Source organism: Polypterus senegalus, chromosome 3 (genome assembly GCF_016835505.1).
Source record: "Polypterus senegalus isolate Bchr_013 chromosome 3, ASM1683550v1, whole genome shotgun sequence".
NCBI lineage: Eukaryota > Metazoa > Chordata > Cladistia > Polypteriformes > Polypteridae > Polypterus > Polypterus senegalus.
In genome coordinates this window covers 235,310,348-235,558,004 of record NC_053156.1, presented here as the reverse complement: position 1 = coordinate 235,558,004, position 247,657 = coordinate 235,310,348, and the positions used below count along the sequence as shown (strand labels likewise).

Here is a 247,657-nt window from a genome sequence, read left to right as displayed (position 1 = left end):
CACTGAAAAGTAGAAGATTGAAAGTGATGCCGGCAGGTTTAGTTCTGGTTTGGAAATGGCTTGATAGAATCTATTTCACTCATCAGATATGCCTTGTTACAACCTGTAAGATATCCAGAACACTAAAATAATGCTTTGTTCTGATACACAACTAGCAGACACAACAAAACATTCACATTTGCTGATAGGGAAATATCAATGTCAGATCATTTATCTTAGCTCTTCCAGTAGCCGCTTGCTGTACAAATCCTGATGGCTACAATACAATAACTGAAACATGTAATATTCTGTAAGATTATTAATTAGAGGAAAATATCTAAAAGGCATGAAAATGTGAATTTAATGATGAGAATCTTTTGCTGGAAAGTAATGTAGTAGTTATTACACCTAAAAAAGCATATTTAAAAAAAGATGTTTTAGACTTTCAAATATTACAATTAATATTAAAGTCCAAATGCAGATGGAGTGCATGTTGAGATGTCTTAAATACATACATAAAGGGAATGGTCAATTTTGGTTCAGGATAATAACAAGAGCTCTTCAAGGACCTTTGTTTGGACAAATTTAGTGCCTAGAAAAAATAGTTCACATTTTATTGTTAGACAGCATCAAATAGCAGTAGATTTACTTTTGCTTTTTTGACAATGAGCAATAGAATAAGACCCTTTTGTAAAAACAGATCTCTGCAAATGTATCTAATATTAATTACAACTATTAAACAGAAAAAATGGACAGTCTAAGTATTTTACACTTTTAATATCCATCCATTTTCCAGCCCGTTGAAACAGAACACAGGGTCACGGGGGTCCACACCTAAATCATCACTGGTGTAGCCAATTGGTTTTAGAAGTCAAATAAATGGTGAAATGGAGGTTGCTTGTTGGTAATTAAGGGGTTTCAACTGATTGTAGTATAAATGCACCTTATCTGAAAGGTCCAACTTGTGGTCAGTATCATGGCCTAAACTACACAATGAAGACAAAAACAACCCTCCAGGCCACTCCTTGTAAAGGCAACTGAAAGCACAAGTCAGTGGATGGATACAAAAAATATCTGAGTCACTGAATATCCCTTGGACCCGCGTGACCCTGTAGTTAGGATATAGCGGGTTGGATAATGGATGGATGGATTAAGAAATGGAAAGAGCATGGCACAGCTTTAGATCTGCCTAGAGCAGGCTATCCACAAAAACAGTGATCATGCAAGAAGAAAACTAGTGAAGGAGACTGCCAAGAGACTTAAGATAACTCTGAAGAAGTTACAAACTACAGTGGTTACAATTGGATAGACTGTGCATACAACAACTGTTGCCTGGGTGCTTCACCACTCACAGCTTTATCGGAGAGTGGCAAAGAGAAAGACACTTTTAAAAAATGTGCCTGACATCTTGATTATAGTTTGCCAGAAATCACGTGTGAGACTCTGAAGTCATCTGGAAGAAGGTTATATGGTCTGATGAGATTTAGTCTGGCCATAAGTCAAGCATTGCACATTATTAAAAATACACTCTTCCCACAATGAAGCATGGTGGTGGCAGCATCTTACAGCAGGGAAGCTTATCTGCACCAGACCCTGGAAGGCTTGTGAGGGTAAAGGGTAAAATTAATGCCACAAAATGTCAGAAGAAGAAAACCTGATGCAATCTGCAAGGGACCTGTGCTTTGGGAGAAGATTTCATTTTCCAGCACAATAACAACCCCAAGCAAAAAGCTAAAGATAAACAAGAATGACTTAAACATAACAGTGTTAATGTCCAGGAGCGGCTTAGTAAGAGTTCAGATCTCAATCCAACTGAGAACATATGGCAGGACTTGAAAAATGCTGTTCACTCAGGATTTCCAAAGCAAACTGACAGAGATGAACCAGTTTCACAAAGAAGAATGGGGAAAAATGGCAGTGTTAAGATATAGGAATTAGAGAGATATGTCACCACAAATTCAAGGCTGGAGTGGCTGCTAAAAGTACACCTACTAAATACTGACTTAAAGGGGGAGAGCACTAAAGCAATTTTTGTTGTATATTTGTAATTACTTTAGTATTAACAGGTCATTTTCTGTAGATCAGTTTCAAAAAAGCTAAATTCAATCTGTTGTGATTCAGTGTTGTATAACGGTATAATGTGACAACTCCAAGGGGGTAAATATTGTTTACAGGCACTCAAGTAACGTACACTGGGATATAATGAGAGCACTTCATATGTTTACAACTAACAACAAAATGAGAGAGAAAAGTAGTAATAACAAAGTAGCAAAAAACATTAAAATAAGAAAGATGCAATCTTTGCTGTAATCATCTCTAGATGGGATGCTTGGCTGTAACAGGGCATACAGTAGTTATTCATAGAGAGTAATCTTATCTCACATGCACATCTTTGGAATGTAAGAAAAAAACACAGTGATGATGCAAACTATATAGAGTTTAAATCTAGGTCCCAGAATGTGTAAGGAAACACCACTAACCAATACCCCACCATCTATCAATTTTCAAACCAACTTATCCTGAGCACCTGGAACCAGGAGTAATCCCTGGACAGGATGCCAGTCCATTGCAGAGAGAACACAGTCACACAACAATATACACTAGTGAGAATTTAGCAATGCCAATTCACCTAACCTGTCTGTCTTTGGATTTTGAGATGAAATCAGAGCACCTGGAGGAAACCCACATAGATACAGGGAAAATATACAAACTCAATGCAGGGACAACTTGGGACATTAAACCTGGCTTCCTTGCTGAAAGACAGCAGCACTATCACTGTGCCATCCCAATGTTCACCATATCTTAAAAAAGAATTCTAGAGTAGACAAGTTGACAGATGTACAGGCAGACAACAAGACGGTTGATGAAATATGCAAGATACTTAAAGTAAATTTTGAAGAGGCAGAAAGACACAGAAAGAATTAAAAAGACAAATGCTGGGGTAATCTGTCTGCACTAACCTCAGTATTAAGGGAATTAGAACAAACTCAGATACTGCAATTGTAAGGTTACTTTTGAAGATGAATGTGCAGTCCTAAAAAAATCTGCAGTATTGAATATAACCAGTTGTTTTCTTACATTATTAAGTACACTTGTCTATGACATTGTGATGACTGTATGATAACCTTTGATTGCTAAAAAAATCAATGAAGTCACATTTTTCTTTTATACATTGCAGTTGTTCTAAATGCTCCTGTAGGTTACTGCCCTGCTACTGACACTGTCCTGCTCTTTCTCTGTTAAATTTGTTTTCTTTGCAATTCACAGCTTAAAGTTCTTTGGGCCTTTGGTACATGCATCCTGAAAAGTTTATCTCAGTTTTACAGTCTTGGAAAACAGATGGGACATATGTAAAACAATAAAAAGTCTAAAGAAAAATCATTTTATTTTTGACATGAACTATTTCTTTGCAGCATATGAGGACTATCCAACAGCCAGACTCTGCTCACAAGGAAAAGTGAGCTCAAATGAGCACTGAAAATCTAAGTGCAACTGATGTAATGTTAAAAATATTTTCATTGAAAGTAGTTTTTGTTATGTTTGGTGCTTTTACACTTTATACCATATAAAGAAAGTATTTCAGGCCTTTATTTTCCATTGTATAACTTTTATTAGTTACCTTTTTCACAACTGCTCTCAGTTAAGGCAGACTTTACTGTTAAACTGGCTTATTGAATAATGTTAAATAATACCTCCATTATTGCTCAAACGAGTATGCAGAACTCATATGATGGTATTGTTGTTAACTTGAAAATAATGCAAATTCCTTTATTTTTGTGTTGTGCATCTCATAGGAATCATCCTTTAATGATAATTAAGAACATTAGAGAAGTGTTTTTTTTTTCAACTTATTTTTGTGAAATATCATCAACCCAAGATCTGTAGGTCCTTAAGGCTTTGCTAACAACTACACTACTTGTTAACTTGTCTCATGAATTTGTGGTTTTGCACGGGAAGACGCATTTACATAATATTCACACAAAACCAGCCACCCCATATTCCCAGTCCCTGAAGAACTTGCTTTAAAGTAAGAAATTGTGTCTACTGTGTTAATTGCTTTCATAAATGTAAACATATCATAACATAATATTTTCCAATCAGCTCAATCCAATTCAGGGTTATGAAGCCTATACCAGCAAAGCAAGAAGCAGAACTCAACAGGACACCACTACATCACAATGACCTATTCATATACACTCTGAAAAGACCAATTTGGAATTCCCAATCTATCTGCCCTGAATGTCTTCATGTACATGTACAAACTACACATGAACCATGACTGTATATAGGAGGTACATCGATGAGGTGGCAGTGCTACCCGGGATGCCATACCTGTCTTCTGTCATGTAATCTCTTAATGTTTTCAGTTAAAATGAAAAGGTTATATTTTATATGACATTCTAGGGCTGCCAATAATTATGGCACATGTATATCTGAAAAAGATCTGTTTTATGATAAGAATTTTTGTATCAATTATTTTACTTCAATTAAAAGCTAGTTTATTGCTAATATTTTGAATGAAAGATTAAGAGGATAAACAAAAACATTTTTTCACAGCCCATTTTGCTTTTATTTACCAACAGTGCCAATATTATTGGAGGACACTGCTAAGGAAGAAAGCAATCTTGTGAACAGGAAGAAGATGGGCTGAATGTAGGAATGTGTTTTAGAATAACTCCTGCTGAGGCCCCTAATAAAATGTAAAAGAAATAAAGTGACCTGAGCAACTTAGATATTTGGACTGAAATGTGGGTACATAAAAGATGACATTTAGGGAAGACTTGGGCATGCTGATCAGTGAGCTGTTAAGAAAAGTCCTGAAAATTGAATTTTAAATAAAAATAGAAAGGCTTTCAGCACTAATCATTGGATAGTTTTTGAGGAGTAAAGAGAAAATTATACCATGTTACAAAGGAAAACTAGTGATGTAGATTGAAACAGTCCAATTCAGATTTCAAGCTCACAGAAACTGAGAAGTTAATAAAGCTGATGACTGAGAAGAGGAAGCAGCATGTGTGTATATCAGTATCTAGTGTGTGGGTTTATCTGGGTAAAAGCTTACAGCATTGAGTAATAGTCTGTTTAGAGATAAACAGACACATGCATTTGCAGTGCCTCATACTTTCATACACCTCTAACTTAATGGTAGTGTATCATCAATCGGGCTGCATGGGTTCAGGTATCCGATTTTGGAAAAATGTTTACAAACAGCAACAAATATACTGATTTCTTTCAGTGAGGACATTCATCTGGTCTAAATGAATAAAGTGGGAGTTCTTCTTCATGTAGCCTATAGTGCAAAACCTGACCCAGTCATGCTAAGTTATTAGACATTCTGGTACAAACACTGCTAGCTCATAACTGTAGATTTAGCATTTCTGGTTCAAATCTTGTGTCTAGATATTATTCATGTAGAACAGGGATATTCAAACTCCAGTTCTTGCGCTCTGTATTGGCTGCAGGCTTTTTTCTTTAACAATATTTTTAATTATATCTCATTTATTTACTACTAAAGTAATATGTTTGGGCTTAGTTTTAGTTGAGTTGCTTGTTATAATTCAGAACCCTAATTGCCAATTTTAGTTTTAAACTGCCACATTAGTATTTTAATTGTTGCCTATTTTCTTAACTAGGCATCAATCAGTTAACAATAAGGTGCAAATGACAAAGGAACCACCAGCTGTCCGTTTAATGTGCTTCCATTTAAACCTGTGTACATACATCATGAAGTATCTGTGTTAATACAAAGTTATGAAATTAATGAAAGAGAAGGGAAGGATCAGTAGGTATAAATCTGTTCCGGACCACAAAACATGTGGATAATGTTCCTGAAAAATTAAAATTCCAAAATGTGATGAAGATTTGAACTGGAAGAATGAAAGTAGTAATAAGCTATACAAATAAATACCAAGTTTCATTATCTGGTAGGCCTGGCTCCTAATTATGAAACAGGTTGGAATGAAAACCTGCACCCACTGCTGACCTACAGAACCAGAGTTGAATAACCCAATGTAGAACTTGCATGTTCTCCCAATGTTCAGAATTTGCATGTTTTCCCAATGTCCATATGGCTTATCCTTCCACAACTCCAAGGACGTGCAGGTTTGGTTAACTGACAATTCCAAAGTGATGTGCATGGAAGGACTCTGTGGTGGACTAGTGCCTTTTCCAGAGGTTCTTCCTGCCTTGCACCAAGTGCCACTGGGATAGGATCCAGCTCTCTATAAGCCATCAATTCTTTGAATAAGTGGAATTGAGAATGTTATATTCATTAACAAAGAAATTGAATTTGGCTTGGAAACTCAGGTAACAGGGTCTCATAACAGCTTGACTAGTAATACAGAAAAATCAAGAAAACAACTGCTTGATTTTATAGGAAAAAATAAATTGTATAAACTGTCATTTCACGTATTCACGTTCAACGAATTAAACATATCATTTTTCAACCCGGTCACACATTCCCATATTGGTTATTTTTTGATACTGAAAATGTGTTTTTTGTTTGCAAGAGGGAATTATTGGGTTCATAAAGCAGCATTTATGGCTTCTCCTGTTAGTATAAGGGGAGTGATCATATTCTGGCTTAAAGGGGCAGCGTACAAAATTCACAACATTGGCAAAACCAACTCCGATTAAAAAAAAAAAAGTTTAGTCAAAATCTGTTTCAAGCAGCAGGATTTTCAAAAATAAACTGGTCATGAAACCATGAAGTTAGTGAGTGTGGTTGCCGCGTGGCACCGTGTGGACTGCCTCCTGCCTGAAGTCTCTCCTACTTCCGCTTTGCTGTCCGTGACCTGCCCAGCTCCCTGTACTTTAAGGCTGTCGCGGGTTGCTATCAGCTAAGCAGGCAGGCAGCAGAAGCAGACGTGGCTGCTCGGTATCTCTGCGCACAGCTTATTGTCATAAGTTTTAAGTTCCTGCTCGTAATGGCGCCTGCTCTGCTAGCGGTGAGATACGGCACGCTGGTCTCGCTGGCCGTGGTTTTGCTGGCTTTGTGGTATAGGTCGCCAGTCGAAGACGTACTGGACGAGCGGCTCCATAAAGTGCTAACGTCTCTATTGAGAGCCGAGGGTAAAGTGGGCATCGATAACTTTGACAAACCCCGGGTGGCCATAGGTAAGCATTCTGTACACATCGATTTTGTTTACTGAAACGGGCATTATTGCAGAAAGGAAAACACACCGCGACGCTTTCTTTCTTTGCAAGACAGAGAAGTTGGCGTTTTGTATGGTTATTTTTGCTTGGTGCTTGCAGCTTTGTGTCTCTGAAAATGTTGTCTTCATCTTAATTTAATTTTAATAACAAAAAAATGGACTTTGAACTCCTTTATCTTGCACAACCTCCTGCATAGCAAGCCTCGAGCGCATTGCTGTGAATCTGTTCGGTTCAACTCCACCTTTTCACATGTACCGGTATTTTTTAAATTTTTTTTTCTCGATCATTATAATTCCTATTGCGGCTGAATCAGCAAAAAGCAAGGAGGCAGATTGGTTCGTTCGACCTGTTTGCTCAGTTTGGTTAATGAAAAGCAATGCGATCTCCTGTAATTCGTGGTGTAGTCTGCAGTGTTAATCACTATTTACTGTCCTTTTAGAACGTAAGGCATGTATTTTGATTATTTTACAAAATAACCTCATAAATTAAGAGATTCTGCTTTTTTTAACACAATTTCTGTGGGATACTTTTGATTAAAGATAATGCGTTAAGTATGGAATTCAAATGTACCTTCTTTGCCTAGGTGGTTTGCCTCCTACAGTCCAAATACATGTCAGGCTATGAATATAGTTGGCAAATATACGTTCAGCCACTAGGCATGTATGCTATGAGACAGAGGTGATTCTAGGGACTCAGCCCCCGGCAATTTAAAAAAAAACTTAATTTGGCACTACAACTTAAACTTCCCCAAGTCCAGACATTGTAAAATTAAGTAATACAAGTACAAAATCTAAATTCATACGATCCAAGAGTGAGAATTATAATAAACAAAAATTCTTTATTTTAATTCTGTAAAACCCCAAATGTCTGTGTCATTGTAATGTGTTAATGCTATTTTTTTTTTGGGGGGTAGGACATTAGGATTCTGCAGATTTATCATTGCAATGAGTACCTACAGTATGTAACCGGACGCCCTCAGGGGCCCAGGCAATTGCCTGCCTTGCCTTGCCTGTCCTGTCCTGTCACTATGCCTCTGCCTTGTGACAAACTAGTTATATCCTATCTGTGGTTGTTTATTTTGTCCACTGTGGCCTAATACAGTGTAGTGGATTTGTAAAATAAGTGGTTATGTATGGATGGCTGTTGTTTAAAATATAGTTATGTTTAATACTTACTGTTTTATTTTTGTGATCGGGGTTAAGTGTTCGAATACATTATGGAGTATAATGCATGGTTCAATACATTGTAAATTAGAAACTCTGCCATAACAAATAAAAATCTATTCATACACTCTTGATTGTGATGAGGCATTGAACTGGGAAAGTGCGAGTAAATTTCTAGTAATGCATCATACTAAGCCTTTTCATCAAGTGTATCGGCTGCTCTACTTCATCGGACGTCTGGTGCACAGAGAAGTCCATCCTCATTGGCTGTATTATATCCTAGTGAGGCACCTGCTTGGCGTATGACTATAAAGCATTTCAGTGGGTGGTACCCAGCGGCCTTCTGTTCAAGACATCCTGTATACAACACTCACTGTTTAAGAAAGGCAAACAGTATTATTAAGCAACAGTTTATTTCTTGTATAGCCCAAAATCACACAAGGAATACCTCAATGGGCTTTATTGAAGACATCCTACACAGTTCCTTTTCTCGCTCCTTCCTTCGGGCAAACAAAACAGGACCACAGCAGATCCAGAGGTAGTTTCTGTTAACAGGTTGGTCATAAGGTTGCTAAACACTCAAATCATTTTTTTTTTTTTGGTGTGTGTGTGTTTGTCTTTTGTTGGTACTGTAGGAATTAGGAATTTCATTGTACTATGTACACAGGACAATAAGCTTGACTTGGCTTGAGTATATGAGGTTGCACAGCGACACAGTAGTTAGCACTTCTCCTTTATAGTTCTAGGTTCAGATCACGGACTAGGCACACAAATGGAATTTTGATATTTTCTTCAGGTGCTACCATTACCTCACTCATCACAAATATAGTAAGTTGGTTTGATTAGAAATTCAAAATAATCCCCTTGGGTGTGCCTGTGACTGTACAATGTAATGTGATGGCACAAAGTCCAGGGCTGATGCTGCAAGGATTGGTGGCATCCTGCTGTAGCTAGAAATTGGATAAACTGGTTCAGCTGAAAAGGGGCTAAATTAATATAGACTTAATACAGTATGTGATCAAAAGTTTTTTGAGCCTGACTGGCTATAAGAAAGATGAGTAAAACCAAATCAGTTTTATGTTTTGACATAATCCCTGTGAACACCAATGTATTTGTTATACTGTTCACAAAGCTTTTCTGTAAGGCTTGAATGATTTTTTTTTATGCTTGTGCATCCACTGTATTTGACTTGATATTTTATCATAGGTGTAATGTGTCCCACAGAGTAAGCCTTTCTGTATTGGGAAAGAGAGGATAATAATGTGGCAATTAGTTTGAATCCCCAGGTTTGCAGGGGAGCCTTTCAAGTCTCTGTAATGCGAGAGGGGATAATATTATAAAACAGAATGAGGGAGGGACCCCAGCTTTCCATTTAACTAATATACAGTAGACTATGCACTGAGCATCGTAAAAATGAGTTGTGCGCATGATCTTCGTGGCAGTGGCTTAAATTTCTTTGGCGCTTAGTGCATCTTCGTGATGTATTCAAGTCTTATCCACATATATGAAGTTTTCCAGTCTAAATCTTTAACTGGGGATTCTTCTTGGACTTTTCAATGCAATAATGCATTATTTTAGGATTTAACATTCTGTACAGCCAATGACATACACATTGCTCTTGTTTAATTGTTTATGAAGAATAGAGTAAACTGACTCATTACAAATCTGCATAGCATCTACTGTTTCACACAATGTCACTCTTTAGTTTTACATTATGAGTCACTTCATGGTGGCAATATTTGCTTTTATTGTTGATTTTTGACACCTGGACAGGTTTTTAGTCGTCTTTGAGAGATGACTGCCACGATGGAACTTTTGTAGCCCCTATCTTCACCAGCATATGAAGTGGATTGGTCCTGGTAGATGTTCTAACTAGGAAAGAATGAATCTTCAAAGACAATATTGTTTCCAGAGTTACAAAATCAGTGATGACGTGATTCTTGATTTTTTTTTTTTTTCTTCTTTAGAAAAGCCAATTAAATTTTTTTTGAGTGTTGCTCAATTAAAACAAATGAATGCAGAAATATAAAAGTCAAATCTTGCAGAATAAGGAGAAGTGTTTTGTTAAAAGCAGATTCTTAAATTTGTAGAGATTTTGTTGGTGCAGAATTGCTACCACAGGAATCCTTTACAACAGAGGTTGAGAATGATGGAATCATAGCTGGCCCACTTTTCTGCAACAGTTTATTAAACTGTTGAATCTGTATTTCTCTAGTCAAGGAGGCAATTGATGCAGTCTGCATGTATTTTGTTCAAACTGTGATTCTTGTGTTTTTAGGATATTTCAAGTCAAGGGAAATTTGTCATGTGTACTCAGTACAGTTTTTTTTAAACTTATGTGGTAAGTCAATCAAAAATCATCTTGACTAAATATGGTTAAAACTGGTCTCGGTTGTGCAATTTTTCGGTCTTTGACTACACTAAAAATGTCTTAGAACTGCCTGTTTATTTTGGCAACCTTCTGGTAGGGACCTAAAATTTTAAAAATGAAACCAAGCTTTTTATAGACTTGTTGTTTAAGGAATTTACATTTGCGCCATTAGTTTTTTTTTTTGTTTTTTTTTGTTGATTATATGTTCAAACGTTTTTGTTTATTAAGCAATTCTTATGTATATTGTAGGTTTTGGAGGTTGTGTGGACATTGTTGTTGATTCCATCAAGCTGTTGAACAAGTTAGGCATTAGGCCCAGTCTCAGTCCCATTCATCATGACTACATTCAGACTGAGGAGCAGCTGTCTCAAAGCTTTTCCTACTTTTTTCCACCTGGGGCAGCCTCAGAGTAAGTGACCTTGAACAATATTTCAAATATGAAACAGTATATATGTAAATATTTTGAATTGAACTGCTTAAAAGTTATTGACCATATTTGCTCAGTGCCTTTTATGCTTTCTTTGACACTATCAAAACTTTTCACACTTAAACAAAAGAGGTTTTAAATACTTTAAAATGATTGTAGATCTTTTTTTGAGGATTTCTTTTTACTGTTTTACATGCTTTGGTATGATTTCTTTGGAGAGAAATATTATTTTGCATTGGTGTTTGTACTGGTCAGATGTGTACATTCGGGAGCAATAAAGAGATTTAGCACTAGCTAGGTATGTTTGTGTCTGACAAACATATATGGTTGCTGTCCGTTCTGCATTATGCACAAGCTCTAAATATGATGTGTATGATGCAGGATGTTTCACTTAAAATTGGGTTGTTCCCATTCTTCAGACTTATTTGAGCTGAAACTGAATGCTTTTAATATGCCACACTGTAGGCTCATTTATCAACTTCATGAGATGATTTATTCTTTCTCTTTTTCTAATTTAATTTTGTTTTGTATTTTTCTTCATCAAAATATCCTTGTTTTAAACTGTGGTTCAAAATGTTGATGTTTTAAGTATGTCAATTTAAATATTGTGTGGTGCTATGCTTTTATTAAGATATTTTACTATCTAAAGTAGTTATTTCAGTTTAATAAACTGCATGCACAAGTACTAGGCAAATAGTATTTCACAGGTTTTGTTTTATTGTTGAACAAATACAAGCTCTCATTCAATCCATATATTTTTTATATCAAACCTGAATGTTTAACAAGACAATTGTGAGCTTTTGTCTTTCACGGGGAAAATGGGGAACTATCATTATGCAAAATTAGGCAACTACAGTATTAGTATGCAAAATTATTAGGAAATTCAATTGCAAATCATTTTTCCATATCTACTTGCTTATTTTCAAGCTTATCTGTAAGTGTTTTTAAAAAAAAAAACCAAAATATGTAACAATTGAAAAATATTTTTGGTCATTCAAAAATATTCGGTGACCTTCTTTTCGAAAACAAACATAAGCCTCCCATCCATATCTAAAACGACAACTACAGTCTCCAAGTGCTGTTCAAAGAGGTCTGCTGTCCTCCCTCACTGTAAATCTTGCATTTGAGGAGGGCCCACAAGTTCTTAATAGGATTTAAGTTGGGTGAGAAAGGGAGCCATGTCATTATTTGTTTTTTTTTAGACACGTATGCTGGTTAGCCAAGCAGTGGGGCACTTGGTGCATGCGATGGAGCATTGTCCTTCATAAAGATCATTGCCTTTTTTTAAAGCTGCTGATTTCTTTCTGTACCACTGCTTGAAGAAAGTATCCAGAAACTGACGATAGGTTTTTCAGTCCATCTGCAACTCAAAAAGGTCCAACTAGCTTATCCTTAATTGCAGAAGCCAACATCAGTACCCATCCTCTGCTTTGCAGGCACCTGACTCGAACTAGTACCCTGTATCCATTTGTGATTCAGCCGTTGGTTCATCCATCTTGTCCAACAAGAGTCATTCTTTACTCTTTTCATAAAACCTTTGGGGGAATGGTTAATGGGTTCCTGGTAGCTTCATGTTTAATTCTTCTCAAGTCTCTTGCAGTTAATTTGCACCTTTTCTTCTCCACATATTGTTTCTGACCCAGCTGACTTTTTGTAATAAAATGTTTGCCTGGTTGTCATGCGTCAGTATTTTAGTAATTTCTGGACTTTTGCAGCCATTTGAAAGGCATTTTGCAATTTATGACTTTTTTCATTCTCGGTATCAATTAAATGTCTCTTTGTGGCAGTTTTTACCGGATATGATGAAGCCACCTAATAATTAGGCACCTTGCACACCTTAATGTAAGATGATAATGAGCGTGACAATCGCATTCACACAAAGGAGAAATTACTGTACCGTGTGTGTGGTAGTAAATATTTGAGATGTAGGCAGGATTGTTCCAAATCTCTTTGCATAAAGTCTTGTCTTCCGGGAGTAAATTATCTATCGCAGGTCTTTAAATTATGTACGAGAATATCTCGTTGCAGGATTTTCTTTTATAATAGAAAAATATTTCGTAAAGCTTAATGACACAGACAGCATTCCCCTATCTGAAACCACACTGGTTAGCATTTTGTTCTATAAACAATGGAATATTGGTCATGGAGGCAGATGTAAAGAAATTGTTTTAAGATGAAATACTTCTAACTTAAGAAAATATAGGTGTTTCTGTAACTGAAATTGAGATATTACAGTAGTTAGATCTTAAACCAGAATTGGACACAATTTTTAAACAGATTTACAGACCTACTGAGGAAATATTGTTCATGCATGTCTTCTTACTGACCATTGATTAATCCATATTTTCTTGACAAGTAATTTCAAAATTACTTTGGGAGAATCTAGATCAGCTTATATGGCTGTACGTTGTTTCTTAAAGAGCTTTTGAGCATAGACGCTCCTCTGAAAGCCCAAAAAAGATTAGAGTACCACACATGCTCCTAAATTAAAACTAGGAAATCAATGATGTAGTTGGTGGATAAATAAATGGCAGGTTTACCAAATAGCACTGACCTAGAGTTTAATAATAATATAAGGGTCTCTTTTATCTGCCCTACTCTGAATACCACTTGTATTTCATGCTAATAGGTAATTTATCAAGTAAGACATCACTATGATTTTTTTTTTTTTAAATAATGATGACAATATTGTTGCTGGGTCAGATTTAAGTATTCCTCACCTTAGTAATTGAGCATCAGATGATCCTTTCATTTCTGGCAAAGTTATTGAAAAATTCCTTTATCACACTTATGACGCCAATTCTTTAAGGATAAGTTTGGTATTTTTGAATTTGAAGGTTGTTTCCATAATTGTGGTGATTCTGATTTTCCTGAGATGTTTGCTATTCTTAGTAAGATGCATTTGCCTTCTGAAAAACATTAATCAAAATCCTCATAATTTACAGAAAATGTCAATATAGAAGGTTCAAAGCTCAGGATTTAAAAAGAAAAAAAATAGCTGAAAATAATTTTAGATGATATTTTTAGCAGTTGAGGGAACAATACTAGTTCCTTCCCATTTGCAGTAAAGACTGCGGGTAGAGTTTTCATGTAATTGACAGTAATGTGATAGATGCAACAAAGCTGATTAGAAACAGTCATTGATGGGAATTGTGAAAAATCCAGAAATGTGAATCTTTAGCTATTTACAACAAAACCAGTGAGAAAGCTCAAATGGTGTATAAACAGACAATTCTAAGTTGAGAAAATATGATACCAACATATCACAGCAATTCCATCAGTAATATCTTTATTTAAAGCAATGACCATGAGGACTTTTATATTAAATGTCACTGCCCCAATAAACTATATATATCAGTGTAGCAAAGCATTTCAGAACACACATTATGAAACCAGGAACAGCTTAAACCTTTCACTTAACACTGCAACAGACAACTAGCCAGATGACCACCATGCCGCTAATAAAGTCTTTTTACTATTAAAAGGTGGACAAACAGAACTTTCACTTTTTTCTATTATAAGTGTTTAATTTGCAACACATAGATATGAATAACCAATTTACTGATGCTTTCTTTGTATTAACACAAAAATAAACCTCTGTTAAGGTCTTATCACTTTAACAGTATGTGACTAATAGATTATAGGCATTTATAGGTATGGTTATACTTACTCTAAAGTGTTTGAAAGATAGAATCAATTAGGAGCAGCCTTGACCTTAAAGCCACAATTTAAAGACACTGGGAGAGAGACTTTATCTATTTACTTTTTTAGATACAGCTTCACTTAATAATGAAAGGAACAATTAAATACCATTTAACCCTTAATATTTAGTAATTAAATCTTTATAGATTTGCAAAGTTACTGATCCATTAAAGGTGGCAGTTGTCCCGCTTTCATTGAAATCAGATTTATACTCTCATATACTTTACTAACAGACCCATGGGGGTATTTTTCGTACATGGATTATTCGTTTAGCCGGATGTAATTGTTGACGATTTGGCATGATCCTGGATCTGTCGGTTTTTCAAAACTCTTGCTGGATGTGTTATCATAGCAGCACATCTGAATCCTCAAACCTGCTCGGATTCAGGTTTTTTTCTATGTAAACAAGGATTAGCTCATACACTTAATCAGTTTCCGTACATGGAATTCATTCAGTCATGGCTTCACCGTTCATGAATGAGCAACCAATTGATATCGGTGCGCAAATTTTAAGAAGAGAATTTCATATAGAGAGGGTTTTGCATGATCGACAAGATCCTTTATTGCTCCCGGAGGAAATTCTTTTCGAAAGATGCTGCTTTAGCCAAAGGGGAATAGTGTACCTCAAAGATTTATTAGCACCTTATATTCAAAGTCAGGCTCTCAGAACCACAAAGACAGTATGCATTGCTTTGAGGTTTTTTGAAAGCGGCACTTTTTTTTTTTTTATATATACTGTAGACAATGCGGAAAATCTATCTAAAAGTGCAGTTTGCCAGGCAATTCGTAAAGTCCGTTTGGCTCTGAAATATTTCATTTGGATTTTTTATAGTGTTTCCTGGACACCTGCGTGTGCACACAATAAAAGAGGCAATTTCTGCCATTGCAAGTACACAGGCAAAAACACCCACAGTTCCATAAAGAGTCTCACAATCAGCCTAACATTCTCATTACCCAGGATTTCCAAATGTGATTGGGGCACATGGGACTGATCAGAGTGGAGTTTGATCAAACATTATTTGGAAACTCTCCTCCTGATGAATACTCGGACACTGTCTTCATCAAATATATTTGACCTTCGTCAATATCTCGTTGGTCAGACACAGGTTCTAGGGATATGACATTCCCTGCAACTGACCCAACAAAAAAAGAGGGCTATATGGAACATACCTATGGCACACATTGAGGACAAATATATGCAATGACCATCCGTTTACCTGAAATGAAGTGGAATACCCTCAGAAACAGGGTGATGAGCATTTTGCTGGAAAGCCAACTCTTCTGCAGGGGTTATGGTCTGGACTGCGTGGACCTCCACCAGTTTTTTGCTTGTCTGCCTTCTTATTAGCTTTAAAATTAATGTTTTTTATTTTACATATGATTCTTTATGTCAACGATTCTTTAAATAGTTATATACCAATATTTACCAGTTTGAAGTATATTCTTGTACTTCACTTTAACCTGTTCCCATGTTGTCCTTGTGCTCCCGTTTGATCCTGAATTATGACATATTAAATAATAATTAATCTGACACATAGGAAATGAAACGCTGCATTCAGTTAAGTACAATGCACACTACTTAGCATTCAAATTTGTCGGCCACTTTTTGCCAGCCGTCTTTTCTGGTTTGGGCTGCTTTTACAGGGTTATCCCTTGTGCGTATTAAATCTTGAAATTCTTCATATCCTTCGAATAAAAGGTCCTACTCTGCTTGTGTGGGGGGAAAAAAAAATGCGCTTGTTCTTTTGTCATTTTGTTACAGCCTATCAAAGGCTTGCTGATCATGTTTTCTAGACTCGATATATATGGGCATTTCAATCGGCGTGGGCATGCACATTCATCTCGGATGATTGGATCCAGCTAGACTAATCTACTGCATAGATAGATACTTTATTAATCCCAAGGGGAAATTCACATAATCCAGCAGCAGTATACTGATACAAAAACAATATTAAATTAAAGAGTAATAAAAATACATGTAAAAACAGACAATAACTTTGAATAATGTTAGCATTTACTCCCCCGGGTGGAATTGAAGAGTTGTATAGTGTGGGGGAGGAACGATCTCCTCAGTCTGTCAGTGGAGTAAGACAGTGACAAAAGTCTGTCACTGAAGCTACTCCACTGCCTGGAGAAGACACTGTTAAGTGGATGCCATGGATTCTTCATGATTGACAGGAGTTTGCTTAGTGCCCGTCGCTCTTCTACAGATGTTAAACTGTCCAGCTTTATTCCTACAATAGAGCCTGCCTTCTTAACAAGTTTGTCCAGGTGTGAGATGTCCTTTTTTTTATGCTACCTCCCCAGTACACCACTGCGTAGAAGAGGGCACTCGCCACAACCGTCTGGTAGAACATCTGCAGCATCTTATTTCAGATGTTGAAGGACGCCAACCTTCTAAGAAAGTATAGTTGGCTCTGACCCTTTCTTACACAGAGCATCAGTATTGGCAGTCCAGTCCAATTTGTCATCCAGCTGCACTCCCAGTTATTTATAGGTCTGTACCCTCTGCACACAGTCTCCTCTGATGATCACAGGGTCCATGAGGGGCCTGGGCCTCCTAAAATCCACCACCAGTTCCTTGGTCTTGCTGGTGTTCTGGTGTAAGTGGTTTGAGTCACACCATTTAACAAAGTCTTTGATTGGCTTCCTGTACTCCTCCACCTGCCCACTCCTGATGCAGCCCACAATAGCATTGTCATCAGCAAACCTTTGCACGTGGCAGGACTCCGAATCGTATTGGAAGTCTGACATATATAAGCTGAACAGGACCGGAGAAAGTACAGTCCCCTGCGGCGCTCCTGTGTTGCTGACCACAATGTCAGACCTGCAGTTCCCAAGACACACATACTAAGGTCTGTCTGTAAGATAGTCCACGATCCATGCCACCAGGTGTGAGTCTACTCCCATCTCAGTCCGCTTGTCCCTAAGGAGCAGAGGTTAGATGGTGTTGAAGGCACTAGAGAAGTCCAAAAACATAATTCTTACAGCACCACTGCCTCTGTCCAGGTGGGAGAGGGATCGGTGTAGCATATAGATGATGGCATCCTCCGCTCCCACCTTCTCCTGGTATGCGAACTGCAGAGGGTCGAGGGTGTGGCAGACCTGTGGCCTCAGGTGGTGAAGCAGCAGCCGCTCCATGGTCTTCATTACATGTGACGTCAGAGCAACATGCCAGAAGTCATTCAGCTCACAAGGATGTGTTGCCTTTGGGACTGGGGTGATACAAGATGTTTTCCAAAGCCTCGGGACTCGCCCCTGTTCCAGGCTCAGGTTGAAGATGCACTGTAGAGGACTCCCCAGTTCCAATGCACAGGCCTTCAGCAGTCGTGGCGATACACCATCTGGACCCACTGCTTTGCTGGCACGAAGTCTCCTCAGCTCTCTGCTCACCTCTGCTGCTGTAATTGTGGGTGTGGATGTCTCGCCTATGCTGGTATCAGCAGAAGGATGGTTGGAGGATGAAGTACTCCGAGGTGAGAGTGGGTTAGGGTGGTCAAACCTGTTAAAGAAGTTGTTCATTTGGTTTGCTCTCTCCACGTCTCTCGATGGTGGCACTCCGCTTCGAGCTGCAGCCAGTGATAATCTTCATCCCATCCCACACTTCCTTCATGCTGTTATTCTGCAATTTCTGCTCCAGCTTTCTCCTGTACTGCTCCTTCGCTGCCCTGAGCTGGACTCGGAGTTCCTTCTGCATGCGCTTGAGCTCATGCTGATCACCGCCTTTAAAAGCCCTTTTCTTCTGGTTCAAAAGGCCCTTGATGTCACTTGTAATCCATGGCTTGTTGTTAGCATAGCAGCGTACTGTTCTTACTGGAACTACAATGTCCATACAGAAGTTGATGTAATCAGTTGTGCAGTCAACAGCCTCTTCAATGTTCTCACTATGTGACCCCAGCAGTATATCCCAGTCTGTAGTTCCAAAGCAGTCTCTCGGAGCCTGCTCTGGCTCAGGGCACCACTTCCTGAATGATCGTGTGGTTGTAGGTGGCGCCTTTACTCTTGGTTTGTAGTGAGCCTGAAGCAGAACCAGGTCTGCTTTCCCAAGCGCTCGCAGTGGGGTGGCGCTGTATTCGTCTCTTAACGTTTGCATACAGTAGGTCAATAGTCCTATTTCCCCGGGTGTTACAGTCCACATACTGGGAGAAGGCAGGTAATGTTACAGCGTTACATGGTTAAAGTCTCCAGTGATTAGCACAAGTGCCTCAGGGTGCTGCGTTTGTAACTTAGCAACTGCGGAATGGATGATGTCACTCGCTATCTCCACGTTCACTCGAGGGAGGATGTAAACAATAACAACAATTGTGTGTCCAAACTCTCTTGGCAAGTAATAGGGATGCAGACTTATGGCCAACAGTTCGATGTCCCTGCAGCAATTGAAGATTTTAATGTTTATATGTCCAGAGTTGCACCACCTTGTATTCACATAGAGAACGAGTCCTCCTCCTTTCCGCTTCCTACAGGTACATGGCTGTGTTTGAAAAACCAACTTATCCTGGATGAGTTTCACCTGCATTAACTCATCCAAGATGAGGCGTCTGATCTCGGATTATTTAAACGACGTATGGGAAAATAACCCCCAGGAGTAGGTGCATATTTTGAAACAAAACCTAGCCTATGGTTTTACCCTGTACAAGTGGGAACTATGTGCAAAATTTGGTGGAGGTAAAGATCCACACTCTGCAGCCGATATTGGACAAACACGCATTCAAATTTTTATACTAAGAAAAGGTATACAGTGATCCCCCGCTATATCGCAGTTCAGCTATCGCGCCCCTGCTATATCCCGGATTTTTCTGTGGAACATATCTAATTTTCTATTGCAGAAATCGGAGGTTTTATAGTGATCGTTTTTTTGGGTTTTTGACAACTTTTTTCATTTGTCACTATGCGTGCTAGACAAGAGTGCGTTAGAACAATACATATTATTATAATTATAACATTATGTATAGATATATAGAGATATAGACACACATATATCTATATATCAAATAATGAACATTTAAGCAATACAGCAAATCATTAAATATACATACATTGTACACTACGGTAGTTTCGTGTTACAGTACCCAAATTTTTTACAAGGCCCGTTATTAGCTGAAAGAGGAGACTCGACCAATCGGAGAGGGATTTGCATTCTCTTAGGCTCTGGTTGGCTGCTGCTAACGTGGTGTAATCTCGCAAGAACAACGAGTGTGGGTACCCAACACATCTCAGTTCTCTGCGTATCACGTACCTTTCTTGTGGTCCGATTGTTGTGAGCAAAATTTTTGTTAACTTTCTCGTTTTGTTTTAAGCCCTATGATGGCTCCCAAGCGTCTTTCTATATCGCAGATTTTCACCTATCGCTGATGGGTCTGGAACATAACTTCCGTGATAGGCGGGGGATCACCTGTATTCAAAATTTATTACATTTATTAAAGTAAGGTTCTTGGAAAAATGATAACCTCATAATTTTATTCTCACTTAAATATTACAGATTAAAAAAAAAATTCTGTTTTGCACTAGTTTAAGGAAAGAACAGTCTTCATTTGATTCACTAACAGGAGGAAATGATATGGGTATTATTTGAAGATGGCAACATGTTATAGAAGACTTTTTCCAGTAAAGGCCTTCAGGACATTTTAAAAGAATACTTCACCCAAAAATTATGTATTTATGTTACTTGCTACTTGGATGTTTTTCGTGATGGCTGAGAAAAACTGTTTTAATACGGTGGTACCTTGGTATATGTCCTTAATCTGTTCCAGATCCTTGGACTTCTACCAAACAGGACATATACCAAACAAATCTTTCCTGTATTTCCCAAGAAATAAAGGGAAAATGATTAATCCGTTTCCATGTAAAAAAAAAAATCCTATTGTTATTGGCATATTGATGGGGTTGTATAAAATAATTTAAACACTGCTTAATACTAAAATACATAAATACAAAAACAATTAGATGAAATAATTTAACCTCCCTTTACCTTTTAATAACATCTTTGTTTTTCACAATCGTAGATACCATCGTTCTCAGCATACGGTATGCAGCAGCCAAGTCCTGGATACGCATGCCACCTTCATACTTTTCAACAATGAATTCAAATTTACGCGAAAAAACACAATCCCGTGAAAATTCACAGAGAGTTATAGTGCGGGTTGTTCACTGAATGCTAGCAACTGCTGTACTGATGCTCGTGGGCAGTCATGGCTTTGTCTCGAGAGAGGTAAAAAAAGGGTACTGCGCGGTATTCTAGCACGCGAGTTGAATACCAAGCAAAATTTTTTGCATCCAAACAGGACGTAAACCAAGTTGGACTTATTCCAAAGCGGACATATACCGAGGTACCACTGTATCTTTTTTTTTTTCTTTTTTCTCTCTCTATTCTGCATGAAAATGTGTGTGATATAACAGAAGCCAAAAGATGTGAAAAAGAAAAATAATCCTTTGCCACTCGTGTAACATAATCAACATGTCAGTATCCAGCTCAAAACAATATTTTAGCAACCAAGCATGTATTTTAAAATGTAAGGTATATGCTGGATTTATCAGTGCACATAATAAACGGGAAATGTAAAGATTCATGGGAATAACATTTTGAAACAACCCTTTGCATTAGTCTCAAGCGTCACTTGGGCAGCTGTATAGATGCATCTCACATAAGCGTTAGACCCGAGGATTACTCGGGCTGTGAAAGTCGCAACGGTGTTTGTGCTAATCATTGCTCTGGAAACAATATAGGTGTGCATTGCATAAGCAGACATGTTTTCTCCTAGTCTCATAATGGCATCTTGTAAGAAACTTTTTTTTTTTTCAGCAGCCCAGGCGTTGTACGCTCTTTACAGTGATATGAGCAGTGAAGACAAAGTGTCTCTGTTTTCAGGCAGTGAAATCGAAAGTGATTCTGATGAATCCGAAAGTGACACTCGTGTCAATCGCAGTGTGCTGTTCAAAAGATAACTGGTCTTGAAAGAAAATCCGCAGGGAATCACAGTACTGATGTGCCAACTGTGATGTTAGATTGTGTATTTCACCACGCTTCAAGTTATACCACACAACCGATGCATTTTCACAGTATATATGGTATTAGCATTATTTTTATTAATAATAATAATTACTCACTAGCTGATGACCCAGTGCAAGGGAAAAAAATAAAATGTAGTATTTAAATAAAATGTAGTATTTATAAAATTTTGATAAAAGAATTTGAAGAACATATAAGAAGCGTATACATTATTAAACAGTAAAACATTAACATTTAAGAAGTAAAGATACATTGAGTACTACTGCAGTGCTTTCGGGTTAACTACCTGGTTGACAACCTTGCACAACATGCCTGTGATTTAAGAGAAAAATTATTCTGGGAAATGTGGACGCTGCCCTAACGGGCAGAAGGTCCAAACAATTCCCAAGTCCAATACTTCACATGAAGAGGTCTGTACATCTTCTTAGATGTATACCCTCCATCTTCTTAAAAGAATTGTTCACAAAAGCAACCTTGAATGTTGCGGGGTTTTAGTGACCCGAACTCCCCTTAAGGGACAGTAAAGTAGCCGTGCACCACAATTACCAAGAGAGTCACACTTTGATGGCGCCGATTACACTCATTCGCAAAGATTTCCACTGTCCAAGGAGCCGACAGGGCACTGAAGTGTCACAGTGTGAGAAGAGAGGATATTGCCCGAAACTGCAAAGCTGTCGACCCACCGGAGCAGCCTGACATTCCGCACCTCCCAGTGTCCACGTTGCTGTCATGACCCCTCGCCGCTGAAGCAACACTTGAATTGTTACTTTTTTTTCCATTAGGTACACTATATTTTGCCAGAGAGAAGCCGCCAGTGGATCTACAGCATGACTGTTTCACCAATCAGATGTAGCCATGCAGTCACATGACCGCACACAAACTCTGGCGGCATAGCGGCACAAACTCCTCACAGACAGCAGACAGGGAAAGAGAGAATACACGTGGAACCTCAGTTTGCGAGCATAATTGGTTCCGGAAACGTGCTTGCAATCGAAAGCACTCGTATATCAAAGTGAATTTCCCCATAAGAAATAATGGAAACTCAGATAATTTGTTCCACAACCCAAAATTATTCATATAAAAATGATTAATACAAAATATAAAGTAAAAATACATAAAACAAATTAACCTGCACTTTATCTTTGAAAAGAATCATGGCTGGTGTGAGTGAGTTTCTAAACACGTGGGATTTCACCCAACGGGACAACACATGGAAGAGCGCCCCGAAGCAACTGCAGGCACCCAGCGCTGTAGCAGTTCACCATAAAAGCGAATGCGAAAAGATCGCGGTCATGCTACAAGCACCTGCCGTTGATGGGTGATACAAGGAACATTATAAATACGCAGGACACAGTATTACTTGGCCACTAACCTGGGCATGACCCTGCCTGACTGCTGTGTCTGTGTATAGGAGAGTAGCAGATCCCGCTACAATAAATAGCCACGTTGTTCCTGTTTCAAGCTGAATAAAGATGGTATCGCTAAAGTATTGAGACTCAGCTTCGTGTTTTGGGGTGCAAGACGGGGACTCGCACTTTATAGCACACACACATGGTCACAATGCTGTAGTAAACCGTATACGCTCGTATGGATGTTGACTATATGAGTGAGCAATTGTGATCATGTGACACTCGGCAAACAAAGCGTATACGGACTACTCGTATTGCAAGACCTCGCTCATTTTATCAAGTCAAAATGTATTAATTTTAGCTTGTCTTGCAAAACACTCGCAAAGCAAGGTTCCACTTGTACATAGAAAATGAGAGCCAACTCCTGCTGAAGTTTAACCATCACTTCACTGGGTGAAGAACGAGCACGTTTTAACCAAACCTGCACAGACACAGACAGTCAAGGTAAAGTGAGACTTCTTGTATGTGCACAAGCTGCCTTGTTCTAATGTTATTTTCTATCAGCTGTGCTATTTGGAGGGCAAGTGAATATGCAGTATTATACTGTCAGTGTATAGTATATCTTGTCAGTTAAGTAGTTTGCACTGTTTCAAACATACATGTTACCTACTGTAGGTATTGGATTCAAAAGCTTTGTTGTGGAAAAACTGATTTGGAACTTTGTGCTATTTGTGCATCTTTATTTTGTGAAGATGTTTATTTTTACTTTTATTTTTTTATTATTATTATTTGGAAATAGCAGAGTTTGCACATTATTTTATGTTTTTGTCTGTCTTATTACAACATTTCTAAAAAAATAAACATTTATTATGATCAGTTACTCAGTACTTGAGTAGTCTTTTCACCAAATACTTTTTTACTGTTACTTGAGTAATTTTTTGGATGACTACTTTTTACTTCTACTTGAGTAATATTATTTTGAAGTAACGGTACTCTTACTTGAGAACAATTTTTGGCTACTCTACCCACCTCTGCTCATTATTATACCTTATACACTTCTGACTTTGTGCTTTTAGAGTTTTGCACATTTTATAGTATAAAGATGAGATTAAATAAATGTAATTTTAAATGTTGTTGTTTTGGTGTGTGGGTTTTTTTTTCTCCAAGATAACAAATGTAACGCTATGGAGGCTACATACCTACTCTTTCCTCATTTGTTGGTCAAGTGTTCTGTCTTCAGTTCAAAATTTCATTTAGAGCTGATTTCAAAATCCACCTTCTAAAATACAAAGTTTTGGGATCCTTTTACTTAACCGTAAAAAAGGATAAATAAGGAGGTTGGACCTTTTATTATATAATAGACTATGATTAGAGTATCATTTCCTATTGCTATACTTCTGTCTTCATGTAATTTGGATAAACACTGTCATCTTGGCTATGCAAAGTTTTCTTATCAAATATCTTTGACGGAGACAGGATTTATTGTAAAACTGTTAAAAACTGTTAATTTAAATTGCTTTCTGTGCATGTAAACACCCTTTAAACTTTACAAAATGCAATTTAGATACAAACAAGTAAGCAGCATGGAAAGCAACTCTTCTGTGCCCGCTATGTTGGAACATGGTTTTTCTTCTTTGTCAATTCAGTGCCACAGTCTCTTCATTTCACAAGCTTGTCTGTCAGTACCTCCTCTCTATTCCTTTCTTCTACATGTCTTTGCTGTTAGTCTTCTCAGAGTAACTTTTTAATTGTTTGTGAGATGGGAGTTGAGGAGAACTTGCTATTTTTTTTCCTGACACAGAAACAAAAGGTCTCTGTGATGCGTCAATGGCATTGTTTTACATATTTCCACAAATAAAAAATATGCCTGCTGCTGTTTATCATATCATATAGTGTAGTGACTCCTGACTTAACAAATACAGAGAATGCAGAGCAGAGTCTTTCAGAACTACTGTTTACTTCTGGAACCAAAATGCTTGTACAATACTGTTTTTATAAAAAAAAAAAAAAATTCTGTACATTTTCAGTACCAGGTATACAATACAACCCTAGTGTGCCCATGGGAGATTCAACAGACACATGTTGCCATGTATCATTTGTATCCCCCTGGAAAGAGATTCATTAGTGATTGCAGCCTTTACTAAACCTATATATATATATCCTCTTTAATAAAACCCCTTTGTGCATCTAGGTGTCCGTGTGTGTGTTTCTTCTGGTGAAGTGTGCATGCGCGGGGCACGATGCAGTGCTCACGGCACTGTGAATGCACACACACTGGAAGCTGGGCACACAGTGAATGGTGTAGCCGCAGCCGCGCATGATAGAAAATAAAGGACATCATTGCTGGGGAGAGTGCTGATTGGGTAGTTGCGGCCGCGCACATAAAATCCGTTGCTGGGGAGACGCCACACATACTGCTCCGCGCATGTTTACTAACTAACTAACTATCTACTAACAACATGCCACCCAAAAAAAGGACACGTCAAGTAATACAAAAGACACAGACACTCAAATCGTATATAAGCAACATCTCCTGGAAGAACGGTCAGCTCAACAAGTAAACATCAACAAAAGAAAGGCTGAAAGACACAGAAAAATACGAGCAAATAGATACGATTGAAGAAAAAGAAAATGAGCGTCAGAATATTCCCCGTATTGGTTTGGCTCCATCCTCTACTAATTTACCCATTACCTTAAGAAGATGACAATTTCCAGTTACATTAGCCTTTGCCATAACAATTAATAAAGCTCAAGGGCAAACCTTAGAAAAGTTGGCATTTACTTGCCAGATCCAGTATTCAGCTATGGTCAGTTATATGTTGCATTATCAAGAGTTAGAAGTTTTCCAGATGTTGTTGTCAAGGTTCTAGATGGTCCTGAACAAGGCAAACTGTTGCCAAACTCAGAGTATTTACAAAAAATGTTGTTTATAATGAAATTTTATAGAAAAATTTCATGAGGTAAAAAAATAAACTTTTTCCTAAATATCTTCTTCAGATATTGTGTATTACAGATTGTTACAAAGTTTTACACTAAGGCAATAGTAATTATACTTACTGTATTGTCATATACGTTAATATTTTATTTTTAATGTTATTTTACTTTTAGGCTTCTTGCAAAAATATTTTTAACAAAAAAAAATTTAAGACAACAAACCGAATGAGTTCAAGGTCCCTTGCCATTTAATATAGACTGTTCCTACTAATGTTTATGCAATACTGTTCTAGTGCCCGTTATTGTAACGGGCTTAGTGTCTAGTATCTCATATTTCATTCCCTAGTGATATGACGGTGATCAAAAGAAATAGTAAAACTAATGGAGATTATACTTGCTTGTTTTAATATTGGTTTAATACTCACAATAATAGTCAAAGGAAAGCTGTACTTGACCAAAGCATTATGTGGTTCGGGTTTCCTGCAATCTGCATTTGTCCAGTGTTTGACAAAGTGTAGGAAAGCATTGTGCTAGGCACGGGCAGGAGCGTTGTCTTCTGTCCGTCCGTAGGTGAGCTCTGGAGTTCCATGCAGTTGATTTTTTTTTTTTTTTATATATATAATACCTTCTCCTTAAACATGCAACCTCCAAACATAGTCATGGCCAAAATTATCGGCACCCCTGGAATTTTCCCAGAAAATTGTTGCAATTACAAATGTTTTGGTATACACGTTTATTTTCTTTATGTGCATTGGAACAACGCAAAAAAACAGAAAAAAAACCCAAATCTGACATTTCACACAAAACTCAAAAACCGGGCTGGACAAAATTATTGGCACCCTCAACTTAATATTTGGTTGCACGCCCTTTGGAAAAAATAACTGAAATCAAGCGCTTCCTATGACCATCAACAAGCTTGTTACACCTCTCAACTGGAATTTCCGACCACTCTTCTTTTGCAAACTACTCAAGGTCTGTCAGATTTGAAGGGCTCCTTCTCCCAACAGCAATTTTGAGATCTCTCCATAAGTGTTCAATTGGATTTAGATCCGGACTCATTGCTGGCCACTTCAGAACTCTCCAGCGCTTTGTCTTCAATCATTTCTGGGTGCTTTCAGAGGTATGTTTGGGGTCATTGTCCTGCTGGAACACCCAAGACCTCTGATGCAGACCCAGCTTTCTGACACTGGGCCCTACATTGCACCCCAATATCTTTTGGTAGTCATTAGATTTCATGATGCCTTGCACACAGTCGAGGCATCCAGTGCCAGAGGCGGCAAAACATCTTGGAAACTCCACCATGTTTGACTGTAGGTACTGTGTTCTTTTCCTCGTAGGCCTCATTCTGTTTTCTGTAAACAGTAGAATGTTGAGCTTTACCAAAAAAGCTTTACCTTGGTCTCCTCTGTCCACAAGACGTTCGCCCAGAAGGATTTTGACTTCCTCAAGTACATTTTAGCAAACTCCATTCTGGCTTTATGTTTCTGTGTCAGCAGTGGGGTCCTCCTGGCTCTCCTGTCATAGCATTTCATTTCGTTCAGATGTCGACGGATAGTTCAAGCTGACACGGTTGCACCCTGAGTCTGCAGAACAGCTTGAATATGTTTTGAAGTTGATTGGGGCGGTTTATCCACCATTCGGACTATCCTTCATTGCAGTCTTTTATCAATTTTTCTCTTCCGTCTAAGGAGATTAGCTACAGTGCCATGTGTTGTGAACTTCTTCATTATGTTGCGCATAGTGGAAAAAGGAACATGAAGATCTCTGGAGATGGACTTGTAGCCTTGAGATTGTTATTTTTCCATAATTTTTGTTCTCAAGTCCTCCGACAATTCTCTGCTCTTCTCTCTGTTCTCTATGCTTAGTGTGGCACACTCAGACATAACAGAAAGGTTGAGTCAAATTTTCTCCATTTTAACTGGCTTCAGGTTTGATTGCAATATTGCCAGCACCTGTTTCTTGCCACAGGTGAGTTCAAACGAGCGTCATATGCTTGAAATAAAACGTTTACCCACAATTTTGAAAAGGTGCCAGTAATTTTGTCCAGCCCATTTTTGGAGTTCTGTGTGACATGATGTCAGATTTGTTTTTTTTTCCGCTGTTTTTTTGTGTTGTTCCAATGCACATAAAGGAAATAAACGTGTATACCAAAACATTTGTAACTGCAACAATTTTCTGGGAGAAATGGTGCATTTCCTCGGAAAATTCCAGGGGTGCCGATAATTTTGGCCATGACTTACAATTGGTTTGCTGACTGGAGAGATTGCTTGCTTGGGAACCTTTTAAAGTAGCTGTTGACCCTGACAACCCTGGTCAGATAGGGCACATTGTGTCACGCTTGTCTCCTCTCATCTCCCTGTCGGGTTTACCCTGTCAATTAGATTCTCATTGTAAATAAAAATTAAGTGTATGAATAACCCTTAGAGATCCCAGTGGCACACTAAACGCCTTTGCCTTGCCTACAGTCATATCGGGGAAGCACATTGGCTCAGGGGGCTGCTCCTTTCCATTCATTAATTCATATTTTCTTCTTGACTGGGAAAGGGAACATCCACCATCCCAGTTGGTATGCCATCATTTTTGGAGATTGTCTATTATAAAGGCCTCCTGACCAGGTAAGGAACTATCAAGCTTGGACAGGATACTATCCAATCTTGTATTCTATGACACTGTCTATAGGTGCACACTTGGAAATTATCATTCTTCTTCTTCTTTCGGCTGCTCCACAGCGGATCATCTTCTTCCATATCTTTTTGTCTTCTGCATCTTGTTCTGTTACACCCATCACCCTCATGTCCTCTCTCACCACATCCATAAACCTTCGCTTAGGCCTTCCTCTTTTCCTCTTCCCTGGCAGCCCTATCCTTAGCATCCTTCTCACAATATACCCAGCATCTCTCCTCTGCACTTGTCCAAACCAACGCAATCTCGCCTCTCTGACTTTGTCTCCCAACCGTCCAACTTGAGCTGACCCTCTAATGTACTCATTTCTAATCTTATCCATCCTCGTCACACCCAGTGCAAATCATAACATCTTTAACTCTGCTACCTCCAGCTCGTTCTCCTGCTTTCTGGTCAGTGCCACCGTCTCCAACCCATATAACATAGCTGGTCTCACTACCGTCCTGTAGACCTTTCCTTTCACTCTTGCTGATACCCTTCTGTCACAAATCACTCCTGACACTCTTCTCCACCCATTCCACCCTGCCAGCACTCTCTTCTTCACCTCTCTTCCAAAATCCCCATTACTCAGTACTGTTGATCCCAAGTATTTAAACTCATCCACCTTCGCCAACTGTACTCCCTGCATCCTCACCATTCCACTGACCTCCCTCTCATTTACACACGTATTCTGTCTTGTTTCTACTGACCTTCATTTCTCTCCTCTCTAGAGCATATCTCCACCTCTCCAGGGTTTCCTCAACCTGTTCCCTACTATCGCTACAGATCACAATGTCATCAGCAAACATCATAGTCCACAGGGAATCCTGTGTAATCTTGTCTGTCAACCTGTCCATCACCATTTCAAATAAGGGCTCAGAGCTGATCCCTGATGTAATCCCAACTCCACGTTGAATGCATCCATCGCTCCTGCTGCAGGCCTCATCACTGTCGCACTTCCCTCGTACATATCCTGTACAACTCTTACGTACTTCTCTGCCATTCCCGACTTCCTCATACAATACTCCAGCTCTTCTGTCATATGCTTTCTCCAGGTCCACAAAGACGCAATGCAACTCCTTCTGGCCTTCTCTAAACTTCTCCATCAACATCCTCAGAGCAAGCATTGCATATGTGGTGCTCTTTCTTGGCATGAAACCATACTGCTGCTCACTAATCATCACCTCACTTCTTAACGTAGCTTCCACTACTCTTCCCATAACTTCATGCTGTGGCTCATCAATTATATTCCCCTGTAGTTACTGCAGTCCTGCACATCCTCCTTATTCTTAAATATCGGCACCAGTACACTTCTTCTCCACTTCTCAGACATCCTCTCACTTTCCAAGATTCCATTAAACAATCTGGTTGAAAACTCCACTGCCATCTCTCCTAAATACCTCCATGCGTCCATAGGTATGTCATCTGGGCCATCCTCTTCATAGCTGTCCTTACTTCCTCCTTGCTAATCCATTGCACTTCCTGATTCACTATCTCCACATCATCCAACCTCTTCTCTCTCTCTCTCTCTCTCTCTCTCGTTCTCTTCATTCATCAGCCTCTCAAAATACTCTTTCCATCTGCTCAACACAATCTCCTCGCTTGTGAGTACGTTTCCATCTTTATCTTTTATCACCCTAACATGCTGTACATCTTTCCCAGCTCGGTCCCTCTCTCTGGCCAATCGGTACAGGTCCAGCCTCTCGTAGAACTCATCATACGCCTTTTCTCTAGCCTTTGCCACCTCTCTGTTCACCTTGCGCCTTATCTCCTTGTACTCCTGTCTACTTTCTGCATCTCTCTGACTATCCCACTTCTTCTTTGCCATCCTCTTCCTCTGTATACTCTCCAGTATTTCCTCATTCCACCACCAGGTTTCCTTTTCCTCCTTCCTCTTTTCAGATGTCATGCCAAGCACCCTTATTGCTGTCACCCTTACTACATCTGCTGTAGTTTCCCAGCTGTCTGGTAACTCTTCACTGCCACCCAGTGCCTGTCTTACCTCCTCCCTAAATTGAACCTTGCAGTCTTCCTTTTTCAACTTCCACCATTTGATCCTTCGCTCTGCCCTCACTCTCTTCCTCCTCTTGATTTCCAACATCATCCTACAGACCACCATCCTATGCTGTTTAACTACACTTTCCCCTGCCACCACTTTGCAGTCTTCAATCTCCTTCAGATTAACTCTTCTGCATAGGATGTAATCTACCTGTATGCATCTTCCTCCACTCCTGTACGTAACCCTATGTTCCTCCCTCTTCTTAAAATACGTATTCACCACAGCCATGTCCATCCTTTTGGCAAACTCCACTATCCTCTGACCTTCTTCATTCCTCTCCTTGACCTCATACCTACCCATCACCTCCTCGTCTCCACTGTTCCCTTCACCAACATGCCCATTGCCTGCTCCAATCACCACTTTCTGTCCCCTTGGGTACACTGTTCATCACTTCATCCAACTCACTCCAAAAATCTTCTTTCTCACCCATTGCACACCCAACTTGTGGTGCATATGCACTAACAACATTCATCATCAAACCTCCAATTTCCAGCTTCATAATCATTACTCTGCCTGACACTTTTTTCACCATCAAAACACTCTTGACATACTGTTCCTTCAGAATAACTCCTACCCCATTTCTCTTCCCATCCACACCATGATAGAACAATTTGAATCCACCTCCAATCCACCTGGCCTTACTCCCCTTATACTGTATTTAGTCTCTTGCACACACACAATATATCAACCTTCCTTCTCTCCATCATATCTGCCAAATCTCTCCCCTTACTAGTCTTACTGCCAACATTCAAAGTTCCTACCCTCAGTTACCCTCAATTAACTTTCCTCCTCTCCACCTGCCTCCAGACACATCTCCCCCCTCTTCTTCTTCTTCTGCCAACAGTAGCCCAATTTCCGCCAGCACCCTGTTGGCTAACAGGTCGTTGTTAACCCGGGGCTCGACCGATCTGGTATGGAAATTTGTATTGTTGTCCGCATATTGATTTGGCAAAATTTTACACCGGATGCCCTTCCTGACGTAACACTCCCATTTATCCGGGCTTGGGACCAGCACGAAGAAACATTGAGCTAAAATGCATTCAAGATATTGATGAAAAATTAGGAAGGTTAGGCAGATTCTGTTTATTAAAATTTGCAACTTGTACTTCTATTTGAGACAGTTTATTAAATTATGTAGACCCATAGGATAATACAGAAGTTGTTAGTGTGTAAATTAAAGAGGGCTTGAATTAGTGATCATTGTGTAGTCGAGCAGCAGACAAACATCTCTACCTTAATTCACTTCGTAAGCAAATGAGGAACAACTGAATTATTATGCAAATTGACGATAGTAAATGATGACTAGCACAAAGCAAGGTTTGCAGATTTTTTTTTTTTTTCTAAGCAAGCAGGTTCAGTCCCATTATCATCTTATTCCTTGCATAATTTCAAAATAAGTATATTCAAATCTTCAGTAGTAAAATTGGAAGCTAGGCAATGCATACCACCTTCTGCTTTACATGTTTGCAGAGTCATCCTTTCAATATGTGGTCTTTTTGCATTTCAGATGAACATAAATGATGATGTCAATTTATTTTAAAAAGTACTTTTAAAATATATATCCATTATTCTGAAAGAGAAAATCTTCGTAAGAAAATCCAGCTTAACAATTTTCTCCGCTAAGGAGAGCACCACCTATTAATATCTTGTATTGATGCATTACATCATATTGCAGAAATTAAGTCTGAGTAAACCTTTACTTTTTCTTGCAAATGCAATGAAATTTAGTATAATGTACAAGTGAGCTGACTGAGAAGAGTATGCTTTTTTTCTCAAGCAAATTTAATACAATTAGTAAAGATCAGTTTTGGATCCATGATGAAGAAACTATCATTAGCCCAATGATACTTACTGTATTTCTTGCCTTATAATTCTCTTATCTATAATTGGTACTGAAGCCAAAAGCTTGAAAACACAAAATGCACTGGCAATAGTGCACTTGCCTTTCTGACTGTGCATTCTAATATAAAAGAGCCACAATTTTATTTTGTTTACATGGAGAGGCTTCTGGGCTACAAATTTATTCAAGTACAACAACAATAATCCTAATGTTTCCATTTCTCTATCTACAAGAAAAAACATAACTAAGACTAAGTGAAAATGAAAGAACCAAGAAATAAAATACAAGGATCAAACAAGTGTCCTGTATAACAAGGAAATATTAAACAATTAAATAAGTTTACCCAATAAGACAAAACATGTACAAGTGTAAATTGAAAATTTAAATAAAATACTACAGAGGTGTAATAATAGTTATGTATGTGGTAAAATGAAAGGTTAAACTATCTTAAACTCAAACTTTATGAGCAATCTTGCCAAGGCACATATATATATATATATATATATCTTGTCACACACGTGCGCATGGGAGGCAGCTAAAGGGCTTGAGTGAAGGCAGTTCGGAGGCATGCCGGGGTGTGGCAGAGTGCACTGACTCTTTTTCTCCCTTGCCTGTAGACCATCCCGGGGGATTTCACCTGGCTCTCCTGACATCACTTCCGGGACTGAGCCAATGGAAGTCTGCCACACCAGCTCCAGTCCCTCTGATGTCACGTCCGGCTATGGACCAATGGTGGAAGACCATGCGCCAGATCCATATGACCTCACTTCCTGTCTCCCCCTTTAAAACCTGCCCCTTTTCCTTTGTTTCCTCAGTCTTGTTCTGGACTCGGTTGAATGCACTTCAGTGCTGATTGTTTGATAAAACGACCTTTTGCAGCCAGGATACCACATTATACGGGTGGCTGCCCCAACTCTTTATCTGTCCATGTCTCGTTCTTGTGACTATATATATATATATATATATATATATATATATATATATATATATATATATATACACACTAGCAAAATACCAGCAAAATAGCTTCGCAGCAGAGAAGTAGTGTGTTAAAGAAGCAATGAAAAGAAAAGGAAACATTTTGAAAATAACGTAACATGATTGTCAATGTAATTGCTTTGTCACTGTTGTGAGTGATGAGTGTTGCTGTTATATATATATATATATATATATATATATATATATATATATATATATATATATATATATATATATATATATATCTATATTACACATACAGCTATTTCGTATCAGTGCAATACGCTGCTTGTTAAAACGGATAACTCCCGCTCTTACGTGCAAGTCTGCGTGGATATATATGTTCAAGTTCTATTTAAATTTTAAATAGAAGGAATTTTTATTTAGTCGACAGAAATATCTTTGGTAGGAATGGTAAAAACAGACAGGAATATTATTCCTGAATAAATCGACTCAAACCTTAAACAACTTATATATCCTGTCTAAATTATACAAGTTAGAAATAAAGTAAACGTTAAAAGAACAAACATTCAAATTTCTTTACTCTTATGTAATTTTATATAAAAAATAAACTTAGATTTTAAATATCCCAAAAGATTTTGCTCTCCATAAAAATATATCCTGTCAAAATTATACAAATTCAAATATGAACATGCTGCATAACAAAACCTAGAAATATAAATAAAATGTGTTCCTTTCAGCAATAACAAATCAAATCATTCAGTTGTCTTTGCTCATATGTCATTTTAGAGCTGGACGCCTGGCATCTTTTTTTGGCAACAAGTTCGTTTATGTTTGGTGTGAGGTTCTGTGTTGTGGAGATTCTCAGGATGGATTGCAGGTGCTCATCAGTGAGGCGACTCCTGTGTGCTGTTTTGTTAGTCTTCATCACTGAGAAGAGCTTCTCACACAGATATGTGCTACCAAACATGCACAAGGTTCGAGCCGCATGTAGACGGACTTTTTTTGTTCTTCAAAGTCACCAAAGCGCCGTGCAAACTCAGTGCGCTCAGTTTATCAGCAAAGTGCGTATTTGGGAACACCGTAGTGACGACTTGTTTTAACATTACTTGGCAACAGGGAAAGTGGGGCAAATTGCACTGGTGCATTTGTGTCTCCCATAAAAGCAGCTTCACTTGAAATCACTTTGTGATTGTGCACGGGTAAAACGTCCGCTGAAGTGTCAGATTCTTATTTAATTCTTCTGCTTTCTGTATCTTCTGCATTGCATTCAGGTTACCCTGATGTTTTGTCTCATAGTGCCGTCTTAGATTAAATTCTGTAATTACAGCCACATTAGCTCCACAAATGAGACACACGGGTTCAGTAAACATATACTCAGCCTCCCATCGGTTTTAAAGGCTCTATTTTCAGAATCAACTTTTCTCTTCAGCATCGTGTGAGCTAGCTTCGCAATAACTTGCAGCATCATAAGCTAGACTTGATTAACGCGTAAGTGTTGGCAAGGCAGCTGAAGCGCTGCATTATGGGATCTGTAGTTTATTGTGTTACCAGCGCTTCATATACCCGGCCATTAATAACAATAATACAGTATATAAAATGATCTCGGGCGGATATAATTACACGGGCGGATGTGGCCCGCCCTTGAGTTTGACACATATGGACTAAATAGAACTTGAAAAGATATATTTTTTCAAATGTGATCGCAATTCAGATAGAGTTGACGCAGCACTACAGCCTGCATGCCTCAATAAGTCATCCTCCCTCGCTTACTTTTTTACGCTCATCTAATGAATACACTGAGTATGGCTTTACCAAAACAATCATTGATGGCGAATAAAGTATCCATTATTCGAGTATGTAGATCGGGATATATATATACATATATATATATATACCCGTATCGCAGAGAAGTAGTGTGTTAAAAAGCTAGAAAAGAAAAGGGAACATTTTAAAAATAACGTAACATGACTGTCAATATACAGTATTTGTTTTGTGAGTGTTACTGAGTGTTGCTGTCATCAAGGATTTGATTATCATTATTTCTTTCAATCAGGTTCGTATTTGTAGGATGTGTTGTGTTCAAGTTACATTCCGTGTTTGTCAATCGTTGTAAAGATGACAGGTTTCATTCATCGATTCGCTTCTTACTGCATCAATAAACAGCTCGTCTTCTTCTTTATCTGAGACCTGACACACTGCATGCACGGGTTTTTTACACTGTCTTCCTTTAGCGGGACATTGACTTTTTCCAACGTGTGCTTTGTTTCCGCAGTAGTTGGATTTATGAATATGCTTGTATGTATCAGACGCTTCATATTTTTTGCTGCCTTTTCAATTGTGTAATTCGGTTTTGTTCAGCGCTCTTTGGAACTGTTGCTTTTTATCTGTGCACTGCGTCAGTTCACGTGAGCCGCTCGGTGTACATGCATCGAAGGTTCCCAGCTGTGCTGGTGCCATCTCGTGCTATGTCCATGGCTGTATTTAATGTTACCTTAGTCCTGGCACTTAAAACTTTCTCTCGCAGTTTCGCTGAGTTTGTGTCAAACACCACCCTGACCATCTCATCTTCCTCTCCATAAGCACAGTCCTTCACCCGTGAATATTTACCCGTGGCAGTTTGCTATTGGATTGCCGCTGACGGACGGCCTTATATGGGCAGGCACTAAATTACAAACGCCAGCGGCAGCCTGTCTATGAACTTAAAGTGTAGGTTTTCATCGTGCTTTGTTTCCAAAGTAGCAGAACTCATGAATATGGTTGCATATGTCACTCGCTCGCTTCTTATTGTTTCGCTGCCTTCTCAATTATATAATGCATGTTTTCTTCAGCGCTTTTTTGAGGTCTTCCTGGTTTTCTATGTACTGCGTGATTACGTGGGAGGCGTGATGATGTCACACGAAACTCCGCCCCCACGGCGTTCAAGCTCATCTCCATTACAGTTATGACCATTACGCATAGAATTTCGATATAAAACCTGCCCAACTTTTGTAAGGAAGCTGTAAGGAATGAACCTGCCAAATTTCAGCCTTCCACCCACACGGGAAGTTGGAGAATTAGTGATGAGTGAGTGAGTGAGTGAGTGAGAGCTTTGCCTTTTATTAGTATAGATATATAAAATGAATTAGCAAAATCTTTAAATTTTTTTGTATACCACATTGTGAGTTCGGCCCTCTGGTTGTAATATGACCAAGCTGTGCGCTGAGCTTACTCTTGAGCATGCAACATACAGTTGGCCATGTGAACAGTAATCTTGTTTCAAATCTCACAGCTTGGATTGCTGCTGTCATAATCGGTTTGAGTTTCATGGTTTGTTTCAGTTATGACAGTATTTGCAGGACTTGTGTTGAAGTGACATTCGGCATCTGTCAAGTGTTGTAAGCATACAACCGGCTTCATCGATAACTTCACATCCAGCTTTTGAGAGTTTAAACATTCATAAACATCAAAGTGTCCACTACTGAAATCGTCACCTGTGAGTCTAAGATGTTTAAGAGGCACTGGCAGTTGTCGAAAGGTGTAAAATATTTGTCCATTTCGGTACACTTGAAAGCGACAACCAAACAATTCAGCGGCAGCCATCAACTCACATGCAGAATCATAGGTGAAGGGCTTAAGCATTTCACTCTTATAGTGCTCCTGTGTAGTATAATTATCTTCTGTACCGTCATCAGTCCACACTTTGAACCTGTCCCAGTCATTCAATACATAAGACACAATGTTCCTCCGGATATCAAGAGTGAGCCTGATATGGCCATGCAATATGTAACACAGAGAATGGAAAAGGTAGGTGCCATCTCCGGGCATGGAAACCACTTAGTAAGTGACATTTTTTTGATCGATGGTAATCGCTTCGATAGATATGTTAATTGGGGTACGGTTGGAATAATAATGGAAATGAGTACCTAAACAATGTAAAGTAAGTCTAAAATACCTAAACAATAACTATAATCTTAATAAACGAACAATAAAACAGCGGAGAATTCGTGGATTAAATAAAAAGGCTGTAGTTATCAGCAGGGAGACATGAATCCCATGGTGAAGCAAGGAAGGGAATGTAGAGACCGGAGCGACGGACGGCCTTATATAGGCAGGCAGCCAACAACGTGGGAGGCGTTGGGATGGGGGACCCAACACCGTCTCACACGGTGACCAAGCTGCAGGCTATGGACGTATATATGTACATAAGTAGGATTCAGTTAGCGCTGGGAACCCGTGTACCAAATTTCTTGAAGATGGGCCCATAAGTAACAAAGACCATTGAAAAGTTCAATATGGAGGTTGACAGTGGCATCATACCACTGAAATAAGTACGTACATCGGTTTTGGTTAGCGCAGGGAAGCCACCCACCAAATTTCGTGAAGATGGGGCCATAAATAAGAAAGTTCAACATGGCGGACGTTGTCGACAGTTATGTCCGTTACGCGTAGAATTTCGAAATGAAACCTGCTTAACTATTGTAAGTAAGCTGTAAGGAATGATCCCGCTAAATTTCAGCCTTCTATCTACACGGGAAGTTGGAGAATTAGTGACATTGAAAAGTTCAATATGGCGGCCTACAGTGGCATCATACCACTGAAATAAGTACGTACATCGGTTTTGGTTAGCGCAGGGAAGCCACCCACCAAATTTCGTGAAGATGGGGCCATAAATAAGAAAGTTCAACATGGCGGGCGTTGTTGACCGTTATGACCATTATGCGTAGAATTTCGAAATGAAACCTGCTTAACTTTTGTAAGTAAGCTGTAAGGAATGAGCCTGCCAAATTTCAGCCTTCTACCTACACGGGAAGTTGGAGAATTAGTGATGAGTGAGTGAGTCAGTGAGTGAGGGCTTTGCCTTTTATTAGTATAGATGAAGCCTGAAGTATCACAGAAATACTTTCACAAAAGGTACAAATCTAACACAACAAGTGCACTTTTATTCAAAAATATAACCGCAGAAACAAAAAGCCGCCTTAACATGCGACATTGACACCCGTTTATTATGACTGCCTCCGTGGCGCAATAGAATCGGCTGCTGCCTGGGAATCAAAAGGTCGCGAGTTTGATCCTGCACCACTCCGTTTTGAGAAGTAAACTGCTCTTAGTCTTACTATTTTAGAATAAAATAATTAAACAAGTTGGAGAATCATTGATGAGTGAGTCAGTGAGGGCTTTGCCTTTTATTAGTAAAGGTATAATTAATAAATACCGCCCATGAGCACGGAACCTTGGACGCGCACACACACACTGGAAGCTGGGCACACAGTCAATGGCCTTGCCGCGGCAGCGCATGATAAGCAAATAAAGACATCATTGCTGGGGAGAGTGCTGATTAGGTAGTCACGGCCGCGCACATAAAATCCGTTGCTGTTGGGACGCCACACATAAAATAATCAGCTACACGCCAGCACAGATTAAAATACTTGCTGGGGAGACGACGCAGTCACGATTATCAACTGCATGCCACGCATTACATCAGTTGCTGGGATCACTCTGCTGATTGCCCACTGTTGTCACAGAAAATTAAAGTCTTAGGCCTATCACGGACATCAAAGCCAGTATTACTGTCAGAGAAAAGTACAGGCATTTTATGGAAATACAAACCAGTATTACTGCGAAAGAAATTTAAAGGCACACAATACAGTGACGCACATTACAGCCACATACAAGCCAGTATTACTGTAAGAGAAAATATTACGGACATATCTACTAACAACATGCCACCCAAAATAAAAAAGCACACGTCAAGTAGGACAAAAGACGCAGACAAATCAAATCCTATATAAGCAACATCTCCTGGAAGAACGGTCAGCTCAACAAGTAAACATCAACAAAAGAAAGGCTGAAAGACAAAGAAAAATACGAGCAAATAGATCGATTGAAGAAAAAGAAAATGAGCGTCAGAAAAACGCTAAAAGAGAGCGACTCAGAAGAGCAAACCTTACAAAAAGTTGGCATTTACTTGCCAGAACCAGTATTCAGCCACGGTCAGTTATATGTTGCATTATCAAGAGTTAGAAGTTTTCCAGATGTTGTTGTCAAGGTTGTAGATGGTCCTGAACAAGGCAAACTCTTGCCAAACTCAGAAAGAATATTTACAAGAAATGTTGTCTGTAATGAAATTTTATAGAAAAATTTCATGAGGTAAAAAAATAGAAAATTTTTCCTAAATATCTTCTTCAGATAGTGTGTATTACAGATTATTACAAAGTTTTACACTAAGGCAATATTAATTATACTTACTGTATTGTCATATACGTTTCTATTTTATTTTTATTATTTTACTTTAGGCTTCTTGCAAAAATATTTTTAACAAAAAAAATTAAAGACAAGAAACAAGATGAGGTCAGTGTCCCTTGCCGTTTAATATAGACTGGTCCTACTAATGTTTATGCACTACAGTTCTAGCGCCCGTGTTTGTAACGGGCTTAATGTCTTGTATGTATGTATGTATGTATGTATGTATGTATGTATGTATATAATTATTAATTATACCTTTACTAATAAAAGGTAAAGCCCTCACTGACTGACTCATCACTAATTCTCCAACTTCCCGTGTAGGTAGAAGGCTGAAATTTGGCAGGCTCATTCCTTACAGCTTACTTACAAAAGTTAGGCAGGTTTCATTTCGAAATTCTATGCGTAACGGTCATAACTGGAACCTGCTTTTCTACATATATACGGCCATAGCCTGCAGCTCGGTCGCCGTGTGAGGCGGAGTTGCGTCCCTCATCGTCGTGCCTCCCGTGTAATTGAGTGCCTTCCCATATAAGGCTGTCCAATGGCAGCAATCCAATTGACACGATGCCGGTAAATATTCGCGGGTGAAGGACTGTGCTTATGCAAACGAGGATGAGATGGCCAGGGATAGACTGGTGTTTGGCACAAACTTGGTGAAAGTACGAGAGAAACTTAAGTGGCGGGTCTTAGCTAGCATTAAATAAAGCGATGAACACTGCAAGATCGCATGACATAGCACAAGCACAGCTGAGAACTTTCGATGCATGTACGAGTGGCTCACGTGAACTGACTGTGAACGCAGTACGCAGAGAACAAGTGAGAGCTCCAAGGAGGGCTGAACAAGAAACGTATTACACACTTGAGAAGGCAGCAAAAGAATATGAAGCGAGTGATGCATACAAGCATTTTCATAAGTGCAGCTATTGCGGAAACAATGCACGGTGTAAACCTTAAGGTTAAATTAAGTTCATAGACACGCAGCTGCTGGCGTTTGTCATGCCTACGACTAATACGATATTCGAGAGATACAAGTTTAATGAGAAGACGAATTGCCGGGTCTGAGCTAACATTAAATAAAGCCGTGGATATCGTAAGATTGCACAAGATAGTGCAAGCACAGCTGAGAACCTTCGATGCATGTACTCCGAGCGGCTCACGTGAACTGACTTTGCAGGATTGGGGAAGGTAAACCCGTGCATGCAGTGTGTGATGTCTCAGATAAAGAGGAAGACTAGCTGTTTATTGATGCAGTAAGAAAGGAACAACCCTCTGAATCTAAACAAGCCTTTGTAGACATATCAATAGGAAAGCAAGGTGTAAAGCTTAAGTTTAAGTTCATGGACACTGCTGCTAAATATTTGCAGGCAAACCCACAACTTAATACCGGGAATGCCTGTTAAACATCTTAGATTCATGAGTACCAATTTGGGTAGTGAACACTTCGATGAATGAAAACCTGTTATCTTTACAACAGCTGACAAACACGGAATATAACTTGAACACAACACATCCTCCAAATACGAAACTGATTGAAAGAAATAATGATAATCAAATCCTTGATGACGGCAACATTCATAACAGTGACAAAACAATTACATTGACAATCATGTTACGTTATTTTTAAAATGTTTCCTTTTCTTTTTCATAACTTCTTTAACACACTACTTCTTTGCTGCGAAGTGTGGGTATTTTGTTAGTTATAATATAGGTTAAAACCTATAAGGAGAAAATTTAAAACCGTATGGAGGGACTAAAGCACTGGTTTAGAAAAAATGCACTGACTTAGTATTATGTCTTTTAGAATCTGATAATGAAAAAGCCACTGATGAATAAGAGGATTTACAGCAGGGGTGCCCACACTTTTTCGGCTTGCGAGCTACTTCTAAAATGACCAGGTCGAAATGATCTACCTACATTAAAAATGCTATATATATATATATATATAGTAATCCCTCCTTGATCGCGGGGGTTGAGTTCCAGACCCCCCCGCGATAGGTGAAAATCCGCGAAGTAGAAACCATATGTTTGTGTGGTTATTTTTATATATTTTAAGCCCTTATAAACTCTCCCACCCTGTTAACATTATTAGAGCCCTCTAGACATGAAATAACACCCTTTAGTCAAACGTTTAAACTGTGCTCCATGACAAGACAGAGATGACAGTTCTTTCTCACAATTAAAAGAAAGCAAACATATCTTATCTTCAAAGGAGCGCCGTCATAAAGGAGCGCGTCAGGAGCAGAGAATGTCAGAGAGAGCTCAGAAAGAAAAGCAAACAATCAAAAAATCAATACATGCTTTTAAGTATACAGAAGCACAGCGATAAAGCGGCATTTTGTAGAGGAGCGTCCGTGTCCTCTGTGCAAACAGCCCCTCTGCTCACACCCCCTCCGTCAGGAAGAGAGAGCGAGAAAGATAGAGAGAAGCAAACAAGCGCCATTGAGGAGTTTTAGTTTTTATTCAAAACTCGGCTGCAAGAGTCCTTACTCGAACCAGCAGCAGCGAGCACATCATACCCTTCCTGCTCCGCCTTCACTGGCTCCCTGTGTCTTACAGAATCAAATATAAAATCCTACTGATAACCTACAAGGCCTTAAATAACTTTGCGCCAAATTACCTCAGTGACCTTCTCCATCACTATGTGCCTGCCCGCTCACTAAGGTCCTCTGATTCTGGCAATCTTGTTGTGCCCCACACTAATCTACACTCCATGGGTGACCGGGCCTTCAGCTGTATAGCGCCCAGACTGTGGAATGACCTACCGAAATTAATTAAATCGGCTGACTCCATGAATTTTTTTAAAAAACAACTTAAAACTCATCTGTTCAGGAAGGCTTTTAGCTCTACTTGACTTAATTCCCCTTCTCTCAGTTTACCTCTCTGTCAAGATGCTCATGTAACCTGTGTGTGTATGCTGGACCATCAATTCTGTTGTCTGTCAGGCTTTCTCTGAATTTACTGTCTTAATCTTCTTTATTTATTTGCTTTGTACTATGCTATATACTGTATACCCTGCCGTTCTTTCTTATAATCTCTTAAGTGCCTTGAGCATGAGAAAGGCTCTATATAAATAAAATGTATTATTATTATTTTATTATTATTATTACTGGTCGATCGCGATCAATGCATTGGGCACCCCTGATTTATGGAGTCTTATTAGTTACTAAATGGGAATCCCAGTGCATTTAGGGAAGACCCCCCTCTTCAGAGCCAATGGCTAAAATAATATGGCCAGTCTGAAGCAACCAAGAGACCTCTGGATCATGGAGAATGAACAAATCTCAGTTTCAAGAATGACTTACCCATGTTATCCATCTAAAACAGATTGAAATCCAAATAATCAATGTAGTTCACTGAGTTAACTTTCGCAGTGCACCATATATTAGAATGTGTTTTGTAATACATGTAGGAATAAAATGCAATGATTTTTGTCATTCCAACAGATGTGCTAATGTTTGTGATGCTCCAGCTTTTATGAATCCAATACCAGATGCCATTATAACAGAGATGTATCAACTAAAGTGATGCACAGGCACACATCTTCTTTTATGAAGGTGGATGAATAAAGAATAGTGACTAATGCATGCTTGCGCTTGTTGTGTGTTTATGTATTTTGTACAGTATATAATAAAAAATGTTTATATTAGGCCTGAGAAAGTTAACACGTTAATATTTGTGATTAATGTGTCCAACAGAAAAGTTGTGACTGTAAAAATTCAGTGGTATGTTGTGTTTTTTTATTTTTATTTTCTTCTTCTTCCCCCTTCCCATTTCATTCTTCCATAAGAAGACTGAATCAATGTCGTATCATATAAGTGCTATATAAGTTATCTTTGAGTGGCACTAAAACCAAAATAAGTCGCTAGTACCTCTGTATTTAACTCACCAGGTAGCGCACAGTGCTGATGACCATAATATAATGGCAAAATTCTATGAAATGAAAGTGTAATGATTATCCCTACTTTATACAAAGAACGCAACTTAACCATTCCGGTAATGCACGGTGTCAGTTTTTAAGAGAGAGAGCAGTAATGGAGATTTTTTTTTAAATAGTGCCAGGAGTAAAGGCGTAGGTAAAGCAGTAGTTTCCTACCTTTTTTCTGTGGTGGCACACTTTTTGCAACCCAAAAAATCAAAAAAGCACTAAATCTCTTTGACAGGCTAAACTGTATGAAAGAGTGAAACGGGTTGGCAAAAAAAAAAAAACAGCTCAGAGATTGCTGTTTGACCTGTGAAAGTTGCTGGTGAACATGCACCTAGACAGATGGACCCCTGACACACATCCTAGTTGCTAAAGTGCTCCAAGTACCATGTCTGCAAAATGGCAGTCGTAGAGCTGTTTTTATATGGGCTTCTCTAGGAAGACTTATCCGCCTCGACCACTTGAGGACTTGTTCATCTCAAGTCTGATCCCAGGGGCACTAGACTTTTATTTCCATGGCTCCCCATTTGGAAAAACACGTGTGTAGAGTATAATTATCAAGTAATTGAAAGTGAGAGTTTTAACACCGGTTTTGTTCATTCTTCTAATTATATCAGTCTTTAGAAGTGCATTCAAAGTCAATAGTCATTTTGATTGTTTTTTTACGTTGACACATTTGTGTCTCATATACTATGGCAATTTGAGAATTAATACATTGGCCTCACTTTCTTATTGCCGCCTTTTCAACTTGCCTTTTAGGAAGGCATTCAAATTCAGGTTGTACAGTACACACCCAAAATTCGCAAGGGTTACGTTCCTAGAGCACCCGTGAATTGTGAAAAACCACAACTTTTGGATGTGGTTAAAAAATGCATTTTAAATGCCTATTTTTATAGTTTAAACCCTAAATACAGTATGCCCCCAAAGCACTTTAAATTTGTTACAAGCTCAGCTTAATATATTACCTAAAAAATTACCTTAATACATTACCTAAAAACAGAATGTAAAGGTAAACCCGTATACTGTACAGTAGTGTACTGCTATGTCTCCCGTGATGCTAGAATGTAAAATACCGTTGTTACCGCTATACATGCTATAATTCATGCAAGCGCGTTTTCTTTGGTATGCGCCGTCATTTTCTTTGTTATAAGTAGGGTAAATACATAATTTCATTTAATGAAAATACAGTAAAATGTGCAGGTACTCACCAATAATTAATGATATTGATGATGATGATGATAAAGTAGCTGTGCAGTATGATGCAGATGATTTAAAACTCTTCAGGTGGCAACTCTTTTTCAGATGCTTCAGGAGGAGTTGTATCTTTGGACGGGTCTTCTTCTGGTGGGGTTTCATGCTGGCTTATCTTAATAGGTTTCAGGAACATTGTGTTGGGAAGTTGCTACATTGTCTTCTGTAGCGAACTGCTGGTACAATTTCTGTGCTTTCTCACAGATGATGTTGCCGTCCAAGGGGATGATGTTCTTCCTGCAGTCGGTGATCCATAATGCCAAGGCAGATTCCATCCTGACGATATTTTTATTCCTTACGGTCATTACCTTTTTGGCACTATCACAGAAACTTAGATACAGTACTCCAGATCGCTGCTTCGTTCTTCTTTATGTAGCGTACAGTGCTTTCATTAATGCCATAGTGGTGCGCTACTGCAGCATAACCTTTTTAGTTCCTGGAGCAAATCCAGTAGTTCAGCCTTCTCCTGGAGTGTTTTAAACAACTTCTGGCGCTTGGGCTCAGTGCCAGAAGCCTTAAAAGGTGCAGGGCGTTTTGGCGAAATCTTGTGCGTTTTAAGAATAACACAATGAATACAATAACAAAATGGAAAACACGAGGACACTCGGCTGGAGATGCGTCACAGGGCAGCAGTCAATCAGCAGCAAGGAGAAATGAATAACGGTCTCGGATTGGCTACTTTCACCATCTCAAACTGCATTTCCCTCAGCGGTTGCTTCCTGTTCTCTCTACAGCACAGTATTGCCACGAAAAAAGCCATAAATTGCAGAGGATATTTGTGGATTTTTCCTTAGAACCTAACTATTAATTGTTAGTGAAAAGCGCAAACGTCGGAGTCCGCGATCCCTGAACCGCGACTGCGCGGGGGTCTACTGTACTTGCAGAAGTAGTATTTTGTTAAAAGTTCAGGTTTAAGGTCATCGTTTTAAGTTTAAACTATTAATATTTTTTTAATTCCTTTGTGTTGATTCTACATTAATTTTGTGATTTGTTGCCTAGCATGTACTTAATCAGGTAGCACATCTTTGATATCAGTAAAATGTCTAGAGACCAAATATTTTGGATCTTGGAATGTGTATTACTGTAGTTTCATATTTTGAAATACGTGGATAAAGTTTGGGTATCTTCTTCCCAACATAAAAGAGCAAGAGCACAAATGTAAGTACATGACACCCCATGCATTATAACTGGATCTGTGCCATAAGGTAAAATTTAAGGGTTGGACACAGTGTTGCCTTTAAATACACAGCTGCAGCCACAAAAGTGTCCAGTTTTTATATTTAAAAAAAATGGGTAAGTTTTGGGATATAACAAAGTGATTTGACCGGTATTAAACACCAAATAATAGAAAAAAAAAAATTGCAGTTAAAAATAAAATAGGTTGCTGGCAGACTACTTTTAGTGTTACTGTCTGTCTAATATCTAGGGATCAGATGGAAACAGAAAATAAATTGTTAAAAATCTATAAAGTTTTATTGTTTTTAGAAACACTGGTGACAGTACAGCTAAAAAAGCAAGGATGAAAATATGTCAAACATTCGTTTAGCCAAAAGAAAACTCTGTTTCTCAATGCAGTGTGGTTACAATTCTTAACACAGGAAACCAGTCTTGTTTGTTATCCAAGGTAAATTTTACTCTGCCTCTAATGTATTGAATTATTTTTTTCATTATTTCTAGGAGGTATGTTGCCAACAACACATTATTTAATAAGCTTGTGGATGCCTCAAAAACACTACCTGGAAATCGATGGGCTCTAGGGGGAAATGCTGCCGTCATGGCCAAACGTCTTGCATTTGAAGGCTGTGAAGTCCTTTTAGGAGGCCGGTTTAGTCAACAAATTACGGACATACTATCTGAACATGTAATTGGTTGGTATTTTTTTTTTCTTTTTCTAAAATCCAAGTATTCTGGGTAAATGTACTTTTATCATTAATATTGTCCCCATTTTCCTACCATATGAGTTTTGTTTACATCTGTACTGTATATGCATATGTTTTGCTAAATATCTTTTCTTTTTGGAAGATTTTTATTCATATTATGAGATTCCAGGTGATGAGATTTTGTTTGTAGTAGGATCATTTTTAAAATCTAGAGATTAGCTATGTATCAGTAAATATTACTTACTCACATCTCTTGCACCCATTTGGAGTGTTTAAATGAATTTGCAAAAGAGAGATTGCATTTTCATTTTACGATTTTCATTTTAATTTTTGCAGAAAATACTTGCCAAAAATCCATATGCCAAGTTATTCAATTGTATGCGCACATTTATTTTTTTTCTGAGACATTGATTTTCCAGATTTATTTAACAGAGTATTGCACGAAAAGGAAATCACACAGGATTTAGCTTTTGAACTGAACCAATCCAAGAAGGGGAGGGACAGATCTTCAGTTCAAAAACTCAGTTTTAAAAGTGACTGCATCTGTTTTTTGTTTTGGAAGTTAAATCATGTTTTTACTTTTGTTACTGCACCAACATTTTAATCCAGTTCTGCTTCACAGCCATTGCTGTAGAGTCTGTGCACAAAACCTTTTGACTCCGACTCCATAATTTATATTGCCTTCGACTCTGTTTGTAATTTACACCAATATACAGTATCAATCAAAAGTTTGGGGTCACCTAGAAATTTTTATGTTTTTGATGGAAATGATTTCTTTTTTACCAAGACAACATCAATTTAATCAAAGGCTACAGTGGGATGCAAAAGTTTGGGCAACCTTGTTAATAGTCATTATTTTCCTGTATAAATCGTTGGTTGTTACGATAAAAAATGTCAGTTAAATATATCATATAGGAGACACACACGGTGATATTTGAGAAGTGAAATGAAGTTTATTGGATTTACAGAAAGTGTGCAATAATTGTTCAAACAAAATCAGGCAGGTGCATAAATTTGGGCACCGTTGTCATTTTGATTCCAAAACTTTTAGAACTAATTATTGGAACTCAAATTGGCTTGGTAAGCTCAGTGACCCTGACCTACATACACAGGTGAATCCTATAATGAGAATGAGTATTTAAGGGGGTCAATTGTAAGTAACCCAGTAATTACTTCTGACTCCATAGCCCTATTCACAGCAAAGGCATTTTTGGTTTTAGACATATATCACTGAGGTCTTGTGACTTACTCATGTTTCAGAACACAACAAAGGAGGAGGCTGAAAGTAGGACCCAATATTTTTTTTTTTATATATAATTTTCTGTCTATTTTGGATTTCTTTAATTTACTATAATTTTGTTTTGTTCAAGATCTAGACTGTTGTTTTAAATGTCCCTCCAAGCAGTGAATGTTTTTTTTTGTTTTTTTTCCCTCCCTTATCTCATGTTCGCAACTAATGCAGTACTTTTAACAGACTTTAGAGCAGGAAAAAACATTGGTGTATTAACATATTCTGATTCAAATAAGTGATGAAATGGAAAACATATAGTGTATGAAAAACATAGTTTGGTTCAGTGTTTGCCAAAGTATTACTTTCTTTTCACAACATTAACCTTGAATCCCTTTTCCCCCCAATATACATTGCATTCAAAAGGAAAAGCCAACAGAGCAAAACATAAAAAACAAAAATTTTACAAGCAATTTTAAATAAGCTGAAAGCTGAATATAATCAAAAAAAAAAAACACATCAAAGAATTACTGTGTTAAATGTTTTGTTGCATTGCATCTTTTATTAATGGCCTCTGTTGTGTTTCAGTAGTGAAATTGTGACAAGGCAATTTCGAAAGGATATGTTTATTATGGGTTTTATTAATTTAATGTTATGCTTGTTTCCATGCCAGGAGATTTCACTGTTGCTTAAATTCCTTGGTCTCGGTGGTCCACTGTTTAGTTATCAATAACCAAGATGTGTTTTTCAAGAATTTTTTTTTCTCTCCAACTGCAGTCATTTCCTACATCCTTTTTTGTGTGTAGCAGAATACAGACTCTGGTGTGTATTGTGAGTGCCTGTGAACTACATTCCATTAATCATGAATTTACAATATGGGACTAAAGGTGCAAATTAGAATTGCATCACAAACTATTTCATTTCTCAATACCATTATTGAGTCAATTGTATTCTGTTTTATTAACATTTGTAAATATAAAATGTATAAAATAATTTTAGCACAATACATTTTAAAATTATTTAATGGTTGGGCCCTTCTTTTGCAGTGGCTGGGAAACCAGTGGATGATCCTGATATTCATTTAATAATGGAGTATCCAACTGGTGCTCAGTGGGGAGAATATATTTCACGAAGAGCAAACAGGTTTGCTATTTTAATTTTAAGCAAGGGTTAAAATGAAATTTCGTAATTTTTGTGTTTTTTTTTTTTTTATTTCAAGTTGTGTTCATTTGTTCCTACAATATTCATTGTGTAGTTAAAAGGAGGTTGTGCCATGTGTTGTCTGTTTGACAAACTTTTTTTTTTTTTTCCCTCAATGCCCTGTGATACTTTGCGAGACAATGGAGCTGTAGCAGCAATGCACAGAACTTTAACATGTTGGTATTGTAAAATCATAGGTTATCTGCTTTGGGCATCCACGACGTCCTGACCAATTTAATACTCTGGCCTTCCAGTAAGCATGTGTGTTTTTTAAATAAAAACCACTTGAAATATTTTCATTTGAGGGGTACATTAGCTGACAATGATGATAATATTGCGAGTAGTGCCACTGGATATACAACACTGATCCCTATGCATTGGCAGCACAGCATGGCTAATATAAACAAATCATTAGCCATGTATCACAGGTACAATCCAAAACAAACCTTAAAGTAGCCCTCTCAGAGAAAGAAAACGATGTGACCCTGTGAAATAATTAAAGGAACATTTATTATTTAGTTTTCTCCAGGATCTACAACTATACAGACCATATGAACTGTCAACCAAATGCAAATTTGTTTGACTGTTTTCATGATGCCTTTTAAGTAACTTTGATACCAAACTTCTTACCTTTTTGTTTTAAAGTTTTGTTTTGTGTTATTTGTTAACTTTTTCTTTCTTGCTATACATTAAAATATTTTATGTTGTGGAACAAAATGTTGTATTCTGCACTGGTATCCCCATTTAATAGCAACTGTGCTATTAAGTCAAAGGAAAATTGGTTTGGTGGGTTTGGGGAAGGAAGAAATGCAAATTATGGGATTGTTCCAGCAATCCAGTTTTGATGGCTTCTGCAGGCTTGCCTGGCTCCATCAGATGCAGTCTGATGAATGAATGTTGACTTTGGATCGCATCATTTCTTAAACAGAGGGATGACTGAAATGGGCAAGGCCACAGGGGCAGACCAGAAACACTGGCATGGGTCTTCAGAGGGCTCCTCTGAAGAGTCGTGACAAGGAAGAGAAGTTAGAAACTGTGGTTTCCTCTAGTTTACTTCAGCAAGAGAGCTTCTCATAGAACATAAGCATGACAATGTGTATTACTGGTGATGATGAACCTTTCGTTGACCATTAAAGGGCAACATATAGTAAATTTAATTTCTTCCACACACTGGCTCTCTGTGCTTCTGATTATATTAAAGTGAGACTAGCAGTGACACTATACAGTATGTTCCAGCCTCTGTCAGCCCCTGGAGAAGCATAGCTGCAACTAACATAAGATTAATGATTTTGCATAACATGTTTGATCAGTCATGAGTGATTTTCGTCTACGATTTTTTTTTTGGCACAAAATTATTCTTTCCCAAATGGAGGAGGTGGTGTGGGAGGAGGGGGGTGGTCGACAAATATCAGAAAGTATGAATTCTATGTTTTCTTTTTGATTAGCGGGACTGTAAGCCATGCGCATGTCAGCTCTTCCATTAGTAAGGGAGGGAGGAACCAAACCTTTTAAGCTCTTGACAAAGTAGAACATGTTTCAGAATCAAGAAGTACTCACTTTTGCATAATTACTGGAGTATTAAGATGCTGATTGGAGAGACTTAAAATGTATTTGGTCTCCAAGTTAGGTGTGAGATGGCTTTATTGAGCATATGTCATCACATTATTATTGCTCATGCAGCTCCTTTTACTTTCATTGTTGTTTTTATTTGGTAGCTTGATACATTTTATGACTCTGGGTTGGGCACCAATCAAACACAGGGCACGTTCAAATTAAATATTAGCCTTTCAAGTATTTCTTATTGTTCATTCTACAGGTATATTGTTCACTGTGATAAACACAACCCTTTACTAGATTCCATGGAGGACTTTGAGAGTCAACTTCAGGATTTCAAACCAGATCTGTTAGTTGTTGGTGGTCTCCAAATGATGGATAATTTCCCATTTCAAGAAGGTGGGTAAATGGCTAGCATCACATAATACCAATGCCTAACATAAGACTACAAGCCTTGGAAACTGCAAATCAAAATAATTTTGAAGTAGGTTTAAATAAAGTACCAAGTAACTGCATTATGCATTGTTATACATTTACAATATAATATTTACTATGCCAGTTAACTGATTACTGTTTTAAAGCTTCTAATTAGATACAAATGGGCGGCACGGTGGCGCAGTGGTAGCGCTGCTGCCTCGCAGTTAGGAGACCCGGGTTCGCTTCCCGGGTCCTCCCTGCGTGGAGTTTGCATGTTCTCCCGTGTCTGCGTGGGTTTCCTCCGGGCGCTCCGGTTTCCTCCCACAATCCAAAGACTTGCAGGTTAGGTGGATTGGTGATTCTAAATTGGCCCTAGTGTGTGCTTGGTGTGTGGGTGTGTTTGTGTGTGTCCTGCAGTGGGTTGGCACCCTGCCCAGGATTGGTTCCTGCCTTGTGCCCTATGCTGGCTGGGATTGGCTCCAGCAGACCCCCGTGACCCTGTATTCGGATTCAGCGGGTTAGAAAATGGATGGATGGAATTAGATACAAAAAAGTAAACCTTCATACATTTTTGTTTAGACTGATTTCATAATCCAAGCCAAATGTTTCTGTTGAATTGGTATTAAAGACCTAATTCAGCTTCAATTTATCCTTTTACATGTAAGCAACGTAGCTTTTGAATAAACCAGTTCAAAGACTGAATGTAACATCTTCTGAATATACAATGTCGAACCACAGAATACATACTGTATTGTTATAAAATGGTTCATTTTGCTGAGAGGGAAGCTTGTATAATCTGACTTTTTTTTGGTACAGTGTCATGATAGGAATATTTTTAGAAATAAAGCAATGTCTTATGTGGCATATTTTGAGTGTATTCTAAAATTGGTTATCTATAGATTCTTTTATTAGGTGAACATTTGTAATTTTTTTTAAATTATATATTCTAATGTGAAGAAGTACAACAATAATATATTTAAATGACTAATTCTTACATTATAATATTTAAAGTTCTGAAGCAAAAACAAAACCTATACCTATAATTTGTTGTGCAGTAATATTGTGAGTATTTGCAATAACTTGGGGGTGTGTGTGCAAATAATCATATTTTAACTTTGGTTTTAAATGAAAACATTTTTTCCAAAGTAAAAGTGATCGGTCAGAAACAAAATCCACTAAACAAATTATACACTATATAACATGCATCTTGCACCAAATTAAATAGTATAGTATTTTGTTTATTTAGTTTAGTGACATGAAGTTAAATTATTCACTCTGTATTTACAGACAGTCGATTCAAACTGCAGATTTAAAATCAGAATGATGTTATGAGCAGTCATATAAAAAATGAGGTGTTTTAGCATATGTTTGTATTCTTGGGGTAATAGTTACAGATGTGCATTTACTGGTATAAGTCAACCGTTATGATAAATGTATTAACATCTCATCAAATGATGGGAAAACATGAATATACTGAGTTATTGTTTTCTCCCCTGCATTGATTGACTAATTGGCATGTGAGCTCTTATACAGTCTGAATTCCCAGGAAAACGAAGTAGGCTAGCCAGAAAAAGGGGTTGAGAACTGTTTTATCATCCTACTGTGTGTATGTTCTGTCAGGCATTTTTAGTGCATTTTTTGTGGTGCATTATAGACACTCTAAAAAGATACCACTGCACTAAATGTAAAAGAACTTAAAATAAGTGTGCAGTTTGAAACCAATGAGTAATGTGAACAAATGGTTTAACCTCATAATGATCATTACAGTCAATTAGTTTCTTTCCATGTTTTCTTGAACTCATAAACCAGAACCTTTTAAAATGTGTAATATATGGTCATTTTTCTCCACTTCAATGTTTTTTTGTATTTTATCATTAGTTCTAGTTTTTGTATCATAATACTTAATGTATACAGTATATCCAAATATGAATTAAGTATATACCTGCAAAAAGAATAGAATCCAATGACCTGTTTATTTGTTTCTCCTCCCTCACTCTGCAGTAAAATAAATTTGTACCAGAAGATAGACATTTTGTTCCTCAAGGGTGAGGTCCTTTGTCTGTTTTGAACTTGCTTGGTTTTTGTAACTAATGTATATCACATGGATTTTTATCATATTTAACTTTATTGCACATTGTTTTGCAAATTACTTAATAGCATAACCTGTAATATGCATATGCATGTTTTTTGCATGAATTGAACATTTAGTACTTTTATTGTCACAACCTGCATAATTGACTAATGATGCAGTGCTTATGCCTTATACAGTATGTTTGTATATACTTTTGTAAAAAGAGTGATACATTTTTGATCAACTGTATGCTTTTGAAATTGAATACATCCAGCTGATTTATGACTGTATTGAGGAGCCGAGCAACATGAACTGCTGATGCAAATTTTGATTAGATTTCATAATTGATCTTTAATGCCCTTTGATCAATTATTAATCTCCTTAGCCCTGGAAAAATGAACCAAAAGCATTATTTTCAACAACAAAAATATGTGTAACAAAAATATGTAAATATTAAAACATTACCTTTCTTACTTTGGTTATGTTATGTCTAGTATCCACTGCTGTACTGATGCAGTTTTAGTATATGTGCTTTGTGTGATAAGTTTTAAAACAGTCACCAATGCACATAGGCAACTGTTCAAGCAGATGTTGAAAGATTTATTTTTCTTTTTGTAGTATTTTTTTTTTGTTTTGCTTGAGCATGACAGGGTTGTATTTGGATTTGATACTTTTAGAATTTATTTGGACTTAATACTGTAAACCGGATCATTATATTACCCCCCATATTCCTCCATTTAGTGTAACATTAATGTCTTTGTTGTTTAGCTTAGTTAAATTTGGAGTTTAGTGCTAATGGCTAGCACGTTTTCAGGTCTTGTCTCTTCTTAGTAAAATGTTTTTTTCAGTTCAGATGGTTACGGTGCCTCTAAATGGAATAATGTACCCTGGCTTAAGTTAATTGATTAGGTGCTAAATCCCTTTGATGTCAAACATGTCAATTGCTGTCTTACCTTGTCTTGTTCTGTCATTTATACACACCTTCTGTGCAATTTCCTCTGACTGCTTATAATTACATGTTGTTGAGGGTTTTTTTTTTGTTTTGTTTTTTTTTTGTTTGTAGTGCTGTTAAGATGCTGCAATGTGAGCTCATAAGTGGCATGCTTGTTTTCTGTGTGATAATACATTGATTCTGTATCTCCGCACTATATTACAGTTTACAGTGAACATTGTTACTCTTTTGCCCAAAATATTCCCAGTCCAAGCAGTGTTCTCCCCAGAAATTTTTTCCAGCCGGGTGGCATGAAAAACTAGCCAGGTGGGGCAGGATGGGGAAATTTGGTGGTGGGGAAAATTAAATGTGCACTTTTTTTATTAGTAGTTTATTATTAATTATTTTCCAGTGCTCAATATGACTTCCTTTTTTAAGGTTTGACACTTGTGCCAGAATAATTTTATTAAATTTAAGTATCCAATTCAGGATCCTGCAACCCTAACAAAAATTTTAAATAACAATTGTTATGACAAACCAAAAGGCACAAATATTGTCGCTGTCAGGAAGAAAAGTGAAAACGGTGAAAAAAAAAGTATGGGAAACCTAATGAAGAAAAATTTAGAAATATTCTTCAAAGCCAACTTGCATATGCAGAAGGTGTCTTCAGTTAAATATTTCTTTTCTTCCTAGAGGCCCAGTTGTCTGCAGCTTTTCCATAATCAAAGTCCCCAGGATCTGGGCACTCCAAGGAGATCAGCATGAAATTATTTAGCGTGCTTTGATTCATGCGATTTCTCAAACATGTCTTGATCCTTTTAAGAAAACCCCCTTTCACATTCAGCTGTGCTCATTGTGATCACTAGCCCAATATGAGCTAACCTGGCTAAATTTGAAAAGGACTCTTTGAGCTTTTATGCCATTGCCATTTTTTAGTAAATCTGTTTTGGACTGAAGTCTTTGTATGATTGACTTCTGATCATTTTTGACGCACACTGTCCATTCTTGCGTGATACTTTCACATTTTAAAATTGGAAGGTTACCATTTTTTGTAATGATCAAAAAGAATTTCAACAGCTTTGCTTGAATCGTGAGTTTCTGCACTGAAAACTTTTGAAAAGCTGGAAATAATTGGCATGTCAGGGAATCTTACATCTAGGCGCTGGACAACTGCCTCTAGGTATTTATCATATATTGCAGTTGTGAATGACATTACATCACTCTGTGTATAAACAATGTGGAGATCTGACCATTCTTCTGGGAGATATTTTCAAAGCCTTCATCGTCTGGCAGGAGTGTCTTTCAACTCCATGATGGACAATTTTGTGGCGAGCAAAATTGGCTCAATTTTGGTAAGATTGACATCTTGCCTTTGCCAAGCCTTAGATAAGTTGAACAACAAAGGTAATACGTCTGAAAACATCATCAGAGAGGAAACAACATTGTATGTTTTAATACATCTGCTTAATCCTTCAGCTGTTATGTCATTTTGTTCAGTGGCCTCTCTTTCCAGCACAGTTATGACACTCCTCATACACTGTCGTAGTGACTGAACTGCAAAATCATGAGACAGCCATCTAGTGTCATTGGCCATTTTCAGCTTAATCTGGGTAATGTTCAGAATATTTTGAATTTCCGTTAAACCAGTCATCCTAACTGAAGAGTTTTGGAAGAAATAGAACAGCTGCCTTAAGATGTCATTCAGTTTTGTTAAATAAGGTACAGCAGTTGCTGCTTGGGCCCTTGCAAGGGCCAATTGGTGGTTTAAACAGTGGCAATTGACCAAGAGTCCAGATGTTTTATCTTTAAGCAGTTGTGCCACACCTTTCTGTTTCCCAGTCATAACAGCCGCTCCATCTGACCCTAGTCCAAACAGATTAGCAGTTTTTAAGCCTAGAGTCCATAGTCTCACTCAGTGTGTTGGTTATAGTCTCCGCTTTGCCATCAGTCATATTGCAGGTTGATGCAAAACTAATTCTGACCTCTTTAGTGACCTGGCAAGCATATTTAATGTAAATAATTAATTGTTTTACAATTGAGATGTGTGTGGTTTCATCACACACAATACTGAAAAAATTTTCAGCGTGTATATTTTTCAGTATGTTGGATTCTATTTCTGATGCTAAGACATCCAGCAGCTCTTGCATTATTCTTTCAGAAGAGTAATGCACATTTTTACCAACATTGAGATGTTGTAAAAAGGAACAACCCATTTCCTTATAGTGTTCCAACAGCTTTTCAAACAACGTTGTATGTGGCAACTCATTTTTTGCCAACCAATACATGGATCTTAAAGCTCCCACAAATGCATCTCTCTGTAAGTTATTTAACACAGGTACAGATCTTTCAATTTGACCGATTACAGTTTGCTGTAGTACACGCTATCTTAAAAGGTCAGCAGAAGACTCAATGTGCATTTTAGTTTTTTCATGGACCAGCAAGCTTTCTTTTCGAATTCTTGTGCATGGCACATTTATCTAAGGTAACTCCCTTCTTGGGGGATGTTTGTTTGAATATTTCATGCACAATGAGCACCACATGCTATTTTCATTGACCATTAGCCAATCAAAATCTTTAAACCATTGTTTGTTTATTCCGGATAAGCGGTGCTTAGATTTATCGATTGGCAGAGTGTGTGCTGAAGACCTTTCCCCAGAAGGACTAGCTTCTGCAATGTCTTTGTCTGAAATTGCCACATGAGGAGTTGACGCTGCACCTTAATTAGTTTGTGGCGTCTCTTTTCTGAAATAACTGAGCAGTGTTGTTTTCTGAACACTTTTGTTGCTCATGTTGGTAAAACATTTGGGGGGAAAAAAAAAGTACCTAAGAATAAGACATTTGAGTGGTAAAGTGAGAGCCTGTTGGATATTCAGTGCACACTTGCTCCACGGCAGGGCAAGATCTGAACAAAAAGGAATGGCAAATGGGTCACTTTAACAAAACTACGGAAGCATATTAGGGCCACGGTGAAGAAAAAAACTATATGTCAAGAATAAAGTCGACATGTTGACTTTTATTCTCGACATTTCCACTTTATTCTCATAGTTTATTTTGTCATTAAAGTAGAATATTGTAAACTAAACTTCATCTTAAAATCAATTTTTCATTTACTAGATTTTCTCAAACACCGTCATAAGGTAATTTAGTACATTAAATGCTGTGAGGAGGCACCGGAAGGGATCGCAGCACTGAATACATTCACTTGATGATATTCCTGCTCTCTGAACATTTACAGTGCTAAGATAAATACTTGATATCATTTTCATGATGAAATGCATTAAAGCATGTATTAAACATGCACGTTAGTGTGGCGGTAGTGCTGCTCTTTCGCAGTAAGGGGTCCCCAGGTGTACGTTCAGTGTAGAGAACTTTATGGCAGGTGTGACGAGGCTCCAAAAAACTGAATGTATGAATGTGTATCACACAGGTTTAACTTAAATATTGTGTAAATGTTGGGTTCGTAATCTGGTGGTCGGAGACACAAACACAGTATTAAATGTTCTTCTGAGCAGGCTTTCTTTATTGCATGCATGCTGTCTCTGACGTACCAAAACCCCAAACCCTATCCTTTTTTCTTTCTCCACATAACCAATCAATCATTAGATCTGTGTCTGTCATCTCACAATGTCATGCGAGGTGGCAGCCGGGCACTCAACTAAATTAGCAGGGCGGAGCACCCGGCTAAAAGATGCTAGGGAGAACACTGCCAAGGTACATTTGCCACAGTTAATGTATGCTACATGTGTCCATTTGATCATTCCACGTTATTGCACAAAATCCGAACAAACATTTTGTTTTTCACTCGTTTGTCATTTTAAGCTGTATGTGTAGAAAGGGGTGCCACAATACTAAACTTTCAGGCTTTGATACAATACTAAATATTTAATTTTTTTTTTACCATTTTTGATACCCAATATAGTATATAATGTAACTAGATAAGTTTTTAAATAAATTGCAATATGACTGATTTACAATAAAGTAAAATAGGATTTCAGTTGGATTCAGTTCTGGGGAATGTGCGGGCTAGTCAGTGGCATCAATGCCTTTCTCATCCAGAATCTGCCTACACATTCGGGCATTGTCCTGCACCAGGAGGAACCTAGGGCCCACTGCACTAGCGTAAGGTCTGAGAATGGCTCTTGGAATTTCATCCTGGTACTTAACAGCAGTCAGGGTACCGTTGCCTAGTACGTGGAGGTCTGTGCGACCCTCCAAGCATATGCCTCCCAGACCATCACTGACCCATCAACAAAATGGTCATGGAGGATTGTATTGCAGGATGCGTGACGTTCAACATTGTGCCTTCAGACTCTTACTTCTGTGACACGTGCCCAGTGTGAACCTGTCCTAATTTGTAAAGAGAATGGGGCGCCAATGGTGGAGCTGCTGATTATGGTATTCTCTGGTGAATGCCAATCGAGCTGCATAATAATGGGCTGTAAAGGCAGATCCTACTAGAGAGCATTGGGCCTTCATGCCACCCTTACGGAATTTGTTTCTGACAGCTTTTTCAAAAATGTGCACATCGTTAGCCAGGTGGAGATAATTTTGTAGGGCTCTGGCAGTGCTCCTCCTCTCACAAAGGAGCAGACACTGGTGGTGTTTCTGGGTTAATGCAATTATAGGGCACAGTCCAGCTCTCCTTGTGTAAAAGGCCCGTCTCATTATATCTTCTCTATGCTCTTGAGACTGTGCTGGAAGACATAGCAAACCTTCTTGCAACAGCACATATGTATGTACCATGCTGGATGAGCTGGACAACATGTGCAACCTGACACTAGCAAAATGCAAAAGTAGAGAAGGATCAGTCAGGAAGCATAAGGAGAGAGCAATTGTCTGTGGCCAACACCTGTAAAACCATTACCTTTTTGGGGGTTTACTTGCTATTGCTTATCCAGTGCACTTAAACCAGGTGAAGCTGATTCACAATTTCTTATGCTTCCTAACTGGACAGATGATATCCCCGAAGCTTAATTGACTTACTTTGACTGTAATGATCAAGTATTCCCTTAATTTATTTTGAGCCATGTATTTCTAGATGCCACTCCAGCTGCCCTCTTTGTCAATTAAGTGTGCTAGTGAAGGCTCTGCTGTTGAAGTTGCCATATTTTTTGAGTGGAATTGGGGCTGCAAATCTAGCCATGTGCATTGATGGACAACGAGGCTCAATTGTCAAAAGCCAGAGTGAGCAAGAAGTGCATTCAGGATATAAGCTGTAGAATCGATGCCATGAAAAATGAGTATTGAAGCAATTTTATAAATCTTACAATCGGTACTTATCAATAGTTTGAAACTTTTAACAATCCTATTTGGAAATGATATATTTTTTAAGTGTTAAATAGTAAAGAGTGACTGGTATGATGAAACTTCTTGGGGTATATACTGTATGGGCTAGATAACATATAATATGAAGTATACTTTTTATGCATTCTTCATAAAGAAGGACATCTATAATAAATCTAAAAATAGAGGTTGTAATATATTAATATAATAATAATAATTAATAATAATATATATTAATATAAAATCCTTTGAGCCCACTCTGTACACTGGCGTTATCTGGTTCCATTTGTAATAGCATTTTGTCTGTATAGCACAGAGATTTGAAAACTGAGTTTCAAACACCTTGCAGTTACAGCAAATGTATTTCTGGTACCCTTAGAATTTATTTTTTATTTTACCTTCAATGTCAAGGCGATAGCCATATAAGATCAAGACTGTATATTAACTGCATGTTGGCGGAGGGAGCTACTGTAAATGAGCATTGCTGAAGCTAAAAGAAGCTCTATAAACTTTAGAACCATTTAAAACAAAAAGTAAAGTTAGCAATATGCTATTGTATAAAAACCATTAGAATCCATACAGTTTACAAATGCATGATGAAAAAATGCAACTTTGTATCATGTTTAACCCACCATTAGAGAAATTTGAAAGTCTCTAGTCGCATGTTTAATCACTAACTGTAGAAAATCTCCCATTTAAAATAAGTTAATGTACACATGACCTTTTCTCTTCTTGTAAAGTATAGCTATGTGAGTAAATATGGCTGTTATGTTGAGGTGTCAAGCAAAAAATGTTTAGAAGGCCCTAGCCTAGTGTAATTTGTATAATTGACTAATGTAGAGGTTTTCGCACCTGTACAAGATTGGTATCTTCACATATAATACAAGCTGAAAAAAAATTAATCTTCAGTTTATTTGTAATATTATTAATAATTATATTGGATTCATAAAAGCAGGGTCATAGTCGTTTGGATGGTTCCGAAAAGAGATGATAATGCAAGAAGGAAAGTGTTCCATTGAGATGCTGGCAGCTTGGGGAAAGAAACGAGCAAATTTAAAAAAGACTATTCTTGGTAAAGAACATTTCTGGACAGTCCAATTGTACATTTGTAAATCATTTGGCATAAGAACAACTAGTGGCCATCTGAATTTTAAATAAAAATAAAGCAAATATCTGATATAGCTTAAGCTTCGTAGACTGAAATTCTAGTCATGAATATTGCTCTGTGATTGGTGTATACTAAAGGGCAAACAGCTACTGACGAAGTCTGCATTGTGGACTTTTCACACAGTCTAAATTTCATTTACATTTTGTGAAATTGAAAGGATAAATAAACTGCAGCAGTGAATGTTGTAGTGCCGAGACTCTGCACACCATATTCTGAAAGATTAAAGTGACAGTAATTTTTGAGACACTTGATTTCAAAATTATTTTTATTCTGGCTAGTTTAATGTTATGATGGATTGTTAATTATAAGGGAAGCTCTTTTAAAAATATGGTGGCATCTGTATGTTTGCTACAACAGCAACAATTTATTTCTTGTATAGCCCAAAATCGCAAAAGGATTGCCTCAATGGGCACACCCGGTTTTTGACAGCCTCCAGCTTTAACTCCCTCAGGAGAGTAGAAATCTAAAAAAAAAAACCTTGTTGGGGAAGGAAATTCAAAGAGTGACCCTTTCCAGGTAGCCTGGGCATGCAATGGATGTCAAAAAAGGGTAAATACAATATAATAGTACAATCTACTATCTAGAACACTGTGGCAGCTCTTAAGACAAAATGCAACAATAGATTATACCACTCACTAAATATAGAACTATCAAATATAAGGATACAAATTTGTTGGAATACATCAAAAACAAAATAGAAACTAATTAACATAAATGAAAAATATCTATCCTTAGTTAATTGTAGAATCACTGCCAGATTATAGAAAAGGAGTTGAGTCTGGAGACCTTGGCTAACTAGCTTACTCCCCCCACTGGCCATTGTATAGCGGAGTCAGTCCTGTGCCTGCCAGTGTGACAAAAGGACCCTTCTACCTGATTCCAGTGCTCCTTTTTCCCGGGATGACTTTTCCCTTATCCATGCTTAATTTAGCTTACACCAGTGACAACCCAAACCCCAAGCATGTCAAAAAATTAGTTTATTGTAATTTAGCTTATCAATATTAACCTGCAAGCTCTCAGTCATTTTAACAAAAAATATTTATCTGTATATGTTTGCATAAATACATATATATCAACTAATTATTTGATCATCTTGCTGCTTCTAATTCAACAAAAATGTAATGCTATGTAAAATTAGCTTTTAGCCCTGTCATGGATTATTTATGCATTTTGCTAAATAGTGGTTTTTTTCTGTTTTGTGGGGTTTTGTTTTTTTGTTTTAACTATTGCAATTTTATTTATTTTATTTTTTTTTTAATTGTAGGTGCACGAGGCACTCGGCTCAAAAAGCTCAGTAACTTGCTACAGTCGACCGAGAATTCAACTGGAGTTCACTTTGAGATGGCATCCTTTGTGGATGAAAGCTTAATGAATGAACTGCTGAGTCAGGTGATGCCTTATGCGGATTCCCTAGGTATGAATGAACAAGAACTGCCCAACTTGCTGAGTCTGATAAAGGGCAAAAACATTACTGTACTGTCTGACCCAAACCCTCGCGTGGCCACTGTACTTGATCAGATGAGGGAGCTCTATCGTCTTGTGAATTCTGAACGGAAGCTTCAGGGAAAAGGAAGGATGCTTACTAGACTGCATGTTCACACTCTAGCCTTTCAAGCAATTATTGTTACTTTGGGATCATCTTGGAAGAACACCATGTCAGCCACAGCCAAAGCCTCACTCACAGCTAATCGACATGTCTGTGGTTCACCTCATATCAACCCTACTAAGGCCAAGTTGATCATGGATGATTCATTCTCTATTAGCCGTCAGGAGGGCAGCCAGAGAATCTCCTTCCAGGAAACTAGGCCTGTTTCCTGCTGGGAAGAAGCAGACTATGAAATATGTGTTGCACCCGTGCTTGTGTGTACAGATGTGTATCAGACTGCAGGCGGTGGAGACAATATATCAGCTGCTGGGTTAGTCCTCCAGATTTAATATAAGGTGATAATTAGTCAGTTAGTAAATTATTCAGTCAATGGAAGGAAACCCATTTTATGTGAAGTTTTTTGAATCCTTTTTTTATGACTTTTTGACATTTAATTTTTGAGATTTGTGCAATATTGAAGAATGATTGAGCCCACCCGCATGTCAATACACCAGCCAAATACACTTCTAGTTTTTGACTGTTTGTGAATTTTCTGTAAACACATTCTTTGCAAGGCTAAAGCATGTCTAAAGGGTGCAGTTAGTTCTAAAATGCAGTTAATTTTTGGAGATTTATTAATTTAATATATAACCACTTTTTCACTTTGAATTGCTGATTCAATTGTGTAGACCTCTATATGAAGAACCATGCTATGCATTAGGAATTTTACGTACATTCCTTGTTGCCTATGTTTTTTTTAAACTCTCAACTAGAAAATGTGAAGAATATCTTGCTATAACACACACTTACCTCAGTTGTTCTAAAAGTTACAACTTCTCACGTATGTTGAAATAAATTATAAAATTATATAAATATAACTTGCCCCAAGTATTTTCCCTGTTGCATATTTTTTAATAAGAATGTCACTCATTTTCAGAATTAATAAATTAATGTTAAAGTAATGTGCATATTATGTACTTTTACAGGTTACATTTACTTTTCTTTCTCTCTTTCTTACTTTAAACCAAAATATTTGTTTTTTTAAAGTTTGATATGTTTACAGCAAAATATTGTGCAGCAAAATGGGATGGATGTTTTTTCTTATGAAAACTGTGAATCTAAGTTTTACAAAGTCTTTGGTTTTAAGATAAAGCTAATTGTGTACAACAGCAGAAATATCGAGGTGGAATAATGAGGGGCACAAATGTGTGTCGTAGTAATGACACTGGTGGACACATTGTAAAATGCAAGCCCTTTCTCAAATTTTTTTATATATACATTATGTGGGTATTTGGTACACTTTTTATTAATCCCTGAGGGGAAATTGTCTTTTCATGTGACCTTTACGGGATATATAAAACCAAAAGAAAATCACCAACTTTTACTAATACTTGCTGGACAGACCCTGGACTTGAGTGACCATGTCTAGGGTGTAATGGATACAGAAGGTATGTGGTTTGATGCTTTATAATGAACAGCCATGAATAAAGAATACTTGTCGGATGGCAACAGAGGTTTTGGTTTAAATGCAGAATTATCATAAAAAACATCACACAGTTGGTAAACATCACATCAACTGGTAAAATGGGGTAATTTTTGTTTGTGCAGAGCTGCAAAATAGAATGTCATGAAGATAAAAAAAAGAGTTTTATGTTTAGATTTTTGTATTGTTTGGTTGATAATAAATATAAAATTTTACCATTTAGTCCTTTCTCATCTTGGGTATTGTGTATTCATCTCCAAAGTTTATTTAGTTTAATTTTGAATAATATGGATGTGTTTTTAATTTAAACCTAACCAGAATTGGTCTTGCATCGATAAGAAGTGTGCAAACCTTTAACAAGTTTTGTTAGATGCCATTAACAAAAAACTACAAAAGAAAAGGAGTGAAGTTGTTTTTTCTATTTTATTAATCACTGCATTTGTCTTGCTTTAAAATTGCAGCATATTTCTTTTATCTTTTTTTATACCTCTTGCATGTTGCTCATCTCTGATTCATGAAGCTTATATGACTTGAATATTCCTAATGGATGTTTTTGTTATGTTAGCTTTTTTGTAAAATATTATTTTCCTTACAACTGGGACTTAGCATTTCTACCATTATTAGGAAACAGATGTCACAGGAAACTAAAGTTGTGCTGTATTTATATTGCATTTAGCCAGCTTAGCTGCATGACTCTATAGTTTGTTGCAGATTCTCCACAACCCTGTATGGGAAGAAATTGTGCAGGGTAATGAAAGATCCAGGATTGCTAAGACTTCTTATACTCCTGCTGTGCTTTTAATTAGGTCCTATATTTATAGGTTTTCTTTTTCTCATTATTAAACCCTATCAGACTAACTCCCCTTCTTTTTGTCATTTGTTTTTCTATTAGTATAAAAGACAAGGCAATAAATAATACCAGCTAAAAACCATTGAGATGGAAAGAGAACATTTAGGTGTAAAAACATCTGTGACAGTTGTGGTGGAGTTGAGTTTGTGTTATACTAGACATCTGTTATTCCAGCACCTCGAAACAAAATTTGGAACTGGGTGCATTTGTACCAGTTGAACTTGTACAGTATTTGCTCTTTTGCACATTTAATCATGTTATCAGTCTCTCTTTTTTGTTTTAAAATAACAGCTGTATAATAGCCTACAGGAACAAAGTGATACATAATCTTTCAGTCGCCTTCAATTTGGTTTTTTTTTTTGTCTATGAATTTCTTTTTTGCACCAGACCAGCCGTTTAAAACTATTAGGGCTGTGAAACAATGTTTTATAGTGAAGGTGGTCTTACAGAAAAGAATTGCCCACCATTATTTTTCCATATGGTGCAATGGCCTTGGTTGCCATATCACCTGTTTTAATTAAGTATGATTTTTCAATTTGTGTTTTTGGGGTTTTGTAATGGGTTACATTCATGTATTCTCACTTTACAGTTTTTGTTTTTTAAAGTTCAGTTTTTCCTATCTTGCAAGCAATCAAAAGCATCACAGTTTACAGGAAGGTATAAAAACCAAAGAAAACACCAGTATTTTCTGTAGCTAAGCAGCCAACACTATAATGAAAGAACAATAAAAGAATAAGCGAGATTTCCACTATAAAGAGGCGCTATAGGGGATGGGATGTAAGATGTAAAACAAATTGCATATGCAAAAAGTGATTTGACGAAAAGAACCGGTAGAACATACAGAAGATTTATTAGTGCAGTTGATGCATAAAGCTAAATTGTAAAATTCTGAAATTGATTCTCTGTCACAGGATACCATTTAGCCATTTAATATTTTTGCTCCAAATGATGACCAGAGCTTCCATTTTTTTGTTAATATTTACTGTAACTAAGTGTCTATTTTTTCATAACAATACTCACACATTAGAGAATATAATACTCATTTGCAAAATATAAAATTAAGGAAGCTGATGGTCAGCCACCTTGTACTTAAATTTTATGCAATTCAGGATCCGTTTTACATAAAATTCTGCAATGTTTTAGACAAAATCTTGCATACAACCTTAGTTCAAAATAAACTGCCTGCACAGGCCATATTGTCACAGGGAGCTTTAACAACCATTACTATAGCCCTTTAAATCTGCGCGGAGGCAATAGCATAAGTAAACCTTAGCTATAATTCTGAGCCATTTATGCTCTTTATCTTCAGATGGCTTGTTATCTAGCCTATGTTAGACTTGGATTAGACTTTATTAAAAATGTGTGGCTATTAAAGCACCTTTGAGGGACTAAAGGCAGTAATTGCACTATGGTGCACAAACTATAGTTAGTGTGGTCACAAGACAGGAGTCATCTGCACACCTGTCATTAGGAAAAAAAAATACTTGAAAGGAATGAGAATTACAGGAAAAAGACATATTTAACATAATAATACTGTTAATATTATTTGCAGTGAATTGACTTCCTGTCCTAAACTTTTTCCTGATTTTGGGCATCTTGCTGTCTTGGATTGGCTGTGGCTTCAAGCTACACTGAACTGGATAGACTGAACGATGTCATTCATTCAATACAAAAGAAGCAACTGCAATATTTGTATTGCATGAAAGAGGTATATTTACTATTATTTTTAACAAGCAGCATGATTGCAGTGAAAAACAAAGTGAAGGCAAACAGTAGCAAAGTTAGTAAATTTGGTACCAATGCATGATAAAAAGTTATTGCCATAGCATACATGGGGGGAAAATTAGGTAAGATTTAAATAAATTAATACTATCTGGTACAATTTCTGATCTGCCATACTGAGAACAGGAAAAAAAATTTAAACCAAGCCACTAATAGTCTACTTCCAGGACCTGAAATGAGGGATACGTGTTATATCAAGGCATTAACACAAGAGGGTGCTCTGAAGCTTTACTACAGAAGGCGGCTTTAAAAAAGATTAACCTCTTTATGCTTGTACAAACATTCTATGCATCTTTGAATGTGTCTTAGGAATTAGTTGCTAAACTAGCAATTTGCCATATAAAAATCATATCATATTAACACAGAGGTAAGATTTAATTATATTCGGTAAATGCTGTACAGCTGGAAACAATAAATGACCTACATTTTCTTACTGATTTTTCTTTATATAGGTTTTATATGTAGGTGTTGAATTAATGTAAAAGTGGATGGAGAGCTTCCACAGTTCCAATCCTGAAGATTATACCTATGTTGCCTTTGAGTAAAATGCTAATTTGCTCTAAAGCCTCTATTTCTGTTCCTTGTAGGCTATTTGTTAGTTCCTTAAGTAAAGGATATGCTTTTAGTAAAGATGATTATTTTCCGAAGTTTAGTAAACTTAAGTACTAGAAATCAAACTTTGCAATGGAACTTTACAATGAATGACATGTTAAAGGTTTCATGATTGACCCTCATTAGAAAAGCAGATAAGAAGATGAGATGAGGCATCTTCACTCTGTAGAAACTGATTTTGTAAATGGAAAATGGATGGATGGATTAAGGAAGCCTGATCAATATAGTAAATGTAAAACCACTGCAAGACTGCTTATAAATATTCCCATTTTAGGAGAACATCTGTTCAGTAGTTTTTTGTTTTTTTTTTCTTCATGGGTTTCATAAGATTGTCATTCTTGGCATCTGCAAAGGAAACTCTTTGGTATACTAGGACTATTTTCTATGTTTAACTTGAAATTGTTACATTTGTCTTTGGGCAGACTACCTGTATATGCATTTGTCTTAATCTTTGGAGCATTTCTTTTTATTTGTTTAGAAGTGCATATCATGGTTAAAGCTGAATTGAGCTTGAGTGATTTGTGATTTGTTATAATGTTGGCAGAGTTGGTATTTTAATATGCTTTGATTCTAAAGGCATCCTCAAGTCTATTCTCATAATTTGCAAACACAAAAAAGACTGTGTATGTTTAACTATATCTATAAAAAAATACATCTCAAATAATTGTATAATGAAAAAACAATTGCCAATGTAAGGGTATGACACCTATCTCTATCATGCAGCATGGGTTTAAAAACGGGTCATTTATTACCCAAGAAAAGAAAATCCAAATAGGTACAGTAACATCCTGTTAAAAGTGAATGAATATAAAAGGATTCTTGCATATAATGAGTAACTCTTGCTAGTATAAACAACTAACTGTAATTTTGGGTCTGTCTGTGTGTTTGGTTGATTTGAAGTATATTACATCAAAGAATTCTCCAACATATATCTTGCAAAGGTGCATTTTATCAAAAAAAAAATAGAATTTTATCCTAATTTTTCTTGAGATCTAATTCTAAACCAACATATCACAGCTACTCTTCTAAGTTTCTTTGAAACTTATGTAATACCTTTTAAATACAGTAATTACTATCTGTTACTTAAAAAAAATGATGCAATTAACAAAAATGTAATTACAGAAAATGGATAATCAATTAAATCAATAAAAAGAGTAAAGAACATACACCAATTATGCAGTACTCTCTAATAGAAAACTGTTTGCTCTCTTCTTGATGACGTGGAACTCTTCTCTAAGACCATCAAATGTGCTCAGAAATTCTGTTAAAATAGATTCATATCACAAAGATATGGGCGACTCGTGTAAGAATAAGACTAAAGTTCAGCCTCTTTTAATAATGTTTACTAATCCTATTTCCACATCTGTTAAAGAGATGCATAACATAACTGTGGAGCATAGAAATGCAATTTCTGGGTTTATAAAGGCACATGCAATTTTACCAAATAAGACAGACTAAATGTCATAATTACATTTTCAACTCCAGTAGGTTTAAAGGGTCACTTTTGTTGTGTGTGCAAATTTTAGTAAAATTCTTAGTTGCATGTGTTAATTATATGCAACATGTCACAACTTCCCCTACATGTTATTATCAAGCAATGCCATACAATGCATGTGATAGCAAAAAACAAACCTAAACAGGATGGCAATACATTACAGGGTACATCAATGTACAAGGTCATCTTTAGGATTTGGAAGAAAAGAAGAATACCTGAATAAAATCCACATGGATGCAGCAAGAGCTGGTATCTCAACACAGATGATAAATGGGCTGGGAATCGAACTTTTCTTGTGGCAACACGAATCTTGGTGTCTTTATACAATCTAGTTCTACTTTATGCCCACCAAAAAATGATCCTTTCCTGGTGTGGAAGGCACAGTAACACAAAGATTAACATTGCTGTATCATAGGTCCTGTGTTCTTGGTTAAGTTCCTTACTTGGCCACTGTCTGTGCGAAATTTGCATGTTCTCTTTGTGATTGTGTGGGTTTTCCTTCTCTGGCTCATAGACATCCAGGTTAGACTGACTGACCATTCCTAAAGTGGCACTATATGAATGTGTGTGTGTTCTGCAGTGAACTGATAGATTCTCATTAAAAATTTATTTTGTGTTTTCTGGCCCCTACAACCTGTATTAGAACAAGTAGGGTGGATTGAAAAAAAATAAAACATTTTCAAATGTTTCTTGTTCTACATGATGGTTCTTTGTTGTTTGTAGTTGGCTGGCTTGTTTCTGTCAGTATAAAAAAGATATTCTCATTGTTTTATGTGTCTGGTAAAAGCTCTGTGTCATAATGTGCACTATAAGTGGTAATATACAGTGGTGTGAAAAACTATTTGCCCCCTTCCTGATTTCTTATTCTTTTGCATGTTTGTCACACAAAATGTTTCTGATCATCAAACACATTTAACCATTAGTCAAATACAACACAAGTAAACACAAAATGCAGTTTTTAAATGATGGTTTTTATTATTTAGGGAGAAAAAATCCAAACCTACATGGCCCTGTGTGAAAAAGTAATTGCCCCCTTGTTAAAAAATAACCTAACTGTGGTGTATCACACCTGAGTTCAATTTCCGTAGCCACCCCCAGGCCTGATTACTGCCACACCTGTTTCAATCAAGAAATCACTTAAATAGGAGCTGCCTGACACAGAGAAGTAGACCAAAAGCACCTCAAAAGCTAGACATCATGCCAAGATCCAAAGAAATTCAGTAACAAATGAGAACAGAAGTAATTGAGATCTATCAGTCTGGTAAAGGTTATAAAGCCATTTCTAAAGCTTTGGGACTCCAGCGAACCTGACAGTGAGAGCCATTATCCACAAATGGCAAAAACATGGAACAGTGGTGAACCTTCCCAGGAGTGGCCGGCCGACCAAAATTACCCCAAGAGCGCAGAGACGACTCATCCGAGAGGTCACAAAAGACCCCAGGACAACGTCTAAAGAACTGCAGGCCTCACTTGCCTCAATTAAGGTCAGTGTTCACGACTCCACCATAAGAAAGAGACTGGGCAAAACGGCCTGCATGGCAGATTTCCAAGACGCAAACCACTGTTAAGCAAAAAGAACATTAGGGCTTGTCTCAATTTTGCTAAGAAACATCTCAATGATTGCCAAGACTTTTGGGAAAATACCTTGTGGACTGATGAGACAAAAGTTGAACTTTTTGGAAGGCAAATGTCCCATTACATCTGGCGTAAAAGGAACACAGCATTTCAGAAAAGAACATCATACCAACAGTAAAATATGGTGGTGGTAGTGTGATGGTCTGGGGTTGTTTTGCTGCTTCAGGACCTGGAAGGCTTGCTGTGATAGATGGAACCATGAATTCTACTGTCTACCAAAAATCCTGAAGGAGAATGTCCGGCCATCTGTTCGTCAACTCAAGCTGAAGCGATCTTGGGTGCTGCAACAGGACAATGACCCAAAACACACCAGCAAATCCACCTCTGAATGGCTGAAGAAAAACAAAATGAAGACTTTGGAGTGGCCTAGTCAAAGTCCTGACCTGAATCCAATTGAGATGCTATGGCATGACCTTAAAAAGGCGGTTCATGCTAGAAAACCCTCAAAATAAAGCTGAATTACAACAATTCTGCAAAGATGAGTGGGCCAAAATTCCTCCAGAGCGCTGTAAAAGACTCATTGCAAGTTATCGCAAACGCTTGATTGCAGTTATTGCTGCTAAGGGTGGCACAACCAGTTATTGGGTTCAGGGGGCAATTACTTTTTCACACAGGGCCATGTAGGTTTGGATTTTTTTTCTCCCTAAATAATAAAAACCATCATTTAAAAACTGCACTTTGTGTTTACTTGTGTTATATTTGACTAATGGTTAAATGTGTTTGATGATCAGAAACATTTTGTGTGACAAACATGCAAAAGAATAAGAAATCAGGAAGGGGGCAAATAGTTTTTCACACCACTGTATTTAAAAAAAAAAAAAAACTTTTTTAAATAGGTATCTGCCTGAAAGAAACTTGTAGAAAATGAGATGTATTTTTTTTCTCTTCAACTTTGTGGAAAATCTTAGGTAAATAAATCAATGCAGAACAGTCAAGATGAGAAAGTATGTGTATTATAGTAGTAAATCAGTTTTGGCTAATGAGTGGTATTCCATTTGGTGCGAGATTCTTGCCTGGAGTGACCACACACAAAAAAAAAAAAAATAGTAAAATTAATATGATGGTAAAGGCTTTCTTTTTCAGTTTCTGTATTGTTTCTAATAAGAAAGTATGTTGTGTCATTGTTGTTTCATCCATACTGTAAATCACTGGAGAATGCTTTAGAAATATTTACTAGAGAGATATGTAAATGATGAAGGTCATTCTTACATGTGGAGCTCTTTTTACTTTTTTGTATTAAACTGACTATGTGAAAAATGATATGTCAATATTTGACTTTACATGGCATGTTTGTCATGCTCAAAATTATATGACAGACAAATGGAAAAGGACACTTCTGGACATTTTGTGTTTCTACTGTGTAGGCATTCTTATTTTACCTGTTGAATGGAAAAATATGAAGAGCAACATGGCTGGAAACTTGTTACCTGGAACAAAGGCCCAAGTAAGTAAGCACATCCCAAGGAAAGAGAGAGAGAGATGCTTATTAGTAATTGGAGGTGGGGATACTGAGACAACTTTGCATCCCCATCAGAATTGTTTCATTTTAAAGTTAAAAACAAAAAAAACATTTTGCTTTCTCTTCTTGTTTGGAACGTAGCAAGACAGTAGGAGCTGTGCAACTGTAATATGAACAAGTGGTTTGCAGCAACATTTTGTAATAACCATGCCTCTTTAGCTGCAAATCGAGGGAGTATTGATTGGTTAACGTTTGCAAGATAGGCTGGTGAAATTTGGTTAGCAAGGAAAAGACTAGAGGAGAACAAGAGCTTCAAGAAACAGAAGTAGCTGAAATATTTTAAGGAGGATTTACTCATTTTAAATGCATTTATTGAATTTTGTTTTTCCTCCTTTTTATGCTTTACTTTATTTGACTTTTTTATTATATTTACATTTGGTCATCTTTTTTTATAAGGAAGAATTTGAGGGCAGGCATGCACATGGTTTGAGTGTGGTGGAGTGCATATGATTGCACGTGTTTCATGCAATAGTGATTTATTAGTATGTTACCTAATTGCTGAATGTAGTGACAAAGTATACCCAGGAGGAACTAAATATCTAGTGAGCAGTTCATGGTACACTGCAGAACTAAACTGTATGTGATGTTAGCATGCTTTTGCTATCTGTGTCCAGAATTGTACTGCTGACCTAAAGAGTGAGTTCCCCACACTTGTTAGATCATATTGTGGGTATTCATGATTTCTTAAGATACTAGTCTGGCCTCGGGAAAGGCTTTGGGCTAACAAAATTATATTTTTGTTTTTTAAAATTGTGGACAGCAAAGTCCTGAACTACAAATGGACTCTAGTCCCAATGCCCCCCCCTTAGTATCCTGCAGAGCATGGGACACAGCTGATGCTAGGGGTGTATGACCCTTCTCTTGAAGTACAAGTGGGTCCACAGAATAAATAACTAAGCGCCTTCTCGCTCATACACAGCAGGACATGAACACCCTGACCATTAGGGAGTAGCCTACAGTCTTACACTAGAAACACTGGGATCATGTTGATCCTTTAAGGAAGGCAGCTGAGACTCTCTGTGATAATGAACTTGAATGAGAGCAACTAAATAATCAAGGGTTCAGTAACACTGACCACCACTACTACAAAGAGTTCTAGACTGGTATCCATATATATAAAAAAAAAAGTTGGAACCCTTTGACCTGACCTGTTTCCAGGAGCTCATCAGTAGTGATCTTATCAAGAGTTTTAAAGCTGCTTCACAATAGGACATACTTCATTCTAGAATAAATTGGATGAAAACTCAACTAGAGGAATAAACAGGCCAAAGTATGAAATCAGTGCTTTAATAAATGATCAGTGGGCAAGCTAACTCGCCAGACAGGCAGGAACATGACACTAGTTATTGTTGGGAGTGTAACTGGTTCCTCTTTCTGCACTGAATAGGATTTACTGACTTCAGTCACAAAGGATTTTTTGGAAAAGTGACTCTAGGAGACTTCTTTCATGTGATCTGAAAACAGTGACCCAAAGAGCGTTTTATAAAGAATGTGGGAAGATTTTAAAGCAAAAAACAGAAACAACAAATAGGATTAAGAATTTAGAGCTAATTGTGAGGTGGAAGCAGGTACCTTAAAGTATTACATCCTCTACTTACATGAATTTGTTTTGTGATGATTATGTAAAAATAAATGGATTAATTGTTCTGCTTCTACTTGCAGACTTTTAAATCACAGATGATGCCCATTGTAGTGAATTGATATTTTTCCTGTTGCTAGTGTTTTGGTGTATTACTGGATGTAAAACTAATAAAGACATCTTTTATTCTCCTTTTACTTAAAACTTAACTGCAGTTTTTGTTAATAAGAAAGAACATGGCTTCTCTTCTTTAAATTTAATTGTAACCCAGTGTAATGCCAGTTTAGAACATGTGATTGTCTTGAGTATGGAAATCTAGAGCAATATTTACTGATGTGCTTCTTCCTTACAGTTTCAAGAGAGTGATCATTTTCCTCAAATGTTCCAAAGATGTTCTTGCTGGGTTTATTTGGGATTATTGGTTTCTGTGGATTAGTGTGAATGAGTGTGAGAGTAACCAACGCCCTGCCCAGTGCTCCGACATTATGCTATGTGTTAAGGATTGGCTCTGGATTGCCTTTTCCCTGACCTGGACAAAGAAGGCTATTAAAATGGATCAACTCACTGAATTCTGTCAAAATGACTGTTCATAACAACTAAGTATAAATTCCAACCTGTCACTGATAATTACAATCACATTAAATTACATTTCTTGTTTTATACATCACTCAGAACTAAAACCTTTTTTCCTTTTTAAAGTTCTAAATAAGTCTCAGTTGACACAGCTCTGTAATCTACTGTACACTGCATCAAAAATATTGCAAATTTATGATGTGCTTTGCAAGTCCCAAATATGTAAAATGTCTTTTATATGTAATTAAAATGCCATCAAAATTGATGTTACAGCAGTTAATCATCCAAAACATTCAGGCACAATAATGAAAATATTTTAAACTAAATAAGAAGAAATGTAGTACTGTACTTTGTATTATAACCTCAGGAGTTCATATTTTAGTAACTAAAAACTATTTTGTGATTTTGAGTAAAGCTAAGAAAGATATTCTAGCCCCCAAGATGTCTGGAAGATGCTGGTACACAATAATTCTTATCTATAAAAGTAGAAAATGATTTGTAAGTCACTCTAAAGCAATTAATTAATCATTGATAAATTACATTTTTACACCACTTTTCTGGACAGTGGAGAACCACTTCAACCACTTCCAACATGTAATGGTCACCACATGTTGGCTATTAGGTAGTGAAGAAGTTAGACAGATAGTTAGCTAATTAGGAATAAGAGATGTTTAGAGCTGCAGAATGAGCAGGCCGTGGTGGGCAATTCAGCCTGGCCATTGTAAAACACCCTACTGTTGTTGAAAGATGCCTAGGTTTATCTTATGACTGCATGGAGTTAGAACCTTTAACTTCCTCTAAGGTTAAACACAAAGTGTGAACCTGCTGAGGAGTTGTTTATATCAAAGCAAGTCAAATATAATTAAGGTTATTTAAAAAAAAATGCTGTATTGCCATGTGACCGTTTTTAGATTTTTGTGTGCTTCTGAGTAGAGATGTGTCCGATATTTAAATTATATACATTGTCAGATTTGTCAAGATCCAAATAGCCCAGGGGTCCTCAATCCCAGTCCTGGAGAGCCGCAGTGGCTGCAGGTTTTTGTTCTGACCTGGTTGCTTAATTAGAAAGCAATTCTTGCCAATAAAGCACTAACAAGCTATGAAATTAAATTAACTCTGCTATGTCGGGTCATTCTCATATCCTAGATTTTCTTTCCCTTTCTATCATGCAAATGATTTGAAGGCTAAAATGGACGAGTAATTCTCAGTCCTTCACTTTTTTCTCTTCATTTTTCTTCCAAGTATTTAATTAAACCCAATAGTGCAGATAAATACCCACAGGTGTAAATGTAAATAAGCTAAATGGAGAAATGCTGCTCTCTCTTATCATTTGCATGTTATTGATAATAAGGAGCAATTAAAATAGCTGTTTAAGACAAAATTAAGCAATAAGAGCTCAAAATCACTAAAGTGAAGCAGAAGTGTTACTTTAGCAATAAGTGCTTTTTATTAAGCAACTGGGTTGGAGCAAAAACCTGCAGCCACTGCGGCTCTCCAGGACCGTGATTGAGGACCCCTGATATAGCCCAAAGGCATTTCCACACCAGCATAAGCAGCTAAAAACACCCACCACAGTCAGCAATCCAATTAAAGTTCTCATTTGAATGTTTTGCACACAGAAAGGTCTTTGTTTTATGCTGATTCAACTTTTGCCATAAATGGATGAAGCAGCATGTTTAAAACTATTGAAAGAGCAAATTAAGTATTTTTTATTCATTAAAATTATACTCAAAACATTAAGAAAAAGTTCTCAAAATCCTACTCAAAGCTTTTTTCCACACACACACACACTTTAAATAGCCCAACAAGGCCTAAATTCACTCAGTTTTGTAATTACAAGGCGATTTAGTGAAATTCAAAAATAAAAAGGAACAATTCGAAAATACAACTGTAAAAAAATAAACCTTAAGGTGTAATACTTTTTCCCATTTTTACTTTCTTGTATATGAAGTATAGGGTAAGTATTGGAATTCTCCAAAAATTCCATTTCGAGATTTTGATGAATCTTGATTTTTTTTTTTAGACCTCCCTGTGTCTGCAAATACCATTTTTTGGAATTGTGTGTGCGTGTGTGAACACAATAACTTGCATACAAGTATTAGGTACAAAACGTAGATTTCTATCAACTTTTGGGTTATTTCCATTAACTGGAAGTGGTACTTTACATTTAATTCATGCAGCTGCAGGGTCTGATTTATTCAACCTTTATAATAATGGTTCAATATATAATTAATTTGATTGGTTGTTGATGGTTCTTTACTGTACATGATATAAAAATATAATCATTGTCTTGTGGTTTACTCCTAAAATATCCATCTCCATATCTGAGTATATGAGAAAGTCTAGGGGAGACCACAATTTGTTGCTGTGGGCCTGGAAGTTACATTTTAGAATACTGAAGTCTTTATAATAAGATGAAAAAACAATCGATAATCCAAAATGACTCTAATAATATCCATCTAAATCTTGTTTCAGAATTTTGTATGTATATTCTCCATTTTCATCATTAAGTCTATCAGAATAAAATAACAAGCTGTTTTGCCTTCAGTACCCTCAAATTTTGGACCACTGCAACTTTTTATGGTATTCTTCTTTAACTGACTGCAAGTAGTACAAAACGCTGAAATGTACCAGACATTATGGCTACATTGTTCACAAGGTATCTAGACTGTTCTACACTGTTTCCTGCATACATTTCTGAAAATTTCCATCTCAAACAACCTGATAATGTATTAATTATAAATATACTCGTGCCATAGGTAAGTTCCAAATTTCCATCTGTTCAGTTTACTTCAACATAATCTTTCTACAGTGTCTTGCATTCTGACACTTGGATTTGAATCTCCTACTATTAGTTGCATCAGTCTCATTAATTTCTTAGCACATTCAAACAAATCTGACATACGCTCATCAATTTTCTGATTCTTCTTCTTTGTCCAGAAAAGAGTCACAAGAATAAAATGTATTAAGAAACCTTTAAAAAATGCCAGTCTGACACAGGGCAATCACTATATTCTTTCTGTAATATTGATCTTCGTTGTTACCAGATAGTTCCTACTACATAAAGTAAACATTGTTAGACCCAAAATTAAAAAGCATGAAAATGTTAATTTATTGTAAATAGTTTTCAAGTTATACAGTACATGTTCTCACCACCTTTGAAAGTTAAAAAGGACTTACTATTTAAATGCATCATCAGTTTGTGACATATCCTTTATTTAATGCCTTCTACCCCATTATTCCATGTGGAGTCACAAGAATATATCGAGCATTATAATACAAATGGAAGACAGCATATTTTGTTATAATATAAACACATTATAAAGAATAATGTTGGATATAGAATGTACTATGTATACACTTTTGTGGAATAAAAGGGCTTTAATAATAACAATGGTCAATTAATCTGAGTATTAAATACCTTCTAATGTATATTACAGTAGGAAAAGTAGGAACATTTCAAAACTTCTCTCAGGTACTGTGGATACCGTGTAGGATTTTGAGCGCCATCCAGCTTACCCACATCTGTGCGTAGCTTACTGGAAAATCCCATTTTTTGATTCAATAGCTTTTTATTATCTCTTTCAAAATCTCTACATAGTTCTGCTCCTACCGTTACCTGGATAATGTGGCTTCCTGATCTTCTTGAGCCAAAACAAAGTTCGGGTTGGGGAAGTAAAGAAGCAATTTTATAAGGAATTTGGAACAGAGACAAAGCATCATTTTTGGCAGATCTGAATAATACCAGTGCAACTTTCAGGTGTATTGAGAAGCTAAGTATAGTGCTATGAAAAAGATTTTGCTCCTTCCTATATTTGTACATTTGTCACAGTGAATGGATGTAGATCTTTAGCCAATTATAATATTAAAGGGAACCATAGTAAACACATAAGAGCATTTCTAAATTGATACATAGTTTATTTAAAATAAAAAAGTTATCCAACATCTGTATTGCACAAGTGAAAAGGTAATTGCCTAATTAGTCAGTCACTCGAGGAGCTGACCAAAGTTACTTGATAATTAGACCGCACTAACTGAACAGAACTGAATGCAGTCAGCCCTATTGAATCTAAACCTCACTACAGATTGACCATTACCTCAAGAGTGAAGTATTCACGAAAAGGACTCCAGAAGAACTCTATGTCTTCATCAAAGAAAATTTCAGAAAAGTTCAGGAAAATGATGCTGAAACTTACCAATCAACAGAGTGTTACAAAGCCACTTCTAAGGCTCTGTGACAGCACCACGCCACAGTCAGTCATTTCCAAATGAAGAATATTTGGAACAGTTGTGAATTTTCCCCAGAAAGGCAACAACTCATTCAAGACGACACATAAGATCTCAGAAAAACACCCAAAGAACTACAGGATTCTCTAGTCTCTGCTAAGGTCAGTGTTCAAGACTGCAAAATAAAAAAGAGATTGAATCCATAGTAGCGTAGCAAGGTGGAAGCCTCTTCTATCCAAGAGTTAAATAAGTACTTGTCTGACATTTTCAAAGACAGTTCTACATGATGCCCATGACTTTAGGAATAAGATTTTATGGACAGATGAGTCAAAAGTATGATTCTTTGGATGATTCAGGTATATCTAGTATAACGTTAATACAGAGTGTGACGGCAACAACATCATAACTGTAATAAAAGATATGAGTGGTAGTGTTATGATATGGCTATGCTGTGCTGCCTCAGGACTTAGAAGACTTACCACTGTTCAAGGAACAATGAATTGTGTAGTCATCTTTCAGTGACCTGAAGCTGAGGTGTAATTGAGTTATGCAGCAGAATAAGGACCCAAAGCACAAAAGCGAGCGAGTCTACAACTGAATTCCTCGGAAGAATCAAAATTAAAAGCTTTGAACTGACCTTGATAGAGATGCTGTGGCAACACCTGAAACCGTTTACACTTGCAAGCATACCCACAGTTCCATTGTGTCAGAATTAAATCAGTTCTACAAAGAAGAGTGGAATTCTTCAAAAATGATGTGAAAGACTGAAATTGAAATTCGAGCAAGTGTAGAGCTGTAGTTATTACTGCTAAAGGTGCTGCAACCAAGTAGTGAAACTATGGGGGTTATTTCTTTTTCACATGTGTGATAGGGGTTTTCAATAACTTTAATGCCTGAATAAATAAATTAATGATTTTAAAAGTGTATTGTGTGTTCACACAGGTTCCCTTTTTCTAATCCACTCTATATATTGTGACAAGAAATACTCTACAGACATTATAAAGGTTTGTGGCAGCCACCCGTATATTATATCTTGGCTGCAAAAGCTTGAAAATAATTGAACAACAATGTTCACAAGACTGAGCCCAAAACAGAACTGCCAGACTGGAGGTAAGATGGTGGTTTTAAAGGACTGGAGAGGAAGTGACATCATCCCAAGCGTCAGAACCGGAAGTGACATCATCCAATGCGCCAGAAGTGACACCGTCCAAGGCGCCGGAACCTGGTGGGATTTCCTGGGAATGGTCTGCAAGGAACTGAGAAAGACAGTTAGCACACCCTGTCACCCCCTGGTCTGATATGGTATTATAATTACTCCTGCCTTTTAGCTGTTTCCTATTCACATGTGTGTGACAATATATAAAATCCTAAGCCTAAAAGTGCAATGATTTTCTGCAACGATTTTATGTGACTTTTTTGTCATGCTTTAAATCGGGCTTATTTTAAAACCTACATATATATGTTTGGTATCATTCTTTTCAGAATTTATCAAACTTTAATGTGATTTTGTTAGATTTTCAGATTCTTATTCCATTTTTAAATTATAAACTAAGATATCAAGAAAGTCGTTTGTAGTTAGGTGATTTAGTTAGCTGAAGGTCAAGTTACGATGACCCATTGCATACCACTTTAGTTTTCACATGATTTTCCATGTTATTTAAAAAAAAGTTTTTTTTATCTATAAGAATGTCTGTTAAAACGAATGGATTGTTTATTTAGTCTCTTATAAATACTCATCAAGCATAGTGGACCTCAGTTCAGGAATACTCCAATCGGTAAGAGAGTAAATATTTTATTCTGATTTCATAATTCAGTTTTCTTTTACATATTTATAGAATTTTGTGATTTTGGCTGCAAGTTTTTCTAATGGCCTGGGATCATTCATTGTGTTAAATATGCACAAATTGAGAATATTATATGCTGTATGCTTACCATGTTTGCATCATTAGCAATAGTACTGCAACCTGACCAAAGCCTCAAATTTAAATACTTTATTAAATAGTTACCTTGGTAGTCTAGTGTACTTCATACAAAATTGTACATAAAACAACCTGAATTTATACCTTACATATAAAAACTGTATATTTATACAGTAATGGATATATACATCTAAATGGAAAATTATAGGGTCAATTATTGTTTCAGATGGTTCAAACTGGTTTTATTAGAAATGTGTAAATTGTATTGCTATAAATTAAGCATTAAAATCATTACAGTGCATACTTTTATATATGTAATCAAATCATTTTTTATTCATTTGCATAATGTGCACTATCCAAACATGCTCAATGATTTCATTATATTATGAAGAAAACGATGCATTAATATAGACATCTGTAGCATGGATATACTGTGTAGATACATAGAAATATACCATATAGTATTTAGATGATAGTAATATCCATCCATCCATCCATCCATCCTCTTCTGCTCATCCGAGGTCAGGTCGCGTGGGCAGCAGCTTGAGCAGAGATGCCCAGACTTCCCTCTCCCCAGCCACTTCTTCCAGCTCTTCTGGGGGAATTCCGAGGCGTCCCCAGGCTAGCCGAGAGACATAGTCCCTCCAGTGTGTCCTGGGTCTTCCTCGGGGCCTCCTCCTGGTTAGATGTTCCCGGAACACCTCACCAGGGAGGTGTCCAGGAGGCATCCTGATCAGATGCCCAAGGCACCTCATCTGACTCCTCTCGATGAGGAAAAGCAGTGGCTCTACTCTGAGCTCCTCCTGGATGACCAAGCTTCTCACCCTATCTTTAAGCGAAAGCCCAGACACCCTGCAGAGGAAACTCTTTTCAGCCGCTTGTATTCGCGCTCTTGTTCTTTCGGTCACTACCCATAGCTCATGACCATAGGTGAGGGTAGAAACGTAGATCGACCGGTAAATTGAGAGCTTTGCCTTATGGCTCAGCTCCTTTTTCGCCACAACGGACCGATCAAGAGCCTGCATCACTGCGGACACCACACCGATCCGGCTGTCGATCTCCCGCTCCATTCTTCCCTCACTCATGAACAAGACCCCGAGATACTTGAACTCCTCCACTTGGGGCAGGATCTCGCTCCCAACCCTGAGAGGGCACTCCGCCCTTTTCCAGCTGAGGACCATGGTCTCAGATTTGGAGGTGCTGATTCCCATCCCAGCCGCTTCACACTCGGCTGCGAACCGATCCAGAGAGAGCTGAAGATCACGGCCTGATGAAGCAAACAGGACAACATCATCTGCAAAAAGTAGTGACCCAATCCTGAGCCCACCAAACTGGACCCCCTCAACGCCCACGCTGTGCCTAGAAAGTTTGTCCATAAAAGTTATGAACAGAATCAGTGACAAAGGGCAGCCATGGCAGAGTCCAACTCTCACCGGAAACGGGTTCGACCTTCTACCGGCAATGCGGACCAAGCTCTGACACCGGTTGTACAGGGACCGAACAGCACTTATCAGGGGGTCAGGTACCCCATACTCCCGGAGCACCCCCCACAGGATTCTTTAGTCCAAGTCCACAAAAAACATGTAGACTGGATGGGAAAACTACCATGCACCCTCCAGGACCCTGCTAAGGGTGTAGAGCTGGTCCACTGTTCCGCGACTAGGACGAAAACCACACTGTTCCTCCTGAATCCGAGGTTCGACTATCTGACGGACCCTCCTCTCCAGGACCCCCGAATAGACTTTTCCAGGGAGGCTGAGGAGTGTGATCCCTCTAATTTGAACACACCCTCCGGTCCCCCTTCTTAAATAGGGGAACCACCACCCTGGTCTGTCAATCCAGAGGCACTGTCCCCGATGTCTATATGATGTTGCAGTGGCATGTCAACCAAGACAGTCCTACAACATCCAGAGCCTTAAGAAACTCCGAGTGTATCTCATCCACTCCCAGGGCCCTGCCACCAAGGAGTTTTTTGACCAGCTCGGTGACCTCAGTCCCAGAGATGGGAGAGCCCACCTCTGAGTCCCCAGCCTCTGCTTCCTCATTGGAAGACATGTTAGTGGGATTGAGGAGGTCTTCAAAGTACTCCCCCCACCAACCCACAACATCCCGAGTCGAGGTCAGCAGCGCACCATCCCCACCATATACATTGTTGACACTACACTGCTTCCCCCTCCTGAGATGCCAGATGGTGGACCTGAATCTCCTCGAAGCTGTCTGGAAGTCGTTCTCAATGGCCTCCTCAAACTCTTCTCACGCCTGAGTTTTTACCTCAGCAACCACCAAAGCCGCATTCCGCTTGACCTGTTGGTACCTGTTAGCTGCCTCTGGAGTCCCACAGGACAAAAGGGTCCTGTAGGACTCCTTCTTCAACTTGATGGCATCCCTCACCGGCCGTGTCCACCAACGGGTTTGGGGATTGCTGCCACGACAAGCACCGACCACCACAGAGGCACGGGACGTGACCCATTCAGACTCAAAGTCCCCCAACTCCCTAGGGACGTGGTCGAAGTTCTGCCAGAGGTGGGAGTTGAAGCTACTTCTGACAGGGGACTCTGCCAGACGTTCCCAGCAGACCCTCACAATATGTTTGGGCCTACCAGGCCTAACTGGCATCCTCCCCCACCATCGAAACAAACTCACCAGCAAGTGGTGATCATTTGCCTGCTCCGCCCCTCTCTTTGCCCAAGTGTCCAGGAAATGCGGCTACAAGTCAGATGACACAACCATGAAGTCGATCATCGAACTGAGGTCTAGGGTGTCCTGGTGCCAGATGCACATATGGACACCCCTATGTCTGAACATGGTTTTCGTTATGGACAATCCATGACGAGCACAGAAGTCCAATAACAAAACGCCACTCGGGTTCAGATCGAGGGGGCCATTCCTCCCAATCACTCCCTTCCAGGTGTCACTGTTGCTGCCCACGTGAGCATTGAAGTCTCCCAGCAGAAAGAAGGAGTCCCCAGCAGGTGCGCCCTCTAGCACCCCCTCCAGGGACTCCAAAAAGGGTGGGTACTCCACACTGCTGTTCGGTGATTACGTGCAAACAACAGCTAGGAACTGTCCCCCCACCCAAAGGTGGAGGGAGGCTACCCTGTTGTCTTCCCGGGTGAACCCCAATGAACAGGCTCCAAGTCGGGGGGCAATAAGTATGCCCACACCCGCTCAGCACCTCTCACTGGGGTCAACTCCAGAGTGGTAGAGAGTCCAGCCCCTCTCAAGGAGACTGGTTCCTGTGTTGTGCGTCGAGGTGAGCCTGACTATATCTAGCTGAAACCTCTCAACCTCACACACTAGCTCAGGCTCCTTCCCCTTCAGAGAGGTGACATTCCATGCACCATGAGTCAGCTTCTGTAGCTGAGGATCGGACCGCCAAGGTCCCCGCCTTCGGCCACCACCCGACTCACACTGCAACCAACCTCCTTGGCCCCTCCTACAGGTGGTGAGTCCATGGGAAGGGGGACCCACATTGCTTCTTAGGGCTGTACCTGGCCGAGCCCCATGGGTGCAGGCCTGGCCATGAGGCGCTTGCCATCGAGCCCGACCTCAGGCCTAGCTCCAGAGGGGAGCCCTGGTGACCTGTGTCTGTGTGAGGGAAAACGCCATCTAATGCTTTTATGCATCAAAGGAGGTTTTCTGAACCGCTCTTTGTCACGTCCCTTGCCTAGGACCAGTTTGCCTTGGGTGACCCTTCCAGGGGCATAAAGCCCCCGACAGCAGAGCTCCTAGGATCATTGGGACATACAAACCCCTCCACCATTATAAGGTGGCAGCTTGAGGAGGGGATGATAATAATAGTAAGGCATATTATACGATCTTAGCGCCTCTATAATTGCTTACCTCATTATTATGGCACACCTTTAAATTTACAGTTGGAAAACAAAAAGTGGCAATTAAGCGCTCATAAATTCAGCAATGAAAACAAAATGAGGTAACAAAAAAATAGATTCAATAGTTTAACTTAAAATCTGTTGATAGCAATAAACATTTTCTCAGACAACTTTAACTTTGTGTAATATCTGAAACTGCAAACAAATAAAAGGATCCGTCCAAGTTAAGTTCACTAAAAGTCACACACCAGATTCTAAATTTGAGACTCCTAGACTAGGGTTAATTACTACAATGTGCCAAGCAGACTAAACTGAATTCTACAATAAAGTACTACTGTGAAATGTACTAAAAAGGGCAGCATGTGTACATATCACCTAGATGCGGTGCGTTGAGCTATTCAAGCCAGGTGGTTGTTGCTTATATATGACACCTTTATGTACCTGTACAAATGTTCTTCTTTATCCTTCTCTACATCTCCCCTGCTCTTCTGTCACTCTCATAAAGTTTCTCAGTGGCTATTAAAGCACTTGTGTGCTTGGAACATACCTATAAATAACGCAGTAAACAAAAATACTTGCTTTTCAGCCTGTCAATCAGACTTAAAAATATTTAAAGCCATTAACGTCATCATGCCCCACATCTTTGAGCCGAAATACTCCTTTTCTCCGGTACGGAAAACATAGGTTTCAAGGTAAGGTAGTTATTTATAGAAAGCAAGACAAACGTTTTTCAATATTCACTGCTATTCTCTCTATTTTCTCTCTTACGGCTTCAAACTGCAATTATAAGAGACGCTGTTTTGTGACCCATAACCGTCGACGTCAATTCGCCGGACGCTATACCTGCAGTTCACAAGTAACGCGCTTTTTTCCTTTGACCCAACCACCTGATTGCTCACTTTCGTCCAAACTACAAGTCCCAGAATCCAGCGGGGCGTCTGCAGAGTCATTGGGTGGGTCTGAGATGAGGTAATGAGTGGGTAGGAGGGGCAGACGCCCCTTGTCTGATTGTATTTTCATCCAGTAGCCGCTGTAGCAGAAACAGCAGTCCAAGCATCACTATGCTATGATAATAGCTGCTGTTTACGGGGGACTCGCTAGTAGAGGCACGTCAGGAAAGCAAATCTAGGCGTTGTCATTACACCGGGAGAGCACCCTGTTTCGCAGAAGCATAACGGCATTCAGGCACATGCTTGTTGTGACAGCAGGAGCTTGCTTTTCACTGCAGTGCATTGTTCTTTCTTTACTACAGATAATGGTAAGGTGGTTGTTTCTTGCGTCGGCTTGAGCTGTTTTGGATGCTCATTTGCCAGAGGAGTAAAGATGCTGAACGTGACAATGTGCGCCGCACGCCTCAGCTACGTGCTGCATCTGGCTTAATGGCCATTGTTATGTTTGCTCGATTTGACTGAAGAAGAGTAAGGTGTCGGGTTGTGTTTGCAGAAGCGATGTCCAAAGGGAGGAACTGCGAGACTGTCAAAGTGGTGGTGAGATGCCGCCCCTTGAATTCGAAGGAGGAGGCAGTCGGTCACGAAAACATTGTGACGATGGATGTTAAATTAGGGCAAGTGTCTGTCCGCAATCCGAAGGCTTCCCCCGGTGAGTTACTTAAAACATTTACCTTTGACGCCGTATACGACGCAAACTCCAAGCAGAGTGACCTGTACGATGAGACTGTCAGGCCTCTCATTGATTCGGTGCTTCAAGGCTTCAATGGGACCATATTTGCATATGGTCAAACTGGGACAGGCAAGACATACACGATGCAAGGGGCTTGGATGGACCCTGAAAAGAGAGGTGTTATCCCTAATTCTTTTGAACACATATTCACCCATATATCAAGATCACAGAACCAGCAGTATCTGGTAAGGGCATCATATCTAGAAATTTATCAAGAGGAAATAAGAGACCTCCTATGCAAAGACCAGACCAAGAAATTGGAGCTCAAAGAAAATCCAGAATCTGGAGTTTACATCAAAGATTTATCCTCCTTCGTGACAAAAAATGTAAAGGAGATTGAACATGTCATGAATGTGGGCAACCAAGCTAGATCGATTGGGTTCACCAACATGAATGAGCACAGTTCAAGGTCTCATGCCATTTTTGTAATCACAGTGGAGTGCAGTGAGATGGGGATTGATGGCGAAAACCACATCAGAGTGGGCAAGCTAAACTTGGTGGACTTGGCTGGCAGTGAGAGGCAAAGTAAAACTGGTGTTCAGGGTGAACGTTTCAAGGAAGCTACTAAGATCAATCTTTCACTGTCTGCATTGGGAAATGTTATATCTGCCCTGGTTGATGGCAAAAGCACTCACATACCTTACAGGGACTCAAAACTCACCAGGCTACTTCAGGATTCTCTTGGAGGCAATGCTAAGACCATAATGGTGGCCACTCTTGGTCCTTCTTCCTACAACTATGATGAAACACTGACAACCCTAAGATATGCTAACAGAGCCAAGAACATCAAAAATAAACCACGGGTAAATGAGGACCCCAAAGATGCCCTGCTGAGAGAGTTCCAGGAAGAGATTGCCAGGTTAAAAGCCCAACTAGAGAAACGGGGTATGCTGAGCAAGAAAAGGAGACGAAATAGCAGGAGAAATCGAAAAATACTGGATGGTGAGGAAATCACTGATGGTGAGGGTGAAGAAGAGCGGGAGGATAACATGGAGAAGGATGTAGAAGAATACTTGAAGGAACAGGAGCAGAAACTGGTGCTGGAGAAAGCTGCTATCTTGGATGATCACAGCCTTGTGGCAGAAGAAAAGCAGAAACTACTTGATGAGAAAGAGAAAATGATGGAGGATTTGAGAAGAGAACAGGAGGCCACTGAGGCACTAACTACTAAATTCAAGGTAAAGTGAATACTGATCACAAAAAAAAAACAAAGTTCAGGGCCCTCAAATAAATCCATTTGTATGTAGCATGGCCTTTTTGTATAATGTAAGGTACAGTAAATACTGGAAAATAAGGTACAAGATATAGACCAGGTGTATGGTGGAGGATGGGTGATGATGTCCAATAGCAAGCTTGCAGTGTTTACTTGGCAGTGTGTATTATGCTAAGGCCCTCTTGGCTTCAGTCAGACTAAGTTGTCTGCTGAAGGGGAAGCAAGATTTCCTTTAGTCTTTGTTCCTACTGTATTACAGTTACATTACTGGGCTGATGAATGCTTTGAACTGTGGAAAAAGGTGAATGAGTGCTGCTTCATGTGGCAATGGTGGTTTTAAATGTGTAAACCTTATTATAGGCCTGCATATTTTCTTTTTAAGTTATTCTTTTCTTTTTCATTTTAAATGTAATTAAATATGTGCAAACATAAATAGTATAAATGTATCTTTATTAAACTCCTATTATAAATTATAGTGCTGTATGGGTGTGGTGCTGGGTAAAAGTCAGAGACCATGCTAATGAATTTTTCCAGGCATACACTATTCACAATTGTTGGGCCTTCGGCACAATGCATCCAAAAAGCCAACACAAAAGGATGTCTGTCAGTATTACACACTATTAACCAATTGTATTCAAATCTGTGATAAAAGTCAGTTAATTCCTTTTATGTGTTTTGATGTGTTAAAAGCCACGACTGTCTTACAAAAATCCTGTTTTTTGGAAACAGTTACTGTATATTGCTAAACAAATAGTGTGTGCACATATGCAGCATGCAAAATGTTTAATATATAAACGTATACAGTATAGACCTCTACGAAAACAGCATACATTTTGTTAAGAAAAACATTAAATCAGGTGTGACAGTCAACTGTGTGCAATAACAAGATACCCACTTGCCTTAAATGTGCCTATTATTTGTTTATTCTTTCACCTGGTTAATATAAATGCATAACATTTGTTTTTCATTTTGCTTTTAAATGTGGGGCAGCTCAGCATTTTAGAAAATTAGAGAAAACTATAAACCATAAAGGGTCTTTAATATGTAAAACCCAAAATTAAAATAACTAGAGGTGGCAATGGGATTTTTATATATTTGAATTTGCTAATAATACAAGATACTTACTGATAAAACACAAATGATAGTCTTTACTGACTAAAGAAGAAGAAATTACCATTATCTGATTACTCTTGTTTTCTTGTTCTTGATATATTTACATTGTACAGAGCTCACCTAACATGTTCAGGTGTAATTTTTGAGGGTTGCATCTGTTTTTTAGTTTAATGCATTTAAATGATAACATTCTCAGACCTGCTTAATCCAATTCAGCGTGGTGGGGGTGGGTCCTGGCAGCACTCCATGGTGGCTAAGAAAAAGCCCAGGACAAGGAGCTGGTCCATCATGAGGCCTATTTTCATACACATCCACACTTACATATAGCCCAGGGGTCCTCAATCCCAGTCCTGGAGAGCCGCAGTGGCTGCAGGTTTTTGTTTTGACCTGGTTGCTTAATTAGAAAGCAATTCTTGCCAATAAAGCACTAACAAGCTATGAAATTAAATTAACTCTGCTATGTCAGGTCATTCTCATATCCTAGATTTTCTTTCCCTTTCTATCATGCAAATGATTTGAAGGCTAAAATGGACGAGTAATTCTCAGTCCTTCACTTTTTTCTCTTCATTTTTCTTCCAAGTATTTAATTAAACCCAATAGTGCAGATAAACACACACAGGTGTAAATGTAAATAAGCTAAATGGAGAAATGCAGCTCTCTCTTGTCATTTGCATGTTATTGATAATAAGGAGCAATTAAAATAGCTGTTTAAGATAAAATTAAGCAATAAGGGCTCAAAATCACTAAAGTGAAGCAGAAGTGTTACTTTAGCAATAAGTGCTTTTTATTAAGCAACTGGGTTGGAGCAAAAACCTGCAGCCACTGCGGCTCTCCAGGACCGTGATTGAGGACCCCTGATATAGCCGATTTAGAATATCAGATTAACACGGAATACACTTGTTTGGGTGTATAGGAGGAAAACTGGAAAATCTGGAAGAAAATCCACATAGAAATGGTGGAGATGGACCAGCTCCACTCAGACAGCAACCAGGTGTGCAATTTGAGCCCAAGACCATCTATGAATGAAGCAGCACTGGTATACACAGTGCCATCATTTTAATAACTGTAAATGTTTTTAGCTTTTTTAAATAATAAAAAATATTAAGGCTGTGAAGGTATTTTTTTACAATTCAGTAAATTTAGAGTATTATGGCAAATTGTGTTCTTCCATTACACACACACATAATATTATAAAAAACAAAGAGGTGGCTTGAAATACCCTTACAATACACGTCTTACTGAAAAGCACACGTTTAGGATTCACTAATTAGTTTAATGGTGTACGATTTAGAATATTGGTGACACATAAACAAATTGGCTGTTTTATTATTGTATAAACAAAATGTTGATCACTATAATTATTACATGTTTACACTGTAAAATAATCTGATTGTCACTTGAAGCCTCTAATGCTATACAGTAATTAGAAAAGTAAATTGATAAACAGACTGTGTCCGTTTTCTGTTAATAAACCAAATATTCATTTATAACAACAATAAAAACTTGTGGTTTGGCTGCTTATTTGATAAATATATTACCAGTGAATAATAAAAAGATGCATTATATTCTGGGATCAATGGATTTGAGTGAAAAGAGGCCATTATACAAATTTCCAGAAAAGTGAATAAAGAAGGTGTTCAGAGATTTAGAATTCTGTTTTTGTTTCCACCAAAATTAATCTCAATAAGTGACCATTGTTTGTACTTACTAGAAGGTTATTAAAAAATAATTTAAAGTTTGCATTCCTAGTGTGTATGTGGTATTCTATGCTGCGTAAAAAAGTCAGAGGGAAGATGACAAGGAGTGAGCAAGAAGAAGGTGTTTACTGATATTCAGTAAGGTCTTATGAAACATCGGTTGCTCCTTTACCTACAGGTGAATCACAACAAGCGAATTCACAAGAGGCTCTGTATATAGTTAGGGTTGGTACATTTTCATTTGTTGTGGCAATAGGGACACCAAGATTTGATGCAGTAGGCTAATGCTGGCCTTTGAACAGGTTAGACAAGTGAAAAGGATGACTTGAAAACACAACAGTGTAGATTACACTAATAATCAGTAAGGCAAAGACATTAGGTTTAACAATCTGACTGAACCTGCCCTTTTTTGCTAGTATATAACCTTGTAACCTTGGTGTTTGATTGCTTTACTACTGGTTTCAGTTACAAGATGGTGGACACTTTGCATGCCTCCTGCTATTAACATAGAATTTCCCTAAGTGTTAAAACCTTTGCTCTGATTAATAGCAATAGAGATGCTAAACCACAGTAAACACTGTGTCAGCAATTGAATAAATAGTAGTAGTAAAGTCGTGATAAGCAAGAATGGATTAAAATTCATAACTTCATTTTATCTCATGTAATCTGTATCCTGAATGATCATGAGTATTCCTTTGCCTTCCTGTACACTGTTTGAATGCATGCATCAGGTCATGAGAAAAGATAGCCAGGATTTGTCTGATTAATATACCAGCACATATGAGACATGTAAGAGGAATGTTTGTATTTTATGCAGTGCAAACATTTCAATTACTGATCGTCACTTTTCAAAAGTAAGGTTACCATTGTAGTGATTATTGATGAGCATAATTAGTTTGTATTCTTGTAATGTACTTGACTTCAATCAGTGAGATTGTGCCCTTTCAGCAAAAAACAATACTAGATTCCTTTCCCAGGTGAAACCAGAAATGCACACAACTGATATATTTTAAAGATACTCAATATATAGAAACTCTGCAAAAAGATACCAGAGGTCAATAGCCTTCTGCCTATGAGCTTTCTAGTTCTGCCAAATTTTTGATGGTCAAAATTAAGATTGTACATACACTAAAACTACATTAGACCTTTTACTACTTAATTAGGGCAGAACGGTGGCGCAGTGGTAGCACACCCCCGTGACCCTGTGTTAGGATATAGCAGGTTGGATAATGACTGACTGACTAACTACATAATTAAGAAAGGTATTGTATTTTGAAACCCTAGCCATCTTTTTAAGTTACCCTGTATATGTGAGGATTTTCCTATTACTATATCCCAGCCTTTTGTTTTTTTTGTGTCTTATTGTTTTTGTCATTATTTTATGTTAATTCTTATAATATATATTCTTTTGTGTTATAATTCGTATGTCCATCCATTTTCCAACCCGTTGAATCCGAACACAGGGTCATGGGGTTCTGCTGAGGCCAATCCCAGCCAACACAGGGCGCAAGGCAGGAACCAGTTCCGGGCAGGGCGCCAACCCACCGCAGGACACACACAAACACACCCACAGTCTTTGGGAGGAAACACACGCAGACACGGGGAGAACATGCAAAGTCCACACAGGGATCGAACCCGGGTCTCCTAACTGCGAGGCAGCAGCGCTACCACTGCGCCACTGTGCCGCCCATAATTTGTATGTGATGAATTTAATTTTATGGTAATAATTTTTTTCTATATTGTTCAATTCTTCTGCTATGGAACTGAGTTCTTCTTGCTTTTTTATGTTGAAATTTAAATCAGCTCTCAAAATGAAGCTTGGTTTTCTAATTTAACTGACGGAAAAGTTTATTTTGTCATTTTACTGAGATACATTTCTCCCTAACAGGTCATGAGAAAGTGGTACTTACTGTTTCCTAACATTATCAGTAACAAAACATTATAGGGTCCTACTCTTATAGAGGATACAGTCACATGCAAACTTACAATCATTCTTACTAGGCCACCTTTAAATTAAATTTTATCCCTCCAAGACTCTCTTTGACACGTAACATTAAACTACAGTGCTAGGAGAAGCAACACACAGAGATGGTATGTGGTTCAAACTCTGCACAAGTAGTGAGACAGATGGGAATTGAACTGGTGCCCCAAGAGGAAGTTTTGCAAACCAGTGTTCTACCTTGCCACCCACTGCAGGATGCAGTGACAATAAAAACAGATGTGTTTAAATTAGGCGTCCATTACTGTCACAGGATGCTCTGAGTATTTAAAAACAAGGAAATTCACAGCAAAAAGACAGGAAATCCAGCTGCTTCCAATTTGCCTTTTCTTTCTAAAACAAAACATAATTAATAAATATAACAAAATTAATTTAAATAGAGAAAGCTAATTTGACCATTTCTAATAAGTACACAAAATTTGTGTGTAATCAGGTTTGTTTCCATTAAAACTGAGTATATTTTGCTGTTTATTTGGGCTTTCTGATTTAATTTGTCTCCATAAATGCAGGCAATTAGTATGAATTGTGGAGCTCTCTTCCTCTTCTCTATCTAAATTCATGTCTTCAAAGGTTGTGTGCTGGAGGGTATTGCAGGAATTACATATGTGGGAGGATTGATTGCTGTAGGCAGACAAAAGGGAGGCGGTACTGGGTTAAGCATGTGAGCAGAGATGTCCCTAGAGGTTTCTGGTGCCCAGGCCCAGTTTAAACATTGCTAGATCTGTCACTGAGAGGGGATTATGCAGCAGTTGTTACAGACATCTGAACCACTGTATTTCCACATTATACATTTAAACTGTCTTGCAAAGCTACCCTGTCTATCTGTAAAACAGCTAATAATGTCATAGCATGTTACCAAGCCAAAAGGCAAGGATTGTTATTCACTTTACCTGGCAGTACATGTGAAAGAGAGCAAACGTATTTGTTTAAATATGGGCAGTAATAGATAATTCAGGCAGTAAAATATGTAAAGTTGTAAGTGTATCCGTTCACATTATATAACCAAAATCTACAAGAGCTCTGCTTACTGTAGCTCCACATAATGTTATACTTATGCAAGGGCTGACCAGCCTGTCTGTTTGTAATATGTTTCGAAACCTTAGTGGTTTAGATTAAAGAAATAAATAAAAATCATGCACAAGTAGATCCTTAAATCAAGCATCAGGCTTTGAATGGAAAAAAAGTCCATATGTGATGCTTGGCTCCTTTCAACCTTGTGCTACATAAACCATATTCAAAAAACGTTTGTCTTATTTTAAACATGCTTTTTTCTGTTGGCATCAGTATTTTTAGATATTTCAGCTACATATTAATTATGAATGAAAGCAACCAAAGAGAAACATTGAGTACTTTAAGGGATTAAGCATATTATACTGAGGTTAAGTTAACCTCACACAAAACATGGAATATGGTTTAGTAGTTTTTGTGAATGATACGCCACATGGTTTACTGGAATAGAGATTTAATTTCAAGGTAGAGATTGTATTCTATATTTATTACAGCACACATCTTAGAGTAATTTATATGGGAATGCACAGTACATCTGTACATGACTTCTGGATTTATCAAGCCCCTCTGTCTCCCTCCAGCATATATTTGTTTCAGGAGATATTTTGACAATGGTGGCTGCCCCTGTTTTGCTAATGCATATGTATTTGACAGCACAGTCCCTGCATATAAATTCCTTCAGTGAGAAATTCATTTGCATATTAAGTATCACCTGCTAACCAATTTTCAATGGAGCTGCCTGGATAGAAATATTCTAAAACGGCTTCTCTTCAGTTAACATTACTATTTTTGTACGGCTCTTTCTCTTTCCTTTCAAAATACCATTATATCTTAAAATCAAAGTGATATGAATCTGTGTAGCTCAGTTTTTGCTAAAGCTCCATAATAAGAACAGTTTTACAAATCAAGTTTGCCTGAGCTTATGAAAATATGTTATCTTGGATTATGTCAAAGACATTTAAAATAAACACTTTTTCAAACTAGTAAGAATAAATTTTGAATTGAAAAAAATGCTGTCAATTGGGGTAATTTTAAAAATAATATGCAAGATTCCATCTATCCCTTTTTTAATTCTCTTGGTAGCAATAGACCATAATCACTACAAATATACAATTAGACACATGCACGGTTATCACAGGATAGCTGAACATAGGAGTCCTACAGGAAAGCTTGCTAAAATGCTGTGTAGCAGTCTGTTAGTATTGTAGAGTCAAGAAAAATGCCCAGAAGACACAGTGGTATGGAGCTACATTATATTGCCAAATGTATTGGGGCACCCCTCCAAATCATTGAATTCAGCTGTTCCAGTCACTTCCATGGCCACAGGTGTATAAACTCAATCACCTCGACATGCAGTCTGCTTCTACAAATATTTGTGAAAGAATGGGTCGCTCTCAGGAGCTCAGTGAAGTCAAGCGTGGTACCATGATAGGATGCCACCTGTGCATTAAGTCCATTCATGAAATTTCCTCGCTACTAAATACTCCACAGTCAGCTGTTAGTGCAATTATAACAAAGTGGAAGCAATTGGGAACAACAGCAACTCAGCCATGAAGTGGTAGGCCACGTAAAATCACAGAGCGGGGACAGCGCATGCTGAGGCGCACAGTGTGCAGAGGTCACCAACTTTCTGCAGAGTCAATAGCTACAGACATCTAAAAGTTCAAGAACAGTGCGTAGAGAGCTTTGAGGAATAGGTTTCCATGTTGGAGCAGCTGCATCCAAGCCTTACATCACCAAGTGCAATGCAAAGTGTCGGATGCAGTGTTGTAAAGCACACTGCCACTGGACTCTAGAGCAGTGGAGACGTGTCCTCTGGAGTGACGAATCACGCTTCTCTGTCTGGCAATTCGATGGATGAGTCTGGGTTTGGCAGGTGCCAGGACAACGCTACTTGCCTGACTTGTTTTGTGCCAAGTGTAAAGTTTGGTGAAGAGGGGATTATGGTGTAGGGTTGTTCTTCAGGGGTTGGGCTTGGCCCCTTAGTTCCAGTGAAAGGAACTCTTAATGCTTCAGCATACAAAGCCATTTGGGACAATTTCATGCTCCCAACTTTGTGGAACAGTTTGGGGATGGCCCCTTCCTGTTCCAATATGACTGCACACCAACCAGTGCACAAGGCAAGGTCTATAGAAATGGATGAGTGAGTTTGGTGTGGAGGAACTTGACTGGCCTACACAGAGTCCTGACCTCAATCCGATAGAATACCTTTGTGCCTGACCTCACAAATGCTGTCCAGGAAGAATGGTAAAAAACTCCCATAAACACACTCCTAAACCTTGTGGAAAGCCTTCCTAGAAGAGCTGAAGCTGTTTTAGCTGCAAAGGGTGGGCCAACTCCATATTAAAGCCTATGTATTAAGAATTGGGTGTCATTAAAGTTCATGTGTGTGTAAAGGCAGGCGTCCCAATACTTTGGCAATATAATGTACTGTATATGTGCCAACATTTAACCTACTGTAGTTTAAGAGTGACAGAATTACAGTACTACAAAATAAGTGAGTCAAACATCCTGAATGTATAGAACTGCATATATTATGCAACTTCTTCCATATGCTAATCCATTTTTCCTTCCATTGTCTAATCTTTATGACCTGCTGAGAGTCTTTAGTGGGAGAATGGTTGCAAGTCTACATTTCATGGAACACACATTAAAAGCAAACGACCTTGAGAAACGAAGGATGCTTAATTTGGTTTTGGTTATATATTTTTACTTACGGTATACAGTAATTCTGAGAACACTTGCCTAACAAGTTGACAAAATTCAAAGCAGTCAATTTAATGAAGATGTAAGACAGCAGGCATCTGGAAAAAGAAAAAACAATTCTGGCTACCTAGCCTAATCCAGTCTTCTTTAATACATTTTTTCAGTATGGAATAATCTTTATGGGAGGTATTTTCTGTGAAAAAGTTAAAATTCTAAAATGAAAAGTGTATTTGAAAAATGCTGCAAAAATTAAAAATATAATGACATAATACCATTTGCAATTTAATTTTCAAAGTCTACATGTAACAATGCTGCAAAGATTGAAAAGTGAAATAAAATAACAGCATTTGCAATTTCATTTTCTGCCTGAATAGCAGTGAAGCTGCAAAAATGATAAGTAAAGTGCGAATAAGCACTGGTGCCACCTGCTGCTCACTGAATTTTTATTTCCAGTTTGAATTTTCATTTTCCACTTTGTGTTGTCACTTTCAAGTTCTGAACATGCAAATAGCGCAGGACAGTAGGTGGGGCTTTGCACCTCAATTTTCCACAATTCTTTTTCCTTCTTAGCTGTGACCACTATCATTGATAGAATACTTCTTATTTCAACTGTGTTTAATTCACATGATTTTGATCTTTTCACCTCTGTATTGCAAGCTTCACAGCGAAGCTGTCTCACAAAATCCAAAGAAAAGTGGACAATAGCCAAATACATTAAAATCAAGAAAGCAATTGCTTCAACAAAGGAGGAGGATCAATGTTCTGGAATGGCCTAGTTAGAGTCCAGACCTTAATCCAGTTGAAAATCTGTGAGGTGACCTGAAGAGACCTGTGCACAGGAGAAGGAATTTGACAGATCTGGAAAAGTTTTGCAAGGAGGAGTGGGCAAAAACTGCAAAGTACCAATGTGCCAAACTTATAGACTCTTATCCAAAAAGACTGAGTGCTGTAATAAAGTTAGAGGGCTCTTCAACTAAGTATTACTATTTATTAAGGGGGTGTGCACACTAATGTAACCAGGTTTTTGTATGATTTTTCTTTTCCTTTTTCACTAAACAGTTACTGATTTGTTTTCACCTTCTTTGTATAAATTGCAATTTTGTAATGAAGGTGGAATAAGTTCTGACAGGATTTCTCTTGGTTTCATTTTTTTATCACACAAAACCTGCCATTTTGGTAGGGTTGTGTAGACTTTTTATATCCTTTGTTTGCATTTGCTACACAAAATTGTATTCTAAAGTTAAGCATTTTCTATAAATTTAAAAAGAATCTTGGGACATGGAATACCACCGGAAATCAATAGCTTAAACACTCACTGATGAAGCAGCAAAAGTTTTTATATGCAAAAACATGCCTTGTGTATTTCCGCCAAATGTTTGTGACACTTGGTTGTCAGAATACATTTTCAATTTGCTTGTGCAACTTCTCACATAAATACAAAAGTAATTCAAAACAAAACCAGCCATGTAGTGCTGAGCTATCACACCCTGGTTTTCTTTTAAAATGCCAAATCCAGTAATATTGGTGGGTTTTTTTCTTCAAAAATGTTTTTAAGCTTTTCCTTCGTGCCCCATGGCCTCCATTGTAAAACGTTAGTGCAGACAAGGTATTTTTTTTTTACAAATTTATGGAAAATGCTTAACTTTAGAACACAATTTTATGTGGAAAATGCATATATGCAATGTTTATGAAGAAAAAACTGGGAAAATGAGAAAAAGAAAAGAAAGAAAAATAATAAAATTAACCTTTAATGCATGCTGTATGTACTGTATAATCTGCTTTTCTTGGTTAACAAAATAATTTATTCAAACATTATGTCTTCAACAAGTACAAATATCATTTCTTCCATCTTTAAATAATTTTTTTTTGTGTTTTAAGATAGTTATCAGTCATTTTCTTTGAATGTATTACTTAGTAGGATAGCACAGTGGTTTTGGGCAGCACTGCTACTTCAGAGATTTAGAAGAGTTTAAATTTCATATTACTTTATATCTATGTGCTATGTATACATCTGTATTTCTCTAGGTGTTCTGTTTTACTTACACTGTCCTATGATAAACGTAGTAGGTTCCTCAATATTTGTTAAACTGAGCCATTATGCATGAGTGTATATAAGTGCCAAGATCCCATCCAGGGTTGTTCCCTGCTTTGGCCTTGATGCCATAGAGATAGATCCCTGACCCCTAGGAGTCTGAATTAGAACATCTTGCTTTATAATAAATAGATGAATAAATGGCTACTGTTTTATATAAAATTTTCTTTTACATGTTTTCCTGTAGCGTAGCACAGTGGCACACTGGTTAGAATTATTGCTGCCCAGCTGTAATCGATTGGGTTAAATCCAGGCCCAGTCTCTGTCAATGTTATGCTTTATGTTTATAAGAGTTGTTCTCCACGTGCTTCTGGTTCCTTCTACATCCATTAAACATAACAATAAAGCTGATGTCACATTACACAAGTTCTGGTCATGGGGTATGTTAGACTTGCCGACCACAGTTGCTAATTGTCCTCAGACAATGTCAGTTTAAACAACTGAAAATCTCAAGGTATTTCTGATTTACTGAGTGAGTGCTGACCTTCCGGAAGGGGAGACTTGCTCTCCCCTTTTTATGACAGCAAATAATATGCTGCCTGACGGAGCCAGGGGATACAGTTTGATTTTTTGGATCAAGTTCAATGGTCCCAGAACTTTAAGTAGGCATTCCTCAACTATGAACACCGCATTTTATCCAATATCAGTGTAGCACAGTAGATTTTATTTGGCTTTTACTTATTTTTACTTTACTTTCTTCCTTTGATCCTTTCTCCCTGGTGTGTTTCTGTGTAATAAAATTATTACTTTTACCTGTAAATTGTTTTTTGGTGCATTTGTCCTATGTTATGGTGCTGCTTATCACACAATGTAAATCTATTCATGTGTATATTATTCCTTGTAGAAAGTTTTCGGACACTTGCTGAGATTTATAAGTATAATGCAGTAAAAAAATGCAGAACTGTCTTGCCTGCTTCCAAAGGAAGCATATATTTTTTTGCATTAAGCAGAGTGATTGTTTGAAGTGAGTATTTGTATGATTTAAACCTATAGATATCTTGGTGTTCAAGGGATGTCTATTCTAGCAGCATTGGCTGCAAAAATAACAAGGACATCCACTTTTATGTTCAAAAAATATTTGTAAATATGTATTCTATATGTTTTAATTTTTACAGTTAACAATGTTTCATTAAACAAGTAATTTTGATTGATGTTAGACACATCTGATGCTGAATGATCTTCTGTGATTTTGACAAATCTAACGTGCTTTCATAGCACTATAAATATTATGTTAATTGAATCTGACAATGGAAGACTCAAAGACCTGTGAAATATTTATCCTTTTTGTAGAAATTTCCAGAGCACCTATGTGAAGTAAAAAACCTTCCAGACTGTTGCTTAAATCTTTCTGAACAGTGTAGGTTTTGAAAACAAATTCGAAAATAAATTATATACTATGTAAAGTATCATTATAACATAAATCATTAGTATTGTGCTGTGTGACTGACTGCAATGTGACTGCCAACTGATATCTTGCCGTTAAATGTGATGAATGCTGTAAACCAAACCCAGTATTCAAACTACCATATAGGAAAATATTGATTTATCATAATACTGTTACAGGATTTTATGTAATGCATTTTCTGTAGCCACTTTTGACCAAGTCATTCTCACAATAGATGGAGCCTATCATAGCAGTATTGGGTACAAGGTGTAAACCAGCTCTTGATCAGGCACTTGTCCATGGGGAACTCTGAGCCTCTTAAAAAGGTTTTACGTTTAAAACTTGTAATCAGTACTTGCTGATCATTCTTCAGAGTTGTATTAGTAATAATGACTGGTTGTAGTAGTTTTTGTAATGAACCTTATGTTTTTTTTTTCATTTGGATTTCCATACATATGTAACGTGTTTTTCTGATAAATAAGGATGATTTTGACAAGAAGTTGAACACTCAGTGCTATAAATTACCTTATACTTATTGCTACACTATATGAAATTCCTTTTTTCTTTCATACTGAATTTACTATAAAGTTTGATTGAGCTCAGTCAGAAGCAAGAACAAAATAAAGTGAGGTCAACAAACCAAGAGCATGCCTCAGGCTCAAAATTCTATGTAAATATGGTTAAGCCCGAGTCAGAAGCAGGATTTTTTTAAAATGATTAGCTATTTACAGTGTTAAGCCTGAATAAACCTTGGAACAGTATTCTGCTGTCATCTAGTGGATGAAATAACATCGTGCTGCAAGAATCATGAATATTTTCAAGCGATCTGCCACTTCATCGTAACTCCATGGTAACAATATTCATGAGTGGGGCAGAGCCTTCAACCAAAAACACAATGGCAAATGAAAAGCCATAAAGCCAGCTTCAGAACAAACTGAAACTGAGCCATTGCTCAAATTGGGTGATAGTGATGATGAAGTGAATTTGTCAGCAGATGCTGACACTGTGAAACTGACGCCTGTTCAGTAGAATCCAACCAGCCAAGTTTCCGTGATATTCGTGTTTGGTGTTTTGCCTTCCTGCATCTTCACGTTCCCCATTTACTGGTAACCCTGGTTTAAAGATGTCTGTTGATCATGATTATATGCTCTTTTTACAATTTGCCGATGATAGTCTGGTGAAGAAAAAAGATGTTGAAATGAACTTGTATGATGAGCAGTGTTGGAAAAGTCACAGTAAAACCATTTGTCACAGTCACTGGCAACCTGTTCACTAGACAGCATGTGGGTGTTTTTCAAGTCTCCTGAAACTGCAGGGCATAGTGGGTAAACAAGTCCACAAATGGTACTAATCAATAAACTATTTGTTGCAAACACCCATTTTCGAGAGAAGTTATGAGAGATTGTCATTTTTCACTCATTATGAAATAACCTGCATTTCAGTAGTAACGATGACATTAACCTGGCACAGAAACTGTATAAACTGTGAGATGTGGATCATCAAAAATATACAGAAAGTGCATATTCCCAATCATGACATTAGTATTAGCGAAAGTCTCATTGGTTACAAGGGAAAGCTGTCATGGATGCAGTAAATCACATACAAACAGGCACAATTTGGTATGAAGTACTACATGGTGTATGAAGAAAGATCTGGGTACATTTGGAACTTGATTCTGTACACTGGTAGAGGGTCCAAATGGGAAGAAAAGTATAGTCAATATGACATTGCTACAACATCTGTGCTGTCACTGATGAACTGTTTGTTTGACAAGGTTACTATATACAGGGTAGTCCAGATCTAATTATGCAAGTCTTAATGCAATGCAGGAAAACAATACAATTTCTGGTGATTGGCACTACCAGTCTGGTCAAATATTTCGTTGATTTGGGAGATCGTGTTCCTATGCACTACAGGTGGTCCAAATTCCTCCAACATCTTGTGTTGCACGTTGTTATAGTGCAATGAAAATTGCATAATTAGATCTGGACCACCCTATAGTGATGGAAAGTTTCTATACCTCATCTTAACTGCTTGAGATATACATCAACGGAAAACTGATGCATATGGCACTGTATGACCAAACCGCTGTGATATTTCTGGTGACTCCAGTCACATAAATGGGTCAAGCTGCAGTGTGAAGTAGCTGTGCGACAAAAAGGCAAAACATTTGCAGTCAAGTGCTAGGACAAGAAAGAGGTCTGTCTTCTAAGGACTTTTTACAAATCATCAACAATCAGTGTTCGTGTTGGGATAATGTACAATAGAAGTCACTATGCCTTGTGCTGTGGAAGGCTACAATAAAACAGTGAACAAAACGCTAAGAAAGTTAAAAGAATAGTGTTGATTGAAAAACTAAATAAGGGCTTACTTCACTAAAGCACAGCAACATAATAACAATAACAGCAATGGTGGTTTTGGCATGAAAACTCTGATGGGGCCAGTCAGACCTGGATGAGATGCTATCTGAAGAGATGTAGTCTTCCTGAGAAGCCATGCAGTGGGTGTGTATATGAGTGAGTGAGTGAGAGAAAGATATGAACAGGCTTTTAAACAGCAACACCTATGATACCTACATATTTGTTTAAATATATTAGCCTGGATAGGTGACTGTTGACAAGCAGTGTTGTGGTGAGTGGAGTGAGGTGAAACCATTGGCCTAAATGTGTACGGAGAGGACATGACAGAGAAAAGATCATTGCAGGAACATGGGAGTGTCATGAAGCGAAGTTATGGTAATAGCGAAAAAGGGCATAAGGCCTCCTAAATGCTCCACAAGACAGGCAAGGCATTCTGTGCCTGCCTAGAATAGGCCCTAATCCAAACAGCTTAAACCCAATTTTACTAGTGTGCTTCTGCCTACACAGGCTAAAAGGAGTTTGAACTTCTAAAATACTTTAAATGTCCCAAAATCTGAAGTGCGCCTCAAGGGAAAGGAAAAGTCATAAGAACACTTTGGCTTGAGAATCATTCCTCCAAATAATCTTTATAAAATACAATATTTATTAAAAAATAAAAATATAACAAAAAGGTAAAAGGGAACAAAAATGAGATGCCTAAAAGACAATCCCAAGTGAACATGTCAGACACAGATCAAATCAAGCAAAGAAAATGAGACAATGAATTGACAAAATTTCAATGCACCACTCTGTTTTTCTCTGTCTTAAATAGCTGGAATGGCAATCTCAGGAGTGGTGTTGTCTGGGTGGCCCTGTCTCATCAATAAAGGACATGAGAGAATATTGCGCAACACATAGAAATAACAATATTTACAAATTAAATAAATAAAGAAAATGTAATCAAAGAACAACATATTTTTCTATAAAAAAAACCAAAAAACATAAATAATGAAACATTGAAAATTAATAAATAATTGTTATTTCTAAAGCAAAATTCAAATGCCAACAAAGGGTCAAAACAAAAAGTCTCAAGTGAGACAAAGCAAAAGTAATATACTAAAATAAAACAAATACTGCAAGAATGAGCATAAATGGGGTCAAAGAACACAGCTGTGAAATCTTGCTAGGTAGGGCAAGTGAAAGTTTGAACTAATCCTCTTAAGTAATTGCTGCCCTAATGACTGCATCATCTAAGAACTCTAATTTAAAATTAAGTCCTGTTCCTGTCATACAGAAAAAAAACCTGAGGGTAAGAAACTGGGGAAGTAAACACAAAATGAAACAGGTCAAAGGCAATGGATCAGTGGAATATCCAAAAAGTAGAGAAAAATGTAAACTGGGCACTGCTATAACACTCAGACTGAATTTGTTGCCCTGCAGAGTATTCTTGAAAGTGGCAGAATTCTCTAACTTTCAGTTATTTACAATAAAGTGGGCTGGGTATTGACCAACATATGGTGGATTTAAAGCATCCAGCAACAAAGCTGAACTCAAACTACCATTTGTGCACCTTATATTTTCACTTGCGTTAAATCCAGAAAGTCATGTTGAACATGGCAGAGTGTTTTTGAGATGTAGGTTAAGCCAAGGATTTGGCTGGATGGTCTGCTTTAGTTCATGTCAGATTAATACAAGAGAACTTTTGTTCATGATATGGGGATGGTTGAATGTGGGTAATATGACTATTTACTTTGTATATAATTTGGCAGAAGCACATTATATTTAATGGGATACTTACATACTAGGGCTGTTTTTCACCTTCTGCCTGCTTCAGCTAGGATGGGCTGCACAACCTAGTGCTTCTGAATTTGAAATAATTAAGTGGAAGATATCATATTTCATATTTAAATTTAGCTGAAGTAACCAGCATTGTCCGAGTATATTTGTATAATGGGTTATGGTAAGAAAGCAAATATTTGTGTTTTTAAATGTTGAACCTTTTGTCATTACTGGCTGAAATTTCCCAATCCTTCATCTACACTACCTCTCTGGTATCAATTTACCTGCTGTCAAGAGACACAGTTTGTTCTTTTTGGGTGAATAAATTAGATTCCATAATTTGGACAAATTTTAAATTTTAAATAATTTGTTAAACTGGATGGTTATTGAATAATTAAATCCATTTGCCGCAGAAAGGGGGGGGGGCGTTGGTGATTGAGGTTCACATTTATCGCTGCAGGTCTCCATATTATATCAGGAGGCAGCACAATTTGTGGTGTAAGTAATTTATAAAGGTGATTCAAAGTTAAATCTTTCAACATTGATTTAAAATTGTTACAAATTGCAGTGCTGTATTGGCATCAGAGCCTAAAATGATAAGTTCCTTATACTAAAATGGACTTGAATAAATGTCTACCATCAAGAAACAGTTAAACTTGCCAAAACAACAACAACATTTATTTATATAGCACATTTTCATACAAAAAATGTAGCTCATATTGCTTTACATAATGAAGAACAGAAAAATAAAAGACACAGTAAGAAAATAAAATAAGTCAACATTAATTAACATAGAATCAGGGTAAGGTCCGATGGCCAGGAAGGACAGAAAAAACAAACAAAAAAGCCAGACAGCTGGAGAAAAAAATAAAATCTGCAGAGATTCCAGACCACGAGACCGCCCAGTCCACTCTGGGCATCCTACCTCACATAAATGAAACAGTCCTCTTTGTATTTTGGGTTCTCACGGAAGGACTTGGTGATGATGGTCATGTAGACTTCTCGCTTTTACTGTAGTCCATCAATGTTGGAGCATCATGATGCTTTGAGTAGGTGGTGGTGGTGCAGGCCACCACCACAAAGAAACTGGAAAAATAAACAAAGGAAAGAGTAGGGGTTAGTACGGATTTTAGAGCCACCATGAACAGTTATTATAATGAATTGAACATACAGAGTATCAGGATTAAATTAAAGTTATAAGAAGGCCATGTTAAAGTAATGTGTTTTCAGCAGTGTTTTAAAGTGCTCCACTGTATTAGCCTGGTGAATTCCTATTGGCAGGCTATTCCAGATTTTAGGTGCATAACAGCAGAAGGCCGCCTCACCACTTCTTTTAAGTTTTGCTTTTGGAATTCTAAGGAGACACTCATTTGAGGATCTAAGGTTACGATTTGGAATATAGGGTATCAGTCATTCCGACATATAAGATGGAGCGAGATTATTTAAGGCTTTATAAACCATAAGCAGAATTTTAAAGTCAATTCTGATTGACACAGGCAACCAGTGTAGTGACATCAAAACTGGAGAAATGTGTTCAGATTTTCTTTTCCTAGTTAGGATTCTAGCAGCTGGATTCTGCACCCGTTGCAAATGATTTATGTCTTTTTTGGTTGGTCCTGAGAGGAGTGCATTACAGTAATCTAGTCGACTGAAAACAAAAGTGTAAATTAATTTCTCAGCATCTTTCAATGATATAAGAGGTCTAACTTTTGCTATGTTTCTTAAGTGAAAAAATGTTGTCCTAGTGGTCTGATGAATATGCAATTTAAAATTCAGGTTACAGTCAACAGTTACCCCTACATTTTTTACTTCCGTCTTAACTTTTAATCCTAATGCATCAAGTTTATTTCTGATAACCTCATTGAATCCATTATTGCCAATCACTAAAATTTCAGTTTTCTCTTTATTTAGCTTAAGAAAATTATTATTCATCCATTCAGAAATACAAGTAAGACATTGTGTTAGTGAATCGAGAGAGTCTGTGTCATCAGGTGCTATTGATAAGTACGTTGTGCCCTGAGATAATCTGACCTAACGGAAGCATGTAGATTGAGAAGAGCAGTGGACCCAGGATAGAGCCTTGTGGAACACCATATTGGATATCATGTGTCTTTGAGTTGTAATTACCACAACTAACAAAGAATTTTCTCCCTGTCAGGTAGGATTCAAACCAATTTAGGACCCTGCCAGAGAGGCCCACCCATTGACTAAGATGATTTCTAAGAATATTGTGATCAATGCTGTCAAATGTGGCACTCAGATCTAGGAGGATGAGAACAGATAAATGGCCTCTGTCTGCATTTACCCGCAAATCATTTACTACTTTAACGAGTGCAGTTTCTGTGCTGTGATTTGTTCTAAAACCTGACTGAAATTTATCAAGAATAGCATGTTTATTGAGGTGGTCATTTAACTGCATAATGACTGCCTTCTCTAGAATTTTACTTAAGAAGGGCAGGTTAGAGATGGGTCTAAATTTTCAAAAGCAGAGGGGTCAAGATTATATTTCTTGAGTAGGTGTTTAACTACAGCAGTCTTAAGACAGTCTGGGAAGACCCCCGTATTTAATGACGAATTTACTATGTCTAGAATATTATCAATTAGCACGCCTGATACTTCTTTGAAAAACCTTGTTGGTACTGGGTCAAGGACGCAGGTGGAGGGTTTCAGTTGAGAGATTATACTATGTAATTCAGGTAAATCTATCCTGGTGAAAGCATTTAATTTGTTTATAATGGAGTACTGGGGCTTAGGAGGATCCGCAGTGTTAGGGAAATGTACAATGTTATTTCTAATATCATTATTTTTTTAATTGAAAAATACGGCAATAGCCTCACAGGTTTCACTGGAAGTATTTTGGAGGCATTCCTTTGTGTTACCTGGGCTTAGCAGACGATCAATCATAGAAAATAAGACTCTGGGATTACTAGCATTGTTATTTATAATCTTAGAGATATAGCAGAAAAACCATCCTTTTTGGAAAATGTAAAGTTTTGCAGATTTGCTTTGATAAAACATATAGTGTCATCAGTTAATTTCCAGAGTGTTGGTGAAACATTTATACAGTGCAATTAAATTCCTGTTTGCTTGTTTGGTCATCATGGACCCGGTCACTAATGTCTTTGTCCGGCAGCCCAAATCTCATTCCTTTGGTTATTTTTAAATACTGTCTTACAAAATTGATTCAAATCTTTGATTTGCGTGTAATTTTATAAGCACAAAACTCACTTAAAAGGGTGTTTTGAAATTTTAAAGGTTTTTCTGATGTTGAAGGAATGGAAAATTGCTTTTTAAGAGATTTAAGAATACCACAGATCTCCACAAAACTACTGTATATACAGTATATCATATATACAGGGTGAGCCAAAAAGAAGTACCACATTTCAAACGTGTTTTCACTGTGTTTTAAAAATGACATCTTCAAGGTGGTGGCTATCATTAGCGATACACTCCTCAAGATGATTTCTGAACAATTGCATGACCCGTTTGGCTATTTCAAGGGGAATAGCGGCAATTTTGTGACGAATAGCATCCTTGAGGGCTTCAAGGTTTTGAGGTCATTGTGTGTATACCTTCGACTTGAGATAGCTTGCACAAGACGAAATTGCATGGAGTGAGATCAGGCAAACGTGAAGGCCACCCGACATTGCTGCACAAGGAAATCAGTTTCCTTCGAAACATCTTCTGTAAAACTTGCATGGATTTCTGCGCTGTATTAGCTGTTGCTCCATCCTGTTGAAACCAGTCATCCACCAAATCCATTTCTTCCAGTTAGAGGTGCAAAAAGTTCTCTAGCATTTCAAAGTAACGTTCTGAAGTGGCGGTGATCATTGCTCCTACGTCCTCAAATAAATAAGGGCCTGCAATGCCAAGTTATGCAATGGCGCACCAAACTGTAACACACTCACTGTGCAGGGGTCTCTGATGAAGTTCACGAGGGTTGGTTTCAGCCCAATAGTGAAAGTTTTGCTTATTTATGCAACCATTCAAATGGAAATGTGCCTCGACGCTGCACATGACAATTGCATCTCGATGAACGGTTTGCAGAATGTTTTCACACAACTCTCTACAGCTCTCCCAGTCTCTCTTAGATAGTTCCCGTACTCCATTCATTTTGTATGGATGGAAATTAAGGTTCTCATGTAAAATCCTCCTCAAAGACATGTTCAAAATGCCTAAGGCAGAAGCATGTTTTTGCACTGAACGTCTAGGAGACTGCAAAATTGATACCCTTAAAGCTTGGATGTTTTTGTACAGTCCGAGGACGGCCTGGAGTTTTTCTGTTCAATGTTGTACCCGTCTGTCTAAATTTAGCCACCCACTGAAGAATTGTTTTCCGATTTGGGACATCACCTTTAGGAAGAATGCTGAAGTGTGTTCAGAAGGCGTGTTGCATAGTGATGATGGATTTGTTGTTTTTGAAGAACACTTCGACAGCAAAAGCACAGTGCGCACCAGACCAAGGCATGTTGCCAACTGAAAACTACAAGGGATCGCCTATCAAAGGACCCCCACCCCAACCCACTCGGCTGCCTCTACCTCACGCAAAGACCTTGACAAATATGGTATTTCGTTTTGGCTCACTCTGTATATAACCACCAAAAATTATAAAACTCACCAAAATGGTTGCTTTGGAGTTTTAAATGTTTTTCTGATGTTGAAAGAAAGGATCAGTGCTCTTTAAGGGATTCAACAACACTGTGCACCCCTTTAGGCCCCAAATGTTTATCATGGTCTAAATGAATATAAACAGACAAAAACTGTCCTTTGAAATCAAATGCAAAGGCTACACACATCCCACAAAGATACATAATAATGTACTCTTACACAAAACCTGTAATTCTCCTTTTCTTTTCACTCTGTACACCTCAGACTATAAATATAACACCAGGTCGTATCACTTACAGAAATTCTCAGATGATTCTGCACTTATAGGGTGTATTGATAAAGGGGATGAGACAGAGTATAGGAGTCACATGGAAAAGTTTGTTTTTTAATACAAAGAAAATTGTTTGCATGTTAACATCAGCAAAACCAAGGAACTGCTTATGGACTTTTGCCATATCAAACAGTCTGTATGCCCAGTCACTATTCAGGGAGTGGATTTAGAGGTGGTCCACTCCTACAAGTGCTTGGGGGTCCACATTAATGACAGATTGACCTGGTCTCAAAACACAGAGGAACTGTATAATACAGGGTAGAGCAGGATCTCTTTCAATTGGAGACTGCATTTTTTTAATGTAGGAAGTGACCTCCTCCACATCTACTACAACTCTGTGATAGCCAGTGTGATTTTCTACGCAGTGGTGTGCTGCACAGGTTACATCACTTCAAGAGAGTCCCACTGAATCAATAGACTAATTAAAAGAGCAGGCTCAGTTATAGGATGCACTCTGGATCCCCAGGAGGCAGTAGCAAAGGAGAGAATTAAAAAAAACTGAGAGCAGTTAAGAACAATGCTGCACATCCTCTTTCTGACCCACTAACACTGACTGTCATGTCCACCATATGTTGCTCAATACCCAGCCCAATTAATTGTATGTAACTGAAAGTGAGAGACTTCTGCCACTTTCTGACACACTAGCACTTTCACCCAACGTATTATTCAACAGAAGTGTGTCAAGAAACACTATTGTGGCTCCTTTATACGAACAACAATACATCTGCTTAGTGACAGCCAGTCAGAACTTTGAATTTTTCTTACTTTATAGTAATTCCAGTCTATGTGTGTATTTATTTATGTATTTGTTTGATTGTTTATTTATTTATTTAAAGCACTTCTGTGAAAAGCCACATTTTCCCTGAGGACAAATAAAGTTCTATCTATCTATCTATCTATCTATCTATCTATCTATCTATCTATCTATCTATCTATCTATCTATCTATCTATCTATCTATCTATCTATCTATCTATCTATCTATCTAATCCAATGAGAAAGTAATTTTTTGTCCACATTAAATGAGAGGAAAACAATTTACCAGTGGCCTTAGATGAGATCTTGGTTTGTCCAATACAAAACTTTATGTGCGCTTATAATGGTGACCTCCCATCAGCCCAGTGTTCTCATGCTGCTTGATGGGAATTGTAGTCTCTATGTGATTGCTGTTTTTTTAGGTTGCCTTGTCCATAACATCCCCTTTCCATGATATGCTATATAGCCAGTACTTTAAGCTGGACCAGCTGCAATGTAAATGCAAAATTTCTGAAAATCAGTTCAACCATCTTTTAATGATTGGCTTATAAACAAACAGAGAAACAAACAGAATGCAATTTTATCTAAATAAATATATCAATTGAATAAACATTATATAAATGTTTTAAAATTCTGTTTTATGTATATAAACATTTTAGCATAAATGATTTATTAAGTATTCATACCAAGCAAAACATTTTGAACAATGTTTGATTCTTAAATACCATTAAATGTTTCACATTAATTAAACTGGTAGTGAAGGTAAGGGTATCCTGTGATGCTTGTTTAGGAAATATTTTTCTTTTGCTCATCAAACGTCACTGAAGCTCAGACCAGAAATGTGAATCCTAGATATTAACTTTGGCAAATTATGGTGAAGGGGTTTTCTGCAGCAGAGCTAATATTATTGTTAAAAAACCTTTCAGTAGCACCAGTATTTGCAGGTGCCAGTAAAATACATTTGGTTCTTTTCATCCTTTGGTTTATTTGTTTTTTCTTCTCTGAATTATGTTTACATATATGTGTTTAATTTTCTTGCTGTATTCTAGGTCAGGGTATGCCATGATACATGCGTTTTGCAAACAATTTCATTACGAATCAGTGTTTTTAAATTCCTGACTTAGGGGAGGCTACATTATACCTAACAATTAAAATTTTTCTCTTTGACTCATGTATCGCTATGACTGTTCCTAGTAGAGTGTGTCTAGGTACGTGCTGGAACAGTATTATCACATTCCATTCAAACTCAATGGTAGTTTTTATAATCTATTTTCAATCTTAATCTCACTCTACTAGTGCCCTGTTGATGCATGGAAGCAGCATTTGTGTTTGTCGGCTAGACTGTCACATTCTTTCTGTCATTGCCCCATGAGACCCTTGACTGTGTGCACATGGGTGTGGTTAAATAAGCAGAGAAGAAGTCAGTGTTTGAATAGCTATTGTAGTCTCAACCAGATTATAGAATGTCATTTTAAGGGCAAACATTATCATTTTATTATTTCTGTTTGTTACTTTTCAAAATTTTTGACTCATGTCCACTACATTCACGCATCTACAAAGAAAATATTTACTACCTTTATAAACCTGTGTCTTTAATTTAATAATCTTATATTGATATTTTTTGTCTTTCAGTGTGGGTAAAAATGTTGTCTTGCTTCAGCAGTTGCTAACATACAGAATTAACTGTGTTAGTAATGCTTTCGATGTGTATTTGCCTTAAAAATGAGTCAGGGCCTTTCAGTCCTCAGACAGAAATTATTCAGACAATTTATAGGCCTTTCATTTCTGCTGGAATACAAAGAATACTTAGGTTGTAATGTGAGATTTTGCATACAAGTTGATAAATATTTTGTATGTCTTTATTTGTAATTTAGGCAAAGCAATGTGATATTGGTGTTACATTAGTGAGAAGCATTCATCTTTGCCCCTGCCTTTTGGGACTGAGTCTCTTGGAATTTTATGATAGGATTTGGGGGAAGTGCCTGAAATCAGTTTGGCAAGTGTTTCTCTGCTAAAGTCTTTCAACTCCTGTAGGAAAGCCAGGCTGCCTAACTGCCAAGCTTTCCCTTAACATATGGTTTTGGGAGATGGCAGGTGTTAAGATGTTTTCTGTTCCCCCATTGGTCTGAAGTATGGCTGTTTGGAACTGGCTTGTATCAGAAGCCTTTAAGTGCCATGACACCCAATTGGCTCTAGGGGTTGGACAGAGAACCTATAAATTTGTTCACTCCCTTACCCTCTCTCTCTTACTGACATCTGATGAAGGAGCATCTCACTCTCTTACCAAAATGATTAACTGAAAGGACAACACAATGGAGAGCACAGCTCAGTAGCCATATTGAAACAGGCATGCAGCCTGTTGTGAAGAAAGCTGACCACAAATGATGCCTTAAGTAGAGACATTTTTTAGTAACTAACAAGTATGTGTGGCACCTGAACTACACATCACCATTTATCAGGTTGTATGGTTGCCAATATTCAAATGTACTTTGCATATTGTTATTATTTATGAATATTAGCAATAATACATTGTTTAAATTGTAACTTAACTCCTGCTTGTCTTTTACTACACCTAATTGCCTGAGGTTATAGATGTAGGAGGGAAGGTGGGGAGAAATTATATACTATAATACCTTATAAACAGTGGTAGGTCTGTGAGATTTGAGGCATTCTGACAAAAGCTACAAATTAATAATACAAAAGGGAAAAGTAGAGTAAAATATATTACTCTACCAAGACAAAACAACTTATACATTTTGTTTTATCTTTAATTGCAAACTCACATTTTGAGGAACAAAATGTTTAAAGACAAAATGACTTATCTGACACCAGAAAGCTTAAACAAAGTCAAAAGCATTCATGGCATGCTGAAGGAAACATGACATGTAAAATATTTTAAATCAGTAATTTACACATTAGGTTTAATAGCAGTTATGTGTACCGCAATCAGTTTAATTTAATTTAACACGGTTTAATTTATAAGCACGCTTAAAAGTCCTACACTCTATTAAAATATCATTGTAATTTTCACTCATAAGGGCGAGTGAGCAACGCACTGCACAGGGCTCAGACCACCATATCATACCATATCCTCAGTGACATATACACATGAACCCAATGCAGTATAGAAAAAGAAATACAAGGTACAGTTAATGTTCTAAGGCCATTCATGAACATTCTGTGCTGAGGCTACCAACCATCATTACATGCCATACATGTTACATGTAACAACTATATGAGTTCTGGTGCCAGGAAATTTGGTTATTCACATGTGCTCACAACAACATGCATTGTCTAATGAGGCTGACAGAAAGCTGTGCCAAGTGCATCAGCAAAGCAAAAAAAAAAAAATACACTTTTGAACAATGACCCAACATCAGATATTGCCAGTTACTCAGTAAATAGCTAAATAAAACACTAACAGAATGAAAGTGTGCTGTCTTCTGACTTAAAATATAAGAATTAAGAAGATTAAAAATAGATTAAAAGCCTGTTTAGTAGAGTGCTGTGTCTGATAGTATAAAGAAAAAGGCCTTAAATCTAAAGGCCAAATAATTTTTAGCATTCCCTGCAGATATTTTAATATTATATCTCTCTCTATATATATAACATCCAACGCCTGTCTGTCTGTCTGTCCACTTTTCACGGGAGAACTACTTAACGGATTTAGATCAGGTTTTTTTCTATAGTTTGCTTGAACATTCTGGTTGATTTTGCGACTTCTATCATCGTGCTATCATAGTTCGCTTACAGGAGTGATTTATTCGCGCTAATCCGAGTCAGATGCTGCGGGCCGAGGGGAGGGGGAAGCATGACGCCAGGAGTGGGCAGCTGGGCGGGGCCCTCATTCCTCATGCTCCAGCCTCCGTTCCAGTCGATCTACCTCTCACTACATGTTAGAGTGTACCTTGCCTCCACTTAGCTAGCGATACCTGTTTGTTTATTGATTTTTAAAGTTTGTCCTGTTCCACTACTATGCAGGCTGAGCCACGCGGGGACAGCTAGCACTGTATAAGATTAGTTAAAATGAGTTTAAAAAGTTTAAAAGGAATGGTAAATATAAAGTCTGTACTTCTTGAGAAGATTCAGAACATTCAAATGTAAATCTGATAAAAAGACTAACAATAGAATACTTTTATTCATACTTTATGAGCAACTAGTTTAGGTGAGTCTTTCTTTAAGCCTTTTGGAAGCAGATCTAGATGACAAGTGGCATGCTTAATTTTAGAAATGAATCATTTTTTTTGCTGTGCTGTTAAATTTTAATATTATAATAGTAACTGCAAGGGATGAGACACAATGGTCTAGATACAGGGGCGGGCAAAGTCATTCCTGGAGAGCCGCTGTGGCTGCAGGTTTTTAGACCAACCCAGTGGCTTAATAAAAAGCTCTTATTGCTCAAGTAACACTTCTGCTTCATTTTATTTGTCTCGCTCATTAAGATTTTGAACCCTTAGTGCTTATTTCAGTCTATTACAGCTGTAGTCTTGGTTTTTAATTGCTCCTTATTAGCAATAAGATGCTAATGACAAAAGAAACCAGCATTTCTCCATTTAGCTTGTTTCCATTTACACCTGTGTGTATTTATCGTGCACTATTTGGTTTAATCAAATACTTGGAAGGAAAGTGAAGAGAAAAAAGTTAAGCACTGAGAATTACTCATCAGTTTTAGACTTCAAATCATTTGAATGATATCCTTAGAAAGGAAAAATAAGTGTATGGTATGAGAATGACTTGCCATGGCATAGTTAAAGCACTAGCAAGCTATGAAATTGAATGATTGACAAAGATTGTTTTTTAATTAAGCAACTGGGTTGGAACAAAAACCTGCAACCACAGCGGCACTCCAGGACTGACTTTGCCCACCCCTGGTCTAGAAAGTGACAACAGGGTCTGCAATTCTATGATACCTAGATTATTGCTAAAGAAATGAATGAAGTCATAGCTGTTTATTTTTGGTGTACTGAGTGGAAGTTTTCTTCCTTGGAATGTTAATTTACATGTGGGTACAAGGTAATAAGGTACATCCTATTAAATAGATCATGGATTTTCCGTAATGGCATAGCAGAGGTGATAATTATGCTTGGAGAATCTTTAGATTTGCCAGATACTGCTTCTAAACCAACTCTGCTTTCTACTTTTCTAAGGACACTAATGTTTTGAATTAACAGAGGAATAGTTATACAGTATTTCAAATTATAGTGCCCAGGCGTCTTATGTTTTATTGACAGCTTGTATACAAGAAATATTGTTGTGTGTTTGTCATTATATTAAATCTTATTACAGAATGTGTATTGTCTGAACTCACAGTTGAGCAATGGGTGGATTATACTGACGTTGATGAAATGACTGTACTTTTCACCAAAGAAAGGAAGTCATTATTTTTTACCACCATGAATATTAGCAATTGGACTACACAAAGCAAAATTATACTTATAGAATTTAGAAATGTCATCCTCAATTTAGGTCACCAGTTTGGTAGCTCGTGAAGCCTAATGCACAAAGGGTTGGTATTGTTACTTTCAGCAATGGCATTTTTTTGTACTTTCGGAATCAATTAATGTTCATGATGTACTCAAAAACAAGCAGACAACACTGGAAGCTTTGTATTCCTCAATGAACTAATGAGGCACTGTGGTGGTAATGAAATTAGGCACTGAAGAAAATCCTGGACACTTACTGTATATGATGAAATCTGATTTTATTAAGCTTTGGATATTGGGGCACCTAAACAAATTCCAGCCTACACATGTACAGGATACTCTTAATAAAATCACTATTTCAAATAAGTTTATTTAGATTTATTTAGATTTGCCTATAGTTTAAAATAGTTTATTTGGGCTGAGTGGAGGTGGGGCAGTTGGTAATGCTGCCTCTTCAAACATTCAGCATCCTTGGTTTAAATCCAGTCCAGTTATTTATTGTGAGTAGCTTGTATGTTTTACCTATGTGAGTGTGCATTTCTCTTTGGGTGCTGCAGTTTTTCTTCCACATCTCCAAAGACAATCTGGTTAGGTTAGTTGGTCGGGTTATAGTGTGTGTGTGTGTGCCTAAGTCTACACTGTAATGAACTTGCACCCTGTTCAGAGCTTTTTCTGCATTTGATCCTATGTTTCCAATATAGGCTCCAGCACTTCATGACCCTGAACTGGATTAAATGGATTTGAGAATATTATGTTCGGTTCTGTTCTGTCATGTTATGTTATTTGAGCCAGGGGAGTCTTGTGGGCATTAAATATTTGTTTTAAAGATATGTGCAATACTTTGATGATATAACAAATACAAAACAGATAAATTTATATCTGTATTGATGTGCATTCCAAATCATCTTATTTTCTTTGCTCTGTATGTTGTTTTGGTTGGAAACATTGTGGCACAGTGGCTAGAGACGCAGCTTCGCAGATCCAGTATCATGGATTCTGATTCCCACGCCTAGACCTTGTCTGAGGGAATTTTGCATTATCTCCCCATGTTTGCATGAGTTTTTGTCCAGTTATTCTGTTACTCTTTCCACATCCCCAATATGTGTCTAGAGTTAATAGACAGTTCCATGATAGCCCAGTGATGAATTGGCACTTAAGGGTTAGTTCCTGTCTTGCTCCTAAGCTTGGTGCAAAACTGATTTTGAAAGTCAGAAAATGTTATGTTTGAATAGTTGTTGATGAGTTATGTACAACTATGTTCAAAGGCTGAAATTGTTAAAATATGGATTGAATCAGTTAGTGCTAAAGTTAAATTATGGTACTTCGCAATTTTATCTTAATATATCTATTTTATAAAAAAAAGGGATCTAACCTTAAGTTTTTATTTTATTATATATGCTTTTTCTGATGGAAATACATTTATAAACACCTAATACATTGAAATTGCTTCTTGTGGTGTCAATGGTACCATTTAAAAAGGCTGAAACCTTCAGTTTGAATTCTCATCATCTACTTTTATGACCAGGTTTACAGTTATCACTGACAGTCACCTTTACACTTCTCTTCTTGTATTAAAAATATTTTTCCCATGTGTGAAACATTTCTAGAGTTACTATGATTACATCTCACTACTGATGTTATTTACCTAGATTTCAGTATCTATAAACATCTCTATATTTAAATTGTCTGACTTTTTAAAGATAGACTAACTCCTATAAAACTGAGAGGATTTAGTACTAGAATCTACTCAGTAAGATGACCACAAAGCCCCTGTCTCTGTCTCTTCCTGTCATTTCATAATTCTGTCCAAGATCCCGGAACTGTATTTGCTCCATGTCAGCTTGCGTAACAATGACTGATATAGTGTTTTAAAGGTAATTTTGACACCTATACAGTAGGTTTTTATTGCTGTCTACCGGCTTGAATTTAGAAATTTTTGTGGAGAGTGTATCTTTGAATGTGGTTCTGAAACAGCTTTCTCTGTTTTAGGGTTGTGAGAATCCACATTCTATTGTAATATTATGACTATTGTGACAAGAACCAATTTCAATTGAGATACCAGTCTAACACAGGGTACACTCATGGACATAGCCACACTCACTACTACTGCACACACTGAGAAAAATTATTAGGGGAACACTTTAATACTGTGCAGGGTCTCCTTTTGCTGTCAAAATTAAACTTAATTATTTGTGGTATGGATTTCGCAAGATGTTGGGAACTTCCCTTTTAGATTCATCCATCCATCCATTATCCAACCCGCTATATCCTAACTACAGGGTCACGGGGGTCTACCGGAGCCAATCCCAGCCAACACAGGGCGCAAGGCAGGAAACAAACCCCAGGCAAAGTGCCAGCCCACCGCAGGGCGCTTCCTTTTAGATTCTGGTCCAGCTACACATTTGTGTTGCAAATTCCCCATTCTACCACATCCCAAAGGTTTGTTTGGATTCAGATCCAGTGACTGGGAAGGCGACTGAAGCACACTGAACTCATTTTCATGTTCATGAAACTAGTTTGTGACATTATCTTGCTTGATGTATTCATTAGATGATGTGGCCGTGAAGAGATGCACATGGTCAGCAACAATAATCCAATAGACTGCAGCATTCAAGCGATGATTGATTGGTGTTAATGGGCCCAAAGTGTGCCAAGAAAACATTCCCCACACCATCAGCTCACCACTAGCAGTCTGGATTTTTTTTGTAATCAATTTTTATTGATGTGAAACGAATAGTAAAGTAACAAAAAAAGAAGACATTTTCATATAACAGCTTGGATTATTGACACAAGGCAGGTTGGATGCTGTTGGCATCAAATTCTGACCCTTCCCTCTGTTGGTGCCTCAGCAAAAAGTGAGATTTGTCAGACCAGAATACGTTTTCCCAGTCTTCAACTGTCCAGTTTTGCTGAGCCTCTCTGCTCACTGCAGCCTCAGCTTTCTGTTCTTGGCAGAAATGAGTGGAACCTGGCATGGTCTTCTACTCTTGTAGCCCATCTGTCTGAGATTTTTAAGAGTTGCGTATTCTGAGGAGCCTTTGGGCTCACCTCAGCTGTAGAGAGTGGTTATCTGAATTACAATAGCCTATCTGTCACCTGGAACCAGTCTGGCAATTCTCCTCCAACCTTTCTCATCAACAAAGTGTTTCTGTCTGCAGAACTGCTATTCACTGGATGTTTCACCCCATTCTGAGTAAACTAGAGATTGTTGTGTGTGAGAATCCCAGGAAATCAGCAGTTACAGAAATACTCAAAAGCCACCTGTCTGGAAGAAAACAATCATGTCGTGTTTGAAATCACTTTTTCCCCATTCTGGCATTTCAGATGATCATAAACTGAAGCTACTGACCTGTATCTGCATTATTTTATGCATTGTGTTGCTGCCAAATGATTTGATGATTAGATAATTGCATGGATAATAATTTTCTCTCTGAGTCTAGGTTTTTTCATATTTATTATACCCAGTATGACCTTGTGATTTCTTTTCACAGTAGAGCATAATAACAGTTTTTTTCTAATGTAAGTTTTGTTCAGGCCCAGATCTAGTGTTATATCTTGCCACTGCTTAACTGTAATTTCTATTTACAAATGGAAAATTGTTCCTTAAGCTTGAAACCGTTACAGTGCCTATACTGTTCAAAGTAGGATTTGTAATATTACATTTTTTAAAGCATCAACAGTCAAGTGTTTACTTGCTTTACCATGTAGTGTTCCAGTTCAAACGTTTTTCACTTCTGTGTGTAATAAATCCAACTTGTGAAAGGGTAACTGAGCAACAGTTGGAACCAAAACAATTCTCAGTCACATTATCACCACTTGCCAAATGACTGGTTATCAGATACTGTATAGTACTACAGTATTTAGATTCACAAAAAGGGTTGGGTCACCAAAAAATGTCTCTGCCTAAGCTCTGTTTTCAAGTTTGTTGGGTGCATTGTTTCATTCTTTTTATCATAAGCTTAAGTCTTTGTTAAAGTGGAATGAGCTTACAAAAACATATAATACATTATGACAAAGTAATATATTTTTATGGTTTAAGACTCTGCCTCTGTAGCAATTGTATTACATTGACACATTCACTGGGGAGCTATCCTTGGTGCTGGGCTTAGCAATTTCAGTTCTCCTGATGCTCCTTGTGCTTGTCTTGGTGAGGGACGAGATAGCAACATACAGTAATATAATTGCTTCCCGTCTGGACCACTACTATCCCTAGCAGCAATATCCAAATATTTCTAAGGGATATTCCCAGACATTCTCAAACCGCTTGGGAAGCACCATAGATAATAATCTTAATTTGAATATAAAGCAACTAGCTCTTATTTCTCCTCTGTAAACCCAGACTATTTAAATTAGACAAAGGATGTTGTCCTTTTATCTGAGTCTGTCATCAGTTTCAGCTTCACTGCCTGGTTTAGTAGTCTAAGAAACCAAAATTTAAAAAAGCTCCAGTAGATTACCAAACTTGCAGCTGAAGTTATTATGGCTGACATACAGTAGGTGATTTGGGGAGTGATGTCAGAAGGCAATGTTAGAACTTCAGTAAATCAAGGAGGATAGTTGCTTTAAAGACCCACACAATCTGCTCCAGAAACTCTTGTCTTACCAGTATCATGTATCTTTTTAATAAGGAATTTCAGAGGTAATAAAAATTTACAGAAGTATAGAGTCTTTCTTATGTATAATGTAAACATTTTAGGTAAAATGTAATATCAAACTGTTTTTTGTAGTTAACAGATAATACTTATTTCAAATAATGTTAATGTTTTAGAATTTCTGTGTAAGTTTTAACTTGTCTTGTCACTATTGGTTTATTCCATTTCTATCTGTTATTGGATAGAAGTGAGTAGTCAAATTTCATGTTTTCTTGTGTAAACATAACTAAATAAAAATCAGTGAATCCTGTGCCCACTAGCCTTATTTACAATAAAAAGTGTTGACAGTCCTAGAGCCAGTCTTCTTGAAACTAAAACAAATTTTTGAATATGTACTGTATATTGCAGATTATGTATTTGTAGTAAATACTTTTTGATTAACACGTTCATTACATATGTTAAAATGTCCACCATTTCCTTCTAGTCACTGTTAAGAGCAGCAGGCAACTGAAACAGTTTCCAGATTTACTTTGTGGGTGGCTCTGAGGCTAGAGATCTGCACTGGCAATCGGAAAGTTGCCGGTTCAAATCCCGTAAATGCCAAAAGGGACTCTGCTCTGTTGGGCCTTTGAGCAGGGCCCTTAACCTGCAATTGCTGAGTGCTTTGAGTAGTGAGAAAAGTGCTATATAAATGCAAAGAATTTACAGCTAACACCATTTATATATGTGCATACTGCTATGGTCACAGACAGATAATTCACTTTGAGCTATATCTTGAAGGATTATTCAATATATATTCAATAAATAAATTCTTCTATAAAACAAATAAATTAATTTTATTAGATTTAAATAATTTTTTATTAATGTACATCTTTCTGAAGCAGCTTATATAAATGACTAGCAAAATACCCGCGCTTTGCAGCAGAGAAGTAGTGTGTTAAAGAAGTTATGAAAAAGAAAAGGAAACATTTTAAAAATAACGTAACATGATTGTCAATGTAACTGTTTTGTCACTGATATGAGTGTTGCTGTCATCAAGGATTTGATTATCATTATTTCTTTCAATCAGGTTTGTATTTGGAGAACGTGTTGTGTTCAAGTTACATTCTGTGTTTGTCAACCGTTGCAAAGATAACAGGTTTCATTCATCGAAATGTTCACTACCCAAATCGCTACTCGTGAATCTAAGATGTTTAACAGGCATTCCCTGTATTAACTTGTGGATTTGCCTGCCAGTATTTACCGACAGCGTCTCTGTGAACTTGTGGATTTTTCTGCAAGTATTTAGCGACAGCGTCTCTATGAACTTGTGGATTTGCCTGCGAGTATTTAGCGACAGTGTGTCTATTAACTTGTGGATTTTTCTGAGAGTATTTGGCAGCAACGTCACAAAGTAGTTTTCATCTAACTGCATCAGAAAATGTACCACAACGTCTGACACGCCTCCTTTTTACTGTTTTCTCACAGCTTGGATTGCTGCTGTCATAATCGCTTTGAGTTTCATGGTTTGTTTCAGTTACATTAGTATTTGCAGGACTTGTGTTAAAGTGACATTCGGCATCTGTCAAGCGTTGTAAGCATACAACCGACTTCATCGAGAACTTCGCATCCAGCTTTTGAGAGTTTAAACATTCATAAACATCAAAGTGTCCACTACTCAAATCGTCACCTGTGAATCTAAGATGTTTAAGAGGCATTGGCGGTTGTCCAAAGGTGTAAAATATTTGGCCATTTCGGTAGGCTTGAAAGCGATAACCGAACAATTCAGCGGCAGCCATCAACTCACATGCAGAAGCATAGGTGAAGGGCTTAAGCATTTCACTCTTATAGTGCCCTTGTGTAGTATAATTATCACCTGTACCGTCATCAGTCCACACCTTGAACCTGTCCTAGTCATTTAGTACATAAGACACAATGTTCCTCCGGATATGAAGATTGAGGCTGATATGGCCGTGCAATATGTAACACAGAGAATGGAAAAGGCAGACGGCATCTCCAGGCATGGAAACCACTCGGTAAGTGACAGTTCTTTGATCGATGGTGATCACCTCGATAGACATCTCACCACCCAAATCTCTACTTGTGAATCTAAGATGTTTAACAGGAATTCCTGGTATTAACTTGTGGATTTGCCTGCGAATATTTAACAGCAGTGTGTCTATGAACTTGTGGAATTGCCCGCGAGTATTTAGCGGCAGCGTCTCTGTGAATTTGTGGATTAGCCCGCGAATATTTAGCGGCAGCGTCTCTGTGAACTTGTGGATTTTTCTGCAAGTATTTAGCACAGCGTCTCTATGAACTTGTGGATTTGCTGCATATTTAACAGTTGTCTATTAACTTATGGATTTTTCTGCAAGTATTTGGCATCAGCATCACGAAGTTGTTTCCGTCTAGCTGCATCAGGAAATGTACCAAGACGTCTGACACGCCTCATTTTTACTGTTTTCTCACAGCTTGGATTGCTGCTGATGGACGGCCTTAAATGGGCAGGCAGTCAATTATGTGGGAGGCGTGGGGATAGGGGACACAATATAGTCAGGCAGGCAACTACATGGAAGGCGTGGTGATGGGGGACACAACTCCACCTCACACGGCGACCGAGCAGCAGGCTATGGACGTATATATGTACGTAAGTAGGATCCAGTTATGACCGTTACTCATAGAATTTCGAAATGAAACTTGCTTAACTTTTGTAAGTAAGCTGTAAGGAATGAGCCTGCCAAATTCCAGCCTTCTACCTACAGGGGAAGTTTGAGAATTAGTGATGAGTGAGTGAGTGAGTGAGTGAGTCAGTCAGTCAGTGAGGGCTTTGCCTTTTATTAGTATAGATTATACATTATATGTTTACATACTTCTATATTTTTATAATTCACACAAGCATTTATAAAGAGTTTTGTGAAAATATCCAGGGGCCTCATGTATAACGCCGTGCGTAGAACTCGCACTATAACATGGCGTAAGCACAAAAGCCGAAATGTGTTTACGCACAGAAAAATCCAGATGCAGGAATCTGTGCGTACTCCAACTTCCACGTTCTTCCGCTACATAAATCCCGATCAGCGTGAAAACTAACGCTCGTGCACGCGCATTATGTAACGCCCCAAATCCTCCCAGAATTACGCCTCTTTGAATATGCAAATCAATATAAATCGCCCTTAAGCGCAGCCTTCTGTGAAAAGACAATGGGAAAAGCACGGGGGAAAATATAAGAATTTCAGCGAATACCAAGTGGAGGCAAATGAAAAACATACTATTTGTTCAAATAAACCGTGGTATAATCAACAAAAGGAAGTTGATCGAGTGACATAGCGTGTTGGAGAAACTTGAAAGGTCACATTCACAAATCGCACAGTGCCGGAAATAAAAAAGTCACATATCAAAGTCGCCGTGAAAAGCCGAGTTGTAAGCTCACTGTCTGAGTGTCATATAAAAGCTTATTAGGGTACAGAGAAAAAAGGCACACAGTGAGGAAAAAGCACGAAATGTCAACTTCAATCTCGACATTTCCACTTTAATCACGTAGTTTATTTTGTCATTAAAGTAGAACATCATAAACTTCATCTTAAAATCGTTTAATTAACCAGTTTCTAAAATCACATCGTAATTAAAGTAGCACGTTAAATGCTTTGTTTTGTATTTGATCTTCTATGTGCTCTATGTGTGTGAATCACTACTTGCTTTTTAAACCGGCTCTCTTCCTCCAACTGGACACAGAATCCATTACATTCGTAATATTACAGTTCTCTGAATAACTAAAATACTGAGATGTATACGTGATATCATTTTCATGATGATAGGAGTTAAAGCACGTTATTAAACATGTGTTTCACTTCGATGAAATAATTTATTGCAATCAGGGGCGGCTCTAGGCTTGTGGTGGCACTGGGCAGAGGAAGAATCGGTAGCTCCTTCGCCCGCCCGTCAGTAAGGTAGCTTATGCACAGTGGATGGCTGCATAGCCGCCTGCGTGCTCATGACACAAGCATTTAACTTTTGCGAAATTTGTCGCTGTGTTTTTAGCTGTGTTGTTATTTTCTCTTTCTGTTTTATATTCAATATATATTGGCGTAGCCGTCACTGCAGTCAGTGCTTTTCTTTCCCCAAGTAACCGATCGCCATACAATCAGCTCTGTAATAGACGTTAAGCCATCTGTAAGCTTAGTGCCGATTCTTCAAAACGTTTAAAAAACATTGAAATATCTTCGTAGTACATGTTTAATTATTCTATCCTTAACGACACTCCCAGTGAAGAATATAGATTATTTAAATGAAGTTAAAGTTTTATCTGTATAATTTAATAAACATATTTTGCTGAATTTCACCTTATAAATGATATCGTTTCTGTTTCTGAACCGCAAGGTCCGTACAGGAAAGGCTTTAAAACATTTTGCAGTGGCTGAGACAGCGTGTCCTTGAAGCTGTATACCGATAATTCCCTTTCCGATCAGCTGCTGCTGTGATTCACACTCAGATACAGTGATATAAATACTCTGAGTGGTGCAGTGAGAGAAATATTGAAAAAGATCATCTGCTGTGGCAACTCCTAACAAGAGGAGCTGAAAGAAGAAGAACAAGAAGAAGAAGTGAGAGTAACAACGCTAAAGCAGTTATGGTATTTGGAATACTATGGCTGTTCCCTCTACCATTATATTGTTACAAGTTAATTACAATCAGATGCATTACACTAATAAACAATATGCGGTTAGTTTCGGTGTATTTATAAAGCCGCGTCAGGAAAATAATGAGTAACCACACAAGAACAGTACCATTGCTTTGACGCTGGGTGCCGCCAGTCTGCAAAACCGAGCGGAGAACTTGCGTACGACAAGGTATGAGGTACCGTGGAAAAGTGCGTGGCTTTACGCCAAGTGTAGGTTTTATACATCGCGATTTGAACGAGGAAAAGTTCTTACGCAACATTTCTGTGCGTACGCACCATTTATACATGAGGCCCCAGATCTTTTGTCTTTGTTTAGAACAGGCTGCTTGTAAATACAAAAGTCCTATGTTTTATTGTATTTTGTGTCTAAATATAAGACTTCTTTTAAAAACTCAGGATGACAAACAAATAATATACTACATGGTCAGAATCTTTTTATTTTTCTTTTTATTTCTATTGAAATGTCACTTGGTCATTGACCACAAGTGGGCAGTTCAGCTAAATAATATGCATGATTTCTAAATATTTATTTTACTATATATATTTATTATTTTTTCACAGAGCATGCCATCTCAGGATCCTTTGTCTCAGACAAAGCTGACGTTGTTCACTCTCACCCCTGTAGCCTAAAATAATGCATTTTCTCATGTTAACATAGCTAATTAATGTTGTACTAATGAGTCTGTTTACAGTTTTGAGGCTGCAGTGGCAGACAGTGCCAAGTGCCAGAGCTCTAGTATGACCTGCTTGTTTCTCTTTGTGACAATCAAAGCATACATTCAAATAACACTAATCTACATTTTGTTTTAGTTATATGTTGTATGTTATAAGGAATAAGTTTAGAGTCCTGTTAAATAAATATATGGAAAGTAAGCCTCTTTATTTTTATGAAGCTATTTAAATGAATTGTATTACATGCAGTATATTATTTGCTTTAATATGACTCTTTTTAGTGACCATCTCTCCCTGTATAGGACCAGTTGTGTAAACCTTTTTCTACATATACCCTATACTGTAGTTTCAAGTTTTCCGGTCTGCTTAAACAATGAATGAATGATCACTGATGTATGATAAACATGTGTGAGCTTTAGAAATACATCCACTTTTTACCAAAGAAGTCGCACATTAGAAGCAATTATCATCTATTAGATGCCCCCGGACTGTTTCCTATTTCTATGGGAAGTTTACATCTGGTAAATTGTTTTGAAAAAAAAATCCTCCAGAAATGAACCCTCTAATGAACCATAAAGGGAATTAAAGGAAGAAAATTTGTTACTTAAAATTCATTTGTCACCTCTGCTGCCTTCTAATTCCGGCTCCATGTTTCTGTTGGTTGATAATGACTTTTAAATGAGACACACAGATAATTTGTAAGTTCCAGCTATTTTCTAAAGTTGGCATTTTTGACTGTGCTTTTTGTAGTCGGGTTCAGCCATCTGTTTCTTCTTTGCTCAAACTTCTGATTTCTTGCCACTTCGCAGTACTCAATCATTTAATGTGTATAATACAAAATAATCATTTAACACAAAAAGCAAAGTTCGTAGGCCTACAGCAGTGCTCAGGGAAAGCAACATTTTTATACATAAGCATTTTGTAACCTGGTTTAATAGCAACCATTAATAAAATGTAGTCACATTATATGCAGAGGCCATATAAAAGTTGTCTTGTACAAAATTTATTGAAAAAATATTCAGCCTAAATAGGATTCGTAATATGTGTGATGATTCGGAATCTTTTCTGTTGTTATTCTTGTATTTGCAAAGACATTGTGAAGGACCATTCCTACCTATAATACAGAATTTTACATTTTATTGCATGAATTCACTTGAAGTTTTTCTTCTTATTTGCCTGGACAAAAGGTACATCAAGGCAGAATAAATCACAAAGAACTCCTCATTTTCAGGTCTATTTTTGGCTGTCCTGGGCAATACCTGTAAGGATATGCATTCTTATAAATTAAGTACCTAAAGTATTTTTGGATTCATTTGACAGGAGTGAAGCTATAAAATAATACACAATAATTTTGATAAAAATATCAATTTCATTATTCTTAGGCAATGACTTCTAATACCCCATTTGACATTTTAATTGTGGAAAAAATATATAGAAATGTGGAGAACTTGCAAGTAACAGTAGAAACTGCATCTGGGCTAAGGATTTAAACCCAGTCTTCTGAAGCTATTAGGCAGCAGTGCCAACCACTAATTTACTTTGCTGGCCAAAATTAATATTTTGAAACAGTGTATTTCAAATTATCTTTCATAGTGTTGGCTTCTTTTGATTTATAAGGGTCACTGTAATGAGGTTGGCCTCCAGCAATGCAAAATCAAACAATGCATTGCAATAAAATCATCAGAACAGTGTCAATGACAATGAGGCAGAATAATGATTTTCAACAATACAGGATGACAACTTCCCAAAGAGATCCTTTATAATGTGACAAACTGAGAAAGTTTAATTAATAGATCAACTTTTATTTTATGTAGCACTATTCACAAGCCATTTTACAGACCAAGTAAGATAATATTATCAAACAAAGAAACTTGGGACAGCATTAAATAAACTGTAGTTCACAAGTTATCAGCATTATGTAGGTGGAAATTGTAAAGGACATGATATCACAAATACAGAATAGTGTGGTGTTATAACAGAGGAAATAAATATGGAAAAGAAAAGACTAAGCTATTTGGGAAGCACAGCAGCACAATGAATAGTGTTGCAAATATCTACTGTATGTACATATAGCATGAATATTAGCTTATTAAGAATGGCTTCTACAGTGGACTGTAATTACTTACTTTTAAAAATAAGACAAAAGTCTAAGCATCAAACTGATTCAGCAACTCCTGGCTTGTCATTCTTCAAAAGTTTAACCATCGACTGACCCTTGCTTACTTCAGTTTAACGTATTCTAATCTCTGCCTCCAAGAAAAAAAAATAAGTTATTAATTTTTTTTAAATGATCACTTGGATATTCAAACTAGACAAAGGAATTCCTAAACCTATAAATGCATAGATAAGAAATAAGTGCATCACAATAGTCAAGGAGAAGTTAATCATATTATATAGCATAGAAAGTTACTGGTTATCACAGAATGTTAAGGAAAAGAAAGTTTAACCTGTGTCACCTGTCAGGAGAAGCTGACAAGAAACCTTTATCGTACAGAAAGTAATATGAAGATACACATACAGCGCCATCCATAATGTTTGGGTCAAAGACACATTTTTCCTTGTTTTATTCCTGTGCTCCACAGTTTAAAATTACAAATCTCACAATTCAGATGTGGAAGTGCACATTGCAGACTTTAATATAAGGGTATTTGCATACATTTTGGTCACACCAAGTAGAAATTAACAACACTTTTTATAATGGTGCCTCCATTTCAGGGCATCATTATGTTTGGGATGGTTAACATCACAGCTGTGGAGCAGTGGGATTAAACAAGGGAAAATGTGTTGTTGTCCCAAATATTATGAAGGGCACTATATATAGAAAACTAGATAAATGAAATATATATATTTGTGGTGGATGCCCTGACCATGGAAGGACTAGGGGAGAGAGTATTTTCAAGACTGTTTCTCCACCTATCCAACATGGATGCTCAACCCTGCTGGGGCCTGTGGTCACTGCCAGGGGGCCCTTGGATGCTTGCAGGGCCCTATTTTGCAGCACTTCTGCTGCCAGAAAAAGATTGTTGGGCACCTGGACTCCTTCCGGGTGCCCTATAAAAGGAGCCAGTCACCACCAATCAATGGTCAGTATCGGGTGGAGGAAGGACAAAGCCTGTGTGGAGGACTGGCTGAGAGAAGGGACTGTGTTGGTGCTTTGTGTACTTTTGCTGTGGGAAGCAGAGAAAAGTGCTGTCCGACTGTAAATAAAACTGTGTGGTGTATGCTAAAACAGTATTTCGGTTAGGCAGATGTACGCACCTGGGGCCTCATGTATAAACGGTGTGTACACACAAAAATGTTGCGTAAGAACGTTTACACGTTCAAATTGCAATGTATAAAACCTAAACTTGGCGTAAAGCCACGCACATTTCCACGGTAGCTCATACCCTGTGGTACGCAAGTTCTGTGCTTAGTTTTGCAGATTGCCGTCTATTACAGAGCTGATTGTGTGGCGATTGGGTATTTTTAGAAAGAAAAGGAAGGACAGGAATTGGGGGTTAGTATGTTTGAAAAAGACAGTACTGCTGCAATGAAGCATTTCATTGAAGGTTGTGCATGGCGCAAGACATGAACAATCACTGCGCCACCGTGTTCCCATGTTTTATAACATGCTTTAACTCCTATCATCATGAAAATGATATCACGTATACTTCTCAGTATTTTAATTATTCCGAGAGCAGTAATATCACGAATGTAATGGATTCTGTGTCCTGTCGGCGGAAGAGAAAGAACAGAGCACGTAGTGATTCATGCACATAGAGCACATAGAAGATCAAATACAAAACAAAGCATTTAACGTGTTAATTTAGTTACGATGGGATTTGAGAAACTAGTAAATTAAAAGATTTTTAGAAGAAGTTTATGACAAAATAAACTACGTGATTAAAGTGGAAATTTAAAGATTAAAGTTGACATTGCGTGCTTTTTTCACATTGTGTGCTTTTTTTTTCTCTGTACCCTAATAAGCTTTCATATGACACTCAGACAGTGGGCTACGACTCGCCTTTTCATGGCAACTTTGATATCTGACAACTTCTTTTTTTATTTCGGGCACTGTGCGACTTTGTGAACTTGAGCTTTTGAGTTTCTCCTACATGTTATGTCACTCGATCAGCTTCCTTTTGTTGTTTGTACCACTGTTTAAACCAACAAATAGTATGTTTTTCTTTGCCTCTACTTGGTATTCGCTGAAGTTCTTCTATTTTTCCTCGTACTTTTGCACAGAACACTGAGCTTAAGGGCTATTTATACTGATTTGCATATTCAAAGAGGCGTAATTCTGGGAGGAGAAGGGGCGGGAAAGCAGGCGCGTGCACGTGTGTTAATTTCAGGTTGTACATGCCCCTAGGCATCTATATATACAGTATATATATATATATATATATATATATATATATATATATATATATATATATATATATATATATATATATATATATATATATACACACTGTATAATAAATGAAAAGCTCTTTGGACCACTTATTTTTAAAAATGATCATAATTGCAGATATAACAGTAATTAAAACCATTGTCTTAACATAAGTATAAGTAAGACACTTTATGAAAATGATTTCCTATTGTGATGACAATGGCTAGCAGAATAATATTATACCATGCCAGTAGAAAATAAAGGAATTTCAGTGGTGTTTGAGAAGGCAGTTGGAACATTAGGCAGTCTAACTATGCTTAATAGATTTACTTGGAATCCCCACTCCTATATGTAACTGAACAGTAAGTGAAAAATACAAATCATGTGTGTGAAGCACATAAGAGTGCTAGAGGTTGGGGGAAGGGCCTTTTTATTTCCACGGACAGAGAGGAAGAGAGAGAATGGAGTCCATGCTGGTAGTGGCAGAATAGAGCTGCAAGGGCACTGTCAGCTGAGCAGTATGTCATTGTTCATGTAGTGGCCTTTCTAAAAGCTCAAGAAATCACCAAAATAACATGAAGTATTGTGGTAGAAAGGCAAGACATCAACTGGAATGGGGCAACCAAGAGCCCTTGGAAGGAATTGCAGGGGTTCTGCTACCCTTGTGCAAGGGTAGGCAATCCAGGAGCGGTACTGAGTGCCTATCCTTTTCATTGAAAATAGATGAGAGAGATGAAGAGACAGCTGGGCTGCCATGGGGCACTTTGGAATGCCATATGCCTGACCCTTGAAACAGCTCAACTGCTGCTTCACCCTGCCAAAGTCATAGTGAGCCTAGACCCAGGAGGACAAGCCAAAATTATGCAAACAGAGAAAGGTGAGAGGAAGAGCTTTCCATTGTTATATTAGTAGGATGGACACAGCAAGAATCAGTGCAAATATTTCATCTTGATAGTGCTTATTTGATACTTTTTCTTTTTCTACCCTCCTTGTTTTGACTCTCTTTTTGGGTTTGTTAAACAAACCCACTATTTTTGCTCTTTTTTTTGCATCGGTTGATGCTCGTTATTACATCCATCCATCCATCCATTTTCTAACCCGCTGAATCCGAATACAGGGTCACGGGGGTCTGCTTGAGCCAATCCCAGCCAACACAGGAACCAATCCTGGGCAGGGTGCCAACCCACCGCAGGACACACACAAACACACCCACACACCAAGCACACACTAGGGCCAATTTAGAACCGCCATTCCACCTAACCGGCATGTCTTTGGACTGTGGGAGGAAACCAGAGCGCCCGGAGGAAACCCACGCAGACACGGGGAGAACATGCAAACTCCACACAGGGAAGACCCGGGAAGCGAACCCGGGTCTCCTAACTGCGAGGCAGCAGCGCTACCACTGCGCCACCGTGCCACCCCTCGTTATTACAATATTTTTAAATTCATTGCAACAGGCACAGAATAACCACTGCTGCAGAGTTTTTAATGTACTGTATCTATTTGTTTGAAAAGGACAGATGTTTACACTTGTTATATTAACGTCCTTCCAAAACTATACTTCCTGAATGATTTTATTGTCTGTCCTCTACTGGTAACTGGCACAAAGATGGGGATATACCCTGGATGGATCAACTTTCCATTGAAGGGCATATTTGTGAAAACACTGTATATTATGAAATGATTTTGAGTCTTTGAGGCTACAGATTTTGCTTTTCTCTCCAGCTTAACTAGAGTTTTTTTCTCCTCCTAGCCATCTGCCCTTATCACTGGACTCATCTTAAGAGATTTACATTATGATATTGTATATATAGATGTTATTCTTATACTAATTACATAACTTTGAGCTACATTCTTTGTTTGAAAATGTGCTGTATAAATAAATGTTATTGTGCTGTATACATAAATGTTATTGTTTACTTAACAGCTTTAAAGCAGGGGTAGCACTGTGGCAAAGCAGTTAGTGCTGCTGCCTCATGTATCCAGATATTTGGTTTTGAATCCCTGCCAGATCACTATTTACTATATTGTGTGTGCACATTCTTTGTATGTCAGTGTTCTTTTTTTATCTGAGTACTCTGGTCATCCTGACACAAGTCAAAGATTTGTGTGTTTTGTTGATTGGTGATTTTAAGCTGGCCTTCTTATTGTTTTCATCTAGGGTTGTGTTTTGACTTACAGCCAGTTCTGCCAAGACATGCTGTGCACCCACTACCCTGAATTGTACTAAGCATGTTTGGGAATATGCTATGTGGGTATGGTGGGTTGTGCTGCTGTCTCGTAAATCCAATGTCTTTCGTTTAAATTGCTTGGAATTTGCATGCCCTCCATGTACCTGTGTGTTTTTTTTCTCCAGGTACTCCACATTCCTATAAATATACAGGTTAGGTGAATCAGCAATTACAAAATTGTCCCATGTTTGGACGTGCTTATGCACGAATGGTCCCAAGGATAGATTGCCTTCCTGTCCGGGATCGACTCCTATGGTGCCCCAAGTTTTAATAGCAAAGGCTCTGGCTACCCTCAGCCCAGAATTGGATTAAACAGGTTTGAGATATGAAGTAAGGTTATTTTATGTAGCATAAAGGCAGCATGAGGAAGTCACAGTTTAGCCAAAGACATCTCGTTATTTACTTGTACCATGTGTCAATCTAGATTAATATTTTCTGTTCTGAAGAATTCATTAATTTGGGGTGAAATTAGAAACTAATTGCTGAATTTAGGATTATTCTGAGAAAGATTTGGAAATCAAGAATCCTCCCCAGAGAGTACTGAAATTATTTTTTTCTGATGAATTTAGACATTAAAAGCTGACACAAGGAGTAGGCAAAGCTCACCAGATATGTGATGTACTCTGGCTTGAAAATCTCTCATTTTTTGGTAACAGGTCAAGATTTAGCTAACATGTCACTTCTTTGCTTTTTGCCCTTCCATCTCTGCAATGATTAATTGGACATGACACATTCATTTTGTCTTGTTTTTCAGACTTATATTTTTACTGAATTCTTAAATTGGTTGACAAAGATTATTTTTTGTTAGTTTTCACTGGTCATCGAGATTTTACTAAATTGTTAGTAGCGTTCGTTTGTAAGAATTTATGATCTGTTGACATAGAATGAATCTTGCAGAGAAAAAGTTAATTCATTATAAATATTTATTGTATTTTAAAAATCCATTACACATCCCAAATAGTCACCAGATGCCCAGGAAAAGCCAAATTAAAAGCAGTTTAGCAAGATTTAATTTGTGATAAAGGACTTGTTGGCCATGAAATGTTAGTAAAGACTAAAGCTTTCCAGGAGCAGGGATGCCCACCCCTGATCTATTCGTGCATTATTTGTTCTTGGTATATTGACAGGGATCAGGAGCAAATCTAATTTGCAATATAGGACTACACATACATTCAAGCATATCTAGATGAAGTACACAAATTGTGAACTGAAAGCTTGAAAATCTAAAAAAACAACATATTAATTCACATTGTCAATAGGAAGCGCAATGCATATTGATTGTACTTAGAAAATAGGCTTGACTTAAGGTTTCATCCATTCATTCATCCATTCATTGATTACCAAAGCCATCCTGTTTAGTGATCCTAGGGTCCCCAAGCCCATTGCAGGAACCAATTTAAACCTTTTTGTGAAAAATATATAATTTGTAAGTATCATACTGTTTATCCAATATTTCAGATAAGATTACATTTCATTAGATTAATATATTTTCCTTAATTAACATATTTTTGGCTTGTAGAATGAAAGTAAAAATGCAAAATTTCCCTAGTGTAATGTTTGCATGTTCATTTAGTTTGCTTGGCCTTCCTCTTGATATTCTGGTTTTGTTTCACAGTCCAAAGACATGTTTGCAGGTTAATTAGTGCCTATAAATTGCTCCAGGGTGGCTACATTCCTGTGTGTGTGTGCTCCTTTTTTGCCTTGTGTCTGCTTTAGGTAATTCTTTGACTTCCTTAATACTTTAAGGATAAGCTGGTTTAGAAAGCAGATGTGCAGTTTGCTGTTTTTGTAAAACATTTAACAAGACACATCCCAAAGCAGAAACCTGAATATTATTTATGACTATAAAGAGTAATTCCTACTTGGTGAAAGAAAGAGGCTTGGTCATTTTGTTTACCTTTGTTTGTTTTACAGATCAGTAATGGTTGGCATGCATGTGTACAGCATATTTCTCATTATGATGATAAAGATCATTCCTTTTTCTGGAATCCTATTACAAATGCATGAGTTCATGCACAATCCCCAGGCTCTCCAGTGACTAGACCAATTACTGGGCATTGCATTCCCATTCATGCTGGCACAGAATTGCAGACAATGGCCTTTTATTTTTTCTTTGCTACTTATTTGTGTTAGAATTACTGCTTCCAGATATATTCTTCTGCAAAGATTTTTTTCTTTTCTTTGACACATCATAGACATGTGTACAGCTCATTTCTTCATTATGAATGATACATGTGGCTTAACGACCACACTGGCTGCATATTTTCTCTTTGCTTGCCACCTAATTAAAAACCTTGCAGAGTAATATTTTTGTAAACATTTACAAATGGATTTAATAGTCCCACTTTTATTAACAAAAGTAAAATTTTTATTACTTTTGCTATCTAAGTTGATGTTTTTTCTTTAGCATTTTACAAAGGGATGGATTTTCATTAGTTTAAAATCTTTCTTGTTTTTTTTTTTAACAAGATACAAATTTCTTCTGCAGGGACAGGAGCACATGACAAGTCATTCTGATTTGTAGCAAATTCTATAATGTCACAGTCTCTGTTTCTGTCTTCTTGAATCTGTAGCTCTTCCAGAAATGTTCTTGCGGAATGAAAGTTGCCTTGTTTTATCTACCAGCTACAATCAGGAAGTAGAATACTGCAGGGTGCGTGAAAATTAATGTCTGCTGTACAGAACACATACACACACATCCCCTTCTTGGTCTCTTTAAAATCATCGGTTAACTTAATCTGTATGTGTATGGAATGTCAAAAGGCCCAATCTTGCATTTTAGATTATAATAGAGAATAATATACTGGTACCATACCTTTCAATTGCAAGCCAGCCTGGAAAAATATTTAAATCAAAAAATTGTTGTGGTACATGGCCGGCCGTTCATCCTGGCCAATACCCCCAGGCCGCCAGATGGAGCCCTCCTTGCAGCATAGAGGTGCCCCGAATGCCAGCAGGGAATTATAGACAATGGACTTTTAATGCACAACCCTGCTGGATACCATGGGGGCCGCCAGGAGTCGCTGCAGGGAGGCCCAGAGACTATTTGCCTTACGCCCAGGAAGTATGTCATAGTCACGTGGACAAAGAGAACGATGTGCTTCCTGGGTGAAGAAAAGAAGGATTTTTATCTGACCCGGAAGTGTTCCAGGTCACATGGACAGAGAGGGTGAAACGCTTCCGGGTCAAGGAGTATAAAGGACTGCGGGAGATCCCAGACAGACGAGCTGAGTTGGGAGGCAGGGTAGCTAAGCGTCTGGGAGAGGAGGATTGTGTATTGTGATTGTTTTTGATTTATTGGAGAATTGTGGAGAGGAGCGTGCTTTGTGCACTTTATTATTATAATAAATCCTATTATTGGACTTTTATCTGGTGTCTGACGTGGTGTCTAAGGGTACAAGGGTACAAGAAAGCCTTAATCTGTCACAATGTTTTTTTTTTTTTTAATGAACGCAAGGAGAAGCTTAGAAGCCTTAAGAACAGAAATAACCTTCATGCAGTTTTTGTCCCGTACCAACGGGATATTATGTCTGTTTCAAATGAAATGGCTTCTCTTCACACGGCTTGAAAATAGTTTTCAACCCTCTCGCCTTCCATTTTTCAAAGGATATTTTCTGGCCTTAGGAAACTTTCTCTTGTCTCTTGCTCTAGAAAAGGATATAATTACACTCGAATACAAATGCAGTAGGCCCAAATGAAGCAGGTGGGTGAAGCTCAGACTTTGTAAGTCCATACATTTTTTATTATCACTTGAATCTCTACATAAGACCCTAACTGAGGAACATTTTTAAATATCATTGCTAGCTGAAAACCATGCCCACGCTAAGTTTTGCCTTGTCAATGTCTCTAGGAGATTGTTACCCCGTAATGTATGAAATATATTCAAGTATCATTGACGTGTTGTCTTGGTGGTTTCTGAATAGTATTTAATTCTTGATTTCCTGCAATACTTGTTAAAGAGTTGGTGTTTACTGTGTACCTACAGTCCAAGTCATTAGACTTACAATAAGTATAGTGGTAACTTGCATCAAATATAGAGCAACCTGCCAAGCTTTTAGCCATGTTTAGTTAATATTTGACTGATAAAAAGCTGAGAAATTAAATGGCATTAACTATGTATACTTGTGCAAACTATAGTGAATATTTATTTACTAACTAAATATACTTGGAAATTACACAAATTATTTATTATTTTACTGTTTCAACTCTCAACACACAGAAAGTTTCTGCATTACACACAGATACACTGAAAGAAACAAGGCAATGCAAAAAGTTTTTTAGTGAAAGTGAATAAGAAGTCTTATTTTGAAATTGCATCTTAAAGTTTACACCTCAATAAACAATGCCACGACTAGGTGGTTAAGCATACTGACACTGATGTTTTTGATATACCGGTAATCTCCATCTTACACTGCATGTAGCTGATGAATCCCTGATAGCCTGAATTTTTTTGGCAATCAGCTTTTCCTTTTGCTTTTCCTCTTGCTCTTCCATGCATTCTTTATAGCGCCCAAAAACTCAGTGCTGTGATTATTGACCTGGAATGTTTTTAGTTGTATGGAGCATCCAAGAAACAGAAATCTGTGATGATTCGCTTGTGTTAGTTTTACACATAGAATGAAACTTCATGCTAACTTAAGAGTGAAACTAAACATGCTCCTCAATCTAGTCTTTCACATAAGTCTTAATTGGATATTACAGTAACAGGAAACACTTTCATTCTGTGAGACACATGCTTAAACAGAGATGCAACCCTTTTGTCTAAGATCAGTTACCGTGAATTGTTCTTTTCTCAAGTTTTTTTTTGCAGATTTTTTTTTTTACTTTAAGGAAATCTGCTCAGGAGATTTGTTGCAGTGATTTTTCCCAAAATAGTTCACCCCATTACAAATGTTTTTGCTTTCAACAATTGAGTTGTTTATATTAACACAGGACAATAAAGCAACTAGTCTAAACTATATTACTGTTACTTTGATAAGTACCCAACCCATATCCAAGAAAGAATATAATGAGCACTTTGCCATGTCTGGTACATCTAGCAGCCAGCAACTCCTCTCCAGTATTCACAGCATACTATTTCAGCTAGGCTGATAGCAATTACTGTTAAGTCAATCTTTTGCTTGCATCTTCCCTATGTTACAACTGACAATCAAAGACATATTCTGGGTTTATGCTCACGTATTTCTGGATGAGAACCCAAACTCCCTTACCAGAAAAAGGTTTCACATTACTCCATTTTATTGTGGCTGTATAGTACCGTCAATGACACTTTTACAAACTGTTGCAATTGTAAAATAAATTCACACAAGCTTACTAAGTAAAGAGTGAAGATGTTTGAAACTGTGCTTGTTTGTTGTTAATTGGGTTCCTAGAACCCAACACTATTAAATACTGTACTTAATGCTGTGTACATCATATGTTGATTCCTTTATAGAACTTATCACTATTAGAAACTTTAACCTCAGTAAAGTATTGCCTTGATCCAATTATAATTCTAGCTCCTATTAGGTTAGTGGTGTCTTGTGCCTGATACTGTATTGGATTAAGTGATTTTAGACATGAATGAATTGTTGGTTGGATGGATGGATATTATTACGTTCATTTTTGTCTTGTAGATTTTAGTTATGCATTTAATTAATTAATTGGTTTCAATGTTTATGGGAAACAGCAAGAAGTTTCTGGTCTTTTTCGATTCCCAATTGACATTGTTTATGTATGGGTGTGTGAGTGCTGGATGTGCAATGGATTGGTAACCTGTCCAAGTCTGTTTCCTGCCTTGATCCAGGTTGCTATTGTGTTCTCTGTCCCTACACAACTCTCAGTTGGAGTAAATGGGTTACTGAATGTTACGTTATTCACGAAGGACATTCATAAAGTTTCCGCAATTTTTTTAACTCTATTTATTAAGAATTTCAAAAATAAATTACATCACTTTTCTACATAGTCACCTTCCTTTGCGATGTAATCTTCCCAGCGTTGTACCAACATTTTAATGCCATCAGCAAAAAATTCTTCTGTTTTCTCAAATCAGTTCCAGGGTTCTTTCTTCATTCCTCTTGGTCGTGGCTGTAGCTGTACGTCCAGAGCACTCTGCATCCTTCACACTAGTACGGCCATTTTTGAACATTTCAATCGAATCATAGATGACTCTACGAGGACTTTATCCCCATACTGAGCACACATGTGGAGATGAATTTGTGCTCCCGGCACACCTTCTGCCTACAAAAACCATATGACAGAACGCTATTCCTCTTTGGTGCAGTTTATAAGTTTTGCATCCATCTTCACCACAGGGTGACAACTCTTATACTAAACTGCAAGGACAGCCGGCTTGCCAGATAGAGCTAGTCACCTGACACTCTCAGATACGACCAATTACTCCAGCTCCCACCTCACTGTTTCCAATGAAAATATAAAAGTGTGGAAACTTTTTGAAGGTCCCTCATAATTTTATTTATGAATCATTTAATATTTGTAACCAATCTCCATTATCCCACTCTAAATTGAGCAGGATAAAAATTAAAAAAAAAATAATGAAATTTTATTATTTGTAATACCTTATTCTATAAATACCAATATTATATTAATGCATAAACTGTTCATGCTAATCAGTGTTTTCAATATGCCATCTGCACCCAAAAATGTTTTGGGTTATTTTCTTCAAAACAAGAAATACAGTATATCTCTTGTAGTTGGCACATAACTTACTGTAATATTTCATGCGTTACTAAATTACATTAAATATACACTTTTAAAACTACCTGATAATTGAGATAAGAGATATATCACTCTAAACACAAGATTATTTTTGCAAATGCATAGCACTTAGAAGTGCATAATTTTCTAGGTCAGTTGAACAGCTTTTCAGTACCTTTGGTCTTAACATTCATATCCTTTTGTATGCTTACAAAAAAGGTTTCATTATAAGGCAAGTACAGCATACACAGCTTCTTTCGTCTCATTGTCACTGCACAATTAAAGGGATACACAGTAAACTTGATGTGACAGGAGGCTGTATTGTGAATGGTTTAAGATTTACAGCTGAGGAGGGCTGTATTGCGATGGACCATATCAGACAGCAGCACACTATGTCAAGTGTCTTTTTGGATAATCTATGAGAATTAATCTGTACAGTTTCTCCTCAACTATGAATGTAATTACATCCTGCTCATCTTTGACATTTTTGGTTGAAGGATCAATCATACCAACCTTAATACTGGTCAAAGATACAGTACCTGAATGAAACATAGATAATCCCAAACCTGCTTAACATAGTTTAGGGTCATTAGGACCAGAGTTTATACATTAACATCAGATCCACGTTAGAAACCTGACATGGATGAGGAACCAATCCACTTCAAAACCACCTCTCACACACAATCATATAAAGAAAAACCAGTGCCAATTTAGAATTTCCAGTTAACCTACCATACTCATCTTTTAGAGGGAAAACCTACACAGACACTTAGAGAATGTGCAAAGTGGATTCAAACCTGCGATCATTGAGACAGCAGAGCTAACCAACATTTGAACAGATAAAACATAATTGCTACAGTGTACAGGTTCTGTATTTAAGTTGAACATGAATTCAAAGTTTGAACCAGTTTAAAAAATATATGAACAGTTTTGGATACTTGAAATAAAATAGCATAGGGCATTGGCATGGCAGCTGCTTTATTCTCCCATGCCAATAGATAAGACCAGGGAACTATGTAGACAGGGCGGCACGGTGGCGCAGTGGTAGCGCTGCTGCTTCACAGTAAGGAGACCTGGGTTCACTTACTGGGTCCTCACTGCATGGAGTTTGCATGTTCACCCCATGTCTGTGTGGGATTCCTCCGGATGGTCCGGTTTCCTCTCACAGTCCAAAGACATGCAGGTTAGGTGCATTGGCATTGGTGCATTGGCAATTCTAAATTGTCCCTAGTGTGTGTGTGTGTGTGTGTGTGTCTTGCGGTAGGCTGGCGCCATGCCCGGGACTTGTTCCATATCGGGGGTTGTAGACTAACACAGGGCTCAAACACTTCTGCATGTTTAGCTCCTGAAATATATAGCTTGACTCTCAGATATGATGGAAGCAAAGTTCATTAGAGGGCACTGTGTTGAGGTGATTTCAGGACATTATAGGGCAGACCACAGAAGTAACTCTCACAAGTAGTCACAAAAATCAGCTTGGTGCAAAATCTTAGAAGGGAAGTCTGGTATTCTGAGAGATGGAGTAGACAGGAGTTAACTGAGTTTGAGTGTTGTTTAGTGCAGTCAGTTATTCAACTCACTTCACTACACTGGATAAGAACTGACTTACTCTGGGTCTAGGTCCAGGGAGGCAACAAGGATTTTGTTTCTGCTTTTATAATTATACATGTATTCCTCCTGCCTTCTCCATGATGAATAAAGACATTAACTTAGAATATTTGTTTCTTTTTATAATATGCATACAGAATATGAGTTCATGGTAGCAGTGGAAGTGTAGTACTTAGTACTGCTTGGTCAGTGATCTGGGGGCCTGGGCTCAGTTTTCAGCACTGTTGATGTCTGTGTGGTACTTGCACATTCTTCTGATATCCACCTACATTTTATTCAGCTACTCCAATTTCTTTCCACTTCCCAAAGGCATGCATATTAGCTGTACTAACCACTATAACCTAGCCTAGGGTTAGTGAGTGTGTGTTTTAGTATTTCCTGCAGTAAACTTGCATTCTGTCCAGAACTGCTTTCTTACTGGCTTCCAGTACTACTAGGCTTCAGCTTCAAACAACCATATAATACAAAAAGCATATTCAAAACATATAATGAAAAAGGTTAATGGTAGATGCCCTGCTAACTCACCTTATTCTGTGATGACTATTAAACACAATTTGGAGGGTGGTTAAGAGCAAACATTTTTAAGATTGCCAATCACATGGCAGAGCCAGGCAGTGGTAAAGGTGAACTTAAGATTTGAATATCTGTGAGCCATGAATAGATTTCTCATTAATCTTTTCAAGATAATTTCTGTTTTCAGGCAAGTCATCTTTCCATAAAATGATTTTCATTTACTTCATTGCCCAGAATGAAACTGATAAGAATCTAAAATTAACTGTCTGATTGCAAATTACTACTTTGAATAAACAATTTTTCTAAAATAGTTTAAGACACAGAATAAGAATAGCTTGATGCGTTATGCAGTGTTTTTTCTTTATTTATTTTCAAGTCTCCATGAAAGTGAGGTGCAGTTTTATTTGTGTCATAGAAAATATGCATTGTTTTGCCAGTGTGCAAAAAGACAGGTCAAAATGTTAAGTAAGTGGACCAGGATATAAAAATAAATCAAAATATCAAAAAAAAATGCCTAAGCTCAAAACATAAACCAAAGCTGAAACTTGAAGTCCTAGTTCAATAAAAGACCTTTGCAATAGTTAACACACAAATTTTTGTTAGTTGAATCCAGAAACTGGGACAGTACTGATAACATGCCATGTTCTTATATAGGAAATCATCCATAATGTCACACTGGATGATTTCTGGTCAAATGGTAGCAACAAACCAAAAACAACCATAAACAATATGACCATTGCCATAAAAATACACAAAATTACAGCATAAAAAATGTTAACCTAAAAAAATAACAATGGTCAAAATAAATACATAAACTGAAAGTTAGTGAAAAATTAAATTCTATGCATACCACAACCTTAATTTCATGAGACATGTATAACATAGCTTGTTAGTGTAATTGTAATAAATTTGGAGAACAAGAGTTGTGTTAGCTTTTCCATTTCAAGTGAAATTTGTTGAAGTGAAGCATAGGTATATCTTCAGCTCTTGATCGTCCTGGTGATCTGAAAGCCGTAGTTCTCTTGGTTGCAGATGATGTTGTTCTCTTGGCCTCATCTGACTGTAATCTTTGGTGAACACTACATTGGTTTACAGCAGACTATTCATGAAGTAAGGATGAGAGTCAGAATCACTAAATTTCATGTCATTGTTATATCTTGTAAAATAATGATTTGGTCTCTGCAGTTCAGGAGGCATTAAGAACCCAACTGTCTTATTATTGTGTGACTGAACAAGATATTGTGAGAATAACAAACAGTTATTAGTTATATGAGTACAGATTCCTTAGTACTGCAGACATTGCACAGGAGAATAGTGGTGAAGTGAGAGCTGTACTTTTATTCTCAACTATGATCAGAAGTCGTTAAAGGTATGAAGATGTGTTTTTTATAAGTACAGTGGCAAGGATCATAGTACATGATAAAGTCAAGAATTTACTAATCTAGAGGGGTCCTAGAGTTAGTAATGAGTTAGTGGTTTGGGCATACAAGATACAGTCTGAATGGCTCACATGGAAGGTTTACTAGATGTGGTGCACTGGAAGGAAGCCCAGGATTCATTACAGAGATAATAACAATAAAGGGGGTCCTTGGGTTACGACACAGTTCCGTTACTACAACAGTGATGTAACCTGAATTTTGGTGTAAGTCGAAATACACCCTAGCCTAAGTCACTTACCTATCTTAACATATTTACAAAATCATAATCTAGAACAGCGTTTCTCAACCTTTAAGTATTTGCGACCCAAGTTTTCATAACAGTTTTAATCGTGCCCCCCTAATGTTTTTTTGAAAGGAGCCCACTAATATCAATTTGTTGTTGTTTTTTAATTAATGATATATAATAGATGCATATTTTATTATACCTACTTAACCTTTATTGACATTTATCTAACTCTATATTTATTTTTCTAGCATCAGAATGTAGTTTAAGTTAATTTGTTTTGGTTCCAATAGATGTATTTTTCATATATTCGATTCTTGTTTTCTTTTTTTTCACATCTTTGTGCCCCCCTTTTGTTACTTCGAGCCCCCCTAGGGCAGCCCGTCCCACAGTTTGAGAACCACTGATCTAGAACATGAAAACACAACTAAGCCACAGAAAAAGGAAAAGGACATAAATATACTGTACTGAACACTGTACTGTAGTAACAGAAAAAATGAGTGAAAAAAATGCTTACCTTTATTCCTACTCAATTTTTTAAGTTTTTATGGGAGTGAGCGTTGTAAACTTGAAACGTTGTATGTTGAGACGTTGTAACCCGAGGACCCCCTGTAAACATTTTACAGATGAAAGAAGACTAATCAGTCCATTGTGCGTGTTTGATTAGCTTGTAGCTAAGTTATTCCAATATTGCATGTAAACATTTTCTTAGGAACTATCAGGGACTGTGTTTCAACTATTCAAAATAATAATTTGATCTGGATTTCCACAACTGTTTGTAGTAAGAAGTGCTTTGTGATTTGTATCTGGAATGCACTTCTGCTTAATTTCCACTGGTATCCTCAACATTTTGGTTCAATCTGTTAACTGAATCAATTCTGGTAGATCAGCTTAATCAATTTTTATAATCTTAGAGTGAGGAGTCCTCGGGAGAAGGTGGAAACTGCTGCTGAGATAGAGACATTTTGTCTACCCTCTTCAGCCACTTACTGCGTAGCCTTCACAAGGCAAGTGGTTGCATTAAATAAATGAATTAATTGTTACTTTTATCTGAGTCTATTCAGTATCTGAGAATTGCAAAGAAATTGAAGTGCATTTATTAAGAACAAGAATTAATTGAAATTTCAATCTTAATAAATATTCATTTAAATTTCTTTTGAGTTTTAATTTGGTTCACTTCTGTGAGGCACTTTAAAATGTGCTTCATTAAATTAAGCACCATCTATTTATTTCTTGAGGCTGCTTCCTTTCATTTAGGGTTGTGGGAAACTAGACCTATACTAGCAACAGCGGTTACCAGTATGGGGTGCCAGTCTATTGCAGGGTATGCTCACAAAGATATATACCCACAACTACAAACAGTGAGGGCTATTTAGTCAATTATTACTGTAAACCATGTGTCTTTGGGATGTGGGAGGAAAACCAGGGTACACAAGGCAAACCCCAAATAGACAGCAGTATAAGCTCCATGCAGACAGTCACCTAGACAGGAGCTGTGAGGCAGTAACATTACCACTCTGTCATTATACTGCCTGAATCAAGTCAATAGTGATTGCAAAATTGACATACACTGACAAGGGAGCTGGAATTTGAATTAAATCTAATGGTGATAATGTTGCAATTGAAAACTCTACATTTCACTTTTAATAAATGGAAGTGATGAGCTTCTAAGTCACTTAACCTGCAAAACTTTCATTTAAAGCATTTCTACAGATTAAATGGATTGTGAGATACAGTGGTGTTTATTGTGACATAAAATAAAGATTTATTAATTCATCAATTGGCGATTCTAAATTGGCCCTAGTGTGTGCTTGGTGTGTGGGTGTGTTTGTGTGTGTCCTGCAGTGGGTTGGCACCCTGCCCAGGATTGATTCCTGCCTTGTGCCCTGTGTTGGCTGGGATTGGCTCCAGCAGACCCCCGTGACCCCGTATTTGGATTCAGCGGGTTAGAAAATGGATGGATGGATGGATGGATAATTCATCAAAATAAACACTGACTGACATGAGGCCATGCTTTTTAATATTTTCTGAAATTTTTTAAATGCTGTGCACTAGCAGTGGTGACTTTAAACTTTTCCTTATGACACTTCTTGTGCACTTAGCATGATTACTAAAAGGTTTACACCTTTCCCATAATGCCAGAACTGATGTAAGCTTAGCCCCAGGGGCGTCCCAGTACTACTCCATTCACAGGAGAGACAAGCAGAGGCATAGAGGATGTTATTTTAGGTCAAGTAACAGTTTTTACACAACAGAAGAGTACATGATAAGCCTGTTTTTTAGAGGCTTTATAAATAGTGTACAGTAAGCATTTGTTTTAAATGATCTTCCATAAGTCAAGTCTAAGTATTTAGAAACCAACAGGAGGGCCAATATAACAAGAATCATTGGTCACTTTTAAAGAAATGATCTCCTTCCATGTATTTTCAGCACCTGATTATTACAAATAAGAGTTACGTGAAACTGAAGCCATTTCTAGCAGCATCATATACTGTATAAGGCAGGAACCAAACCTACAGGGACACTAGTCTTCTGCAACTTACGTACAAAGCCACAACCACTCACATCAAGCCTGTTTAGAGAAGCCAATTAACCTAACCTGCATGACATGGTAGGTATTATAGGAAACCAGCATACTTACAGAAAACCCATGTGAATATGACAAGAAGGTGTACAGAAACGGTATCTAAGATGGGATTTGGAATCTGTTCCCTGCAGCTGTTAGGGAGCAATATTATCCATTAAATTGAATAAATATATTATTCAGTTCTTTTTATTCATTGATTGTTGCCAGTACCTGGAATAGTATTAATATGGTACATGGCATGGAAAAAGCAGGAAAATAGAGAGGGATCTGGGATGGCAGTCAGAATAAGTGTATGGATATGAGTGAGGGTAAAGTAAAACTGCCATGGATCGGTGAAGCAGTAGTTGTTATGGATGGTCTAGAAGATAGCCTACTTCATGCAAATGTAGCAGAATGAGAGAGAGGGGGATTTGCAGGAGATCAGCACAACTCCTTCAGACTGCACTCAATCCAAGACTGGATTGGCTGACTAAAAAGATTACAATATGCAAGCTTTTGAGGCAACTCAGGCCCCTTCTTCAGGTAAGAAAGCCAATAAAAGGTGTCATTTTGCTTGGCTTTTCTCTACATTCATAATGGCTAACATGGTACAACACCCTAGTACTACAGTTACTTAATGAAACTTATTGCAAACTGAAGTTATTGCTCAGGTGTTAAGAGAAAATAATGGCCTACTGTAAATATTGCTTATTGTTAAAAGTTTGGCTTCACATTATCAGCCCTTTTGTTTATACCAAAATGATTTTACTGCCCCGCATTCTTACTAAAAATAGGACAATGTGCATTTGTGACTCTGTGCAAACCTTAAACATAGTTAGAAGCACTCTGCGGCTTTCAGGATAGGCGAAATGTTTCTGTTGCGATTAAGAGAAAAGAGAGGAAAGCAATGCATTTATATATTTGCCCTGACTTGACTTGTAATTTTACAGTTTTGGACTTTACTTGAACCACACAACACGATAAGTCCTGAAATTCATTTTTTTTACCACATTTTGTGCTCATATGCAATACAGGACTCTACTTCAGGGTTTCATTGGCATCAATAGCCTTCAGAGGGGACTTTGACTTGACAGATCTGTGGCAAAACCTGAAATACTAGATTAAGGGTTAAAGGTGTGTTAAGGCAAAGACTCATAATGGAAGAAAACTGAAGGGCAGTGAGGTAAATGCTTTGGTATGATGCTGACAGATCAGAGAGTAGGGGAGCCACTTCACTGCACAATTAGGGCAACATATTGTAAAGGCAGGCCAAGAGGGCCTTGTTTTTGTTTTGTTCCTTTCTGTTTTCCCCTTGTTATTTTTTCATAATTATAGTCTCTCACTTTCAGAATGGACAAATACATAGCTGCTGCTGTCCTGTCAAAGTGCCATTATAGTCTCATTCTTCATTTTATGAATATTATCTGGACAGAAAAACTGAAGTTAAATCTTTTGTTGTGTGGCAGGAATTACACTCATTGCATTTGTTGATGCATTTGTTCTGTTATTAAAATTCTGTTTTGTGTTGTGATTCATTTATTTTATTGTCTGCTTAAGATACTTTGGGATATTGCAAATTCTGGAAAGAAACTATAAAGTCAATCCTTCAGTTATAGAAAGTTTTTTGTAACTAATAGTGTCTTATTTTTGATGTGACTGGATCTTAGTATTAAAAATAATAAACAGAAGTGGTTTTAAGATTATTTTAGAGCATCACACTAGGTAGTACACACTTTACCTAATATTGTCTTGTATACTAACGTTTTGAATTTTGTAATGCAAGTCCATTCCAGCCAATATGTTTTGCACCACCTATGTTCATTGTGTTACTTCTGTAGTTTTCTATAATTTATTTTTTGGCATGAAAATAGTTAGAATGGTTCAGTTTTTTATGATTATTTGAGCATTGAGTTAAATTCACCTTATTATTTCAAAAATCTTATCCTTGTACCCATACCACTGTATTGAAGGCCATCTACCGGGATAGGCAAACATACGAGGAATTGCATCACTTTTCTACATAGTCACCTTCATTTTCAATGCAATTTTCCCAAAGTCATACCAACTTTTTAATGCCTAATTACTACTCCCATCTTCATTGTTTGCAACGAAAATATAAAAGTATGGCAACTTTTTGAACATCCCTCATGCAAAGTCCAACCTCGGAAACCTTGTATCCCCTGATTAATTACACTTGATATGATAATTAAAGATTTATAAACACAAAATTACATATGAATAATAAAAATACTAAGAAGAATAGACCAGGAATTTATGATAACATTGTTAGCTGTTGAAAAATGCAGTAAAGATAATAAATTATAATGAACTAAACACAGTGGAAGGAAGGGAAGAACATCAAAGTCTCATGAAATAACACCAAAGCTAAAAACCCAAGAAAACAGGAAAAACTAGAACAGTAAATCATAATCAGAAGACAGAGCAATTCAGAATGAGCTTGACACTTTAAAAGGAGCACAAGGCAATGCCTCAGCAGCGAGTGGGGGCTGCAGTCCTTTCTTTTGTTTTTGCCTTGAAATGACCACATTAACAACTAGCAGGTGGAATTGGGAGGCCTCATTATTCAATTTCCAGTTCAATTTCCATTAGCATATCTTGACTACAGTGCGCTGTACACATTTTTTTAAATTTCAAAATCTCCGAAAACATTGGCCAATTTCTGATTCTAAACATTTTTAAAACTGAGAGATATTCTGTGTGACATCTATTACGAATTAGTGTACAGTTTCAATTTTATCATTAGATAAGTGACTTCATATTGTGTATTTTTAATATTTTTTCCTTTTACTTGTTTGACAGCCACTTCTGACAGCTACACTGTGAATTACTTGCAGTCACACACTGACTGACGCATGTATGCCTCAATGCAGGACACAGGATAGGACACAGGGTCAGATTATAGGTGGTGTTGGATCACAGAGCATTACCATATAAGAAAGATAGCACGTTAGATTTGTATTTATGCATTCAATTTGGTAATAATCTATCTTTATTCAATATATAATGAAATGATTTATTTACTCATCACCATACAAGGTAGGTACTATCCCTTAATGTATAAATGCAGGGGGAGGTCTAATTATATGCTAACAAATTGCCTTCACCCCATCCCGTGTTTGTCTTTGTGGCTGCACAGGTCTTACTCAAACCTCAGTCACAGCAGCTCAATTCTCCTGCTCCTTAAAATCAAAGCGGGTAAGTGACATAATGTGTATGTCCATAACAGAAAACAGTAAGAGTAACTTAACTTAGGTAGAAGCAAATAAAAGATGGCTCAGTGACTGTTTATGCTACAGTGACTACAACTATACTCTAAAATTGCCCTTTTCGTTACACTGAAATCAACCTCATGGCTGCATTATCTAATGATTATAATGTTTCACTATTTCTTTCATTGTAATTAACTGACAAAGTAGCATAATTATCTGCCATCTTTTATGACTGAATGTTGCCAGCAATATTAGCTTGACACTTTAGCACAGATTTGAAATCTTCATTGGGCACTTTGAAAAATATTGTGTTTAAGAAATTTGGATTATGATTTGCCACAGACCCTCCACATCCAACAACAACTAACAATAGCACATGAATCTTTTCATCACTTGAGCTGGAACATTTATCTGAAAAAGCAATTTCAGCCACGTGATGTTGTAAAAGAATATTAAAAACATGTTTTATGTACACTTTTAGTACATTTTATCATCACTATTATTTTTGAATAGGACTCACTGTTACAAAAATGTGTAATAAGCCAAATTGTGAAATAAAACTCTTGGATGAAATGATTAGAACATTTTAAAATGCACCAACTGTCAAACCAGTTAACCAACCCTCTGAATACACCTGAATATTACATCATACAAACATTTTTTACTTGTTATTTTTGATAAAGAAATATTAAGGAAAAAATTCCAATTTCTTTCATAATAAGGTTCATGAGTCAGAGAATTATGCAGTTTGCTTATGGCCTGACAAAGGCTATCATGCACAGTCATTAGTTGTTAATAACCTTTCCTTGTGTATTAAATTGGTTGAGTCCTTGAGGGCATTTTTAGAAAGATTGATCGTCTCATTCTTCAGGATTGCACAGTGTTTTAATTTGAATAACTAAAAGAATTATGGGCTGAATCAAACTTTCCCATATCAACCTGCATTACAGTACTACTGACTCCAAATTTTTTGAAATGATGTTTAGGTACAGTATTGTCAATGTCTTGCCTTTTTTCTTTCTAGATTAATCAAAAATCCAATTTAAACAAAAATGCATGCCTACTTGGTAACTTGACGTCTTTTTCCAACTTAGCAAGGTACAGTAGCTAATAGCTTCATAGAGAAGACTCTAATGATAATTGAGGCTTTAAAGACATTTTGAAGTTTTATGAGTCCTTTAATGGGTGGTCTAGTAAGGCGAGTGCCTAATCATGATCACTCTACAAATGTGTTCTGTTGATCTAGGTTTCCAGTTTTCACACAGTAACACTGTGGCAAGTGTTATTTCCCCAGAGTAACAGAGTCATGGGTTTTATTCACGGCCTGAGTTTGAGAAGCTGGCCACTAGGGCTTTCAAATGAAAGAAATTATAAATCCAGAAATGAAGGGCTTTCTTAGCCACAAGAACAAAATAAAGTTGTAATCCTAATGTAAAGATTCTTTTCCTGTCTCATTATCAACTTCCAAATGCTGTTTATTTTTAATCCAAATATTTCTTTCATATTAACATGCCACCATGTTTTATAATGGTGGCACCATGACATCACACTGCAACATATGATGATTACTTGACTGGTAACAAGCATTTGGTAATGCATACAGTAAATAATAAAATTGTTAATAACAGTATCACATTAGCCATAATTTCATAGCACAGACAAAATTTAAGTTTGTGCATGTGTTCCTGATAGTCACTTTCCTTTTGTAAGGTGCAATTTCTGATAGTGTCTGTACTGGTTTTCTTAAGGGATTCAGGGGTGTATTGGCTGCCCTTTCAAGTTTGAGTACTATCTTGCATTGAAAAATATTGGTATATACAAGGGGGTCATCAAAAAGTTTCATGCCTAAACTATTAAGATAAAGAATATTAAAACCAAACTGCCATTGGTGTCCAACCTGTCCACCTTGACTCTGAACTGCTTTAAGTGGGTTTAAGAATATTATGTTTTATTTTCCAACATAAACATCTTGAACACTAATGTACTTGTTCATGTCCAACAACTTTTATGTAGGACTCAAAAGGTTTTCTCTTGCTTGATCAACCACCTTACTGAATCTGACTTGATATCATCACTTGTGTAAAGCAGAATGGTGAAGATATGGTTGTTACACAGGCCAGGTCTGGAGAATAGGAATGGCTGTCACATTTATTCCATTCCACAGTTTTGCAGAGCAGGCTCTGCAGTCCATGTAGTGTGGCATACTGTAAAGCAGAAGAAGGATAGCTAACAGCCTTTCTCTCTGATTTTCTCTGAATTCCTACCACAACAACCACACCTAATATTGACTATATAGTGGTTATGATCTGAAGGCAAAAGAGAGAAAGGCATAAGTGACAGTGCCAACCCACATCTTGGGTTCAAATTATAGTTATTGCAAAAGCCCTGAAGATACTCCCTAGTCACGCATATCTGACAGCATGTACAAAATCAGAATTATACAATGCCATTTTTAGATTTAAGCCCAAAGTTTTTTGATATATATTTTATATATATATTGTGACAGATTGGGGCCACTATCACTCCCTTGAACCCCTGTCCACGATTCCAGACACCAGGTAAAAGTCCAAATGTTGACTTTATTAAATCTCCACAGTACACAAAGCACCCTCTCCTCCACTATACTCATAAATAATCACAATCAATAACAATAAATCAATCCTCCACTCCCAGACACGTTGCCACCCTTCCACCCAGCTCAGCTCGCCGTCTGGGAGTTCCCACAGTCCTTTTAAATACCCTGACCCGGAAGCGTTCTAATCCCCAGTCCATGTGACTCTCAATCACTTCCGGGTCAGGTACAAGTCCTTTCTTTTCACCCTGGAAGCACGTTGCTCTTCCTCTGACGCACTTCCGGGTTATAGGGCATGAAGAAGTCTTCGGTCCTCCCTGCAGCTCCCTCTTGCGGAATCCAGCAGGGTCTTGTATAAAAACTACATGTCCCATGACTCCCTGCTGGTCTTCGGGGCACCTCCATACTGCAGGGAGGGCTCCATCTGGCGGCCTAGGGGTATTGGCCGGGATGACAAGCCGGCCACATCTCACAATATATATATATATATATATTGTAAAAGATGCAATAGACAATATAAAGGTTTGGGGTTTTTCCGGCCCCGTATATTGCAGACAATCCACAATATTTCAAAAAAGAACAGGTCAAAATATAAACAAAACAGTTCATATGCGCGACGCCTTTGGCGGCCATTTTATAGAGGAGGGGCCGGAAGTGAAGGAATGCTGGGAAGGAACCTTGAGGGAGGATGGGACTGCTGACATCAGAAAAGATGGCGGAGGAAGGGCGGAAGTGGACGTACTGCGGGCAGGCTATGATGGCGGAGCGTCTCTTTTTCTGGAAGACAAAGGAGAAAGCTTAGTACCCCGCCACTCCCCACCGGCGAACGTCTTTCGAAGCGGTTTAAGATCCGTCCGCGGCCTCCTACTCGCGCATGCATGACACGACCCTCCCCTTAGCCCAAGACCATCAGGTCGGGCAGACCTAATCAAGAGGTCGTGGATGCGAGAGAGGGCATCGGCATTGGCGTGAAGGCCGCGGCGATAAGTGACCGCAAACTTATAGGGCTGTAAGTCCAGAAACCACCTGGTGACCCGCGGATTCGACTCTTTGTGGAGGGACATCCACTGAAGCGCAGCGTGATCAGTCACCAGAGTGAATTCACGACCCAACAGGTAGTACCGGAAATAATTCACGGCCCACTTAATGGCCAGGGCTTCCCTCTCCACTGCCGCGTACCTGGCCTCTCGGTCCAGCAGTTTCCGGCTTAGGTACATCCCGGGGTGTTCGACACCATCGACGCTTTGGCTCAACACGGCGCCCAGGCCTGTGTCCGAAGTGTCAGTCTGGAGGATAAAAGGCCGCCCAAAATCAGGGGTCCTTAATACAGGTGCCGACGTTAGGGCCTTTTTTAGGTCATTGAATGCGTGTTCCGCCTTGTCGTTCCATACCACATGCAGGGGAGCACCCTTCTTTGTGAGATTAGTCAAGGGTGCTGCCCTTTCGGAGAAAAGCCTGCACCTGTCTCTTGGTATTCGGACGGGTCCATTCCAGGATGTCTTTGACTTTGGAACATTGGGGTCTCACCTGTCCTCATCCCACAAGGTAGCCTAAATACTTGGCCTCCTTTAAGCTAAAAAAACACTTACGGGGGTTAATGCGGAGGCCGGCTTTAGCCAGTGTCGCGAGGACAGCAGAGACCTGCAATAGATGCTCCTCCCAGGTGCCGGAATAGATGACGACTCTAGCCACCAGACGCTGAAAGGTCGCTGGGGCCCCGTGCAGCCCAAATGGGAGGACCTTGTATTGCCAATGTCCACTAGGGGTGCTAAAGGCCGTCTTTTCTTTTGCAGATGCCGTTAAGGTAATTTGCCAATACCCTTTCGTCATATCAAGAGTAGTCAAGTACCGAGCCGCACCCAGCCGCCGAGCAGGTCGCCAATGCGGGCATCGGGTAGGCGTCGAACTTGGAGGCCTGGTTTAGACGTCTAAAGTCATTGCAGAACCTCCAGGAGCCGTCCAGCTTGGAAACGAGGACGACTGGGCTGGACCAAGGGCTATGGCTTTCCTCGATAATGTCCATATCCAACATTCGTTGCACCTCCAGTTCCACTTCGGAGCGTTTTGCCTCCGGGAGTCTATGGGGCCTCTCCCGGACGATCACTCCAGGGTCCGTGACTATATCATGTGCAATTAGCGAGGTGCGGCCCGGTGACTCGCTCACTACTTCGGGGATGGCGTGGATAGCCTGGGTTATCTCTCGCCGCTGTAGGGGTGTCAGCTCGTCACCAAGGTTAAGGGCAGACGTGCTAGCGAAAAGGGAGAGGGATCTACGAGTGTCGGGACGCTCGTCCCTGTCCTTCCAGGGTTTTAATAAATTGACATGGTAGATCCTCTCGCTCGGTCGACGATTAGGTTGCTTAACTAAATAGTCGATGAGCCCCTTTCTTTCCTTAACCTCGTATGGCCCCTGCCAGTGAGCTAGCAACTTGGAGTGGGAGGTAGGAACGAGCACCATCACCCGATCCCCCGGGTGAAACTCCCGGAAGACGGAGTTGCGGTTGTAACACCGGGCCTGCACTGCCTGCACCCGAGTCACGTGGTCCTTTAGGAGTGGCCTGATTTTAGCGAGCCCGTCGCGCAGTTGCGCCACATACTCCAATATATTGGAGGAGGGAAGGGCCTCAGCCTCCCAGCCCTCTATTAGTATGTCTAAAAGTCCCCGGGGTTGTCGGCCGTACAATAATTCAAAAGGGGAGAAGCCTGTAGAGGCCTGGGGCACCTCCCGGTAGGCAAAAAGCACGAGCGGTAGGAGCTGGTCCCAATTCCTGCCATCGGTGCTGACTACCTTGCGGAGCATCTGTTTAAGCGTCTGGTTAAAACGTTCTACCAGCCCATCTGTTTGGGGGTGGTAGACAGACGTCTTCAGGTGCTTTATTCTCAGTAATTTGGCAACCTCCCTGAACGTATCCGAGATGAAGGGAGTACCCTGGTCCGTGAGGACTTCTTTGAGGATACCCACTCTCGAAAATAGGTTGACTAATTCCCGTGCGATATTCTTGGTGTTAGCGGAGCGCAGGGGAACCGCCTCTGGGTATCGGGTTGCATAATCTACCATGACCAATATGTACTTGTGGCCACGGTTCGAGGGTTCCAGGGGTCCTACTAAGTCCACCCTATTCGGTCAAGCGGGATGTCTATCAGGGGTATTGGGGCGAGAGGAGCGCGGTCCCTCCTAGGAATCTGGCGAATCTGACATTCCGGACAGGATTGACAGAAGCGCCGGACCTCCTCGTTGATCCCGGGCCAGTAAAAGCGGAGCTTGATTCTCTCCAGTGTCTTCTTGGCCCCGAGGTGGGCGCCTAGGAGGTGAGAGTGAGCTAGTTCACATACCTCCCGCTGGAAGGTACGCGGCACTAGCAACAATTTCCACACCTCACCCTCGTGGGTTGCCACCCGATACAACAGATTATTTTCCAGCACAAAGAAGGGCTCGCGTGGTATGGAACCGTCAGCTTGTGAGCTGCCTGGAAGAACAATCGCATTCCGGGCAAACCGTCCGAGTCCGTCGCCTGAGAAACTTCCCCCGAAGTGCCTGCGCCATTTTGGCTTGCCTCAGAGCATGGCGTGGAGACCGCGGGAAGGGTGCCTCGCCCCCTCATAACCAGATCTAGCGAGGCCCCGGGAGCAGTGTTCGTCTTACCGCTTTTCCTGTGTGACCAGTCTTGTCCCAAAATTACTGGATAGGGGGGATCGGGCAACACCGCGACCGTCAAGTTGGAAACTTGCCCCTTCCATGTGATGTAACAGCGGGCGAAATGGTAAGACTTGATCTCCCCATGCACACAAGTGACTTGCAAGTGCTGTGTAAGCCACTGTCGCGGTAATACGTAACGGCGAGCGATAATTGTAATGTTGCTGACGGAATCAAATAGAGCCACCACCAAGTGCCCGTTTAATAACACCACTCCCATGTTTGGACTTGCAAGCGGGTGCGACGGAGTACAGTACCTTTCGGCGGTGGCCCAGGTGCAGTCCATCGTCTCCGTTGGGGTGTTGAAGGGACAGGTCGGCAGTAGATGGCCGGTCTCGCCGCACTTGTAACAGCGCGGGGAGGCCAGCTTTTCTTTAGGCCTCTGCAGTGCTTCCGCAGCGCGTTGAGAGAGCTCAGGGGTGGCCGCCTGTCCCTTTCGGTTCCCACGAGCGTGCCTTTCTGACCCCCCCGGCTTGGTAGACCACAAGCTGACACTCCAGGACTTCCAGGAGGCCTGGCATGTCCTTATAAGGATAGCGCCGGACTTGCTGGGCGAGGGAGCTTGGCCAGACGTTTACCAGGCCCTCACAGGCCACCTGTTCTACGACATTCCGGGCTTTCGTCTTTCGAATCGGTTTAAGATCCGTCCACGGCCTCCTACTCGCGGCATGCGTGACAATATATATATATATATATACACTGGGGCCTCCGCCCCCTGCTCACTTTGCTTGCCCACCCCCGTGTTTGGTTTACCAGATATACAATTTAAAGAGATTGTTATTTTCATGGGAATTGTTACATATGCATTATTTTCACTTTTACTTTAAAAACTTTTGTAAAAACAATACTTGTCCTTTATTTCTGGCCCCAGGCGTGGTTACATCTCTTTCTCGCAGGACGTATAACGCTGTTCGCGTTGCGAAGGGGGCGTGGCTGAACTCACGCTAAGGAGATGCCATCGGATCATCTGCTGTCTTTCTGCTGCTGCTGAGCTGCCTGTTCTGCTTGTCACATGTCGTTGTTTTAAGAGCTGGGAGCACATGATGCGTGTCTGCCAAAAGCAATCCAACAACTGCTAGGTTAGATGTCTGTGGACTTGTTTTAAATGATGGCTCACTGACTTGTAAAAACAATACTTGTCCTTTATTCCGACCCCAGGCATGGTTAAATCTCTTTCTTGCAGGACATATAATGCTGCTCGCATTGTGAAGGGGGGACAGCTGTTCGCGCGCTGCCATCGATCATTTTAAAGCCTGTACAGCCACTGTCCTTTTTGCCACTTTGTGTCTCTGCTGCTCGCGTTGTGATCGTTTCTCCGTGATCTATACTAATAAAAGGCAAAGCCCTCACTCACTCACTCACTCACTCACTCACTGACTCATCACTAATTCTCCAACTTCCCGTGTGGGTGGAAGGCTGAAATTTGGCAGGTTCATTCCTTACAGCTTCCTTACAAAAGTTGGGCAGGTTTTATATCGAAATTCTATGCGTAATGGTCATAACTGGAAGCAGTTTTTCTCCATTTACTGTAATGGAGATGAGCTTCAACGCCGTGGGGAGTTTCGTGTGACATCATCACGCCTCCCACGTAATCACGCAGTACATAGAAAACCAGGAAGACCTCAAAAAAGCGCTCAAGAAAACATGCATTATATAATTGAGAAGGCAGCGAAACAATAAGAAGCGAGCGAGTGACATATACAACCATATTCATGAGTTCTGCTACTTGAAACAAAGCACGATGTAAACCTACACTTTAAATTAAGTTCATAGACAGGCTGCGCTGGCGTTTGTAATTTAGTGCCTGCCCATATAAGGCCGTCCGTCCAGCGGCAATCCAATAACAAACTGCCACGGGTAAATATTCACGGGTGAAGGACTGTGCTTATGGAGAGGAAGATGAGATGGTCAGGGTGGTGTTTGACACAAACTCAGCGAAACTGCGAGAGAAAGTTTTAAGTGCCAGGACTAAGGTAACATTAAATACAGCCATGGACATAGCACGAGATGGCACCAGCACAGCTGGGAACCTTCGATGCAAGTACACCGAGTGGCTCACGTGAACTGGCGCAGTGCACAGATAAAAGCAACAGTTCCAAAGAGCTGAACAAAACCGAATTACACAATTGAAAAGGCAGCAAAAATATGAAGCGTCTGATAAGCATATTCATAAATGCAGCTACTGTGGAAACAAAGCACACGGTGGAAAAAGTCAATGTCCCGCTAAAGGAAGACAGTGTAAAAAAACCCGTGCATGCAGTGTGTCAGGTCTCAGATAAAGAAGAAGGCGAGCTGTTTATTGATGCAGTAAGAAATGAATCGATGAATGAAACCTGTCATCTTTACAGCGATTGACAAACACGGAATGTAACTTGAACACAACACATCCTACAAATACGAACCTGATTGAAAGAAATAATGATAATCAAATCCTTGATGACAGCAACACTCAGTAACACTCACAAAACAAATACTGTATATTGACAGTCATGTTACGTTATTTTTAAAATGTTCCCTTTTCTTTTCTACCTTTTTAACACACTACTTCTCGCTGCGATCACGGGTATATATATATGTATATATATATATATACCGATCTACATACTCGAATAATGGATACTTTATTCGCCATCAATGATTGTTTTGGTAAAGCCATACTCAGTGTATTCATTAGATGAGCGGTAAAAAGTAAGAGCGAGGGAGGATGACTCATTGAGGCATGCAGGCTGTAGTGCGTCAACTCTATCTGAATTGCGCGATCACATTTGAAAAATATATCTTTTCAAGTTCTATTTAGTCCATATGTGTCAAACTCAAGGGCAGGGCCACATCCGCCCGGCATGTAATTATATCCGCCCCGAGATCATTTTATATACTGTATTATTGTTATTAAAGCCCGGGTATATGAAGCGCTGGTAACACAATAAACTACAGATCCCATAATGCAGCGCTTCAGCTGCCTTGCCGAACACTTACCGCGTTAATCAAGTCTACCTTATGATGCTGCAAGTTATTGCGAAGCTAGAGTTATTGCGCACTGAGTTTGCACGGCGCTTTGGTGACTTTGAAGAACAAAAAGTCAGTCTACATGCGGCTCGAACCTTGTGCATGTTTGGTAGCACATATCTGTGTGAGAAGCTCTTCTCAGTGATAAAGACTAACAAAACAGCACACAGGAGTCGCCTCACTGATGAGCACCTGCAATCCATCCTGAGAATCTCCACAACACAGAACCTCACACCAAACAGAAACGAACTTGTGGCCAAAAAAAGATGCCAGGCGTCCAGCTCTAAAATGACATATGAGCAAAGACAACTGAATGATTTGATTTGTTATTGCACGTAAGGCGGAGTCAACCGTTTTAACAAACAGCGTATTGCACTGATACTGAAATAGCTGTGTGTGTATATATGTAGATATGTATGTATATGTATATATATGTTTATATATGTGTGTGTGTATATATATATATGTATTTGTGTGTATATATGTGTGTGTATATATGTAGATATATATGTATGTATATATGTGTATATGTATAGATATGTATATATATATATGTTTATGTGTGTGTGTGTATAATATATATATATATATATATATATATATATATATATATATATATATATATATATATGACAACAACACTCATCACTCACAACAGTGACAAAACAATTACATTGACAATCAGGTTACGTTATTGTTATTTTCAAAATGTTTCCTTTTCTTTTCATTGCTTCTTTAACACACTACTTCTCCGCTGCGAAGCGCGGGTATTTTGCTAGTCATAAATATACACCTGACCGAATTGTGTTTTCTTTGAAATGAAACTTGTCGTTGCTTTAACTGTTGTGGGACCACAGATTCTCATAGCATACGGTCCATCATTGTGTAAATCTACGTTTTGTGCATTGAATGATGTGAAGGCGAAAAAACTTTATTTTCTGCTCTTTGCCTTTTATTTCTGACCTCGCTTTCTCCTGCTATTCTTTCAAATACACCTGGTCCTGATGATTAATTTCCTTTTGTTTGCGCTAATGTGATCTTTAGTATCTTTTTTTTGATACTGTAGCGACTGAAGTAATAAAGTGTCAAAAAAGTTTTACTTGAACAATCACCAACTTTGTAACCCCAAACACAACTTTCTAACACTCTCTCCAATCCCTCATCCCCTGGGTCTCGCCAAACACCTTAATCAATCAATACCCCACTATCAGTCTTTCGTGCTGTACTCCTCCCTCCTTCAAGCGGACCTAACAGTCACTTAAAACAAAAAAGGCTTCAACCTGGCTAGGATACTACAATACTTTCAATTTTTACTGCTTTCATATTCTTTAAGTTTCTCTGCATGTGTATCGTGCCATCGTTTGTTTGAGCCTTTCGAATTCTGCTGCTTTCATAATCTCTTATCTGCCTTTTTTTCTCTCCAACGCTTTTGGGTCTCTTTTCTCTGCGCTGCTCTTTCTTCTTTGCTTAGTTGTTGAAGTTTCATCTAGAACGTATTGTTCTTATACACTTTATATGTGCTGAGAGTACAGGATCTGTGTATGCTACCTGCCTTTACGCAACTGAGTGTTTTGCTGGCTGTGCTCTTATTTGATATTGTTTGCGTCTTGTGGGTCTTTTAAGTGTTAATTGGTTTCATGAGTAGTTAAAAAATATTTATTCCTTGAGTGATCTTAGAGGAATGACTGTGTCCTGTGATGGTCAGCATCTGTCCAGGGTTAATTCATGTCTTTTGCTAAGTGCTAGCATAGATTATAGCCTCATGGAACTATGAACTGGATTAAATAATTTTGAGGAGATTAAAAATGGATGAATTACATGTTATTTTGGATCATGAAGATCTAGCAGCATAAAATATCAACAATGCAAAGAATTCAGTATAATGCACATGTGTTATAGAAATTGATATGTAATTTCAAATTTTTTGAAAGGTGGTTTTGTGCTTGAAATTGACACTCAACTCAGTTTTTACTGATATTTTCATTAGTTGCTTCTACCTGCTTCAAAAAACAGAAATGAGAGATACCATGAACCTTTATGTTAATTTATCTGCCGTACTATATATGCTTCCCCTGTTGCCAGTTTTTAGTGTTTCAGAACATCTTGTGAATTTGGCTGGAGCACGTAGTCGCTAAATTGTACATAATTCAGTTTATACTGCAACTGGGAAATGTACTTCACAATATACTTGTACATAAAGAGGAAACTGTATTGAGTTCAGGAATTAGAAAACAACTCACTTAACTTTGTTGTCACATATTTCTAGGCCACTATAAAGTCAGAGACCAGACATTATTAGGGTGTTAGGGTGCCAAGGAAGAAGCTAAATCTAATTTGCAAGGAATAAATAAAAAATGTAACAAAAAAAAAAAATGCAGGAATCATTAGCCCTTAACAATAAGTGTGTCCACCTTTAACAAAAGAGGTCTGTTGTTTTCAGGATCAGGGTCCAAAATGTATACTGACTTTTGGTAGTACATACATTGGTTTTTGTAGGGACTAGGACAGAGCTTTTGGAGCTCCGAGCTGTGGGGAGGAAGTTACATCAGGATGTATCCGTAAAGTACAATCACCTCACTGTAAACTTCCACTACAGTTATAATATTGCACAACCTGCGCCACTTTATAAAGCGTATTTACATATGATGACGATATCATTTTTAAGATGAAATACAGCAAAATATGTTGATTATATTATACAGATAAAACTTTAACTTCATCTGTATTGTTAATAATTAAACATGTGAGGACACGATGCCACAGCGAAAGAAAAGTAAGGACAGGAATTGGAGGTGAGTACGTTTGAAAGAGACAGTACTGCTGCAATAATTTCATCTAAGGTCGCGCACAATTACTGCGCCACCGTGTCCCCATGTTTAATGACATGCTTTAACTCCTATCATCATGAAGAAGATATCATATATACAGTACATCTCAGTATTTTAATTATTCAGAGAGCTGTAATATCATGAATGTAATGGATTCTGTGTCCTGTCAGAGAAAGATAAAGCGCGGAAGCACGTAAGGATTCACAAACATAGAGCACATAGAAGATCAAATACAAAACAAAGCATTTAACGTGCTACTTTAGTTACGATGGGATTTGAGAAACTAGTAAATGAAACGATTTTAAGATGAAGTTTATGATGTTCTACTTTAATGACAAAATAAACTAAGTTATTAAAGTGGAAATTTACATTTTGTGCTTTTTTCCACTGTGTGCCTATTTTTTTCTCTGTACCCTAATAAGCTTTCATATGACACTCAGACGGTGGGCTACGACTCGCCTTTTCATGGCAACTTTGATATGTGATAACTTCTTTTTTATTTTGGGCACTGTGCGACTTTGTGAACTTGATCTTTCCAGTTTCTCTGACACTCTTTCACTCGATCAACTTCCTTTTGTTGATTATACCACTGTTTAAACCAACAAATAGTACGTTTTTCCTTGCCTCCACTTGGCATTTGCTGAAATTCTTATACTTTCCCTGTGCTTTTGCCATTGTCTTTTCACAGAAGGCTGAGCTTAAGGGCTATTTATATTGATTTGCATATTCAAAGAGGCGTAATACTGGGAGGAGTTGGGGCGGGACAGCAGGCGCGTGCACGAGCATTACTTTTCACGCTGATCGGGATTTATGTAGTGGAAGAACGTGGAAGTTTGCGTACGCACAGATTCCTGCATCTGGATTTTTCTGTGCATACACACATTCCCGCTTTTGTGCTTATGCCATGTTATAGTGTGAGTTCTACGCACAGCGTTATACATGAGGCCCCTGGTCTTTATGATTGCATGTTTTCTTGAAATGTACTATCCAACCACGGATTCTTAGAAATAATCTGCAATGTAAATGAACTGCTGCTGTTATTTCTCATAGACTGTTCATTATACTATAAATATATATATATATATTCTATTTATCTCTCTCAGTCCATCTCATCATCTCAGACCACTTTTCCTATATATATATACTGCCACTGAAGCCCTCACTAGGAAAAGTGGTCTGAGATGATGAGATGGACTGATAAGAGAGATAAATAGAATACACCAAATACAACAAAAACTTCATTAATTATGAAGTGAACTGGAATGAGGATTAACAGTTTACAAAGAGATATCAGGTAAGAAGAGAATTGGTGTCTTAACTATACAGTACTGTATACTCATGTTTGACCTAAAATTCACCTGTCTCCGTTAGACAGTATTGCCCTCATAGTGTCAAAATGCAAGTATTTCATCAGATTACTTAGAATTACTTAAATATACCCTCTCTATCTAATGCTGCTTTACGCTTTGGGAATTTCTTATATTACTAAATCACTCAGTGTGTATTTTCATAGAGAGCACATTAGCCAATAATGATATTAAGCAATTTTATATATCGAAGTGTACTGAATAATTAATATATTAGAATGTTTTGATTAACTACGTTAGACATTCATTGAATTTAACAATTCAAAAGACAACATACATATGTTAGAAAAATGTGCTTTAAGCAGTATTATATATATACAATTTATAAATAAAGCATTAAAAAATAACTTTAGAATAACAAAGGTTATTATGTTTAATGCTGTGGGATAGTGTTGAATGCAATAGCCCCCAGGAATAGGTTCAATGTATGGCTTAGTCTCTGTCTATGTGAAGTTTGTATGTTTTTTTTCCAGGTAATCCTGTTTTTCTTCCATTTCCCAAAGATATAATTGCTAGGTTAATTGGTGACTTTATGGGTTGGTATATTTGCTGTGTGCAGAGCTGTGTCCTGCAATGGGCAGTGCAGACTGGGTTTGATGCTGATGCTGGATGTTATCTGGAAAGGCTGAAACTCATGATGACTCTTTATGAAGTTATAAAGAAACATGAAAATATAATTATTAAATGTTTAATATCTATTTATTTTAAACCAATAAGTTGTTTGCATAGTTACATAGCTCTTAATGTGTCTGATGATGTTTTGCTGTTTCTTGTGGGTCTCATCCTTTGATCCTTGATTTTGCTTTTGTTGTTTTTTGTTTCCTTAATTTTCTTTAAACTGTTCATGTTTAAATTAATTTCAATTGTTTTAAATTATTATGTATCTTCTTTTAGTTAATTTACAGGTTTGCCTTACTAATTATGTTCTTATGTTTTATATTTAGGTAAAGGGTGAGACCACTAATTAGTTTACAAGCCTCAGTTGCTATGGCTGACCTCTGTAGAAGTACGTCAGTGCTACTCAGATCCCTCCATGTTATGTTTTTCTGCATCCCTTTTGCTCACTTCTTTGGTATTTTAACATTTGGCAAGTTTCTTAAAACTTATTATTTCTGTTATTTTTTTATTATTGTACACAATTTGGAAACCTGTCTTGATTTTTAAAAATTATTTTGGGACTCCATATAATTTTTGGTTTATAAGGTTTTCCTATTTTGAATATTTCATTTTAAATTTTTAATTGTATGAATTAGTTTACATTTTATTTGTTTGAAAAAACATGTTAAAAACTCCTTCAGTCAGCCAATGAGCTGCTATCGAACTTTGTGTGGTTGCTAGAGGCATCCCTCGTTTCAATAATAAAAGTTGAAAATTACAATGCAGCAGCATGAGCAGCTTTGTCCAAGATACAAATTCAAGCAGCGAATACCATGGATGTTGTTAGTATTCGATATTCTGCTTTTGAATCTCACTTCTTTGTCTAGACTCAGTTTTTGTCTTAATGTTTGGGTCCTGGAGTTTCATAGCTTCATTCTGACTATGATCACAGTTAAGCCCATCAGTTAGAAAAACTAGTTTTTGTGCTTTGAAAAAGTGTATCTTTTCTATTTGAGTTTAGTAAAGCATGTATCTTATGGTCAGCATCATAAAACATTATGCCAGTGGGAAACTTGGGGTGATTGATTTGCAAAAGAACACAAGCAGCTGGCATTCACATAAAAAGTTTCTGGATTGTTCCATTTTTTTGTTGGTTTAACAATTACATTTTGAATTCTTGTGGTGTTTTTTTATTTAGAGTTTTAAATGTAGTTTTTCTGTGGTTTGTTTTTTCAGTTATAAAGTTTATATTTAGTATTTTTGCATTTTGGGACATTTTGATTTCTTTCTAAAATTGCTATTAAAATCTTAATGATTTTTCTAATGATTTACCTTTTCACAATTTACACCAGGTGCTATAATGTATAGTACGGTTCAGATTTCAACCCAAATTATTGTGGACTCAATTTACCCATATGGCCATTCTAAAATTAGCAATTTAGGATTAGCTGTCACATTAAATGCATTACGTCTGTTCTCCTGAAAACTCTAGAGTTACTGTACATTGTTACCTATACATTATAATAACAGATATGTTTACTAGGCCATGTACTAGGACAAATCGCTGACTTATTTCTGTGTATCAGGCAAAGTCAAATCTAGACTTAATATCTTGCTTTCCATACCTTCTTCATTAAGCCAGAATTGCTGCTCAGAGCATATATCTTTTGAATAAAACCTCTCATCTCTTGTTTCAGGATATTTAAGTTTCATACACTCAACTGTATGTGGTATACACTCAATCTGGAATCATAATGGCGATTTCAAAGCTACCTAACAGGATAATTTATCAGGCTTTAACCATCTGTAAAGCAATTTATATGTTCTCTAGTGGTAATATTGCACTGAACAAATGGTCCCTCAGACATGAAGAACTATAACAAACCATTCTCTGCACATAGCTTCAATCTAATTCCCTAGCTGTATGTGTGATTAAGTGTCATCTATGATTTTTTTTTCTATAGATCCTTATTTTGAACTTCTAAATAAGCAGGTCTTGGCACTTTACATTTGGGCATTGCAGACAAAATATAGTACACATAGCTAATTGATTATTATATTAGTTCATTCAATATTACATTTGAAGAATTTTAGATTACACCAATGAATTTGTTAGAGGAATTTACAAGGTTGGGAGCATGCACTGAATTTACAAGGTTCACAAGGTTCAGATCCAAAATAAATCAGACTGAAACAATAATTTATGTCCATAAACTCTGCAGTGCAATCAGGGAATATTGTTAATCTCTTTTTTACCTTTTCAACCGTTTGGAATTTGTTTTGGGATTGCTTGGTCACTCTGGAATGTCTCTTTAGATAATCAGATTAACAGATGTAGGTTACTTGCCCCAAATGCTGTCTTACACCTTCGTCAGCACTGAGGTCAATACCGTAATGTTCCTTTAAAGCTGTGTACTATCTTTTTCACAGCTTCAATCTGTTTTCAAAATGCCAGTTGTTAAAGATCTCCTAGTGAGCATAAATGAGTTAAAGTGGTTTGTGATTTTGTCACAATATATATGTTCTTATCACATAATATCTTAAGTATAGTACAAGTACTCACCTTTTCCTAAGGTTTAATTCCTTGATTTGTGCACGCATGTCCACTTCAAAAATGAAGTCTAGTTTGGCAGACTGAATAACTTGCTGTTGGTCATTATGTGTATGTTTATAATATGCATGTGAGTCTGTGACAGCATATTTGTACCTGCTTTATCCAGTTCAGGGTCACAGAGGAACAAAGCCTATCCAATCAGCATCAGAAAAATAGAAACCTACTTTTGTTAGGGCACCAATCTACTACATACAAGCGGGGCTTCTCTGTGGCGGACCCCATACCTAGAAAGATAGCTTCCCAATCCTTTTGAACCCCTCAGAAGAATTTGTAGCATTAGTAAATAACCAGGTGATGGAATAAAGTGTAAAGGTAAAGGCACATTTATTTGAATGGGATAGGGTATATGTTCACAAATTAGAAAGATCAAAACAAGACTGAGACACAAAAAGCATAACAAAAACACAAAAACAGGAACAAAGTTTAAAGCAAAACTTATTCAGAACAAATGTAGTAACACTATCTTGGACACCTCCATAGACAACACTACAAATAGTTTTTTAGAAAACATCCAGCAATAGAATATCAGAAGCTGTTCGCTGCCATTTTATATTGGTGGAGAAAAATGGCGCAGACACTGTTATGTGACGGCTGCATCATGTGACCAGCAATGGGCAAAGCGACTATAAACAAAATGGCCACAAAATGCTGGCATCCATCCAAACAAAGAATTCAGAATGGTTTCGAGGTGATGTCACCGCCACAGTGAACAAAATATTTAAATGAGTAAAAAACATAAAAATTCAAAAAAGAATGCAGTGGCTCCAATAAAGGTATAACACTAAAGTATTACTATAACAGGGGTTATGAAGGTTATTTTTTATTAAATAACACAAAATATACAAGGGTGGGTAAAGGTAAAGAAGTACCCACAGTGTAAGAAAGAAGACATCCCTGTACTCTTGTAGGCTATCTATCTGACTAAAACACTTTGTCCTACCTCAAAGCCTTCCTCCTCCTCACCAAGTGAGGCCTTACCTCTGTTCCTCATTGAAATCCAAACTCATCAGTTGAGGTGGAATCTCTTAAAAAAGTAATCCAAGGAGTATATTCTTAAGTTGTTGGGAAGCACATCCAGTTCACTTTTGCTCTACATTTCCCAGCGGCCTTTGTGGGAGTTTCAACTATAGTAGCAGGATATTGTTGCAGCTGACCAGTGGGCTGGGGTAATATAGCTCCTTTGGAAAAAGCCCACAATCAAAAGAAATTGGCATAGCATCCACACTGGATAAGATCATCACTGACAGGATGTTACATTTATCCAGTTCTGCCTGCTTACTTTACAATATGCAATTGTTCTGTTACCTTCTAAACTCTAAATAGCATGGCAAATGATGGAGTCTGATACGTACAAGGTCTCATAAACATGGTTGTTTATTAATGGAGATTTTTTTGTTTTCTAATTTCTTACAATAAAATATTTGTGTTATTATGCTTAAAATAAGTGTATATCTTGGCTTCTTTTCTAAATTGTGGGCAAATCTATATGTTTGTTTTCTCTGTTCTCCTGTTCACTGATAAGTTTTTGTGTGGTTTTTGGACACGCCGACAGTACCATACTGGCACTACTAGCAGCAGCAGTTCAGTATCATATAAGATCTTTAAGTGGTCATAAACATGCCATTATGTTTTCTTATTGAAGTAGTGTAATACACAAAAAATATGCTGTTTTTGTGAGTTGAAGAAACAGATTGAGTTTATATATTTATTTATTTTAACATTTCTTTAATTTTATTAAAATCAAATAACATTCCATACAATTAAGTTAAGTTTAACAAAACTAGGTTCGAACCAAATCGACCCCCCAACCATGAGAAAGAGAGCTAGGTCAGCAGAGTAAAACTTTTATTTTATACAGAAGTCAAAATATGAACACGTAAGAGGGTAAAGGATATCTCTGTAGACAAACTTTCTTTTTAAAGTAATATATATGTTTTGTATGAATTCAATGTCACATTTTGCCTATATTTTCTTAAACTTTCACCTGCTGTGCGTTTTCAATATACATGCAACTTCCTTCTTCTTTTCCTGTAATTTCTATTTCAGCTTCATTACCCTCTGACAGAAGCCATCTCTGCTTCCAACTGTTTCTGCTCAAAGCTGCTCATGTGTGTATTTTGCATGGGTGTATACATGCCATGAAATACAGTATAGCCTTTTTCTCTCACAGCTTTTATTAATAGCCTGATCCTACAATTAACAAACAACTCCAAATAGGCAACAGAAAAATAAAAAATATAAAGCTAAATCAATATGTAAGTATAGCATAAATAGCGCATATACTGTATGTCTGTAAAACCGTTACATAAAATGACAGGGATATGCTGATCATACTGATTATCGTGCTGCACTACAATGTCTGATTTCTTGAGCTCTATGCATTTCTTAATTGACATAAACTTTTTTTTAAAAATGTTAGCTCCCCACCATTGAAGTAAAGTGAAATCCTCAATTTCAAGATGTCTGTGAAGGTCATTTCAGTTTCAGTCCTTTTTCTATAACACTACGCACAAGTTGGTGTGCAACAACACTGATAGTGAAGTTTCCTGTTTTTGGCTCTGGAATGGAAGAAGGAATAACCATCCACTAAACAGAATAGTTTGAATTTTTTTGCTGCCTATTTGCAAAACAAAGTCATCATGGACAGTGATATCATTTAATATTTTTTCTCTTATACAGGTTACTCAGTGATTTTAATATACTGATATAGATATATATTGATCCTAACCTGCATGAACCAATCTTTGAAAAGGATTTAGGAGTTTATGTTGACTGAACATTCTCATAATCTATGCAATGTGCAGAAGCACTTAAAATGGCAAATAAAATAATGCACTAGTAAGACCACATCTGGAGTATTGTGTGCAGTTCTGGTCACCATGCTGTACTGAGGAGAAGTAACCAAGTGTAAGGACATGTCCTACTAATAGACTAAAGGAATTAAACCTGTTTAGCCTTGAGTAGAAAAGGATCTTTGAGGACTTAATTATGATGTACATAACTATAAATGGCACTTATGCAGTTGATCCTGCAGTTTTCTTTCAATTAATAACATACTTAAACTATTTAAATGGAAGTGAGTTTAAGGGCATGTTTATACTTCACGCTCAGAATGCATACGCGCACCCATCATGGCTGCCACGCGTTCCCGGCATTCTTTTGACGCGTCCTCTGAGCAGGTTCTCAGAAATTAACGTGACGCGTGCACAAGTTGCAGTACCAGCAAAAAGTTGGTGGGCTAAGTGTGATAAAGTTGGAATGTGACGTCAGAGTCTCTGTTTACTATCTACATGTGACAGAAAGCCTCTATGCGGATCCTAGTAGGTTCAATGTGCGCGCTTCAATGTTTGATGAATGGTTCGATGTGGTGGAGCAAAATGCCGACATACAGATGCATTTGTGGTTCTTTTATATTCAAGCATCGCATATTCCCGATCGTAATGACACAATACATTTTAAAAGTCTCACATACCATCTTTTGTGCCGTCTTTTTTTTCTGGGGCTTCCTCCTCACCTGACAGCAGTGGCAAACAGAAATAGATTGCCACACTGAACACATTTAATGTATGATATTCCATCTCTCTGCACATTTAGAATCCTTAGATTTATACTTGATATCACTTTCATAATGAAATGCATTAAAGTATATATGTTACAGTTTACAGATAAATCGTTCTTCTTCTTTCGGCTGCTCCTTCTTCATCTTCATCCATAATTTTACAGATAAATCGTTAATTTTGTTTAAATAATGAACACTGTGCGGTAGCACTGCTGTCTTGCAGGGAGTCACGTCACTGATGTTCCCAGCCTGGAGTGTACATGTTTTCCTGCTGGGTTTCCACAGTGTGCTCTGGTTTCCTTCCAAAGATATGCAGATTTGGTGACACTAAAATGACACTAGTGTATGTGTGTGCTTGTATTCACCTTGCGATGAGCTGATGCCTCATCCAGGAATTTTTTCTGCCTTGTGCCCAATGCCTGCTGGAATGGACATATCCCTGGATTGATGGATGTAATCATTAAACATCCTTTTCAGAGATTTTGCGGTAAGGTGTCTGCGGAATTTAATGGATGCAGGCAATTCACAACACAGCAAAGCCAAACCTGTTCTCAATGTGATAATATCTCGCACTGCCACCTGGTGGATTCCTCCATATTTACGTAAAGTACGCACACAAGTATCACCTGTACAATGATTGTGTAGCAGTAGCGTCCACTGCGGTATGCGTCGCTTCGCTTGAAGTATAAACTCGGCCTAAAACAAACCATTTTTTCACAGGGCTTTATGGAACTGAGGAGTCAGGTAGTTACAATGAAAACCTTCTAAACTTTGCCTATTGGCAAACCAGAGTGCTTCACCGAGTTCAGTGTTTTCCTCTCTTTTGATTTATTTCCTTAACTTTCTGTATCCCTACATTAAAGTATTAACACATGAATGAAAAGACTGATGTACTTCCATTGTGTGCATATTTGTGCTTGTGCCAATAATTTAACAATAATATGATTATGCTGTATTTCAGACCTGAGTTGTACTTAGAACAGGGCTTAGTGTTCTGTCAGACACTCTCCTAAAAGATGTTAAGAGCTGCACCCATTTTGACATCAAAATGCAGATGGTTAGAAATTAATGTACAACAACTGCTGAGCACTGCAATCCACATCCTTATTTTCAGCAAGGCTTCAATGGCTGTAGGACAAACTGTGCAAATTCATTGTGTTCATGCAGCTGTAATAATAAGGTCAGTCTGCTGTCCTAAAAAAAAGTATGAAAGAAGCCATTTGCTGAATTATAAATAAAATAGTCACTCCCGAGGGGATTCCAAATGGTCATTTAGTATATCTTATGTTTCAGCTGCTCAGTAATAACAAACAGGAGAAATACTTATTAAAGGTAGGAAATGTATTTACCAATTATTGTCAAGTCACCAAATTTTTTATTCATCATGGAAAAGGCGTTTGACCGTGTCCTCGGGGAATCCTGTGGGGGGTGCTCTGGGAGTATGGGGTACCAGACCCCCTGATAAGGGCTGTTCAGTCCTTGTACAACTGGTGTCAGAGCTTGGTCTGCATTGCTGGCAGTAAGTCGAGCCCGTTTCCAGTGAGAGTTGGACTCTGCCAGGGCTGCCCTTTGTCACCGAATCTGTTCATAACTTTTATGGACAGAATTTCTAGGCGCAGCCAGGGTGTTAAGGGGGTCCGGTTTGGTGGGCTCAGGATCGGGTCACTGCTTTTTGCAGATGATGTTGTCCTGTTTGCTTCATCAGGCCGTGATCTTCAGCTCTCTGAATCGGTTCGCAGCTGAGTGTGAAGAGGCTGGGATGGGAATCAGCACCTCCAAATCCGAGACCATGGTACTCAGCCGGAAAAGGGTGGAGTACCCTCTCAGGGTTGGGGGAGAGATCCTGCCCCAAATGGAGGAGTTCAAGTATCTCGGGGTCTTGTTCACGAGTGAGGGAAGAATGGAGCGTGAGATTGACAGGGGGATCGGTGCGGCTTCCTCAGTAATGCGGGCTCTGCATCGGTCTGTCGTGGTGAAAAAAGGAGCTGAGCCATAAGGCAAAGCTGTCAATTTACCAGTCGATCTACGTTCCTACCCTCATCTATGGTCATGAGCTATGGGTAGTGACCGAAAGAACAAGAGCGCGAATACAAGCGGCTGAAATGAGTTTCCTCCACAGGGTGTCTGGGCTTTCCCTTAAAGATAAGGTGAGAAGCTCAGTCATCCGGGAGGGGCTCAGAGTAGAGCCGCTGCTCCTCCGCATCGAGAGGAGTCAGATGAGGTGGCTCGGGCATCTGATCAGGATGCCTCTTGGACGCCTCCCTGGTGAGGTGTTCCGGGCACATCCAATTGGGAGGAGGCCCCGGGGAAGACCCAGGACACGCTGGAGGGACAATGTCTCCCGGCTGGCATGGGTGCACCTCGGGATTCTCCCGGAAGAGCTGGAAGAAGTGGCTGGGGAGAGGGAAGTCTGGGCATCTCTGCTCAAGCTGCTGCCCCCGCGACCCGACCCCGGATAAGCAGAAGAGGATGGATGGATGGATGGAGGTGTCAGGTCATCTTTTCAGTATTGCAAATGAAACACACCAAGTTTGTTGCTTTTTGAAATACCTTATAAATAGGTGTAATTAATTATTAAATGACTATTGATAAAATCAACTAAGTACATTTTGTACATGATATATGGCCCAGAAGCAGCTGTTGGAATTATGTTGCAATGAAGAGGTAAATCTAGGCTGTAGATCAGAGGTGTACTTTATTTTCTGCTATCTATAAATTTTGTTTCAACATTGCTTTAGAGACTGTTTGACAATAAACTGCTGGTAGGTGGCTAATATAAAAAATAATTTTTACGGCTTAGACTGTTTCCTAAAATAAGGAGGGAGCAACTGACCATTGAACACAGACATATTGTACTGTATGCCTACAAAATTCATACCTCAAATCATTGTTCAATAACAGTGAAAGTCAAGTCGTATATCTCACACCATGATCTGTTCAATTGTTGCCAATACTTTTAGTGCTATTTTCAGGAATGGTATTTGAGACAACTGTACATAAAATGGGTGGTAGTTATGACATAAAAACTGCATTTTGTAAAGCCTTCCAAATTCAGCCTTGAATGCTGTCAGATTAACAGACATATTTAAAAAATATTGTAAAACAAAATATTCTCATGGGTAATATGGTGGTTCAGTGGTTAGCACTGCTGCCTCACATACCTGTGGCTCTCAATTTGAATCCCATGCTTAGCCATTGTTTTTTTGAAGTTGCACTCTCAGTATTGGTTTTCCACGAGGTTCTCTGCTTTTCTCCCAGAAATGTGTGTTTTAGGGAAGTAAGTGATTTTGAAAACAGCTTTTGTGTGAGATGGACTGGTTTCTTGTTCAGGGCTATTTTCTGTCTTGTACACAGTTCGGCCTAGATAGGCTCCAACCCTCTTATGACCTTAAATTTGATTAAACAGAATTAATGAGATTATATTATGTCTTATGTTTAAATATACCCACTATGAGAACTCTGTACGTAGTACATGTGACTTAGCAATTTCATGGTTCCAGTCAAATTTGCCTTCAAATGCTCATTTATTATAAGCTATTATTTGTAAAAGTGTCTCTTAAATGAGACAAACTGAAATATCTGAATTCCCTGTAGTAAGAATTTATGTCTCTAAGCTGTTTTTTTTCTCCTTTTTATGTAGGCTATGGAAAGCAAGCTGCTTGTTGGAGGGAAAAACATCATCGATCATACAAATGAACAGCAAAAGATGCTGGAGCTGAAGAGGCATGAAATAGCAGAGCAGGTCAGTCATTTCTGATTTGAGGCCCCAGACTTCTCTACTTAAACAATATATTTTCTGTCTAATATACAGTATCTGTGCTGCTTCTTATTCACATCTCATTACGGTATAGGATAAAAGAAAAAGTCTCAAGAGCCCCTTTAATAAAAGGATTTTTTTAATGTATAATGATTTTTAGAAGCACAAAATTTACTGTTATTGTTTTCACTGAATTAAATGATCCGGCTTTGTTCGGTGGGTTTTATTGCTAAAAACAGCTGCAGAAGATTCAAATCGGATATGTGGACTGTTCAGTATATTTAGTAAATATGTGTGCTGGGATTTTATAATTGGTCCCTTTCAATTCAAATCCTGCTTTTTGAGGCCTTCCAGGTTCTGTATGTTGCTTTGATACAATCAAAACAATTTAATATATCATGCTTGTTAAGTTCTGGAAGTTATGCATACTCTCTGTCAAAGGCCTCAGACCGGATTTAAGCTCAGGACTATAGTACCTGCTCTGCTGTACCATCTATTTGATAAAGGGACATGTGTGCTGGGTTCCATTGTAAGCTGTTTCACACAAGCTGCAAGGGTATAATAAAAGAATATTAAAATGCACATTTTTTGAGTATTATGACTTTCTAAAGGTTCATCCACCTCTAATTTAGATAATAATTCTTTGGTTGTCCTTGCTAACTGCTTGCATTCTATAGGTGAGCCACTTCTCATTGATACCTGGGCAGGCGGTTTACACTTGCATTGTTCTTTCTTGCTCCTGATTTACACTGAAAAAAATAAGGTGATGATTCACACTTAATATTTTCAATCTGAACCAATATAATTCTTTGTAGCTTATTGATCCCACAATTTTTAAGTTGAGGCAAATCATTTAGAGTGATTGGGTGCAATTCGTTTTATAGTGAAGTAAATCTATTTTTTAAGTTGTTCTTCTTTTTTGGCAGTTGGAAAGCCATCATGCTGGAAAGTTTGACCGGAAGAATATACAAATGGCCCCCAAACACAGCACACGAACAACCTAAAATATTAAGTTAACTGAAATAGGATTTTTACGTTTATTCCCTCCACCATAACTTACTTTGGTACAAACTATTTTTTTTACCTTGATTGAGATCTGAAACCAAATATTTCAAGCTACAACACTAAATGACTATTCTTAAGTTGCTTGAAAGAGAAAATTTACGTTGAATGAACACCATCAATGTTATACTTTTTTCAGTGTACTGTACTTCTGTTGTCTCATATGCTCCTTTTAAGTCAATTTTAAGCCTGATAGAAAACTACCCCACTTCCAGCAGAAGCGTAGTATTACAGCATTAACAGTTTAACTGTGCATACAATTAACTATTTGAGGGAATGAGGCAGTCACTGTGTATGTCATCTGGATTTCTCCTAAAAGGTAAATGTGATTTTGGGATGTCAATTAAAGCACAAATTGCTGTCAAATTAGGAATTTTCCCTTTTTATATAATCTTTTGAGAGTGACATTGTTATAATCTATTGTAGATACTGTTTATTGGAAGTATTTGTCAAAAAAGGTAAATAGTAATTCTACACTAAGAGACTAGAAAAAGTTGGAAACTTAAAGATTTTGGCAGGAGGCAGTTGCTGGGAGATAATCGTGAGTGTTAGGAAGGAAGAGGAGAATAATTAGGATGTGGTTTTGAATGGCCATCTAATCTTTTAAACTCACCCATTGTCCTCGCAGGTGTTTTGTGTTTTTTCATTTGCTCCAGCCTTTAACTCTATGCACCTTTCCTCTTTTCCCCGCAATTTTCCAATTGCCAGTTTATCTCCTTTATTTAGTTATTCCAGCTCAGACACTCACCTGATGAAGGCTTAACAGCCAAAACACTGTATTTATAGCTTTATTTTTTCAGCATGGAATTAACTATCATATCATACTAGGTTCAGCTTCATTTCCTGTGACTTGATTTTGTAATAATTGAATCAACAGAACTTTATTTCTTCTTAGGAGAAATTTTAGCTTTTTATAGAAGCTCTTTAAAAAAATGAAATGATTTGTTAGCTGAAAGTGCTCAGTGTTAGTGCATCAGTGAGAGGATGTGCAGCATTAATCATAATGGCACTCAGTTTTGTTTTAGTTCTAGCTTTTATTACTACCTTCAGAGTGTATCCCATAAGTTATAGTTCATAACTTAGCCTGCCCTTCTAATTAGCTTGCTGATTTGATGAGCCTCACTTGAAGTAATGTTACCAGCCCAGCACACCACAGCATAAGAAACAGTATTGACCATCATAGTGTTGTAGAAGATTTAAAGGATGTTACTACCCACTTTACAAGGAAGGCAGTGTCCTAGGAAAGAAGGACCTGCTCTGCTTTTTCTTATATAGATCCTCTGTGTTACAAGACCAGACCAGCCTGTCATTGATGTGGACCCTAAATACTTGTCGGAGTGCAACACTACTGTATCCACTCCCTGAATAGTGACTGGACATAGAGGCTTAATAACCATTTCCTTGCTTTTGCTCATTTTAAGTAGCAGACAATTCCTTCTGCTCCAAAGTTCTCTGCAAGACTCCTATACTATGTCACATCTCTTTTATCAGTACACTCCATAAGTGCAGAATTATATATTAATTTCTGCAGGTGACATAGTCTGGTGTTATGTTTATAGTCTAAGGTGTACAGATAAAGAGTAAAGGAGGCAAGATTGATCCTTGTGGTACTCCAGTGTTTTTTTACATCCATAACATAAACATAGTCCTTCAGTCTTACAAACTATGGTATGCCTGAAAAACAGTCCATTATCCAGGACACCATTGGCTCATCCACCTGATATCTGTTTACCCCTTAACAGGGCTGTGTGGTACCGAGGGCACTGGAGGAATCAAAAAACATAATCCTCACAGTGCTGCCAGCTTTGTCCAGGTGAGAATAGTCCTTGTGGTGCTGCTGATTCTCTACTCCAATTTTTTGCCTGATAGGCAAACTGTAGTAAGTCCAGGTTGTCTACCACAAGAAGGCTTGTGTAGTCCAGGATTAGCCTGCCTAAGGTCTTCATGATGTGAGATGTGAGTGTCACTTGTCTATGGTCATTAGGTGAAGAGGCACCTATATTCTTTGGAACAGGAACAATGCAGGGTGTTTTTTTCACAACAGCAGAAACTGAACAGGTGACAGAGGATACCACAAAGTTGGTCAGCACAGACCTTAAGAATTCAAGAACTGACTTCATCTGGTCGTTCAGCTTTTCCTGTGTGTTTTTCCTGAGTTGTCTCATTTCTTGGTCTTCAGTTATAGGCACCCCATATTGATGGTCAAAGATGGACTTGTCACTGGCCAGTCTACTTGACGTGGTAGGAGTTGTTGATGTTATAGAGATGGTTCGGGGGGACTGGTCATAGGAAGAAGATGGCAGTGGTTGTCCTAATTGGCATGAAAAGTATGTCATTTTGTCTGTGAACACAAGTGCTAGTCAACATATTTTTCCTTTTTCTAAAATCCAGTACTTACAGTGGGGGAAATAAATATTGAACGCATCAATACGTCAGTAAATATATTTTCAATGAAGCTATTCAAATGATATTCTCAGGAGGCATTGATATTAACTCAAGAAATCTATAAATATAAAGAATTCACAACATTAAACACCATATATAAAGGTATCTATACTAATAAAAGGCAAAGCCCTCACTCACTCACTCACTCACTCACTCACTGACTCATCACTAATTCTCCAACTTCCCGTGTGGGTGGAAGGCTGAAATTTGGCAGGTTCATTCCTTACAGCTTCCTTACAAAAGTTGGGCAGGTTTTATATCGAAATTCTACGCGTAATGGTCATAACTGGAAGCAGTTTTTCTCCATTTACTGTAATGGAGATGAGCTTCAACGCCGTGGGGGCGGAGTTTCGTGTGACATCATCACGCCTCCCACGTAATCACGCAGTACATAGAAAACCAGGAAGACCTCAAAAAGCGCTGAAGAAAACTTGCATTATATAATTGAGAATGCAGCGAAACAATAAGAAGCGGCGAGTGACATATACAACCATATTCATGAGTTCTGCTACTTGAAACAAAGCACGATGTAAACCCTACACTTTAAATTAAGTTCATAGACAGGCTGCCGCTGGCGTTTGTAATTTAGTGCCTGCCCATATAAGGCCGTCCGTCAGCGGCAATCCAATAGCAAACTGCCACTAAATATTCACGGGTGAAGGACTGTGCTTATGGAGAGGAAGATGAGATGGTCAGGGTGGTGTTTGACACAAACTCAGCGAAACTGCGAGAAAGTTTTAAGTGCCAGGACTAAGGTAACATTAAATACAGCCACGGACATAGCACGAGATGGCACCAGCACAGCTGGGAACCTTCGATGCATGTACACCGAGTGGCTCACGTGAACTGGCGCAGTGCACAGATAAAAGGCAACAGTTCCAAAAGCGCTGAACAAAACCGAATTACACAATTGAAAAGGCAGCAAAAATATGAAGCGTCTCATACATACAAGCATATTCATAAATCCAACTACTGCGGAAACAAAGCACACGTTGGAAAAAGTCAATGTCCCGCTAAAGGAAGACAGTGTAAAAAACCCGTGCATGCAGTGTGTCAGGTCTCAGATAAAGAAGAAGACGAGCTGTTTATTGATGCAGTAAGAAACGAATCGATGAATGAAACCTGTCATCTTTACAGCGATTGACAAACACGGAATGTAACTTGAACACAACACATCCTACAAATACGAACCTGATTGAAAGAAATAATGATAATCAAATCCTTGATGACAGCAACACTCAGTAACACTCACAAAACAAATACTGTATATTGACAGTCATGTTACGTTATTTTTAAAATGTTCCCTTTTCTTTTCTAGCTTTTTAACACACTACTTCTCCTGCGATACGCTGGTATATATATATATATATATATATATATATATAACCCGATCTACATACTCGAATAATGGATACTTTATTAGCCATCAGTGATTGTTTTGGTAAAGCCATACTCAGTGTATTCATTAGATGAGCGGTAAAAAGTAAGGCGAGGGAGGATGACTTATTGAGGCATGCAGGCTGTAGTGCGTCAACTCTATCTGAATTGCGATCACATTTGAAAAATATATCTTTTCAAGTTCTATTTAGTCCATATGTGTCAAACTCAAGGGCGCGGGCCACATCCGCCCGGCGTGTAATTATATCCGCCCGAGATCATTTTATATACTGTATTATTGTTATTAAAGCCGGGTATATGAAGCGCTGGTAACACAATAAACTACAGATCCCATAATGCAGCGCTTCAGCTGCCTTGCCGAACAGTTACGCGTTAATCAAGTCTACCTTAAGATGCTGCAAGTTATTGCGAAGCTAGCTCACACGATGCTGAAGAGAAAAGTTGATTCTGAAAATAGAGCCTTTAAAACCGATGGGAGGCTGAGTATATGTTTACTGAACCCGTGTGTCTCATTTGTGGAGCTAATGTGGCTGTAATTACAGAATTTAATCTAAGACGGCACTATAAAACAAAACATCAGGGTAACCTGAAAGACCTGAATGCAATGCAGAAGATACAGAAAGCAGAAGAATTAAATAAGAATCTGACACTTCAGCGGACGTTTTACCCGTGCACAATCACAAAGTGATTTCAATTGAGGCTGCTTTTATGGGAGACACAACCACTTGCCCCACTTTCCCTGTTGCCAAGTAATGTTAAACCAAGTCGTCACTACGGTGTTCCCAAATCGCACTTTGCTGATAAACTGAGCGCACTGAGTTTGCACGGCGCTTTGGTGACTTTGAAGAACAAAAAGTCCGTCTACATGCGGCTCGAACCTTGTGCATGTTTGGTAGCACATATCTGTGTGAGAAGCTCTTCTCAGTGATAAAGACTAACAAAACAGCACACAGGAGTCGCCTCACTGATGAGCACCTGCAATCCATCCTGAGAATCTCCACAACACAGAACCTCACACCAAACAGAAACGAACCTGTTGCCAAAAAAAGATGCCAGGCGTCCAGCTCTAAAATGACATATGAGCAAAGACAACTGAATGATTTGATTTGTTATTGCTGAAAGGAACACATTTTATTTATATTTCCAGGTTTTGTTATGCAGCATGTTCATATTTGAATTTGTATAATTTTGACAGGATATATTTTTATGGAGAGCAAAATCTTTTGGGATATTTAAAATCTAAGTTTATTTTTATAAAATATAAAATTACATAAGAGTAAAGAAATTTGAATGTTTGTTCTTTTAATGTTTACTTTATTTCTAACTTGTATAATTTAGACAGGATATATTTTTATGGAGAGCAAAATATTATAAGTTGTTTAAGGTTTGAGTTGATTTATTCAGGAATAATATTCCTGTCTGTTTTTACCATTCCTACCAAAGATATTTCTGTCGACTAAATAAAAATTCCTTCTATTTAAAATTTAAATAGAACTTGAACAAATACGATAGTTCATAATATCCACGCAGACTTGCGTAAGAGCGGGAGTTATCCGTTTTAACAAGCAGCGTATTGCACTGATCTGAAATAGCTGTGTGTGTATATATGTAGATATGTATGTATATGTATATATGTTTATATATGTGTGTGTGTATGTATGTATATATATGTATTTGTGTGTATATATGTGTGTGTATGTATGTATGTATGTGTGTGTATATGTATGTGTATATATGTAGATATATATATGTATGTATATATGTGTATATGTATAGATATGTATATATATATGTTTGTGTGTGTGTGTAAATATATATATATATATATTTATATTTATATATATATATATATATATATGACAACAACACTCATCACTCACAACAGTGACAAAACAATAACATTGACAATCATGTTACGTTATTTTCAAAATGTTTCCTTTTCTTTTTCATTGCTTCTTTAACACACTACTTCTCCGCTGCGAAGCGCGGGTATTTTGCTAGTGGGTAATAAAGTGGAATGACACATGGAAAAAGTATTGAACACACTAAAAAAAAGTACTCCAAAGCAAGGAACCATCTGAAATCCGTAAGTAGCTGGAAAATAATACTACCTCCTATCTGTGCAAATTGATATCAGCTGGGTTAGTACATTTTGATGGGCTATAAAAAGGTGTTTTGCCAATAAGGTGTCACAAAAGAAACATCTCACAATTGGGTAAAAGCAAAGAGCTCCCAAAACCTTCGCAACCTGATTGTTGCAAGCCATATCAATGGAACTGTTTATAGACATATTTCAACAATTCTCAATCTTCTAGCAAGCACCATTGGGGCCATTATCTGCTCGTGGCTGGTGGAGTATTACTCCACCATAACCAGCCATGCAAAGCAGCTCCTCACAAGATTTCTGACCAGGGAGTTAGAAGGATAGTCAAAAGAATAGCCCAAGAGCCAAGGACCACTCATAAATTGCTCCACGAAGACTTGGAGAAAGCAGCTACAATTATTACAGAGAAAACAATATGCAATGTACTCCACCGGCTTGGCCTCTATGGGCACTCACCCTGCAAGACCCTGTAAGACTCCATTATTGAAAAAAAGGCATTTTGATGCTTGTTTAATGTTTCCTACACAACATTTGGACAAGACTATGACAGGGAGAATGTAGTCTGGTCAGACAAGACCAAAGTTGAACTTTTTGGCTTTCATACTGCACACCATGTTTGGAGGAGGAATGGCACTGCACATCACCCAAAAAACACTGTACCAGTAGTGTAGTTTTGAGGTAGAAGCATAATGGTGTGGGGCTGCTTCTTATCTTGTGGATTGTCAGACTTTGTGTAATTGAAGGAACGATGAATGGGGCCATATACCAAAAGATTCTTGAAAGGAATCTGCTGCCATCCACCCGGATGATGAGGGTAGTCCTTCCAGCAGGACAATGATCCAAAAAATACAGCAAGGGAAACTCTCAATTGGTTTCAGAAATCAAGTTGTTAGAATGGCCCAGTCAATTGCCTGACTTAAATCTAATTGAACATTTCTGGAAGGAACTAAGGATCAGGGTTCATAAGATGGCCCCCCGCAATATTTACTGAATCAATCACTTTAGAAGAATGGGTCATAAATACACCTGAGCACTGCCAGTGAAGGTTTCTTCATGCAGGAAGCATCTTAAAACTGACATTACAAACAAAGGCTTCTCCACTAAGTATTCAATTAGCATGTTTTTCCCCTGTGTCATTCCACTTCATTACACATACTGTACCTTTATTTATGACCTTTAATGTTGCGAATTCTTTATATTTGTGGATTTCTTAAGTTAATACCAATTTCTGGTGACAATTAAATGTGAGTAGAGAGAGAGAGAGAGGTTAGGAGCATGTGCTGATACAGCGCATTGCCGCACCCACCACATGACAAACCACCTCAGGATCCCCAAGTGCAGAATTGCAACGGGTGACAACCTTACTGGAAATATATTTACTGAAAAAAATGTTGACGCATTCAATATTTATTTCCCCCACTGTAAGACCTAAAGTTAGGTTTCCTTTCACTTTATTTATTTTACTTTTTTACAGTTTCCCCATGTGATAATGGAATGATTTCCAAGATTTTTCTGAGTCCTCTATTCTGAACACACCATCAACATCCGTGTATTTAGAAACTTTTACTACAACCCAGTGCTCACTTTTTAAAATATTTTCAGTTATTATGTTCACCACAGTAATTACTTTTTTAATAGGTTTGTGCTTCCATCACCTTATACCACATTTCTACATTTACAATCTTGAAGTTACATGCTTACACTTTATATTTCTATAGTATCAAACTGAATTTGTTCCATTTAGCCAAATGTCAACTTCTTCATTTTCTGTAGAAATTACCTCCGCCCAAATGTTTCTTTTTTTTCATAAATTCATTTGCTTTGCCTATACATTCTTGAAACATTCTGTTCATCGGTTCACATTTTTTTACACTTAATGTACACATGTTTTTTGCCATTTTACACCCCCAAAACATGCTCACTGCATTTTCTTCTTCTCTGCCTTTGGACATTTCCTGTCTTAAGTTGCCTTTTATAGCAGGCCAGTGTTGTAAGCAGTGCCTCTATCTCTGCCTGCCATGCAATATTTGTTCGCTTATTTGTGACTTCTTTATGTGTGGCTTACTTCAAATTCCTCATATAAAAAGAATTGTGCTCTTATAACTGCCATTTCTTTGTCCGTAAATGTAACTAGCTATTTCCAAATTTCTCCATTTTTTCCATCCCACTCACACATTTTTTATACATTTACATTGTTTTGGTAATGTTGTTGTTTTTTTAAAGCGATTAGTTTATTTATCCCCAGTCTATATAATTTGAATTCTCTCAATACTGTACCAAAGAAATATCTAACCATATCCCCTTTTTTTCCATTTATCGCTGAATTCACTGTCACAGAATTACATTTCGTGCAGTGGTAGCGCTGCTGCCTCGCAGTTAGGAGACCCGGGTTCGCGTCTTGGGTCCTCCCTGCGTGGAGTTTGCATGTTCTCCCCGTGTCTGCGTGGGTTTCCTCCGGGCACTCAGGTTTCCTCCCACAATCCAAAGACATGCAGGTTAGGTGGATTGGTGATTCTATATTGGCCCTAGTGTGTGCTTGGTGTGTGGGTGTGTTTGTGTGTGTCCTGCGGTGGGTTGGCACCCTGCCCAGGATTGGTTCCTGCCTTGTGCCCTGTGTTGGCTGGGATTGGCTCCAGCAGACCCCCGTGACCCTGTATTCGGATTCAGCGGGTTAGAAAATGGATGGATGGATGGAGAATTACATTTCAATATTAACATTTTATAAATGTTAGGAAAATTTTCCCCCTTTCGTTTTTCCTCTCTTTTCTCTCTGTTCTTACAATTCTATTTACACATCTCCTCAGGGGTAATAACAAGGCCGCATTATCATGGGTAACAGCACTGCTCCAATCAAATGTACATTTGTTCTAATGTTAGTTTTCTAAGCTGCCACAGTCCCGTCTTTTTTCTTTTTTTCCCCACCATTTTTTCCAGTTCTACTTTTCTACCCGTTTAATCCCATATTGAATGTCTAGTAACTTTATGGATCCTGTTAACTTTATGTTACAGTTTGTTCTTTCTATTATCCAATAAGGCACATTCACACTTTTTTACATTTTGATTTGATCCTGATGCCTCACAAAAATATGCCAATCCACATGCACAAAAAGTTTGATTTGGTCCTAATTCATTTCATGGCCAATTGAGCCTACCTTGACAGGTACCAGAACTAAATCAGCTGCCATGTTGTATAATATACGCTTGAAGAAAATACACCTTCATTAACTCCATCTATCTATTTTCATTACACTTTTACTTTTGAGATTTGTGGAATATCTTTCTTAAATTTTAGTGAAAGGAGAGTTTTTTTTATGTCAGTAATAATTTCAATTAAAGATATGAACTGATTCCTGATAAACAAACTACTTGGGAGATACCTCAGTTGGGCAGATGACTGCTTTCTGTATCTTGTACAAGCCCAAGAACCCATGGTCCAAGACATTTCTTAGAGTTCTGTGGAGAGCATTACATCTCTATAGAGGCCCTATGACACCTTGTCATTTTATGTGCAAGTTATCATATGGTGCTTTTCTTCAGCATCTCTCAGATGTTTCTTGATTATCATGATCTTATTGTCACAAGCATAGCAAGATCAACCAAATACTGCTGTGTTACCTCAGACTGACCACTCATCCTCACAAACACCAAACATTTGTTTCCTGTTACACCCAGTCAATTTTCTAATTAATTGTAATTGCATCATTAAAAGCAGTTCAGACATCCAAATGTTCCCCTATATATAGCTCTTTAGTTGCCAAGCTACTTTTTATTTTTGCCATAAAATGTACAGTAAAGGTCACGCATTCTATTAGATTTTCTGTGCTGTCAGATTAGATGTTGTTTGCTTACATCATTCCTGGTGGGACCAATCCTTAAAAGCAATATCATAAGGTTAAATATGTAGTGTAAATTTAAAGAATATAACTGTCCCACATAAATCAAGCAAGCAAATATCTGCTGCCAACATGAACCAATAAAACATAAAAGGTCAGAGCATAAGAGCTGTGCGCCTAATGTGTAACACGGCCCAGAAAAACCTATTAATCAAGTTTACTTTTATTATATAGACACTGAAAGTAAATTGCCTTTCAAAGCAAAAGCAGGATCATTAAGATGACTAATACTCTTCAACTTTTTTCTTATGTATTCTGACCAATCAAGAATTGAAGATTTATTAGATTTTTAAGAGGCAGTCCCATTGCTTACAACAGATGGAGGTTAGTCTGTGCTGTGATATGGTATGTAAATATGGTGTCACAGAAAAATCTCATCTTATGCAAGGGATGTATTCTAAAGCATTTTCTATAGTGAAAATGTCCTTAGATAACTCCTTAAATTGCCCCAGTAATAACAGCAAACATGGTTTAATCTATACCCATTAACATGTATGGTAAGCATGTACTATACAAATGTTTTGTGTGTCAATAGCTTTAAATGTAAAATAACCCTATGCAGGAAAGTTATTTTGTAGGTACCGCAGGCTTCTTGCTTTAAGTTACAACACGCACATCAGCTTGTTTCAGTTCAATATAGCAAGAGTTAGAACACAGCAAAGCACAACACACCAACCATTTAGAATATATAGTCAATAAGTATGAGGGAGAAACTCTTAAGTGCTGCATGGTGTGAGACTGGTACAAACACCTTACACAGTGGTGTGAAAAAGAGGGAGAGTATAGAAGGTGCATAAATCACTTATGCAACACCACATGCCAGAGTGATTGTACTGTATATGTAGATAAGGGCGTTGTTACAATTTCAAACATTTTTCCTCATGCCTACATGAATATGTTTTCTTCTTTTATGTTTTTTTTAATATATAGAATCCATTTCTATCATTAGTTTCGTGATTTGAAGTATTTTCACATACCCAAACATATTTTTCATCTTATGGACACAATCATTTACGGCAGTATTGTGTATGGTTTTTGTTCCTGCTGCTGCCACATAACAATTGAAAGTTATGATGCGTGACATCACTACAGTAATAATATAAACATCAGAGTCAAGCACTTTCTGGTTGTCCAAATTCTGGACACATCATTAAAAAACTTCTTTCGTGGAAGTATGTAAAATGATTAAGCACTGACCAATTTTTGAGTATCTCCCCATAATTTTTTTGGATTTTTGGTTTGTGTTTTGCCATTTGTATTAATGACCATGACTTTGTTTTTCTCCTGGTCCTGCTTATACTATTTTCTCTATCAATTTTCAGGCAGAAAAGGTGCCTTGCTTCTTCTAATCTTGCTGTGGATGAAATTGAATGAGAATTAAGCAAGCATTTCTCTCATTCTTTCATCTGTGTGCAAGGATTGGTGAGAGACAGAGAGGTATTTGGGGCATGTCTAGTCGTTCTCACACCACATACCAGTGTGAGCGAAACCTAGCAAGAGTACATTGGATTCTTCTGGCACTGGTGGGGGTGAGTGGAAGTGAGAGCACCCTGAAAGTTGAAATATTCATGCAGTAGTGATTGAGGCAGACCAACAATATTATAGATCTTTCTTGCACAATAAGCAAGCGCATCACCCTATTACCTCATTACCTGATTTAAATGTCGCACTCTGTTCAAACTTTTTATCTTTTATTATATTGCACCAGTACAAGCAAGTTGAATTCACGTTAAGAACTCAATTTAAATTTGCATAAGTTGAATTCTTGTAAGTTAAAATTCCACTGTATATTCAAATACAGTGGGATGCAAAAGTTTGGGCAACCTTGTTAATAGTCAATATTTTCCTGTATAAATCGTTGGTTGTTACGATAAAAAATGTCAGTTAAATACATCATATAGGAGACACACACAGTGATATTTGAGAAGTGAAATGAAGTTTATTGGATTTACAGAAAGTGTGCAATAATTGTTCAAACAAAATCAGGCAGGTGCATAAATTTGGGCACCACAAAAAAGAAATGAAATCAATATTTAGTAGATCCGCCTTTTGCAGAAATTACAACCTCTAAACACTTCCTGTAGGTTCCAATGAGAGTCTGGATTGTGGTTGAAGGTATTTTGGACCATTCCTCTTTACAAAACATCTCTAGTTCATTCAGGTTTGATGGCTTCCGAGCATGGACAGCTCTCTTTAACTCACACCACAGATTTTCAATTATATTCAGGTCTGGGGACTGAGATGGCCATTCCAGAATGTTGTACTTGTTCCTCTGCATGAATGCCTTAGTGGATTTTGAGCATTGTTTCGGGTCGTTGTCTTGTTGAAAGATCCAGCCCCAGCGTAGCTTCAGCTTTGTCACTGATTCCTGGACATTGGTCTCCAGAATCTGCTGATACTGAGTGGAATCCATGCGTCCCTCAACTTTGACAAGATTCCCAGTCCCTGCACTGGCCACACAGCCCCACAGCATGATGGAACCACCACCATATTTTACTGTAGGTAGCAGGTGTTTTTCTTGGAATGCTGTGTTCTTTTTCCTCCATGCATAACGCCCCTTGTTATGCCCAAATAACTCAATTTTAGTTTCATCAGTCCACAGCACCTTATTCCAAAATGAAGCTGGCTTGTCCAAATGTGCTTGAGCGGCTCTGTTTGTGCTGTGGGTCGGAGAAAAGGCTTCCTCTGCATCACTCTCGCATACAGCATCTCCTTGTGTAAAGTGCGCCGAATGGTTGACGATGCACAGTGACTCCATCTGCTGCAAGATGATGTTGTAGGTCTTTGGTGCTGGGCTGTGGGTTGACTCTGACTGTTCTCACCATTCGTCGCTTCTGTCTATCCAAAACTTTCTTGGTCTGCCACTTCGAGCCTTAACTTGAACTGAGCCTGTGGTCTTCCATTTCCTCAATATGTTCCTAACTGTGGAAACAGATAGTTTAAATCTCTGGGACAGCTTTTTGTATCCTTCCCCTAAACCATGATGGTGAACAATCTTTGTCTTCAGGTCATTTGAGAGTTGTTTTGTGACCCCCATGTTGCTACTCTTCAGAGAAAATTAAAGGAGGAGGAAAACTTACAATTGACCCCCTTAAATACTCTTTCTCATTATAGGATTCACCTGTGTATGTAGGTCAGGGGTCACTGAGCTTACCAAGCCAATTTGAGTTCCAATAATTAGTTCTAAAAGTTTTGGAATCAATAAAATGACAACGGTGCCCAAATTTATGCCCCTGCCTGATTTTGTTTGAACAATTATTGCACACTTTCTGTAAATCCAATAAACTTCATTTCACTTCTCAAATATCACTGTGTGTGTCTCCTATATTATATATTTAACTGACATTTTTTATCGTAACAACCAACGATTTATACAGGAAAATAATGACTATTAACAAGGTTGCCCAAACTTTTGCATCCCACTGTATACAGTCGCTAGCCCGATACCCCATTCTTACCAAAAGAACTTTTCTCTTTATCTTCTATTCTTTTTGCTACAGTACTTTTCCTTCATCACAAACTGTCATTTTCACATTTTTAGATTTTACATTATATGGCCCCTTGTTTTCTGTCAGTCAAGCTCTTGCGTGTTGTTTCCTTTAGGGGGCGATATAATTCCCTATTTGGAATAAGTTCTTTTATAATTGTGGCGTTTTATGTAACCAAAAAATATAGAGATATGATATTAAAAGGCGATATCCCTCCCATAGTGATATGATGGTAAAAATCACATAAGAGAAAATAACTTAGCTTTCTTTACTGACGATTTACGCAGCATTGCATACGGGAAGCCATAATAACATGACAATATTAAGGTGGGATCTTGATATTTACAGTCTGCCATTTTTCATCCGCTGCGCTGGAAGGCTTTTCAGGACGAATGATGATATCATCAATCCGTCCATCCATTGGCTTCAAAGTGTTTGGCTGCTGTCCAAGTATTTATATACTGTCTTCTCCACATATAGGCCCTTCCTTGGTTTCCAAGCAAGGAAAAGAAAGGATTCAATTTCATCTCTAACATACAAGAATAGTACAATGCCTATTTTCGCAGTTGTCCCCTTTACTCTCCAAATGCCAGACTAGCAGTTTCTAAATGCTGACAGCCCCTGTGTGCTAACTTTTGGCCTGCACATGTGAGTGAATTTATAAAATAATTTAAAATAATTTCTTGTATAGCACACAGTGACATTAAACTTACATTCTTGTTACACCTGTATTCTTTTTTAATGCAAGCCACAGTAATTTGGCTTAACTCATGTAACTGGTGACTGAAGAACAAGGAAAGGACGCTAAGGGTTTACTCTGATGTCATGATTTTCTTCTTGAAGGGTACCCAGATATAACTTGTCTAAAGGGTTAGTAACACAGTATTTTTGGAAACATAAATAAAGTTGTAACAGATTTATGATAAGCCTTGAAAAATCTTTACTTTTATAAATGTTTTCTATAGTATGTGTGTTTCTATTTTTGTTATTTGTTTTTTTAGATGCTGCCATATTTTGACAGCAGAAACACTTGTTACTTAGCGCCACAAAGCCAGACTTATAATACAATAGCTTTGTAAGCCCGTGCTGTAAAAAGCCTGGGGTCCTAGAAACTATTGAAATCGTCAGAAAAAAATTGAAATTTAGAGATGTCAGGTAATTGAAAGGAACTACTCTGGGCATCTCTCTCTTTGGAGGATTCGTTATGCCGATGTGCTCGCCTCGCTTGTGTTTTAGCAGCGGGAGGAAAAGTAAAAGAGATACAGTTTTGCCGATGTTAGCAGCTAAATGACTTTATCTTTCTTCAGAGGTTTAGTTTTGCAGACGTGCTTACATTGCTTGTGCATTAGCGGCGGGAGGAAAAGTAAAAGGGATACCGTTTTGTCGGTTAGCATCTAAGTGACTTAATTTTTCTTCTGAGGTTTCGTTTTGCTGACGTACTGGCCTCGTTTGTGTTATTAGCGGCTAAGCGAGTTTTCTGTTTCCTCTGATGCAAATCCCATACCCTGACTCTACCTCTCACTTTCCAGCTGAACAGACACACACTTATATATAAGTCTGGACACAAAAATAAGTGAATTTTGCTTAAAAGTGTGTGGGAACAATAAGACGGCTCACTTAGTGTCATATTTCTAAACCAATGCAATGCTTCCTGAAGGCTATGCAAAATGTTGGGGCAGTAATTTTGAACTGCAACAAGCAATGGTGGCAGAGTTGGATCTTAAATTCAAAAACTCAGTCCCATGTGAATCCTGTTTATGATGTGTTTATATTTTGCTGAAGGTATCAGTTTCACAGTATTTTAGAGCAACTATGCTGGTGTTTTAGGAGGAAACAACAAAGAATTATGTTATAGTGGTAGAAAATGGCAGGTGCTGAGGCCCTACAACCATCTTAAAGTTTGCATTTAATTAAAGGCACACCTAATAGCAAGTATCATAGAAATGTTTCAATGAACCCAATTACCATGACCCTAATTGTGAGCCATTCAGAAACCTTAAAAGTTAACCAAATTTAATTTATTAGGAACAAAAGGGGAGAAAAATTTATAAAAAGCCTAGAAAACAATGAATAAAAAAGGAACCAACATTAATAAATCATTCTTTAGGCAATTAGATTCAACAATAACCTAATTTATTTGGAATTCAAAACATCCATGCATCAAAAGAGCGACCTTACAAAGGCAGAAGGTGGCATGGCTCTACCTAATTTCCAGTTTTATTACTGGGCAGCAAATATACAGGCGATAAGAACCTGGATACAAATAGAAGAACATACACAGGCTTGGACCGCAATAGAAGTAAAATCCTGCAGTACTTCTTTTGTATTCCCTGCTCTGCGCTCCAATAAACACACGTTATCGGCAATACACTAATAACCCAATTGTGCTCCACTTACTTAGAATCTGGAACCAATGTAGAAAGCATTTTAAGACGGAGAAGCTTCTATCTGTGGCACCTCTGCAAGAGAACCACCTCTTTCAACCTTCGCAAATATACGCAGTTTTTAATATCTGGAAAAAATGTGGAATTAACTTGCTTAGAGATCTTTATATAGACAACGTCTTTGCATCCTATGAACAATTACATTCCAAATTTAACATTCCAGCTACACATTTCTTTCACTATCTTCAAATCAGGAACTTTGTTAAACAGAACCTTCCAGATTTTCCTCATCTTGCACCCTCATTCATGCTGGAAAAAATATTGCTCAATCTCAAGGAATTAGACTCCATCTCTACAATATATAAAATCATTTTACAATCCCTCCCTTTCAAAGATCCAAGAGGACACTGGGAAAAAGATCTCTCAATTAATATATCAGAAAAGGAGTGGAAAGTAGCAATGCAGAGAATTCACTCAAGCTCCATATGTGCAAAGCATACAATTATACAACTCAAAATTATATATCGAGCACATCTGTCTCGACTAAAACTCTCCAAAATGTTTCCAGGGCATGATCCAACCTGAGCGTTGCAACCAAGTCCCAGCCTCACTAGGTCACATGTTCTGGGCCTGCACCAAATTAACATTATTCCGGACAAAAATTTTTAATTACCTTTCAGATAGCCTTGGACTCACAGTCCCTCTTAACCCATTAACAGCTGTGTTTGGTGTTCTTCCAGAGGGGCTTAAAGTGGAGAAGGACAAACAAATTGTGATTGCATTCACTACACTGTTGGCACGCAGACTTATTCTGATAAACTGGAAGAACCCAAACTCTCCTCTTTTAAGTCAGAGGGAAACTGATGTGTTATATTATTTGAAATTGGAAAAAATCTAATTCTCAGTTAGAGGATCCGTACAGACTTTTTTCAAAACATGGCAGGATCTAATAAGTAATATTTTAAAATAAGTTCATAAAGCACAGAGAATTTATTAATTTAGGTATGTTTACAAGCCTTAAATTTTACGCCGTTTGGCTTGCTCTCTCTCTCAGGGGTGGGGATTGATCTGTTCTTAAATCGATTTTTCTTTTTGTAAAAACTTGATTGATTTGTATGGATTGTAATAAAATTAATAAAAATAAAAAAAAGGAACCAATTGAATAAAGTATATTTTCCAAGGGGAATTTTTAAAACTAATTTAACTAATAAATAATTAAACAAAGGCAAATCTTAAAGGTATAATTCACAATAAAATCATTTCAAAATAAGGAGCAATTATCAAAATAATCCTAAAAAATAAACAGTAATCCTTTGCAAAAAAGAAGCTCAGAGCATATATAAACCATTAAGACATTAGAAATCTAGCTGAATTCATGCCTTTTCTTGCATTTCCCAGCTCTGTTTTTTGGAGGTAACATGCTGTTCTTTTCAGCATGGTCCAAGTGAGACATCTGTAAACTTGAAGAATTTTTGATTATTCTGGTCCTTGCAAATTTCCATCATTAAGGTCTCTCTACAGTATTCCTTCTTCTTTATTCTTTTATTGTGTCTCTAGCTTAGTTTAATTCTTAAAGCCTGTAAAATAATGTAACCCTTCCTAGTTCCCCTCGTCCTTTAGTCAAATTGTATACCTCAGAACCTTAGTCTGTGAGGCCAGTATAAGTTCTGTATGCATTCTTGTGTGATGTCTTACACAAGACTTAGGTCTCTACCAGTCTGTATGGTAATGTGATCTGTCCAGAACCCCACCTTTGCTTGAAACCCTCATCTCCAGAATAATCAATTAAAGCTTGATTTGTGTACAAGTTGTACTTTACTTATTGTAAACAATATGTTAGGGGCTTAGTACTGGACTGTTTTCGCCATATCTGTTAGTCTAGGAGCATTAGGCAATCTTCTTTACATGTTTTGGGAATGCCCTAGTATTGTGACTTTTTCTTCCAAATTTCCCTTTTTTCTGTCTTTCATTCTTACTATCAATACGCCTTTCATCATTTTTTTCTTCTTGACCAGTCTTGCCTCTGTCTCAACCTTCACCAGTAGAAGTTATAGCCTGCAATCCCCTATTACTTCACTTCTTGCACAAAGACTTATTTTTCTTAGCTGGAAAAAGTCTAGTCTGCTTTCTATAGTTCAGTGGAAAAGAGATGTTCTATATCATCTTGAATTAGAAAAAAATTAAATTCTCTTATTATAAAGATCTGTTCAGAATTTTTACAGGATTTGATAAGAATTGTAAATAGGATTTTGAAGAAAGCAATCTGGATCTGTCTGTGTGCTAAACCTTTACTGAAGCTTTTTATTTTATTTGCTGTCCTCTCTATTTGAAGAACTCTTTTTGTAGCTCTCCTAGTTGGGGTGGTTTGATTGCTAAATTTCATAGATTGTCTATGATCTAATTTGCTACATTTTTTGTTTTTGGTTGAGGTGTTTTTTGTTTTGTTTTGTTTTTTCTTAAATAACAAAACAAAAAAAAAATTTAGATAACATTTAAAAAATACTGCAGAGTCAGAAAATCCCATGATTTATTTTTGAATTTGCTAATAAGCAGCAAATAAAGTTTAGTTTATAATATGTTTTAGAGGTAGAAAGTAAAAACTTGCTTGATACAAATGCAATGTATTATTCCAAGGAAAGTTTTGCTACGTACTGTTAAATAATTAACCCTGAGGTGGGTCCTAACACCAAAATCTGATATAAGATTTTCACTGACTTACTATATGTTAATAAAAAGATATGATGTGAGTTTCCTTCAATAATTCAGATGCATTATTACATATAAACTCTTTATCTGTGCCTGGTAATGAAGTGACATTTCATTTTGGTCTGGTTACTTCCTAGCACCTTCAGTTATATTTTTCAAAAACAGAAAGGGATATTCTAAATTTCAAACACTTTCATACCTTTAAACACTTGTGATGTTCAGTTTACTATTGCCACCTACTTTGTGTGATCCTTTAGATGTGGGAAAGAAACAAAAGTGCCTAAAGAAAAAACACACAGGCATATGGAAAATGTGCTTTAGTAAGTACTGTCACAAAATATTTGTTAAAATATTTTCCTTTTTCTGACCATATTCATTTTCTCCACAGAAACGCCGTGAGCGAGAGATTCAACAGCAAATGTTGGTGCGAGATGAGGAGACAGTGGAGTTGAGAGAGACATTTTCTTCCCTACAGCAGGAAGTTGAAATTAAAACGAAGAAACTGAAGAAGGTACTTTTGCTTAACTGAGCTAAATGAGTTCTGCTAGAGCTAGATATAGTCATGGGGACTTTCCTGTATGTTATTAATTGTTTCATAAACTTTTGTTTCACTTGTTGTCAATGCTAAATGTGTATATATATATATATATATATATATATATATATATATATACATACAGTATATATATATATACATTTAACATTCATTTTAATAATGTTTTAAATCAAAAAAGACTTCTGAAACTCTGCTTACCTGAACATAATCAAATAAATTTAGTTGGTTATAGCATTAAACATTAACACAAATCAGTGTGCAGGATGAATCCTTTGTAAGTCATTTTGTTAAGGTGTTGTTCAGACTGACTTTGAAATTAAAGAGTCTACATGTTTGTAAATGCTTTAAATACAGCATGTACTTTGTTGGTAAATAAGACATTGTTGCAAATAATTTGAAAAATATTTCAAGTACCATTTCAGCAAATGTTGTTCTTGTGAAATTAATAGATAAAAGAAGCTTTCTGGAAATGTTATCTTGTTGACATTTTAAACTTTTTAACAAATTACTTACAGACATGCATGCAAAACCAATTGCTTTTTAGAGTTCCCACCTTTCCAACGCGCTAGAAATGACCATTTTTTTTTAATTTAAATTGTTACAGTCTTCTTTGCACCTAGGATGTGTGGTGGGATCTTTTAGGGAAACTCCATTCTCAAATATATCTGAGGATGTTAGTCTATTGGTGATGAAGAACATAAAACATATCTGTCAACTACGTGAGGTGTTTAGACTTTACTATATTTGGTTAATAGATTTTATCTGTACAGCAAGTATAAAAATAACAGGTGTATTATAAAGCTGAAAACCACAAAGTGAGAAATTGACTCTCAAATACTGAAATCCAAAATTACTCTTGAGTAGAAGAATTTCATTGCTTAGATTTTCTTCTGCTTTACTCTATTAAGTTTAAATATTTTGCTATAACAGGATATTAATCAAAGGGTTCTCAAAGTAACCAATGCCAAATGCAAAGGGAAACTGTATGAACTAGTGACTTTTACACATAAATATTTATTCATTTGTTTGTCATGGGGGCTGGAGCCTATAAGCACAAATCACGAATCAACCCTATAGTGACACGAGTTCATTACTGTGCACGCTCTCACATGCCTGTTTACGATGCCAGTTAAGCTGCCATTCACCTTTCTGGGCTGTGGGATGACCCTAATGTGTACAAAAGGAAAACCCATGTAGACACTCCATATTCAAACTCAGTTTTCTGGAGCTGTGAGGAAGCATTGGTAATGTTAATGATAGTCCTTATTGACTCATTCAGTTTAAGAGAATATTTAAATATTTCAGGTTCAAATAAAAGAAACGTTTATCAAACAGCAACATAACAACATATAAATTAATGCTACATTAAATATGTACTGCCTTTTGCATGATTTTAATCTTTAGTAGAAAGCAAATCAGATCCAGTGTTTCATATTATGAACTTTTCAGGTGTTTTGAATGAAAGGAATTATTACTTATTATTTTTGACAGGTTAATCAGTAAAATAAATATTCAAACTCATTAGTGTCAGTGATAAAGCCATACAAAATGAAAGCTGCTACTGCAAGCTTGTTGACAAAAGTTTATCCTTGGATCAGTTGTTTTGGACATTAGGGCTTTGGAGCACTCACCTTGAATGAATCAATTTCAATTTATCCAAAGGTGTAGACTCTTATTTATTTGTAATGTGCAAAGCCTGCGCTGCCTGGTTACTAGTCTCTGACACTTTTTTCTCTGTTATTATCATCTATTGTGCTAAACACAATGCAATATTGGTTTGGTCAACCTTTTAGTACTCGAACACTGCTGAAGTTATTGTCGTGAAGTCTCCGATTTAAGTAACAGCTTACCGCTCTGCCAAACACTAGGGCTAGTCCATAAGTCTAGCAGGACCACTGCTTTGAGTATGGTGCTGGAAAGATGGTTGATTAAGTAAGATAACACTTGTAAGACTTATATATACTGTATGAAAAGACCCTCCATTTTCTCCATTCCACTCCAGTATTAAAGATACTGGCTGCTGACCGCTGCTGGTCAATTTGGATTCTGTGGCCTATTGGCTAGAAAGCTAACTGGAAACCTCATAAAGTTAAAGTGTGAGAAAGTGGCATTATTGTACATCTGTACAGGTAGTGAGAGTTTACTTGAAAATCATCTTGACTACATGCATGAAAGATACTGGAGGTGATATTGTACCAGAAAATGGTTGTAAGTTTAATCTTTTTGTTTCCCATGACTTGAACAGAAACTATGAACATGTGGACTGAAATCTACACATTGCAACTTTCAACATATGATGATCCTGCCTGTGCTCAGTTTTATTTAATACAACATATTTTAAAGTGGTTTGAATATTCTTTGACTATGACAGATGTTGATAAAATAAAGATATGTATGGTGGTGAAGATTACTTCATTGATTGATTACTCCAGCTCTGCCATGTGAAAGACTGTAACTAGTCGATTCTTGATGCAACACGTGGCCTACAGATACAGGAATTAATGCAAAACCATTCGTGTTCAACTAATCAGCTTTAAACTGAGTGTATGACCGCATAGACCAGAGAGTACATGAAAAAGAATCCAAAATTCTGTTTGTAGACAAAATGGCCCTTATTTTCTCCTTTTCAAAAATTTGTCTGAGCTTGGAAGAAAAAATCTCTCATTATTTAAATTATTACAGAAACCATTTTTAACCCTTTGTTACAAAAAGGTGAATTATTGTGCTTTCATGCATTAAGTGTCTTATCATGATGTGAGAGGCTAATATTAAAGCTAAATGACTGAAGGTTTAATGACAGTCCTGGAAGAAAAACTTTGATGTTGTTCCAAGAAACACAGAATTCCAAGAATATCAGATTGACCTATGAGCACACATAGCTGCTATCAAGAAGTACCACAATTTAAGTCATCATGGCTACAATCAAACTGATTACAGAATAAATATACAACCAATTAGGTTACACAGTGCCTTGCACTCAAACTGCCTTGGGACAGGATGACTACAGTGTTTAATTCAGTAGAAACAATTGCATTTCATTCTAATCACGACTGTAACATGTCAGCAATGTTCCAATATAACACTCAGACATTTTCAATCTGAGTCCTGGAAATTGCTAAATCCTTCCTAATAATTATTAACATCCAGTCAATGTATTGTCTGGAAATTACTAAATCCTTACTAATAATTATTAACATCCAGTTCAAGTATTGTCAAGGCCATCAGTGTTTTCTGTAAAAACTTATGTTTTTATAAAGGAGAAAAAAAAATCTGTACTTGAACAACTGCAACTCGGAAAAAATTGGAACGATATAGAAAATGCAAATTAAAACAAAAGGCAGTGATTAGTATATGATAGTAAATGATCTTTGACTTAAAAACATTGTACAACCCATTAATTGATGTTACAAGTAATGAATTGTATTAAAAAAACAAAAAAAAACACTTATTTTGGTTTTGGGCTCCAGCAGACCCCCGTGACCCTGTAGTTGGGATATAGCGAGTTGGATAATGGATGGATTGTTTTGCTTTTGTTACTTGCAACATGTTCCAAAAAAAGTTTGGACAGTGCTGAATTTACCACTTTATAATGTTGCTTTTTCTACTGGTAGCACTTAATAAATGCTGAGGTACTGAAGACACTAATTTGTTGAGTGTTTCAAGTTTAATTCTGTACCATTCTTCTTGCAAACAAGCCTTAAGGTTTGCAACAGTAAGGAGTCTTTGTTGTCATATTTTGCATTTGAAAATGTGCCACATGTTTTCAACTGGGCACAGGTCAGGACTGCAGGCAGGCCATTCAAGCATCCAGACTCTATTCCTGTGTGGCCATTCCTTTGTAATGCACCCAAAATGTGGTTTTGCATTGTCTTGCTAAAATGTGCATGGGCAACCATGGAAGAAATGTCTTCTTGAAGGCAGCATATGTTGGTCCAAATTCTGTATGTATTTTTTGCCATTAATGGTGCCTTCACAGAAGGACATCAGAGCACTGGCACAACCCCATTTCCTCAGAGATGCTGGCCTCTGGAAACAGTCTGAATAGTTCTAATCTTCTTTGGTCTAGAGGACACAACATCCATTTCTTTGAAAAAAGACCTGAAATATTGATTCATCCAATCACAATACATGTTCCCACTTGGTCATCCCGGATGCTTCCAAGCCCGAATAAGTTGACTGCGCTTCTGGATGCATACAGCTTACTTTTAACAGTACAGTGTAGTGAACAGCTATAACCAGCATCTGTGGATATAACTATGTATTACGTTACTTTCTAAAGGTTTGCCAAAGTACTCCTGAGCCCATGTGGTTATATCACTCTTTGATGAATGATAGTTCTTGGTGAAGTGCTGTTTGAGGTATCAGACATCACAGGCTTTCAGCTTAGGCTTGCGCCCGTGCCCTTTATGCAACGTAATTTCTCCAAATTGAATCTTTTAATTATATTTTGTAGTGTTGAAAGTGAAATACCCAAATTCCTTATGATGTGTCTTTGAGAAACATTGTTTTTTAACTTTTGAATGATTTTCTAATGTATTTGTGGGAAAATTACTCATCCTCTGCCCATCTTTGCTCCTAAAGAACTAGGCCATTCCTGGATGCATCTTTTATACCAAAGCATGATTACAAGCACCAGTTGAATATTATTTGTTTCTAGTCATATCATAATTTTCTTTTTTTAACTCATTAGTGATCCAAAATTTCCCCATTAAAACTTTTTTAGGAATGTGTTGCATGCCCTCAATATCAAGAATGCATGTATATTTATGAAAAAAGGAAGCTAACCAGGCTAAACATTGGTGATGGATTGCAAGTCAAAGCAAATTTTCAAATCACTGTTTTTTGTTTTAATTAGCATTTTCCATAGCATCCCAACTGTTTCCCAAGTTGGGGCTGTAAACTCAAGACTTGTCAGACTGGAGGTCTTAAATCATACTTAGTTTCTAGAAGTAATGTGTTACTTAAAACTAAAATAGAAAACTGCCCTAATATCATATGTTTATGTTTTGAAGTCCTAGTGTAGTGTAAAAATTAGTTTTCCTTAATAAATGGTATTGTTCAAAGAAACCGATTCACGTAATAAACAAAATGGGTAACTAAAAATTAGCTCTTGTACAAAAATAAGAGAAACCCTTACTGTCACCAATTGAATTTTACATCATGTGCACCAATTTGAGCATAAGTGATTAGGAAATTATTACAGAGTAGCTTGAAGAGCTCAGCTTGATGTAAAGAAGAGAAGTCCAGCTTAGTCTAACCCAAAAAAGTGAGTGGTAGAACCACAACAAAGATTCCAGAGGTCCTCAAAAGAAAGATTGTTGACAATCGTTTGTCTTGCAGGAGTCTAAAAGCAATTTCAATTTAATATAAAAACAATAATTATGCAGAAGTACAGATTACGTTTGAATGGAAAATAAATGGAAAATTAATCATCATTGATTAATATTAATAACACTGATCATATTGAGCCTACACACTGAGTGAAAGATATACAAAGAAATCTCTCTTGTCATGTAGAATAAATTTCTTGACCCATGAACACTGACATTGATTATGGAAGGAGCAACCTTTAGACTCTCTGATATTATCCTGGTGCTCTTGGTGACCTCTTTAAGGTCTCTTTATCTTTTACCCATGGCCGGAGCTGAATTTGGTGAGATGGACTAGAAAAGGTAGATTGTCAGTAATCTTGAATTTACATAATCAGTCACTCTGTGGAAGAAGTAAAAAATCATTTGAAATGATTTTATAACACCTGCTTGACACAAGGACATGAATGGGTTAAGTTAGGTAATTTTTATCTTTTACATGCATCAGTTCTTGTAAATCATATTTGCTATAGGACTTGTCAGTATAAATGCTCTTTTTTAGAATAGCAAGAAGTAGCTTTAAATAAACAATAGATAATTTTAAGAACTGCCCTGCGGTGGACTGGCGCCCTGCCCGGGGTTTATTCCTGCCTTGCGCCCTGTGCTGGCTTGGATTGGCTCCAGCAGACCCCCGTGACCCTGTGTTAGGATATACAGTAGCGGGTTGGACAATGACTGACTGAGTTTAAGATCTACAATAGGACTTTATAAACTTAGAGACAGAGCTATACAGTCTTGATGGCAATAATAAATATCAGGACTAGAAAAGGATGTATTCCTTCCATGATAAAGATAAAATCTGAAGTGGGTCAAACTGAAAACAGCTGCAGCATCAATTATATAGCTATAAAAAAGTACTGACTGGGGAAGTGAAATCCCAGTGGTTCAAAACAAGAGCACTAATTGTGATTTGTAGCACTGCGTCAGGATGTGCTTGAGATGTGATGCTAAGCACATTGATTGTGACAATGGATCTTTTTTCAAAGATCAATTTTGTGTTTGTATGTTGGTCAGCAGGCCACACCACAAAGAAGCAGTCATGTTGATTTTTGCACATGAAAAGGCCCTGTTATCACCCGTATATATCTACTACATGTCTGCTTTTCAGGTTATATTTTTCAGCCTATTATCAGGTCATATTGTTTGTCCAACAGGAAGACACAATGGTAGTTAATAGTGAGAGATGAACGTAAAGTCGTCATTTTTTTTTCTCTATTTACTAAATGTATTAAAATGTTTAACTAAGGAGCTGCATAGCCATATTATTTCAATGTGAACTCTAATCAGTGTGTACCTTTTTCCTTTTTTTTCTTGATTATGTTGACCATGTTCTCTGGACTATGGCTGCCTTCCTGGCTGTCTTACTGGATCACACCACTCTCTGTTACAGTATAGAAAGGTTTGTCTTGCGCTTTACAAAATCTTCATTGTCGATACCAGCCTGGACTGGCTCAGCCTCTGCTAACACTATTTATTACCAAACTAATCTCCATCAGTTGATCCAATTGGTACCAGAACAAGGAAAATGCAAGGATAATGCAGCTGTGCATGACAGGGGCTGAAGTCAGAAGGCTACCCTTTTACTAATGCTCCCCCTAAAACTAACTTTGAATGTAGAATATTATCATTCAGTCTTCCCTTACACCCGGAATGCGCCACCCTTTCATTATTTAAATGGGAAATATAAGGTATATTGTCCAGAGAGTCTACTGTATACTTCTGCCAGTTTGTAAAATTTGTAGTATTATAACACATGGTGAATGAAGTATGAATTCCTTCAAGATGACTACAAGTTGACATCCGATGTAAATTGAAAGTGTGACAACCATTGTTAAACCATTGTCTAAGAGGTTTTTAAAATACTAACTGAAACCTTTCTTAAAAATTAAGTCTCACTATTTCCATCTTGTCTTTTTTTTGCTGTTTTATTTCACCATGTATTATAAAATGATAATGCAACCCCAACATGTTATTTGCAAAGCTGTAATCAGGTTTGTGGTGTCACTCAAGTTTTCATATTGTACTCATCCGTTCAGAAATGTGTGTCTGTCTCTCCACAATCATGGCATCTGTTAAGCTGTAACTTCTACAAAATGTTGAGTGCGAGTGTCAGGGTGTGAATGGGATCCATACACTCAGTACTGCTGGGATGAATTAAGTAGGTTTTAGAAGGTTATGTTTTGTTATTAATATTTTTAAAATGCAACATGTTCTTTGTATTATTTATCTACTTGATCCAAATCAGGGCAGTTAGGGAGGCACACTATTAGGAATTTAAATATTGTACAGTAAAAGTAAAGGGATGCCATAGAGACACATCAGCCAGTGCCTTCTTTATAAGATACTGTATGTACTTGTGTTTTATTTTTATTTTGGTTATATTATACTTGTTTTTGAACATATACATCTAAACTGGATTTACCTATTCCACAAAGTCAAAGTCTGTGTGATACTTTTTTCAGAAAGTTCAGAAGAAACATCACCTTTGTTGCTTATATTTGTGCTTTGAGGCAGAGAAGTCAGCATCTCTAACAGGATTCTGGACCTTTTTGGCCCATTAAATACACACACTGTCAGTCTTACCTTCTTACTGAGCTGAATTTGTGGTGTTACGATCATCTTACTGATACGGCCTTTGGCTTTTTCAGTGTGTATTTACTTCAAAGCAATAATGTTGTATTCTGCTGCTAACATCACATTGTTAGTTCATTTCAACTTCATTCAGCACATTTTTCTTTTCTGATGCCACAGTATTAGCTGCTAATGATATCTCTTGGCTGGATCAAATGCATTTCTGTTTTTGTGTTTGGGTAGTAGTAAAGTTGCTGGCCTGAAGTACAGGCCAGCCAACTTTTCTCCCATGTTTGTGATTTACATAGGAGAAAATGTTGTGAAAAGTGGGGCCAGTGAGAAACAGTCCAGGTATGTCTGTAAATAAGGAAGGATGACAAAGAGAGTTGTTTCTACATCTTATGGACATGTACACTATGTTAATCTGTAACTGGCCTTGGCATGAGTTAGTGTGGAACCCACCCTTCCATACAAACCTGGTCCTGGACAAACCTCTAATTTTATTACAAACATTCTCAGAAATTTTTTATTTACCTTGTTCCTTCTCTTTGTGTGGTACTAATACTGACTGAAACACCTTCAAGAATGTCATTATGACTTTATGGTCAGTGACCTATTTTAGCACATTGTTGCGATAAGAAAACTATAGTCATAGCTTTGTTGCTGTAGTCCCACTTTTTAAACACATACTTTAGCTTTGTTTTTGTAGTAATCACAAATGTCTGGCAAAATGGTGTATGAGGTGCAGTAACAAATCACTAGCGCTTATTCAATTAAAGTGGATGAAAGAGTATAACAGGTTTGAAAGCATGAGTTGTGATACAAAAGTGTATATCAAAGAAGTAGTAAAAAAGATGTATGCAGAAAAAAATGTTAAAAGTAAAAAAAAAAATCAGCTTAAAAATATCATTCACAATAATTTCCACTTTCTAATTCATGTGTGTCTGTACGCAAATATCTTTCTCTTACCTTTAATGTAATTATTGTATAAGTAATGCCTTTTTTAGAGGTTTTGTTTGTAATGGGAAAATACCTGGAACCAGGCCCTTTATTTTAGCTACGGGACTCTGGCTGGTGTGTCTCTGTTGCATCCTATTACTTTCACTGTATAACATTAGTACTTAGGGTGTTGTACCGTGTTAGCCATTATGAATGTAGAGAAAAGCCAAGCAAAATGACACCTTTTATTGGCTAACTAAAAATATTACAATATGCAAGCTTTCGAGGCAACTCAGGCCCCTTATAATACAGGCCTTTTATTTTGGTTATACAGTATGCCTTATTCTGCTTTGTTATGTTAGTAGGAAAGCAGCATGTGTATTTCCAGTGAAGGATTGCTTTCACATCTAGGGTTGGATTCTGTTATAAACCCAATGGTCCAGCCCTGCATGGCCCTGTAATAAAAGTGTGTGCTTGGAATATGAATAGGATTAAATTCAACATAATTTTTCCCAGAATCAACCAAAAATCTAGTACCGATGATCATCACAGGTCAGAGCAGAAATTCCCATTTTTCTCAGCAAAACTTTGAAGAATAAATCCTAGAAGACTAATGCCAATCAACTAATGCCTCCCATCAGTCTCTTCCTCCTCTTTATTGAGAACAAGGTGATGGGAATATGAAGATCACTGTTAGCATACACTCCATATTGTAGCACTATGTGGTGCTCGAGACCCAATGGAGTCATACTATATATCATCCTTTTAGGCTGCTTGCTACCTTTTAAAGGACTGCTTTGAATCCATGTGTGACTTTAGCACGCTTGCTGTTTTTATAGGCTCCCCTACAACTGGCTCTGAAGCTGCTCGTCTGAATGATGGAATGGCAGCTTACACTGTGAGTGACTCATTATTAATGAGTCTACACTGTTATATATACAGTATACCCCCATGTCTCCACAGTGTATAAAATGGGGGATATAAACAAGACTCCCTCATTTAGAACAGAAATGGCTAGGCTACAGGGTGGTTTCAAGTTCTTCCTGATTGTGGGCGGAAAAAACAGAAGACTGTGTAAACCACCAAGGTTACTATCATCAACAAAAACTGTAACTAAATCAACTAAAATAGCATTTTGTTAAATAAAATGAAAACAAAATAACAAAAAACAGTGAAAAAGTAAAACTATACTGAAATTAAGATGACATACTGAAAAACTAACTGAAATAAAGTAAAAATGGAAGAGAAATATGTTGATTTTTAAAAATAATCCAGCACTGCCATCCAATATTATCAATATTTGTGAATATGTGCTTGTGTCGGAGTACACAAATTAAAATTTCAACACCCATTTGCCACAAAGAAGCAACTCAGGGTGTTTCCTGCTGAAAGTTCACAAAATAGGGATGGTACAACAGCATTTCTCCCACTAATTAAAAATTAAACCTGGTCTGAAAGGTCCGTAACATATCTTTTGCAAATTATCATTATGTGGCCCACTTAGTTTGTCTTATGCCCATGCGTTACCTACGTTACTGTATTTGAGGTAATTTTGGCATATAAAATACAATGAGGATAATCTTATACCAAATATTTTAATAAATAACCTGGATTTAAAAAAAGAATTCGTATCTAATAGGAGTTAAACAGCACCAGAGATGACAGTTTTGGAATTAGGTCCACCATCAAATTTGTACCAATGAGAATATTCTAAAAATGCCCACTTTTTATATTCAAAATAATATGCAAACTGCAAGTGGTTTGAAGACCAGAAAATCCGCTATCTGTAAATTTGCAAACACAAGTACCTAAACACACTTAAATAACATGAGCTTGCTGGATTATGATATGGAGGTCAATACAGTGTTTAATACCAAGCTCCTGCTCACATTAAGCCTAAACATTTTCTTGTCTTTTCTCTCAATAATTTGTTTTTTTGGCTAAATGGTGATGGTGCAGTGTTTTTTTTTTTGTTGTGTAATTTCTTGTATTCTTCTCTGTTTTGAAAAGTAACTTTTTATTTCTGGTTTTGATTTCTGCTTTTCCTCTGATGCTGTTGCATTTGGGCCTAGTTGATCAGATGGATTCAATCATGAATGAATAGATGGTGTGCAAAAAATAATTTTTAATAAAACTGAAATACACTTCTGGCCAGTAGTCACATTTACAAGTCCAAACACAGCTGCATTTCCACAATTGGTGCAAATTTAAATCAGACATGAATGATTTTATGTAGTCCGGTTATGTAATATAATAATTAAATAGGTATACAGTTATGTTGCCTGTGCAGATTTTTTAACTTCAGGTTATTATTCATGTTCAGCATATCTGTTCAGTTCCTGAGTAGTTTAAATAAAAATGCCACTTTTCAGCATGCATTTGGAAAGGTACTTAATATACAGTATAACATTTTAGATTATTACATATGAACAGATAATTATATTGCATAATTTAAATAGTACTCACAGGACAAAATACCTACATTTTTCTCACACTAACCTGGTCCTTAGTGGGAATATTGCTGTTGACCCTGCTGTTGACCCTGCAAATTTTATTTTTTCTCTCCAGCCATTTTTTTCTGACCTCTCTGACCATGAGACCTTACTCTTATTCTATGTTAATTAATGTTGTCATATTTTAATTCTTACTTTGTCTTTTTTTTCTCTTTTCCTCATCATGTAAAGCACTTTAAGCTACATTATTTGTATAAAAATGTTCTATATAAATAAATGTTGTTGTTGACTGTCTCTCCTTTTATCCCTACATGTCTATGCTCTATATGACTATGTAGTCTCATTGTAATGAAGGTTGTTAGCTGCCTAGACAGAATATGTTGTTTTACATTTGCACACACAAAAACTGGCCATAAATGGGAAGGTCCTGTCTGGGAGTACTGTACGTATGAAAAAAATCTTTAAAGAGGCCGAGGACAGTGACATGCTAAAAAAATACAAACCTAACCAAAAAGTTAGAACAACAGGGCGTGTTAGTCAACAAACTTTAACTTTGTCTTTGAAGAAAGCTGCTGTTACCTTGGTCAATCAAACACAAAACAAATGAAGGTGCATTGGCAGAGCTATTTTTTGAATGGTTAGGAGGTGGTGTAAAGTACCTGCCTTCTTAAGGTACTATACAGTGCCTGATTCAAAGTTTAAAATGCCTGCTCCTTGAACAGATGGACACTACTATAACAAATGTGGGACACTTTCATAAGAGAACTCTCAGTGTAAATAGCTGGAGGAAAATGGGGCTCATTGTTTGTTTTGGTTGTACGTGCATCTTTATACATTTGCTTTGCTATGTATGTACAGCATTCATTTCTTCATCGATCAGACATGTTTTACGATAAAACATAAATTAAACTGAAGTTATTCTCTCTAAATAAAAACTAATTAAGTCACCAACAATGATAAACTAAAATATACATTGTTAAATGTTCATGAAATTAAACTGAAACTGAACTGATAATTAAATAACAGGTGGTAATAGTATAAAAATGAAAAATAATTTAAAAAAATGGCTAAAATAATTGTGGTCACCAGAAAATCCTTTCCTGGTGTAATTTTAAAAACATTTCCCTAAATAAGCATCACATGACTTATCTTTTTGTTACTTTTTTGTAATTAAAGGGCAAATAAATGATTAAGATCATATTTAGAAGAGACATACCGTGTGAGACATGGTGCCACCAGGAACAGTTCCTGTCATATCAAATTGGTGTTGTATCCATTCCTTGATCATTGCTTGGTGTATCCTTTTGTCTTCATAGTGCTACAATACTGACTCACCATAAGCTGAGCCTTACAGAAACAGTCAGGTGCAACTGAAACTTCTTGACTATAGTCAGGTGATGTTCATTGAACAAATTATGGAACATTAAACCTATTGGCTGCTCCAGTGATGATCTAAGTGTGTCACATTAATAGTAATGCAATCAGCTATTTTGTGTTTTATATTTGTAATTCATTTTCACCATTTTGCAGAGATCTGTTTTCACTTTGTTCCTAAAATAAATCCACTGGCATTCAATTCTGTGTAAAGATAAAATGTGAAAACCTCCAAGGTGGTGAATACTTTTCATAGGCTCTGTAACTCATTTACAGTTATTAAGGAGTTATTATATTATTGTTATTTTAACTAGCGTTTTGTTACATTCTAAAAAGAGATAGATTTAGTATTTATATTCATAAGTGAATCCTCATTTGAACATACAGTAATGTAATTTAATACTAAACACAAATTTCTAGATGTTGACCTTGCATTCTGCTTTCTTTCATTGCATCTTAGAGTCTCATTGTTGTGATAGTCATAACTACTTAGTGTTATAATTATTTCCCAAACAGGAAGGACAAAACCGATGATAAACTCTCCCAAAACAGAAAACCTATTTAAATGTTTATTGATTAAATCAAATATAAAATCCAGATTAAAAAGTAATAAAAAATAAGTGAATTAACTGTGATTCAAATTTATATAACAATAAAACGTGAAAACTTTCAAGTGAGTGAATACTTTTGTGGGCACTGTATTTAAAACATAGTGATTTATGAATTTATCAAAAAATTGTCAGATCTACACAGTTAGGTCCTAGTGACACAGAGATGTAGCCTGTTCCAACAGCATCAGAAAAAAGCAGAAGCCAGCCATGGATGGGGTCCCAGTCCGTCACAGTGGTCTTACACATACCCACATTCACAGAGCTAATTCACAGTCACCCTGTAACCTAACCCACATGGCTTTAATGTTTTGGAAAGTAACATGGAGAACCTAATTGAAAACTAATGCCAATTCCAAACAGACAATGACAGAGTGTGGGATTCAGTACAAGGATGCAGGACCTTTGAGACACCAATGCTAAACACAGCACCACCATGCCACTCTAGAGGTATTTATTGAATTATCTAATTCAATCTCTAAGCACAATTACAAATAACAACAAATATAGGAAAGCAATGTTTAACAACATCAAAGGGTGCAGAGTGCACTGTGCCACATATTTTATTAGGAGCAATTACATTAGGATTAGATAGAAATCTCAGAAAGATTTACACTGAACATTGTGAACATTCTAATTGTATAACAAATGTTTGTGATGGTAGGAGGACTGAAAATCTTGTATATCAGAAGTATGAATGAGATGGAACAGCATTGAAGAGGATTTTGAGTTGTAAAATGCACTACTATGTAAATGAAATGAAAACTAGCTGCAAAATGAAATGTCATTTTGTTTTGTTTTTATATGAACATATACTTACCCGTGTCAGTTTGCAGCTTTGTTCCCTGTCCTTCATCATAATGTGTTGAAGCTGCTTGTGTCAAAGTCTCCATTAAAACTTGATTACAGTAAAAGCTTTATGAACACTTGGGTGTACATTATTCTTTTTTGATATTTTCAACCTTATATCCATTATTGACCTTGCTGTGTTACTAACAAATGCAAGTAGCTGTCCTCTTGTATTTTCTTTATTATTTGGAATGTTTATCATTTTGGAAGGAAAACTGACAGCAGGTGCATTCATTTGGTTTACACTAATAAGGATGATAAGGATATGTTGACATGAGGGCCCTGTCACTGTGTAGACTCTGCAGGTTCTTCCTATGTCAGTGTAGATTTTATGTGGGCACTGCAGTTTCCTTCCCGGGGATAACTGACATATCTAGAATGATCAAACAAGAGTGGGTCCTGTGATGGACCAGTGTTTCTTTTCTTCTTTCTCCCCATGCAACAGATGTTTCTCTGAATAAAACGCTACCTATTTGATGTGTTTCATCTACAACAAAATATTCTTGTTTGTATGAGTGGGAGGAGTACTGGAAGCGCAAACTGTTCATTGAAATTAAGTAATTGTAGGCCTGAAACAGATGGATGCTTGGAAAAATCTGTCATCCATCTTTCATCCACACATCCATTTTTAAAACAGGCTCAACCCCAGCTGAGTTCGTAGGTGGGTCAGTTTGCAGTAGTAAGGTTTATACTGTAAAGCTGATTGCAATAAGAAATATGAACGATTTATAGATTTCAATTCATGAATGTATTCTTTTGTTTATGTTTCAGTATTATTGTATACATTAAACCTTGGTTTGATTTTTCAGCCATTCACTGCATGTGTGCACATAACTTGTTTTGGGAGTATTTAGCTTTCCTTCCAAATCTTAAGGATGCGTTTGTCTGATTAAGTCATAACTTTTTCATTAGCCTGAGTGAGTGTGGGTGTGATCAGAATTGAAAGATTTTTTTCCTTTAGATTAACGTAAACTATTTAGATACAGTAAAGGATTAATAAGTAATTTCTTTGCTTGTTTCCATAATGGCTCTGTCATTTGGGTTGTACTCTTTTTAACTGATAGGAATAGAGGATATGCCTCCATCTTTAAAAGCATTTTAGAAGAAACAAGCCAAATGAAAGGAACTTTAGCTATATAAGCAAACAAGCAGTGAAGTAAACAGGGTGTCTGATGTGTATAAATAATTAAAAGAGAATATGGAGCATTATAGTAGCTACAACATATTGTTTTGTACATACACTATATTATGTGTTTGAACATGTTAAAGAAGATATTCAGTTATAGATGTTTTAGTTGCTGAGTTGTCTACAGCTATGTAAAAAGAAGACTTAAGTCTGCAGGAACTGTCTTTGAGGACAGATGCAATGCAACAAAGTCCTAACCTAAGGAGAAAAGGGAAATAATAAAAATCTACTAGTCTTTAATAGTACTCATATTGTAACATGTACAGAATTTATTACTTGTATGTCAGACCAACATGCCCACTTCAGATGTCATGAGAAACAAGAATGTATTTAAATACACATTTTCATTTTAAATAATAGAAAGCACAGATGTTAGGGTGGTTGTTCTTATTCTTTTTCTTATTGTTCTTTTCAAATACTAAAAAAATGGCCATGCTAGTCTCTCATGAAAAGATTGATGGGAACTGGAGATCCTCCAGTTTACCAGAGTTTCTTTGCCACTGGTGTATCCTCTTTCCAGATCTGACACCTGAGGGCCTGATGAAATGGGTATGCATGTAGCAGATATTCTGAGTAATGCTGTGAGACTGATAGGGACACTGGTTTGATTGGCCACTGAAACTCAGTTTATAGGTAGTGGTCAAGGCATTTATGTCCAGTCTGAACCCTGAAGATACCCACCTGCTCAGATATTGTCAGCTTGAGGTATGAATACTAAAAGTTAATTTTTAAGCAACTGGATGTGAAGACTATATTGCTATAAATACGTACTCTCCAGTTTACTTGCTGTAAAAGGTTATATCTCTTATTTTGTTTTATTAAAGTGTTTACCTCTCAGAAAGAGGAGCTGGACATGCTGAGTATTAACTAAGAGGTGCTTAGCAATAGTGAGTTCCAAGCAAGTGAGCTGTAACCCAATGTCTGCTCACTTCCTAACTTACAGATGTCTTCTGACTATAAACCTGATTCAGATGTCAGGCTTCAATGGGTCAGATCACTACCTCTGTTCTCTCTCTCTCTGTCCATCTTGGTATGTGAAATACCTGTTAGGAATGCCAGAGGTGGACTTTTTCCAGTTTATTGACTTTTCGAGACAGAGTTCATAACAAAGTAACTCCTTAGTAATATGTTAAAAGTAGCTAATAATGATAAGTTTTCTCCTGGTGTTAAAAACTCTGCTACCAGTTATCTTTATGAGGTGTGGTAAAGATAAATGGTGTTCTAGTGAGAACTGCCTATAACTGACATCCATTTAAACCTCATGTGTAAAATGGCAGCACTAAAACCTGCATTTAGAAAGATGCTACCCTTCACCAAGAAACATAACTATGTACATCTCTTATATGGCTGCTAATCATTCAAAGTGGACTGATAAATCTTTAGCAAGAGCATTAACGTACAAAAAAATTGTGTACAGTGTCGCATCTTAACATGTATTACTAATATTTATGTCATATGTTTTATATTCTATATATATGTATTATTAATTTTTATACTAACTTATTAATTTTCATATTTGTTTCCTTTATGTTTAGAGTGGCTTGTTTGTTTTGTGTAGATTACTAAATTGTTTCAGTGTAACATAAATAAATAGAAACCACAGATGATTTACTTTCCATTGAAGCCTTGTATCACACTTTATGTATGTGTTACTGTGCTGTGCTTTATAGTCTTGAATATTTGTTTAGCACCATGAAGAGGTCAACAGAGCAGATAACACCTTCAGCATTTAGAGTAACAAACATGAATACATAAGTAACACATTGTAAAATAATTATAAATAAAATTCTAAGAAAGAGCAACACCACAGGCCATACATCTTTATCTCTGGCTAAAAAGGCACAGATTTTTGTCTCTGGTTGTGTTCCAACTGCTTAACCTGGAGAAGGATGTGGTGTGACAAAAGTTAACACTTTTCTGTGTTCTTTCTTGAACAGCTTTACTCCAAGCTTCAGTCTGTGAAGGCAGAAATACAGGATCTTCAAGATGAGCATGTGAGAGCCAGACAGGATCTAGAACAAATCCAAAATGAGCTGACTAGAGACCTCAAGTTCAAGTGAGTTGTCCTGACACATATGTTGAACTGTTTATGCTGGCTTAATATACATGACCTTTGCTGTTATTTTCTTGGCAAATGTAAAGTGTAAACATATGGTGCTCTGAAAAAGTAAGAACATATATGTTCTGCAACCTACTTACATGTAAGAGTATTTATATAGACAGATAGATAGTCATCTTTCAATAATACTGATAGATTAAAGTGATTCTAGTTAACAAATTGCAATCAAACATTATTTGCAATCATGTATTCAATCAAAAATGTCAGAAATGCAATTATCTTTTCTGTAAAAAATAAATGCTCTTCTAGCATCAGTAACTTCTTGTGGGTGTTTTTCTAATTGTCTATCAATCTCCCACATTGACTTAGTGAAAGTTATGCTCACAAAAGTGTGTGATGCGTTTTTTGAGACATTTTTTGTATGTGGATTTATTTCAGTGTTTTTGGTCATTGTTATGTTGCAAGGAGCACTTTTCAGTTTTATAGTTTTAAAAGATATCCTCACATTCTTCCCAAAGACTTTTATTACAATGTAGAATTCTGGCAAAAAAAGTTACCCCAAACCATAAGACTTTCACCCCCATGCTTTTTTTGGTCAAAATCAGCTTTTGGTTTTACCCAACATGACACCTAACAGTGAGGCCAAACAGCTCTACCTTTGTCTCATCTGTCCAGAGCACATTGTTCCAGGAGTCGTGTTCTTCAGCTTGGTATTATCTGGCCAACACCAGGTATGCATCTTTATTCTTTTTGACAGCAGCAGCTTCTTGCTTCCTGACCTTCTACATAGGACAAAGTTGAGCTGTCTATTTTTCTGATGGTTGAACCATGCACTTAGACATTTACCTGAAGAAAGTCTTCCCTTTAAATCACTTTGTGTTATTCTGAGGTTCTTGGAGACTTTCCATAGCATCTTGGACAGATTACCAGTGGTCCTATTTTTTTTCCGTTTCTAGTTGACCTTTTGAACAGTGGAGTGATACTGCAAATTTGACATATCTTACAAAAACACTTTTAGTCTAATGTGCATCAGCATTCTGCTTTCTGAGGGATTCAATGAACTCTTTTGATTTTGGCATAATGCAGCCACACACCTCAACTGCTAACACCAAGTTACCCCACATGTTTGTGATGTTTATGTAAGGAAGGGCCTCAAAAATACATACTTTAAAAATACCTAATTATTTTTTACATCTGTTCTTCCATCCATCCATCCATCCATTTTCCAACCCGCTGAATCCAAACACAGGGTCACGGGGGTCTGCTGGAGCCAATCCCAGCCAACACGGGGCACAAGGCAGGAACCAATCCCGGGCAAGGGTGCCAACCCACCGCAGTACATCTGTTCTTGTGCTTCTAATTTTAGACATTTGTTACAATGATAAATGTAGTGTACTAAATTATCAATTTCAACAATTTCAGTTGTACAAATGAGTGCAAAATATACACTCACCTAAAGATTAGGAACACCTGTTCAATTTCTCATTAATGCAATTATCTAATCAACCAATCACATGGCAGTTGCTTCAATGCATTTAGGGGTGTGGTCCTGGTCAAGACAATCTCCTGAACTCCAAACTGAATGTCAGAATGGGAAAGAAAGGTGATTTAAGCAATTTTGAGCGTGGCATGGTTGTTGGTCTGAGTATTTCACAATCTGCTCAGTTACTGGGATTTTCACGCACAGCCATTTCTAGGGTTTACAAACAATGGTGTGAAAAGGGAAAAACATCCAGTATGCGGCAGTCCTGTGGGCGAAAATGCCTTGTTGATGCTAGAGGTCAGAGGAGAATGGGCCGACTGATTCAAGCTGATAGAAGAGCAACTTTGACTTAAATAACCACTCGTTACAACCGAGGTATGCAGCAAAGCATTTGTGAAGCCACAACACACACAACCTTGAGGCGGATGGGCTACAACAGCAGAAGACCCCACCGGGTACCACTCATCTCCACTACAAATAGGAAAAAGAGGCTACAATTTGCACGAGCTCACCAAAATTGGACAATTGAAGACTGGAAAAATGTTGCCTGGTCTGATGAGTCTCGATTTTTGTTGAGACATTCAAATGGTAGAATCAGAATTTGGCGTAAACAGAATGAGAACATGGATCCATCATGCCTTGTTACCACTGTGCAGGCTGGTGGTGGTGGTGTAATGGTGTGGGGGATGTTTTCTCGGCACACTTTAGGCCCCTTAGTGCCAATTGGGCATCGTTTAAATGCCACGGGCTACCTGAGCATTGTTTCTGACCACGTCCATCCCTTTATGACCACCATGTACCCATCCTCTGATGGCTACTTCCAGCAGGATAATGCACCATGTCACAAAGCTCGAATCATTTCAAATTGATTTCTTGAACATGACAATGAGTTCACTGTACTAAAATGGCCCCCAAAGTCACCAGATCTCAACCCAATAGAGCATCTTTGGGATGTGGTGGAACGGGAGCTTCGTGCCCTGGATGTGCATCCCACAAATCTCCATCAACTGCAAGATGCTATCCTATCAATATGGGCCAACATTTCTAAAGAATGCTTTCAGCACCTTGCTGAATCAATGCCACATAGAATTAAGGCAGTTCTGAAGGCAAAAGGGGGTCAAACACCATATTAGTATGGTGTTCCTAATAATCCTTTAGGTGAATGTATTTGTCAATGTTATTTTTTAAAATGAAGTCATCTTTATCAGCATTGCAAATTTCAGTTTGTCCAAAAATGAAAAAAGACGTTTTAATGGGGTGTATTTGCTTTTTCTTACCACTTTAAATATAACCCTTAAATAAACTGCTCAAAAAAAATTAAAGGAACTCTTTGAAAACACATCAGATCTCAATGGGAAAAAGAAATCCTCCTGGATATCTATACTGATATAGACTGGGTAATGTGTTAGGAACGAAAGGATGCCACATCATTTGATGGAAATGAAAATGATCAACCTACAGAGCCCTGAATTCAAAGACGCCCCAAAAATCAGAGTGAAAAAATTCTGTGGCAGGCTAGTCCATTTTGCCAAAATTTAATTGCAGCAACTCAAAATTGTACGCAGCACTTTTTATGGCCCCTGTGTTCTTGTATACATGCCTGACAACATCGGTGCACGCTTCTAATGAGATGACAGATGGTGTTGTGGGGGATTTCCTCCCAGATCTGGACTAGGGCATCACTGAGCTCCTGGACAGTCTGAGGTGCAACCTGGTGGCATTGGATGGACCAAAATATAATGTCCCAGAGGTGTTCTATTGGATTTAGGTCAGGAAAGTGTGGTGGCCAGTCAATGGTATCAATTCCTTCATCCCTCAGGAACTGCCTGCATACTCTCACCACATGAGGCCAGGAATTGTCGTGCACCAGGAGCCACTGTACCAGCATAGGGTCTGACAATGGGTCCAAGGATTTCATCCTGATACCTAATGGCAGCCAAGGTGCCTTTGTCAAGCCTGTAGCGGTCTGTGTGACCCCCAGACAATCATTAACCCACCACCAAACTGCTCATGCTGAATGATGTTACAGGCAGCATAATGTTCTCCATGGCTTCTCCAGACCCTTTTACTTCTGTCATGTGCTCAGGGTGAACCTGCTCTCATCTGTAAAAAGCACAGGGCACCAGTGGTGCATCTGCCAATTCTGGTATTCTATGGCGAATGCCAATCGAGCTGCATGCTGCTGGGCAGTGAGCTCAGGGCCCATTAGAGGACATGGGGCCCTTGGGTCACCCTCATGAAGTCTTTCTGGTTGTTTGGTCAGAGACATTCACACCAGTGGCCTGCTGGAGGTCATTTTGTAGGGCTCTGGCAGTGCTCATCCTGTTCCTCCTTGCCCAAAGGAGCAGATACTGGTCCTGCTGATGGGTTATGGACCTTCTATGGCCCTCTCCAGCTCTCCTAGAGTAACTGCTTGTCTCCTAGAATCTCCTCCATGCCCTTGAGACTGTGCAGGGAGACACAGCAAACCTTCTGGCAATGACACGTATTGATGTGCCATCCTGGAGAAGTTGGACTACCTGTGCAACCTTTGTAGGGTCCAGGTATCGCCTCATGCTACCAGTAGTGACACTGACTGTAGCCAAATGCAAAACTAGTGAAGAAACAGTCAGAAAAGATGAGGAGGGAAAAATGTCAGTGGCCTCCACCTGTTAAACCATTCCTGTTTTGGGGGTCATCTCATTGTTGCCCCTCTAGTGCATCTGTTGTTAATTTCATTAACACCACAGCAGCTGAAACTGATTAACAACCCCATCTGCTACTTAACTGACCAGATTAATATCCCATAAGTTTCATTGACTTTATGCTATACTCTGATTAAAAAGTGTTCCTTTAATTCTTTTGAGCTGTATATATTTTACTCACCTTGTTACACTAACAGATGCAGCCATAATAATATTTGGTTAAAAAAATGTATACTGTATACATTTTGAATCAGTCAGATTAGTCCATCCAGTCATTTGTTTTCATTACCTGCTTTTTTGAGTACAAGATTGCAGAGAGCCATAGCCTATCCTCTAACTGGGAAGACAGCCCATCACAGGGCACACACGGCTACAAACTCACAAATGTACCACTTTTGAGTCACCAGTTATCTTTAGACTGAAGGATACTGCAGTGTCCATAAAAAAAACAGATATAGGGAAAATGTACAAATTCCTCATAGTGGTGAAACCAGAAATTGAATACTGCTTTCCTATTACTGTAAGCCTGCAGTCTTAATCACTGTGAACTCTTGTTGGAGTTTAATTAAAAAAGTCTTTCCTTCATTATGCAGTTTACCCCACATAATATAACTTTGAAAGTCAGTGTCTGTTTAGTTAGCAACAGATGCAATGCAAGATCTCTCTGGAAAGGATCTCGGTCCTCCAGATGCTGTGCAAATATTTAAGATTTCTGTGAGCAAAGGTGATAAAATGTCAACCTATGAGAAGAAAGAGAAAACATTCTCTATCCCCAGAGAAGTAATACCAGTCAAGCACCCAGCTCTGTATGACAGTTGCAGTAACTTCCAGTTCATGTTATTTTTAGTTTGTACAGTATTAGGAAGTCCAGGTTTTTTAATTTTAATGGGAATATCCAGTGTTAGAAGTCCATTTTATTCAGAATTCCATTTTGGTATCTTCATTCTGCTTAAGCAATATAGTACTCCATATTACAGCATGACACAAAAAGCAGAATGCTGACAGGGATTTGCAATTAGTCATAATTGCCTCTGCTTGTTCTTAAACGATGCTTATTCATAACTTCATAACTTCTTAAGAAGCACCTTTTACACATAATGGGGCTTTTGTGCTTAATGTAGCAGAACATACCACAAAGAAATAGTCCTTAAAACCTCCTCTCATACATTTTAAAGATACTGTCAAAAAGTACTGTACTCATTTTATGTATAGTTTGGAAAGAAAGGTAAAGTGGTTGATTAGACTGTTAAAACTGGTTGACCAGAACATTGTATATCAATTAAAACATAATTTTTGAATTAAATACCAATATGAGTAAAATCTAATTCAGTTTATTCCTAAACTTTTGTACTCTGCTCATAAAGTGACCGGTTCAGAGTGATGGGCATTATTTAAACAGGCTGCACATACTATAAGAATTATAGACTCATAAAGGAATAACCAGAACAAAGTAATAGTATTATGCAAATTGTCTGTACAACATTCAGGTATGAAGAATAAAGTACAGCAGTTTTGCTTTGTTTATTATTTTTTGCTTTGCTTACCATCTTCAATGGTGACATCATGTTCAATATTTTCTGTTCATGCATTGTGTCCTTAGGAAACATGTACAGTACATAGAAGACACATCTTGTGACATCATGGTGGTTACATGATTTATTTTGTCTTTTGCTAAATTCAAATTTTAGTTCACTTTTTTTTTTTTTTTTTTTACTCCTTGCCTTGATAATGACTCGTGATGTTAATATTAACAATAATTTTTAAAACCCTTTGATTTAGCTCTCTAAGTAAAACTGACCCTGTCCAGCTGCTCTTCTGAAAAACAAAAAAAGTCTTTTTTTTCTCTCTCTCCCTCACTATACCCGTAAAAATCACTGCCTCTGAATTAGGTTTACAGTTTGAAGACATCAGAACTAAACCTATTGGCAACTGTCAGAATCTGCATATATTTAGGTAACGTGAAATCTTGACATGTCTTTTTGCTCTTAAAAAGAGGAATTTTCTTACTGCTGCTCAGTTGGTTTCTGTGGATTACACAAAGAAGAGATTGCAAAAGAACCTGAGATGTTGGCATGCCCTGCTTTTCACATTTCCATGGCAAACATGGGTAACACTTATTTCCTAATGCTGTGCTTCCTAAACTCGGTCCTGGGGACCCACTGTGGCTGCAGGTTTTTGTTCCAACAAGATTCATAATCAGTGACAATACCTGATAACACTGAGCTCATTTAATTAGCTGGTATTTTTTTGTTCTCTTATTCTACATTCAGAAAAGCACAGCAGCATGATTTTTACATGTATTAGACATTTAGAAATATTTCTGCTTTTGCTATAGATTTAAATGCTTAACTCTCTTTTGTTGATTTCGTTATATTTTGACCTTTCTCTGTGCAGTTTTCCCTTTTCGTTGTATCTTAATAATGACAATTAAAAACAAACATAGTAGACACCCAGGCAAACAACACTGAATCATGAAAGGCTTCAACTACTTTAGTGTCAGACCCCCTAATTAGTAAATAATGGATTAATTGAACAATTAGAACACCTGGAAAAGTAGAATGAAAATCAAGATGAAAATATTGCTAAAAAGAAAAAAAGACATTATTCTCATATAACTGCTTAGCACATTTTAATTATTATTATTATTTTTTACCAAACTTAGTTTTCTAATTTCTATATTGTTCCCAAAACACAGAACTTGGGAAATAACAGTTCCCTTAATTAGCCCAGGAGTCTAATTAAAAACAGAAGCTGGTTGGAACAACAGTCTGCAGCCACAGTGGGTCCCCTGGACTGAGTTTGGGAAGCACTGGCCTACTATATAATAGCCCTGTCAAATACTAATTACAAAATAATAGTCCTAAATAAGGATTTAAGTGATGTTTAAGGTAAACTGTTTACCCTTAAAGAAAATAATTAAATGTTTAATAAACTTACATAAATTCTAATCAGCCTCAACAACCACAGCAATCATAAAGATCAATGCTTACACTCCCTAAATTCCTTTCAACCTTCATGCTATTCTTGATCTTCATTTGCACATGTGTTTATCTGCTCTCTTTAAGGTATTTGATTATTGAAAACTTCATTCCTCCAGAGGAGAAGAACAAAATAATGAATAGAATTATTTTTGACAGTGAGGAGGACCAATGGAAATTTCAGCCCCTGGTTCCAAGTGGAAAGTAAGTATAGCTGTAGGTTAAGATTTTTATGTTGATATATTACTTGAAGGTTAGCCTGTAACTGATTATTTTTTATTTTTGCTATTTTTTATATTTGTAATTACATAATATATTATTTTCTTGAATTTATGTTCAGCTTGGATTTCTGCTACTATTTATTTTCAGGTATGCTTCAATGAAAATTTAAAGTTGCTTTTCAGTTTGGTATCCTAATCAAGGCATTTTTCAAGTATAAGCCACAGTTTTTTTGTATGGGTTTAGATATAGTCACTAGTGATTAGCACACTCTGTTATATTTAGTTTGCCTTGAGTTTAGCAAAAATGTGGAAATGTTTAGGAATTTTGATGAATGTTGTGAAATGCATTGAAGTCAACGTGGAAGGAAAAACTGAACTAGTTTTGAGTGGATTATAATGTTGCGATGGTCTTTTAGATGTTCCTTGGGGTTAGGAAGTTTTCTGCTGACTATGCTGGACCGATTATTGTGGTCAAAAATGTGAACCAAGAGCCTGTGATGCAAGATATTAGTGTTATATACTCTGAGTGCTGTCCCTGTTTCTACCCGATGTGCGCATCATGTTGAAAAGTATATTATGCTTAATCCAGAAGTGAAGACACAACATGCAATGAATCTAAGCACAACAACAGCATTTTTTCATAATATTCTCATTATGGTCAGCTAATTTACCCTTTTTTTAATGCATGCAGGGTGCAAATCCAGTTGGAGTACCGATTGGGTAGTGATATCACACTTGCGCGTATATATGCCATAAATTATTCATGTATGTGTAAAACTGATTAGACAGCGTGTGTGCAGGAGCATGCTTACAGTATGCCTGTGTGAATGTACTGCACAATGCAAATCTAGCAGGTAGAGCAGATCGAGTAGTGACATTGGCTGCTACAACTCTGTGATGTCACACAGGCCTCACAAGGCATCATGGGGCTCCGGGAAAAAAAAGTCTGCCTAAACCAGACACACAGTGAATTTTCAAGGAAAAATTCGACAAACAAGGGCCACTTTTGAACCCAGCAATTTTGTGTGAAAAAATGATTTGGCAAATTTCTCCAAACAATATTAATAGCCACTTTTTATAATAGAAAACAAATGTGAATCAGCAACAAAATTCCAATTTTAAATGCTGCACAAACAATGTAATAAACTACACTAAAATCAAAACTAGTACTTAAAAACAGGTGTAAAACGCATTAACAGAAGTTGGCTATTTAAATACCATATATAAATTAATTCAGCCTGTAACCAACATGAATTCAGTATTTGATCTTTTATGAATTATTAACAAATTTTAAAATGTATTCCAGTTTTTTCTTAAATCATTCTTTTAAATGTTTCTAAACACACTCTTCAGAGAATGTTCACCTTTCTTCACAAGAATCTGAACAGTCATTTGTTACATGGTAGCTATAGCTCTTTCTGTAGCGTCCATATGAACATTTGTATCTGTGTTGCTTATGGTTTTGTTACCTCCTAACACCATATAACAACTTGCACATTACAAATCTGTCTTTTCTGTTTCTGTCCTTCAGAAAAGTAACTCCTGGGGATGCATTTTACATAGCATAAAACACAAATGTGTACATTATTAACCGTTACTTGAATTTGCGCTAATGCTCAGTTGGATTAAACGGGTTTCAGTATGCTTTGCTCTAGTACAGGTGCAGATTGTTCACTTTCATTAGCAGTCTCTATTAGCCTAGATAGAATACCAAGCTTCCTCACAATTCACATGCATGTACAATTTGAACAAATTAGAACCATTAGTCACCCTAAATGAAAGTAAGCTTATGTTAAAACAGAATCAACAATTGTGTTTTTTCTGACTCAGTAGCCAAAGATCTTTTTCAGGTGATACTTGACAGGGATTATGAATGCTTTAATTGTATCAGTTGTGAATTGTATTACTTTTTTAGACACTGTTGTTACTGCCAGGAGTGTCCCATTAAAAGTCCTTATGGGCCAAATTAAATGTTAAGGTAGTAGAGATTTAAGGGACACTACAGAAGTGGGATCTGGCACAACAGAGGTCAGAAATGTTATGTATCAATTTGAGTTTGTTTCCATTATGTTTGTAATCATGTACTGTATCTTTAAGTGTGTCTGTGTCCCATGTCCTTTGTGAGGTGTTTCCTCAAGAGGCAGGGCCACCCTTATGAGGAAAGGAGCTCAGGCAGTGTTTTCATTGAAGTTGTTAAGGAGTTTGTACGTATTCTTGTTGAATTTTCTGGTTTTACTGTCTACTCAGGATTATAATTTGAGACTTGTTCATTTTAGGCAACTCCTTCTTGCTCTTTTGAGCACCTTTTGTAGCTCTTTACTTTTTATGTAAATATTGTCATTTATAAAGGATTGTCATCTGCCTTTTCGTCACAAGTCACATTTTTTTACAGTTTCCCTCCTGTGAGGCATTTTGGATATGCTTAGCTACATTTTGAACTTCACAAACCAATTGTCACACTTTTAGGCCTAGCCAGGCTGAAGCCTAGTGGTAGTAGTTGGCAGTAGTTGGAAGTTATCTGAACTAGGTTTGTCTCATTGGCCTTCTGTTTCTTTATGGGTCTTTTAGGAGAATTCACACCATTTTAACCATGTTCAAGTCTCCTGCACACAACAAGAAACACTGAAAGTCAAAAGATTGTTAATGAAAACTCAAGACTTTTTCCCAAATTAAAAGTTGTAAACAAAACCAGAAGTTCTTTACTAGAAAAATGCTGAAAAATAGTCATTTCTTTATGTTTCAACAAAGTTAAAAAGATTTAAAGTCACACGGCCATCTTTTGTAACATGACTGCTACAACATCACACTGTCATGTTTCAGCCAGGGTGTCTTGCCTAGCTAATGTTTATTTTCCTTGCAGCTATTTTTGTAGCAGCTTCTGTTTGTCAGGGTCCTTTGAGGATAATTGAATATTGGGGTGTTTTTTGATCTGCAAAGTGGTAGTACAGTATATGTGTTAATTGGATCTGAGTTAAAACAGGCATAGACTGGGTTTTAGACCGGGTGAAGCATTGCATCTTTTAAAGCCAAAACATTAAAAGAGAGTTATAGTTGGGCAGTCATTTCCAAACTAAACCTTTGTGTACTTTGTTTATTTTCCCTACTGTTTTGTTCCTTATCTCACTACCAAAATTTGTTCTTCACCCAAAGTGTTCCTATCTAAATCATTACTAAGCTAGTGCTTTTGCATTTGCTTTATTTTAGCTCTACACTTTTGTGATTGCTATTGCAGTCATCTTTGATAATGGAAGTGCAGTGATATCACAGCATATGTTGTGTTTCTGTCTTCTCATTTAACAAAAAAAAACAACATAGCAGCATCCATGAAAACTATGTGTGAAACAGCAGCGCCACACAAATAAACACTGAAAAAAATTACACCACAATAAAGTCATGAAAATAATAATACAATTGTATAACTACCAAATAACAAGTAGTGTGAAAATAATCAATAATAAAAATGTTCCAAAATGCAATTTTAATATAAAAATGACAAATACTGTAGAAATAATTCACAAAACACAAATCAGTAGATGTAGTAATGGGATTCTACACTCTAAAAACAAATGTTTCAAGTAAAAAAAACAAAAAAAAATTAATGCAACAGTTTGCAACAAAATTTTTGGGTTTTGTCAAATTTTGCTCAAATTAAATAGAAACGCAATGAGTAAGGTACCTTAGCTTTTCCTTTACTTTTTAAGGGATTTTAATTACTCTGTACTTAGTAAGGAGGCAGAACCTCTGTTTTTCCCAGTTAATTCTGGGGTGCGTCATGGGTGGTTTCTGCTTCTACTCTGTTCAATGCTTGCATGAACTGCATGTTGAGCAATGTCATGGGTTCCAGTGGCTGTGGGGCATCTGTTGGCAAAGAAAGTGTGGTAGCCGGCCCGGACAGGAGGACATGTTCATGTCACCCACAACACGTTTATTAATCATATTTACAGTGCTCACAGTCCCCAAGTCACCAGGGTGTCCCTGCTCTTCTTCCACCCAGCACTTCCGGGTGTGGTGGAAGTGCTGAGGTCCAGGGCTCCAAAGGCATAGGGGCGCCCCCTGGCGGTGACCATAGGCCCCTACAGGATTGAGCTTCAAAGCTCTGCACCCGTAGCCCCCAAAGGTACCAGGGTGGTCACCCCCACATGGTCTGGGGAAGGCGCAAGCCCTCCTCCGGTCCTCCTGGGCGTCCCGGCCGGGTCGCCACCCCAGTCATCTATCGACAAAAGTTTCACTGATCTTGACTTTCCTGAAGATGCTGTGATCTTTGTGGAGTCAATGGAGGCTCTGATCAGGGCTTTCAAGAGACTGAGTGCAGCCATCAGCAGTGTGTCTGTCTGTTGAGAGTGTCGACCTTGTCAAAAGGCTTGCTTATCTCGGGAGTGACATTCATGTCTCTGGTGACTCTTCCTATGAAGTCAGTAGATTAGGATTGGGAGAGCATGGGGGTCATGAGGTCGCTGGAAAGGGGTGTGTGGCGCTTCCAATACCTATGCAAAAGAACGAAGGTCCAAGTCTTTGGTGCCCTGGTGCTTTCCTGTTTTGCTATATAGTTGAGAGACATGGACGCTATCCAATGACCTGTTACAAAGACTGGACTTCTTCGGTACTGTTTCTCTTCAGAGAATCTTTGGGTACCACTGGTTTGACTTTGTGTCAAATGAACGGTTGTTATGGAGTCCCGAATGAAGCACATTACCTGCATTGTGAGGAAGCGTCAGTTACGGCACTACCGCCATGATCCGGCTCGTAGGATCCTCATTGTCGATGACCTGAGTGGTTGGACCACGCCAAGGAGACACCCATGTAACACCTGGCTGCGACAGATAGAGGGTTGTTTCCAGAGGGTGGGACTGGACTGCATGTCTGCCTGGGGGGGTTGCCAACCAGGATCCAAAACTGTTTTGTCATGTGGTGGGTGCGGCAACTCACTATACAAGTGCATGCTCCCTAACCTGACCTGTATTAGTCCAACTTTTTAAAATTGGCTACAGAAGAATATTATTTTGTTCAAAAATGCTTATTTTTCAGTATATAAAGGTATTTTGATCATCATCTTTTTCTTCCTGGACCCAAACCCTGGTCTCTTCATTGTAAGGCAACAGTGATGCTCTGCCACATACTTAGTGAATATAAGCAGAAATACACATTTTTAAGTTTACAATATATCACGCATTTTTGTTGTTCTAAATAGATGTATCTCATTATTTGTTAGCTTTATCAAGTCAAATTGTAACATTTGTAACCATTATCTATTATATCACAAACCGAAGCCTGTTTACAGACAGCACTTTGATCATAGCAATTTGTTTATGAATAAAGTAATACTCACTCTAAGTGTATGTTTCTGCACAGGAAGATAACAAGCCATGAACTTGTTCAAATTACATACTGACGTACCAATAGTAAGTTGAAGTAATTACTGCTGTTATTACAGTGTATCAAATAATATTTGCAATTCAGAAAATTTATCAAAATCATTAAATTTGAATTAGCCAGTGCTTTGAGTCTTGCCCACTCTAGTTTAGTTGTCTGCTTCTCTATAATTTGCATGTCTACAATCCCTGTCAAATCAAGTCATAATTAGTCATACTCAGATAAGAAAGGACATCTATGCACCTGCGTTACACTCAACTAATGGTGAAGCATGCAGAGTTTATGATGATGTACTGCATATCTAGTGATGTGCAATGTTCAATTCAAGTATAGCATTGCACACTAAAGTGTCTGGTTCACCAGGGTAAGTCCCACACAACTGATGGAGGAAAGCACAACCAGAAAACATAACATAGCATATTATGCATTTCCCAGTCCAATATGTCATTTTAATCCGCTACTGAATCCAGATCTATTAGAGAAGAAACCAATATTTTATCAGAGATTGACTTGTATTTTTCAATTAATCTCTAAAAACATTCAGTAACATTCATTTTTATATTTCAGTACTTTGTTGTGTTTCAGTTGATGAATTCACTCAGGATGATGCCCCCTTTGGATGATGCTTGTACTCATTAAGAGACTCAAACTCAGGGCCTTTGGATTATAGAATAGACCTTTAACTCTTTAGTGCTAAAGCAAAACTTCTTCAGCACCAAAAGCCTATTTGGCTTTGAACTATGCGTGTATTGTCTCTTATTTGGCAGCAAGCTCTCACTCTCTCTCTCTCTCGCAGTCATGCTACACTCACCCCTTCTGTTATAGGCAGCAGGTTAAAAAGATGGAAAACTTCTTTAGTATCTACTATATGCTTAATTTTAAGGCCCAAGTGCTTCTTCTTTTTCCTAACGACACATTATTAAATTAATTTCTAATGTTTATACCTTCTACATCAATATTCTTAGTTCATATAACTAAAAACGCTGTTGCTTCCTTCAACTAACTTGAGGAGCCTTTTCATGCTTGACAGTCAGACTTCCATTTCACAATCTGATAAAACAAAAGTCTTACCACAAATTCTACTTAGTCTCATCCTAATGTTCCATTATACTGGGGAACAAGAGCAGCCCACAGGGCCATCACCAGCTGCAACAGCCAGAGAAAAAAAAAATCTAGGCAGTAGAGTTCCAGCCAAACACACTTTTCTTCATACTAATTCTATACATAGACTTCATCTACAGAAACAAAAACAATATATTTGAGAAAATATTTTGCTGTTTTACTTATGATTCAACCAAGTTAACTCCTGCTGTCATTATTTTTCACAAATAAGTATAGAGGCTGAAGGGTTAGGAAGCACATTCCTCATGGTAGTAACTGCATGTCTCTTTGTCAAATCTTGAATCTAAACTTTAATTAGCTTGGTCCAACTCAGGCTGATGCAGGGTCAAATAGTCACCAAATCAGGATTTGGGACTCTTTTAGTCTCATTTATAAACCTTTGCGTGGATGCTGAAAAAACAGCAAAATGGATACACCAAAAATATGATTTATAAAATATGAAGTATACACATTTGTATGCAATTTAACCTTTATAAATCACAATTATCTTGTACATGTATGTACATGAGTGCATCTCAAACCCCATCCAGGTTATCACTCTAAAGCAACCATGTAGGGACAATGCTAATCAACTTTGTACATATATGTAACAGATATAACTGTAAATTGAGACCATGGTGACAAGGTAAAAAGCAAAAACTTTGAAGTAGAGGCACACAAAGAACATTTATTTGACGGTTATTTGAGCACAAGTGTCACCAAATGCAAATATTTTGAATGGCAGCTGGTTATTGCGATAGTGAATGCAGTGCGCTCTACAATGCCTGAAATAAAAAATATATTGTCCTACCTCAAGGCGAAAATGATCCCACATCACTACAACAACAACATTTATTTATATGCCACATTTTCATACAAAAAAGTAGCTAAAAGTGCTTTACATAATGAAGAAAAATAAAACGCAAAATAAGAAATTAAAATAAGACATTAGTTAACATAGAAAAAGAGCAAGGTCCGATGGCCAGGGAGGACAGAAAAAACAAAAAAACTCCAGACTGCTGGAGAAAAAAATAAAATCTGCAGGGGTTCCAGGCCACAAGACCGCCCAGTCCCCTCTGGGCATTCTACCTAACATAAATGAAATAGTCCTCTTTGTATTTAGGGTTCTCAACGACCCTCTTGATGATGATGGTCATGCAGACTTCTGGCTTTTAATCCATCACTGTTGGAAAATCACGGTGCTTTGAGTTGCGCCACCACCAAAAACACACCGGAAAAAGAAACAGAAGAGAGAGTAGGGGTTAGTACAGATTTTAGAGCAGAGTGTGTATGCAATGGGAGGGAGATAAAGCACATCTATGCTCTCTGATTTCAATCTTTGAATGGCATCTGTAGTCAGAGATGCCTTATTATGTGGCATTAAGCCAGAGCAGTCCACAGATACAAAGGAGGCAACTGCAGAGAAATCAGATAATGATGGGGACACTTGGAGAGGCATGACTGGGAGAAAATGCCTCCCTGATCTAAACCAGAGTGGTGTTTTGTTATTAGACTTTTGTGCTAGGCATAGTTTGTCCATAACAAACACCATGTTCAAAAATAAGGTTGCTTAGAAATACTTAAGTGTACATACAGTAAGTGGCACCCTAGGCCAAAGATCTACGATCAGTTTTATAATAGTATCATCAGATTTGCATCTGTATGTTCTGGACACTCAGGTGAAGAGAGGGGCAGAGCTGTCAACTGATTACCACCTAGTGGTGAGTTGAGTCAGATGGTGTGGGAGGCACCTGGACAGACTTGGAAAACCCAAGTGAGTAGTGAGGGAGGACTATGAACGTCTGGGGAGATGCTTGATGAGAACACTTTCAACTCCAACCTCTGAAAGAACTTTCTCGCATCCCGGTGAAAGCTGGGGACATTAAGTCTGAATGGGCCTTGTTCAAAGCTTCCATTGAGGAAGTGGCTACAAAGAGCTGTGGCCTGAAGGTCATAGGTGCTTCTCAAGGAGGCAACCCAAAGATCCAATGGTGGACACCAGAGGTGAGAAGTAAAGGAGGCCTTCTGTGTATGGTTAACACGAAGGACTCCTGAAGCAGCAGAGAGGTACTGATTGGCCAAAAGGGTAGTGACCTTGGTGGTCAGGAAAGCAAAAACTCTGGTGTGGGAGGAGTTCTAAGAGATCATGGAAAGCGACTTCCTTGAAAGGATCAAAGAGGTTCAGGCACAACATCAGGTGACTCAGAAAGGGAAAGCAGGCTGTTCTCAGCAAGGGTGGAGAAGTGCAGACCTAGACCAAGGATGTTGTCTTGCAGTGGAAGAACACTTTGAGAGGCTCCTGAACCCGATGGACATGCCCTCTGTGGGGGATCAATGCCCATTTCCCTGAGGGATGTCACTGATGTAGTTAAACAACTGAGCAGTGGCAAGGCCCAGGGTATGGATGAGATCCACCTAGAAAGGCTGAAGGCTCTGGACATTGTTGGGCAGTCATGGCTGATATGACTGTTCAATGTTCAATGTTGAGTGGTCAACAGGACTGATTTGGTGGTCCCGATTTTTAAAAACTGGGACAGGAAGGTGTCCTCCATCTTTTGGGGTATTACAGTCCTTAGCCTTCCTGGAAAACCTTAGGCTAGGGTACTAGAAAGCAGACTGTACCCAGTCGTGGAACCTCAGATCCAAGGGGAGCATTGTAGGCCAAGGAACAGTGGACCAGCTCTTTATCCTCATAAGGATTCTGGAAGGGGCAGGGGGTACTCCCAATGAGTCTACAAGTGTTATGTGGACTTAGAGAATGCATATGTCCATGTTCCATGAAGGATTCTGTGGGGGTTGCCTGGAGAGTATGGGGTTCTGAGGCCCTTAATGAGGTTTATTCAGTCCCTGTGTAATCTCAGTGAGGGCTATGTCTGCATACTTAGTCAAACATCAGCATTGTTTCCAGTGGGTATGGGACTCTGCCAGGGCTATGATTTGACTCCTGTCCTGTTTACAATTTTCACAGAATACACTACAAGACGCAGCCAGGGTAGGGAAGGGAAAGGGGTCCAGTTTGGTGGCCTTACGTTTTGCAGATGCCATGGTCCTGTTGGCTTCATTGGGCTGTGAACTTCAGCAGGCATTGTAATGGCACAGTATGAAGCTCAGGAATGAGGATCAGCACCTCTAAATCTATATGCATGGTGTAATTGAAATAGATGGGCTTACCATTGTACCCTTGTTCCTGTTTTACTAACCAGGCATTTCACTGTGCTAGTCTGTTTGGTTATTGCCACCACATTTTCTTATGTCACATGGGACATATATCATATCCATAGAAACCATATAGCCACATGTAGTGAAACCCATGAAATCTAGTAATAAAAAATGGCAAAATGGTGACATGATGAAAATAGTAATAAAAATATAAACAAAAATGAATAAAAATGAATAACACATGGAAACAAAAGAAAATTGAATAACAATATAGAAAAATGGCTAGATGTGTAAATGATTTGCATAATATAATGTAAAATAATCTTCTGAAACTTGCTTAATTGAAATCAGGGTCGAGGCCAGAGTCTGTCCCAGCAGCATCGACTGTAAGGCAGGCGCCAACCCTGCTTACATATTTAGGGTTATCTATATAAACCAGAGTTTCCTGGGCTCTAATAATATCTAAAGGGCACTAGATATGAAAGGTATTCATTGGACAAAAAATATTGTTTTTTAAATGTGGTTCCTCTTTAGTACCTTTCAGTATACTGTACTTCTGCCTTTGCCCAACAAAAGATACTTCCAGTATCTGCAGTAGCATAAACGTAAATGCACATTCAACAGAAGGCAGGTGGTGAAGTTGAAGGACAACATCTCTAAGACCTTCACACTTAGTGCTGTTCCCTCTTAGAGAAGCAACCTATCACTACTCAGTTATGCTTTTATATGAGGATTCTCTGGTAATGAAGCCACTCTTGTGTATCTCAAATTACATATTAAGGTAAAACACAGCTAGTCAAATAGCGTAGCCCAAATAATCTGGAATTAAATGTCAACAAATAAAAGAATTTGTGTTTTACATTAAGAGAGGAAAAGGAACACGCTCTCCAGTTTTCATCAGTGATTTGGATGTTTAGCTAATGGAGAAGCTCCAGGGCACGACCATTCCCATTACTTGTAACATGGGAGATCAGCACATTTAATATGACAAAGGAAATTCACCACAGGTTGTTCTTTCTCAGACAGTTAAATATATTTAGAGTGCCACTGGACACATTTCCCATTTTCTGCAGGTCCATTATTGAAAATGTTTTGAGCTTCCTCTTGGTTTAGGGGATAGGAAACAGATAATAAGATAGTGTACACTGCAGGGCAGCACATCCTTATGGTGGATTCACTTTACATCTCCAGTGGGCACTTCACACCCCGCTTACCGTCTGTTCACTCTCTTCTATCTGATAAATGGTTTGGTTCAGACAGGACCAGGACTATAAGATTTCAAAATAGGAATAAACCCTCATGCTGGTAAATGCATGAATATAACATCTTGAATGTGTGAATCTTCTGTACTAATGGGATGAATACAGCAAAGTGTGTTTTTTGTCAAACGGGTAATTTAAAGATGTGAAGGTTACTGTTGTTCTATTGTTTTATTTGTATGAGCACCACCAAAGCAAATTCCACACAATTAACATTGTTAAGGTAATAAAGCTGAACCACATTAAAGCTTTTACTTCATACAATGTAATTTGTAAAGCTATTAAGCATATTTTTAGATGAAAAATGTAGCTACAGCATTTTGAAAAATCATTGAAACCGCTAAAGCCTCATTGAAGGTAATTGAATAGCACATTAATGCCTGGGCTTTATTCATAATATTCACTTGCTAATTATTTACAGATGTGACACGTTTGTTTCCATATTGGGCCTACCTCCAGAGCACATTTCAAGCCAGGCTCTTGGCAACTATTAAATTCAAGTCTAAGAGTTCTCTTGTGCTCCATTTATAAAATGGTCTTGGCAACCTAACCAACAATGGCAGCCACCTGGTCAAATTCATATTCAAAGTCCTATCTGAGAGGCAGATAGGTGCTATAATCATGGTTTTAGAACCTATCTTTCTCAGTTTTGGATTTTGTATACAGTATGTGGTTACTTTATTTTTGTATTAGTTACACTATTATATCATTGAGTTGGTGGCAAGATTGGTACTCCAGCCACCGTAAAAAAAAAAAAAAACTTCACACAGCTGCACTGCACAGAAAGCACTGCAGACCCAAGTGGCTGGACCAGGACAATGGGACACCCACGTAACACCTGGCTGCGTGGCATGTAAAGCAAATTACGATCTTCAAATGGAATGTAGAGTAAGTTTCAGCCCTCATTTACACTCCTATATAGAGAACAGCATTGATGGATTCAATAAAAATGTGGATGAGGCAATTCAAGTAAAGACATTCGCTTGTAATCAGCCCACACTTACAGAATGCTAATAAGAGAAGCAAACATTTCTTAACCTAATCAAACCATTGCATGCTGTGATGCGTCCACCAACTCTGTTTTAGTGCTCCTTTGCTTGATCTCACTGCATATGTCATGACAGTTGATAACCTCAAAAGCTGGTTTGTGCCATGGACAGCATAATTACAGAAAACGCTGGTTCCAAGAACAATTCTTAAAAAAATTCATGTTTTTAAGGTTTCTCTGTCTTGCATTTCCACACATGCTACACTGTAAAAATAAGAAAACATAGTATTGAGTCCCAAATTCAATCAGCATTACTGGGTACAAAAGAAGAGGCCAAGCCTGGATGGAGTACGTTTTAAGGCTCACCTCCTTCCCAATTCCAAAGCCTAAAATCGTCTCCATAATCATGTTCATCTGGGAATCATTTGCCAATAATATATTTGTTAGGAATATTTGTATAAGCTTTGTAACATACCATTGTCTGCCTGCTTTAAGGCATTTAGTATTCACAATATACTGAAGTACACATGATAATAAATATTTACTGTATATCAGCATGGAATTGCATCTTTTCTGTTCTGATGTTGTAGACTAAAAGACAGCATGATCATGGGACAGTGGTACAAGGTCACCAAAAGACAGGCTGGAATGACAATGATGTTAATTTGACAGGGAATATAAGGCAAGTTTCAATGTGGAAACTGCAACTGGAAAAGGCTGCTTACTGTGCTTCAATTTTCTGTTTTCATTAATTAAGTAATTAATTGCTTAATACAAAGTAAAGTCATTATAATGAAGTCATTACCCAAATTAAGCTATTGGGTAAGCTGATTTGTGCTTTCTATTAATTACGAGTTACATTGTTATTTCTCATGGTGCCAGAGAGTGGTGACACACTGCATTTTGGTTGAACATACGATTAAGATTTTCACTGTTTTCTGTTCTGTTCCAAAAAGGACAATATCCAAACTTGTGCTTTGTTAAATGGTACTATACTGGCCCAGTATAAGCAATGATGGACTGAATTAAGCATTCGAAAATGTTGTTATATTGAAAAAGAAGCTTATACATGTAGTGGAAATTCATTTAGCAGTAGAAAAATCATTAAGTCTTTTTGTTTTTAGCTTAAAGTCTTTTATTCATATCAGACAAATAAACAGGCTTTGATATATTCCTTTTCTTTAACATTGGGTGTTATATTTATTAGATCAGTTTTCAGTAAGGCTAGAGGAATTCTACATAATAACATAAAAGAAGCGTGAGTGAAGCAGACTGTGTAATTCCATACACATCTGTTACATCTGTTACTGTCATTTTTAATCATGTCTGCTGTTTTTGCTGAAAAAATGAAGCAGAACTGTGGCTTTACAGGTTGTGCTGCTGCCTCAGATGCTGTTATACCTGGTTTTGAAGCTCATTCTGATGGTTGGTTGTGTTCAGTTTTTGTATGTTCTCTCTGTGTACATGTAGGTTATTCTACCAGGTGTTCTATTCCTCCCACTTCCCAAAGAGGGGAGAGGTAGTTGGACTGAGAACTCTTAATTATTACAGCAAGAGTGATTGTGGGTATTTGTATGTGTATGCTACTCTACAGATTAGTGGTGATACCCCCCTTCCCCCAACACCATGCATGCTGCCACCTGCTCTTAGATGTTATATACTAAAATAAATGTGCTCCCATCTCCAAGGGGGACCGTTACACTACAATTTATAATGCATCATGAGGGGTTAACAAGATATCGACAACACAGAGTAGTACCTCCTTTATGGTTTCACTTAAACCACTGGATGGCATGATATGTGGTGTGAGCTATGAAGAGGAAGGAGGAAGGTTTCGTGAAGCTCAAGTAAGATGTGTTTAGCAATATAGTTCAAGTTGGATTGACATGGAGGGAGGAATAAATACATGAGAAGTAGTTTCCTTGCATCTAACACAAGCAGGCAGTGACAGCGTCAATTTGAATACTAGAGCAGCTCAGTTAACTCGTCTCTTAACACCAAAAGGGAGAGGGGTGGACAGCAGAACATATACACATATATAAAGTCACATTACATGAGTAACATTTACTGGTGTTTTTTCTTAAAACTATGCTCTGTTTGCTATGTAGTCAGTAGTGATGTACTGTTCCTTTGGACCTTAGTACTCATGCACATCCTGGTAGTAACATCAACTTTGGTGACAGTGGACAGTTTTAGAGCTGCAAGTATATATCTGCTCTGGATCTATTTAGGTGTGCCTGACAAGTCTGTTAGTGAATGTATGCAGAAATAAATATTTTGTTTTGCATTTTAACTGCTTACCTCTTGATAATATTTTCTGAACCTTACCATTTAGTTGATTATGTAAAAATTTTATCTGTCTATCCATTTTCCAGTCCAGTTAAGCATTCAGGATGGGCAGCTGGAGCCTATCCTGGCAACATCAAGGACAAGTAGAAGCAAAACATGCATGGATTGCTAGTCCATTGTAGGGCATATTCACACACTTACCACAGTCAGTCACTAATTTAATGTGATGGAGGCATATTAGGGATGTGGGAAGAAAAGGGGATCAACTGGAAAAGAACAACACAGACATGGAGAAACTGCAAGCTCCACATAACCAGTGACTGAATTTAGGATTGAAGCCAATGGAGATGTCAAGCAGCAGCACTAATCTCAATTCCACCATGCTACTGAGAATATTATTTTGCTTTTCAAAAATTGCAAACACATTAACAGTGTGACAGAATAACTTACATTGAAGGGTATTTTCAGCTTTCTGTGGACAATGTCATAAAGACATCTATATTTCCATCTTTTGCCCAATAAAGAATCCTTGGCAATACTTTAGTATATGTACTGCAAAAACATATATGTTACTCATGTACCTGTTATATAACAAGAATTTAACCAAGGCTTCTTTTGGTGTTAAAAAGGCTTGCTAAGCATCAGTAAAGTTGTTAATACTTCTGTGCAGTGTGCCCTACTAAATAACGTCACTTTGGAATTGTCAGAAGTGGGTTAAGTGAGAAATATTTCTGTTGATCATAGATAGATTGATAGAACGTTATTTGTCCTCAGCGGGAAATGTGGGTTATTACAGAAGCACTTGAAATAAATACATATACAAATAGATAAATAAATATACAGTATATTACATAGTATTGTCTCAACACACACTATATTGACTAAAAAAACACGCTTCAGACTTTCTCAGTCAGACAGGCATTATGCAGACGTATTGCTGTTGGTATAAAGGAGCCCCAGTAGCGTATCTTGACACACTTCTGATGAATAATTTGTTGGCTGAACTCTTGCTTTATAAGTGCAATTAAAACCAAAAGAAGCCTTTTGTAAGGTCTTATTGTATAGGAGTGAATGAGTAATAGACACATTCTTGCAGTACCTAAACTATAATATTAAATCTTTGATTTCCCTTCACATTACATTGGAAATGCAATGTATAACTGTGTGCAAACTGTATAAATAAGTGAGTGTGTCCAGCAGTTAATGTGTATCCCATTAGTTTTGGTTAGGTTAGGTAGACTTTATTATCCCTGAGGAAGACTTGTTTGCAGCAGGAAAGTACAAAAATCATACGCCATTGTTAACATAGCTACAAGAAAATGAGCCAAAATACAACTGAAAACTAGTGTTATCTTAATTATGCACACTCAAGACTAGTAAAAAGAATAATAATAACCTTTAAAATTACAAAAGTAAAAATTCAGAATTCAGCAGCATCTCTACAAGTAATAGAATTCAAAAAGGAATAAAAGAGTTTTGTTGCTGTTTACCCTCTGGAGACTAAATCTGCAGCCTGATGGCGTCAGCTGAAATGTAGGAGAAAGCGGGTGGCTACTGTCTTGTAAAACTGAGTTGGCCTTCTTTCTAAGCCATCTGTAACAGTGACAGAGACCTGATGCAAACCAATTATTTTATTGGTAATTTTTACAATGTTATTAGGAAGTTTAGTTCCTACTTTGTTGTAAATGCTACTGAGACAAACTATTGGCTTCACAACAATATACTGAAGTAGGAAGTTTAGTAAATTAAGTGAATATTTTATTTCTTGGTAAGATTATTTAGTAATTTTCATTGTTGTTTTGACGCTTTTATTTACATGTAATAATGCACGGTCTCTGTTAATTTCTCTCTTAATACAAAAATGTTAACAATACTGTTAGAACTCCTATAGCATTATGTGCTGTTTAACGAAATGTTTGTGAATCTGTCATTCTCTGTGTAGAATGTTGCTAGTGAATGCTTATTACACCATATTAGTAAGAGTTAATTCTGAGCAAAGGCATTGTTTTTTCTTTTTTATCAGCAGGAACAACCAAATGAAGAGGAGGCCTTCCTCTGCAGTGGGCTACAAGAGGCCAATCAGTCAGTATGCACGGGTTGCCATAGCAATGGGAGCTCATCCTCGATACAGGGTAAGTGAATGGGGAATAAGAGCAATGTTAAAAGAAATGAGAACGTGGAACAAAAATGCAGGTCAAACATGCTGAAGACGTTAAAGAAAAGAAAAACATCCAATTAAATAGTAACTAACACAAATCTAATTTTAAAATCAAAACACTGTATGTGTTTAAAAATATCCCTGTTAAGATAAAGGTCTGTAATATCAGCACTTGTTTTATTCAAAGTTAGCCTGCAGCAATGTTGTTGGCTCCTGATTCATCTGTTTGCATATTTTCAGACTGACAGTTCAAGTGTTTGGCATTGTGGGAAGTAAAAGCCTATACAGGCAGCAATAGATCCAATGCAGAAATACATCATAGGTGTGTTACGAATTGAAGTCAGAATCCTAGTGAAAAGTCAGCCACCAGAACAGGCATGGACTTCCACTAGCCTGTTCAAAATAGCCTCAATCAAACCCTATCCAGACCCCACACTACTGCTTGAGGCTATGGCCTGGAGAAATTGCCATTTAAAGGCCAAAATCCCTTCAGCTTATAAAATATCTTGGATGTTCCTCAGAGGAAAGAAAATCATAAAAACCTGTGACTCAAAGAGACTGTTCACAAAAGTAATCTTTATAAATGGGAATATTTTTCACAAAACTAGCAAAATAGTAGTGACAACAGCATGGTCCCGTATCTTGGGGTATCACCTACACAGCACAAAGAATAGACTTGCAGTTAATGACACAGTACACAATTAATGAAACATAAGCAAAATCAATAGAAATAACCAAAAAGCATCAGTAAATATGATTTAAATTTAAGCATCAGATGGAACACTTAAAGCACACCACACTTACCCTCACATGAGGCCATTTTGAGTTGTGTTCAAGGGTGGGAGAAAACGTGTTGGAAAATACATTGAAAAAATGGGAACATACTAACAAAGGAAAGTAGACAAGAGTTATGTGTAAAATACCAAAAAATCAATTTGGCTGAACATTGAATGATGCATTAATTTTTCTTGTCAGTGAAGGGAGAAGAAAGATTTGATGATCACTCTGCATGTATCAATGATATGTCTGTAGCAAATCCCTGAAATGGCTTTCAGTGTCAGGGGCTGCATGCTTTTGTCTATTTGGACACTAAGACTAAACTCACTCTAAGACTTCCCAGAGTCTCTGTACCCATAGCATATGGAGAGTATGGCAGTGAGGGAGGTAGGGGTGAAGGCTTCTGATTTACCAGTCAGTTTGTATTCTGATCCTCGCCTCTGGTCATTACCTTAATGTAGAAATCAAAACAATGATGATACAAGTGCAAACAGTTGAATTAGGTTTCTGTACAATATTGCTGGGTTCACTCACTGTGATAGTATGAGGAGCTCAACAATATGAGAAGATTTTGAAGTAGAGTTGTTCATTTTACCTTTCAAGAGCAGGCAGCTAAGGTTGTTTGAGCATGTAGTTAGAATATCTACAGGTGCCTCCCACAGAAGGTGTACCAGGCAAGATCAACTAGGAGAAAACTCTTTAGTTAGTCTCTCTCTCAGCTGGCCTGACAGCATCTGGGAATTCTTCAGATAATGCTGGAAGAGGTTATTGAGAATATGGTGACCTAGTCATATATAGTATAAGTGGAATGAAAATGATGATGATGAATAGAATCCATGGTGTTCATTGTTGTATAAGTAATATAAATGGGTTTTAGATGCCCCAAGTTTTCAAATCCACTCTGCAGGAATAAACATTAATACTGTAGATGTCTAAATTTGTTCTCCACTTTTTGCAGCTTATTGAATCCAAAGTTAAAAGAATGAGTCTGCTTCATCTTGCAGGCTTCCATACCACTATGAATTTACTTCCTATAGACCCCATTCATACTCACATTTCAAATTAGTAGTCCAATACAGTTGCCACTGTCCCACAAGTTGATATTTATGAGCAGGGATCCTCAAAACTTTATCTGCATAAATATTTCTGCTACAGCTCATAATGAAATGATAGCAGAATTCAGACAACATAGCTTGAACCCATTGCTTTGGATAATCACTACCTTGTTGGACGCTGTTGTCCATGATGCAAGTAAATGAGGGATCTGCCTTTCAGTTAAAATGAATGAAGTCTCTGTTGTTTTAAAATAAGCACTGCACAAAGCAGAGCAGTAGTTTCAGAGTAAAGAAATTAAAGAAGAAAAAAGCCTGCAGTTGAATTGCCATCTGTAAACTGATTTTCCAAAAGTGACTATGTTCATGTAAATTTGTGCCCAACCCCCATTTTAGTTAATCACATTAGAATATACAATTTTCCAATGTGCATAAACATTTAATAAAGATATTTAGCTCATAAAGAAGCAGAAGAAGGTCTGAAAGCATTTTGACAGTAAAACCAAGCAATCATTCATTAATTTCATCTAGCATCTTTTTTACTGAGCAGTTCATTATCTCATTATAGAATTAAATGATGACTTTAAATGCACAGAATGATTTACACTTCAATACAGTACAGTACACAGAGATGTATAATTGATGTAACTTCACAAAAGAATGAATTGATGCACATTGGAATTAACCAATCTACTAAGGCTGCATGTATCCTAGACATTAATTCCAGTAAAGTCATTTTCTCATATTTTTAGTGTTTATTTTCCAATCCATCCATTTTTTTGGTAGGGTCAATGAAACTGGAGCCTATCCTACTAGCACTGAGTGCAAGGAAGGATCTAATTCCAGATGAGATGGTAATCCTTCACTAGGCACACTCATGCGCTCTCTACACTCATGCTTATCACCCCAATTTAGTATTTCCAGACAACCCTTGAGATGCAGAGGAAATCCAGACTACCTGGAGAATATACATGAACACTGGGAAAATGAACAACCATGGTGCCATACTCTTCCCAATCGACAGTCTATATACAGTGCCATTTTTATCTTTGATGAGTCAGACTAATTAAAAAAAAAAATTTTAATGGCTTAAATATATTTTTGATACAGCAGAAATAATATAGAAAGAGTAAGGGAACTGCTGCAAAGAGAAACAGGCATGAAACATGAGATATTCTGACCTGTCAGAGATGAAAAGTGATAACAAAATATAACTTGGCATATAAGATTTCTGCCTGCATTTACATTAAAGGGGCTGCAGCAGATTGACTCATTCCCACTCAATTTTCTTTACATGCTCCATGTCAATGCTACCTTGCTTGTGCACAAGGTTACGTACTAGAAATGCATGAATCAGGGTGCATAGTCATTTTCCTGTTAGCTGTGTATTTATATGTACTTTCCTTTTAATATAATTGATTTTTCAAAATATTGAACAACCCCTACTATGATGAGAGGGTGAATACCAGAGTTACTCCACTCCCAGAAAGCTGAACTATTGAATTATTTAAAATAAATAAGTGGCTTCCTTGACTAAACTGATACATTGTATGCTTCATAGAAGGACATCCTGCAGTGTTTACCTTCCGAGTTTTGAGTTCAGTTCAGTCATGCGTACCATGCACTTACAGTAATTTGTCCAACCATTTCTTGAACCCATTTTTTCTGTTTATGGGTAGCCAGAGCAGCTATGGATTCAAAACAAAAATGTTTTAAATGTTTTAAAACGTTTTCACTATTTTAGTAGGAAATAAGTTGAGGTTACCATCCCAGACACACTATATATTTCTCTTTGATTTAAAATGTTGCATTCCTTTTATTGTTTGCAAATAATATTACCTGTTATTTTTTGGTGAGTCATAATATGAGAAATAGGCCAAACTATAAAATAGAAGGTGAAGATACAGTAGACAAAACCTCACATAACCTGACTAAAGGCTCCTTGTTCATTTTTCTTAGCGTCCTTGTATACTCAAATGTCATCTCTGCAGTGCTGACGTCCATTATTGATTTATTGAATAGTGTTCCATCCCTAGAGGTATTCTGACTTCATCCGCCACAGGGCCAAGGTTTTTAATGAGATTTCATATCGCGGCTACTCTGCATGCCTGAATGCCATAATTCAAGTGGTCATGTTGATGTGGATGTATGTGGGCTTCCTGCAGTAACACAGGGACCTTCACTACATGCCTACTGTTCTGAGAAGATTGCCCAGCACTTCGTAAGTTCATGACATGACTGTTTTAAATGTTTTCAGCATCCAATTGCTTGTTCCTCCTAACTGAAAAGGCAGAATCACTAATCTATAGCCAGGATCCACTGAACATCTGATAGAGTATTATTGGCCGAGTCCTCACAGTTCAAGTGTGGACTGTTTGCGATTAGTCTTCTGGTGCTTAGAGTAACATAACGTACTAAAACCTACTTAATCCAATTCAGGAGTAGGTGCCCATCCCAGCAGTACTGGGCACGAGGTGAAAATTCATCATACAATACAAAACAATTCATTTTTGAATAGCTCAAAATCACACAAGAAGTGCTGCAATGGGCTTTAACAGGCCCTGCCTTTTGACAGCCCCCCAGGCTTGACTCTCTAATTAAACAAGGAAAAACTCCCAAAAAAAACCCTTTTAGCGAAAAAAAATGGAAGAAACCTTGGGAAAAGCAGTTCAAAGAGAGACCCCTTTCCAGTTAGTTTGGGTGTGCAGTGGGTGTCAAAAAAAGGGGGTCAATACAATACAATACACAGAACACAAGTAATACCATATAATAGTGCAATAGAAATACCATCATAGAGCTCAGCCACCCACATGAGCCAGTTTGAAATCACCGGTTAAGCCAACATGTACAGATTTGGCATGATGGAGGGAAACCTGAATACCAAGGGGGAAAACAAATCCAAACCCAAGGAGAAATCCTCATAGATTCCACACCTGACACAGAATTTAGAAGACTGGAGTCATGAGACAGCAGTATTAACTACCTGCACTGCCTTGCCACTAATACTTCAAGTAAATCCTTTTAGTTCTGTAAATGCCATTAATTCATTATTTTAAATTCATTCATCTATGTTCTATCACCATTTAATCAAGTTCGGGGTCACAGTGTCATCAAATGCCTATGCCAGGGTGTAAGACAAGGACCAATCCTTGAGTGTCCAGTAAGTCTGACCGGCACAAGTTTGGAATGCAATAGAAAAGCTGAAATCCTGAGAGGAAAACCCACACAGATATGGGAAGAACAACTTAGACTCTGTCTTCAGGAGCTTATAGGCATCAGCAGCAACCACTTAACACCACTTATTTGTAAATTTAAACTCTATTTTGTTTAGGTTTATTTAATATGTAATACACATGCAGTAGTCACCTTGTAATCAGACAGCTTTCATATTATTCACATTCAGTTTTGTTTTCTGTATGTCACAATGAAATTTTTATTTGCTTTTATTATGGCTTAAAAATGTTGCTTTCATTAGAAATGGGATAAAAAATGGTAGTGCAGATTATGAAAAATAATATATTCATCATAAAGAATATATTAAGTAATAAGAAAATTGACAGCATTCCCTCAGTATGTCTGGGTTTTGTGAGTGCAGTTTTCTGGACATCAGTAATTAAAGGAACGTGAAGTAACCAGCTGCTTCCATCTGTGTTAATCGAGGAGAGACTCTTGGGAATCTGAAGGAGCCAGTTGTTTCTACTAAAGGTGTGAGGAATTTGAGCATTACAGAGGGCTTATCTGATGTGATATGGGAAAATATGGGAAATACAAGTTTCCCACTGGGAAATTTCATGTAGTAACTCCCAAAGGGACAATTCTGATATTGTGAAGATTTGTGACGTAACCCTGGCCCCTCATCTCATTTTGTTATATAAAATGAAAAAAAAACATTAGTAGCTCAGGCAGAAATGTGATTTTTTTGTTTGTGTTGTCTGAAACAGTATTATAACTCCTTAAAGTGTTTCCTTTGATTCTTATTTTCATTAAACAGTTAGAGCTTATACTTTTATGTGAATTAACAGTCCAACCAGAAATTAACTTGAAGACAATGGAGTGCAAAGGTGTGACATCACAAGCAGTAACTCTTAAAATTCCCATTGCCAACAAACAGCCTAATCCAATGTATTTCTTCATTTCAATTATCTGTATCCTGTACTGATCTGTCTTTTGGTGGTGAAATACCCCCCCTTCTTGTCAGCTGTGCTTCCAGAAGTGCAGTTAACATTTTTTCTCTTCACGCTTGTCAGTCAGTTTATTAGCAGATTGGCTTCATTTTGAATACTGCAGTTAGGTGGTCTAATATGCACTTTAATACTTTTAATTAACACTTCTGCCGATCAATACATAGATTGAATGCCTGTCAAAATTTTAATTCCTACTTTCCTAAGGAAAATATTAATTATCATGTGACATCACTTTATCTAAAACTGTACTCCATTATGGTAAAACTTTAGATCAGGCACCTCATTTATTTTCTTTTCACTCTGGAGGCTCTCTCTCTCTCTCCCCCTCTTTGTTAGTGTCATTAAGTAAACCACTAGACAGCATTTTCTGAACGTTCTCTTTCCTTTACAGGGTAATGGGATGCTGAAGTTTATCCCAGTAGCATCGGGTGCAAATCTAGGAGCCAACTTTGAGGACACTAAGTCATCATAAAGCATAGAACGCACACACCTCTGCTCACTCCAACCCCAATTTAGGGTCATCATTTAACCTAAGAAGGAAATGGACTCTTAAACTACAACATTGCTGGTTCAATTCCTGCCATCTGACCCACTGTGCAGACATGAGCTAATCACTTCATCTGCCTGTAAAAATCTGTGTGAACACTTTAACTATTTATCTGTAGATTTAGCAGAATTGGAAGGGATTTGATAAAGAAAGGTACTTTAAAAAATCAATTTTGCTTATTTGGCTTTAGGTTACAAAAGAGAAATGGGGTACTTTGAGAAAAACACATACAGATTCAGGAAGTAAAGACAGAGAGTGACCAGTTCAGGAATCAGCTGCACTAACCACCTTGCCATCAAGCTACCCTTTCACTAAACTGCGCCAGTGCTATACACGTTTCACCTGCATGTTGCAGTGGCTCTTTGGAGTGATTAATGATCCAATATACCCAGGAAGTACATACCTGTGCAGCAGAACATTAGGACAAGACAATGATTTATGAGTCTTTTTTTTCAACTGGTATTTCTATGTGAAAGCACAGTAATTCTGGGCAAACAAAAATATCCAGCAGAAAAATGAATCTCTCTCAATGTTTGTATTTAGTTTAAATTCCCAAGTCTGTGATAATTTTAATGCAGTGCAGACCTATTTTTAGACAGATTTGTTGTTTTATTTATTAACGCACAGTAGGAGTTCAGCCCTCATGTCTCTTTCCAGGTTAGCATGATCAGCTAAAGCGAGACCCAACTGTGAGAAACATTGTAATGAATTTGAATATTATTGTAATATGAAATAAGTTCTTGTCCTGGTTATGACATAAACAACTTGCAGGGAAATCTTGGGAGTTGGTGGCAGGATTGGCAGTCCATCCACCGTAAAACCTTCACACAGCTCTGAAATGGCAGTCAGGACTCCTATCTGCTCTCTGTGGGAGTAGCCCTGCTGCCTCGCATTATGAAAGGGGTTGGGGAAATGCCCTTGGGAGGCTCAACCCCGGAAGAGTCAAAGCCATCTGATTCTTCAGCTGTGAACCACCCAGTCTCACTGAGATTGCAAAGGTGGTGAACCAGCTGAGGGTAGGGATGGGTGCAGGGATCTGCGGTGTCCAGGGTGAACTTTTCCAGCCTAGAGGTAAGGCTGACCTCTTTGCACTGCAAGGAATCTTTTTTTCCATTTGGGAGACAGGCATCATCCCAACTGACTGGAAAACAGGACTTGTCCTCTCTGTCTGGAAAGGGAAGAGTGATCGCCTGGGTTGCGGCAACTACAGGGGAATAACACTGCTCTTGGTGCAGGGTAAGGTCCTTGCTAGTATCATCCTCAATAGGATGCTTGATCATTTGCTCAGCTACCAGTGACCGGAGCAGTCTGGTTTTATCTCTAAGCAGTCTACCATCGACCACAACCCGGCACTGAGGGTTCTCATGGAGTGCAGCTTTTGTCAATTTTAAAGTAAAGTGATCAGCTCAGTTGATGGGGCTGAGTCTTTACAGGATCCCTCTGAAGTTGCTGGATATCATGGCCTGCCTGTGCACTGGTACTGTCAAGGGTGTGTTCTTACCTCTACCCTGTTTAATGCTTGGATGAACTGGGTGTTGGGCAGGGTTTTCGGGTCAAGCAGTTGTGGGATATCTGTTGGTGAAGAAAGGTTCACTGATCTCAGCTTTGCCAACAATGCAATAATCTTCATGGAGTCAATGGAGGCACTGATTAGGGCTCTCAATAGACTGAGTGAGGAGTCTGAGTGTCTGGGCTTGCAGGTTTCCTGGATAAAAACCAAGATCCATGCCTGTCTGCAGGTCTGTCTGCGGATAGAATGTCGACCTTGTCGAGTGGTTTACTTACCTTGGCAGCATCATTCATGTCTCTGGTGACTCTTTCTATGAAATCAGTAGACAGATAGGGAGAGAATGGGGAGGCTCATAAGTTTGCTGGAAAGAGGTGCGTGTTGCTCCTCATTGTTGAGGACCCGAATAGCTGGACCAGGCCAAGGGGACTCCCATGTAACACCAGATTGCAGCAGATAGAGGGTGAGTCTGGACCATGTGTCTGCCCTTTGCCAGCCAGGATCCCGAGCTGTTTTGTCGTGTGATGGGTGTGTGGCAACACACTTTACCAGTGCATGCTCCCCAACCTGACCTGACCTGACCTGTACAATATGTGCTGCAAAATGCAAGTATAGCTATGTGTAAACTATGAAAATAAAAATTTATACTGTATGCCTTGCTATACTCCTATAAACCTATGATCACAATGACATACTGATGACTGAATATGTTTACTATGCACTATAATAATCTCTGCCAGTTTATGGGTTCTCCCAGATTGGCCAATGGTTCCCTCAAAGAGAGTAATGGAGCATATATTTTTACAGCTGGATGCCTTTCCTGTCATCAGCCTATTTTAGTTGCCTTTTATAATACACAAGAATGACAGTGACCTTATTCTATATAATATAATGCTAGCCTTTATTTTTTCTACATTTATTTAACAACAGTATTGTGAAGAACTGAATATGTTGTCTGTGAGCTACAACACTAACCTATATTTTAAGGCAAAAAGAATTTGAAAGATAAAAATACACATCTTTGTTGTGAGCTTGAAGTTTCTCATTTATGTTTTATAAGTTCTGCTCAGAGTCTCTTTCTGCAATGGTTTACTTTGAAAGTAGGTCATTGTTTTGACAAGAATAGCTTTTTATTGACTCTTGGAGAATGGTGCAGTTTGCAATATTTATGTAATATAAAAGCTGTGCATTTAGTGGCATCATATAAATTTGCTAGTGCAGTTTAGCCAGTGCAGTATCTCTTTCCAGCTTACCACATTGCACATTTAGATGGGGCTGCCAGAGGACACCATGCTTATAGAGTGCCACATGGCAGATTTCAGAAAAGAGACTGAACCATATTAGTAGTGTCCATGCCAGCATGTTAGCAGTTGGTACACTTTGCCAAAATGATAGATAGATAGATAGATAGATAGATAGATAGATAGATAGATAGATAGATAGATAGATAGATAGATAGATAGATAGATAGATAGATAGATAGATAGATAGATAGATAGATAGTTCTGTTGGACTAGTACTGATGCACAGTGAAGTTCGTCGACACTGGCTGCAGCACTTCTGCTCGGTTCAGAATTGCAAAGCACAACACATGGTGTTTATGGCAGCATAGACCATTATAAACACTCTTTGTTCAATACATTTGCAACATTTTCTCCCTTAGAAAGGCAAACAGTATAATTAAAGAACTCAGCCGTACTGCACAGGTGCTTTTCTCAATTATCTCTTCTAGCAGACAGAACAGAGCCTTTTGCATTTGCACTAGTACATTCAGGGTCAGTTTCTACCCACCAATTGCAATACTGCTGACCAGTCAATCATAAGAATTCAAATATTATAATAAAAGAAAGAACATGTATAAATATATATATTAGTTAAAATACATGTTGTGTATATTGCATATATTTTGCATGTTTAGTATGTTTATTATGAGATGTGCAAGTGCAGATTTCCTTTTACTGGGTACACATGACAATAATCTTGCCTTGACTATGCACCCTTTTTAGCCACTTTATGTGTTTCTATTGACTTTTTATGGCAATCAGCACATTTAGTTGAGCACTTGGGCTGTTAGCTTTCCATGACAGAACTATGACAGAACTCGTATAAATCAATGATGTCAGCAAAATAAAAGTGTCCTTGAGCACACATTAAATTCTTTCTGTCATTCGTCACATTTGTCTTTATATTTATTGCAAGCTATTTCTTCTTCAACTAACTTGTGGATGTTTTTGTCCTTTGCTCCTAATATAGAAATGTACCTAAAAAAATTGTACAAGACCTTGTTGTTGCCCGTGTCTCTGTATATTACTGACAAGAGTGTAGCAATACTTCTGTCTGTTAAGCTCATTTTCTTAATTGTGTTATTATCTGCATGTGTCTAGACAGTGTTATTTTTATTTAAATAAGCTAACAATTAAATATGCCCTTTTATCTTCTAAACGCAGCAGGGATACTGTTAAATCAGAACAGCAGTAAAAATATATTAAGAAAATGTAACAGGACAATTTCTGTGTAGAATTTGCATGATATCTCTGTGTCTCTGTGCGTTTGTATAGTGTGCTGTTCTTCAAAGCTTCTTCTCTCTCTCTTCTAATAGGCAGAAAACATCATGTTTCTAGAGCTAGACATGTCCCCACCTACTGTATTTGAGCTGGACTTCTCCAGGACCCAGTCTGACCATGACTTGGCTCTTCGCCTTGAACGTGATCTGTTCCTTGAAAATTCTGCATATAGGGAAAGAGCAGCTGCCACTCGGGTCAAGAAATCCAGGTCTTGGTGAGTTATGAGGTTGCACCACAAGTACAGCAGCCTGGTTATCAACCCTTTCTGTTTATAGTAAATGTTAAGCAGGATATTAGGTTAGGTTAAAATGGAGAGTTGAGCATGCAATCTTGAAAGGAATACACCACCCAATGTATTTTTAAATTTTAACATCCCATATACTTTGTAGTGATGGCCGACAAAAAATTTTCAGAGAAAAATTCACGAGATTGTGCTTTTCAACTGAAGGCCTACCTCTCCCACTGTTACACTAACGAAGAGTGCTGTCTTTATTTGAAAAGATTGACCTATGTTTAAGGGTGGGCTACTTTCATTTCAAGGGGGGATCAATTTAGCAGAATTTATTTTGGCAAAAAAATGCGTATGTTTTGCACATTTTGAACATTTGACTAGATGACTTTATGTGGATTATGTAACACGTGTAATGTGAGATTTTTTTCATGGATCTTTTGATATCGTTTGCTGTTTCCATTATTGGCCACCATCCACTTTAACATTTGAAAAATATACAGTAATCCCTCCTCGATCGCGAGGGTTGCGTTCCAGAACCCCCCGCGATAGGTGAAAAGCCGCGAAGTAGAAACCATATGCTTGTATGGTTATTTTTATATATTTTTAGCCCTTAGAAACTCTCCCACACTGTTTATAAAGATTCTCCGCACAGTTATACAGTAAACCCTCGTTTATCGAGGTTAATCCGCTCCAGAAAGATAAATGAATTTCCATGAAGTAGAATTCTTTATTTATAAATCTAATATTTTCGCAGTTAGAGCATAGAAAACCTGTTTACGACCTTATAAATACGTTTTTTAACATTATTAGAGCCCTCTAGACACGAAATAACACCCTTTAGTCAAAAGTTTAAACTGTGTTCCATGACAAGACAGAGATGACAGTTCTTTCTCACAATTAAAAGAATGCAAACCTATCTTCCTCTTCAAAGGAGTGCGCGTAGTAAACAATCAAAAATCAATAGGGCTGTTGGGCTTTTAAGTATGAGAAGCACCTCGATAAAGCGGCCGCAATGAAAAGATCAATGTGAAGGTAGTCTTTCAGCATTTTTTACAGGCGCGTCCGTATCTTCTAAGCAAACAGCCTCTGTGCAAACAGCCCCTCTGCTCACACCCCCTCCGTCAGGAGCAGAGAATGTCAGAGAGATTGAGAGAGACAGAGAAAAGCAAACAATCAAAAATCAATACGGGCTGTTAGAGCTTTGAAGTGTGCGAAGCACCGCGCAGGAAGCATATCTTACATTATTGAGGAGTTTTAGTTAATATGTAATACATGCTCTGATTGGGTAGCTTCTCAGCCATCCGCCAGTAGCGTCCCTTGTATGAAATTAACTGGGCAAGCAAACTGAGGAAGCATGTACCATAAATTAAAAGACCCATTGTCCACAGAAATCCGCAAACCAGCAAAAAATCCATGATATATATTTAGATGTGCTTACATTTAAAATCTGCGATAGAGTGAAGCCGCAATTCCTTTAAATCAGTGTCTTAGACAAAAGAGGAAATAAATTAATGTTTTTACTAATTGTCATTTTTTATGAAATGTATTATTTGTGATTATTTCTCTGTTTGTCTAACACACAATAAGTTGATGTGAGATGACACTCGTGCTTTTCCAAAATGACTCTTGTATACAATTTGTAGGACCTGCTAGTCATCTTTTTAATTAATTAAGCAATACTTCTCTATAATCAGATTTCGGACAATTTGGATGAATACTTTATTTTAATCTTTTAATTTTAGTTTTGTTATTTTTATAAACTGTTGAATTTTTGGGGATCTTTCAGCTAGTTTGACATAATACGCAACATTTTCCAAATCACAGAAAAAAACTTTTTTTTTTTTTTCATTTTTCTTTTTTTGTGGGTAACTGATGTTATATATTATCTAAAATTCTCACTTAGAGAATCTGTACAAAACTTTTTCAAAGCCTGGCAGGATCTAATCAATAACATTTTAGAATAAACATTTAAATTGAGGAAATGGATTCTCTCCCCTCTTTTTCTTTTAATTCTATTTTATTCACATATTTATCTACATATTTTTACTATTATTAAAGTTTTACTCTGCTGACCTAGCTCTCTTTCTCATGGGTGGGGGTTGATTTGTTTCTAACCTAGTTTTATAAAACTTGATTTGCTTCTATGGAGTTTTATTTGATTTTAATATAATTAGTAAAATGTTAAATAAATAAATAAACTCAATCTGCTTGTTCAACTCACAAAAACAGCATATTTTTAGTGTATTACACTACTTCAATAAGAAAACATAACGGCATATTTGTGACCACTTAAAGAAGTTATATGATACTGAACTGCTGCTGTTGGGAGTGCTAGTATGATACTATTAGCAGTGAACAGAAGAACAGAGAAAACAAAAAATATAAAAAAAAAAATATATTAATACAGTGATCCCTCGCTATATCGCGCTTCGACTTTTGCGGCTTCACTTCATCGTGGATTTTAAATGTAAGCATATCTAAATATATATCACGGATTTTTTGCTGAAGACTACCTTCACATTGCTCCCTTCTTTGCGGCTGCTTTATCGCGGTGCGCATACTTAAAAGCCCAACAGCACGTATTGATTTTTTGATTGTTTGCTTTTCTGTCACGCTCTCTCTCTCTCTCTCTCTGACATTCTCTGCTCCTGACACGCATTCCTTTGAAGAGAAGATATGTTTGCATTCTTTTAATTGTGAGAAAGAACTGCCATCTCTGTCTTGTCATGGAGTTTAAACTTTTCACTAAAGGGTGTTATTTCATGTCTAGAGGGCTCTAATAATGTTAACAGTGTGGTAGAGTTTATAAGGGCTTAAAATATATAAAAATAACCATACAAACATATGGTTTCTACTTCGCGGATTTTCACCTATCGTGGGGGGTTCTGGAACACAACCCCCGCGATCGAGGAGGGACTACTGTAATCTGATTCAAAATATGAAACAACAAAATGTGTTTATTTCTCACTAGTTTCCCTCAATTGACTTTCATGTATTTTTGTTTGTCTTACATTCTCGCATGCCGGCTATACTTTTTTACTTGCAGTCACTGGTTTAATTTGTATTTCCTTCTTATTAACTCCACAGGTGTCGACCTCCAAGGTTAATATCTTCCTCATCTTCAAGCTTCACTCTGGCCTCTGGATCCCAGTACTTCCCCCAGCCACAAGGGGTAGCAACATCATCCCATCCTTGAAGATCCCCTTTTATACCTCTGAAGGGAAGTCCAGGGCATGAAGCCTGCATTCAGCACAAAGTGTGCCAGCTTCCAGCAAAATTAGCATTAATTATCTTTGTTTTCTATGTGGAAAAGCAAATGCTGCAGAACAAAAGGAAAACTAATTGCACTGGACTGGAGAACCATAACTGGCAGCAACAACAAAATGGGGGTTTGTTATATCGTTGTGGTGTAAAATAGCTACATATAAGGCCTTTGCTTTGCTCAGTTACAGAAACACAGTGCTCCTTTAGGGTCACAGGTTAATGTGCCATTGCTGCCATGTCTCACAGATGGCCACCTTTCACAAGTAGAAAGCAACGTGGGTGCTTTCCTATAGTACAAGCAAAACAACTCCTGCAAAAATTCAGATTCTGTGCTGCTCAGTATATTTCAGAAGCTTTGGGTGTTGAACCAACATGAAAGGATTAATAAGGTGAAAGGTTTGCTGAGTATATGGAACCTCTGGTTGGTTACTGATTTTTATTAATATTTTAAGTTGCTATACTGAGATGCATTATTATTTCAAATACAACAAAGCTAGCCTTTAATATTACATTAAAAAATAACCTAGGAAGAAAATTATTAATCACAGTTTTACCCCTTTCTCCTATTATGTTTTTAAAACTTGCAATTATGCTTCCCATAAATATAATACAGTAGATAGGGTTGTTCTTTCATTTGCTAACTGCTATCATAAAAGTAATGTCAGAATAATGGCCTAACTGAAAAGTAGAATACGATGAAGGGAGTTTTGCACAAAACAAAGGGGTTCCAGTTTCTGTATCTTTATTGCAATTATGTTTTCTTGTCATCCTTTGGGCGTTTCATATTGGAGTCAAGACTGTCAGCCATTGTGTCGTTCATGCAGCATCTTTCAGGGTAAACAGCTCCCGAAAACATTGTTTCTGTGCCATGCAACACATTTGTTTTTAACAATATACAGTCTCTCTAAGTGACATGTTGACACATTGAACTGGAAGTGGGAATTGGACTTGCAACCTTTTGACTTTATATCAGGCTTCTTATCCACTAGGGATGGATTTAACTTATTGATTAATGCTGACCAGTTCAGAGTCTAAGTCCAAAATTGAAAAACTGCCTAGACATAATGTGTTTTGTAATTTATGTCTTTGCAGTGGCCACCAAGCAGTCTGAGACTTTGGGATCACACTTGCTGTGCACTTGCCATCTGCCATAGCTGTTCTCACAGCAAAATGAGGATATTCCTGATCAAACACTGCCCACTACCTTTCGTTGGATTGCTGTTCAACAACCGTTACTATTGTATTTTTTAAGGCACTTGCAATGACCAATTATGAATTTTACAGTGAGACGTGAAGATAGAACTGATGTTTGACTAATCACTGTGGAAACCAACAATGAAATAATTCTTAAAAAACTCTCATTAAATTCTTCTCTGTTGGTCACCAGAACATACTGGTTTCACAAATAACACACCTCTGCACACGTAACGCATGTTGATCAGAATATTACATTTGTTCTTAGGTATATACAAAATACTAAATAAGTATTTGTACAAGTTAAAATGATGCAGGTATCAATGTAGAAAACATAAATAGTTAACTATTTTTGATCATTTAATGGTTAAATGAAAATACATCTTTTTAAAAATATATGCATTCTACAATCATCCATCCATCCATTTTCTAACCCGCTGAATCCGAACACAGGGTCACGGGGGTCTGCTGG

At 37.6% G+C, this 247,657-nt stretch overlaps 2 protein-coding genes across 3 annotated transcripts; both read left to right on the top strand.

Annotated features, from left to right (window-relative positions):
* Positions 1 to 6,780: 6,780 nt before the first annotated feature.
* Positions 6,781 to 63,182, top strand: adpgk2 (ADP-dependent glucokinase 2). The gene is made up of 6 exons (XM_039748795.1): positions 6,781 to 7,095; positions 10,918 to 11,077; positions 46,661 to 46,851; positions 49,138 to 49,234; positions 51,108 to 51,244; positions 61,980 to 63,182. Exons 1-6 carry the CDS (start codon positions 6,906 to 6,908, stop codon positions 62,648 to 62,650), a joined length of 1,446 nt encoding a protein of 481 aa, XP_039604729.1. The 5' UTR covers positions 6,781 to 6,905; the 3' UTR covers positions 62,651 to 63,182.
* Positions 63,183 to 84,826: 21,644 nt separating this feature from the next.
* LOC120525996 (kinesin-like protein KIF3C) lies at positions 84,827 to 247,027 on the top strand. 2 transcript variants are annotated; one of them, XM_039748793.1, is made up of 9 exons: positions 84,827 to 86,665; positions 170,614 to 170,715; positions 190,599 to 190,721; positions 197,526 to 197,534; positions 208,053 to 208,171; positions 215,407 to 215,523; positions 231,730 to 231,838; positions 242,531 to 242,709; positions 245,815 to 247,027. In XM_039748793.1, the coding sequence occupies exons 1-9, from the start codon at positions 85,256 to 85,258 to the stop codon at positions 245,921 to 245,923; spliced, it is 2,277 nt and encodes a 758-aa protein (XP_039604727.1). In that variant the 5' UTR covers positions 84,827 to 85,255; the 3' UTR covers positions 245,924 to 247,027. The 2 variants fall into 2 exon arrangements, with proteins under 2 accessions (XP_039604727.1, XP_039604728.1); XM_039748794.1 differs by lacking the exon at positions 197,526 to 197,534.
* The last annotated feature ends 630 nt before the right edge of the window (positions 247,028 to 247,657 follow it).

Bases quoted from the DNA above. Each gene is read 5' to 3' on its own strand.
- adpgk2 (XM_039748795.1), top strand. From the start codon at position 6,906: ATGGCGCCTGCTCTGCTAGCGGTGAGATACGGCACGCTGGTCTCGCTG. The intron at 7,096-10,917 runs GTAAGCATTCTG...TGTATATTGTAG, and splicing joins CAAACCCCGGGTGGCCATAG to GTTTTGGAGGTTGTGTGGAC. The intron at 46,852-49,137 runs GTTGGTATTTTT...CTTCTTTTGCAG, and splicing joins ACTATCTGAACATGTAATTG to TGGCTGGGAAACCAGTGGAT.
- LOC120525996 (XM_039748793.1), top strand. From the start codon at position 85,256: ATGTCCAAAGGGAGGAACTGCGAGACTGTCAAAGTGGTGGTGAGATGC. The intron at 208,172-215,406 runs GTGAGTTGTCCT...GCTCTCTTTAAG, and splicing joins ACTAGAGACCTCAAGTTCAA to GTATTTGATTATTGAAAACT. The intron at 242,710-245,814 runs GTGAGTTATGAG...TTAACTCCACAG, and splicing joins GTCAAGAAATCCAGGTCTTG to GTGTCGACCTCCAAGGTTAA.